Source organism: Bufo gargarizans, chromosome 1 (assembly GCF_014858855.1).
Source record: "Bufo gargarizans isolate SCDJY-AF-19 chromosome 1, ASM1485885v1, whole genome shotgun sequence".
Taxonomy (NCBI): Eukaryota; Metazoa; Chordata; class Amphibia; order Anura; family Bufonidae; genus Bufo; species Bufo gargarizans.
The window spans coordinates 585,553,724-585,797,516 of record NC_058080.1 but is presented as its reverse complement, the minus strand read 5'-3'; the positions used below and the strand labels follow the sequence as shown (position 1 = coordinate 585,797,516).

At 43.6% G+C, this 243,793-nt stretch overlaps 2 protein-coding genes across 3 annotated transcripts; both read left to right on the top strand.

Annotated features, from left to right (window-relative positions):
• Positions 1 to 350: 350 nt before the first annotated feature.
• NOS1 (nitric oxide synthase 1) lies at positions 351 to 120,703 on the top strand. Of its 2 annotated transcripts, none has more exons than XM_044290759.1 (28): positions 351 to 1,112; positions 14,066 to 14,171; positions 30,603 to 30,740; positions 32,336 to 32,481; positions 34,324 to 34,486; positions 40,341 to 40,432; positions 42,022 to 42,163; positions 42,762 to 42,901; positions 53,881 to 54,055; positions 56,319 to 56,420; positions 59,507 to 59,701; positions 62,008 to 62,093; positions 62,184 to 62,328; positions 65,238 to 65,342; positions 65,560 to 65,618; positions 67,654 to 67,770; positions 68,016 to 68,190; positions 81,112 to 81,250; positions 83,326 to 83,404; positions 92,375 to 92,568; positions 94,438 to 94,607; positions 99,108 to 99,318; positions 100,267 to 100,354; positions 101,577 to 101,698; positions 103,149 to 103,297; positions 105,747 to 105,941; positions 117,271 to 117,389; positions 119,847 to 120,703. In XM_044290759.1, exons 1-28 carry the CDS (start codon positions 418 to 420, stop codon positions 119,860 to 119,862), a joined length of 4,263 nt encoding a protein of 1,420 aa, XP_044146694.1. In that variant the 5' UTR covers positions 351 to 417; the 3' UTR covers positions 119,863 to 120,703. The 2 variants fall into 2 exon arrangements, with proteins under 2 accessions (XP_044146694.1, XP_044146701.1); XM_044290766.1 differs by having other exon boundaries at positions 117,271 to 117,405.
• A 42,128-nt stretch (positions 120,704 to 162,831) lies between these two features.
• FBXO21 (F-box protein 21) lies at positions 162,832 to 194,257 on the top strand. The gene is given in 13 exon segments (XM_044290748.1): positions 162,832 to 163,067; positions 166,128 to 166,263; positions 168,916 to 169,013; positions 170,160 to 170,211; positions 170,213 to 170,282; positions 172,199 to 172,345; positions 173,682 to 173,818; positions 174,237 to 174,373; positions 176,771 to 176,947; positions 178,508 to 178,640; positions 179,617 to 179,801; positions 189,762 to 189,919; positions 193,036 to 194,257. Coding segments are annotated over 13 exon segments (1,854 nt in total). The 3' UTR covers positions 193,224 to 194,257.
• Positions 194,258 to 243,793: the final 49,536 nt, after the last annotated feature.

The window sequence follows — 243,793 nt, the reverse complement described above, 5'->3', positions numbered from 1 at the left end:
AGCTGCAGAAAATACACATGGAGACTGGACACATTATTTCAAGAATGCCTGAGAATTAAGAAAATGTTAAGCTACCTATAAATGAACTGTTAATAAAAAGCCTACCAGACTTCCTGTGACAGATCCAAGGTTTGTTTGGATTTAGTGTTACCTGGGAATCCTCAGAATTGTAGGCTTCTTGCATAGCAAATTTCCTGAAAAAGGACCAGAAGCATGAGATAGGTGAAATAAAGCTATGTTCATCTGAGATCCAGTTTTTTACATCTGAAAGTCACTTAGCTAGGGTTCATTAAACTTCTAAGGAATCTGCCACATTCAGAAACACTCTCACATCGCCCTCGTTACTTTAAGAGAAGGAAACTGACATAACCTTCTGACAAATTCACCGATTCCCAACAGACTTTGAAAAGCTTTGTCATGGAGGAATATGAATTTAGTGTTAAGCAGCTACAACCGAATGTCATATCGGTACGCCTCTACAAGAGAAAAGTGGGTGGTCTGGGGTTCCTGGTCAAGCAAAGAAGGAGCAAACCCCCAGTGATCATTTCTGACATAATTCGAGGTGGGGCGGCAGAGCAAAGTGGTCTTGTGCAGGTAGGTGACATTATATTAGCAGTGAATGACAGACCACTTGTAGATGCTAGTTATGAAACAGCCCTGGAAATACTACGCAGTATTGCCTCAGAGACATTTGTGGTGCTCATTCTTAGAGGCCCTGAAGGCTTCACAACTCATTTGGAGACCACCTTTACAGGAGATGGAACACCTAAGACAATTAGAGTTACCAGACCTCTTTGCCCAAAGTCAAAGTCAAGTGACTTTTCAAGTCAGAGCCTGTATAGTAAAGACCAACAAAATATGGTGGACAGTGCCACAAGTTCAGCTGGATCTTCTTGGCAGGAAGTGCACCAGCTTCTTCACTTAAATGGACTTGATGGTATCAAAGGAGATGACATCAGTATAAGTCCTTGCCTTAATGGGGGAGCAGAAAACAATGACATCATGAAAGAGATTGAACCTGTAGTGAACCTGTTACAGAATGCATGTAAAGAGTTAAATGGAGATGGTCATCGCCTATCCGAAAGGAAGGACGCAGAAGTTCAAGTTGAAAGGTAAGACATCCCAACAAAAAGTAAGCTTGACCTCATCCCTATGCTCTAGCATTGCATGTATGTAAGCTGTCATCATGAGTCAGCTCTATTGGATGTAATCATATTCATATGCCAAAAGGAACTGAATAGTCAAGCATACAACCTGTGAAATGTGATAAGTCCTGCTCCATTCTAGTTGTAATTGTAATCATTATTCGCTAAGAGGATAGAGATAGCATGTTGTGTTCACACTTGCAGATGAGAATACTTATCTTGTTCTGTGGAGAAAGAGAATGTTTGCCGTTTTGAACCCTCCAAACTGATGATAGCACTATAGAGGCAATGGGGGAGTAGTGTAAGCATAACTGGGGCAATGGTCACGAAGGTTACAGTGATTGGCACCATGATCACAAATGCCATGGAGGTGGACCCTTCATGTTAGTGTCCTATGAACAGAACACATACACAGTCCCTCCTCTCTGCTGGGAGTTAACGGCTCTGGCTGTCTCCTGATTGGACACTACATTCATCACTCAGGGCTTTGGGAAAATGTTCACGGCAGGAAGCAGAGGGCATTGAACACTAAAGAACTTCCTCACGTGCAGCTGTAGTGCCAGGAGGAGGAAAAGTTGGATTTCTTGGTCAAGCAAATTGTTTGACCATTGCCTCAAGTATGCTCACACGGCTCCCCCATTGCCTATATAGCATTATCAGCAGCTTTGCGGGTAAAACTTCTGACAATCTCCATTGAACAGAAAAGGACACAAAAATGACAATAACTTTATGCAGTGTCAAATGTTCTACATTCACCTTTTACCTCCTTTTTCAAGGCATTTACTTTCAGTGTTTTGAACAAACCTTCAGAGATATCTTTCACAATTATTGTGACTACCATTGAAACAAATCTTCAGGGATTCCTGTCACAATTATTGTGACTACCCTCACAATCTTAATGTCCCGTTACATGGATCGATTATCGGGGCAATTATCGGGAAGGAGCTATTAATTCTAGGAATGCTTGTTCCTGATAATTGTCCTGTGTAAGGGTGCAAATGCTCATTCATTTGGTAAGAGCATGGTTGTTGTGGACACCAAGATCATTGTTTCTGGGCAGCAGATTAACCCTGTCTAAACAGGCATCTTCTGCCCAACCAGAAATGTATATTGCATAAACTCGGACAGACAGGCTACATATCCACCAGATTTATCACAGTGCTTCAGGCTGCATGATAAATCTGGTGCATGGTCAGACACTTTTGTCTAACTTCATACTAACTATTGGTTGGCTCTCACCATCTCTGATGAGCAAGCAATTATTGGGAAAGAACAGTTAGTTCCAGATAATTGCCTGCTCGATTGGCCTGTGTAAAGGATCCTTTAAAAGTTTGATGCTTTCAGTGATGTGAAAGTCTAAACTCTGGAGTGGCAAATACATTGTGCAGTATTTGCTTACTAAGTGCATCTTATCTTCAAAGTAGTCTTCTTGCTGTTGTTGCCTTAGGGTCCTATTAGACAGGAAGATATCTTTTCATTACACTGCAGCGATCAACGATTTAGAAAGTCATTTGTGTTCAAAAGATGTTCAATTACGCAAAGCAATATTTATAAATAACATATTGTATTTATATCAATACCATTAAATATTTTAAATTTTATATATGATAAAATAGAATATAAATATAATTAGATATAATATTTACAAAAATGTAAATATTTTGGGGGCACATTTATTAAGACCAGGGTTTTAGACGCCGGTCTTAATAAGGGCCTGCGCTGATGCAGGAAAAGTCTAAGGCATATTGGTACACCATAGACTTTTTCCAGGGTGTGGGTGCCTACAGAGAGGGCTCCGAATCTAATCTTTCAATTAAGCAGATTCGTCCAATCCATGGAGAGCCAATCATTTGCAGGCTATTACAGGTGGTAATTATTTCTCAAATTCAAACGAGAATGCAACCAATAATCACTCCATCTAATAGGCCCCTTACTTGCATTATAATTTATTGATAATCTGTCATATGTCCCATACATTGATCAGTGGTACCCAGAGGTTGGGTTTATATCATTTATGGTAAAACCCATTTAACCCCTTCCTGATGATTTTCAGTTTTTGCATTTTCATTTTTTACTCCCTGCCTTCCCGGAGCCATACGTTTTTTTACTTTTTCATTCACATAGCCATATTAGGGCTTTTTTTGCAGGACAAGTTGTACTTTCAAATGGCACCATTTAATATTACATAGAATGTAGTGGGAAGCTGGAAAAAATATTCCAAATAGGATTGAATTGGGGAAAAAATTCTGCCACAGTTTTATGGGTTTTGTTTTCACAGCGTTCCATATGCGATAGTACTAAACTAAAATATATCCTCTATATTTATAGCTACCAGTACCGTCAGGTCTGTGTCCATGCTGTGTCCTCAGTGGTGTTGAATGTGATGCCCATTGTATTCACGAGGACAGTGTTTCCCTGCCCCTTTCTATGATGACTGACATTCTGCTGTGTATGCATATACTATATACATGGCAGCCTGTCAATCAATGTGAGGATGGCTGAGGGAAGCAGGGAGATGGCTAGCTTCATGAATACGGCTTACTTATATGTAGACCTATTAGACAAATTGTAGAGGAGTGTGGACATATAGCTGTGATTTAACACGTTTTCCCTATCCACTGGATCAGGATAACTGTTAGATCATGAGAGTGAGGATGTGTGCCCCCATTAGAATGAAGTGAAGGTTGAACATGTGGGTCACTGCTACATTCAGAGTTCTGTACTCAGCTGTCTCTGGCAGTTCCATAGAGCTGAATGGAGGGACAACACATGAATAACCACCACTCCATTCAATCCAAGGGGTCTGGCACCTCAGTCTTGTGATAAGTGGGTGTCCCAGTGGTAGGACCTCCACTAATCAGATACTTAGCCCCAAATCCTGTGGACATCATGAGGTGACTAAGCGATGACATAGAGGAGCAGTCTACTTGGCATGTCATGTCAATGATTGTAGGTAAGACAACACAGTGAATACAGAGGAACTTGTGAAAGAGATGTAAGTGGTGGAAAATTGAAGGAGCAACAACGTAAGAAGAAGCATAATGGTAAATGCTCCACCAGTGCAAACATTTTATGCTGGTGAATGCAACAAGTGATGTTCTAAGAGTAATAACCAACATAAAGCCAAAGTTATATCAGTTTCTTCTTGTCTCCAACACCTTAGATAACAGTCAGCCAAATGATCGTTTGGCCAACAATTATCTATCCCGATCCCACCATAAATATGCATGGTCAGCTAGGACGTGAATGGGAAAAGGGAGGAAAGCCACTGCCAGACCCCTCTGGCAACTGCTTATGTCCCCAAGAACAAAAGGATAGGGCAGTTGAAATTCAGCCTGCCTGATCCTTATCTACCCAGACGTTTGCCGTCGGTGGAGAGTCGGGAGGCCTCATACATATTAGATGGTCGTCTGAACCTGCAGAAATTGGTGGGTTCAGCTGACATAGATCTTAGGTGTATGGACAGCTAATTTTCTGTCTGCCTAGCGTTGCCTCGCAAATGATGCCGCGAGAAGTCTCATTTGTAAATATAGAAAGGTAACGTATTTCACAGTAAGTAGTACTCAGTAATGACATCTATCTGGCTACATTATTGCAGGTACATTTTTATTTCATTCTTTTCACCTTTATTTGCTGGGACAATTAGGTGGTTTGTAATGATTTTTAAGGAGGATTAAGTTCCCTGTAGCTCAGAAATGTGTGTCCCAGTTTATTTCTATACAATGGTCTCAATTATACTTTTCATTGTGAGATCCGACGATGAAGATAGGACAGTAAACTGGTTTCCAAAAATAAACTGTCCTCCTCATCAGGTAATGAATCATTACAGACCAAGGAGCTTAAGTTATCAGCTAACCATACTAAGGCCGAAATCAGATGGCCATTCTGTCCGCAAAACACGTGTCTGGACATCAATATGGCGTCCACATGTGTTTGGTTTTTCCAGACGCATTTAGTTGAATGAAAAAAAAAAAATCTCAGACAGAAAATGGACAAGAATGCTGTTAGTTAGTCCATGCTGAAAATCTGAAGTGTGCCGTGTGCTACGTGGGTACAGTCCAGATATTATTTTATTTTACACACCTATTTAGCGCTGCTATATTCCACAGCACTTTACACACATTAGCATCGAGATGTCCCCAATGGGTGGAAAGTGTTGCAGTCCGAAAGACGTTTTATGCTGATTTGTAGTGTTGAGCGAATTGAAGTAAAATGAATTGACTTTGATCCGAATTTCAGGGAAAATTCGATTCATCACGATGCTGAATTTCCTTGCGCATTGTTGTAACAAATACATTTTTCCTGAAATGGCAGTAGAAAACAATAGAATACATACTTACCTCATTTAGTAGGCCAGCTTGAGGAAAATGAACAAAATCTTGCGTAATGACGTCACCAAATCTGCCCAGGGTGATGATGTGATGATGTCATCATGTCGGCGAGTGTAAGATTTTGTGCGCTTTCTTCAATCAAGATGGATGTGACGGCCTCTCCGAGAGCGAATGGATGAGGTGAATATGTTTTTTTTTTTAACCCCTGATTAACCTCTGAAAGTCTTTAATGGACGTCAGATGCCGCGATCAGGGTTGAACGTGCCATTTGAGGGGTTTAATGACAGGGGCGGCGCAATCGCTGTTCCTCGTCATTGCGCCCACTACATAAAATGGAATGCGATTCGTGATGAAGTAATTCGTCACAAATTGAATTTCTTTGGGAATTTGTGAAATTTTTGCAAGCTTTGTTCATCTCTACTTATTAGTCCTGAATAACTGTGCAGACGCCTCACAGTTCACAGCTGATTGTTGGGGTTCCCAGTGGTGGCACACCATGTCATAAGCTTATTTTATGGAGAATTTTTAACAAAAAGGAATTGTCCAATGCCATTACAGCAGTAAGAACCTATCCTCTATCCTCACAGGATAAGTGTCTGGGGATTCCACTGCTGGGACCTTCACAGATTATGAACACAGGGGCGCGTGTTCCCCCCTTTGACTGTATGGGACTGCTGGAGATAGCCAAGTACAGTCTATCTCTGACAGTCCCACATAGATGAATGGAGAGGTGGACATATCTGCATATCTACCTCTGCAGTCAAATGTGAGAACTTGTGATCAGACACTTATCCTCTATCTTGTGATATGAGATACATTCTTGTAATGGACACCCCCATTGAGTCCAGTGAAGTAATATTAGCTAGTAGTTCTACTGAACGCTATTATTTCTTCCTTCTTTATTTAACTTACTCCTAGATGCATATCTTCTTGGAGCATAGCTGATATTTGCCATGGTATCATGGTCACAAATGGAGCCTGTAGGTAAATAAATTGCCGCAGTATGTCACAGCATTTGGAAGGACCTAAGAAATGTAATTCAGTTCAGTGCAGAGGACAGTGGCTACATCCATCTTCATCACCAGGGAGAATTGTCTGGACACATTCACCTCTTGTTACTCTGGCTTTTGTGACAACAATGTGTGAAGACCTTTCTGCGTTAACTATTAGTTCCAATTAAGTAATTCTGTATCCCCCGGAGGAGCCCCCGTCATGTCTCACAACATTTAACCACAGCTGGGAAGAAAAGACACTTCTATTCACACGTGGCCTGAGAAATAATAACTGTAGGTATGTGCTGACACTGCGGTTCCCATTGCGGATTTACTGTGGAATTTGCGGCAAAAATCTGCTGCTCATTTCTCATGTTTTACGTGTGCTGTGGATTTTACTCTATGTATTGCAACGGGTAACATCTACATAAATCGACATATTTAAAATCCACACTGCACGTCGCTTTCCATACGACTATACACGGATTGTCTATCACTTTGTTGGGACGTTATGAAGCTGGAGATTCGCCACAAAATCTGCAATGTATCCACCCTGTGTGAACATAGGCTAATGGCGGACGAGTTAATTGCTTAAAGGGGTATTCTAGTGGTCATGGGAGAGAAGGCTGGATGATCATTACACACAGAGTAATAATACAACATTAGTACTACATCTCATCATAACTATGAAGGCATATTTATTAAGACCGGCTTTCTAGACGCCAATCTTAATAAGGCCCTGCATTGGATCCGGAGTTATGAAGAGGCGCCGGCCTCTACATAACTTAGTCAGATCCAACGCCACTTCTAAATGTAAGTCTTACATGTAGACCATTTTCTGTGCCTAAAACAGGCGTAGAAAATGGTAAATGAGACCGGCCTACAGGCCCATCCCCTATCTCGCCCAGGCCACACCCACTTTTTAGACCTGGCGTGAGCGGGGAAAAGTGTCAGATTGCAGCACGAAGGCGTATTTCTGTTTAATAAATGACCCCCTATGTCTTTTGTTACACATTTGCTCCCTATGTGCTTCTCCTCGGAGCAGTAAGAGTAGACTTATGTTCAGCAGGAGCCCACTGGTGTTCCCATCTTGCTGACATCTATTTGGGGCTGTTCTCCTGTATTCCCCTGGCTGAGGAGCAAGCCTCTACCATCTTATGCGTTTCAGATTGTGTTCCCTCACTGCTGAGCCTCTGACATTACTTCCCAGTTCTAGCTTCCTATAAGTCCTAGTCCTGGACCACTCGTCATGCTCGACCACTTAACTGGTACTGAACTTCAGGACGTAACCCTAGGCAGTAGGCTATAAGCATCACATTTTTTGAGAGTAAGTAGTGACTGATTATGTAGGAAAGTGCTGAAAAGATTTAATGGCTTTATATAATGAATTTTTGAGGATTTAGGTCTTGATTTATTACTATCTGCTACCTGTATGTTTGTATATTTTTGTTGAAATGGGTAAATTGAAAAAAAAAAAGATATCCATGAAAATGTAGATCTTCTGTATAGTATACAGTATATTAGCGGTTTTGCATATTTCATTCATTTCAATGTCTGAACAGCCACATCTGATACAAAAAATCTTGGTACCAGGGCATGTTATCAGTTGAACCCCCATCAGTATCAATTAAATCTTCCATTAAATATTCCAGCTTCACGGTAAGGACACTGGCAGAACAGAATTTCTGGTTTACTGGTTATTTTGGAGTAGGAGTTTTTATCTGTCTATCTGTTATCAGATATACAAGCCAGAACCAAACGTATCTCGTTTCTGCTTTCAGAGCTACATTAATTGCTTCTTTAGGAAAGAAGCCAATTCATCAGTCCATTGAGGCCACTGGAGTTTGAGTCTTCATGTGCCCCTGACTGTCAGTGCTTGAAATCTGGATTTAGACAGAAAGATGCCTCAGATCTGTCTGACAAAGCTGTGTGAACGTGTCTCAAAGAAATCAGTAGAGATGAGCGAATTTCGTAAAAGTTTGATTCGGCTGATTCGCCGAATTTCACAAAAAAAATTAGCTGCATTTTTCTGTAAGTAGCGGGTGCAATAACAGGGAGCTGCAATAGCGCCGTACCCATCATTGTACCCCTCAGATGCCGCGTTCATACATGATCGCGGCATCTGAGTGTAAAATTAACAATACATTTTTTTTAAAATCAAACTTACCGCCTCTATTTGCTCGCGATGGCCCGGCCGCCGCCATCTTGCTTGAAGATCTCAGCCGAAATTCTGTGCGGCGCGAGATTACTTTATCACACCGGCTGGCGTGGTGACGTATGACGTCATCACGCGGGCGTGATGATGTAATCTCGCGCCGCACGGGATTTTGGCCAAGATCTTCAAGCAAGATGGAGGCTGGCAGCCCGTCGTGAGCAAATGGAGGAGGTAAGTTTGAATTTTTTTGTTTTTTTTATACTATTTCAGGTTAAATCGATTCGCTGCCACGAAGCACGAGGAAATTCGGCTTATAGGCAAATCGAATTTATCCTGAAATTCAGATTGAATTCCACTTCGTCGGATTTGATTCGCTCATCTCTAGAAATCAGGATGAACTGTCAATATCAGATAGTTTTCTGTTTGATGTTTGCTATATTTTAATAGGAAGAAAACCAAAGGTTGACATGCTTATGAAAAGTCCACCCTTGTGTGTGTTCTATTGGTGAAAAATTTAAAGGGGTTGTCACATGAAAAATATTGTACATTTTTTAAATCAGCAGCTGGATCTAAATACTTTAGCAAATGGATCTAATTAAAAATGAAGCATAGCCACAGAGTTATTCAATACAATCTATCTGTATAGCACCACCTGCTGTTTGGTCTTTTCCTTGTTTCTCTGTCCACCTCAGTAGCATCCCAGATCTTCTGTTAGAAGTTGTGACCGTTACAGCGAAAGATCGGCAGCAGAAAGCACATGCCCAATGAGAAAGGACATGACCCCCCTGAGTACACATCCCCAGAGCTGCAAACCTGAGGAGAATCTCACAGAGCAATTGTTGTAATGAATGGGAGAAGTTCATGTGAGGTACAGGGCTGGTTCTAGCTTTGTTAGAAAGAGATTGTCATGTACTATATGATGTCTGATTTTCATTTCTTACATTAGTTATGGGATAATCCCTTTAAGCACTGGATAATCCCTTTAATGGAGTCAGAGAAAATTCATTCAAATATATACATTCCTATGGCTACTTTTTATCATCAGCTTCTATTGACCTTGGCCTGATATATTCTGCAGAACTTCATGTATTTGAGGAGCATTGAGCTGGTTCTTTAAGGTAGTATTTTTGGGGGTCCTGGGAATAATTTTCAGTTTGATATATCGTGATATATGTTTATGGGAAATAAGGCATATACATTGGATTCAAGTCTAGAACACATTCTTATGCAATTCATTGTAGTACTAGTATAATGATGTTCTGGAAGAAAAACACTACGTAGCTTGTATTAAAGGCTGAGTTAAAGGGAACTTGTCACCGGGATTTTGTGTATAGAGCTGAGGACATGGGTTGCTAGATGGCCGCTAGCACATCCGCAATACCCAGTCCCCATAGCTCTGTGTGCTTTTATTGTGTAAAAAAAAAACTATTTGATACATATGCAAATTTATCTGAGATGAGTCCGGGACAGGACTCATCTCAGGTTAATTTGCATATGTATCAAATCAGTTTTTTTACACAATAAAAGCACACAGAGCTATGGGGACTGGGTATTGCGGATGGGCTAGCGGCGATCTAGCAACCCATGTCCTCAGCTCTATACACAAAATCCAGGTGACAGGTTCCCTTTTCCCTTTAAATAAACTGATGTTGTTGATGTTAAAAGGCATCTCTAACTTTACCTTCTTCACTGGAAACATACTTCAAGGTGGTTTACCATGTTTTAATACGGCTGGCCTTCATTGTATGATGCTGGGGTTGTAACCCTTGGAACTACTATTGATCAGCAAAATAAAGATGCTTCCTTAGTGCAGGGATCAGCAACCTTCAGCGCTCAAGCTGTTCTCAAACTACAACTCCCAGGATCTTCTTTTCACTTCTATGGAAGTTGCAAAACAAGATGAGTAAGTGTGCATGTTGGGAGTTGTAGTTTTACAGCAGCTGGAGTGCCAAAGGTTGCTGATCCCTGCCTTAGTGTATTGTACTACTCAACCCAGCACTATCCATGGTACTGAAGCGTGTCATTGGGCCAGTACTGGATACAGCAGTACAGAGCGATACTGTGTCTGTACTGCAGCACAAGTCCTCCGACTGAAAATCTGGAGAACCCCGAGTTCAGTCAGCACAAGAATACTGTACAGTATTCAGAATGCAGAATTGTTCGGCACTCTGCTACATCGCCATGGTGCCCGTGGATAGGCAAATCCAATAGTATTGAGGAAAGATTTCCGGAATTGCCATTCCTCACTACTGTTGTACAGTATTTAGCTCTGTAATATGTAAGCTCGCTCCCGCTTACACGACTGACACACACCCGCAGCAGCTGGGATCGCAGAGAAAGCCTGCATAGAAAATAGTCCTACATATAGTCCCAGAGGTACATATGGCATGTAATGCCGACATCATTTTGTTCTCTACTGTCTATGAAATAGGGATGAATGAATAAAATATGGTATGTAATGCCGACATGATTCTGTTCTCTACTGTCTATAGAGAGATATAGCTGTATATTTCTATGAAATAGGGATGAATGAATACAAAGTGTCCGGGTCGATTCCCCTGATTCTCTATGGGATCACTATGCAGACACCGAGAAGCAAAATAGAGTAGGAAAGCTACTGAGCATGTTAGTCCACCTCTGAGTGCAAGGAGAAACAGCAGGGGGCGCTAACAGAGAACGAAATGTAATGTACTGTGCATTAAACACCTTACAATATTTTTATCACATGTATTTTGAAATGATACTTCATTGGAAATGCTCTATACATTGTAAGTAATATATTTCATAGGATGACCCCTTTAAGGTCCGATTCACATCACCATTTAGCTTTCCGTTCTTCTGATCCATCAGAAGAAGAGAAAAGAAAAACAGGATCCTATAAAATGAATTACAATTAATAGAGAAAATTCTCTGGCAGCTGTCGTCTCAGAAGCACAGGTTCTCTGTACTTGGGCCATTGCTCATGTAGGTCTTCTCCCTTGCTCTACTAGACTCACACTCACTAACCAGGGGGTAGACCAAGCTCATCACTCTGGCAACCTAAGCATTCTGCCAAAGTTAACCCTTTGTTGCCCATACATTGCTATGAGTGTATACAGTGTATAGAAAGACAAGTAGCACAATGATAAATCAGAACATTCAACTTGGGAAACATTAAGTTACACTAGATAATCCTTTACAGTGTCCCACTTGGGTACTGCACATGCACAATGCTCAAAGTATATATCATAGCAGCCTAAATGTGTGTATAAACTCTTCCCTACCTTCACAAGAAGTATAGAATTTAAAAGAAGAGGTAGACTTCAGGAGACATTCTGTTTGCTGGAGTGTCCTTTCAATTTAAGCCCTCATACAGAAAGGTGCATTGTCCGTATCTATTACAGTATATACTCCAGATGTAATACCTGGACTCCTATGTGCTGTCAGTTCATCTGGAGAATGGATAATAAAACATCTAAATGACGGGTGCATTGTAGAGAAGCATAGACCGGATACAGAGAATGGCGGTGGAGGACGGTGGTTTGCTGTGAAGTCCTGTTTATAGATGGTAAATGGTTGATAAAACAGATGATTGTCATACTTTAAAATTGTGATCGGAAAATGATGGACATCATGACAGTCAAGAATACAAAGTATAATCTAGCAATCACATTAGAAGTGACTAATGTCTACTATGAATCACACCTGTCACTTCTGAGTGTTAAAGAAGACCTGTCAGCTCTCCTGACGTTTTTATTGTAGTAAACACTTGTCATGCAATAACAATGCTGGAGTGTTTTCCTTAGAACTCTGCATTGTGTTGTTCCTCTGTTATTCTTCCTAGAAATGAAAGAAAAAAATGACAGCCAGCACAGTCTGAAATTGTCCAGTCAGTAGCATTGACAGGTGAAATGGCATATACACTTTTTTCAATAAAATTCCTCAACAGAGGAACGTCTCAATGTACAGCCAAGGGGGTTCCTAATATGGAGGCAGATCACCCAACTGCTGTGTGGCCCAGGGGAGGGGGCAGGTACTGAACTCCTTTTCTTGACTAGAGGCAGCCATTCAATTCAATGCTCTGAGCTCCCTCTAGTGGTGGCTGCAGAAAGTCAGTTTATTCATATCGTGAAGTGAAGCAAGAAACAGGCCTCTTTCACACTGTCAGTATTTTGCATCAGTATTTGATCAGTAAAGCAGGAGTGGGTTCAAAACACAGATGATGTGCAAATCTTTCCATTACATTTTATTTCTGTTTTGGACCTACTCCTGTTTTTGCCTTACAAATGCTGATGCAAAATACTGACCAAATACTGATTTATGAATGTATTTATGTCAGTTGACTGGTGTAAATACATGGATAAATATGGTGTTTATGTGTGAATTTGTCACGGCAGACAAGATACACCGGATATAAACAAACAAGTGTCTAGGCAAGAAGCTGGGGATAGAGGTCACCTCCTGACAAATCCCTACCAGCTCTCCCTAGACTTCTTTGCCCACGTTCAGACCCTGAAGGTGGGAATAACGTGTCCTCATGCCTAGGCTGAAGATTCCCTGGAATCCCTAAGATGGTGAAAGGGGGAAAGAGGCAGCCTGCTCCCTCAGGACCTGGAGGGGGCAGGCATCTATCTAACAGCCTAGACAGACAACCACAAGAAAACAAATCCAACTTATCTTTAACTGAGCAGGAACAGCAAATCCTTCCTTCCTTCCTCTGAGCCAGACAGAAGCTATAACCCGCACAGGACACTGGGAGTGGGCGTAATTTAAACTCAAACCAACGACCCCACTCAGTGCACCTGAAGGGAGGCGGATATAGCTCAATTCCAAAACAAAAACAAAAAGGCTACACACGTGCTGCTAACCTGGAAAACCTCTGCACATAGCCTAAGCAGGGCATGACAAAATTTCAGTCCAATGTATCAAGGATTTACTAAAACAAACATGTCAGGTCCTCTTTAGTCAATTAAACAAACATGTCAGAGTCAATTCATTTTTATCTGTTAACCAGTTTATACATTTAATTGTATGACAATATAGCTTTTCTTGCACAAAAGTTACAGATACAGAGGGAGAGTCCCTAGACATCCCTCTGTCCCCTCTTTGCTTCTTCTAGGACTAACCAATAAACCTGCACTTTTACATTTCCTTATTTCTTTGTAAACGGCCTGTCTGGTTCCTAACTACAAGTTCTTTTCTTATGATCTAATCGGTTTATATAACCTTGTATCTTCCCCTACGTATTTCTTAGGTAATTTGTAAATGATTACTAGGGAACATCATCAAACACAAAAAGTCGAAGCTTTGCATAATAAAGTATAAGTGTTCCCCTTTAGGGATCCAACATGCTCGACAATATGTATAGATAATGTTCATAATGTTAGTATTACAGTATATGAATGGCCTCCATGGGAATTGATGTACATTGAATAGACTAAATATTGTGTTCTTTACTTTAAGCAAACCCCAGAAGGGAGGCGACAGTGATGCAGCCTTAAATGATTTATGGAGAAGCAACAAGAATACGTCCGTCGTATTAAACAACCCTTACCTAGAGTGTGAGCAGGTATGTCAGCTCTCAGTCTATTACATTTTACTGCTGTCTCTATGTCACCAAGATTTATCAGATCCTTTACTTGTCATATTTGTTCTGCATGTCAAATAATGTCTTCCAATCTCATCTGAGCTCCAGCATTTACTGAGCACTGTCATCCTAAGGACAAATTGATGTTCAGTATTGACTTGGAGTCAAGGTTGTCAGTTATTTCTTAGCATCTCCTGATAGTGCTGACATATATAATATTATATTGCACAACCAGGATGCTATAGATAATATTTGTATGCTAATTTTTCTAATTAAGATTTTCTGCTGATGACAGGGAATAAAGTATAACTGTCGATTTTTAGGTAATTTTAAACAATAATTAGCCATATGTGTGTATATTAGGAATAACACTATTTTATGGCCATTACTTATAAGTGGTATTTTTAGCAATTTCTCCCTCTGCAATCTACGTATTTCTCCCTCTGCGTAGGTGCAGACTAGCTTGGATCATGTCTGCCCATACACGGGACATGGATAAAAAGGATATTCTGCTGATTAACTCTCTGTAGGACAACCTCAAAAGCAGCAGCAGTAATGGAGGACATTATACAGCATGACTAAGCAGTTTTAATGTGAATCCAGCAGTTAAATAAGACAGTAAATCACTTACAAACCAGCAGTCAAACCAACAGCAGCAGTCAACGTCTCTTTGACTTTCTTCAGAAGCCCTCCCTTATGCTCCTCCCTCTTCTCTCTCCATAGACTTCAAAGTAATCTGATCCTTCAGTGAGTAGGCAGCCCATCTTCTGGACAGTGAATTGAGAGTTAGTGAGGAGGAGGAGGGGAGTAGGAGAGGAGCCTAAAAAGAGGACAAGGAAGCATCTTTCGCTAACACATATTGGCTTGTACTATTCACTTAGGAAATTATTTAAGCAACAGTTACTATATGAATACCCAGTTACAGCAGCTATTTTATAATGTTTCCTATCTTGCTCACAGTTGATTTGATATTTTCTAATATTTATAACTTTGGTGCTTCCTCCAGTAGTGCAGAGGGACTTAAAGGCTATGTGCACCTTCAGGAACAATTTTCTTTATGATTCCATTTCACTCATTTTGGGCTAAAAATAATTTTAACCACCTCCCATCCGCACGCTGACTATAAACATCTGGGAGGTGGTTTTCTATCTCTGAATGGACATTTCTGAACGGGCAACCCTTAGAGAACGCAGGGACAGTTCCCAGGTGTCCCTGCCTTCTAGATCGCTCACCGAGCAGCTGTGTATACAGAGCAGGAAGAGCCATGCGCTTCCTCTTCCAGCCTGGCGGTCATGTGACCGCCGGGGCCGGGAGAGTACAGGAGCTGTCGGGTCTTTCACAGGCTGTACAGCGCAGTATATCACTGTACAGACTCTCTGGGGTGTATTTCCCCTGTAACTCGGGCTACTATGTCAACCCCAGTTACAGGAGAAATCAATAGTGTAAAAAAAAAAAAAATATGCGAAGTTAAATGCCTTGTATGACCTTATGGGGGACGAAAAGTGTAAAATAAAAAAAAAGTGTTAAAATAAAAAATAAAAAAAAGGTTTCACATGTAAAAAAAAATGTTAAAACAAAAATAAAATAAAATAGACATATTTGGTATTGCCGCGTCCATGACAGTCGGCTCTATAAATATATCACATGATCCACCCAGTCCAATAAACACCATAATGAATAAAATAAAAATGTCAAAAAAGCCATTTTTGTCACCTTACAGCACAAAAAGTGCAACACCAAGTGATCAAAAAGGCGTATGTCCCACGAAATGGTACCAATAAAACCGTCACCTCATTCTTCAAAAAATGAGCCCCTACATAAAAAATCATTTAAAAAAAACTAACAAAACTATAGCTCTCAGAACATGGACACATTAAAACATCATTCTTTTGTTTCAAAAATGCTATTATTGTGTTAAAGTGAAATAAATAAAAAAAGTATACATATTAGGTATCGCGGCGTCCGTAACAACCAGCTCTATAAAAATATTCAATTACCTAACCCCTTGGATGAAGACAGTAAAAAAATAAAAATAAAAACTGTGTCAAAAAAAGCCATTTTTGTCACCTTACATCACAAAAAGTGCAACACTAAGTGATCAAAAACGCGTATGTCCCACAAAATGGTACCAATAAAACCATCACCTCATCCAGCAAAAGTAAAAAATAAAAAATATATAGCTCTCAGAACATGGACACATTAAAACATAATTATTTTGTTTAAAAAATGCTATTATTGTGTAAAACTTAAATAAATAAGAAAAAGTATACATATTAGGTATCGCCACATCTGTAACCATCTGCTCTATAAAAATGTCACATGACCAAACCGCTCAGGTGAACGCTGTAAAAATAAATAAATAAAAACTGTGCTAAAACAACCCATTTTTTGTCACCTTGCCCCATAAAGTGTTATAATGAATGATCAAATAATCATATGTACCCAAAAATAGTACCAATAAAACTGGCACCTTATCCCCTAGTTTCCAAAATGAGGTCACTTTTTGGGAGTTTCTACTGTAAGGGGGCATCAGGGGGACTTCAAATGGGACATGGCATCTATAAACCAGTTCAGCAAAATCTGCCTTCCAAAAACCATGTGGCGCTCCTTTTCTTCTGCGGCCTGCCGTGTATGACCACATGTGGGGTGTTTCTGTTTTGCGGCTCGGATGAAGACCCATTCACTTCAATGGGGCCGCAAAAGATGTGGACAGCCCTCCATGTCCTGTCCGCATCCGTTGCTCCGTTCCGAGGCCCCGCAAAAAAAATATAGCATGTCCTATTCTTGTCCATTTTGTCCTATTCTTGTCTACAATGGGACGCCCGTTCCGTTCCGCAAATTGCGAAAGGACACACGGGCGGCATCCGTTTTTTGCAGATCTGCGGTTTGCGGACTGCAAAAAATTGCACAGGTCGTGTGCATGAGGCCTTAACCGCAGAATCTGGGTAATAAATCTAAAATTTTGTTTGGCTGTTAACCCTCGATGTGTTAAAGAAAAAATTGGATTAATCTACCAAAAAAGTGAAATTTAAAAAGTGAGTGGTGTTGTTTCTACAATGGGGTCATTTATGGGGGTATCCACTATGTAAGCCCCACAAAGTGACTTCAGACCTGAACTGGTCCTTAAAAAGTGGGTTTTGGCAATTTTCTTAAAAATGTTAAGAATTGCTTCTAAATTTCTAAGCCTTCTAACGTCCTAAAAAAATTAAATGACATTTCCAAAATGATGCCAACATAAAGTAGACAGATGGGGAATGTTAAGTAATAAATATTTTATGATGTATCACTTTCTGCTTTAAAAACAGAGAAATAGAAATTTAGAAAATTGGTAATTTTTAAAAATTTGGGGTAAATTTGGGATTTTTTCATAAATAAAGGCGAAATATATTGACTCAAATTTATGACTATCATGAAGTACAATATGTCACGAGAAAACAATCTCTGAATGGCCTGGATAAGTAAAAGCGTTCCAAAGTTATTACCACATAAAGTGAGATATGTCAGATTTGCTAAATTAGGCTCTGTTAGGAAGGGGGAATGGCCCGGATGTGAAGTGGTTAAGAATATTGAGCCAATCTGTCACAAAGGGTTAACTGTTTTTCTATCTGTGTGAATGGTACTTTCACTTTGTGCCGTCATCTAATAAACCTTATCTCTAAATTGCTAAGAGGTCATAAACACTTATTTAAGCCAGATTCTTCAGCAAGATAAGAATTGAGCTTTAATGAGCTCATAAGGTCAGAGTTCAGAGATAAGGAGCCCACAGGGCCGTCTTTAATATTGATTGGACCCTGGGCAGAAATTTATTTGGGCCCCCTGGATCCCGCCTTCCCACACCTTAGCAGGCAATCGCGCCCTCCACCACAACACACACACAAAAAATCCACACACCTGGTAGAGTCCAGTGAATGACTGTAAATACTTCCAGTTCTGAAGACTCCAGCGGCTCCGGATCAGTGCTCTGGGCAGCTGGGCTCAGGCTGGAAGTGGGCACCACTCTGCAGGAAGGAGACCAGGGCTCGGCTCACCCTAGTGTTACAGTGCACCCCAGCACCCCACAGTATGCAGTATAGCACCCTATAGTATACAGCACCACACAGTATGCAGTTTAGCACCCCACACTATACAGTACCCCACAGTATATAGTAGAGCAGTATAGCAGCCCACAGTATATAGCAGCCCACAGTATACAGCACCGCACAGTATACAACACCTCACAGTATACAGTAGAGCAGTATAGCACCTCACAGTATATAGCACCCTATCCTGTGGATAAGGGATAACTTTTACCTACCAGAATAGCCATTTAAGCTCCTATTGGACCCCACAATAATCGGGTCAATTTACAGGGACGAGCATTCATAGAAATGCTTGTTCCCAATAATTGTCTCGTATAATCAAGCAGTCAATTAGCCAATGAATGAGATAATGCTTGTTCATCGGCTGATGGGCATCTTTCATCAGGAATGCGCTGCTGAAAATTAATAGACAGAATGAGAGAGTAATGAATTGTTCCTTCAGCATTCTGTATCGGCCGGTGTAATCAATGTAAACGAGCACCGATGGATGCTTCCATCCATCGGCACTCACATTGCTTGTACATCTGGCAGTGTAATACCACCCCTTTATTCATCTGGTAAATCCCCCGCTGCTCTCGTTTGTCCAAACCAGCCTCAGTTTACCTCCCTGTAGTGGTGATGATGTGCTGTACATGGATAAACCCCTTAAATGCCAGTTAAAAGCTAGTGTTTTCCTTTAAAATGTGTTGATTAGATGCAATGTACAGTGCAAAAGACACTGTATTCAATAGCAAAAGGAATGATCAATCGTTACTTTTAGGAAGGCATCAGATATATTTAGAAATTATATAATTATATAGGAAAATTCATATTCATTTACCTTGATGTTGAAGGCACAGAGGTTACCCAGAGTGCCTGGGATTTCCTTTAAGTGTTCCCTGCACATGCAGATTATGGGATTCCCCTGCCATATTTAGAGTCTTTCTCTCTGTAAAGCTTCGTACTAATCCCTGTTGCTGTACGTTGTACTGTTACCCATACTGCATAATCTGCTTTTAACTTAGATGTCTGACATAAATGCAGGATTTCCCTATCAGCCTAGTACTGATCCACACTGATATACCTGACCCCTTGTGAGCAGACGCTGGAGCCTAAACCATGTTATTCCATCTATTCAGTAATATTGGGGATTTAGAGTCCCAGAGAACATATCTGCTAAAGTGTCAATGATACACAACCCCTTTCTCTATCACTTCTCACTTCTCACTATTAAAATTCACCTGAAACAAATCACCAAAAATGTGGATTTAGATACAAGTTGAATTTTTGAAAATTCTGGATTGAATTCAATTAGTTTACAATTGATTTGCTCATCTCTACTTTTAAACATAGAGCTCTGTGCCCTCCAATGCAACGACCAGGGAACAATGAGAAACAGACTAGCTCCACTGGGTATAAACATCTACTACTATCTCAGAGAATGTGTTTCAGCAGCTCCTAGAGTTCAGTGGTGGTGTCCTTAGGACCAGTTCAGGTGAGCTTTGGCCTTGTGCATCTCCAGGTTGTGTGATGCTGGTTGAACCCCTGTCATTAACATTGGATGAAGTATGGAATGGGTTTTAAACGTCACTTTTATTAAAACACTTAAAATATTAGGGGTACTCCTGGTGACCCTTTTCCGATGGATATCTCCACACTCACCTGCAGGACCATCCAACAGTGTAACATGTATGGTGATCTCATGACTCTTCCCCAACAGATCAAGTTGTGGAAGAGAAGGATCAGGCTCTTTGTATTTTGTTCTCCTGGGAGATAAGCCACCACAATGGAGAAGCTTTCTCCTCTCTCTCCATTGAACACACACTCATGCTCAGCCGAACCAAGCATATAAGTGTGTGTGGGGTGGCCAGGAGAGATAGCTGTCTACTGAATGAGTGTTCAGCCGAAAGCTATGGAAGGCGTACAAGCACCTTTAAAGGGGTTATCTGGGAAACATGTATTTTTCACAAGTGCCATCAACCTGCCTTTCTAAACAGAAGATTCATACTTACCTGCTTCACTCGGCTCTGGTTCTCTGCTCTGCTTCCAGTGTCTCAATGTTCCGGTCCCTGCAGTGTTGACATCCGGCACAGCATGGGCATAATCTAGTCACATGCTCCGTTGTAACCAATGACTGGCTTCAGCAGTGATATGGCCACAAGCAGCATGACACCACTGAAGCCAGTCATTGGCTTCAGTGGAGCATGTGACCATACCAATGCTGCTTTGAATGTAAACAATGAAGGGACTGGAACATAGAGACACCATAGAAAGCTTGGAGAAGAGCAGATTACTATAAATCTTCTGTTTAGAGACGGAGGCTCTAAAACTCATTATTTCCAAAGAAACCCTTTAAAAGGGTTGTCCAACTTAAAATATTTTTGTGGCAGACTGCTGCTGTCCTCTCAGCCGGGCTACAGCCGGGATGTAATATCTTGGACACAGAGATGATTTCTGATATGCCATTTGTGATTGCTGTAGCCATTCACTGGCCTCAGTGGTTTCTTGCTGTACAGTACACTGCTGAAGCCAGTGGCCGGCTCCAGCGATAACATCCTGTATACCTGCACTTCACTGCTGCTGTCTATAAACAGACAGCGGGAGAAGGACTGGACCGGTGACACAGCATTTGGAGGTATTAGCAGAATTTTTAATTATCTCTAACAACTTCTTTAATTACTTCTACTTTGTACACTATGGTAGGGTCATTCTCTTGAAAAAGCTCAAAAAAGTTGGAAATAAAAACAAGGTGTATGCAAATGTGTACACCACAGACCGAGAAGAGGAGATGAAAGGCTGATAGAGAAGACATTAGCGGAGAGATAATGCACTTTCCCTGAAATCTCTAATAACTTGCCTGTGATCAACATATTCTCCTATTTTTCTCTATGATAGAGTAATAAAAGTAGTACTTTATCATAGAGGTAGGATGGTAGAATTTGTCGAAGGATAGTAGAATATTTTGATAATAATTTTGCTATCATAGAGAACAGATAGGGGAATATGCAGATCACAGGCTAGTCATTAGAGATTTTAAGGGGAAGTACATTAACATCTCTCCTAGTCTATATCAGCCTTTCAGCTCTCAGCGCAGGACAGAATCGTAGCAAATTAGTACTTTAGCCCTAAATACTATGTTGACTAAGGATGGATTTGGATATGCCTAATATTTTAAGTGCTTTAATAAAAGTGAAGTTTTAACGATGTTCCTACTCCATACATGTCAGTGATCAGTGGCTTTATGTTGGTTAACCATGAATACTCAATCCATGAAAGTCCCAAAGATGCATGATTTAATGCATCTGTTAGCGATGGACATGGCTAAAATAGTCGAGCCCAATCACTACATGGGTGGTGTAGGCCTCCTTCACATGTCAGTGTTTTGGTCAGTGAGCTCCATCAGGATCAGGATCCTGATCCGTATGACAAATGCATTGAAATGCCGAATCCCTCTCTCCGGTGTCATCCGGAAAAACGGATCCGGCGTTTATTTTCTTTAAAATTTTGGGCGGTCTGAGCATGCGCAGACCGCAATGCCGGATCTGTTTTGCTGGAACACTCGGGGCCGGATCCGGCATTAGAGCATTTCAATGGGAGAAATTGCCGGATCCGGCATTCCGGCAAGTGTTCCGGAATTTTGGACGGAGATAAAACTGCAGCATGCTGCGGTTTTATTTCCGTCCTGAAAAGTGAAAAAGACTGAACTGAAGACATCCTGATGCATCCTGAATGGATTGTCTCTATTCAGAATGTATTAGGATAAAACTGATCAGTTATTTTCCGGTATTGAGCCCTAGGGCGGAACTCAGTGCCTGAAAAGAATAACGCTAGTGTGAAAGTACCCCTAGGCGCATGGAGCGCCAGCGCAGGGTTATTAAGACCGGCGTCTAAAACACCTGTCTTAAATGACCTTATAATAGTACATAGACACAGTAGTGGAGTTTATGCAAATTTTCCTCACAGATTTGTATGTGTTTTTTGCTGCTCTGCATCAAATCTGCACCAAAATCCACACGTGTTACATTGCAAAGAATGAAATCTGCTGTGAAAATCTGCACAAACAGTTGACATGCTGCAGACTTCAGAATCCATACCACAGGTCAATATCTGCATTATGAATACAATAAAACTGAATGGGCAAGCACTCAAAACATCATGGGACAGGCACAATGTTTAATACTGGTATCATTAAAATTATGTCGGTAAAATGGACAACAATAATAAAATAAGCAGCAAAGATAAAAACAAATAATACAACAATAAAAAAAACGTAATGAATAGGTATTCCAAATTATGTCCTTATTAGCGCATCTGATGTTACCGCTAAATTGGTAGCAGCCTATATGTCATGCACGCTTTGGTCTAGCGTTGTATCAGAACCGTAAACTATGAGGTTTCTATGACCACAGTATGGTGACCCCACCTGATGGTATAAGATCTTTACACTGGCTGGTATGCACTCAGGTGTGCGCCTTTGGAGCGGATCGATACCTGTAGCGGGATCCGACATTCATGCAGTTGTTTGGACTGCTTCTGTGTCTTGCTCCGTGTGTAGTTCTCGCAAGAGTTTGGGTGCGGGGTCAGATCTCTTCTTGCATTATATTCTAGTATTGCTGAAGGATCGTCTCACAGGTCACGGAATTCATTCGTAGAGTTTGAAAATCGCATGGCCATGCTTAGATTAGTTGTGGAATCTTTCAGAGCATCGATATACGGCACCAGACGCGTTTTCGAGGTCTTGCTGACCTCTTCCTCAGTGGTTATACTCCATATGCTTAGACTCCACTATTTATACTCTACTCAGTGATAAGTAAACCCTGGAGAAACGAATCTCAAGGTGGACCAGATGGTAATAGATAAGTCCTGGAGCAGCAGATTTCAAAAGGACAAATTGGATCTAATGCGATTGTGATGCAATTTTTTCAGCAGATGGGTTTTTGTGACCAAAGCTGCTGAATTGGAATTATAATTCATTTCAATGTACCGAAAGTTAAAAAATTCATTCTTATTCCTTAAAAATACCCAAAGTAAATAAACAATCGAATATACATATAGATTTAAGTGCTTAAATGATTAAAATATATAAAAAATATATATATATAAAAAAGTGTACATAAAAGTGGGGATATAGAAACTTTATTTAAGTGACTTAATAAACAATCGATTTGTGGGATATCTTGCAAGTATATTGGAATGGGGCCCACCTCCAAGTGGACCACAATGCCAATAAAATACCAACACCGCAATCTTCCGTCAGAGGCAGGCGCCCACCCCCACTCACAAGAAGCCAAAGATCTCTAATTCAGCATTGAGACCTGCTGGAAGTAAACTCCCGAATTCATAGATTCATCTAGATTCAATCCTAGACATTCCTAGACCACCCCTCCAGTGTCAATACAACTTCTCCAGTGCCGCAAATGTCAGTTTAGTAGGGTCTTTATTATGAAATTCCCTAAAATGTCTCGACAAAGAATGTTTGTCGAACCTATTTTTGATCTTGGTCATATGTTCAGATATTCTTGTTTTTAATGGTCGTTTTGTACGTCCAATATATTGTTTCTGACATGGGCACTGGATGATGTAGATGACACTGGAGGAGTTACAGGATAGACTATCCCTAATTTTCCAGGAAAACGAATTCTGTGTGGGTGACACTTCTAGTGTTCTTTTAGGGAATATTGTGTTTACAGGCAGTGCACCTCCCACACCTAAAGAAGCTGTTCATATTAGTCAAATTTTAGAACATAGAGATTTTCTTTCTCTTTTGTTGTTTAATTGAGGGCGCTATTTTAAGGCCTAAATTAGGCACTTTCATGAAAGATATCAAAGGTACCTTTGGTAATAGATGTCCTATTGTTTTATCGTCCAATATATAGTGCCAATGTTGTTTCAAAATATATTGGACTTTCTTGTAATGTGCATTAAATGGTAGGATGACTCTCAATTGCGTTTCTTTTTGTGTTATATTTTTATTTTTATTTTTATCCAAACCATCAGAGAAGAAAGTCTGTCTTTCTAATCTCTTAACCCGATCCAATGCACTATTAGCAATTTCCTCAGGATATTCCTTGTTAGTAAATTGGTCTTTTATTCTTATGGCCTCCTCTTCAAACTTACTGTCTTCCGTACAGTTTCTTTTAACCCCTTAAAGGAGTTGTCCAAGTTATGAAAAAAAAATATATAGCACTGAAAATCTGGTATATAACTGAGCTAAGCAAGTTATTGCAAAAAAAAAATATATATTTCCTCATTTCCCTGGTTCTTTTCTGGCCCTTTGTTTTCAGGCAATAAAAACAATCTCTGTCCCTCCCCCTGCTCTGCTAAGGGAGTGGATACAAGAGCTGCCCTGAGTGACATGTCTGCCTGCTGGGAGACTCTGCAGTATGTTGTATGTGTAGGACTACAAGTCCCAGCTGTATAATGACACTGCTAAGGGAGTGGATACAAGAGCTGCCCTGAGAGCTGGGAGACTCTGCAGCATGTTGTATGTGTAGGACTACATGTCCCACCTGTATAATGACACTGCTAAGGGAGTGGATACAAGAGCTGCCCTGAGTGACATGTCTGCCTGCTGGGAGACTCTGCAGTATGTTGTATGTGTAGGACTACAAGTCCCAGCTGTATAATGACACTGCTAAGGGAGTGGATACAAGAGCTGCCCTGAGAGCTGGGAGACTCTGCAGCATGTTGTATGTGTAGGACTACATGTCCCACCTGTATAATGACAATGCTAAGGGAGTGGATACAAGAGCTGCCCTGAGTGACATGTCTGCCTGCTGGGAGACTCTGCAGCATGTTGTATGTGTAGGACTACAAGTCCCAGCTGTATAATGACACTGCTAAGGGAGTGGATACAAGAGCTGCCCTGAGTGACATGTCTGCCTGCTGGGAGACTCTGCAGCATGTTGTATGTGTAGGACTACAAGTCCCAGCTGTATAATGACACTGCTAAGGGAGTGGATACAAGAGCTGCCCTTTGAGCTGGGAGACTCTGCAGCATGTTGTATGTGTAGGACTACATGTCCCACCTGTATAATGACAATGCTAAGGGAGTGGATACAAGAGCTGCCCTGAGTGACATGTCTGCCTGCTGGGAGACTCTGCAGCATGTTGTATGTGTAGGACTACATGTCCCACCTGTATAATGACACTGCTAAGGGAGTGGATACAAGAGCTGCCCTGAGTACTGGGAGACTCTGCTGCATGTTGTATGTGTAGGACTACATGTCCCACCTGTATAATGACACTGCTAATACACATAGGATCTTCCCCCTACCTTCTTGTGCAATACTCTCTCTAGTATATCAACTCCAGTGCCCAGCATTATCTTCTCACTGCCTGCAGAGCTGTGCAGCTGAAGGGGTTAAGAATCCTAGCAGAGAGTAGATGGCAGTGAAGGGGGGGCATGGCCAGCACAGTGATGTCTCGTTTACAGGCTTGTAAACGACCTTTATCAGAGCAGGGAGAGAAGCTGACATCACAGGTCATGTGACCCTCAGTGAAATCTGAGAAACCAGTGAGTGAATTGGAAAGCTGTTACATTTGCTTAGTTAGGAACATAGAAAGAACAAAAAATAACTCGGATAACCCCTTTAAGGACTCGGCCCTATTTCACCTTCTGGACTTGGCCATTTTTTGCAAATCTGACCAGTGTCACTTTAAGTGCTGATAACTTTAAAACGCTTTGACTTATCCATGCCATTCTGAGATAGTTTTTTCGTCAGATATTGTACTTCATGACACTGGTAAAATGAAGAAAAAAAAAAATCATTTTTATTTATAAAAAAATACCAAATTTACCCAAAAATGTTTAAAAATTGCAAATTTCCAAGTTTCAACTTCTCTACTTCTATAATACATAGTAATACCTCCAAAAATAGTTATTACTTTACATTCCCCAAATGTCTACTTCATGTTTGGATCATTTTGGGAATTATATTTTATTTTTTGGGGATGTTACAAGGCTTAGAAGTTTAGCAGCAAATCTTGAAATTTTCCAGAAATTTTCAAAAACCCATTTTTTAGGGACCAGTTCAGGTCTGAAGTCACTTTGCGAGGCTTACATAATAGAAACCACCCAAAAATGACCCCATTCTATAAACTACACCCTCAAGGTATTCAAAACTGATTTAAAAAACTTTGTTAACCCTTTAGGTGTTCCACAAGAATTAATGGAAAATAGAGATACAATTTCCCTTTTTTGGCAGATTTTCCATTTTAATAATTTTTTTCCAGTTACAAAGCAAGGGTTAACAGCCAAACCAAACTCAATATTTATGGCCCTGATTCTGTAGTTTACAGAAACACCCCATATGTGGTCGTAAACTACTGTACGGGCACACGGCAGGGCGCAGAAGGAAAGGAATGCCATAAGGTTTTTGGAAGGCAGATTTTGCTGGACTGGTTTTTTTGACACTATGTCCCATTTGAAGCCCCCCTGATGCACCCCTAGAGTAGAAACTCCATAAAAGTGACTCCATCTAAGAAACTACACCCCTCAAGGTATTCAAAACTGATTTTACAAAGGTCGTTAACCCTTTAGGTGTTCCACAAGAATTAATAGAAAATAGAGATACAATTTCAAAATTTCCCTTTTTTGGCAGATTTTCTATTTTAATATTTTTTTTACTTTTACAAAGCAAGGGTTAACAGCCAAACCAAACTCTATATTTATGGCCCTGGTTCTGTAGTTTACAGAAACACCCCATATGTGGTCGTAAACTACTGTACGGGCACACGGCAGGGCGCAGAAGGAAAGGAATGCCATACGGTTTTTGGAAGGCAGATTTAGCTGGACTGTTTTTGATGTCCCATTTGAAGCCCCCCTGATGCACCCCTAGAGTAGAAACTCCCAAAAAGTGGCCCCATTTTAGAAACTATGGGATAGGGTGGCAGTTTTGTTGGTACTAGTTTAGGGTACATATGATTTTTGGTTGCTCTATATTACACTTTTTGTGAGGCAAGATAACAAGAAATAGCTGTTTTGGCACCGTTTTTATTTTTTGTTATTTACAACATTCATCTGACAGGTTGGATCATGTGATATTTTTATAGACCAGGTTGTCACGGATGCGGTGATACCTAATATGTATACTTTTTTTATTTATGTAAGTTTTACACAATGATTTTATTTCTGAAGCAAAAAAATTCTTTTAGTGTTTCCATAGTCTGAGAGCCATAATTATTTCAGTTTTTGGGCGATTACCTTGGGTAGGGTATAATTTTTGCGGGATGAGATGACGGTTTTATTGGCACTATTTTGGGGTGCGTGTGACTTTTTGATCGCTTGCTATTACACTTTTTGTGATGTAAGGTGACAAAAAATTGTTTATTTAGCAAAGTTTTTATTTTAAATTTTTTACGGTGTTCATCTGAGGGGTTAGGTCATGTGATATTTTTATAGAGCCACTTTTTTCACTTTATTTTTTGTCCCACTTTGGGACTTGAACTTTGGGGGGTCTAATCCTTTACAATGCATTCCAATACTTCTGTATTGGAATGCATTGGCTGTATGAGTAATACAGTGTGTATTAATCATACAGCTTGCGGCCTGTGAGATCCAGGGGGCTGGATCTCACAGGCGTGTCACCGGAATGCAGCGCAGATGGCTCAGGAAGGCATCGCTCAGGAAGCCCCATGGGGACCCGATGGCACCACCGCCGCCGCACCAGATAAAAGCCGCAAAGCGCAGGTCTGAATTGTCACTGGGGGGGTCACGGGACCCCCCCGCGCATTTAGTCGAGGTGCCTGCTCAACGATTTGAGCAGGCACCTTGTTCCGATCACCACCCGCTGGGCGGCAGTGATCGGAACAACACATGATGTACCGGTACGTCATGGGTCCTTACAGACTCGGGAACCATGCCGTACCGATATGTCATGGGTCCCTAAGGGGTTACTCCAGTGGAATTGCCCAACCGGAATATTTATTAGCCAACTCGGCAGGTGGCAACTGGAAAAGAGTATGAAACAGTTTTTGAACGTTGGTTTCTGGAAGGTGCTACAAATATATTTTCTGTCCTGTCTGGAAATTTGTAAATCCAAGAATTCTGTATGCATCTTATTAACATTCGATGTAAAAGTCACATTCCTTGTGTTATTATTTATTTCTTTCAAAAACTCCCCCAGTGTATCTTCTGTGCCTTTCCAGATGAATATTACATCATCTATATAGCGCCGCCATAGGGCCAGGTCAGCCCCCAGCCTAGGCCCAATAGTGGCCTGCTCCCAGTCAGCCAGGAACAAGTTGGCGTAGCTGGGGGCAAACCTGGTCCCCATGGAAGTGCCCCGTGGAGGAAATATTCCCCCTCAAAGAAAAAATAATTGTGATTTAAAATATAACCTATACCTTCCACTATAAATTCGATTTGAGATAGATCCAATGAACCATCTAGTATCAGCTGAGATTTAATCGCCTCCATCCCTTGTTGGTGATCTATGACTGTATATAGGGACTGGATATCCAGTGTCCCCATAATCCAGTCAGTTTGGATTTCCAACTTTTCGAGGTCTGTATTAGGTATATGCTTTGTATCCTTGATATAGGAACTCATCTTTTCAACTACAGGTTGTAACAGTGTCGATGTATTTTGAAAGGTTAGATGCTAACGATCCTATCCCCAATATTATAGGGCGGCCAGGGGGTTCCTTCAAGTTTTTGTGGATCTTGGGCAGGCAGTAGAAGACAGGGAGTCTTTGCAGCGTGCCCAAGATAAAATCATGTTCTTGTTTTGATAATATCTTTACATCCAAACCTCACCCTAATACTGCATTTTAGAATATCTGCATTATGAACAAGAAATTTTGAAAATCTCATCTACCTAGCTGGTACTGTATTACGCTGTGGATTTACTTCATCAAAATCCACATGGAAAATCCACGTGTAATACGCCCATGTGCACATACCCTTACTGAAAATCAGCTCCATTTATCTGAATGTGCTTCCTGCCAGAACAACCCCATTCAAATGAATGGATCAGATCTTTAGTAACTTTCTGCCACAAAACTTGCCACATGTGAAGGCTGCGTAACACGCATACATACAGCAGCCCCAGCAGTATTGGGCTACATGCACACAACTGGATGTATTTTGCATCTGCTAAACAAGGATCTGCAAAAAATACGGATGACGTCCGTGTCACATCCGTGTTGCATCCGTTTTTTTGGGGGGATCCTTTGTAACAATGCCTATCCTTGTCCGCAAAACGGACAAGAATAGGACATGCTCTATATTTTTTGCAGAGCTATGGAACGGAAATACGGATGCGGACAGTAAACAGCGTGCTGTCTGCATTTCTTGATGACCCATTGAAATGATTGTGTCCACATCCGCAAAAAAAAAAAACGGAATGGACAAGGAAACAAAATACGTTTGTGTGCATGAGGCCTAACAGTCAATGAACTAGAATAGTTCTAATATTCAAAAACTTCAGTTTAGATTTTTAGTCAATATGTATTATACTATAAGAGCCGTAAAACACGGCCGTAAAACACAGATACCAGGCGACTGCATGCCATCATTTTTTTTTTCTCCTTTCTCCTGCAGAAATAGCCTATCCTTGTCTGCAAAACAGACAAGAATAGGACATGGGGCCTTGGAACGGACTTGCCGATGTGGACAGCACGCGGGTGTGCTGTTCGCATCTTTTGCGGCCCCATTTAGATTAATGGATCCACATCCAATCTGCAAAAACGTGGATTGGACACTACCGTATGGCTTTTTCAGTATTTTGCGGTCCACAAAAAATGGATCCAGAAAAAATACAGATGACATCCGTGTGCATTCAGTTTTTTGCGGAACGGGACAGCTGGCCCCTGATAGAACAGTACTATCCTTGTCCGTTATGCGGACAATATTGGACATGTTCTATCTTTAAACAGAACGCAAATACGGAAACGGAAGGCATACGGAGTACCTTCCGTTTTTTTGCGGATCCATTGAAATGCATGGTTCCGTATACGGTCCGTATACGGAATGCAATAAATTGAACGTAAAAACGGAAAAAAAAGCGTTCGTGTGCAAGGGGCCTAACTCATTTTCTGCCGTGATACCTGCCCGAGATGTTTTGTACAGTATTTAGTTGAAGAATATTTGGTATTCGGACTGCAGCCTATGCTGTAGTTTGAGCCATGTAAAATGTGAAAGTGTTTCAGATACAATGATGTCTGGTGCTGGTGCCAACCAAATCAGTTAATTATGAAATGATGCTGGGGTTTTTATGAAGATTTATTTCTGCCTTGGCTTCACGGCTCAGCTTCATTGGGCTGCCAACCAGACATATACAAGTGACAACCTCTCCCTCTTCCCTTCTCTCCTTCCCTGTGGGCTCTGGCATTGTTCCCTTTTCTAATTCCAGGTTTTAGCCTCGGGTAGACAGTCCCCTGCAAAGAGCCAGGTGAACGGAAGTCCTTCCAAATGTCCTCGTTATCTGAGAGTGAAAAATTGGGACACAAATGCTGTACTGCATGACACGCTGCACTTCAAGGCTTCCATGGTAAGTTACACATTGTCTGGTACCAGGGAAATGAGGCCAATAGCTGAACAAATCAGTATAAATCCCTCAATATCTACATACATTTAAAGAGGACCTGACCTGACCTGTCGGTTTTAGCAACTACATGCATCTCCCTTGTAATAACCATCCGGGATTATCTATTATTATGACTCTATGATGTGCCATACTGTCATTCCTTTATTATTCCTGCTAGAAATTATGAATGAATTACTAGCCCTTTGCAATGAAGATCCAGATGGGTGTTACCAGTTAGGGGTGTGTCCATGCACAGGCTGACATGGGGAGCACTGATTATAGAGTGTGGACTGTGCAGAGACACCCCACAAGTGGTCAGACCCATATGGACTTTCTGTGCAAACGGTTGGCAGTTCATTCATAACTTCTAGCAGGAATAATACAGGAATGGCACATCATAGAGTCATAAGAATAGATGCTCCAGAACTTGTTTCATTACATGGGGAAGGCAAGTCGTTACTACAACAGACATGTCCGGAGAGGGGACAGGTCCTCTTTAACCCAATGTGTCCAGTGTAGTATAGAGGGGTGTACATTCATTTTAGGGGAATCTGTGTCACCATGATTCTGGACTATTAGGCTACTTTCACACTTGCGGCAGTGTGATCCGGCAAGCAGTTCCGTCGTCGGAACTGCCTGCCGGATCCGCCGATCTGGATGTGACTGAAAGCATTTGTGAGACGCATCCGGATGTGGCTCCGTCTCACAAATGCATTACAAGAACGGATCCGTCTCTCCGCTTGTCATGTGGACAAACGGATCCGTCTTGTATCTTTTTTCACGTTTTTACCGGTCCACGCATGCGCAGACCAGAAGGATGGATCCGGCATTCCGGTATTTTGAATGCCGGATCCGGCACTAATACATTCCTATGGGGAAAAATGCTGGATCCGGCATTCAGGCATGTCTTCAGTTTTTTTCCGCATGCTACGGTTTTCTCTTTTGCCTGATCAGTCAAAATGACTGAACTGAAGACGTCCTGATGCATCCTGAACGGATTGCTCTCCATTCAGAATGCATGGGGATAAAACTGATCATTTTGTTTCCGGTATAGAGCCCCTGTGACGGAACTCTGCCGGAAAAGAAAAACGCTAGTGTGAAAGTAGCCTTATCTGCAATAATACATGAGTAGTCCTGCAGATAGGGAGTTCAGATTGCAAATTTTTTTATTTTCCTACAGCCCCCTGTTCCTCCGCTGTCAGAGCTACACTGAAATATATTGTCAGCACTGGCATGCATGCACACAGGAGTCCTCTCCATTATGTCAGTATAGCACAACAGTCCAGGCTGTGTTTTTTATTGCATCTTCAGGCACTGACCGTGGAAGAACGGGGGACAGAAGGAAAAAATTTGTAATCTGAACTCCTTACATGAGTAGTACTGCAGATAATACCGTAGTTCAAGATCCTGGGGACTGATACCCTTTAAATGCCACATGCAGGATGTTGTAGGGTACCCCAGAGCGGCCCTTACCACTGGTAGGACAGAAAGGACGCACATAATTATGATGAACTTCAGTGATCCTGGATTTTGTACAATAAAGTCTTTTCGTCTTCTAGCCTACATCTTGCACACAGCAGATATGTATGGGAGCTGTCATGACACCTCCACAGTATGTCCGTAAGTCAGAAGATATACGCACTAAAGAGCAGCTTCTTCCTCTTGCCAAGGAATTCATTGACCAATATTACAGTTCAATTAAAAGGTAATGCATTTTATAGTATATTGGTTTCTAGTTAATATAACTCACTGATGTATTCATTGTTTCCAAATTATTCTTCTATCCCATCGATCGCTCATTTTCAGGAGATACGACCACCCTGCAATCCAGCAGCAGTGGACGTGCTTGCACATGTAGGAGATCGCTCCAGCCTCTCTGGTGGCCGGGATCACGGGATAGCACATAAGCATGCATGAGCAGCAGCTCTTGTACTGGCCATCTCATATCTGCGCCGGTAGATTGTGTAGAACAGCTGCAGGGCATACACAGCTATGGCAGCTCCTACCAGTGCACAGCCCTTTAGCGCCAAAGCTGCTAAAATACTTCACTAGCAGCCTCGGGAGCATGCACAGACAAGTGGCAGGATAACCACAATCTGGCACTGTTTGCCTGTATCATCAATAAAACTTTTAGTCACCACCCCCCACAAGTAGCAGGAAGTTCAGGCCTAGCAAACAGTGGCAGCATTATGGCTGCACTTCGTTGATCTATACTTTCATGTATTTTACTTGATATTTCTTGAATTTGGCTCTTAACCCCGCAACAACTTTGGGGATGACATTTGTGTCTTCCTCCCCTAGCCCCGCTGCATTCTAAGAGCCATAACTTATATTTTTTCCATCCTCATAGACATGAGAAGGCTTTTTTTTTTTTTTTTTTTAGAGAAATGAGTTGTACTTTTTAATGGCAGAAATTCATGGTTTGTACAATGTATTGAGAAACTGTAAATAAAAATATAAGTCTGACTTGGTTTTTTGGGTAAAGTCTTTATGGGGATTCATTGCACAGTAAAAACAACATGTTAACTTTATTCTGGGAGTCAGCACCATTACGGCAATACCAAACATATATAGTTTTTGCTTTGTCTTTTCTACTTTTACAAAATCAAAACTTAAAAAAAAAAAAAAAAAGTTGTTTCATGTTCCATATTCAACTTTTTTGTTAGTTGATGGAACTCTTGTTTGGCTTGTTTTTTGCAGGGTGTACTTTTTATTGGTACCATTTTGTACATATGCCTTCTTGATCATTTTTATTGCATTTTATCTCCCACTGTTTACCGTGGGAGAGAACATGATATTTTAAGTGGGAAAGGGTTTTTTTTGTCATTTTTTTTATATCTCTAAAAAGTTTAGCTGTTGTTAACTTTTTTTTTTATTCCCCATAGCGGACCTGAAGCAGTGATTGTTTCTTTGCTTGTACTATACTGCAATACTTCGGTATAGTAAATTTCCGGCATCATATTACAGAGGCAGTGCATAATAGGAGCGATAACATGGCAGGCCTAGTGGCCTTCAGTAGGCTGCATCGGATGTCATGAAAACAAATCGACACCCAGTTATTGCATGAAGGAACACAATTGGGGACAGAATAAGCCCCCTCTCTCTGTCTAACCGTTCTTATGCAGTGGTCTCTATTGACTAGGGCATCTGAGTGGTTAAACAACCAGAATCGGTGTTATCTCCAATCTCGGTGTCTACAGGCATCCCCGCTGTGTAATGATTGACCTAATAAAAGACCACTCATACGGATGGCTGTGGTTGTATATTTAGTGATATCTATAGTCTATCCATCTTTAAAACCATTGCCAAACATGTATGACTGCACAATCTGTATAATCATAGATCAGTAAATATCAGAGAAACCAGCGCCAGTGACACACGGGTAATGAGTTTTAGATAGTTAATGCTATTATAATCCTATAATGATCTATAAGCAAATAATGAGACTTTAATGTGTAACATCACATTGTCATTTCTCATGCTGTCACTGGTGACATTACATGTTATTTCATGGATGAATAAAAAAATGTGACCTTTATTATTGAAGATTTGGCTCTAAGGCTCACTTAGAGAGACTGGAAGAAGTAAGAAAGGAGATTGAAGAAACTGATACCTACCAGCTTCGTGATACTGAGCTGATATATGGAGCTAAACATGCATGGCGCAACGCAGCTCGCTGTGTGGGAAGAATTCAGTGGTCCAAACTGCAGGTGAGATGTTCCTCTTTGGGTCTTATGGTCCATGCACATGGCTATATTAAAGATCTGTAATATGGAGCTCATCGGTTGTTATAAGGCCATGATTTACCATTGTGACAGAAGGCAGGGATAGTACAAGTAGGCGGGCCAGCAATACCATAATAAGGCACAAAATACCGCCCCAGGAGAGCCAAATACCTCAGTGCAACATAATAACCTGCTCCAGCAGCATCAAAAACCACAATGCAGCATAACATAATGCCCTAGGAGAACACAATACCTCCTCAGAAGTTGCCCCTCTGTGGTGGCCAGCTCCAGCTGCCACATTCTGTCCTCCTACTCTAGTTGCCTCAGGATGGCCATACAGTTGAATTCAGGAATCAGGAGGGCACCTGTGGTCACCGGCCAGGTACATAACTACTTGACGACCCCAATGTTAATTAACTCTAGGAGCGACAGATCATTAATTACCATAGCTGAGGAGGGCTCAGGCAGCCACCTGGGCAACATCCCACCAGGATATTTTCCTGTAGAGTCTATGGCCAATCCAGTGGCGTAGCCTGGGTTGCCAGCACTCGGGGCAAGCCATGTATTGCGCCCCCCTCCCAACCTGTGGACACGCCGCTTTTACAGATAATGTAGCATTCCTATATAACACCACAGATAACATGGTGGTAACTCTCTAAGTACAGATAATGTAGTAGATGGGTATAAGGCCCCAGAATTCAGAATACACACACAGTGTGACCTGAAGTCTGGGGCCGGGATGAGGCAGGGTGGGCCAAATTCTCAATCCACCCCCCAACCCTACTGTGAAACAAATATGTGTTTGGACATTACATACAGTGGCGGAAATAATTATTTGACCCCTCACTGATTTTGTAAGTTTGTCCAATGACAAAGAAATGAAAAGTCTCAGAACAGTATCATTTCAATGGTAGGTTTATTGTAACAGTGGCAGATAGCACATCAAAAGGAAAATCGAAAAAATAACTTTAAATAAAAGATAGCAACTGATTTGCATTTCATTGAGTGAAATAAGTATTTGAACCCCTACCAACCATTAAGAGTTCTGGCTCCCACAGAGTGGTTAGACACTTCTACTCAATTAGTCACCCTCATTAAGGACACCTGTCTTAACTAGTCACCTGTATAAAAGACACCTGTCCACAGAATCAATCAATCAAGCAGACTCCAAACTCTCCAACATGGGAAAGACCAAAGAGCTGTCCAAGGATGTCAGAGACAAAATTGTAGACCTGCACAAGGCTGGAATGGGCTACAAAACCATTAGCAAGAAGCTGGGAGAGAAGGTGACAACTGTTGGTGCGATTGTTCGAAAATGGAAGGAGCACAAAATGACCATCAATCGACCTCGCTCTGGGGCTCCACGCAAGATCTCACCTCGTGGGGTGTCAATGGTTCTGAGAAAGGTGAAAAAGCATCCTAGAACTACACGGGAGGAGTTAGTTAATGACCTCAAATTAGCAGGGACCACAGTCACCAAGAAAACCATTGGAAACACATTACACCGCAATGGATTAAAATCCTGCAGGGCTCGCAAGGTCCCCCTGCTCAGGAAGGCACATGTGCAGGCCCGTCTGAAGTTTGCCAATGAACACCTGAATGATTCAGAGAGTGACTGGGAGAAGGTGCTGTGGTCTGATGAGACCAAAATAGAGCTCTTTGGCATTAACTCAACTCGCTGTGTTTGGAGGAAGAAAAATGCTGCCTATGACCCCCAAAACACCGTCCCCACCGTCAAGCATGGGGGTGGAAACATTTTGCTTTGGGGGTGTTTTTCTGCTAAGGGCACAGGACAACTTATTCGCATAAACGGGAAAATGGACGGAGCCATGTATCGTGAAATCCTGAGCGACAACCTCCTTCCCTCTGCCAGGAAACTGAAAATGGGTCGTGGATGGGTGTTCCAGCACGACAATGACCCAAAACATACAGCAAAGGCAACAAAGGAGTGGCTCAAGAAGAAGCACATTAAGGTCATGGAGTGGCCTAGTCAGTCTCCGGACCTTAATCCAATCGAAAACCTATGGAGGGAGCTCAAGCTCAGAGTTGCACAGAGACAGCCTCGAAACCTTAGGGATTTAGAGATGATCTGCAAAGAGGAGTGGACCAACATTCCTCCTAAAATGTGCGCAAACTTGGTCATCAATTACAAGAAACGTTTGACCTCTGTGCTTGCAAACAAGGGTTTTTCCACCAAGTATTAAGTCTTTTTTTGTTAGAGGGTTCAAATACTTATTTCACTCAATGAAATGCAAATCAGTTGCTATCTTTTATTTAAAGTTATTTTTTCGATTTTCCTTTTGATGTGCTATCTGCCACTGTTACAATAAACCTACCATTGAAATGATACTGTTCTGAGACTTTTCATTTCTTTGTCATTGGACAAACTTACAAAATCAGTGAGGGGTCAAATAATTATTTCCTCCACTGTACATCCCTAAAAAATATACAGTAGAATACAGCACCACATACCTCATCCATCCAGTGACATCTCTTGTGATGTAGACTTTCCTCAGCGTCTTCATTCTGAGATAAGACCGCCATGATACCTTCTTTCAGGCGCGTCTCATCTCTGCAGAGTTTTATTATTATTATCAGTTATTATTATATACAAACCGGATTCCAAAAAAGTTGGGACACTAAACAAATTGTGAATAAAAACTGAATGCAATGATGTGGAGATGGCAAATGTCAATATTTTATTTGCAATAGAACGTAGATGACAGATCAAACGTTATATCCGAGTAAATGTATAATTTTAAAGGAAAAATACGTTGATTCAAATTTTCACGGTGTAAACAAATCCCAAAAAAGTTGGGACAAGTAGCAATAAGAGGCTGGAAAAAGTAAATTTGAGCATAACGAAGAGCTGGAAGACCAATTAACACTAATTAGGTCAATTGGCAACATGATTGGGTATAAAAAGAGCTTCTCAGAGTGGCAGTGTCTCTCAGAAGCCAAGATGGGGATCACCAATTCCCACAATGTTGCGCAGAAAGATAGTGGAGCAATATCAGAAAGGTGTTACCCAGCGAAAAATTGCAAAGACTTTGCATCTATCATCATCAACTGTGCATAACATCATCCGAAGATTCAGAGAATCTGGAACAATCTCTGTGCATAAGGGTCAAGGCCGTAAAACCATACTGGATGCCGTGATCTCCGGGCCCTTAAACGACACTGCACCACAAACAGGAATGCTACTGTAAAGGAAATCACAGAATGGGCTCAGGAATACTTCCAGAAACCATTGTCAGTGAACACAATCCACCGTGCCATCCGCCGTTGCCAGCTGAAACTCTACAGTGCAAAGAAGAAGCCATTTCTAAGCAAGATCCACAAGCTCAGGCGTTTTCACTGGGCCAGGGATCATTTAAAATGGAGTGTGGCAAAATGGAAGACTGTTCTGTGGTCAGACGAGTCACGATTCGAAGTTCTTTTTGGAAATCTGGGACGCCATGTCATCCGGACCAAAGAGGAAAAGGACAACCCAAGTTGTTATCAACTCTCAGTTCAGAAGCCTGCATCTCTGATGGCATGGGGTTGCATGAGTGCGTGTGGCATGGGCAGCTTGCATGTCTGGAAAGGCACCATCAATGCAGAAAAATATATTCAGGTTCTAGAACAACATATGCTCCCATCCAGACGTCATCTCTTTCAGGGAAGACCCTGCATTTTTCAACAAGATAATGCCAGACCACATTCTGCATCAATCACAACATCATGGCTGCGTAGGAGAAGGATCCGGGTACTGAAATGGCCAGTCTGCAGTCCAGATCTTTCACCTATAGAGAACATTTGGCGCATCATAAAGAGGAAGGTGCAACAAAGAAGGCCCAAGACGATTGAACAGTTAGAGGCCTGTATTAGACAAGAATGGGAGAGAATTCCTATTTCTAAACTTGAGAAACTGGTCTCCTCGGTCCCCAGACGTCTGTTGAGTGTTGTAAGAAGAAGGGGAGATGCCACACAGTGGTGAAAATAGCCTTGTCCCAACTTTTTGGGGATTTGTTGACACCATGAAATTCTGATTCAACATATTTTTCCCTTAAAATTGTACATTTTATCAGTTTAAAATTTTGTTCCGTGATTTATGTTCTATTCTGAATAAAATATTAGAAGTTGGCACCTCCACATCATTGCATTCAGTTTTTATTCACGATTTGTATAGTGTCCCAACTTTTTTGGAATCCGGTTTGTATAATGGCCCCCTCTGTATAATATATAATGGCCCCTCTGTAATATTAGGATATATAATGGGCCATTATATATCCTAATAATACAGAGGGGGCCATTATATATTATAATAATACAAGGGGGGTCATTATATATAGTAATTATACAGAGGGTTCATTATATATCCTAATGGAGGGGTCGTTATATATAATAATTATACAGAGGGGCCATTATATATATAATAATAATACACAGGGGGCCATTATATATCCTAATATTACAGAGGGGTCACTATATATAATATACAAGGGGGCCATTATATATTATAGTTATACAGAGGGGCCATAATATATAATCATTATACAAGGGGGCCATTATATATTATACAGGGGACCATTATATATTATAGTTATACAGAGGGACCATAATAAATAATAATTATACAAAGGGGCCATTATATATAATAATTATAAGGGGCCATTATATATTATACATAAGGGGCATTATATATTATAATTATACAGAGAGGCTATTAATAATGGGCCCTCTGTATAACTCTAATATATAATGCCCCCCCTGTATAATTATTATATTGAATGGCCCCCCTGTATAATTATTATATATAATGGCCCCCTTGTATAATTATTATATATTGTGGCCCCACTGTATAACTATAAATTATAGTTATACAGTGGGGCCATAATATATAATAATTATACAAGGGGGCCATTATATATTATAGTTATACAGAGGGGCCATTCAATATAATAATTATACAAGGGGGCCATCATATATTATACATAGGGGCCATTATATATTAGAATTATACAGATGACCCATTATTGATAGCCTCTCTGTATAATTATAATATATAATGGTCCCTATGTATAATATATAATGGCCCCCTTGTATAATTATTATATATTATGGCCCCCCTGTATAACTATAATATATAATGGCCCCCCTGTATATATCATGGCCCCTCTGTATAATATAAAACGGTGCCTATTCTTTCTAAATATACCGGCCTCCTTTGTATCCCTTCTGCCCACCTCCATAGTGCCCTCAGTATGGCCCCCAGTACTTACATAAAAAAAATACTTACCTCTCTTCATCACCTCTTGTAGTCTTTGCTTGGGCGTTCCGGGGCAGGCAGTCAGGAACACATCACCGTGCCCTCCTGCGCTGCGTCATCACGTCATCTCGCGAGACCCGGCGCAGTTGGTCTTGGTGATATAAATCACGATCTCCTGCGCCATTCTACTGCTTCATAAAGCTTCAGGCCTGGCCTGAAGATTATGAGGCAGAACGGAGGGGATGGGAGCCATAGGCATCCATCACCCTCATTATACTGCCTGGCGCCCCCTACAATTTGGCACCCGGGAAAACGCCCCCCCCCCCCCCCCCCCCACGCTATGCCCCTGGGCCAATCCACCCCTGCCTACTGGCCATGAATACAAATAACCAGAGACTCTGTGCAACATATGTCCGTACATATGGCTTTGCTGTGTGTATGAGCCCCTAGCATTCCTAGCACTTTACCAGAGGTTTATACCATAATTAAAAAAAATAGTAGTCAATCAAATGCTATGAAACTCGTTCTATGGGAATCTGAAATATAGTATCTCAGAGATGGCACTAATATTTATTTATATTGTCACAGGTCTTTGATGCTCGAGACTGTACCACTGCACATGGCATGTATAATTACATCTGCAACCACATCAAGTATGCCACCAACAAAGGCAACCTCAGGTGAGACTATGGACCTCTCGGCCAGAGGGTGGTTAGTTCATTGAACAAATTCAAGAGGAGATTGATATTGGTTGGTATTGACCGCTCCAAGGTCCAGGGATCTCTTAAAAAATACAGAAATAGTGCTACTGTCCCTATTAAAATATCAGTGGGTCAGCATAAAGGTTGAAATACAAAAAGTGTAAAGACATGGACATGTGTCCTGCTGATGCATCTTCACATGTTATTTAGCCATCCAAAATGTATAAAAGTGCTGAAGGGGCACTGCACTATCACACTAGGTCCCTCTACTACTTACTTGTTTGAATAAGGTTTTGGAGCCCATGGCGATCCATAGTATGCTGGTAGCTGCTCATACTGTGCATGTGTACGGACAAGTGAATCCAGTCCACCAATATGTTAACAAGATACGGGTACTGGGTTTCTGGAGATGTGATATTGATATTGGTAACTAGTGAGTATGACATAGGGGTTTATGCTTTCCTCTGGATCAGGGTTTCTCAACTCCGGTCCTCAGGATCCACCTACCAGTCATGTTTTCAGGATTTCCTTAGTATTAAGCAGGTGATATAATTAGTGTCCATGCATCAGGACTTACCACAGGTATTCATTCTGTGGGATATTCTCAAATCCTGACTGGTAGGTGGGTCCCGAGGAACGGAGTTGTGAAACCCTGCTCTGGATCAACACAGTAGGATTATAGGTTAGGCAAGTTTCACACTAGCGTTTGGGAGATCCGGCAGGCTGTTTAGGCAGGGAACAGCCTTCCAGATCCCTCTGGACCTGATATTGCCAGAAACTACAGGAATGCCACAGAGGAATCCGTCCAGTCGATTCTCTGCATATTTGGTTGTGGACAGGTCTTCACCGGTCCCTATCATAGTTAATAGGGCTGGATGGCATTCATATCTCTTTTGGCAATGCCCGACCAAGGGAGACCCGACAGGCTGTTCCCGCCGGATCTTCCGAATGCTAGTGTGAAACTAGCCTTAAATGCTGATGGACCTGAATCTTTTTCGAACCTTACCAAGTATGTAACATGTTGTGCCACAGTTGCTGTTAAAAACTGTAATAAAAGCCTTGACCTCAGCCAAAAGTACTATATCTATAATGACATTTACGGTACCAGTAATTTTCTTGTAGAACAATATGGGTACTATATGTCATCTAAATTAGTAAAACTTTTCTTGCTTGAATAATTTATTAAACTATGCGTTGTACTATTGCAAGGACAGTTAGTGTTATAGCCAAAGGCTGGCACCTTACTTTGTAGAAGGTCTGCAGAGAAGAAGGGGAATAGCTGCTTCAAATTTGTCCCCTTTTATTTTATAAAGGAAGAGAAACTTACAATGGGGTTGTGTTTTATCTTTCTTTACAACTCAGCCCCAAGCTGTAGAAGTGAGCTCCAAAATTTACTATAGGTTCTTATGTTTACTAGTTAGCTTAGGTACTGGTACCTACATGGGTTGCTCTACTAAAAATAATGTGGACCAATACAAGCTTAGTTACAGATAATACCATGTAGACATTTATAATACACAGTATACAAAGCAACCTTTAATTGAAGCCTGTCTGATGTCCCTTCACAGATCAGCAATCACCATTTTCCCCCAAAGGACTGATGGGAAACATGACTTTAGGATCTGGAATGCACAGCTTATCCGTTACGCAGGTTACAAGCAGCCTGATGGCTCGGTGCTCGGGGACCCAGCTAATGTAGAGCTAACTGAGGTAATCGCATTATTAAGCTAATCACATATCTACTAATGATCTGAGGGCTGACTGGTCATAAATGGATGCTTAAGATGGCCATACACATTGGAAAAAGTTAGTTGATGCTTGAACAGCAGTTGAACAAACAAACATCTCATGAACGATTGTTCTTCAGACACAGCCATACACAATTTAGTCCATATTGTCCAGCACAGTTGGCCATGCATGATCAATGAAACCAGGTGATGGACGAAAGATCTTTCTGGGAACATTTTTTCAAAGATCTTTTGTCCACAAACTATCTTTCTTTGAGTGAAAGATCTTTCAGTCGACAATCGGACAAATATTTCAACACGGGTCTGTCATGGGTTGCTACAATGATCGTTTGTTGTCAGATTTCACCCAACAATGGTTTTGGTTGAAATCTTGCGTTTTGATCGACTTTAAACAAATGTCTATGGCCAACTTTTGATCTGGCCATCGCTGCTAAGCATTGCTAATAATTATATAAGAATACCATGATGCCTGTAAATCACATGTTGCCTTATGTATACTTGATGGTATTTCCATAAAAACTAATGTTTCAAAAAATATATATATATATTTCTGTGGGCAGATTTGCATTCAGCAAGGCTGGAAAGCTCCACGAGGCCGTTTTGATATCCTCCCTCTCGTTCTTCAAGCAGATGGCAATGATCCTGAACTGTTTGAGATCCCGCCAGAAATGATTATGGAGGTCCAAATCCGGCATCCTAAGTATGATAACCTAATCCAGGGACTTGTATTGATTGCAGTGTATTTCAGTTATTAATGTGATTGTGTGGTTGTAGCAGTATACATACACATCATAAACTTAAGGGAGTAGATTTATCAAACTGGTGTATAGGAAAACTGTTTTAGTTGCCCATAGCAACCAATCAGCTTCCATCTTTCATTTTCCAAATGACCTCAGCAAAATGAAAGGTGGAATCTGATTGGTTGCTATGGGCAACTAAGCCAGTTTTCATGTACACCAGTTTTGATAAATCTCCCCCAAGCAGTTTTAGTCACGGGTGTACCAGTATTAACTCAATGATAAAAAAAATCAAGATGATGACACTTCGCTGTCAATAAAGGTTTCATTTGTCCAGTAGAAACTAATATGTTGAATAGTTAATTTATTGTGAATTTGTTGCATCTCTGTTTAAAATACCATGTTTCTAAACCTACCGTAGTTCTGATATATGTGCTTACCGACCAATATATATAGAGGGAAGCACTACTATTTCCACAGAAAAGTAGCAGCTGCCCCTACTTAGGCCACATCACTGTTTTTTTTTCGGTTCTTCTGATCCGTCAGAAGTTTAGTCCTCATTAGTGTTGGTCGAGCACCAAAGTGCTTGGGTGCTCAAGTAGAACACTTCGGGATGCTCGGGTGCTCTACTGAGCACCTGAGCACATTGAAAGTCAATGGGAGAACCCGAGCATTAAACCAGGCACCCCCTGCCCTGAAGAGGGGAGGGTGTCTAGTTCATAGGAAAAGGTCAGAAATTGATGGAAACACCACTGAACGTGTTCGGGAACAGCATGGGGAGGATGTCTGTATCTTGGACTCCCAGGTCGCTGCTGGGAACGATCTTGTCCGAGTAGTACGCCCCTTTTACAGACTGACAATAATACACACCAAACCGAAGATAAAATCGATTTTAGAGGAAAAATTGTTAGGAAACATTCTTTCCTGTATATTTACTTGTATGTAAAGTGCAAGTGCTGCCATAAATTACAAAGAAGAGGCACTCCGATACAACCTGTATATCACATATAGGAGGGCCTCATTCACATTGTGGTACAATTGTTCAGGTAGTGGGATTCCTACACTCATAAAGCCTATGCACTAAGAGATAGGGCTGCCAAAAATTACAAGGAACCGGCACAAAAATGCACCCTTTATTACACATAAAGGAGGGCATTATACACACCCTTGAAAAATTATGATTGATGGCCTGCTGGTGACCCTCAAACACATTAGGAGCAAGGGCCTGCTGGTGACCCTCTAAAACATTAGGGGTGAGGGCCTGCTGCTGATCTGACCATCTAAAACATTAGGGGTGAGGGTCTGCTGCTGAGCTGACCATCTAAAACATTAGGGGTGATGGCCTGCTGCCAAGCTGACCATCTAGAAAATTTTGTGGGCGAGGGCCTGCTGCCGAGCTGACCATCTAAAAAAATTTGTGGGCGAGGGCCTGCTGCCGAGCTGACCATCTAAAAGAATTTGTGGGCGAGGGCCTGCTGCCGAGCTGACCATCTAAAACATTATGGGCGAGGGCCTGCTGCCAAGCTGACCATCTAAAAAAAATTGTGGGCGAGGGCCTGCTGCCGAGCTGACCATCTAAAAAATGTTGTGGGTGAGGGCCTGCTCCCGAGCTGACCATCTAAAACATTATGGGCGAGGGCCTGCTGCCGAGCTGACTATTTAAAAAAATGTGTGGGCAAGGGCCTGCTGCTGACCATGTAACAAATTTTGTGGGTGAAGGCCTGCTGCTGAGCTGACCATCTAAAACATTTTGTGGGCGAAAGCCTGCTGCCGAGCTGACCATCTATAAATTTAGGGGTGATGGTCTGCTGTTGAGCTGACCCTCTATAACATTATGGTTGAGGGCCTGCTGGTGACCCTCAAAAACATTATGGGTGAGGGCCTGCTGGTGACCCTCTAAAACATTATGGGTGAGGACCCGCTGCTGAGCTGACCCTCTAAAACATTAGGAGCGAGGGCAGCCTAATAAGCATGTTGATATGATGGAGGAGAAGGAGGAGGATGAGAAAAGGGAGATTGAACCATATACCCTTTTTAGTGGTGCAAGGGGTGCATGGGAATACACCATAAAAGCCACATTTAGAGTGCCTTTATGTTCAGCTACTTTCCTCTGGTGGAGTAGAGAACTCAGGGGCAATACAGGCCTTGCTCATTTTTATAAGAGTCAACTGGTCAGCATTTTCAGTTGACAGGTGGATGCGCCTATTAGTTATTATGCCCCCAGCAGCACTGAATACCGCTCTGACAAAACGCTGGCGGCGGGGCAGGCCATCACCTCCAAGGCGTAGAGCGCCAGTTCGTGCCACGTGTCCAGCTTGGACACCCAATAGTTGTAAGGCACACAGGGATCACTGAGGATGCTGACACGGTCTGCTACTCCTTCACCATCTTCCAAAATTTTTCCCTCCTTGTGACACTAGCAGGGTGTCATAAAACTGTCCCAGGCCTTGGAGAGTGTTGCCCTGCCTCTGTTGGAACTGCTGTGTGTTCCCCTCATCTCCCCTTCTCGGTTGGCCAAGGAACTACGTACTCTTCAGCCAGCGTTGTCAGCTGGAAATGTTTGGAGCAATTTTTCCACAAGGACCTTCTGGTATTGCACCATTTTGCTCATCCTCTCCACCACAGGAATGAGAGATGAGAAGTTCTCTTTGTAGCGGGAGTCGAGAAGGGTGAACAACCAGTAATCAGTGTTGGCCAAAATGCGTACAACGCGAGGGTCATGGAAAAGGCAGCCTAAGATAAAGTCAGCCATGTGTGCCAGAGTCCCAACAGACAAGACTTTGCTGTTCTCATCAGGAGGATGACTCTCAATCTCCTCATCCTCTTCCTCTACCCATCGACGCTGAACAGATGGAATAAAATGTTCATGGGTACTACCCTTTGTAGCGGAGGCAACCGTCTCCTGCTCCTCCTCCTGCTCATCAACCAATTCGCACTGAGAAGACGAACTGAGGGTGGTCTGGCTATCACCCTGTGTACTTTCTTCCCCCATTTCCACCTCTTCCACATGCAAAGCGTCCGCCTTAATTGTGAGCAGCGAGCGTTTGAGTAGACACAGAAGTGGGATGGTTATACTGATAATAGCGTTATAGCCACTCACCATCTGTGTTGATTCCTCAAAGTTGCTTAACCCCTTAAGGCTTAGCCCTATTTCACCTTAAGGACTTGGCCATTTTTTGCAAATCTGACCAGTGTCACTTTAAGTGCTGATAACTTTAAAACGCTTTGACTTACCCAGGCCGTTCTGAGATTGTTTTTTCGTCACATATTGTACTTCATGACACTGCTAAAATTGGGTCCAAAAAGTTAATTTTTTTACATTAAAAAATACCATATTTACAAAAAAAATTGAAAAATTTGCAAATTTCAAAGTTTCAGTTTCTCTACTCCTGTAATACATAGTAATACCCCCCAAAAATTGTGATGACTTTACATTCCCCATATGTCTACTTCATGTTTGTAGCATTTTTGGAATGATATTTTATTTTTTGGGGATGTTACAAGGCTTAGAAGTTTAGAAGCAAATCTTGAAATTTTTCAGAAATTTTCAAAAACCCAATTTTTAGGGACCACTACAGGTCTGAAGTCACTTTGCGAGGCTTACATAATAGAAACCGCCCAAAAATGACCCCATTCTATAAACTACACCCCTCAAGGTATTCAAAACTGATTTTACAAACTTCGTTAACCCTTTAGGTGTTGCACAAGAGTTATTGGCAAATGGGGATGAAATTTGAGAATTTCATTTTTTTGCCTAATTTTCCATTTTAACCCATTTTTTCCACCAACAAAGCAAAGGTTAACAGCCAAACAAGACTGTATCTTTATTGCCCTGACTCTGCCGTTTACAGAAACACCCCATATGTGGCCGTAAACTACTGTACGGCCACACAGCAGGGCGTAGAGTGAAAGGTGTGCCGTATGGTTTTTGGAAGCCAGATTTTGCTGGACTGGTTTTTTGACACCATGTCCCATTTGAAGCCCCCCTGATGCACCCCTAGAGTAGAAACTCCATAAAAGTGACCCCCATCTAAGAAACTACACCCCTCAAGGTATTCAAAACTGATTTTTACAAATGTTGTTAACCCTTTAGGTGTTGCACAAGATTTAATGGAAAATAGAGATACAATTTCAAAATTTCACTTTTTTGGCAGATTTTCCATTTTAATATTTTTTTTCCAATTACAAAGCAAGGGTTAACAGCCAAACAAAACTCATTATTTATGGCCCTGATTCTGTAGTTTACAGAAACACCCCATATGTGGTCGTAAACCGCTGTACGGGCACACGGCAGGGCGCAGAAGGAAAGGAATGCCATACGGTTTTTGGAAGGCAGATTTTGCTGGACTGGTTTTTTTGACACCATGTTCCATTTGAAGCCCCCCTGATGCACCCGCAGAGTAGAAACTCCAAAAAAGTGACCCTATTTTAGAAACTATGGGATAGAGTGGCAGTTTTGTTGGTACTAGTTTAGGGTACATATGATTTTTGGTTGCTCTATATTACACTTTTTTGTGCGGCAAGGTAACAAGAAATAGATTTTTTGGCACGTTTTTTTTTTGTTATTTACAACATTCATCTGACAGGTTAGATCATGTGGTAATTTTATAGAGCAGGTTGTCACAGACGCGGCGATACCTAATATGTATACAATTTTTTTTATTTATGTAAGTTTTACACAATGATTTCATTTTTAAAACAAAAAAAATGTTTTAGTGTCTCCATAGTCTAAGAGCCATAGTTTTTTTCAGTTTTTGGACGATTATCTTAAGTAGGGTCTCATTTTTTGCAGGATGAGATGACGGTTTGATTGGCACTATTTTGGGGTGCACATAACTTTTTGATCGCTTGCTATTACACTTTATTGTAACGTAAGATGACAAAAAATAGCTTTTTTTACACCGTTTTTATTTTTCGTTTTTTACGGTGGTCACCTGAGGGGTTAGGTCATGTGATATTTTTATAGAGCCGGTCGATACGGACGCGGCGATACCTAATATGTATACTTTTTTTTAAATTTATTTAAGTTTTACACAATGATTTCATTTTTGAAACAAAAAAAATCATGTTTTAGTGTTTCCATAGTCTGAGAGCCATAGTTTTTTCAGTTTTTGGGCGATTATCTTGGGTAGGGTATGATTTTTGTGGGATGAGATGACGGTTTGATTGGTACTATTTTTGATCACTTTTATTACCTTTTTTGGGAAGTAAGGTGGGCAAAATTTCAATTTCCTAATAGTTTTTTTTTTTTATGGCGTTCACCGTGCGGGCAAAGTAACATGACCGTTTTATAGATCAGGTCGTTACGGATGTGGCGATAACAAACATGTGTAGGGAATTTTATTTTTTCATTTTTAATCTGTGATAAATGTGTTTTTTGATTTTTACTTTTTTTTCACTTTTTTCACTTTTTTTTTTTTACCCAGACCCACTTGGTTCTTGAAGATCCAGTGGGTCTGATGTCTGTATAATACAGTACAGTACACCATATAGGGTTCTGTACTGTATTTTACTTACACTGAACAGATCTATGCTTTTAGCATAGATCTGTTCAGCACCATGGACGGCAGGACGCCTGAGCAGGCGTCCTGTTGCCATGGGAACCTTCCCCGTCTGCTCTGCCACAACTTCGCAGATGGGGAAGGGTAAGCACAGGGCTGAGGGGGGCTCTCTGGGGGCTCTCTCCCTCTCCATCGGGGGGGCTGCAAAGACACTGCAGCCCCCGATGGGAGAGGGAGGGAGCTCCCTCTTACTGTTTACTTTTTCCATACAGTGGTCCGTACGGACCGCTGTATGGAAAGGGTTAAAGGCTGACATCGCATCACCGATGTCAGCCGTTTATACCAGGGTGTCAGCAATGTGACGGCACCCTGGTATACCCACTAGACGCCAACGATTATTCAAGGGGAGGCAGGCGGGGGATCGCGATCCCGCCTGTCGCACCGCCCGCCTCCCGCACCGCCCCCACCACCCACAACTCCCCCCCTGCACCACCCACCGGCAAAAAATCATGCAGGAGTGCAGGGGGGGATGTAAAATCTATGTTTGAGGGACACTAAAGTTTCTGATCAGAAACTGCAAAAAGCGCAGCAAACCGCAGGTCTGAATTGACCTGCGGTTTGCGGCGATCGCCGATAGGGGGGGGTCACATGACCCCCCCTGGCGTTGTCACAGGATGCCGGCTGTAGGACGTACCGGTACTCCCTGAGTCCTTAAGGACTCGGGAAATAGGGCGTACCGGTACGCCATGCGTCCTTAAGGGGTTAAAACCTCACAGAGGTCAGACATCAATGCCCACTCGTCGCTTGTGAAGAGCGGAAGCTGACTGGAAAGGCGACAACCATGTTGCAGCTGGTTTTCCACTACTGCCCTCTGCTGCTCACAAAGCTTGGCCAACATATGGAACGTGGAGTTCCAGCATGTGCTCACGTCGCACAACAGTCGGTGAGCTGGCAATTGCAAGCACTGCTGCAGTGTTGCCGGACAGGTGGAAGCTGTTGATGACTTGCGGAAATGGGCACACACACGCCGCACCTTCACCAGTAGCTCAGGCAAATTGGGGTAGGTTTGGAGAAACCGCTGAACCACTAGGTTGAACACGTCCATTATCAGACACAAGCATGCCTGGTTCTAGGTTGAGTGGCGAAAGCCACAGCTCAGTCTGGTCCTATATCCCCTGCCACAGCTCTGCGGCGGTGTGCTGTTTGTCACCTAAGCAGATCACTTTAAGCACAGCCTGTTGCCGCTTCCCCACTGCAGTGCTACACTGCTTTAAGCTACTGACTGATGTCTGACTGGTGCTGCAAGATGATAATTCAGAGGTGAAAGTGGAGGAGGAGGCGAAGAAGGGGGGGTTGCAGCCACTAACGTAGGTGGTGGCGGAAAACCTGATGGAAGTAGAGCCCCAATCCTTAGCGTCAGTAGCACCTGTGCCATACCAGGGTACGACTAGCTCCCGGCCTCCACAACATTCACCCAGTGTGCCGTCAGGGAAATGTAGCGTCCCTGGCCAAAAGCACTTGTCCATGTGTCAGTCGTTAAGTGGACCTTCCCAATAACTGCGTTGGTCAGGGCACCGGTGATGTTACGGAACACATGCTGGTGTAAGGCTGGGACTGCACACTGTTAAAAATATTGGCGGCTGGGGACAGAGTACTGCGGGACAGCCGCCGCCATCAGGCAGCAGAAAGCCTCAGTGTCCACCAGCCTAAATGGCAACATTTCCAGGGCCAGCAATTTGGAAAGATGTGCATTTAGCGCTATGGTCTGGGTGGGTTGCTGGGTATTTGCGCTTTCGTTCAAAGGCCTCGGGTATAGACATCTGTATGCTGCGCTGGGACACAGAAGTGTATGTGCTAGCTGATGGTGCTTGTGAAGGTCCAGGTGCATGGAGGGAGGCATCCGATCCTGCATCTTGGACAGGGGATTGGCCAGCACGTAACACAGGGGAAGAGGAGGCAGTGGTGTGACCCGCAGACATTGGTTGTGGACCCAGGCGTTCAGACCACCTATTAGGGTGCTTTGATGCCATGTGACGGATCATGCTGGTGGTGGTGAGGTTGCTAGTGTTCACGCCCCTGCTTATATTGGTACGGCACAGGTTGCAAATGACAATTCTTTTATCATCCGCACTTTCCTCAAAAAAGCGCCAGAATGCGGAACACCTACCCCTTGGCAAGGGAGATTGCCGCAAGGGGGTGCTCCGGGGAACAGTGTAAGGCCTGTTTGGTGTGGCCCGCCTTCTCCCTTTTGCCACCCCACTGCCTCTTCCAGCCTGTTGCGGTGCTGCGGATCCCTTCCCCCCTGTACTGCTGTCCTCGCTCAGCTTGCCATCTTCCCAGGTTGGGTCAGTGACTTCATCGTCCAGCACCTCCTCTTCCACTTCCTCACTCTGGTCATCCTCCTGACTTGTTGACCTAACATCAACCTCAGTTATTGACAATTGTGTCTTATCATCACGAATCTCTTGAGACACTAATTGCGGTTGACTTATTGGCAGCTGTGTCTGATCATTATCATCCACTTCATGAAACACTAATTGCCTTCCCTACCGTCATCCTCTTCTGACTGTTGATGCTCCAGAATTTGGGAATCAGGGCACAAGATCTCCTCATGACCCTCTTCAAGAGGGCTTGGCGAGAGGCTCAAATTAAGGAACAGGGATGAAAAGAGCTCCTCGGAATATCCGATTGTGGGATCACTTGTTTGCCAAGACTCTCCATGGTGGGTGGAAGGAGTATCAGGGTGAGGATTTTGTTGACCAGACTCTTGGCTACTGAGACGGAGCTTTGTGGAAGACAGGGTGGTGCTTAACCGACTGGAAGCATTATCTGCTGCAATCCAACCGACCACCTGGTCGCACTGGTCTGACTTCGAGAGTGGTGTCCTGTGCCGCCCTGAAAACTGGCACATGAAGCTAGGTATTGTAAATGAGTTTGTTTCTTGTGCTCTGGCAGCAGGCAGTTTCACCGCACCCAGGGCGACGGCCTCTGTTTGCACCATCAGCAGCACGGCCCCTTCCCCGTCCCTTACTGCTCGCCTTGCGCATATTAAATGGTATATATGCTTGCAAGTATGTCACATGTAGCGTAGGTTTTGTAAGTGTATATGCAAATAAAGTACACAGAATGTCACATATTTTTAGGATGCACACACGTTATACAGGAGGTTTAGCGAAAGTAATGTCGCTGTCACCACCGCCTAATAAAAAATTACTCTAAATTAATGTCACTGATATTTTGGATGCGCTAATGTTATACTGGAGATGTAGCACAGGTAATGTCGCTGCCACCAGCAACTGAATGTCACTGATATTTCGGAGATGCAAACGTAATACAGGAGTTGTAGCGCAGGTAATGTAACTGTCCGCAGCGGACACCGTCTACGGAAAAAGTACACTTGATGTCACAAATATTTTTAGGTTGAGCACACTTGACACAGGAGATGTAGCGCAGACAATGTCGCTGTCATCAGCTGCGAAAAAAATTACACTGAATGTCACTGATATTTCAGATGCGCTAACGTTATACTGGAGATGTAGCGCAGGTAATGTAGCTGCCACCAGAAGCTAAAAATTTGACTGAATGTCACTGATATTTCACTTATGCAAACGTTATACAGGAGATGTAGCACCGGTAATGTAAATGTCCGCAGCAGACATTGTCTACGGAAAAAGTACACTGGATGTCACGGATATTTTTAGGCTGCACACACGTTACACAGGAGAGCGCAGGTCGCGCTAAAAATATATATTGCTGCCAGATACAACTAAAGACCTTAAAAGGACTTTTGTGTCCATAACAAGTCTAAAAACTAAAATATTGCTATTTCAATCCCTACACTATCTCTCCCTTCTGCTCTCCAGCTCTCTCTGACTACTACATGTGTCATCGGGTGCTATATATACTCGTTCCTGCCAGCCAATCACTGTAATGCCAGCAGCATTACAGTGAATGGCAGTACTTACCTGCAAGTTTATTGGCTGCGTAGCAGCCAACAAACGTGCGGGGAAACTTGAGCATCGCGCTCGAGCACACTCTGTATTCGGCTGAACATTGCAATGTGCCGAGCATCACGATGCTCAAGCCGAACTAGTGTTCGGCTGAGCATGCTCGCCCAACACTAGTCCTCATGCATTCTGAATAGAAGGAGATCCGTTCAGGATGCATCAGGATGTCCTCCGTTCTGTCAGCATTCCGGTTTTGTGTCCGGCCATAAAAAAACTAAAGAAACAGATCTGGCACTGAAAACAATATAAGTCAATGGTGACGGGTCCGTGTTTTTAGGAGCCTAATAAAACGGATCCATCACCCATTGACTTTCAATGTATTTAGTAACAGATCCGTTTTTTTCCGTTTTGATTTCACACAACCTCATGTGCAAAATCACCAGATCCGTTTAATTCTGGTAATGAGATCCTCTGCCAGAATTAACCGGAATTAACAACGCAAGTGGGAAAGTAGCCAAAGTCTTGCATGCCTTCTCCCATCTAAAATAATGGATCCCTGACAGAACTGACAAAAACGGATGCAAAATTAGCGCAATGTATGCTCAACATAAGCAATCCATTTTCTTGTTTGTTTTTCTGACGGATCAGAAGAACGGAAAACAAAACAGTGATGTGAACCCGGCCAAAGCCTGACATATATGCAAGGAAACCTCCTGGTGTATACGGTAACTTTTCTATAGGCCCGATTCACCAGACAGAGACCATAATTAGAGATGAGCGAATGAGCGTTATGAAATTCGTTCACGCTTCGTTTGGGGGTAAAAGCAGATTTGCGTTATGGATTCCAATACCACGGACGATAACACAATTCTATGATGGAATGCATGACGGAATGCCTTCAGAGGCATTCCGTTATTCATTCCGTCATAATAGAAGTCTATGGCCTGCATAACGGATCCGTCGCGTTTCCGTTATGCCAGAGAGGGCTCCCCTGCATAACGGAAACGGAACAGATCCGTTTTGCAGCCCATAGACTTCTATTGTGATGAAATGAATAACGGAATGCCTCTAAAGGCATTCCGTTATGCATTCCATCAGAGAATTGCGTTATGGTCGGTGGTAACGGAATCCATAACGCAATTCTGCTTTTACCACCAAACAAAGTGTGAATGAATTTCAAAATATGAAATTCGCTCATCTCTAGCCATAACAGTGTCCTTTTAAAGTCCGTCCGGCTACTATCCATCTGCAACCTTTTTTTTTCAACTGCATGGTATACGTTTTTCTTTTTATAATGGATCCCAGTGGGTGACAGATGACACTGTATGACGTCCATGATGAGCCTCTTTTGGGTATATACCCTACGTCTGACAATAGGGTCAAATGCTTTGTATACAGGGCCTAAAATAAGGAATTGCAACACATTTTCTACACGACCCCCTGTGTGTACATACAGCACCATGATGCAATGTCCTCTCTAATTCTGGTCTTCAGGTTTGAATGGTTCAAAGATCTAAGTCTGAAGTGGTATGGACTACCAGCTGTGTCCAGTTTGCTCCTAGAGATCGGAGGCCTGGAGTTTACTGCTTGCCCTTTCAGTGGATGGTACATGGGCACGGAAATTGGAGTTCGAGATTACTGCGATAACTCACGCTATAACATAATGGAGGTACTGTGGCCTGGTAAAGAGCTCCCCCTTTTGGTAGCATCAGATAATGAAAGTGAATTGGTTATATTTATACTGTTGATAATACCTTGGAGATAAAAAAAAAATTAGTTAAAAACACTAAAAAACTTGCTATAATCGTGCAATAAATCGCTAGATAATGGTTAAGCTAAAGCCACAATATAGCTATTGTGCTAACATATCCATCTGATAGTCTCTTGGAAATATTGACAACGTGATACCTTGTGGACAATAGGGTTTTGAGAACCAAACCAGCTGTTTAAATGTACCTTGCGGCTAATGAATGTCTTCTCTGGAAATCCTTTATAACCCACAATTCACATTAACTGGGGAATGAACAGAACAATGACACAGTGACCTCCTTTTCATAGTTTTAGCTGCAGATCAATCAATTCCCAGAGTCCTCTTCTGCCATCCAAGATGGCCGCACCACTTCTCAGACTGCCGTGGCATACTGTGTGTTTGGTAGCCCAAGGCACTTTCTGCGGCCCTTGGATTGGCGAATACAGCTCATGTGAGCAGTGCTTGACCAATCCAACAGCAGGGCTGGACAAGCGGGAGGAGTCTTGGACTACCAATACGCAGCGTGCCTCAGGTAGTCTGAGTTACATTGGAGCCATCTTGGATGACAGAAGAGGAGCCTGGAAATTGACGGACCTGCAGCTGAAAAGGAGGTCACCAGGCAAATGTTCTCCTTGTTTCCCTGATAATGGGATTTTTATTTTCTTGAACTGGAGGGATGCTTTAAAGGGGTTTTCTGGGACTCATATTAATGACCTATCCTGAGGCTAGGTTATCAATACCAGATCAGTGGGGGTCCAACTCCTGGCATCCTTGTCAATCAGCGGTTTGTAGGCCCCACAGCACCCAGACAAGTGCGGCTGTCTCTTCGTAGTATACATACATTGTATAGTGGCTGTACTCGGTATTGCAATTGGATTGAGCTGCACAAAGACAATATGACTAATGGACATGACCTCGCAGGTTGAGGAAGAGGCCAGAGAGTTCACCAGAGCGCCACAGTCATTTTGAACAGTTATCTGGGAGTGAGACATGACTGATCTGATATCAATGACCTATCTTGGGGGGTAAAGGGGTTGTCTCACTTCAACAAGTGGCATTTATTATGTAGAGAAAGTGAATACAAGGCACTTACTAATGTATTGTGATTGTCCATATTGCCTCCTTTGCTGGCTCCATTCATTTTTCCATCACATAGTCATTTTTCTCATATCCAGCGGTTACGACCACCCTAAAATCCAGCATTGATGGCCATGCTTGCACTCTATAGAAAAAAAGCACCAGCCTATGTGTGCGCCAGCGTTTCTGGCCACTAGAGAGGTCGGCGACTTTTCGTGGAAAACCCCTTTAATTGTATAGAAAATATAAAAACAATTTAAAAAAATGAATTCAAATTAGATTTTTTTTTTTATATTGTTACTATATTCTTTGACAGCTGCCTAGTACTGCTTTTGACTTCCAAATCATGTATACCTTAAAATACATGATTTTTATGCGATGTGCTGTCCTACTGGAAAATGTAGGCAACCACTGTATGCTTTTCAGTAAAGATGTAGTATAAACCAGCCAAATACTGTATGTCTCTGGGCCATGGAAGTGGATTAAGTCCTATGCCTAGATGCAGGGGTGCCCCCAGCCTTTCTGCTGCCTGAGGCAAAAACCGAAATGGCGCCCCACCCTCCCCAGTGCCAATTTCTTAACCTAGCCCCTTCCTTTCAGCCCATGGCCCTTCGGCTGCCCCCCTCTCTTGCCCCTACCTGGTGCTGCCTGAGGCGATCGCCTCACCTGGCCTCATTGGTGGTGCGCCCCTGCCCCGATGCCTTCCAGATGTATGTGAAACATGGTGTGAACAGAGGTCCGCAAGCTCCAGCACTCTAGCTGTTGTACAATTACAACTCCCAGCATGCACACTTCGTTTGCTGTTCTCTAAACTCCAGTAGAAGTAAATGGAGCATGCTGGGAGTTGTAGTTTGGCACCAGCTGATCTTTGTGCACATACAGAATATTTTCATTATTTGTTGATGGCAAAGTGCTGTAAATCCCACAACTAATATCAGCCTTTAAGAGAAAACTGCACTTTATCTGGAATGAAGACCCCCCTCAGACTGAAGAAATGGAGTAATGTTATTATTCACGTACGCTAAAGTAATCCTGGCGCATTGTGCTGAATATCTTATAGTTTATCGTTCAGGCAGATCTTATTTAGTGCAACTGTTTCCTGCAGGAAGTCGCCAAAAGAATGAACTTGGACACAAGAAAAATGTCTTCACTATGGAAAGACCAAGCTTTGGTGGAAATTAATATTGCAGTTCTATACAGTTATCAGGTAATGTCATAATTACGTAAATTCCAGGCATGATGTAAGGAAATTCACAATCACCACTATATCAGTTTGGGTCTACATATGACGAGCTGAATATAGTCCAATTATGTGAAAGAGCACCTGTCAGCAGGATCAACACTATTGGGAATGCGGCAACTGATTTTCACAAGAAAGGCATCATTTTAATCAGCAGGATCCATTCTACCAAGCAGCATGCTAGTGTAATAGGGTTGATCCTGCCGCTAGGTGCTCTTTAACTAATGTTGCATAAACAGCGTCACTCCTTTCCACTCACTTAAATAAGGTTAACCCCTTCCTGACCTCAGGAGTCGGGTCTTTAAATATGGCACCCGCCCAGAAGCGGAACAGGTGGCATAGCTTTTGAGCTCTGCTGTTTTAAACAGCAGACACCCGGAGCTAATGTCTATGATCAGCAATAATGCCAATCACAGACATTTAACCTCTCAAATGACGTGCTCAGTCATGACCATGGCATTTGAGGCGGCTTTGACCGGGAGTGTTACGCTTTCATGGACTGAACAATACTCCCATGCTGAGATTGGGGGAGCTGTTCATTCCCTGTGGTAGCCTAGAGCCATCTAAAGGATCAGAAGCTACCACAGCGATAGTTCCTATGAATCCCTGCCTGTGGCAAGGCTCCATATGAACATAATTACCGTAAGCTCCCATAGGATACAAAAGTAATTAATTGCAGTCTATGGGAGAAATGATCTAATGATCACAAAGGTCAAGTCCCCTAGGGGGACTTAAAATAAGTGTAAAAATATAAAATATAAATATAACAAATCATATCACCCGATATTTAATTTTTTTTAAAAATAATAAAATAATAAACATCATTTGCACTGGTGCGTCCCAAAATGTATTTATCAAGTACGGTGAACGTTGTAACAGAAAAAAAAACATTGAAATTGCAGATTTAAAAAAATTTAATACAAACCGGATTCCCAAAAAGTTGGGACACTATACAAATTGTGAATAAAAACTGAATGCAATGATGTGGAGATGGCAAATGTCAATATTTTATTTGTAATAGAACGTAGATGACAGATCAAACGTTTAATCCGAGTAAATGTATCATTTTAAAGGAAAAATACGTTGATTCAAATTTTCACGGTGTCAACAAATCCCCCAAAAGTTGGGACAAGTAGCAATAAGAGGCTGGAAAAAGTAAATTTGAGCATAACGAAGAGCTGGAAGACCAATTAACACTAATTAGGTCAATTGGCAACATGATTGGGTATAAAAAGAGCTTCTCAGAGTGGCAGTGTCTCTCAGAAGCCAAGATGGGTAGAGGATCACCAATTCCCACAATGTTGCGCAGAAAGATAGTGGAGCAATATCAGAAAGGTGTTACCCAGCGAAAAATTGCAAAGACTTTGCATCTATCATCATCAACTGTGCATAACATCATCCGAAGATTCAGAGAATCTGGAACAATCTCTGTGCGTAAGGGTCAAGGCCGTAAAACCATACTGGATGCCCGTGATCTCTGGGCCCTTAAACGACACTGCACCACAAACAGGAATGCTACTGTAAAGGAAATCACAGAATGGGCTCAGGAATACTTCCAGAAACCATTGTCAGTGAACACAATCCACCGTGCCATCCGCCGTTGCCAGCTGAAACTCTACAGTGCAAAGAAGAAGCCATTTCTAAGCAAGATCCACAAGCTCAGGCGTTTTCACTGGGCCAGGGATCATTTAAAATGGAGTGTGGCAAAATGGAAGACTGTTCTGTGGTCAGACGAGTCACGATTCAAAGTTATTTTTGGAAATCTGGGACGCCATGTCATCCGGACCAAAGAGGACAAGGACAACCCAAGTTGTTATCAACGCTCAGTTCAGAAGCCCGCATCTCTGATGGTATGGGGTTGCATAAGTGCGTGTGGCATGGGCAGCTTGCATGTCTGGAAAGGCACCATCAATGCAGAAAAATATATTCAGGTTCTAGAACAACATATGCTCCCATCCAGACGTCATCTCTTTCAGGGAAGACCCTGCATTTTTCAACAAGATAATGCCAGACCACATTCTGCATCAATCACAACATCATGGCTGCGTAGGAGAAGGATCCGGGTACTGAAATGGCCAGTCTGCAGTCCAGATCTTTTACCTATAGAGAACATTTGGCGCATCATAAAGAGGAAGGTGCAACAAAGAAGGCCCAAGACGATTGAACAGTTAGAGGCCTGTATTAGACAAGAATGGGAGAGCATTCCTATTTCTAAACTTGAGAAACTGGTCTCCTCGGTCCCCAGACGTCTGTTGAGTGTTGTAAGAAGAAGGGGAGATGCCACACAGTGGTGAAAATGGCCTTGTCCCAACTTATTGGGGATTTGTTGACACCATGAAATTCTGATTCAACATATTTTTCCCTTAAAATGGTACATTTTCTCAGTTTAAACGTTTGTTCCATGATTTATGTTCTATTCTGAATAAAATATTAGAAGTTGGCACCTCCACATCATTGCATTCAGTTTTTATTCACAATTTGTATAGTGTCCCAACTTTTTTGGAATCCGGTTTGTAAAAAGTTCTCAAAAATTCATATAAACTCCAAAATTGTATTAATAAAACTACACAAAAAATGAATCATGACTTAGCTCCGTAGGTGTAACTTTATAAAAATAATGGGGGTCAGATAATGGTGCTGTTTTTTTAAAATATTAAAACCCAAGAGAATCTATAAAAATTTGGTATTGCTGTAATCGTATTGACCGAAAGAATAAAGGTAACAGGTCATTTTACCACATAGGGAATGCCATAAAAATAAAATTAAATTATGGCGGAATTGCATTTTTTTTTCAATTCCACCCAATGTAAAAATTATTTGCAGCTTCCCACTACATTGTATGCAACATTAAATGATGCTATTAGAAAGTACAACTTGTCCCTCAAAAAACATCCCTTATATGGCTATGTGAGCAGGAAAAAAAGATAGGGACGAATCGTAAAAACGAAAAATCATAGTCTTGAAAGGGTTAAGGTACAATACCAGATACAGTTTCTATAATCATGCAAAGGAGGATATTCTTTTATCATAATCAGTTGTTCTTCTTTCCTCAGAGTGATAAAGTAACCATTGTAGATCATCACTCTGCCACAGAGTCATTTATTAAGCATATGGAAAACGAGTACCGGTGTCGTGGAGGTTGTCCTGCTGATTGGGTGTGGATAGTACCCCCAATGTCTGGGAGCATTACTCCAGTATTTCACCAAGAGATGCTCAACTACCGTCTGACACCTTCCTTTGAATATCAGGTAACATGATTTTGCTTAGTACAGGGATGCCCAACCTGTGGACCTCCATCTATTGCAAAACTACAACTCCCAACATACCCTGATAGCTATAGACTCGCTGGACATGCTGGGAGTTGTAGTTCTAAAACAGATAGAGGGCCACAGTTTGAGCATCCCTGGCTTAGTACATATGTACTGTGATCAGGATCCTAGTACTTTGTCCGGCACTAAATCATCTGGGTTATAACTACAGTATTATGACAAAAAACATGACGCACTTGTAAGTGTTCCAAAATCTGGATAAAGCCTGCTGGTCCCATGCACCAGAAAAAGAAATCTACATCAGCAAGGGAGCTACCGCAGATTTCTGGTGTAACATGCGCCAGTTTTTTGGTGCACATTATGTATGCACACGGCCGTGGAACACGGACATGAGCGGTCCGTGGTATCCCGGCCTGGCATTCTGCTGACAGCAGGAGCGCACCGCGTCATAGCAACCAATGACGCCGTGCGCTCCTGCTGTCAGCATGATACCAGGCCGGGATACCACAGACCACTCACATCCGTGTTCCATGGCCGTGTGCATTCGGCTTAAATGAGTTGGGCTGAAGAGCTCCTGAATATGGCCGCCTCCTTGCGCCCATGACACACCCAATATTTGTAAAAGCAGTAAAGGTGGTGGGGGAAGCTCAAAAGTAGCAAATTTTGGCCCAAAACAAAACTTGTTTTCTTGCTGTTTTCTGCTAAAGTTTACAAGATTTGTATTCAGAAATACTGACATATCCTTAGCAGAGTGGGTATAAGTTCTGAGAGGAGAGGGGAGAAAGCCACTAGTGGACTTTTCTGGTCAGTCTGGCATGTTGAAATCCTATGACGGCACATGTCTTGGAAGAGTTGGGAGGTCACCATTAGGGATGAGCGAATCGACTTCGGATGAAACATCCGAAGTTGATTCGCATAATACTAAGGTACAACTTGGAACCGAACCCGAGTTTGAGAAATGTTTTTTTACAGTAGAAACAGATTTTTGAAGTTATTATGTGAAGTTTCACGAGTAATAACTTCGGCTCATAGGAGCCAATACATTCTAATATTGTACGGAACGCTCACTCCGTACAGTATTCAAACGAAGTATTGTGTGAATCGACTTCGGATGTTTCATCTGAAGTCGATTTGCTCATCCCTAGTCGCCATATACATTACACAGTCTACCGATCCAGCAGAAAAAGGAAGGGTTAGGCTCACATCAATATGGAAGGCTAGCTTTAGGAAGATCTGTCTCTTCTCCTGACATGGCTGTTCAAGTAACTAATTGCACTCCCTGTATAATAACAATTTTGGAGCATCTATTCTTGTGCCATTCCTTTATTATTCCTGCTAGCAGTTCATGAATAAACTGCCAGCAGTCTGCAATAAAGGCCCAGATGCTGCCAGTGTCAAACTGTACGGGGACACACCCTCGGCTGGTAACACCCATCTGGACCTTTATGACAGGCTGCTGGCAATTCATTAATATACTTCTTTATCAGGAATAATGAAAGAATGGCACATCGTGGAGTCTTAAAAATAGATGCAAGGGGGGTGCAAATATTTACTAAAGCAGACATGTCAGGAGTGGTTACAGGTCCTCCAGGTTTAAGGGCTCTTTCACACAAGCGTATGCCTTGCGGGTAATCCACTGCGTGAAAGAGAGCCAAGCCCCGCTCCGGACAGCAGAGACACGGAGCATTAACATGATTGATAATTCTCTTTACCTCTCTGTGATCTTTTTGCTACAAAACCACAGTGACAACTTTATCTCACTGTGATTTTGTAGTAAAAATATCAGAGAGGCACGGAGCATTATCAAACGTGTGTCTGCTGTCCGGAACGTGGCTTGGCACTCTTTCCGGAGCGGGGCTTGGCTCTCTTTCACGCAGCAGATTACCCGCATGCATCTGCTTTTGTGAAAGGCCCTAAGCATTATTTCCCTTAGTATATGTATGTAAGTCATTTGATAATCGCTGGTGGTTTTATTGCTGTATACCGCCACACTGTCAGGTGCAGTAGATTGTAATTGCATTGGCGTACAGTTGCACACGATTGACCATACGCATCAAACTGTCCTGCCGAATGTATACATTGAACGCAGGGTGAATTTCCATTTAGACTAGCATGCCGTTCATTGGCAGTCGATAATCATAGCAGTACCCTTATGAAACAGTGAAGAAAATAGCAGAAATGTATCACTCATGAGGTGGTGGCTTATATATATATATTCCTGTACAGTGTAATAAGTGATATTGCATGAAAAATGACAATATACATCTATATTTTGTCACGTGCAGCCTGACCCCTGGAACACTCATGTTTGGAAAGGAGTGAATGGGACTCCAACTAAGAAACGAGCCATTGGATTCAAAAAGTTGGCCAAGTGAGTAGTTATTTCAGTCTAGTGTCCGAGAATGGCCGCTGCGTCCTGTGCCTGTAATGTATTTCAGCATCTGCTATGTTCCTATTACAGGGCAGTTAAATTTTCAGCCAAATTAATGGGGCAAGCAATGGCAAAAAGAGTTAAAGCTACAATCCTATATGCGACTGAAACCGGCAAATCTGAATGCTATGCAAAAACATTATGTGAAATATTCAAGCATGCCTTTGATGCCAAGGTAATACCTGCTGTATTTCTTGTATTAATGAACCTGTAGAGATATCCAATGATTCAGTGTGTCAAGTGAAATATCCGTGGACTGATGTGAAAGCACTGTTTGCTTTGTATAAGATTACCTAACACCTAGAAAAAACACCCACCCCAGTATAGTATTAAAAATATGATATTTTATTAAGTCATATTAAAATCAGGCAAACCAAAAAAACTGTAATTGGTGGCAGTCGTTTACAAAAAGGAACTGTCTGGTGTGGGAATCGCATGCATACAAAGCTTGCTAAGAGCTCATTTAAATCCCTTCTTTAGAAAGAGTATACATGGCCCTATTAAAAGTAGCAGAGATAAAATACGTAAAGTACAAGAGTACTAACAATGCGCAAGAAATCCCAAATGCTAAAAAAGACATAAAATATACAGCAGAACAAAAAGGGAAATACAGACCATGAGGCAGCTCCAACCCCAACGTACGTTTCGCCTAAAGCTTTCGCCAGTGTTTATAACTCCACTGTCTGTACTGCACTTTTCTGTATACAGCCCGGCCAATCAAAACTGCCCTGCACACTAGATAGAATGAACATACATAATGATAACCCACAAGATGGTGAGGCTGTCTGAAGCATCGTAGGAATGCAATGCGCTCTACTATGCATTCTTCCAGCTGCTACCATTACGTCACTTACGTGGCAGTAGTAGTGTGGGGCGAGTACATTAGCAATACATGATGGAGCGGATGCAAGCACAACATGCGTTCCGCCATACGTGTCAGCGAAAGGAAGTGAGGGGTATAGGAGAGTATAAGATTAGCATGATAACGCTTCGGAAAAACTGACCAGATAAGGGTAAGTGCAAGAAAATTGGAAGGGGGGGAGGGGGGGGCATTACATACCATAGTGCTATTTATTTGTGGAATCGCTAGGGCTTTGAGAGACTATTTTCTATGCAGTGGAGGAAGACAGTAGGACAGACCTTAGGATACTGAGAGGCAATGTTCCCTCTAAGGAGCTGGGCAATACATCGTAAAAAGTGGGCAATCTGTTACTTACCGCATGTTTATGTCCGCATCCATTCCACAATTTTACGGATTGGATGTAGACCTATTCATTTCAATAGGGCCACAAAAGATTCGCCCTTATGTTCCACGGCCCCGCAAAAAAGATAGCACATATTCTATTCTTATCCATTTTTAAAGACAAGAATAGGCATTTCTATCATAGAGAAGGACGCTCAGATCCGCGAAATGCGGAATGCACACATCCGGTTTCTGTGTTTTATGAATCCGCAATTTGTGGTCAGCAAAAATGAGTACGGTCGTGTGAATGAGCCCTAAGGATACATTCCCATGTAGAAACCATGGGGTAAACCTGCAATTCCATGCAACCATCATTTAAAGGGGCAGAGTTAGGGTCCATTCACACATCCGAAGTGTATTGCGGATCCGCAATACACCAGGCCGGCACCCCTATAGAAATAGCGGACAAGAATAGGACATGTTCTATTTTTTGGGGGGAGCCGCGGACCAGAAGTACGGAGCCGCGGACCGTAAATGCGGATGCGGACAGCACAATGTGTGCTGTCCGCATCCTTTCCGTCCCCATTGAGAATGAATGGGTCCGCACCCGTTCCTCAGAATTGCGGAAAGGATGCGGACCCATTCTATGGATGTGCGAATGGACCCTTAGCAAGAGCTGGCTGCAATCTACTGCTGGGAGATGGAGGTGACTGTCACATAAACTGCTGCCCGCCCACAAACACTGAAGAAACTAGATGTGAAGAAGCTAAGAAATGTGAACATTACACCGGAGAGCAGCTATTTTTTTTGCATTAATATAGTTAAAATAATGGTGTGCATTATCACCGATATTTATTAATTTGTGGGATAATCTATTAAGATCATATATGTGCATGTAGTAGAAACATGGATTTATGGGTTTTATGAAACAAACCTGCCATTTGAGAAGATACCTAAGGCATCAGCAATTTTTTTTATTTTTTTCTAAATAAGGCCAATCACGGTCCTCTGTAAGTGAATGGTAGGAATAGTAAATAGCCATTACAGATTGCTAATCCAGTACTTTCTGCTCCTGCATGGTGTAGCTGTAGCAGGTTCAGGTAAGAGGAGCGCCATCTCCAGGGGGTAGACGGGCTGATGGCAGCACACCCAGAGCTTCAGTCCGCAGCAGAACATTTTCACCCAGCTTTATTTAGCAACAGGATCTGCCACTGGCGCTGACTGCTACACATCATAGTTTTCCTAGCTGTCAGGGTGAAGGCCTACCAATAATAATGGCTCCAACAAGCCGACTTCACCAGTCCTTCCCCAGGCTGGCAGCCTTGTTTGATTTGTAACACCCGTCTTAGCCTTATAAGCTGGCACCTAAAGAGCCCTTTTTAGACAGGCCAAACCCTGAAATGTCCTAGTGGCGCCTTCTCTTTTATCTCCACTCCAGTATCCACAAACCAAAGAAAGGGAAAGGACACTTTCTCTACTAAAAAAAAATCCTGTTTGCCTGACATATCACACTCTGTAATGTAAGCCTGCCTTTTAGTAGCTGTACTGCTTCAAGGGGTAAAAAAAAAAGCATAATGACAGTCTATGGTGCATCAAACAAGCTCTATGGCAGTAAAGTATGCGAGAAGGGCTTCTCAAAAGTGACTTTAGATAAAAACTATGCCTATGTCTAACCTTGGATAGTAATACAGTATCTTAGACCACTGTTTCTCAACTTCTGACATCAACGGGATTTTATTAATATTTCATAGGGTATATAATTATTGTCTGTGACCCTAACATCTTGGAATACTTGGGGACTTGAGCTAAGAAACACTACAACAGACCATTTACACGAAGAAACATACAATTTTTCCTGTTCACCATTGACTCATGGATGCTTTCATGTAATTTCTCTTCAGACCACGCCCATGGAAGAGTATGACATTGTACATTTAGAACATGAAACTCTTGTCCTAGTGGTGACCAGCACTTTTGGAAATGGTGACCCGCCAGAAAATGGAGAGGTATGAAGCATATGTATAAAGTACTTATTGTGAGGGATGATGTGATACAGGGCAGAGTTCTTGTATTACATGTAATACAATAATATACGTTGTCATCTATGTATACATTAACCAATAAATGCCTATCTGAGGTATATCATATTTGGGGACTGTTTGGGTTATGTATTACCACATAATTTATAATTCATATAAAATAGTTTTTCTTCCTCTCCTATAGAAATTTGGCTGTGCCCTGATGGAGATGAGGCATCCTAATTCTAACATGGAGGAGAGAACGTGAGTTAACGTTAAGCTGAAGAGGCAAATGCCCGGGCCCCAGGGCGCTGATTGATCAAAACTCATACCTGCCAAAAGTCAAAATTTATACTGACTGTCCCACCAGGAAAATTACATAAGGGGCAGGGTTTACCTTGTATCCAAGTACCATTACATTGTGGTCATATATTGGGGACCTTTACAGGAGGACTGTGGTGGGTTTAAAATTTCTCATAGTTTGGGATTCCACTGTTAGCGAGAATTAACTCTTTCTAAACATAAAAACGGTCCATGTTGCCCACAGAAACCAAACTGCTACAGAAAACCAAAGCTGCACTGACAGTGGTTGATGTGGACAAAGAGCCCAATTTGTAATTTTTTACTAAATTGGGCTTTCTTAGAAGATTTTTTTTTAATTCTTGCAAACTTCTATAGGCTGATCTCACATAACATTTTAGTGAAAATTGTCAGGTTTTTTGGTGGTGTTTTCACGTCATTTTTACCAGCTTTGAACATGTGTGTGTGAATAAGTAAATGGGTTCCAACAAATAATAGCAAAATGCCAAGGTCACTGAAAGTAAGGTGGAACAGCATAAGTTTAAAGAGGACCTGTAAACTCTCCTGACATGTCTATTTTAGTAACTATTTGCATACCCCTTACAATAATTCTGGAGCATCTTTTTGTATGACTCTGTGATCTGCCATTAATTTATTATTCCAGCTAGAAGTTTTAAAGGAAGTACTAGCAGTTTTCAATGAAGGTCCAGATGGATGTTACCAGTTGTGGGTGTGTCTCTGCACAGTCTGACATTATCCAATCAGTGCTGCCCTTGTTAGGCTGTGCAGGGGTGTAACACCCACCTGGACCTTCATTGCTGATTGCTGGATATATATTCATATGGGGTCATTTATCAAACTGGTGTAAAGTAGAACTGGCTTGCCTATAGCAACCAATCAAATTCCACCTTTCATTTTTCACAGCTGCATATCCAATAATGCAACTGGCCAAATCATACCTAAATTGTGCAGGGTGTCTTAACTCATTATCCCTGCACTGCATCATGGCCTAGGAAAGCTTTACACTGATTGCCTTGCTGACTCTCAGGCTGTAGCCATGAAACTTCTCCAATTCTTCTCTCTGTCTCTCTCGCTCTCTGATAGCAGTGGAGGACACACAAGGATCTGTTCGTTTTCTGAATCATTGAAGCTGAATGCCTGAGAAGAGAAGCACATACTGGTTGCTCCCTGTCTTCTCCAGACCTTCCCTACCACTGCCTTCTCCTAGCACAACTAGAATCTTCTCCTGGAAATAGGGGGAAGGGCCAGCCTACACCCTAAGCTCCAGAGAGGCCTGGGCCAGGATAGTTAACTCTGGCCATGCCTGACTCATGCTTCAGCATACTGGGTGTGTCACATTACATAGCAGTGTATAACATAACATAACATAACATTTCAGTACAGTACATTACCAAACAATTGCAGATAACCCTTTCCACTGGGGTACTGCAATGGCACAACATAGAATCATAAGAACAGAAGCTCCAGAATTATTACATGGGGAATCCAAGTGGTTGCTAAAAACTAACATGTCAGGAGAGTTTAAAGGTCCTCTTTAATGCACTTCCAGTAGGTAGAGCACTTGTATCAGAATGCCATTACACATTACAATATTTGTACCTGAAGAGCTTTCATCTCATCATATGTTTAATATACAGAATGTGTAACTTACACATAATGACAGTCACTGTATTTCCCCTTGGGTAGTATAGGAAGAGCTGTCAAATTGTGATGTGTGGTGAAGAGACAGTTTCTTGATATATGTATCACAAATCATGTTAATTAGGTTTCATAGATAATTTAGCCAGCCTAGCTAATCTGAATATTACTAGGCTGTGACCAAGAATTGTGTCAGTAAGAATGATGCAAAGCAATAGATCAATATAGTAAAACTATAGGGCACTATTACGCTTCTTTCCTTGCACGGCGGTTTAGCACATACATATAGACAGTATTCAACATTGACTTCAAACTATTAAGAATATATCTTGTCTTTTAGGAGTTACAAGGTACGATTTAACAGTGTGTCTTCCTATGCTGATGCTCGAAAGTCATCTGGAGATGAAACAGGTCCTAGAGATAATTTTGGAAGTGCAGGTCCCTTAGCCAATGTTAGGTAAGGTTTAGATTTGTTGCTACTTCTATCTATCTATCTATCTATCTATCTATCTATCTATCTATCTATCTATCTATCACCTATCTGTCTATCTATGTATCTCACCAAATATATAACTACCTATGCTATGTAACAGAAACCTACTCCATATGAGCCAATTCTACTTACTGTATTTGAGTACTTTTACAGCACTACAGTTTGTGTTCTTGTGTTTTTTTTTTTTTTTTACTTTTACTTTACTGTAGATTCTCAGTCTTTGGACTTGGTTCAAGAGCTTACCCTCATTTCTGTGCCTTTGCCCGAGCTGTGGATACTCTGCTGGAAGAGATGGGGGGAGAGCGAATCTTAAAAATGGGGGAAGGGGACGAACTCTGTGGACAAGAGGAATCATTCAGAACGTGGGCTAAAAAAGTATTCAAGGTAATGTAATGTTTGCTGTATGTATTATTAGATTAATTATTATTGTCTAAAACTTTTACATCTTAGAAGTAGACTATGTGCATCAAATTTATCCCAGTGGTTCATGCTAAATAAAATTAGAGCATCTTTAGCGCTGCCATCAGGAACTTCAGGGTGCCATATCGGCAAACTGTTACATTTAGTGTAACCGAGTGTTCGTGGCGCGCCCCAGTCACTTTAATGGCGAACCTAAAAAAACCTTCAGGTCATATTTGCAGCTACCAAATACTTACTAGAAGTGCACGAATAGTCCCACAACATGGACCGTGACATACCAGAGGGGGATCAATGGCAAAAATTCCCACAAAAAATATGTATTTTAATCAGGGGCCATTTTTATGTGTAAAAGGGAAACTCAAAAATGTGCCCTGCTGGAGCCTAGAAAATGTTTATTTTAGGCCACGGGAGTACAGGCCCCAAAAATTAGGCATTCATCTGACAGAAAAGAACTTGTGATTATGTGGCTGGAGGTACATTAGGCGGTCACTGGATTAACATTTTACTGTAGGTCACTGGAGTAGAGGCTCCAAACAATAGGCATTTACCTGACAGAAAAGAATTTGTGATTATGTGGCTGGAGGTACATTAGGAGGTCACTTGATACAAATTTTACTGTACGTTACTGGAGTACAGGCCCAAAACATTAGGCATTCACCTGACAGAAAAGAACAAGTGATTATGTGGCTGCTGGAGGTACATTAGACGGTCACAGGATAACAATTTTACTGTACGTTACTGGACTACAGGCCCCAAAAATTAGGCATTTACCTGACAGAAAAGAACAAGTGATTATGTGGCTGGAGGTACATTAGGTGGTCACTGGATAAAAATGTTACTGTAGACCAGTACAGGCCCTAAAAATTAGACATTAACCTAACAGAAAAATTTTTATGAATTGATTATGTGGCTGGAGGTACATTAGGCGGTCACTGGATAGAATTTTTACTGTAGGCCACTGGAGTAAGACAAGGACCATTCTTTGTTCTGGGTGGTGGCGGATATGTGTGGGTTGGCATGAGGAAATTCAGTTACACGTGGTCATCACAGGTCTCCACACTGTCGTGAGCTAGGCGAGCGCACTTATCAGTCACAATCCCCCCTGCTGCGCTGAATGTCCTTTTGGACAGGACACTCGACGAGGGGCAAGCCAAGAGTTCCATGGCAAATTGTGCCAGCTCTGGTGACAGGTCAAGCCTGCACACCCAGTAGTCAAGGGGTACCTCGCCTCTCAGAGCGTCCACATCGGCCGTTAACCCGATGTAGACGGGCACCTGTTGGTCTAGGAGTTCCCTGAGGCTGGATCCAGAGGGCGGCTGTCGATGGGTTGGCTGAAAGAATGACCTCATATCCGAAGTGACCAACACATCTTCAAACCGCCAGATTGGTACCCGCACCTCTTTAGCTGTGGGTGGAAAATTCTCTGCCAGCGCCCACAACAGCAGAATGCAGCATCTCTCGCCGCAAGGCCTTGAAATGCTGCATTCTGACAGCCGTCTGTGATGCTGGTAACATGTCCGCCATTTTTTGTTTGTACCGGGCGTCTAAGTATGTTGCCACCTAGTACTGGTCCTTGCCCTTTATGCTTTTTATACAGGGGTCCCTCTTCAAACACTGAAGCATGAAGGCCCCCATTTGCACTAAATTGGAAGCAGTGTAGCTCCCTGGCTCCTGCTCGTCACCCAGGAGAATATCGTCCTCGGTCTCCTCCCCCCAGCCACGGAAAACACCAGGGATCCCCGAAAAGTTTAAAGTCCCCCTCAAAACCTGCTCTTCTTGCTCCTCCTTCTCCTCCCCCCCCCAGCCACCATCCTTCTCTGACTCCTCTTCATACTCCTGCTGACTTGTTTCAGATGGAGTAGTCCCCCCTGGGAATTCATTCAGCATTGTGCATTCCTCATCCTTCTGCTCCTCAATGGCTTGATCAATGACACAATGCAATACACTCTCCAGAAAGAAGGCGTAAGGTACAATGTCACTGATGGCACCCTGGCTGCGACTGACCAGTTTGGTCATCTCATCAAATGGCCGCATTGCATGCGTCGCACATGAGCAGCCACTGGCGCGGTGAAAAGAAACCAAGCTCCCCAGAACCTGTCCTGCTGCAGAGTTCGTACAGGTAGTCGCTAACTGAACGTTTCTGCACGTCATCATCGTCACCGTTACCACCACTGACATTAGAGATCTCGGAGTAGGCAGCAACAACGGGGACCAACCTCCTTGGGCTGATCTGGGTACTGTCGTCAGACCTCTGGGTGGCGGCCGTTGCTACCTCCTCTTCCTCATCCAATGCCAAGAATGGCTCTGCATCGGTAAGGTCTGGGAATGGATGAGAAATCAATTCCTCTGACTCGAGTGGAGGGGCTATGGTGGTGGTTTCTTTGGGGGTGCACACAGCAGAGAGTGAGGAGGATGAGCAGATACAGAGAATAAGGACGTGCAGAAGCGGAAGGCTGAGTGAACCACTCAACCAACTCTGGTGCGTCCTTTGACATAATCGCACACACCTTCTCCAATGGCCTGCCTTTTCTTCTGCCTGTCATTTTCAAAATGACTGTGTGCCAAAGTCACCAGAGAAGAGCAGTATTTGTGGAAGCAGGTATATAGCAGGCCTCAATCAGTATTTGGTGGAAACAGGTATATTAATCCCATTAATCAATATTTTGTGTCAGCAGATGTATCGCAGGCCTCAATCAATATTTGGTGGAAGCAGGTATATCGCACCCCTCAATCTGTATTTTGTGGAAGCAGGTATATCGCTACCCTCAATCAGTATTATATAGAACACCTTAATCAATATTTGGGGGAAGCTGGTATATCGCACCTCTCAATCTGTATTTTGTGGAAGCAGGTATATCAAACCCTTTAATCAATATTTGGTAGAAGCAGGTATATCGCACCCCTCAATCTGTATTTTTGTGGAAGCAGCTATATCAAACCCCTTAATCAGTATTTTGTGAAAGCAGGTGTATCGCAGCCCTCAATCAATATTTGGTGCAAGCAGGAATATCTATCCCCTTAATCAGTATTTTGTGGAAGCAGGTGTATCGCAGGCCTCAATCAATATTTGGTGGAAGCAGGTATATCAAACCCCTTAATCAGTATTTTGTGGAAGCAGGTATATCAAACCCCTTAATCAATATTTTGTTGAAGGAGGTGTATCACAAGCCTCAATCAATATTTGGTTGAAGCAGGTATATCAATCTCAATAATCAGTACTTTGTGGAAACAGGTGTATTGCAGGCCTCAATCAGTACTTTGTGGAAGCAGGTACAGTCAGGTCCATTAATATTAGGACATGGACACAATTCTAACATTTCTGGCTCTATACACCTCCACAATGGATTTTAATTGAAACAAACAAGATGTGCTTTAACTGCAGACTGTCAGCTTTAATTTGAGGGTATTTACATCCAAATCAGGTGAACGGTGTAGGAATGCCTCCCACTTGTTAAGGGACCAAAAGTAATTGGACAATTGGCTTCTCAGCTGTTCCATGGCCAGGTGTGTGTTATTCCCTCATTATCGCAATTACAATGAGCAGATAAAAGGTCCAGAGTTAATTTCAAATGTGCTATTTGCATTTGGAATCTGTTGCTGTCAACTCTTAAGATGAGATCCAAATAGCTGTCACTATCAGTGAAGCGAGCCATCATTAGGGTGATAAAACACAACAAACCCAGAGATAGCAAAAACATAAGGCGTGGCCAAAACAACTGTTTGGAACATTCTTAAAAAGAAGAAACACACCAGTGAGCTTAACAACACCAAAAGACCATGGAAAACAACTGTGGTGGATGACCTTGGTGAAGAAAATACCGTTGACAACAGTTGGCCAGATCAAGAACACTCTCCAGGAGGTAGGTGTATGTGTGTCAGAGTCAACAATCAAGAGAAGACTTAACCAGAGTGAATACAGAGGGTTCACCACAAGATGTAAACCATTGTTGAGCCTCAAAAACAGGAAGGCCAGATTAGAGTTTGCCAAACAACATCTAAAAAAGCCTTCACAGTTTTGGAACAACATCCTATGGACAGATGAGACCAAGATCAACTTGTACCAGAGTGATGGAAAGAGAAGAGTATGGAGAATTTCCGTATATGTTCAATTTTTTTTGTGGACCCATTGACTTGAATGGAGCCACGGAACGTGATTTGAGGGCAATAATAGGACATGTTCTATCTTTCAACGGAACGGAAAAAACGGAAATACGGAGTACATTCAGTTTTTTTGCGGAACCATTGAAATGAATGTTTCCGTATACGGACTGTACACGGAACGCAAAAAACGGCCCGCAAAACGGAAAAAAAAACGGTACTGTGAAAGAGGCCTAAATCAGTTATTGTGGAAACAGGCATATCACACCCCTCAATCTGTATTTTGTGGATGCAGGTATATAGAACCCCTTAATATTTTGTGTAAGCAGGTATATCAATCCCCTAATCAGTATTTTGTGCAAGCAGGTATATAGAACGCCTTAATCAATATTTGGTGGAAGTAGGTATATCGCACACCTCAATCAGTATTTTGTAGAAATAGGTATATCAAACCCCTTAATCAGTATTTTGTGGAAGCAGGCATATCAAACCAGTTAATCAGTATTTGTGGAAGCAGGTATATCACACCCCTCAATCAATATTTTGTGGAAGCAGGATATCAATCCCCTTAATCAGTATTTTGTGAAAGCAGGTATATCAAACCCCTCAATCAATATTTGGTGGAAGCAAGTATATCAATTCCCTTAGTCAGTATTTTGTGGAAGCAGGTATATCACACCCCTCAATCAGCATTTGGTAGAAGCAGGTATTTTAATCCCCTTAATCAGTATTTTGTGGAAACGGGTATATAGAACCCCTTAATCCATATTTGGTGGAAGCAGGTATATTTGGTGGAAGCAGGTATATCGCACCCCTCAACCTGTATTTTGTGGAAGCAGGTATATAAAAAACCCTTATTCAGTATTTTGTGGAAGATGGTATATTGCACCCCTCAGTGTGTGTTTTGTGGAAGCAGGCATATAGAACCCCTTAATCAATATTTGGTGGAAGCATGTATATCGCACCCCTCAATCAGTATTTTTTGGAAGCAGGTATAGAGCAGGCATCATTTAATATTTGGTGGAAGCAGGTATATCAAACCCCTCAATCATTACTTTGCAGAAGCAGGTATATCAAACCCCTTAATCAGTATTTTGTGGAAGCAGGTATATTGCACCCCTCAATCCGTTTTTTTGGGGGGCAACAGGTATATTACACCCATTGCAAATAGTTGTTCAAATAGCGCTTGTTCCTCTATATACCTGCGGTATTGCAGCAGAACCGCACACAACTGCTGCACAATACAAATGCACTATATACTTTCTATGTTACAAAGTATATTATAGTTATATCACACCCCTCAATCAGTTTTTTGGGGGGCAACAGGTATATCACACAAGTTGCAATTAGTTATTCTAATAGCATGTGTCCCTCTATATAGCTGCGGTATCACAGCAGAACCGCACACAACTTCTGCACAATACAAATGCACTATAATATACTTTCTATGTTACAAAGTATACTATAGGTATATCACACCCCTCAATCAGTTTTATTTGGGGCAACAGGTATATCACACAAGTTGCAATTAGTTATTCCAATAGCATTTGTCCCTCTATCTAGCTGCGGTATCGCAGCAGAACCGCACACAACTGCTGCACAACACAATACTCCCTACACTGGCAAAACACAGAATGTAAAATGGCTGCCAGATCGGGTTCTGTTATAGGGTGGGGGTGTGTCCATGTGCTGAAACGTCTCAATTGGCTGTCCTGTCCCACCTGATGTGTGTGTCATGGGTCAAAGTTCAGTGCAATGCAAAACAATATGGCGCCAGTGGACATCACTATGTTCGCCGAATTGCGAATGTGCAAAGTTTGCCGCAAAACGACCACCGGGCGAACCGCAAGGCCATCTCTAGTAAAAAAAAAAATTTTGCATCAGGGCATTTTGCAATACACATAAGATTTTAATTTCTATCAACTTTTATTGTGAGTTAATGAAGAAAAAAGAAAATTGCGTCATTTTTATTTTCCAAACACTGTAAATATTATTCCCGGTATTGTTTAGATTATTATGATTACAGGGATACCAAATACTGTTTAGTGATATTTAATAGTAAGTATGTTACAAAAATGAATATATTGTAATGGGTTTTGAGCTTGAATTTTTTTATGTAGCATTCATTTTGCAGAAAATGGAACTTCTACTTTCCCGCTGTACTTTTAAGGGTACTTTCACACTTGCGGCAGAGGATTCCTGCAATCCGGACGCAAACGGATGCAATCTGATGCATTTGTGAGACGGATCCAGATGCGGATCGGTCTTACAAATGCATTGAAATACCAGATCAGTCTTTCCAGTTGTCATCCGGAAAAACGTATCCGGTATTTATTTTTTTTCACAGATTTAATCGTGAAAGAATGGATCCGGATGGAAAGAATGGATCCGTTTTGCTGGAACACTTGGGGCCGGATCCGGCATTAATACATTTCAATGGAAATTAATTCCGGATCCGGCATTCCAGCAAGTGTTCAGAATTTTTGACTGAAGAAAAAAACTTCAGCATGCTGCGGTATTTTCTCCGGCCAAAAAACGTAAGAGGGACTGAACTGATGCATCCTGATAGATACTGAACGGAATGCTCTCCATTCAGAATGCATTAGGATAAAACTGATCAGTTTTTTTTCCGGTATTGAGCCCCTAGTTCGGAGCTCAATGCCGAAAGTGTGAAAGTACCCTTAAGGCCTCCTGCACACGACAGTATTTTTTAACGTCCCGCAAAACGTGGTTCCGTTGTACCGTGATCCGTGTCCGTTTTTTCTTCCATGGGTCTTCCGTGATTTTTGGAGGATTCACGGACATGAAAAATGAAATAAAAATCTAAGTCAAGTTTGCCATTGAAATCATAGGAAAAAACGGACACGGATCACGGACACGGATCACGGACGCGGATGACAATCTTGTGTGCATCCGTGATTTTCACGGACCCATTGACTTGAATGGGTCCGTGAACCGTTGGCCGTGAAAAAAATAGGACAGGTCATATTTTTTTCACGGCCAGGAAACACGGATCACGGATGCGGCTGCCAAACGGTGCAGTTTCCGATTTTTCCACTGACCCATTGAAAGTCAATGGGACCGCAGAAAAAAACGGAAAACGGCACAACGGCCAAGGATGCACACAACGGTCGTGTGCATGAGGCCTAAATAAAACAAAAGTTGGAAAGTTAGGGCTAGTTCACAGAGTTTTTATTGGCACTGATTTTAGAGTGTTTCCTCATCAAAATCAGTTCCCCGCCTCCCTTTCATTTCAATGGGAAGCAGCGCTTGCTTTTTTTACCACTTGAAAAGAAGCAGGATGCTCTATCTTAGGGCTGAATCTGCTTTGAAAAACAGCTCCATGTAAGTCCATGCATTTTTTGAGCGTTTTCAGCGTGTTTTTTGCCACGCCAAAAACCTTGAGCTGAAAATGCAGCTTTGTATTGAACAGAGATGAGCGGCAGGGGCAATATTCGAATTTGTGATCTCCAGTCATTATTTTCTTAAATGCAATAACCTGCAATCGGAAAATTTGTGATACAAAATTTGCGATACGAAAATTCGCGATCGACACTACTCCTAAAGTCAAAGATATTGCAGCCTTCTCATTGACCCACAAGCAAGAAGCAGCGAGGGATCATGGGTACTAATAAAAAATAATCTAGAATATTCGCGATTACAAAGATATAGCACTATATTCTAGATATTTGCAAATTCTTGAAGTGCCAATATTCGCAATAAAAATTTGCGATTAGAATATTTGCGATCAACACTCGTATTGAAGTGAAAATCCATTGGTTAAAAAAGACACATCAAAAAGCAAGTCAAAAACTGGCCTTAAACACATGGAAAAAATGGGCTGAAAATAAAAACAAACAAGTGCTTTCCGCACAAATTATTTTTACTTTGTATGAATATCCCCTTTAAATTACCTTTTTTCTGCCAGAACTTTTACCAAATTATTTTACAGGTCTCTGCTGGGTATTAAAGCAAAGATCTTCATATACAAGCAAGCAGCAGGCTTACCACTACACTATAAGGCCCCTTGCAGACGAGCGTTCCTCCTGCAGCAAGTCCGCAACGCAGCTCCCGGCCTGACCTCCCAGCACTGCCGGGGTTCACATAGCATTCATTATATTGATTTATGATGCTAGGTAACCCTTACAGTTCTGGAATGTATTGGATAACACTGGCATAATGCTGTCCGTGTTATCCAATACATTCCAGAACTGTAAGTGTTACATAGCATCATAAATCAATATAATGCTATGTGACTCCTGGCAGCGATGGGAGGTCAGGCCGGGTGCTGCGATGCCGACTCGATGCGGGAGTAACGCTCGTCTGAAATGAGCCTAATACGGCTGTGTTATGCTTCTATTTAAAAAAATAAAACCATATCGGCAGAAAATATGGTTGGTTATATACGTTCGGGCGGCCGGGCGGCGGCGCCCCTCATGCTGTGCCTCCTAAACGCTTGCCGCTCTAAAGAATCTCCGGCTCAGTGCTGCGCAGCCTGCTGTGTCTGCTCTGTGCTACTGCTGTTGTTAGTGTAGCGTGGCCGAGCTCTGTTCGGTCCGCGGTACAGGAGCTTTTGTTTCCTGTACCCGGCCGGACTGACAGGAAGTGCTCACTTAGTGTGCACTTCCTTTCAGTCCGGCCGGGTACATGAAACAAATGCTCCTGTACCGCGGACCGAACAGAGCTCGGCCATGCTACACAGGCTACACTAGAGGTGACAAGGGAGGGGGGGTGTAAAATGAGAGTGACAAGGGGGTGTGTAAAATGAGAGTGACAAGGGGGGGGGTGTAAAATGAGAGTGACAAGGGAGGGGGGTAGAATGAGAGTGACAAGGGAGGGGGGGTAGAATGAGAGTGACAAGGGAGGGGGGAAATGAGAGTGACAAGGGAGGGAGGGGGGGAAGAGAGTGACAAAGGAGGGAGGGGGAGAGTGACAAGGGAGGGAGGGGGGGAGAGTGACAAGGGAGGGAGGGGGGGGGAGAGTGACATTTTTTTTTAAAGTAACCACTTTGGGTGGCATTGTGTGTATAATATCTATGTATCTGTTTAACTTTATATTTTAATTCACTTTCCTTTTTTTTTACTTAAAAAAAGTATTTTAAAAGTATTTGGGCAAAAAGGCAGTTTCGGTTTCGGTTTTCGGTCAAGGGCATCCTGAATTTTCGGTTTCGGACCAGAATTTTCATTTCGGTGCACCCCTAAAGGGAACCAAAAGTAATGGGACAGAATAATAATTATAAATCAAACTTTCACTTTTTAATACTTGGTTGCAAATCCTTTGCAGTCAATTACAGCCTGAAGTCTGGAATGCATATACATCACCAGATGGTGGGTTTCATCCCTGGTGATGCTCTGCCAGGCCTCTACTGCAACTGTCTTCAGTTCCTGCTTGTTCTTGGGGCATTTTCCCTTCAGTTTTGTCTTCAGCAAGTGAAATGCATGTTCAATCGGATTCAGGTCAGGTGATTGACTTGGCCATTGCATAACATTCCACTTCTTTCCCTTAAAAAACTCTTTGATTGCTTTTGCAGTATGCTTTGGGTCATTGTCCATCTGCACTGTGAAGCGCCGTCCAATGAGTTCTGAAGCATTTGGCTGAATATGAGCAGATAATATTGCCCGAAACACTTCAGAATTCATCCTGCTGCTTTTGTCAGCAGTCACATCATCAATAAATACAAGAGAGCCAGTTCCATTGGCAGCCATACATGCCCACGCCATGACACTACCGCCACCATGCTTCACTGATGAGGTGGTATGCTTAGGATGATGAGCAGTTCCTTTACTTCTCCATACTCTTCTCTTCCCATCACTCTGGTACAAGTTGATCTTGGTCTCATCTGTCCATAGGATGTTGTTCCAGAACTGTGAAGGCTTTTTTAGATGTCGTTTGGCAAACTCTAATCTGGCCTTCCTGTTTTTGAGGCTCACCAATGGTTTACATCTTGTGGTGAATCCTCTGTATTCACTCTGGTGAAGTCTTCTCTTGATTGTTGACTCTGACACACATACACCTACCTCCTGGTGAGTGTTCTTGATCTGACCAACTGTTGTAAAGGGCATTTTCTTCACCAGGAGAAGAATTCTTCGGTCATCCACCACAATTGTTTTCCGCGGTCTTCCAGGTCTTTTGGTGTTGCTGAGTTCACCGGTTCCTTCTTTTTAAGAATGTTCCAAACAGTTGTTTTGGCCACGCCTAATGTTTTTGCTATCTCTCTGATGGGTTTGTTTTGTTTTGTTTTTCCGGCCTAATGATGGCTTGCTTCACTGACAGTGACATCTCTTTGGATCTCATCTTGAGAGTTGACAGCAACAGATTCCAAATGCAAATAGCACACTTGAAATGAACTCTGGACCTTTTATCTGCTCATTGTAATTGGGATAATGAGGGAATAACACACACATGGCCATGGAACAGCTGAGAAGCCAATTGTCCCATTACTTTTGGTTCCTTAACAAGTGGGAGGCACATATGCAAACTGTTGTAATTCCTACACCGTTCACCTGATTTAGATGTAAATACCCTCAAATTAAAGCTGACAGTCTGCAGTTAAAGCACATCTAGTTAGTTTTAATTCAAATCCATTGTGGTGATGTATAGAGCCAGAAATGTTAGAATTGTGTCGATGTCCCAATATTTATGGACCTGACTGTACATGTGTGGCAACTAAGCCAGTTCTTCTTTACACCAGTTTTAATGACTCTCCTCCAAAGTGTTTTAGACTCTTGGTAAGGGGGCAGTAGAAAATGGCATGAGACATGACTTAGGCTCCATTCACACCTCCGCAAATGGGTCCGCATCCGTTCCGCAATTTTGCGGAACGGGTGCGGACCCATTCATTCTCTATGTGGACAGAAAAGATGCGGACAGCACACTGTGTGCTGTCCGCATCCGCATTTCCGTGCCGCGGCCCCAAACCTCCGGGCTTTGGCCCCGAACTTCCGGGCCACGGCTCCGCAAAAAATAGAACACGCCCTATTCTTGTCCGCAATTGCGGACAAGAATAGGTAGTTCTATGGGGGGTGCCGGACGGTTGTATTGCGGATCCACAATTTGCGGATCCACAATTTGCGGATCCGGAATACACTAGGGACGTGTGAATGGACCCTAAGGAGTTGTGTTACTTCAGCAAGTGGCATTTATCATGTAGAGGAAGTTAATACAAGGCACTTACTGATGTACTGTGATTGTCCATATTGCCTCCTTTGCTGGCTTCATTTTCCCATCACATTATAAGTTGCTCGTTTCCATGGTTACGACCACCCTGCAATCCATCATCGGTGGCTGTGCTTGTACACTATAGGAAAAAAGTTCCGGCCTCTCTGGTGGTCGGGATAGTGGCAGCCCACATAGGCTGGTGCTTTTTTCTATAATGTGCAAGCACGGCCATGCTGCTGGTGGATTGCAGGATGGTCATTACCATGGAAACGAGCAGTCTATAATGTGATAGAAAAATGAATCAAGCCAGCAAAGGAGGTAACATGGACAATCACAATACATTAATAAGTGCCTTGTATTAACTTTGTCTACATAATAAATGCTATTTGCTGAGATGAGACGACCCCTTTAAGATGTGCCAACATGCAATTGTGGAGCAGAAATCTGCCACAAAGTAAGCCAACTGATAGGTGGTATAAAGGTTGAAAAAAGTACAGATGCAGAAATGTTATCATTCAGTATAAGCGCTTGATAAATGTGTCTACTGTAAGTTTACACTGTCTAAATATTTGAGAGGATTAGTAAATCTGATCCAATGTGTCTAGCTGAGATATCGGTTTAGCGGTATTTGCTCTACTGGCATCTTTCACATATTGTTTGAGTTTCATCCAGTGAATGAGAATTTTAACCCAGTGCTCAATATTTAGCATGTCTACATCACCCAGTCTAATTGGCTTCTACGCCGAGTCTTGACTTCAAGCTTTACTTCCTTCTTTAACTATATTATATTCTCTCATAATTTTCAGCATTCCATTTCATATACCCCACTAAAGGGGTTTTCTAGCTTTTTATAAGTCATTGACTATCCTCAGAATAGGCCATCGCTATCTGATCAGCACTCCACGCCTTCACCGATCAGCTGTAGTGCCAGAAATACACTGCTCAGTCCATTGTGTACTGGACGGAGTAGGGTTACTGCAGCGCTGCTCTCGTTCACTTCAAATGGGGGTTGGACCTCTGCCAATTACATGGTGATGGCCTATAGGACAGGATAGGCCATCGTTTGTAAAAATCTGGATGAACCCAACAAGGAATGAAAGACATAGAAAGTTTTACTGTGTGTATTGGTTAACTTTTTTTTATGTTAGAATATGATCTACAGGTGAGCTGTCACATGAAGGTAACACATAGTATATGATACATGATACTGTATACGGAGCCTCCTAGAAATCCTGCGTGCGACTGAGAATATCAATGTATTTACATGCAATAAAACTACATTTTGATGAATTGATTTAATTAACTACTTTTATATAGTGGCGAGAAAAGAGGGCATTGCGGGACAGCAGGGCCGGCACATTTATCTTACTTCAAGTCAGTTTTCTGGTGTGAAATAAGACAGAAATCAGTCGTAGATTTTAGTCTGTCGCAAGGCTTTCCGGAGGATGGGACAAATCTATGAGAGGCCTTTGCCTCTGCATAAATTTGGCGCATTCTCCAGCTACTCAGGGGGAATCAAGGCTGGTGTGTAAAACACCAGTCTTGACAAATGTCCCCCTGGGTGCTTTCAGTGTTGGGTCTTTTTTTGGGGGCAGTATGTGGCTTACTTTTGATCTATATTGTACACAGGCTGCCTGTGATGTTTTTTGTGTCGGAGATGATGTGAATATTGAAAAAGCGAACAATTCACTGATTAGTAATGACCGTAGCTGGAAGAGGAGCAAGTACCGGATCAGCTTTGTGGCTGAGGCTCCAGAGCTCACACAAGGTATCTCATTTTAATATTGCATCACACTGTCCATCCCATTCACTCTGTTAGGTTCTATACACATTGGCATCATGGATCATTTCTAGAACGTTTCTGTTATCCCTTACCGCGATAGTATAGCTCGCTGCTACCTGTCATTCTATTGGTTATAGAAAAGGGGAGCCTGGAAGAAATGTAGTGGACCTATTATGATCTATTATAAAAGAGATCTGATTAATATATTTCATAGATTAAAGGGGATGTCTAACTTCAGCAAATGGCATGTATCATGTAGAGAAAATGAATACAAGGCACTTACTAATGTATTGTTATTCTCTATATTGCCTCCTCTGCTGGCTTGATTCATTTTTCCATTGCATTATACACTGCTTGTTTTTGTTTAAGACCATCCTGGTATCAAGAAGAGGTGGTCGTGGTTGCACACTGGTCTATGCTCACTCCCGGCACGTTTTCCTATAGTGTAAAAGCATGGCCACTGCTGCTGGATTGCAGGGTGGTCATAACCATAGAAACAAGAAGTGTATAATGCAATGGAAAAAATGAATCAAACCGGCAAATGAAGCAAAATGGACAATAACAATACATTAGAAAGTGGCTTGTATTAACTTTCTCTACATTATACATGCCACTTGCTGAAGTGAGACAACCCCTTTAAATTAAAACAGAACGATGATGCCAGTATACAGTAAATGTTTTCAATGGTTATTAAGTAATTAGGTCTTAAAGAGGCGACATCATGAAGACAACTCCGGTCCATATGACAAATTACGACATATGACATCATACACTGAACAAAAATATAAACGCAACGCTTTCGGTTTTGCTCTTTATTTTGCATGAGCTGAACTCAAAGATCTGAAACATTTTCTACATACACAAAAGACCCATTACTCTCAAATATTGTTCACAAATCTGTCTAAATCTGTGTTAGTGAGCCCTTCTCCTTTGCCGAGATAATCCATCCCACCTCACAAAATGGGAGCAAAACCGAAAGTGTTGCGTTTATATTTTTGTTCAGTGTAGATAGGGATCCTCCACTCTGGACCGGCCTCTATTATCCAAATCGGAGCGTTGCTTTGAATGAGTAGCTACCGCTCTGCCAGACTTAAAGGGTTTTGCCCATCTCAGACATTCATAGCATATCATGTCAGATAGGTGCGGGTCCCAGCTCTGGGACCTGTTCCTTTCTAGATAACAGGGCCCCTGAAGTGAAGGTGGCGTTCTCTCCCCTAGTAGTGAATGGAGAGTGCACCATGCATGCACAGACACCTCTTCATTGACCACTAAGGGACTGCCGGAAATAGCTGAGAAAGAGTGCACTCATTCAGCTATTTTCGGAACTCCCATAGAGGTGAATAGAGGGTCGCCACACCTGCGCAATGAGCTACAAAATGCCATCAATGTCACACAGGTACAGGTTTAACTTCTGGTACCCACTCCTATCTCCAGAACGGGGCCCTGAAGTGAAGGAAAGCACATCACCCATATGCGGCGTGCTCCACTTAGCACTTGGCTATTTTCGGATCTCCCTTAGTGGTGAATGGAGGGTGGCCGCTCTTATTTACCTCGGCGAGGCCGATTCTTGAGACAGGAGATGGTCCTAAAGGTGGGACTCCACATATCTGACATTGATGGCATATCCTTGCGATATGCCATCAATGTCTGAGATGGGAATACCCCTTTAAGCAGTCCAAATATTACATGTAATACTATTACATGGCTGGCTGCATCTTTTCTGATACAATCAGCTGTTTGCAAGTGGTGTCATGGCAGACAGCTAATCCACCAGACCGGTGGCTTAGGCTGCCTTCACATCTGCGGTAACCTGTTCCGGCAGGCAAGCGGAGGCTCAGCCGGAACCGGTTAATGAAATACAGAGATGTGAAGCTAGCCTTAATCTGAAAGAGGCTGTCTCTAATGAGGCAACCATTTTAATGGAATGACATATGAAGAATGTGATCAGTCATGAAATATTTATAATCATGGGCTAAAGTGGTTAATACAGCGGGTTACATTCCTCATCATTTACACACTATCCCTATCATATTTCTAATCCAATCTTTCTGCCTTACCAGCCCTCTACAGTATTCACAGAAGGAAGGTGTATGGCGCAAGGCTGTTAAGTCGACAGAATCTACAAAGTGCAAAATCCGGGTAAACTAAACTCTATTTCTTCAGTAATCTAATCTCATTCTATGTCTGAGTTTAATGAAAAGAAAGTGTATAATAAATGTTACTTAATGAAGAAGTGTCAGGGGAGGACTTGTGTTCTCCATAATATAAGTCTGTAATGTCTATTCTTATAACTTTGTGTTACGCCATTCTTTTGGATGAGGGAGGACGGAGTTTTGTCTGAGGTCTGTTGGAGTATTGGATGAGGGAGGACGGAGTTTTGTCTAAAGTCTGAGATAGGAGGGAGTTTTGCCTGACGGAGAATGGAGTTGTGGATGATGTCTGACGATGTCCTAATATGTATGCCGTATGAGTAGAATACTTGTAGTACTGTTCCTTGTAGCACTGGTAATAAAAAGTATCTGGGACATCAAATGTGAATCAGTTAAAATTCAATCCTTTATTGTGGAAATACAACCATCAACATCCTTCTCCATTTAAAAAAAACAAAACCTAGACAAGGTGAACGTGGACTAGCCAGTGTAAAGATTTGTCAGATTGATGCACAATGAAAAATGTGTTGTATCTTTAGACTCTGTAGTCCAGTTTAGACTAAACAGTACCTATTAGTTGGCTTGGAGCAATCTGCAGCAATTTTGGCACACAATGTAGCAACTTAAGCCAAGCCCCTTCCCACAAAGTCACTCTCCCTTTTCCTCTAAGTGATGCCCACTAGCCAAGTGAGGGAAAAACATCTAGGACACTTGGCACCAGAGTTTTGGCTCAATTAAAGACAGAATTCTGGTTCCTTTTCATTCATAAATCTGGCCCATAGTGACCAAAGTCTAGTTACATTTTCATAGTAACATAGTATAGAAGGCAAAAAAAAAGACATTTGTCCATCCAGTTCGGCCTGTTATCCTGCAAGTTGATCCAGAGGAAAAAAAAAAAAAAAAAACCTGTGAGGTAGAAGCCAATTTTCCCCACTTACGGTTAATAACCACCCTCTGTTTTCTATCACTGAGTCAGTTACTCACCAACATACAGACATTTTCTCCCAGTCCAAGCATTCTCATTTTATATACTTACCTTATATGTGGTACAGTGTCAGATGCTTTGGAGAAGTCCAGATATACGACATCTATTGATTCATCGCTGTCAAGTCTAGAACTTACCTCCTCATAGAAACTGATTAAATTAGTTTGACATGACCGCTCTCTCATGAAGCCATGCTGATATGGCGTTATTTGCTTATTTTCCTTGAGGTACTCCAAGATAGCATCTTTTAGAAAACCTTCAAACAGTTTACCCACGACAGATGTTAAACTTATCGGCCTATAGTTTCTGGGCTCTGTTTTTGGACCCTTTTTGAATATTGGCACTACATTTGCTATGCAGAAATAAGGTTCTGGCCATGACATTACTTAATTCTTTTAGGATACAGGGGTGTATGCCATCTGGTCCTGGCGATTTGTCTATTTTAATCTTTTTAAGACGCTGCTGTACTTCTTCCTGGGTCAGACAGGGCACTTTTAATGGGGAATTAACTTTTACATTCTGCATTTCATCTGACAGTTTATTTTCTTCAGTAAATACAGTTGAGAAAAAAAATATTTAATAGCTTTGCTTTCTCCTCATCGCCCTCTGCAACTCCCCCCTCATTACTCTGTAGAGGGCCGACACCTTCAGATTTATACTTTTTACCATTTATATAATTGAAAAACATTTTAGGGTTAGTTTTGCTCTCTTTGGCAATTAATCTCTCGGTCTCTAGTTTGGCTGCTTTTATTTGTTTTTTACATATTCAATTTTTTTTCTTATAGTTTTTCAGCGCTTCCTCGCTACCCTTCTGTTTTAGTGAATTAAATGCTGTCTTTTTTCATTTATTGCTTTTTTTTACAGTTCTATTTATCCACATAGTTTTTTTTACTTGTTCCTTAACCTTTTATTCCCATAAGGTATGTACCTCTCACAATGAGATTTTAGGATGCTTTTAAAAATATCCCATTTTGTGGCTGTATTTTTATTTTTGAGGACCTTGTCCCAGTTAGTTAGGCCTATGGCCTCTCTTAGATGGCTAAATTTAGATTTTTTGAAGTTTGGTATTTTTGTTCCTCCCTGAAGAAACACTCTTTTGAATGATAATTGGAAGGTTATTACTTTATGGTCACTATTTCCCAGGTTTCCCCAACCTGCACATCTGTTGTTCTGTCAGGTCTATTGGTTAATACTAAGTCCAGTATAGACATCCCTCTAGTCGGGTCCTGAACCAGCTGGGAAAGGTAATTGTCTTTGGTTATTGCCAAGAACCTGTTTCCTTTATGAGATTACAAGTTTCAGTTTCCCAGTCTATATCTGGGTAGTTGAAGTCCCCCATAATAACCACCTCATTATGATTCGCCGCCTCGTCTATCTCGTTTAGTAGTAGATTTTCTATGGACTCTGGTATATTAGGTGGTTTATAGTAAACTCCTATTAGTAATTTATTATTGTTTTTGCCTCCATGTACAGTCATGTGAAAAAATTAGGACACCCTTTGAAAGCATGTGGTTTTTTGTAACATTTTTAATAAAAGGTTATTTCATCTCCGTTTCAACAATACAGAGAGATTAAAGTAATCCGACTAAACAAAGAAAACTGAAGAAAAGTCTTTTCAAGATCTTCTGTAAATGTCATTCTACAAAAATGCCTATTCTAACTGAGGAAAAAGATAGGACACCCTTGCCCCTAATAGCGAGTGTTACCTCCTTTGGCTGAAATAACTGCAGTGAGACGGTTCTTGTAGCCATCTACCAGTCTTCGACATCGGTCTGAGGAAATTTTACCCCACTCCTCAATGCAGAACTTTTTCAGCTGTGAGATGTTTGAGGGGTTTCTTGCACGTACAGCCCTTTTCAAGTCACCCCACAGCATCTCAATGGGATTCAAATCTGGACTTTGACTTGGCCATTCCAGGACTCTCCATTTCTTCTTTTTCAGCCAATCTTTGGTTGATTTACTAGTATGTTTTGGGTCATTGTCATGTTGCATGGTCCAGTTCCGCTTCAGCTTTAATTTTCTAACTGATGGTCTCACATGTTCTTCAAGCACCTTCTGATACACAGTAGAATTCATCGTGGATTCTATGATGGTGAGCTGACCAGGTCCTGCTGCAGCAAAGCAGCCCCAAACCATGACACTTCCACCTCCATGCTTCACAGTTGGTATGAGGTTCTTTTCTTGAAATGCTGTGTTTGGTTTACGCCAAACATGTCCTCTGCTGTTGTGTCCAAATAATTCAATTTTGGACTCATCTGTCCAAAGAACAATATTCCAGAAGTCCTGGTCTTTGTCAACTTTATCTCTGGCAAATGTCAGTCTGGCCTCGATGTTTCTCTTGGAAAGCAAAGGTTTCCTCCTTGCACACCTCCCATGCAAGTTAAACTTGTACAGTCTCTTTCTGATTGTAGAGGCATGTACTTCTACATCAACAGTAGCCAGAGCCTGCTGTAGTTCTCGAGATTACACTTTAGGGTTTTTGGAGACCTCTTTTAGCATCTTGCGGTCTGCTCTTGGGGTGAACTTGCTGGGGCGACCAGTCCTGGGCATGTTGGCAGTTGTTTTGAAAGCCCTCCACTTGTAGACTATCTTCCGGACAGTGGAATGGCTGATTTCAAAATCTTTTGAGATCTTTTTAAATCCCTTCCCAGACTCATAGGCTGCTACAATCTTTTTTCTGAAGTCCTCTGACAGCTCTTTTGCTCTCACCATGGTGCTCACTCTCACTTCAACAGTCAGGAGCACACCAAACTAAATGTCTGAGGTTTAAATAGGGCAAGCCTCATTCAACATGCAGAGTAACGATCTACTAATTATGTGCACCTGGTGTGATATACCTGTGTGAGATCTGAGCCAATTTAAGAGGGAATACATGTGAGGGTGTCCTATCTTTTTCCTCAGTTAGAATAGGCATTTTTGTAGAATTACATTTACAGAAGATCTTAAAAAGACTTTTCTTCAGTTTTCTTTGTTTAGTTGGATTACTTTAATCTCTCTGTATTGTTGAAACGGAGATGAAATAACCTTTTATTAAAAATGTTACAAAAAACCACATGCTTTCAAAGGGTGTCCTAATTTTTTCACATGACTGTATTTCTACCCACAGTGCCTTCACATGTTCATGTCCCTCACTTATATCTTCTTGGACTGTGGGCTTTAGACAGGACTTTAGATAAAGTAAGACACCCCCCCCCCCCCTCCTCCGGCTTTGGCGATACTTTCTAAACAGACTGTAACCCTGTACATTAACTGCCCAGTCATAGTTATCATCCAGCCATGTCTCAGTTATTCCCACTATGTCATATTCCTCCTCACACATCACTAATTCCAGTTCCCAAGTTTAATTAGTCAGGCTTCTGGTATTAGTATACATACATTTAAGAGGTTTATGTATATTTTGTACCCTACACTTTTCCTTCTGAGCTGTTCTAGTCCCTCCTTCCATTCCTCCCCCAGTCCCATTACCTTGCCCCCGGTCTCTATCTGCACTATCTTCCCATCCTATAACGTAATTACCCTCCCCCCAGTCCCTAGTTTAAACACTATTCCAACCTTCTAGCGATCTGCTCACCCAACACAGCTGCACCTTCCCGAATTAAGATGTCGCCCATCACTACGATAGAGCCTGTAGCTAACAGAGAAGTCGGCTCAGTTCTCCAGGAACCCAAACCCCTCCTTCCTACACCAGTTCTTGAGCTACTTGTTAACCTCCCTAATCTCCCGCTACCTTTCTTGTGTGGCTCGTGGTACTGGTAGTATTTTGGAAAATACTACCTTTGAGGTCCTTGCCCTAAGCTTTTGACCTAAATCCCTAAAGTAATTTTTAAGGACGCTCCACCTACCTCTAACTTTGTCATTGGTTCCGATATGGTCCATGACTGCTGGATCTTCTCCAGCCCCTCCCAGTAATCTGTCAACCCGATTTGCGATGTGTCGAACTTGAGCGCCAGGAAGATAACACACCGCTCGACGATCCTGGTCTTTGTGACAGATCGCCCTATCTGTACCCAGGGCCGGCTCCAGGTTCATGTGGGCCCTTGGGCGATAAAGCCTCAGTGGGCCCCCCTGTGCTAAGGCCCCTTGCAGACAAGCGTTCCTCCCGCAGCGAGTCCGCATCGCAGCACCCGGCCTGACCTCCCAGCACTGATGGGATTCACATAGCATTATATTGATTTATGATGCTATGTAACCCTTATAGTCCTGGAATGTATTAGATGACACTAACAGCATTATGCCAGTTATCCAATACATTCCAGAACTTTAAGGGTTAGATCAATCAATATAATGCTATGTGACCTCCGGCAGTGCTGGGAGGTCAGGCCGGGTGCTGCGATATGGACTTGCTGCGGGAGGAACGCTAGTCTGCAAGGGGCATAAGGGCTCCTTCATACGAGCGGATGCCGTGCGGGTAATCCGCTGCGTGAAAGAGTGCCAAGCCCCGTCCAGGACAGCAGAGACACGGAGCAGTAACATGATTGATAATGCTCTTTGCCTCTCTGTGATCATTTTACTACAAAATCACAGTGACAACTGTATCTCACTGTCATTTTGTAGTAAAAATGTCAGAGAGAGGCAAAGAGCATTATCAATCATGTTACTGCTCCGTTGCTCTCCTGTCCTGGACGGGGCTTGGCACTCTTTCACACAGCAGATTACCCGCACGGCATCCACTCGTATGAAAGAGCCCTTAGGCCTCATGCACACGGCCGTTGTGCATCCGTTGCGGTCCCCAATGCACGGGCAACGTCCATGCAGTGGCCGGGACGAATCCGGACCCATTCAACTTGAATTGGTCCGTTAACCGTCCGCCCCCCGCAAAAAAATTGAATAAGTTCTATTTTATTGGGGTGCGGAGGCACGGCCAGAAATACCACGGAAGCACTCCATAGTGCTTCCATGGGGTTCCAATCCATGCGTTCGTTCTGCATCTCTGTGATTGCGGACCCATTCAAGTGAATGGGTCCGCATCTGTGATGCGGAGTGCACATGGGCCGGTGCCCGTGTATTGCGTTGCGGACCTGCCGTATGCGGGCCGCAATACAGCCATGGGCACACAACGGCCGTGTGCATGAGGCTTAAAACAAACTCCTATAAGAAAATGATAATCAATAATACACTTTATTGTCAAAAATTCATAAGAGGAAAATTTCCTCTTATGAAGTTTTGCCAATAAACTGTATAATTGATTTCATGTGTTCTGGTATTTTCTTATAGGAGTTTATATTGTGTTTTAGGCCGAATGCACACGTCCGCGTTCCACGGCTGTGAGCGGTCCGTGGTATCCCGGCCTGGCATCCTGCTGAGAGCAGGAGCGCACGGCGTCATTGGTTTCTGCTATGATGCCGTGCGCTTCATGCCGCCGCTGCACTACAGTAATACACTGGTATGATCTATACGAGTGTATTACTGTAGTGCAGCGGCGGCATGAAGCGCACGGCGTCATAGCAGAAACCAATGACGCCGTGCGCTCCTGCTCTCAGCAGGATGCCAGGCCGGGATACCACGGACCGCTCACAGCCGTGGAACGCGGACGTGTGCATTCGGCCTAAAACACAATATAAACTCCTATAAGAAAATACCAGAACACATGAAATCAATTATACAGTTTATTGGCAAAACTTCATGAACTGGTCTTGGTATGTGACTGTTACTAGTTCACCTTAATTCTAAATTTAAAACGAGTCCAGCAGCAGCATTCAGCTCCTCCAGGTTTCCTCTGGGCTGGGCGCCAGGTTTCCTCTGGGCTCGGCTATGCGTCCTGTCTTCTGAATCTTCTGCAGCTGCGCCGAGACGAGTCCTGCTGCTGGCCGAGGGCGGGCTTACGGTCAGACTCAGAACTGTGCCTGTGCGGCGTGCGCTGCTGTGGAAACCAGTACTCACGCCGCACGGCACACAGACGCTCTGCCTGGAGACAAGTCAGACGATCATGTGAGAGAGGGGCCGGGCGGCGGGCGCTGCGCAGCATGAATTAACTTGTATGTAAAAATTTTAAAGGGGCCGCCGCCACGCCGCGGAAACGAGTGGGCCCCCTAACTTACAGTGGGCCCCGGCACTTGCCCGGGTATGCCGGGTTCTGACGCTGGCCCTGTCTGTACCCCTAATAATTTAGTCTTCCACTACCAGCACCTGTCTGGCATGCCCTGCTCTCCTGCTTACTGGAGCTGACATTCCCCTGACTGGCAGAGGAAGTGTCTGGCTGCAGCAGTGCTCTCTTTGAACTGACATCTCCCTCATCTGCCAAATGTGCAAACTTGTTGGGGTGTGTCAGATCAGGGCTAGCCTCCCTGGCACTCTTCCCTCTACCCTGCTTTCTGTTATCCAGCTAGCTACCTCACTTTCCTGAGCCTCCTTGCTACCACCCTTCCCCACATCTACCCCATAGAGTGCTTGCTCAGTGAGCAGCAAACTCTTTTCCAAATTGTCAACGCTTCTCAGTGTTGAAATTAACCCGTTTAGATCCTCGATGTGCGATTCTAAATGGGCAATTTGCTCACATTTTGAACAAAGATATGCACCCTCAAACGGCTGTTCCAGGACTGCGTACATTAGACAAGATGTGCACTGGACTGCGCTGTCAATAATGGAACACATACCTAATAGGGATTACGCAAGAAAAGAGAAAAAATACAATATAGTGCAGTGATAAGAACGTACCCTACTGTAGTCCCCTCCAAAAGTCCCTGAATCTGAAGTCACGTAATCTAAAGTCACACACTAAATACAAACACACTTCAAAACAAACACGCGAACGCTCACAAACTTGCGTTATTTGCCTACTTGTATAAATGCAGATATCAAACCAGGCTGCTTTTGTTCTGGATTCAAAGGCATTTTTCTTTTATAAAAAAAAAAAAGAAGAAGGAAATAGAAGGATTCTCTATGGTTTCCCAAGAATTGAGTAGGAGCTATCATCAGCATCATCATCTCCATAGTATAGTTAGTAATAGTAATGTTGATCTTACATCTGGACACGAAGAAACGTTGCACTTCTTTCACCACATAAACAAGGCAAGAGCACTTACCCGTATTATTTTATTTGAAGGAAAGTAGGCCCCATAAATAACAGTATGGATCACTCCTCATGCCATGTCTAGTCTGGTGGATATGTTCACCAGGTGAGATAATTATAGTCATAGGTTGTGTACCTCAGGACGTGCATACAGAAAGAGGCAATGGTACTGGTTCCCATTTAGCCCCCTAACCAGTGTCGGACTGGGGTACCTAGGGCCCACCAGTAAAATGTATTTTGGGGGCCCACCGTACGGATATATTCGAATATAATAAATAATCTAACTAGTTTTTTATATGAACATAGACTGGTGGAGGTGCTGTACATTGAATGTGTGTATGTAGTGCAGTAAGTCTAATGTGTAATGTGCCACTTGCGCAGGGGGTGGGAGACTAGGGACCCACTTTGTCCAGGGGCCCACCGGGGGATTCCCCTGTACCTCTGTGGGCCAGTCTGAGCCTGCCCCTAACATACGCATTCTTTGTGCCAGATCTTCTTTTGTTTATTTAGATTGCTGTAAATGGGGGGCAGGGGGGTCTCTAAAGCTTCACATTACCCATGGGTAAAGATAATGGGCAAAAAATTGTGAATAGCTCACCACTGCAGTTCCACAGTGCTCGGAAGAAAATGTAAATCCAAAAAGAAAGTTGTTCTTCTAGCACTGTTAAAAAATATTTCCTTTATTGGTCACACAATCAAAAAAAATCAGCCAAGGTAGACGCTTACATGTTTCAAACAATAAAATACATGTTCTTAGTCATAGCAAGCAACTTTCTGTTTGGATTTAAAGATAATAGGACCAACCTCACTTACTAGGCACCTTCACAACCACAGGGGCTTCCTCTGTGGTACATTCATCTTAACTGTAACCGAATATTCTAAATGATCTCATTCTAACTTAAACTGTATGTACATGTATGTAAAATCACAGGCTAATAATAACTAAATAACTTTTCTCTTTATAGTCGATATACTATATTCCTCCGACTTCACACAAATGGACACCAAGAGCTGAGCTACAAGCCAGGAGATCACTTGGGAATATTTCCTGGCAACCATGATGAGCTCGTCAATTCCCTGATTGAGAAGTTGGAAGATGCCCCTCCAGTAAATCAACTGGTTAGGGTAGAAATCTTGGAGGAAAGAAATACAGCCCTAGGTAATTCAATTACTATTTCTACCTGTAAGGCCCCTTTCACACGGGCGAGTATTCCGCGCGGATGCGATGCGTGAGGGGAACGCATTGCACCCGCACTGAATCCCGACCCATTTATTTCTATGGGGCTGTTCTCATGAGCGGTGATTTTCACGCATCACTTGTGCGTTGTGTGAAAATCGCAGCATGCTCTATTTTGTGCGTTTTTCACGTAACGCAGGCCCCATAGAAATGAATAGGGTTGCGTGAAAATCGCAAGCATCCGCAAGCAGGTACGGATGCGGTGCGATTTTCACGCACGGTTGCTAGGTGATGATCGGGACGGAGACCCGATCATTATTATTTTCCCTTATAACATGGTTATAAGGGAAAATAATAGCATTCTGAATACAGTATGCATAGTAAAATAGCGCTGGAGGGGTTAAAAAAAAATATAATAATTTAACTCACCTTATTCCATTTGCTCGCGCAGCCGGCATCTCTTCTGGCTTCTTTCTTTGCTTTGTGCAGGAACAGGACCTGTGGTGACGTCACTCCGGTCATCACACGATCCATCACATGATCTTTTACCATGGTGATGGATCATGTGATGGACCATGTGATGACCGGAGTGACGTCACCACAGGTCCTGTTTCTGCACAAAGCAAAGAAAGAAGCCAGAAGAGATGCCGGCTGCGCGATCAAGTGGAATAAGGTGAGTTAAATTATTATTTTTTAACCCCTCCAGCGCTATTTTACTATGCATTCTGTATTCAGAATGCTATTATTTTCCCTTATAACCATGTTATAAGGGAAAATAATACAATCTACAGAACACCGATCCCAAGCCCGAACTTCTGTGAAGAAGTTCGGGTTTGGGTATAAAACATGCCGATTTTTCTCACGCGCGTGCAAAATGCATTACAATGTTTTGCACTCGCGCTGAAAAATCGCGCATGTTCCCGCAACGCACCCGCACCTTTTCCCGCAACGCCCGTCTGAAAGAGGCCTAAAGAACTGACATTTCACATGGTTTTTTTTCTACATTTTAGAGCTTCATATTTTTATTTTTGGGCTATATTGTTAATTGAGATTTGACTCACATTACTGTCTATGCTCAGAATGACAGTGAGTCTGTAACTACAATCGATGATATAATTTTTCACATCCAACAAAGGGCCGTTTTATTTCTCCCAGTTCTCCTTTAAAGCCTCCTTGCTTGCCACATTTCTCATTTTATTTTATTTACGGTACTTCTTGAAATACAAAAATCATAATTGGAGATGAACAAATCCATTCTACACAAATCAAATTCGACCTGAATTTTCCAAAAATGTTGGTCAATTCCAAAACACAAGTTTGACTATGACACTTCGATTTAGGCAAATTTCTCAAAATGGCATGAGCCATTTTTCAGATCAAAAGAAAAATGAGGAAAGAGGATCACCTGACCCCAGGCGGTGTCTGTGTATATACACTGCCAGGCATTTGCCACCAAAAAGCGGAACATTTTTCTAACCAATAAAAAATCCTACAGCACAGTTTGTTTTTAAAGAGGCTGTTTGTTACCACCAGCAGCCATGTGTTTTATCCATAGCGTTATATGTTGCTGTCACTTTAAGATTACTAATGCTGTCTTGGTGCTTAAGAGCTTGAAATTAGTTAGATACAGTCCCAGGAGACCCCAGAAGACCACCCACAACCTTTTAGGGAAATTGGAGCACTTTTGAATCTTGTTGAATTTATTCAGACCCAAATGGAATCTTTTGACTGATTCAGCCTAATTGAAACTGAATCAATTTTCAACAAATTTGCTCATCTCTAATCATCTAACATGAAAAACACAAAATGTACACACAAGCTTCATTATATGATCTATGATAATCTCTACAGGTGTAATCAGCAACTGGACAGAAGAGGAGAGGATTCCCCCATGCACCATATTCCAAGCCTTCAAATATTTTCTGGATATCACAACTCCCCCCACCCCAATCCTCATGCAGCAGATTGCATGTCTTGCTACCAATGAGAAAGAGAAACAACGCCTGGAGATTTTGAGCAAGGTGACATGCTAAGCTATTCATACAATCTAAATACATTAATATTACAGTTTATTTCCAAGATCTGCAGTTTATCATCTAATATACAACTACAGCTTATAAATGAATATTTATGGCTTTTGTTATGTCACTAAAGAATACCTGATGCAAATCCCCAGCATTTGTATACAATACATATGTCTATATATAGGTGCCATACCAGCTACAGTTGTGTTAAAAATAATAGCAGTGTGTTTAAAAAAGGGATTAAAGCTCAAAATCCTTCCAATAGCTATTATTTCCATACACACAAATGCATTAGGATCAATACACATTCTATTCCAAATCAAAACATGAAGAAAAATATATAAAATTTGTGTTGTTCCTCTAAAAAAAATTGAAGAAAAGTGAATATTAGACTGTTCAAAAAAAATAGCGGTTTTTGTATTCTTCTTTACAAACTTAAACATTCACTATATAAACTGAAAAATGTTTGAAGATTTTGCTTTCCTTTAAATCACTTAACTAATACTTAGTTGTATAACCACTGTTTCTGAGAACTGCTGTACATCTGTGTTGCATGGAGTCAACCAGCTTCTGGCACCTGTGAACAGGTATTCCAGCCCAGGATGATTGGACTACATTCCACAGTTCTTCTCTATTTCTTGGTTTTGCCTCAGAAACTGAATTTTTTATGTCACCCCACACGTTTTCTATTGGATTAAGATCCGGGGATTGGGCTGGCCACTCCATAACATCAATCTTGTTGGTCTGGAACCAAGATGTTGCACGTTTACTGGTATGTTTGTGGTCGTTGTCTTGTTGGAACACCCATTTCAAGGGCATTTCCTCTTCAGCATAAGGCAGCATGACCTCTTCAAGTATTCAAACTGATCCATGATCCCTGGTATGCGATAAATAGGCCCAACACCATAGTATGAGAAACATCCTCATATCATGATGCTTGCGCCACCATGCTTCACTGTCTTCACAGTGTACTTGTGGCTTGAATTCAGTGTTTGGGGGTCATCTGACAAACTGTCTCCGGCCACTAGACCCAAAAAGAACAATCTTACTTTCATCAGTCCACAAAATATTTTGCCATTTCTCTTTAGGCCAGGCAATGTGCTCTTCGGAAAATTGTAACCTCTTCAGCACATGTCTTTTTTTCAACAGTGGGACTTTGCGGGGGCTTCTTTCAGATAGCTTGGCTTCACATAGGCGTCTTCTAATTGTAATAGTACTCACAGGTAACTTTAGACGTTCTTTGATCTTCCTGGAGCTGATTGTTGGCTGAGTCCTTGCCATTTTGGCTATTCTTCTATCCATTTGAACAGTATTTTTTTCGCTTTCTTCCACGTCTTTCAGGTTTTGATTGCCATTTTAAAGCATTTGCGATCATTTTAACTGAGCAGCCTATCATTTTCTGCACTTCTTTATGTTTTCCCCTCTCCAATCAACTTTTTAATCAAGGTACGCTGTTCTTCTGAACAATATCTGGAACGACCCATTTTCCTCCGAATTTCAGAGAGAAAAGCACTGTAACCAGCATGTACAACATTTGCTGCCTTCCTTCCTTAAATAAGGGCAATAATTGCCACCTGTTTTTCAAAGAATGAATGACCTCACTCATTGAACTCCACACTGCTATTATTTTGAACATGCCCCTTTTAATTAGTGATTCAGAAACACAAAATCAGCAGCATGCATGTCATAACTGTTGGGTCTGTTGGATTTCTATTACTCTACTACACCTGCTAGTAAATTATTTGCCATGTGGAAATACTAATTCTACCAAAAACAGTGATTGATCAGGTTAGTGATGTCTGACTGCTATTATTTTGAACACAACTGTATATAATAAGGATATTTTGCATGGTCTTGAAATTGAGTGCATTGGGAAAAAAGAATTGAGCTACTGTTTTATCAGGTCCAGGGCTTCAGCTTACAGGGAAAGGGCCTGGACTTCCCCCACCATGAGAACATATGCCTTTATCTACCTTCCCAGATTGATTCTTCCAATACTCCCACACAGCATTTTCTAGGTATGCCCCAGGTAGCAGAGGCGGACTGGGTACTTAAAATGGTGGCCCCAACGTTGTAGGCAGGCCCAAATTGACAGAAGGTAGGGCATTACAAATAGGCAGGGCCAATGAAAGTATTTAGGTCAGTAATACCATAGTGCAGCACAAAATTTCGTCCCAGCAGAACAAAATACCACAGTGCAGCACAAAATATCGTCCCAGCAGAACAAAATACCACAATGCAGCACAAAATACTGCCCCAGAAGCTGCCTCTCTTTGGTGGCCATCAATAGCTGCCATGTTCTGTCCACCTTCTTCTCCAATTGTCTCTAAGACATGGTGCAGGGGGCTTATGAGGTAAGATGTGTGCCACAGCACTAAGCCACCTCCAGCTTCAGCACGCTGCTTGGACTTCCCCTAATAATGACCCAAATAATGCTCCCAGTAGTATGCTCCCCAAGGAAAGAAGAAAAAATAAAATACCTGAATCCCATTCCAAGTCGCCGTCTTTGATGGACGCCACAGGCCTTTTCCAGCCTCCTGCGCCATTTTTACACTGCATCGTGGTCTACAAGGGTATACTGCAGGGCAAGAAGCCATGATTATCGAGCCGGGTATCTGCACGAGCTGCTGGGTGTTAGCAGACCCAGATCAGCTCTGCTGTGAGGTTATATAGCCCTGTACAACCTCTGTGGGAGCTGTATTCACCCAGTAACTGTCACGGCTGAGGATGGGGAAAATCCTCAGCCGTGCGGTGCCAGGAGATGGAAGGGTTGTCACTTGGCCAGAACCACAGAATTAGGGAGCAGGTCACCTCCTAGCGCTTCCCTAATCTGACCCTGACTCCTAGCTGCATGGGCCGCCCTTAAAGGTAGGAGGGCCCATACTCAGGAACCTCGGATGCCTACTGACCCTCCGTCGTTCCCTGAGCTAGGAGCTGGGTAGACAGCCCGTTCCTCCAAGACACGGAGAAACAGGAGCCTAATGAGGCCAAGCTACAAAGGAAACAGAAACACCTTATGGCAGTGACAGGCAAACGTAATCAACACAACACTCACCTGCCACAGACAACACAACCAGGAACCCATGTGCAGATGCTGTTTGTTCAGGACACCAACAAAGACAGCACATACAGACATCACACAGGGACCCGGACCATAAGCTGCAATAATACAGAAACCCCACACACACACCTAGATAACACCGAATAACAAAGTTTTATAACCAGAAGGGAGGCCTCCACTGGTAGATGGTAAAGTAGCCAGAAGGATGTCTGCAGCAAGCATGGCTGAAGCACCCTCTCTGACTACTGCCTTACACTGAGGCTTTATAGGCCAAGAGGCCACACCCAACGGTCAGACACACCCAGTGACTCACACACACACTGGGAAGGGAGTTAACCCTTCCAGCACCAGGGAAGGGAAACACCAACTTAAAGGGGAAGTGCACACAATACATAAACAAGTGCACACATACACACCTATCACACACAACCGCATGCACAGCATAGCAAGCTGCCACATACATACTGTTGCCAGCGGCAACCACAGGTGAGGCGAATACCACAGCCCTCACCTGTGATTGACAACCAAACTAAACCGCTGACAACCGCATGCGGTTCAGGAGTCACGGTCATGGCCATGGCCGTGACAGTAACTGGGGCTAATATGTCAGCCCCAGTTATAGGAGAAATCAACAATAAAAAAAATAATAATACAAGGGTCTTGTATGATCTTTGGTCATCTCGGTTCCTGTGGTGCATCTCAGTTACTGCCACTTTTGAGCCGCACCAGGAAAGAAATTTGCCACCAATCAGGCACAACATGTGACCTCAATGAGTGTTTTTCATATGGAGAATGGTTGAAAGTAGTGAATGCTGCTTTTTTTTATTTGTCCATATGAACAGATTCATAGATTAACATTAGCCCCACATTACAGACAGAAAGAAAATGGAATACCAATGAAAATACAGTTGCATGAAAGCAGCCTAAAGCCCCACTCATGTACTGAAGATTTGGTTAGAATTTTACATTATCAGTTTTATAAAGTCCAACCGAAGGTGGATGTAAAGAAAAGAAGTATAAAACAATCTCTTATATTTCCTCTGGTTAGGATCTACTTCTGGTTTTGCCATAAAAATACAGATGAACAAATCTACAACGTGTAAATGTAAATAAGGCATAATGCCACTTTCACACAGTCTGTATCTGGTCATTATTTTACATTAATATAAATAAGACAAAATCAGGAGTGGGTCCAAAGTACAGAAGAGGTACAAATCTTTCCATTATACTTTTCCTGTGTTTTGGACCTACTTTGTACTGATGCAAAATGCTTACCAAATTCTGACCATATGAAAGACAATCAGGAAGCCAAGATTAGCAATTCAGCAATGTATTTCATGGAAACAAAACCTAGTAAGGCTATAAATGCATACTGTAGATGGTTCTAATTTATTACTTGGTTTTTGTGTTAACAAACAGTTTTTTTCACCATCAAGGGCTTACAAGAATATGAACAGTGGAAGTGGTACAAGAACCCCACCATTGTGGAGGTGCTAGAGGAGTTCCCCTCAGTTCAGATGCCATCATCTCTCCTGCTCACACAGCTACCACTGCTGCAGGCCCGTTACTACTCCATCAGCTCATCTCCTGACATGCATCCTGATGAAGTTCACCTCACCGTTGCAGTTGTGTCCTATGGTACAAGAGGTAACCTTTCCTAAGGCAGTTACCACCATCACAGAACCCTTCAGCCCCACCCCAAAGAACTCCCTGGAGTAAATTTGGGGTACATTTGCACAAATCTTGTCGATGCATTGTCCATTTTGTGGCCAGCCCCGTCCCTTTCCCGGGAATGTTGTCAACATAGCTAATTAGGTACATTATTCATGCCAATTAGGAACGATATCTATGTCAGTTGGGGAAAGCATCCACCTCAATTAGAGTCAGTATCAATGCCAATTAGGGTCAGCATGCACGCCAATCATGGTCAGTAGCCACTCCAATTAGGGTCAGTATTGATGCTAATTAGGGTCAGTATCGATGCCAATTAGGGTCAGTATCCATGCCAACTGTGAGCAGTATTCACAGTGCCTTCCTACCTTATGGTTTGATTTGTGGAGCTTATTAAGTACAGTTAAAATATACTAAGCTGGTAAAGCGCATGCTGTAATTATTAGCAGCACTTTTTTCATTATTAAACAATTATAAAGCACATACAGTACTACACTACATACAGATGTAGCACTCTATAACAGTACAGATAGAATGCTACTATTCTTACATGGCCACCATTTATTAAAGCGGTGGGCAACATAAATAGAGTACAGTGAGCAACATCTGCCCTTTCGATACTTGCTACATACATCTGCACATTTCTCGGAAAACAATGATGCCACATTCAATAGCATATAGAATTAGTAGCATTTAGAATTTTTGTGCACTTATCTTTTAGTACAATATAATCAAGTTATTTTATATCCAGGCTTATAGTTGAGTTAAATGGCCTATTATAGGCACTTTAAATCCCCCTTCCGTGATAGGATTTATAGAACATGGGTACACACACAGATTTGGTATTCTAATAAAATCATCATTTTATTTTGTTGTAACCATAAACATAAGATTATTGTCTTTGTCTTTATGTTGTTTTTTCAGATGGTGATGGCCCCATACATCATGGTGTCTGCTCCTCCTGGCTTAACAGAATACAGACTGATGAAGTGGTACCTTGTTTTGTAAGAGGGTTAGTTATATGTATTGTCTATGTAATTCTGGAATGCTCGAAAGCTTTTTACACAGATTGTGTTTCCACACGTCAGTCATGTTATGATCAAAATCAGGGCATCTAGATTAAACTGACATTACCAGATATGGTCACCTTTGGGGGAATTTTTATGATTGCATTTTACTTATTTAGGACTAAAAATAACTATTTTCTTTGGTCTTTAGAAAAAAAAATTCAACAGTTTTTCGCCTACAGCTTTCAGTTTCATCGCATCTGCATATTGTTGCTTCTCCTTCTTAGTGAAATCTGTCAGGGAGCTTCTCTGATGGCTCGATTTGTAGCCCTTATCTCTAGTCCCCTGACGGCTCATAAACAGTTGAGTTAAATTTCTATCTGTTTGATCATAATTTAGCTGAAATAAGTGAGACGTTAGGAAAGTAATGATAAGGGCTATAGATCAAGCCTTCAGAGCAGCTCTCTGACCGATTTACTGGGAAGGAGAAGCAGGAGGGCAAATGAAGACAGTATACAGAAAACTGTTGACAATTGAAAAAATAATTTTTAGCCTAAAATAAGTAGAATGCAATAATGAATGTCCCTATAGCCTTTAACAGTGGCAGAAAATATATTCCTTAGCCCTGATTCAGATGGGCATATTAAAAATCATCAGCGTTGCAACCACAACACACAGATGATTTTTCATATGCAGTGAGGTCTGTATGCCCCCGTAAGACACTGACCTGGCGATTGCCGGAGATAATCTTTTCTAATGGTCTCCAGTCTGCGTTCCATGAACTATGGACCAGAGGTGTGTAGAGCACCATTTATTTATATGGATCCAGGTGCTGTCCATTTGCACAGCAGACAGCACATGGATGAAAAATACAGTTGTCGGAATCAGGCCTTATGCAGATGTTGCCATAAGCAGATTTGCCCCCAATATCCTAGTGCTATAGCCGGGCAGCTGTGGTAACCACTTTTAGATAGATAGCTAGATCACATGCTAGCAAGTTAATTCAGCAATAACTACGATGAAAATATATGCTATATTAAAATATTGTTAGGATTTAACAAAGCAAACCATACAGTGCAGCTCTGCAAACTCCAACTAATTACCATGCAGATTGATTAGTTGTTCACTTCATTAAGGTTTGGATGTATGATGTACTTTTGCATAATAATAAGATGAATTACCAAATATTAGCGGTATATGGTCTCAATATGAATTTCTTATCATTAGAGCACCCAGTTTCCAAATGCCACAAGATCCACATGTGCCCTGCATCCTGATTGGTCCTGGGACTGGTATTGCACCCTTTAGAAGCTTCTGGCAACAACGCCTGTATGATATCCAGCATAAAGGTGAGATATTTATCAAGTAACCATAGCATGTGGTTCTCACAGATCTAAGTTCACTCTACATAGTGATATAGTAAGTTCAAATAAACATACCAGTATTTTTGGACTATAAATATTTTCTACTTATGAAAACTTCAATGGTAGTTTAATGAATGGGAGGGGTCAATGTCACTGAGTTTAGTAGTCTAGAGTAGAGAGAGATTAATAGTTTATAGTCAGCTCCTGTTCATCCTAGTTTGTCATCTTTTGATAGGCATATCATCATCACAATGAACACCACAAGTTACAGTTTACAATACAGTACCCACTGGTAGTCCTCCTGGTAAGACTCCTCCGACTGGTGACATTGCCAAATGTTCTTTAGCTACACTAACTCAAAACTTTCATATATTTATCTGCTGCCTAGGGACCTTCAGGATAGAGAGGTCTGCATTTCTCACAGTCCTCTCTATGAGCTGAATGATCTTTCAGCCTCCTCTCCCGCCTGGACTGATCACACAGATCGAAGTCGGGCAGGGAGAGAGAGAAGTGTGCCGATGCACAGTTCTATCATTGTTACAGAAAAGCGCTGTACGAGCACTCTGCCGGATGATTGAGGAAGCAGTAATGGGGATCTATAATGGGGACTAGAAGACGCAACCACTTTTAAGCAATATTTTTACCTAAAACAGGGAGTCTTATAGTCCAAAAATACTGTATTTTCAATTATTGTTTGTATATATCTTCTTTAGACACAGACTATACCTATCAATTGATGTGTAAACAAACACAATCATATATTCTACAGGATAAACCTAGTCTGCAACATCTTGTATATATACCCTAGTCAGAGAAAGGCATTCTTAGTTTCCCATGCAATGCTAACCACCTCCATATAGCACACTATGAGGATATATAGGTCTTTGTTGAATACATTACTACAAATAAAAATAAAAACTTCTCGGAGTTGCTCAGAAGAAGATTCAAATACCACGAAGAGTCATGTGTTCTCTTTTAAGGAACATGCCATTGCCCCTAGGCGGAAATTCAAGATTTGGAGCATCACAGACAATAGGAAAGATCCATTTGCTTAGGGATCATACTTAAATTGTACCATGATAATGGTTTGGTTTATTGTCTCTATATTATTTCCCTACATTCATAGTCATAAAAAAGAACTATATTTCTGGCAAATGCATACAGATGTCACCCTGATTAAGTGAAACTGCAGCATAAAGAATGGTAGAAGGACACAGTCTAAACCTAGGACATCATCAGAACCAAAAGAGGTTGATTTGTAACTCCAGTAAACTATAATGAAAACTATGCCACAGTCCTTGATCAAGAGTCTTTGTTCTTGTACCTGATTAAGATTATCAGTCTTCATTTGAAATGAAGGTTGTTTCGATGAAATTATATTATATTGGTGTATTAATATATATGCACTAAAAATGATTGATTTACATATTTTTAGGAATGAAACCTTGTCCAATGATACTAGTGTTTGGATGTCGGGAATCAAAGATTGATCATATCTATAAAGAAGAAGCAATGCTTGCAAAGAACAAAGGAGTGTTTAAAGAACTGTTCACAGCGTATTCCCGGGAACCGAATAAACCAAAGGTAGTCAAATGCAGGATTCCCACTATAAACCATATACTTCCTTCAGAAAATATTAAAGTTGTTGTCCCATCTTGGCGTTTCATGGCTGAGATTGGAACAACCCATGGTAAGCGCTGGCTTGGAATGGGCAGCATTATGGAAACATCCGGGCAGGCCGCTCTTCACTGTTTCTCTAACTCTTATAGCAGTGGAAGAGTGGAAGCTACACAGACAGCATAGCACAGCAAGCTATGTTGTTTCCATAACTCAGGAGTTATGGAAACAGTGTAGACTGCTGTGCAATGCTGTTTGCATATCTCCCATTCACTGTTATAGGGGTTACCGAAACAGCAAAGTGGTGGCCACCAGGCCACTTTTGTACCGGCACTTACTGTGGGTTCTTCTATGGTGGCCAAGATGGTCAACCACTTTAAACTGGATACAGTAATCCCCAATAGAGTTTGGAAAGGGTAAGGCAATGAAATTTCCTAGAGTTTATAGATGTTTTTGATTGGGATCAAAGTACCAACTTTGTATAAGATGAGACAGAAATCTTCTATAGACAGATCTGTATAAATATCTGTATAAACCTCACATTTTGATATCAGAACCTGAAGATTATGCAGAGATGAGTGGCACCACCCAGGCACTTTTTATGGTGGTGCCAACAACTGAAAAAAGTGGCTCTATGTAGCTGCAGTGTATAATATGCATTATTGTGTTCCAGCTGCTGCAAATAATATTACACACCTCAGATGCCGCAGCTCTTCTTTTTTAGAAGTATAAGGGTGTTCTATATCAACCCTTAATCTTTAGAATATAATCTGCAGAAATGTGTGTAAGTAATAGGAAAAAATCTCATAAAAAGCGGGTGACTTTTAATAGCAGCTTCTTTGCAAAAAACATGCCAAGCCCAACATTAACTTAAACTGTTACTTATATCAAGCCTTCTTCGGTCCCCAAATGACTCCAGTAAAAACTGCTGGAACAGTATGATTATTAAAGAGGTTAATCCATGAGTATAAAACTGTTTGCACTCACATATCTGGAGGACTTGTTTCCTTTAGTGTAGGTAGGCAGCAGCTCATCAAGCACCTGTATCCTCCGGGATGCCCTGCAATTAGTTCTTTCCCCCTCCATAGAACATAAATATGTAATGCCCCCAGAATTTCCTGCTCCATTGTCTAGAGCAAGGATGCTCAACTTGCGGCCCTACAGCTGTTGCGAAACTACAACTCCCAGCATGCCCTAATTGCTGTAGGCTGCCCAGGCATGCTGGGAGTTGTAGTTTTGCAACAGCTGGAGGACCACAGGTTGGGCATCCCTGGTCTAGAGAGATATATAGCTTGTATTTATTTCCATCAGTTTAGAAGTAGGGATGAATGAATGAAAGGTGTCAGTGCCACTTTACTATGAGATCACTGCTCCCTGAAAAGAAAAAAGCTACTGAAAGCAGGAGAAGGTGGACCAAAAGATTAAAAAGTAGGAGGTGCTACCAGAGAGGAAAATGCACGTTAAAAAAACAATATTTTTATTGCATATATACTGCCATAATACTTTACTTGAAATGTCCCTTTTATTGCATAGTAATACATAGGCAATGTAGGGCGTTTAGTTTGGAGGGACAGGCTCCGGAAGGGGTCATCTCATGGTTCAGCTGCAGCAGGTGAACCACAATCTCATGTTGCAGTTAGTAATAAGGATAGGTACTGTCCCATTCCTACGATTTTTCTATGTGCTGGTTATAACTCTATTTACCCTATTGCCTCAGCTAGCCACTTGTGGTATGTATTATCACTCCCATCTCAGTATCTGGGTAAATTATGCCAATTTGGAGCCATAGTGTGTAGGTATAACATACCTTCCTACTGATGACCAATCAGGAAGTTTTTTGCACGTGCACTTTATTTATATATACCGGCAGTTCACCATCGGTCCCCTTGGTTTTTAATATGTATTGTGACCTGTATTAAATGTCTTTGTGTGACTTGTGTCAATCATGTGTCTTTCTGTGATTTTCTAATAAAATTATGCTATTTTTGGACTATCTTAGTACCATTAATGTTATTTGTAATATATCTGACCCACTCCTTTTGGTCAGTTTCCATTCCTACGATATCCAGAGATGGACCAACCAATCTAAACCAGGAGAGTATTGAAGTCAGTTAATTTTTATTTTTCAAATACTAGTTTCAGACCAATTAAGTACCAATTGTAATTGAGATAATTTAAGTGACCAGAGTATATAGTGTCACTCTTTTCACTCTAATTTATGTATGACAGGTATTATTTGTGATTGCAATTTTATAGGAATCCCTAAAAAAATTTGCCTTAACCTACTTCACGCCCTTTTTCTTCGATTTTTTGACATTGTAGCACAGAAATATAACTGGTCAAGATACAATGTATTATTTAAAAAAAGTAAAACACTAACGTATAGTCTTCTTGAATTTTTTTTTCGTACTTTAAGAAATATGTGCAAGACGTTTTGCGTGAACAGCTCTCTGAGGTGACCTTCAAAGCCCTAAAGGAGCAGGGAGGGCACATATATGTATGTGGGGACGTCACTATGGCAGGAGATGTCCTTAAAAGTCTTCATCAGATTGTAAAACAACGTGGGAACTTGAGCCCTGAAAAAGCAGGAGCCTTCATCAGTAAACTAAGGGTAAGTGAGCGATTATAAATGCCAGCTGCGTACACAGCTCCACTTCTAGGTGATTCGGTCCACCGTGAAGAGATTTGTCTTATTGTTGTCCTGTATTTATTCTGGTGACTGAATGTTCCTCAGAATACTTTATACTAGTACCTAAGGGGCCTTGTGATAAAATAAAGAACCTGCTTCAGTGAGAGATCATATTTGTTTAATGGGATTGAGCTGAGACTGATAAAGTATAAACTGCTAGAGGTGCTTGGTCAATGATCACACAACACCCTTTATTTTGGGTTCTGCAGCATGGTATACGTAGAGGCAGGGTCACATTAATACTGGGGGGCATCTCTCCTTGCTGCAATACCGGCTGCTACTCTGGCATGCTAATGGTCATACAGATGCTGGATATCCCCCTGTGGTATGACATTCCACGCTTTTGGACTTGGACCTGCAGTTCAGCTAAGGTGGTTGTAGGTTGCTATGTATGGGAAATCCGTGACCCCAGCCAGTCCCAGACATTTTGGATGCCGGAGAGATATAGCAATCAGACTGGCCAGGGGAGCTGCTGGATACCCTAAAGAGCACATTGTGTAGTATTGCAGTGTGTGTGTAGGCGCTATCTTGTTGGAACATCACATCTCCACACCTAGGCCCTGATTTATCATACCATCACTCTATTATTCTGGCATCAAAAAGTCACAAAAATAGGGCTTTTGCACTCGCTTGTGCAAAATCTAAGCAATTGCGCTAAATTTAGCAACTTTTTTTGCACTTGTACAAAATTTGAGACTTTTTGCATTTTTAAAACGTGCACTCCAGTTTTGTAATGAGTGGAAAAATGGGTGTGGTACGCTGTGTTAATGAGTTTCCCTCCAGATTTATCATTGAGACTTTTTTTTTAAAGTTGAAATCTCACTCCAGGACAATCTCACTCTCTAGACAAAAGTGTTAGGTCTAAGTGTTAGACAAATTTATCAAACAACATCAGACATTTGATAAATGTGGCATAAAGTACCCCAACACAGACTCAATCAAAACTGACTTAAAATTTTCCTCTCATGATGGTGTTCCTGTGTGTCTCCTCAATGTGCATGATGGCAGTTGACTCTCTCCAGCCCTCCTTCGAACTCTGATGCAGCAATCATTAATACCAAGGCAGAACCTGCTTTCATCACTGAACATTATTGTTTGCCACCCATGCCTCCAATGGACTCTCTCGAGGTACCAGCACACGTTTTCTTGGCAGATCAGTGGCAAATAAGCTAGTGGAGTCAGTGCATGCAGTCCTGCTTAATCCCTTAAGGATCCGCGCCGTACATGTACGGCGGGCTGATGGGGCAGGTGCAGGAGCTGCGCCCACCCGATCAGCGGCACGGACCCTGCAGTCACTGACAGCCGGGACCCTGCTGCATACGCAGGCATTGGTGAAAACACTGATGCCGGTGTGTTAACCCCTTGTATGCCGCAGTCAAAGCTGACCGTGGCATGCAAAGGGTATGGGTGCCCTCCGCTTCCCCATCGGGTCCCCTGCAGTGGCGGGGACCCAATGGCAGAAAAGGCAAGCCCGATGCCTTCCATAGGCATCGCAGTTTGCCTACTATGGAAGCCTGTGAGATCCAGCCCTTAGGCTGGGTCTCACAGGCAGGCTGTCAGCAGAAAAGCTGACAGCCAATGCATTACAATACAGGTTGCATTGTAATGCATTGCAGAGGGGATCAGACCCCAGAAGTTAAAGTCCCAGAGTGGGACAAAAAATAAAAATAATAAAAAGTTTAAAAAAAAGGGGTTTTCGTAATAAAAAAAAATAAAGTTTCAAGTAAAAAAAATACATTATTTCCCCAAATAAGGCTACATGCATACAGCGGGTCCGCAATACACGGGCATCGGACGTGTGCATTCCGCATCACGGATCGCGGACCCATTCACTTGAATGGGTCTGTAATCACAGAGATGAGGAACGGAGGCACAGATCGGAACCCCATGGAAGCACTACGGAGTGCTTCCGTGGTGTTCCTGGCCGTGCCTGTGCACCGCAGAAAAGTAGCGCATGCACTACTTTTTTGCGGTTCGGACCGTCGGATGCGGATGGCGGACCCCATTCAAGTGAGCACGGACATGGAGCCATAACATTCGTGTGCATGTAGCCTAAAACAAATAAAATTGTAAAAATAAATAGAAAAAAAAAAGAAAACCACACATATTGGGAATTTCTGTGTCTGTAACTACTAGCTCTATAAAAATATCACATGATCCACCCGCTCACCTGAACGCTGTAGAAAAAATAAAATAAAAAGTGTGCTAAAACAATCATTTTTTTGTCACCTTACATCACAAAAAGTGCAACACCAAGCGATAAAAAAGGCATATGCCCCCCCAAAATAGTAACAATCAAACCGTCACTTCATCCCGCAAAAAATGACCACCTACATAAAACAATCAGACAAAAAATAAAAAAACTATGGCTCTCAGAATATGAGACACTAAAACATGATTTTTTTTTTTTTTTAAATGCTGTTATTGTGTAAAACTTAAAGGGGTTCTGCAGTTCACCTGAATGGAGCTTAGCCCCGCCCACGCTAGTTGATACTAGTCGTGACATCACTGGGCCTGCAGTAAACAGCGAGAAGGCCACAGCGCCCTGCCAGCGCCACTGCCTTCTCAAACAGCTGATCGGCGGGGGTCCCGGGTGTCGGACCCCAGCCGATCAGATGCTGATGATTTATCCAGAGGATAGATCATCAGTTTAAAAAAAGTGCATAACTCCTTTAAATAAATAAAAAAAAGTATACATATTAGGTATTGCCGCATCCATAAGAACCTGCTGTATAAAAATATCACATGAACTAAACCCCTCAGATGAACACCGTAAAAAAAATAAAAAATAAACGTGTAAAAAAGACATTTTTTGTGACCTTACATCACAAAAAGTGAAATACCAAGCGATCAAAAAGTCATACGCACCCCAACATCATACCAATCAAACCGTCATCTCATCCCGCAAAAATTATACCCTACCTAAGACAATCGCCCAAAAAATAAAAAAAACTATGGCTCTCAGAATATGGAGACACTTAACCCCTTAAGGACACAGGGCGTACAGGTACGCCCTTGTGCCCTGGTACTTAAGGACACAGGGCGTACATGTACGCCCTGTGCATTTTCAATCACCGCCGCGCGGCCGGCGGCGATCGGAACCCCGTGCCTGCTCAAATCATTGAGCAGGCACTTGGGGCAAATGCGTCGGGGGGTCCGGTGACCCCCCCATGTATGCGATCGCAGAAAACCGCAGGTCAATTCAGACCTGCGGTTTTCTGCGTTTCCGGGTTATTCGGGTCTCTGAAGACCCGATAACCCGGAACAGGATGGTGATGGTGGTGTGATTTCACTCCACCAATCACCATCCAGCGATCCTGAGTGGTGATGGTGACATCACCACTCAGGATCGCTTTCTGATTGGTCTGTGGGCGGTCCGGCGGCAGATTCAAAAGAGGCAGGCGCCCCTCTCCTCCTCCTTTTGTGTTCCGGAGCCGGAGGAGAGAGGAGCTGCCTGCACGTGTCTGCTGCCACCGCTGCACCGCTGCCTGCACCCGATCTGTGCCCCCCCAGGACCCGATCTCTGCCCCCAGCACCCCATCAGGTACATAGGGACAGCTAGGGAAAGTTTGGTTTAGGCAGGGGAAAAAAAAGGGAAAGGTAGTTTTTTTGAACTTTTATTGCATCACCCCAGTTAGGGTGTCTGGGGTCCACAGCACAGCTGTGTGACCCTAGACCCCCCAGGGGTGCTGCCACTTGCCCCCCTCCCCCTGCCACTTCCCCCCCCCCCCCACCTTTTTTGGGGTGCTTTTTTTTTTTTTTTTTTTTTGGAGTTCGCTGACTGTGGCCGGCACTTAGCGTCCGGCCACTGTTAGCGCATCGCACACCCCACCGCTGATCAACTTCGGACGGTTGATCAGCAGTTTTGAATTTTTTTTCCCCACATTTTTTGCCCTTTTTTTAGTTAGTTTATTTATTTTTTCTGTTAGTTTTAGGGTGAGTTCGTGAACACCCGTGCCCCCTCACACACGCACACCAAATAAAGAGTTACACACACGCACATATACACGCAGACACACACTCCCCTATGGCCCTGCCGGACGTTCTCGGCTGAGGAGGCATACGCCCAGCTTGCCTCCGAGTCCGAGAGTCCCAGTGAGGATGAGGATGACCCCACATTCCTGTTGTCATCCGCATCCTCCTCATCATCTAGCGATGATGATGAGCCCCCAAGGCGGCGGAGACGCCGCCAGGCGGAGCAAGGGGACCGCCATGTTAGGGACCCTGTGGCCCACACTAGTACGAGCAGCTCTGGGGCTCGTACTGGTTTCCCGGCCCACCAGTTAAATCCACCGGAGCACCCTGCCGGTGAACTTGTCTGGTGTAGCCCAGAGCGATACGAGCCCGTGATTCCCGATTTCGTAGGCCAATCAGGAATCCAGATTTCCACAGTGGGCTACACTGAATATGACTTTTTTTGTCATTTTTTCAGTGACCCACTGGTAAATCTGATGGTGGAGCAGACGAATCTGTACGCCCAACAGTTCGTCGCTCAACACCCGGGCTCCTTTTTGGCCAGGCCCGGTGGCTGGACGCCGGTCAGTGCAGCCGAAATGAGGACATTTTGGGGCCTCGTGCTGCATATGGGCCTGGTCAAGAAACCCAGTGCCAGGCTGTACTGGAGTGGGGACGTCCTATATCAGACCCCACTTTACAGTACGGTTATGACACTCTCCCGGTTTGAGGCCATCCGGAAATGTCTGCATTATTCCGATAATGCAGCATGTCCACCCCGAGGTGATCCTGCCCATGACCGTCTGTACAAGATACGGCCGGTCATCGATCACTTTGGGGCCAAATTCATGGAGGCCTATGTACCTGGAAGGGAGGTCGTGGTTGATGAGTCTCTCATTGCGTTCAAGGGGAGACTCATTTTCCGCCAGTATGTGCCTTCCAAGCGGGCGAGGTATGGCGTGAAGCTATACAAAATTTGTGAGAGTACCTCAGGGTACACTTACAAATTTCGTGTATACGAGGGGCGAGATTCCCGGATTCAACCCCCAGAATGTACCCCCACTCTGGGTGTTACCGGGAAACTTGTGAGGGACCTTATGCACCCACTGCTGGATAAGGGTTACCACTTGTACGTGGATAACTTTTATACCAGTATCCCCTTGTTCCAGTCCCTTGCCGCCAGATCCACGTCCGCTTGTGGGACCGTGCGGAAAAATCAACGCGGCCTCCCTGCCCACCCCCTCCAGGTACCTATCCCCAGGGGTGAGACCCGTGCCCTTACCACTGGAAACCTGTTGCTGGTCAGGTATAAGGACAAGAGGGATGTCCTTATGCTGTCCACAATTCATGGTAACGGCATCACCCCTGTCCCTGTGCGAGGTACCGCGGCAACGGTCCTCAAGCCCGATTGTATCGTCGCCTACAATCGGTATATGGGAGGAGTTGATCTCTCGGATCAAGTCCTCAAGCCATATAACGCCATGCGCAAGACCTGGGCATGGTACAAAAAAGTTGCGGTCTACTTGGTACAGGTTGCCATGTACAACTCTTTTGTACTATCCCGAAGCGCTGGCAGCACAGGGACATTCCTCCAGTTCTATGAGGCAGTCCTCAAGGCCCTGATCTTTTCGGACCGGGAAAGAGCAGGCCGGAGTACCTCGGGAACTGTAGGCGCCCGGATCGTCCCTGGCCAACACTTTCCAGGTGCGGTCCCCCATACTGGAAAGAAGGGACGAACCCAAAAAAAGTGCAGAGTGTGTCGCAGGAGGGGGATACGGAAGGACACGACTACTCAGTGCCCCGATCATCCGGGCCTCTGCATTGACAGTTGCTTCAGGGAGTATCACACTTCCATGGAGTACTAAATTTATATCCCAATTTAGCACTGACATCGGATAAAAAAAAATGGTTCTCAGACTTGAGACACCCAAAAAAACTAAAATAATTTATTAAAAGTAGACATAGGTATTGCCGCGTCGGTAATAATCTCCTCTATAAAAATGTCCCATGACCTAACCCCCCAGATTAACACGGTCCAGAAAAAAAAAAAAAAGGTGCAAATAAAGTTTTTTTTTGTCACCTTACATAATAAAAAGTTTAATAGCAAGCGATCAAAAAGTCATATAGCCCCCAAATTAGTGCCAATAAAACCGTCATCTCATCCCGCAAAAAATGAGCCCCCACATAAGATAATCAGATAAAAAAAAAAAATAGAAGATGACTCTTAGACTTTAGAGATACAAAATTTTCTTTAGGGTATCAAAAAGGATAATATAGTCTAAAACCTAAATAATTGTAAAAAAAAGTTGACTTATTAGGTATCGCCGCCTCCGTAAGAATCTCCTCTATAAAAATACCCCATGACCCAACCACCCAGATTAACACAGTAAAAAAAAAAAAAAATAGGTGCAAAAAAATATTTTTTTGTCACCTTACATAACAAAAAGTTTAATAGCAAGCGATCAAAAAGTCATATAGCCCCCAAAATAGTGCCAATAAAACCGTCCGCTCATCCCGCAAAAAATGAGCCCCCACATAAGATAATTGGCTAAAAGAAAATAAAAAAAATGACACTTAGACTTTAGAGATACCCAAAAAAAAATGTTGTATCAAAAAAGATAATATAGTCAAAAACCTAAATAATTGTAAAGACTTATTAGATATTGCCGCGTCCGTAAGAATCTCCTCTATAACAATATCCCATGACCTAACTACCCAGATTAACACGGTTAAAAAAAAAAAAAAAACGGTGCCAAAACCGCTATTTTTGGCACTTTTCCATTTCAGTCCGTTTTTTCCGGTAACAAAACAAGGGTTAACAACCAAACAAAAGTTAAAATTTATTACCCTGATACTGCAGTTTACAGAAACGCCACATTTGTGGTCGTAAACTGCTGTATCCGTAAAAGGGAGGCCACAAAAGGAAAGGACCGACATGGTTTCTGGAAGGCCGATTTTGATGGCCTTTTTTATTGACACCATATCCCTTTTGAAGCCCCCCTGATGCCCCCCTAGAGTAAAAACTCCCTAAAATTGACCCCATCTAAGAAACTACACCCCTCAAGGTATTCAAAAATGATTATACAAACTTTATTAACCCTTTAGGTGTTCCTCAACAGTTAATGGCAAATGGAGATGAAATATCAGAATTTCAATTTTTGGTAACCTTGCCTCACAAAAATGTAATATAGAGCAACCAAAAATTATATTTGCCCTAAAAATACTCCCCCAAAAAATGCCACCTTATCCCGTAGTTTCCAAAATGGGGTCACTTTTAGGGAGTTTCGACTCCAGGGGTGCATCAGGGAGGTTGAAACAGGACAGTAGTGTACGGCCACATATTGGGTGTTTCTGTAAACGGCAGAGTCAGGGTAATAAAGATACAGTCTTGTTTGGCTGTTAACCCTTGATTTGTTAGTGGAAAACATGGGTTAAAATGGAAAATAAGGCAAAAAAAGAAATTTTCTAATTTCATCCCCATTTGCCAATAACTCTTGTGCAACACCTAAAGGGTTAACGACGTATGTAAAACCAGTTTTGAATACCTTGAGGGGTGTAGTTTCTTAGATGGGGTCACTTTTAGGGAGTTTCTACTCTAGGGGTGCATCAGGGGGCTTCAAATGGGACATGGTGTAAATAAATCAGTCCATAAAAATCAACCTTCCAAAAACCATACGGCGCACCTTTCACTCTACGCCCCGCTGTGTGGCCGTACAGTAGTTTACGGCCACATATTGGGTGTTTCTGTAAACTGCAGAGTCAGGGCAATAAAGATACAGTCTTGTTTGGCTGTTAACCCTTGCTTTGTTAGTGGAAAAAATGGGTAAAAATGAAATATTAGACAGAAAAATGAAATTCTCAAATTTCATCCCCATTTGCCAATAACTCTTGTGCAACACCTAAAGGGTTAACAACATATGTAAAATCACTTTTGAATACCTTGAGGGGTGTAGTTTCTTAGATGGGGTCATTTTTGGGTGGTTTCTATTATGTAAGCCTCGCAAAGCGACTTCAGACCTGAAATGGTTTTTGTAAATTTCAGAAAAATTTCAAGATTTGCTCCTAAACTTCTAAGCCTTATAACATCCCCAAAAAATAAAATATCATTCCCAAAATAATTCACACATGAAGTAGACATATGGGGAATGTAAAGTCATCACAATTTTTGTGGGTATTACTATGTATCACAGAAGTAGAGAAACTGAAACTTTGAAATTTGCTAATTTTTCAAAATTTTTGATAAATTTGGTATTTTTTGGTGCAAAAAAAATTATTTTTTTGACTTAATTTTACTAGTGTCATGAAGTACAATATGTGACGAAAAAACAATGTCAGAACGGCCTGGATAAGTCAAAGCGTTTTAAAGTTATCAGCACTTAAAGTGACACTGGTCAGATTTGCAAAAAATGGCCTGGTCCTAAGGTGTAAAAAGGCTGTGTCCTTAAGGGGTTAAACATGATTATATTTTTTTATGCTTTTATTGTGTAAAACTTAAATAAATAAAAAAAGGATACATATTAGTATTGTCATGTCCGTAACAACCTGCTGTATAAAAATATCACATAAAGGAGAACACCGTAAAAAAAAAAAAATGTGTAAAAACCGCCATTATTTTGTCACCTTACGTCACAAAAAGTGTAATACCAAGCGATCAAAAAGAAATACGAACTCCAAAATAGTACCAATCAAACCGTCATCTCATCCCGCCAAAAAATGAGGCCCTACCTCAGACAATCGCCCCAAAAAACTATGGCTTTCAGAATATGGAGACACAAAAAAATATTTATTTTCAAAATGCTTTATTATGTAAAACTGACAAAAAACAATAAACAAAAAGTCATATTTGGTGCTGTTGCGTCCATAACAACCTGCTCTATAAAAATAGCACATGATATAACCTGTCAGATGAAAATTGTAAAAAGCAAAAATAAACAGTGCAAAAACAGCTATTTTTTCTTACTTTGCCTCACAAAAAGTGTAATATAGAGCAACCAAAAATCATATGTACCCTAAAATAGTACCAACAAAACTGCCACCTTATCCCGTAGTTTCCAAAATGGGATCACTTTTTGGGAGTTTATACTCTAGGGGTGCATCAGGGGGTCTTCAAATGTGACATGGCAACTTATCCCAGTTAACAAAATTATCCCAGTGAAATCTGCCTTCCAAAAACCATATGGCGTTCCTTTTCTTCTGCGCCTTGCCGTATATATTGAGTTTTCTTCTGCGCCTTGCCGTGCGGTATCAGAAAGCGGATGGTCAATGCCAGGCCAGGACAGGAATCAGGGAGCAGGTCACCTCCTACACATCCCTAATTCTGACCCTGTCTCCTATCCGTATGAGCCGACCCTGATGGTAGGAGGGTTTATACTCCAGAACCTGATATTCCTGCTAGCCCTCAGGGTGGCCCTGGACTAGGAGCAGGGTAAGACGACCTGTTCCTCCTAGACACGGAGGGACAGGAGTCTCACAGGCCAAGCTACATAGAAAGGGGAACATGAACAGACATATGGCAATGACAGGTAAGTGAGACAAATACCACACTTACCTGCCACAGACACACAACCTGGAACCCAAGTACAAGTGCTGCTGTCCAGAACAACACAAAGGACACAGCACACAACAGACATCACACGGGAACCCAGAAAACCATATGCTGCAATAACAAGGAGACCAAACAAACATCTTCTAAACACCATACGTGAACTTATGACCACAAGGGTGGCCCCCACTGGCAGATGGAATTACACAGGAGGCTGCTCCAGCTAACCATGGCTGAAGTACCCCCTCAGAGATATTCACTGAGGCTTTATAGGCCCAAGTAGCCACACCCAACAGACACACCCAGTGTTCACACACACAGAAGAGAATTAACCCTTCCAACACCAGGCAAGGGAAGACGGCCACTTAAAGGGGAAGTACACACATAAACCCACACTTCACCTGTTGCCGCGGGCAACGGCATGCGTGGTAATCATGTCCTGGGGATCAGCCATAGGGCTGAGACACTGCCACCACATGCACACAACACCACACGTTGCCACGGGCAACCAAGTGAAGGAAAGTGTCACAAAACACACCATGGCCGTGACAGTTTTGTTTGGCTGTTAACCCTTGTTTTGTTAGCAGAAAAAAAGGATTAAAATGGAAAATCTGCCAAAAAAGTGAAATTCTGAAATTACATCTACATTTTCCTTTAATTCTTGTGAAATACCTAAAGGGTTAACAAAGTTTGTAAAAATCCGTTTTGAATACCTTGAGGGGTGTTGTTTCCAAAATGGCGTCACTTTTTTGGTGTTTCTACTCTAGAGGTGCATCAGGGGGTATTCAAATGTGACATGGCAACTTAAAATTATCCCAGTGAAATCTGCCTTTCAAAAACCATATGGCGTTCCTTTCCTTCTGTGCCCTGCCGTGTGCCTGTACAGCAGTTTACGACCACATATGGTTTGTTTCTGTAAACTACAGAATCAGGGTAATAAATATTGAGTTTTGTTTGGCTGTTAACCCTTGCTTTGTTACTGGTAAAAATGGATTAAAATTGAAAATCTGCCAAAAAAGTGAAATTCTGAATTGTAATCTACATTTTCCTTTAATTCTTGTGAAACACCTAAAGGGTTAACAAAGTTTGTAAAATCAGTTTTGAATACCTTGAGGGGTGTAGTTTTGTAAAATGGGGCAATTTATGGGTGGTTTCTATTATGTAAGCCTCACAAAGTGACTTCAGACCCGAACTGGTCCTTAAAAAGTGGGTTTTGGAAATGTTCTTAAAAATTTTAAGATTTGTTTCTAAACTTCTAAGCCTAACGTTTCAAAAAAAGAAAATGTAATTTACAAAATGATCCAAACATAAAGTAGACATGGGAAATGTAAAGTAATAACTATTTTAGGAGGTATCACTATCTGTTTTAAAAGCAGAGAAATATAAATTTAGAAAATTGAGCATTTTTCCAAATTTTTGTTAAATTTGGTATTTTTTTATAAATAAAAATGAAATATTTTGACTCTAATTTACCATTGAAGTACAATATGTGACGAGAAAACAGTCTCAGAATGGCTTGGATAAGTAAAACGTTTTAAAGTTATTACCACATAAAGTAATACTGGTCATTCGTGCTGGAGCAGCAGGGGAATTAAAAGGGGAGTAATGCTTGTTTTTTTGGAGTCTCGGAGTAAATTCTATTGCAGAAGAATCACAAGTACATGAGTATGATAAGACAACCTAAGTAAAAGACAGGTCAAACCTTCCGATCTGAATCTATAGCATTTTCATGATTTTATTGTCTTTTATTTTTAGGATGACAACAGATATCATGAAGACATATTTGGAGTGACACTACGGACATATGAAGTTACAAATCGTCTCAGATCTGAATCAATTGCATTTATTGAAGAAAGCAAAAAGGACTCAGATGAGTGAGTAACAATCTAGGTTTGTAGAAACTTGTGACCTTTATTTAATTTCTTGTCGGCCACTAATTAGTTGATAATACATTCCTATTAGATTTAAAAAAAATAATAATAATAATAACTGTCACCTTTCCTGACACATCTAGTTGGGAAAATAGAACAACAGAAAAACAACACAAAATATATAGGAAAGTGTTATTGTTTTCAATCCATAATTCGTTGAACTAAAGTAGGAAATATTATAAAGGTCATCTTAACAGTCTGTAGTAACAAATACTTATATTCTCTGTAATATAACAATTCTAGAGCATCTTTTCCTTTACTGTAACTCTGCCTTAGGCCTCATGCACACGACAGTTGTTTTTTGCATCCGCAAATTGTTCGCCCGCCAAAAAAAACGGATGCGGCATCCGTTTTTTTGGGAGGATCAATTTTTTTCCACATATCCCTTGTAATAAATGCCTTTCCTTGTCCGCAAATGTGTAAAAAGTAGGACATGCACTATTTTTTTTGCTGAAGGGAAACACGGACAATGGACGCGGAACACAAACGGATGAACTATCAGCATTTTTTTTTGCTGACCCATTGAAATGAATGGGTCCCCATCCTATCCGCAAAAAAAAAAACGTAACGGAGGTCAAGAAAAACAACTGTCGTGTGCATGAGGCCTAAGGCAGTTTCTCTTTTAAAACATCTATACACCTATCCATCGGTCTATCTATTTATTTCAGATATGTCTATCTCTTTATCACATATCCACACTATATCAACAAAACTACTGAGGCACCTACACATTACACCTACAGGAGCTTTTATCACATGCCATTCTAAATCCAGAGGCATTAATATGTAGTTTTTGGAGTGTGTTTGTGGGAATCTTCAGCCATTTATCCAGAAGAGCATTTGTGAGGTGAGGAACTGATGTTGGATGAGAGGGCCTGGCTTGTAAACTCCATTCTAGTTAATGGGTTTGAGGTCAAGGCTCTTCAAGTTTTTCCACATCAAACTTACCCAACAATCCCTTTATGGACCTACCTCATGAACCTGGGCACAGTCATGGTGGAACAGAAAAGGGCCTTCTCCAAACTATCTCCTCAAAGTTGGAAGCACACAATTGTCCAATTGTGATTCATCATCACTCCAAAGGACCTCTTTCCACTACTACAGTATTTTTTTACACCACTCCGCTTGGCATTAAGTTGGGTGAAGTAAGGCTTGCATGCCATAGGAGGTTTATAACTGCAGTTTTTGGGTCAGCAAAGCATTGGTGACATTTATGCACTAGTTTGGAATAATACCACTAAGGCCCCTTTCACACGAGCGAGTATTCCGCGCGGGTGTGATGCGTGAGTTGAACGCATTGCACCCGCACTGAATCCTGACCCATTCATTTCTATGGGGCTGTTCACATGAGCGGTGATTTTCACGCATCACTTATGCGTTGCGTGAAAATCGCAGCATGCTCTATATTGTGCGTTGCGGTGCGATAATCCACGCAACGCAGGCCCCATAGAAGTGAATGGGGTTGCGTGAAAATCGCAAGCATCCGCAAGCAAGTGCGGATGCGGTGCGATTTTCACGCATGGGTTCTAGGTGACAGTCTATTCACTGTATTATTTTCCCTTATAACATGGTTATAAGGGAAAATAATAGCATTCTGACTACAGAATGCATAGTATAATAGTGCTGGAAGGGTTAAAAAAATAAAAAAGTTAACTCACCTTATCCACTTGTTCGCGTAGTTCGTTCCCGGTCTGTTCTTTGCTAGCTGTGGGCTTGGGCTAAAGGACCTGTGGTGATGTCAGATCACATGCTCCAGCACCATGGTGATGGACCATGTGATTGGAGCATGTGATCTGACGTCACCACAGGTCATTCAGCCCAAGCCCACAGCTAGCAAAGAACAGACCGGGAACGAACTACGCGAACAAGAGGATAAGGTGAGTTAACTTTTTTATTTTTTTAACCCTTCCAGCACTATTATACTAAGCATTCTGTAGTCAGAATGCTATTTTTTTCCCTTATAACCATGTTATAAGGGAAAATAATACAATCTTCAGAACATCAATCCCAAGCCCGAACTTCTGTGAAGAAGTTCGGGTTTGGGTACCAAACATGCGCGATTTTTCTTACGCGAGTGCAAAACGCATGACAATGTTTTGCACTCGCGCGGAAAAAACGTGCATTATCCCGCAACGCACCCGCCTCTTATCCGGGCAAAAAACATGACGCCCGTGTGAAAGAGGCCTAACAGTTGATGGTGGAATATCTAGGAGGGAAGAAATTTCATGAACTGTCTTGTTGCAGTGGTGACATCCTATTATAGTACCACGCTGGAATTCACTGAGCTCTTAAGAACAACCCTTTGATTAAGATATGTGTCCCAATACTTTTCATTTACTTTAATCATGTGTACATGTTATCAGAAAAAAAAATGACAATATGCTTTTCCTTCTTTTTTAGGGTTTTCTGCTCATAACTGGAATATTTTCATTGTTCACAAATGGCAAACTGGTCATGAGGCACAACACACCCCATGCACATGGCATACCACACCTGCATGTACACTGTTTGTGGAGACATACATAAACTGTGTGTACTGCATGTATGACAACAGCCGATGACTCCGCACCCTTAGGGCAATGTGGAGATTTACATATACTAACTCGCTTTTTCTTTCTCACGAAAAGCCTCCCTTACAAGATGGATTTTGTAACTTCAGAGGCATTTTTTTAACTGGGACTATCAGCACTGATCTGCCTGCCGTGCTTGTCCGTTGCTCATTAACATATATTAATTTATGTAAGAGACATATATATGATATCTCTTCCATTGTAACGATGGGATTCCAGTTGTTTTCAATATAAACTCACTAAGATAAGTCTGCTTGAGATTCCGCTGCTGCATCTTGAAACAAGATATTAAATGCAAGAAAAAAACAAAAAAAAAACACCATTCTCTGGTGCATGAATCTTGTTCTTGTCCTCAGGCCTTGCTTTGTGTTTTTGGACTAAAATACGTCCGGGTAGTAAATAAGAGTTAAAGATTTCAACATTTACGTCATCTTTTATGCAAACAGCCAAAATTGTTATAGTCTTCAATCTGCTGTGTATTTTCTTACTATGATCACCTTGGATGTCATCTACCTGTAGAATTAAAAGGGGTTTTCCAGGCTCCTGATATTGATGGCCTATTCACAGGATAGATGATCAATATCTGATCTGTGAGGATCCAACACTCAGCATCCCGAAGATCAGCTGTTCTCTGCATCCACTGGAATTACCACAGCTCTGTTCAAAGTGTAGTCGCTGTGCCGTGTGTCAAACCCCTCCCGATGGGACATTGATGAGCTATCCTGAGGTCATCAATATTGGGAGCCCAGAAAACCCCTTTAATCTACATAAAAAGTTGAGCACTTTTGTAAATACATTGCATTATTTAGTTTTTCCCTGTCTTATACAGCAGAGCAGCATTAACAATTATGCAGCTTCAGAGCTGGAATCTCCTCAGTTTCCTTGATGGCTGAATGTCTGCACAGATCTTGTTGAGATGACAAAAATGATGGTAATTGTAGTCTCTACACCAGACACCAAGGGTAGACTGGCCATAGACCACACCGGTCAGATGTGCCCAGTGAGCTACCCGAACCCCCTCAGGGAGTCGCTGGCTGGGTACATAATGATTTAATGCTGTCTTGAGAAGTTCTGCTGGGGCAGTATATAGTATTATTCTGTAGTATTTGGTTCAGCTGGGGCAATATACTGTGCTGCACTGTTGCATTTGGTTCTGCTGGGACAGTATATTGTTCTGCTCTATGGTATTTGGTTTTGCAGGGGCAGTATATTGTTCTGTTCTATGGTATTTGGTTCTGCTGGGGCAGTATATTGTATTGCTCTGTGGTATTTGGTTCTGCTGGGGCAGTATATTGTTCTGTTCTATGGTATTTGGTTCTGCTGGGGCAGTATATTGTATTGCTCTGTGGTATTTGGTTCTGCTGGGGCAATATACTGAGCTGCACTATGGTATTTGGTTCTGCTGGGGCAATATACTGAGCTGCACTATGGTATTTGGTTCTGCTGGGGCAGTATATTGTTCTGCTCTATGGTATTTGGTTTTGCTGGGACAGTATATTGTTCTGCGCTGTAGTATTTGGTTCTGTTGGGGCAGTATATTGTACTGCACTTTGGTTTTGAGGCAGAACTAAATATCAAAATATAGCACACTATACTGCCCCTCTAAGGTATTGCTGCCCCCACCTACTTGAGTTGACCCCTTATACCCACCAACCTTTTGTCAACTTGGGGCCACTTTTATTTTTTCTTTCCAAAGTCACTTTACATTCCCAGTCCCCCCTGCCAGACACTATATAGAAGAATCTGCCCCAGTTAAGCTGTCTGATATTTCAGCTGTTTCCAACTATAACCAGCAGAATTGTGAATGCAGCTCTGCAGCTCAAGATCAGTGCTGTAAATAATGAATTGTATATTCAACTTTACTCAACTTTTTACTTAGATGTAATCTATATATTTAGGTTGTGTCCACATGGGGTGGATTTGCTGCTGAAAAATATGCAAAAAACCCACAATAAAAGTCTGCACCATACTCCTGCGGATTTCGATACAATTCTGCCGATCTATGTAACCCTTTGCAATAACAAAGGTTTTTCCGTCAGTGTATGAATAGGTATTTAGAAGCACCATTCACATGCATTGAGCTGCAGTTTGCTGTGCATTTTTTTGGGCAGAAAATGCATCTCGTGTGAACATTGCCTCATTCAAAAATGTTGTTCAGGGGTAAATGCTTTAATATCTTTCATAGACACTTGCTTTTTACCCTTCTATGGCAGAGCAAAAAAGTCTAAGTTATATATAAGCTTGCTGGAGGATTTTCATGCTGTAGTCTTGTCATTTCTGTCATCCATATATTGTGATATTGCAAATGTTATAGGAGTGGAGCTGCACATGAAGATATTAAATGACCACTAGCAACGCTATGGAATTTAAACCTTATTACATGAAAGATTTCATTGCTGATGAAATAACAGAATTTAAAGGGGTATTCCCATCTCGAACACTGGTAGCATATAACTAGGATCACTTCTCAGACCCGCACCTATACTTAGAACAAAGCCCCCAGAGGGCGCATCACACATGCACGGCCGCCCTCCATTCATTCCGACGGGAGCGCCGAAAATTGCCGAGCACTGTCTCTGCTATTTCCGTAAGCCCCATCGAAGTGAATGGAACAGTAGTGCGCTTCCCATTAATTTCAAAAGGTCTCCCCAAAATAGCCGAGCGTGTAGCTTGGCTATTTCCGGCGTTCCCATAGGAATCAATGGAGGGCGGATGAATATGTGCGGCACTTTGAGGGCGCCGCTCTAAAGATAGGTGTGGGTCCCAGAGGTGGGACCCGCACCTATCAGACATAGGGGTCATTATCCCTAATGTCTCAAATGGGAATACCCCTTTAAGAATTAAACTTTTATTGCATTTATTATAATGTTAATACAGTCAGACATCTCAACATAAGGCAGCATTCAAGCAGCAAATACCATGACCAACTCTGGTCTGCTGTGGAGGAGGGAAAAAGTACAGCCTGCATTCAAATTGCAATCTGACCAACAAATTGGTTCAAATCACACTATGGATCTGGTCCATCGGAAGAGAAACTGCTTAGGGTAACAAATACAGTAAAATACGTTCACCTGATGAGAAGTTACCAGAACTGGTTTGGAAGATAGGGCCGGGAGAGTTTTGTTCTCCTTGTGGACCCTCTACATCCATGAAAGGCTGCTGCTGCTGTGTCTATATTATGGAACTATGACATGTCCTCCATTATGACATCATCAGTGACACTGCTGTCATCATGCGGGTGTCTTATCTTTTTCATAGGATTTTCCTATAGTCAGAAACAGGGCTCTGAAATCTCTAATATATTAGTCGACCTCCATCTTGTCCCCTATAACATGTATTTGGTGGGCAGGAAGCTTTTTGAATTGAAGTTGAATAATATAATCTTTATGTAGCCCTTCAGGCCCATAACATATGGTGGGTCGATGGGTAAAATGGAACAAATACTAAGTTAGGGATATGCATTTACACTTGTTGAAACTTAATTCCGAATACGTTTTCCTTTACTTCACATTTCATTGCCCTTTCATTTTATAGGTATATTTGTAGCTCTCATGCAGTGACTGGGTGGGTAGCAACCAATAGGAGTTCAGGCCCTTTATTGGCATAGAGACCTGATGGCTGTACCACTTGCTGTTGATGGCTGCCATCTTCCTTGAATTCATTTTACTCACATAAATGTACATTTTCAAAAAAAAAACATTTGTCTCTACTCCTGCCATAGCAAAAGAAGCTCATCTTTTAATTTGTTGACTGTTCTCTAGATGAACATCTTCTTAAAGGGGTTTTCCAGGAATGAGATAAAATGGCCACCAGCAGCCTGTCCTACAATATGAGCAGGACTGGTTGCCACCACTTGCAGAACTGCCGAGGGAGGTGAGGAGGCAGGGCCTCACTACACTGCTCTACAATAGATGGTAACGGTGTGATCCTGCCTCTGATATGCCATCATGGCTGGGCAGCCTGACAGGAACACTTACCATTATGTAGTATAAGCAAGTGCCAGAGCGTAATGTGTAGAGAGGCCTCATCTCCTCACCCTCCCTAATCAGCTCTGCAACCATTTGAATATGGGGTTATAAAAGGCTCACGAGTGGTCACTCTATATGCATTGTAATGTCCTGCCCACCCATCAGTTCTAAAATGAAAGATGGGATCTTACGTCTATAATTATCAGTTTAATAGGCAGTTCGATTCTATTGTTAGTGGTCATTTATTATACAAATGTGCATTTTACTAAGAGGAAACCATCTTTCTTCATCTATTCAATGTGTTTTAGCTTAGTTAATGCATACTATCATGACATCGCTGAAAACGGTGTGAAAACAGCTAGGTTTGTTGTCTACAGCATATAAAATGTAAATGTGCAATGTAAAAGTAATTATGTTATCTATTTAAAGAAACTTAAAAAAAAAATCAAAATATAGAATGTATTGAAAGAATATTTCCAATCAGATGGTCTATGCTACCCTGATAGCCCTCAGATAGGGTAGCATTGAAACCTGACAGATCCACAAATTACCAGTTGAATAGACATAAAACTGACATATAACAAGTAAAAACACCCATACCATGATAATTACACTGTGATTCCTGTAATTAAACTGCATTTGTATTTGGTCGCTAGTCATTTCGACTACCAAATGATCCATGTAACTATCCAATCCCTGAAAGCAACTTTATTTTATGTTTAACAATCCACCAAAGCAGTGGCCCCCAACCACGGATTTGGAGTCCCTAGTTGTGCCTATATGCCTTGGCAAATTACATTATTACAGTCATTTCCTATTCACCAAACACAGCCAGTCTGGATGCTATTATATTATTATTATAGTATTATTGTCTAATTTCTATCCACAAATGTTCCTTGTCATGTTACTCTATATTTAAGATATATCTCATTTATTTTGAGTTTAATGTGGTTCCTGACCATCACTCAAAGTTAAGTGGCGCAAGGTAAAAAGGCTGAGGATCTTTGTCCTAAAGAAATGAAATGATGGGATCTCCTTCATGATAGTCACAGGACAACAAGTTAAAACCATTTGACAGAGCTTTAGTACCAAGTAACTTTGTTCGCATGGACTGTGCAAATAGAAAGGAAGTCTCCTGCCAACTGCCAGAAAATATGCTCTTAAAGGGGTTGTCTCACTTCAGCACATGGCATTTATCATGTAGAGGAAGTTAATACAAGGCACTTACTAAAGTATTGTAATTGGCCATATTGCTTCCTTTGCTGGCTTGATTCATTTTCCCATCACATTATACACTGCTCGTGTCCATGGTTATGACCACCCTGCTATCCATCAATGGTGGTCTTGCTTGCCGGCTGGACCGTGGGAGCGCATATAGGCTAGTGCTTTTTCCTATAGTGTGCAAGCACGACCACCGTTGCTGGATTGCTGGGTGGTCGTAACCATGGAAATAGATAGTATATAATGAGATATAAAAATGAATCCACCAAGCAAATGAGGCAATATGGACAATCACAATACATTAGTAAGTGGCTTGTATTAACTTTCTCTACATGATAAATGATATTTGCGCAATGAGGCATCCCTTTTAAATATAACTAGAAATCCGTATTTGGTAGGATTTAGCTTTTAGTGTTGTCACGTATGTATTTACAGGTTAGCATTTAGTTTTCAAACGGGACCGAAAAAACTGAAACATGGTCTGACTGGGTACTATGGGCTGAGGGCCATTTGGCTTTCATTTGAAAACACGACACATCAGTTATTTACTTTCACTTAAAGGGGTTTTAGCCTGTCCCACAAACCTACCTTACTTACAAATAACACCCTTGTAGGAGAACGTGTGTAATATACTTACCGTTCTAATGTTCCCTTGATTGGCCTTTCAGGAACCCAGTCACATGGTGCTCCTCTTCTAAAAATCCAGCTGCTGACAACGTCACATCCTTTACAAGGTCTCCAGTCTGGGCTAGGAACGCATGTCACTTCCACTGTACATGAAGCCAGAACTCTTCCTGTCTCTGGCACATATGAGGTGGATTCAGGAGGGAGGGAGTATTTCTGGCTCCATCTATAACAGAAGTGGTGTCACATCCATAGCCCAGGCCTAAGTCCGAAACCTGCTAAAGGACGCAACATGGATGGAAGCAGGATTTTCAAAAGAGGAGTGTCCGTGACTAGATTCCCGAGAGGTCAACTTCTGCTAAACATACTACTTTTCCTACAGGGTTTTTAGTGTAATTAAGGTGAGTTTGTGGGACCCACTGTGTCTAGGGAAAGCCCTGTAAAAAGATTGTCGCAAAATAACTTATCACTATCACTTCTTGTGGTTGGCCCCCACTGAGCAGACACTTAGATGTCATTCTAGGATAGTGGTGGTGAACCTATAGCACTCAGAGCCCTCTCTGTGGCACCCGCACCCTGGAATAAGTCTACCATTTCTTGCCATTCATCAGTGCTGGGCGCACCATGAGCGGCACAGGCAGCGCACTGACTGTAGGCAGGCTATTATAGCTAAATGATAAAGTACATGGAAGATATACTAGATTGGTATTCAGGTTAAATTGCCGTGTTGGCCCGTTGCGATAAATAAGTGGGTTTTGGGTTACAGTTTGGGCACTCGGTCTCTAAAAGGTTCACCATCACTGTTCTAGGAAAACCCCTTTAATATTAACATGTTTGCAGTAAATGAATAGAAGTTTCTGTGTCAGTGTACGGGTTTGCCAGTGGTGTGAGAGAAGTAGACTGGAACTGAGTTCTTACCTGTAGTCGCAGAAATTCCAAGATCTGTAACAGGGCCCTCACCTACCTTGTGCCATTTACTAGTGTCATCTTGTGTGTCAGAGGGACCTTTGGGCTTCCTCAAGGCACCAGGGCCCGGTGTGACTGCTACCTCTACATATCAAATAGCTACACTCCTGCTTACACTCAAGAGAAAAAACTAGATTGAAGACAATTCCCCAAATGTAGAACATAAGGAAAACACTTCACAGTTTTTTAATTCTACAAAATAAGATAATACATGAGTTATATGATAAAAGTAAAAGGAAGCAAAATGAAAGATAGGACAAATCACCTGATTCACAATGAAGCAACAACTAGACTAAGAGCTATGAAGTTCTGAAGGAAAAGCATTGAATGAAGATGATATGGAGTAGATAGAAGGAAAAGAGATCTGCTTGCACCAGTAGTATAATCCCTGAGTGATCGGTAAAATGATCTACTGTATAAGTCTAATGGGGTCATTTATCAAACTATTGCAAAGTAGAACTGGCTTAGTGGCCCATAGCAACCAATCGGATTCCAACTTTCATTTTCCAAAGGAGCTGTGAAAAATGAAAGGTGGAATCTGATTGGCTGCTTTGGGAAAGTAAGCCAGTTCTACTTTACACCAGTTTGATAAATGACCCCATAAATGTCTATGACTTGTCTGCATTCCTTTCTATGCACCATTGTACACTATAAAAAAGAAGAATATAAGATGCAGCAATTGTGAAATCTAGATGTGTGGATTAACTGGTCATAGGCTGACATCCCGGTATACAAACCAGCCTTACAAACTACGCTGCATGGAAGAATGAAATGTTAATGCTACTGAAGAACCATAACTGCCTAATAACATGGATATCCTGGACTGTTACCATAGGTTCGATGTCCATTCCTCATCACTAGCAAGTTTAGTATGTTATACCTCCACATTGACTGTAGTCGAAGCATGCACCCTTTGTGTATAGTACCAAGCTAAGTGGTATGGATCAACAATGCATATGTTTGTTTGAAAGATCAAATAAATGATTCAATAAAAGAACTCGGGTCTTACTGTCTGTATTTCTACTTTCTGAACCATTTCACACAAATACCATTTCACATCAAACATTTAAAAAAATAATGAGAATGAGGTTTATTTTATGTTTGACTTACGATTACGATTGTGCTTCTCCCCGTCACTGAACCCCTCTGATTATTCGCGGCATCTGAGATGAAAAATTAGGCCTTTCAGGGGTTAATCAGTAAAAAAATAAAATAAAATACCCACCTCATCCATTTGAGCGTGAAGAGTCTGCCACGGTCATCACACTGTCCCGGGTGGTGACGTCATACATCACCACGCATAAGATTTTGCGTGGGATCTTTAATAAAGATGGCCATGGCAGCCTCTTCACGCTCAAATGGATGAAGTGAGTATAATTTTTTTTTTTACAGCCATTTCAGGGAAAATTGATTTGTTACCAAGAAATTCAGCTTCGTGGCTAATTGAATTTTACCTGGCTGCCCTTTTATCCATGCCAAATAGTTAAAGGGGTTATCCAAGATCTATAATCCCCCCCCCCCCACATGCCCAGGCCCCTCACAGAGGTTGTACTTACCTCGCTCCCCGACACCCACTTCTCATACCGACACGCTGCATCATCCCGTTGCATGGATGAAAACATCCTGCGTCGGAGAAGGGGAAAGCAGCCATGAGAAGGCCACGATGGGAACGAGCCTCCCTAGCGTAATCGCGATACTAGGGAGACTCGTTTCTGTCGCTGCCTGCTATTGGCTACCCCCCGACACCGGATGTTTTCATCCGCATGATGGGGAGATGCAGCAGCGGCCGTACCAGTATGAGAAGCGACGCAGGTGCCAGGGAGCGAGGTAAGTACAACCTCTGTGAGGGGTTCTGGAACTTGGATTACCCCTTTAACATGTTTCAAGAGGGAGCTCCTAAGCACAGACTAGCATAGACATCATGCCCACAACAGGTAAGCAGATGCCTTTCATGATGTGGATGCTAAAAAAGCTTTATTGGACCAGAGTGTGGATCATGTGCAACTCTGCTCCAAACAAACCCTTCACACCCAGGTAAGTAGATGATGTGCTGACTTAGGCTACGTTAACAGGAACACTGTGAATTCGGCAGCCTGATCCGGCGGGCTGTTCCTGCATAGACAAATGGCAGCTATCAGACGGACAAAAAACGCTGCATGCAGTAGTATTTGTCTTGCCGAAACCCCGCATTTATGCTGGAAAAGAGGCCAGATCACGGTGGATCCCATTATAGTCAAAAGGGATCCGTTGGTAACCGTTGTATCTGTCAATGCTGGATTCGTGATCTGCAATAGCTTTATCCTCAGCCAGATCAGGCTACCAGAATTCAAACATAACTGTGAAGGGTAGGCTCACACTGAATTTTTTTGGAAAAGGTTTTGAGGAAGATTTTCCTTTTACCGGCCGAAGCCAAAAGTTGTACCAAAAGGAATGTGAAATAAAAATGAGGACTTATTTATACTTCTCCATCCTACTGGATCCACCTCTCGCTTTGGCTAATAAATTTGCAGGAAAATCTGCCTCAAAAACTCCTTTAAAAACTCTGTGTGAGCCGATCCTACAGGAGTGAGCATGAGGGTAAGTTGTTTGTGCCCTTTTTACTGCAACCTAATGAGTTTTTTTGATCTTATAAAGCAATTGTATATCGCTACAATAAGCTATCACTTTATGATCAGTGGAGGTCTGACCTTTGGAGCCCCCATTGATATTGAGAATGATCCCTATTTTTTCCTGTACAGAGGCAAGGGTTTACTTCTATGCCTAAAAGAAAACGTGCTCTGAGCAGTCAATGCTGAAATACAGTTGCCCTCACAAGGGTGATTATCTGGGCAAAACTGCCCCTTTTGGATATACATAGATGTCCTGGCAGTATGTCTGCTAGTCCCATTATTCTCTAATATACATGTATTTGCCTGTGTACAAGAGATGAGCAATTTTTTTGAAATTCGTTTCATGTCAGATTTTTTAAACAAATTAGATTTGTGTCCGAATCAGTTCTACTGTACATTAATCAAATACACTCCATCTGGCCTGAAAACTGGTATATAACACTCTGAGGTTTCCTAGATTTTTCCTAGATTTTCGTTAGCTTCTTTTTATAAGGCCTCATGCACACGACCGTTCCATTTTTTGCGGTCCGCAATTTGCAGAACGGAACGGGCAGCTCATTGTAGAAATGCCTATTCTTGTCTGCAAATACCCTCCATCTGGCCTGAAAACTGGTATATAACACTCTGAGGTTTCCTAGATTTTTCCTAGATTTTCGTTAGCTTCTTTTTATAAGGCCTCATGCACACGACCGTTCCATTTTTTGCAGTCCGCAATTTGCAGAACGGAACGGGCAGCTCATTGTAGAAATGCCTATTCTTGTCTGCAAATACCCTCCATCTGGCCTGAAAACTGGTATATAACACTCTAAGGTTTCCTAGATTTTTCCTAGATTTTCGTTAGTTTCTGCTTCACTGATCATAAAGTGATAGCTTATTGTAGCGATATAAAATTGCTTTATAAGATCAAGAAGCTAACAAAAATACAGGAAAAAATCTAGGAAACCTCAGAGTGTTATATACCAGTTTTCAGAGTAGATGGAGTGTATTTGCTGACAAAAATAGGCATTTCTACAATGGCTGCCCGTTCCGTTCCACAAATTGTGGAAGGCACACGGGCGGCTTCCGTTTTTGCAGACCGTAAAAAACTGAACGGTCGTGTGCATGAAGCCTTATACTTTTTCATATTAGAAAACTTCAAAAAATTGTACCTTATTAGAGGCAGATAGTGTTATTGGGGAAAAAAACTGTGGCTTGTTGCTACCAAGCGTCCAAAAAATGATGCCTTAATGGTGGTAGATTCCTGCCCCTGATGATACACACCCACATGTTAATGTCATGAGAAACAGTGACTTGTTCTGCACAAGTGTTTAACAACTATGTATTAACAGGGTGTCACCACCAGACATCTGAGAAGCTCTGACAGACATTTTTCAGAACCTCCTCCTTGAGGTTCCTTTTGTTTTGCTTTCAGTTTCTCATCTCGTTAGTCATGTAGGTGCACTGATTGCATCCCTTTAAATCCCTTCCCATACTGCATCACTTTGCGGTTTATACAACTTCCTGGAGTGTATGCATGCTGGATGCTACTACTGAGTCTTCTACAGATAAGTTTTGTTTATTCATTAGTATTTTCCTGTTTGCTGGATCCCAGGTGACCCTGACTCCCTCCGTATCAAGTGTAGGGAGCCGGTGGTTGTGTCCCCTCACTATTATAGGGTGTTCAGGTGTTATACAGTCGAGGTACAAGGATATGCGATCATCTACCATTGAGATTTTTGCATAGGCTGAGCAGTTAGGGAGAGAGCCAGGTCTGTTGCAGGGCTATCCCTTTGGTTCCTTAGTTTTGGATCCAGTCAGTCGGATCTTCATTTTGTGTCTTCTAGTTTTATGTACACCTTCCGTGACACAGGGGCAGAATGCCTGGCTGTATTTATAAACACACAAGTGTTAATTGTCAGAAGAAACAGTGGCTTGTTCTGAAGTCAAACGAGCCTGGAAAACATTCTCCCTTTAATTGGGAGCAGCATCAGCAGTACAGTGTGGATGTGGAAAGGGTAAGGTGTGTAGGGGTAATGGTGGCAGCAATAGTAGCACAGCATGGAACAGACAAGGAAGTAAGTAGATGTGCATGCAGCTGTGTAGTAGTAGTAATGGTGGCGGTGTAGGTGTAATGGAAGTGGTAGTAGGGGGATTAGTAGTGGGAAGTAGCAGCTGCTGCAGTGCAGGTAGCAGCAGCCTACTATACTGAACATGATAGTAGGCAGCAGCAATGGCAAGATAGGGAACCGTCAGCACACTGGCGGAGGACAACTTTGTCCGGTTGGCTGTGACAATCAGGGCCGGCGTCAGCACCCGGCATACCCGGACAAGAGCCGGGGCCCACTCGTTTCCACGGCCCCTTTAAACATTTTGACGTACTTTAACTTTATGCTGCTGCTGCTCTGCACTGCCATCTCACAGGATCTCCAGCAGATCAGAGGAGGACTGGAGGAACGTGCACGTGATCACAGCAGGGGCAGAGCGGAGGCGGAGCTGATCAGCAGCGGGAGCGCAGCTGAAGACACAGCTGAGCGCCGAAGAAACCAGAAGCAGGGCAGCCGTCAGTGTGAGATGTCAGTCACTGTGACCACTGACACCACACACCAGTAACATGAAGGGGCAGCTGCAGGGCTGATGCATGGTGTGGTTTTAATGCATGGTGTTGTGTTTTTGTGGAGGGATCCTCCCCAGCCTCCACTAATAGGAAAATAATGAATTGAGCAACAAACTTCTTTGTGGGGGAATTCCTTAGGGATTTAACCACTACAGGACCACCGCACGCAGGATCACGTCTGGATTAAGGATTTAACCACTACATCCCTGTAATTCCTCCTGGGTGCGCCGGGGCGTCCTCTCGCGAGACGCGAGATTTCGGGCACAGCCGGCCCGCACATGCGCATTGCGGGCCGGCAAAAGTTAAAGAACTATTTTGTCACCAGCCTGCCAGCCAATGATCAGCGCTGGCAGGCTGGTGATTTTCAAAAAAACAAATCACAAGCCATTTAACACACTATATTTATAAATATAAGGTGTTAAATAACTGCTCTGCTCCTCTGCTGGTCCTTTTCGTCGGTTGGTCCCAGCAGAGGACCACAGTTCACAGTGAGTACACACCAAACAGCACACTTAGCCCCCAGATCACCCCCCATCACCCCAATTAACCCCTTGATTGCCCCTGTCAATCACCTAGTGAAAGGGAAAAAAGTGATCAGTGTAAACTGTCACTTTTTTTTTTCACTAGTATTGACGGTTAGGTTTAGGATAGTTTAGGCCCCTTTGTTAGGCAGTTAGCGTCGGTTAGCGCCCAGCCCACCGCACCGCAGTCACTAATTCGCTGATTAGCGTATCACTAATCAGCATCTGTACTTTTATAGTATCTGTAAGTGATCAGAACTGATCACAGTCAGATCTATAATAGTATTAGTGTCACCTTAGCTCGCCCTCCACCGAAAACGCAGTGTTTGCCCGATCAGGCCTGATCGGTCGCCCACACGTGCGTTCACCCACGCCCGCCCCGCCGCAGTGACAAAAAAAAGTTTTTTTTTATCACTGCACAATCAGTTTACAAGCGCTGCAGAGAAAAAAAATCAGTTTTGATATTTTTATCAATCGCAGCGTCCTCCGGTACTTCGCTAGCCTCCCATTTGTAAGACAGGCTTGCTTTCTTTCTTGGGTAGTCTCAGGGAATAAATTTAGTTCTCCAAATGGCAAATAAGGGGTATTCTTCTGAATAGGCTTACAGGCTTCTGACCCAGTCGGATGAGGAATGGGAACCCTCATCTGACGAATCCAGCCGGTCAGAATATGAACCTGTAGAAAGCAGTGGCAGTCTGACCCAAAGTTCGGATGAGGAGGTTGAGGTCCCTGATACCACCTGGCGTACCCGGCCCTGTGTTGCTAGACCACAGGTTGCGCAGGATCCGCTTCAAGGGCAGCAGAGTGGGGTTGGCGCTGTTGGATTACGTGGTGAGGCATACACCAGCAGCGCAGCCCCATCCTGGACCTAGTACCAGCACTGCCATACAACATGGTGAAGTGGCGAGCACCAGAAGGGCAGTTGAAGCTGGTACGGTGGCACGTGCATTAGTTCCCCCATCGCAGCCACCGCACAGACAGGCCTGTAGAGCCCCTAGAATCCCTGAGGTGCTGGCAAACCCTGATTGGCAGCCCCCAACTTCAGCCGCACCAGTAGTTCTCCCTTTCACCGCCCAGTCTGGAGTTCGGGTTGAGACAGCTCAGATCGGATCGGCACAGTTTTTGTTTTAGCTGTTCTTGACTACGGAGCTGTTGGACTTGATGGTCGTGGTAGAAACAAATCGGTATGCCACTCAATTTATAGCCGCCAACCCGGGAAGCTTTTATGCCCAGTCTTTCCAGTGGAAACTAGTCCAAGTTTCCGAAATTAAAACTTTTCTGGGCCTTCTCCTCAACATGGGCCTAACAAAAAAGCATGAATTGCGGTCATATTGGTCCACGAACCCAATTAATCATATGCCCATGTTCTCTGCTGCCATGTCCAGGACACGATTTGAGACCATCCTGCGTTTCCTGCACTTTAGTGACAACAGCACCTCTCCTCCCAGAGGCCACCCAGCTTTTGACCGGCTCCACAAAATTCGGCCCCTCATAGACCACCTTAACACCAAATTTGCTGATTTGTATACCCCTGAGCAAAACATCTGCGTAGACGAGTCCCTTATGCATTTTTTCGGGCGCCTTGGCTTCAAACAATACATCCCAAGCAAGCGCGCCCGGTATGGGGTCAAATTGTATAAGCTCTGTGAAAGGGCCACAGGCTATACGCACAAATTTAGTGTCTATGAGGGTAAAGATCAGACCCTGGAGCCGGTCGGTTGCCCTGACTACCTGGGGAGCAGTGGGAAGACAGTCTGGGACTGGGTGTCACCCTTATTTGTCAAGGGGTACCATCTTTATGTGGACAATTTCTACACAAGTGTGCCCCTCTTCAGGCATTTGTTCCTAGAACAGATTGGCCGCTGTGGCAACGCGCGACCTAGTCGCCGGGGCTTCCCCCAACGGCTTGTTACCACCCGTCTTTCAAGGGGGAGAGGGCTGCCTTGTGTAACCAAGAATTGCTTGCTGTGAAATGGAGAGACAAGCGGGACGTTAACATGCTCTCCTCCATTCACGCAGACACGACAATCCAAATTGAACGAGCAACCAGTGTCATTGAAAAGCCCCTCTGTGTCCACAACTATAATTCGCTCATGGGAGGGGTGGACTTCAATGACCAGATGTTGGCTCCCTATTTACTTTCCCGCAGAACCAGACGCTGGTATAAGAAGGTGTCTGAAAAAAAATCACCGGTAAGCAAAAAAGTTAATGTTCTGTTTCCAAAGTTCATAAAAGTTAACGTTCTGTTCAAATGTTATTATAAAGTTCATGTTAATAAATTTATTGCGTTGCGGCCTGTTTTTTTCTTTTTTCTTTTGTTTTTTTTACCTTCCAGGTGGACCAACCGATGAACCAGCTGCAGCACTGATGTGCATTCTGACAGAAGCATTGCGCTGCTGTCAGATTACACAGAAGTCGGTGTATGCGGCGCTGCAAGACGAGATTTCTCCTGTGCAGTAAAAGATACGTTTGCCGAGGCTTATGAGCTAAGGGGGCGACGGTGTTCATATGCTTTGGCAAACACTTTGTATATAAAAAATAAAATAAGAAAACGGCAATGATTTATTCATCCACATCGATTGATGTGAATGGAGAAATCGGGTTTGCCAGGGCATACGAGCTAAGTGGGTATGGATGTTGGGTGGAGCTCCTATGTCCTGGCAGACGCCTTTCCCCTCCTTTTTTTTTTTGGGCTGAGATTTTTCATCCACATTGATCGATGCGAATGAAGAAATCTGTGCCGTTCATTTTTTCTTTCAGCCCAGAGGCTGAACGGAAAAAAAAAATCTCATTACCCGTATGCTCAATATAAGGAGAATAGCAGAAACTCCTAATGCTGGCCATACATGTAATGATTGCGGAGACCCTCAAATGTCAGGGCAGTACAAACACCCCACAAATGACCCTATTTTGGAAAGAAGACACCCCAAGGTCTTGGCTGATGGGCATAGTGAGTTCATAGAAGTTTTTATTTTTTGTCACAAGTTAGCGGAAAATGATGTTTTTGTTGAAAAATGCAGGGTCTTCCCTGGAAGAGATGACGTCTGGATGGGAGCATATGTTGTTCTAGAACCTGAATATATTTTTCTGCATTGATGGTGCCTTTCCAGACATGCAAGCTGCCCATGCCACACCACAGAACAGTCTTCCATTTTGCCACACTCCATTTTAAATGATCCCTGGCCCAGTGAAAACGCCTGAGCTTGTGAGTCTTGCTTAGAAATGGCTTCTTCTTTGCACTGTAGAGTTTCAGCTGGCAACGGCGGATGGCACGGTGGATTTTGTTCACTGACAATGGTTTCTGGAAGTATTCCTGAGCCCATTCTGTGATTTCCTTTACAGTAGCATTCCTGTTTGTGGTGCAGTGTCGTTTAAGTGCCCGGAGATCACGGGCATCCAGTATGGTTTTACGGCCTTGACCCTTACGCACAGAGATTGTTCCAGATTCTCTGAATCTTCGGATGATGTTATGCACAGTTGATGATGATAGATGCAAAGTCTTTGCAATTTTTCGCTGGGTAACACCTTTCTGATATTGCTCCACTATCTTTCTGCGTAACATTGTGGGAATTGGTGATCCTCTACCCATCTTGGCTTCTGAGAGACACTGCCACTCTGAGAAGCTCTCTTTATACCCAATCATGTTGCCAATTGACCTAATTAGTGTTAATTGGTCTTCCAGCTCTTCGTTATGCTCAAATTTACTTTTTCCAGCCTCTTATTGCTACTTGTCCCAACTTTTGGGGGATTTGTTGACACCGTGAAAATTTGAATCAACGTATTTTTCCTTTAAAATTATACATTTGCTCGGATTAAATGTTTGATCTGTCATCTACGTTCTATTACAAATAAAATATTGACATTTGTCATCTCCACATCATTGCATTCAGTTTTTATTCACAATTTGTTTAGTGTCCCAACTTTTTGGGAATCTGGTTTGTACATTTAACATGGTTTTATGCACATTTGTGGAGACATAAGGTAAAATTACACGAGATGACAAGGTTAATGCTCTTAGGAGATTGTAGTGAGGTAGAAGAAATTAGTAACATAACTCTGGGGTGTTACACATGCAACCTCTGTTTCCTTTAACCACTTCAGCCCCCCTAGCTTAAACACCCTTAATGACCAGGCCACTTTTTACACTTCTGCACTACACTACTTTTACTGTTTATTGCTCGGTCATGCAACTTACCACCCAAATGAATTTTACCTCCTTTTCTTCTCACTAATAGAGCTTTCATTTGGTGTTATTTCATTGCTGCTGACATTTTTACTTTTTTTGTTATTAATCGAAATTTACAGATTTTTTTTGCAAAAAAATGAAATTTTTCACTTTCAGTTGTAAAATGTTTCAAATAAAACGACATTTCTATATTAATTTTTATCTAAATGTATTGTTCTACATGTCTTTCATTTAAAAAAAAGCAATAAGTGTATATTTATTGGTTTGCGCAAAAGTTATAGCGTTTACAAACTATGGTACAAAAATGTGAATTTCCGCATTTTGAAGCAGCTCTGTTTCCTGAGGTTCTACAATGCCCAGACAGTAGAAACACCCCTCAAATGACCCCATTTCTGAAAGTAGACACCCTAAGGTATTCGCTGATGGGCATAGTGTATATTGTGTTAGATTCAGTTTAGTGTATCTAGGCTCGAATGGTTTATTCCAGCTTAGCTCCCCCCTCTGTGAGCAGAGTGGGCCGTGCCCTATCCTGCAGCATAGGGAGAGTAGGAAGTTAGACTCAGTGTGCCAGCCACCCCTGTTGGGGAAGGCTGTGTGTTAGCATTCAGGAGTGTAGCCCACCCCCTGCTAGGGGTAGGGTGTGCATGTTAGGAGCCCCCTGAGATAGAGAAGAAAGCCAGGATCTTTTCTCGGCTGAGACATTGATCATCATCCCCACCCTGAGCCCTGCAGCCTCGGCTGGATGAAACAGCAGACAGCCTCCAGTTACAGGAAGAAAGCATACCCTGTGAAGATAACTGTGAGTAACAGTCCAGAGACCCAGGAGAAGTCATATTCCTTCTCAGCTAGTCAGTCCTCAGACAGCAGAACACAGACAGCGCAGAAGCATAAATTCCTGCCACATTACAGAGCTACTAAGCAGACATCCTTTCCTGCAGAGCTCCAGGTACATGATAGAGCAGAATATAAATCCCTGCCAACCATTGCCAATACCTGCTAGGACCTAAGACTAAAGCTGTATCTTGCTTGGATGAAAGTTACAATCAGTAAAGACGAGTTTAAACTTTACCAAAAGCCTGGATCTCAATTTCTGCTACAAATTCCTCTATTACTCCCACTATCACCACCCTCAATTTATTGTAAGTGAGCCAGGATCCAGGAGTCCAGCCGTACCCAGGTAGGAGACACAGTTGACACCATTATCACCACCATACAGAGACATTACACCACTCTGGCGTTCCTAACCTGGGACGTGCTTTATAACACCTTTAACCACTTCAGCCCCGCTAGGTGAAACCCCCTTCATGACCAGAGCACTTTTTACACTTCGGCACTACACTCCTTTCACCGTTTATCGCTCGGTCATGCAACTTACCACCCAAATGAATTTTACCTCCTTTTCTTCTCACTAATGGAGCTTTCATTTGGTGGTATTTTATTGCTGCTGACATTTTTACTTTTTTTGTTATTAATCAAAATGTAACGATTTTTTTGCAAAAAAATGACATTTTTCACTTTCAGTTGTAAAATTTTGCAAAAAAAACGACATCCATATATAAATTTTTCACCAAATTTATTGTTTTACATGTCTTTGATAAAAAAAAAAATGGTTCAAAATAGATAATAAGCAGATGGCTCACTCTGAATTGTCACAGTTGGTGCACAGGTTCAAGAAGACACACCCCTGATTCTGTGCTGCATAAATAAATGTTGAATGGAACCGGCACTCAAACAGTCGGAACACACGTGGGATTGTTTTAACTTATAAAACTTTATTAAATAATATGTTTTTTGTGCACTTCTAAAAAAATATATAAAAAAATTTAAAAATAATAACTGCTGCACACATTCAATTGGAGGCTTTCAGTAAGGAAGAATCGTTATTAAACTGCCCTGTAGGTTCGCTATACCATATGTCGCTGCATCCGTATCCCGCTTGTTTAATGGGACTAGTGAATCGCAGCCGTCTATGGTCGAGCGACCTATTTGTGGGGCTATTTGTATGGCTCCTTACAGATTGACAGTTACAAGCAGATGGTTATATAAATAGTCCCTGCGACAGATATATAGTATAGCTTTCAAGCAACAGCTCGCATTGTATAATGCATCAGTCCTCTAGCGTAGTTTTCTTAAGGTTCCGGGTGTATCACCCAAGCAAAGTCAGCAGTTCGATAGAGTTTTTAAAGTCCCACCTGTGTAAACACAGAGATATAGCGTCGCTCCACGTATATTTCTATCAGTTGTATATATTACTCACTGCGTTCCGTATGGGTTCACTGTATGCGTCCCGTAGTCGGTTGTTAGCGTGGCGTCCCACGCTTCCACCTTTCTCCGGTATGTTTGTGTTACTTCCGGCTCTGCTGAAGTCTCGCCTTTAGTCTCGCGAGAATCTTGTGTCGGGTAATTCTTTCGTGAATCCCAATACGGTATTCCGTATATGTGAGTTCGCTGGAGTTCTTTCTGTCTTTGTTTGAGATTATCGGTTGTCAATCCTTCTGTACATGGCCATGCACTGTCTCACAGGTAACACAGGGCAGTTTAATAACGATTCTTCCTTACTGAAAGCCTCCAATTGAATGTGTGCAGCAGTTATTATTTTTAAATTTTTTTATATATTTTTTTAGAAGTGCACAAAAAACATATTATTTAATAAAGTTTTATAAGTTAAAACAATCCCACGTGTGTTCCGACTGTTTGAGTGCCGGTTCCATTCAACATTTATATAAAAAAAAAAATGTTTGGGCAAAAAAAAAAATGGTTTGGGTAAAAGTTATAGCATTTACAAACTATGGTACAAAAATGTGAATTTCCGCTTTTTGAAACAGCTCTGACTTTCTGAGCACCTGTCATGATTCCTGAGGTTCTACAATGCCCAAACAGTAGAAAACCCCCACAAATGACCCCATTTCGGAAAGTAGACACCCTAAGGTATTCGCTGATGGGCATAGTGAGTTCATAGAACTTTTTATTTTTTGTCACAAGTTAGCGGAAAATGATGATGATTTTTATTTTTATTTTTTTTCTTACAAAGTCTCATATTCCACTAACTTGCGACAAAAAATAAAAAATTCTAGGAACTCGCCATGCCCCTCACGGAATACCTTGGGGTGTCTTCTTTCCAAAATGGGGTCACTTGTGGCGTAGTTATACTGCCCTGGCAATTTAGGGGCCCAAATGTGTGAGAAGAACTTTGCAATCAAAATGTGTAAAAAATGACCGGTGAAATCCGAAAGGTGCACTTTGGAATATGTGCCCCTTTGCCCACCTTGGCAGCAAAAAAGTGTCACACATCTGGTATCGCCGTACTCAGGAGAAGTTGGGGAATGTGTTTTGGGGTGTCATTTTACATATACCCATGCTGGATGAGAGAAATATCTTGGCAAAAGACAACTTTTCCAATTTTTTTATACAAAGTTGGCATTTGACCAAGATATTTTTCTCACCCAGCATGGGTATATGTAAAATGACACCCCAAAACACATTCCCCAACTTCTCCTGAGTACGGCGATACCAGATGTGTGACACTTTTTTGCTGCCAAGGTGGGCAAAGGGGCACATATTCCAAAGTGCACCTTTCGGATTTCACCGGTCATTTTTTACACATTTTGATTGCAAAGTTCTTCTCACACATTTGGGCCCCTAAATTGCCAGGGCAGTATAACTACCCCACAAGTGACCCCATTTTGGAAAGAAGACACCCCAAGGTATTCTGTGAGGGGCATGGCGAGTTCCTAGAATTTTTTTTTTTTTGTCGCAAGTTAGTGGAATATGAGACTTTGTAAGGAAAAAAGAAAAAAAAAGAAAAATCATCATTTTCCGCTAACTTGTGACAAAAAAAAAAAATTCTAGGAACTCGCCGTGCCCCTCACGGAATACCTTGGGGTGTCTTCTTTCCAAAATGGGGTCACTTGTGGCGTAGTTATACTGCCCTGGCAATTTAGGGGCCCAAATGTGTAAGAAGTACCTTGCAATCAAAATCTGTAAAAAATGGCCTGCGAAATCCGAAAGGTGCCCCTTTGCCCACCTTGGCTGCAAAAAAGTGTCACACATCTGGTATCGCCGTACTCAGGAGAAGTTGGGCAATGTGTTTTGGGGTGCCATTTTACATATAACCATGCTGGGTGAGAGAAATATCTTGGCAAAAGACAACTTTTCCTATTTTTTTATACAAAGTTGGCATTTGACCGAGATATTTCTCTCACCCAGTATGGGTATATGTAAAATGACACCCCAAAACACATTCCCCAACTTCTCCTGAGTACGGCGATACCAGATGTGTGACACTTTTTTGCAGCCTAGATGCGCAAAGGGGCCCAAATTCCTTTTAGGAGGGCATTTTTAGACATTTGGATCCCAGACTTCTTCTCACACTTTCGGGCCCCTAAAAAGCCAGGGCAGTATAAATACCCCACATGTGACCCCACTTTGGAAAGAAGACACCCCAAGGTATTCAATGAGGGGCCTGGCGAGTTCCTAGAAATTTTTTATTTTTTGCATAAGTTAGCGGAAATTGATTTTTTTGGTTTTTTTCTCACAAAGTCTCACTTTCCGCTAACTTAGGACAAAAATTTCAATCTTTCATGGACTAAATATGCCCCTCAGCGAATACCTTGGGGTGTCTTCTTTCCGAAATGGGGTCACATGTGGGGTATTTATACTGCCCTGGCTTTTTAGGGGCCCTAAAGCGTGAGAAGAAGTCTGGAATATAAATGTCTAAAAATGTTTACGCATTTGGATTCCGTGAGGGGTATGGTGCGTCCATGGGAGATTTTATTTTTTGACACAAGTTAGTAGAATATGAGACTTAGTAAGAAAAAACAAAAACAAAAAAAAAATTTCCGCTAACTTGTGCCCAAAAAAATGTCTGAATGGAGCCTTACAGGGGGGGTGATCAATGACAGGGGGGGTGATCAATGACAGGGGGGTAATCACTTATATAGACTCCCGGATCACCCCCCTGTCATTGATCACCCCCCTGGTAAGGCTCCATTCAGACGTCCGTATAATTTTTACGGATCCATGGATCGGATCCGCAAAACACATGCGGACGTCTGAATGGAGCCTTACAGGGGGGTTATCAATGACAGGGGGTGATCAGGGTGATCACCCCCCTGTCACTGATCACCCCCCCCTGTAAGGCTCCATTCAGACATCCGCATGATTTTTTACGGATCCATGGATACATGGATCGGATCCACAAAAAAACATGCGGATGTCTGAATGGAGCCTTACAGGGGGGTTATCAATGACAGGGGGTGATCAGGGTGATCAGGGTGATCACCCCCCTGTCACTGATCACCCCCCCTGTAAGGCTCCATTCAGACATCCGCATGATTTTTTACGGATCCATGGATACATGGATCGGATCCACAAAAAACATGCGGACGTCTGAATGGAGCCTTACAGGGGGGTGATCAATGACAGGGGGGTGATCAGGGAGTGTATATGGGTGATCACCCGCCTGTCATTGATCACCCCCTGTAAGGCTCCATTCAGACGTCTGCATGTGTTTTGCGGATCCGATCCATGTATCCATGGATCCGTAAAAATCATGCGGACGTCTGAATAGAGCCTTACAGGGGGGTGATCAATGACAGGGGGTGATCAGGGAGTGTATATGGGTGATCACCCCCCTGTAAGGCTCCATTCAGACGTCCGCATGTGTTTTGCGGATCCGATCCATGTATCCGTAAAAATCATGCGGACGTCTGAATGGAGCCTTACAGGGGGGTGATCAATGACAGGGGGGTGATCAATGACAGGGGGTGATCAGGGAGTGTATATGGGTCATCACCCGCCTGTCATTGATCACCCCCCTGTAAGGCTCCATTTAGACGTCCGTATGCGTTTTGCGGATCCGATCCATGTATCCGTGGATCCGTAAAAATCATACGGACGTCTGAACGGAGCCTGACAGGGGGGTGATCAATGACAGGGCGGTGATCAATGACAGGGGGGTGATCAGGGAGTTTATATGGGGTGATCATGGGTGATCAGGGGTTTATAAGGGGTTAATAAGTGACGGGGGGGTGTAGTGTAGTGTAGTGTGGTGTTTGGTGCGACTGTACTGACCTACCTGAGTCCTCTGGTGGTCGATCCTAACAAAAGGGACCACCAGAGGACCAGGTAGGAGGTATATTAGACGCTGTTATGAAAACAGCGTCTAATATACCTGTTAGGGGTTAAAAAATTCGGATCTCCAGCCTGCCAGCGAACGATCGCCGCTGGCATGCTGGAGATCCACTCGCTTACCTTCCGTTCCTGTGAGCGCGCGCGCCTGTGTGCGCGCGTTCACAGGAAATCTCGCATCTCGCGAGATGACGCATATATGCGTGACTGTGCGCCAGCCTGCCACCTCCGGAACGCACATGTGCGTTAGGCGGTCCGGAGGTGGTTAAAGAGGACCTTTCACCAAAAAAAAAAAAATGTAAACTAAGACTATAGCGTTACTTACATGCCCCCATGATTTCTTGAACGTTAATTCTTTTTTCATTCTGTGCCCCCGTTTGTCCGCTATGCCCCCCGGAATAATTCCCGCAGTTTATGCTAATGAGCCAGCCTCAAATGGGCTGGCTTTAAAAGTTCTCCCGGTCGTGCCTTCCATCTTCTCCCTGGCACGGAGCGCATCCAATCAGCGCGCTCCGCTCTTAGCCAGGGAGAAGACGCTCCAGTTCTCGCAAGATTTCAGAGAACTGGAGCGATTTCGTCTATCCGGAGCCGGCGCCATCTTGCATTCCTCGCTGAGCATCGGAGACGGCAGCAGCACCCGGATCCCGTAGGTAAGTGTGTAAAACACCCCTAGACAACGAGCAAAGTTGTTCCAATGTACCCCCCTAGACAAACGAGCATGATGGGGGTTATCCCCCCTCCCCTATGACAACGAGCATGATGGGGGTGATCCCCCCCTATGGCAATAATAATAATGATGGGGGTGATCCCCCCCCCTCCCCTATGGCAATAATAATGATGGGGGTGATCCCCCCCTATGACAATAATAATGATGGGGGTGATCCCCCCACTATGACAACGAGCATGATGGGGGTGATCCCCCCTATGGCAATAATAATGATGGGGGTGATCCCCCCCTATGGCAATAATAATGATGGGGTGATCCCCCCCATGGCAATAATAATGATGGTGGTGATCCCACCTCCCCTATGGCAATAATATTGATGGGGGTGATCCCCCCCTCCCCTATGACAACGAGCATGATGGGGGTGATCCCCCCTATGGCAATAATAATGATGGGGGTGATCCCCCCCCCTCCCCTATGGCAATAATAATGATGGGGGTGATCCCCCCCTATGACAACGAGCATGATGGGGGTGATCCCCCCCTATGGCAATAATAATGATGGGGGTGATCCCCCCACTATGACAACGAGCATGATGGGGGTGATCCCCCCTATGGCAATAATAATGATGGGGGTGATCCCCCCCTATGGCAATAATAATGATGGGGTGATCCCCCCCATGGCAATAATAATGATGGTGGTGATCCCACCTCCCCTATGGCAATAATAATGATGGGGGTGATCCCCCCCCCCTATGACAACGAGCATGATAGGGGTGATCCCCTTCTATGACAATAATAATGATGGGGGTGATCCCCCCTCCCCTATGGCAATAATAATGATGGGTGATCCCCCCCCCATGGCAATAATAATGATGGGGGTGATCCCCCCCTATGGCAATAATAATGATGGGGGTGATCCCCCCACCCCTATGACAACGAGCATGATGGGGGTGATCCCCCCTATGGCAATAATAATGATAGGGGTGATCCCCCCTCCCCTATGGCAATAATAATGATGGGGGCGATCCCCCCACCCCTATGACACTGAGCGTGATGGGGGTGATCCTCCCCCCTCTATGGCAATAATAATGATGGGGGTGATCCCCCCTATGACAACGAGCATGATGGGGGTGATCCCCCTATTGCAATAATAATGATGGGGGTGATCCCCCCTATGGCAATAATAATGATGGGGGTGATCCCCCCACCCCTATGACAACGAGCATGATGGGGGTGATCCCCCCTATGGCAATAATAATGATGGTGGTGATCCCCCCTCCCCTATGGCAATAATAATGATGGGGGTGATCAACGAGCATGATGGGGGTGATCCCCCCTATGGCAATAATAATGATGGGGGTGATCCCCCCCTATGGCAATAATAATGATGGGGGTGATTCCCCCCCCCCATGGCAATAATAATGATGGTGGTGATCCCCCCTTCCCTATGGCAATAATAATGATGGGGGTGATCCCCCCCCCATGACAACGAGCATGATGGGGGTGATCCCCCCTATGGCAATAATAATGATGGGGGTGATCCCCCCATGACAACGAGCATGATGGGGGTGATCCCCCCCCATGGCAATAATAATGATGGCGGTGATCCCCCCCTATGGCAATAATAATGATGGGGGTGATCCCCCCTATGGCCATAATAATGATGGGGGTGATCCCCCCCATGGCAATAATAATGATGGTGGTGATCCCCCCTCCCCTATGGCAATAATAATGATGGGGGTGATCCCCCCAACCCTATGACAATGAGCATGATGGGGGTGATCCCCCTATGGCAATAATAATGATGGGGGTGATCCCCCCTATGGCAATAATAATGATGGGGGTGATCGCCCCCCCCCCCCCTATGGCAATAATAATGATGGTGGTGATCCCCCCTCCCCTATGGCAATAATAATGATGGGGGTGATCCCCCCCCCTATGACAACGAGCATGATGGGTGTGATCCCCCCCATGGCAATAATAATGATGGGGGTGATCCCCCCCATGGCAATAATAATGATGGGGGTGATCCCCCCCTATGGCAATAATAATGATGGGGGTGATCCCCCCTCCCCTATGGCAATAATAATGATGGGGGTGATCCCCCATGGCAATAATAATGATGGGAGTGATACCCCCCACCCCTATGACAACGAGCATGATGGGGGTTATACAAACCCCCCACCCTCCTCTCACAGCACTGGATGGAGGAAGCCATTTATACTATTTTGTCTTACTCTGGGACATTACGAAACCCATTCTAGTCTGTGAATTCCCAAAAACTGTCTTCCCGTATGACCATATGTGGATCCATATGTTAATCCACAGATTTTTTTTTTTTTTTTTTTTTTTTTTAGGATTATTCCTTGGACTTCATCTGAGCGGAGGAAGAGCAGAAAATAGTAAATTTTAAAATAACTCATTAAAATGGTCAACAGGGTCTTACTTTACTTTGTTTCAATAAACTTGTTTCAGAGATGGCTACTTGTATTCTTGCTCTCCAGTACTTGCAGTGGTAGTAATGGCTGCTTCTGTCCAGACGCTACCATAACTTTTACTGGGTCTTATTGTCAGCCAGCGTGTGGTATAGTGTCATAACTGTGCCGACAGTAAAACCCCAAGACAATTACCCCGGTACCCAAAGCCTAAGGGGTTCCGGGAAGAGCCAGGTTGCCGCCAAGTGTGAAACCATTTTATTTTATGGTTTTGCTCTTGTGGTGGCTGTGAGCTGTTATTAATAGTCTGAAAAGGCGCCAAAAACCATGGACCGTCTCACCCTGATAATGTCAACACACAGCTGCTGGTTAACCCTTGGCTGGTTATGAAAACTATTGGGGGGCCCCAAGTCCTTTTTTTTTTTTTTTATATAAAATAAGCCCTGTGGCCCCACCTGTTATCATAATCTGCCATGGTTTACCCTCCTGCTTCTAAAAGCTATTTTCAGACACCCAGACAAGCTGTTCCAACTACTTGTTGATGGAGGAATCGCTTTACTTCTGGTGTCTTTGAAATCTTCACTCCAAGCTGTGTTTACCAGCTTGTAATCATCACTTTGGCCTCTGTCACATTACTGCTGCCTCAGGTTTTACCACTGCAAGTATTTTGAGAAAAAAACATATTAGCCATTCATAGTAGCCATTTTTTGACAAATTTATTGAAATATACGCTTCACAACCACCGCCCTCTTCCAATCATAAGTTGTGGACATTACTCTACGCCACTGTTTTGTTGATGGTCATAATATATATCGGACAGTAGAGGCATTGCTCGAAATAGCACCCCCATTGACCAGCGCATTACTACTGTTACTCACACCTTATTACATGGAATTATGTACCCTGCAAATGAATACCAGAAATGCATTTTTTTAATAGTCAAAATAGCTCATTTTATTTTTTTTCCATAAAACAGGTATAAGAATGTATAGTGACTCGCATCAAGTATCATCGTGTTTTTTTTTTTTTTTTTAGGATCTCTACACTGTTAGTAATCTATTCATATTTTCCAAATTTAAACCATTCTAAAAAGGTTATTATAAAACAAAAATACTTTTTCGGTTATGTCTGTTATAGTAAACAAAAAAATGTAATGTTAATAATACAAACCCATATACTCATTATTCTTCAATCAATTTTTAATATTTCAAATTTTTTTAGTAAGGATTTGCGTTTTAGAACCAGACCGGTAAGTTTCAATCCAACGTTCCTCGCTGGAAGAAGAAACATGTTCCGTAAAGTTTTGGAGTTCGGAAACCCTATCCATGGTTTCAAAAGTTTATTTGGCGGTTCAACTGTTAAACTGTTCTTTGTGTTTATACTTTTTAACACGAATGATGGTAAGTAAATACATTAGGTAAGTATTGAACAAGAAGCGAACGGAAAAATATTCCTTTCAAGAATCGACAATGGAAAAAAGAAGATTATCACAATTTGTTTGCGCACAAAATGTATTCCCCGTTGGAATACATCTTTTAAGAGTTCTACGTTTTGACGATACCAAGTTGATTTTTACGGACAACATACATGGTAAGTTAACATTTAATTTTCATTATGTATGCACACAGAATGTATTTACTAATCCCTTTTTTTTTTTAACAGGAATTTGCAAAATGCCTTCAACTTGTTGGGTCAAAAACTGCAAATTTGTCCCAGGGCGAATGGTCAATGGCCATGAAATAAAATTACATAGCTTTCCATACAGTAAGGATAGAATTATAGAATGGTTGTCACTGCTAATGCCTTCTGATAGAGAGAATGTAAATTATCTAGCAGAAGAAATTTTGGTATTAAAGCAAAAAAGATATAATAAGTATAGATTATGCTCTTTACATTTTGCTCCAAATAATTTCATTGTCAATGCTGGTGGCCGTGCACTTTCTGACAGTGCAAAGCCAACCATATTTGAAAATGTACCAGATTCTGAGCGAAAAGTGCCTAAAACAAAAACGACTAAAGCAAAAGTTTCAGAACCACAATTAGACAACAGAGCATTATCATCTGAATCATCTGTAACTTTAGAGTCTAGTGGTCAAACTTCTTCGGTTTCATACCATGAAATTCAACATGTTACAGACAATGTTGAATTTCCAACTTCCAAATTCATGGACGCTTGCACTCAGACAGATTTTGATCTGACCAATTCTATACTTATTGGTATTGACCAAAATGTTGTGCTTACGGAAGAACAGTCCCCTGTACGTCCGTTTACCAATATAGTTATAGAATCTACATCTTTGCCGGAGTGTTCCACTACTGTAAATCAACCTAAAAATATAATACCATTTGGTAATATTCTTTCTCCAATTTGTGGGAAAAATGACCACAACTTGGTGCAACACGAACAGGTGGGTAACCGTGATGATGATAATGTTAGTGGAATATTTCCATTGACAGCTGAAATGGATGAGTCAGATAATGAGTACACTACTTCTGATGTAGACGGAGGCGAAGTTCTTGATTGTAGGGATACCTCGTACGACCCTTTGATGGTTAGCCACTGTTCCTCTGATTTGTTAGCATTACAGTCCTTTGATGAAACTGATAATGAATCTTCCTTTCATGAACAACATGTCGAAGACATGGTTAATGAACCTAAATTCATAATTAACGAAAGTTGCCTAGATATCCTCTTACGGCAGGTGAAGTGTCAGTATCCCGAAGGTTGCAATCTGACCGTCTATTCATTTTCCAAACAAAGACAGGGTAGTGCTTTAATAGTTCGCGGGAGTTGCAGGAAAGGGCACCAGTCTTTATTATGGAATACCCAACCAAAAATTGGTCGTTTTTGGAGTGGGAATGTCCTTTTGGCAGCATCAATATTGTGCAATGGACTTAACTTTCAAAAGGTGGACGAGTTGTTTAACATTTTTGGTTTGACAACATTTGCAGAGACAACCTTCTATAGATATCAAACGAGATTTATTTTCCCTGCAATCGATATTGCCTGGCAGCAACAAAAGATAAAATTTCAAGAAGAAATGCATACTTTTCCAATGTGTTTAGCTGGAGATGGCCAATGTGATAGTCCTGGTCACTCAGCTAAATATTGTATTTATACTGTTATGGAACTGTATACTGAAAAAATTATCGATTTTGAAGTTGTGCATCACAGCCAGTGCAATTCTTCGGTTGCAATGGAGAAGTTCGGTTTTAAAACCGTTATGGAAAGAGTGATTACCAATGGCTTTGATGTTTGTGTCTTTGTCTCTGATCGACATGTCAGTATACAAAAGGTGATGCGTGAGTTGTACCCTGACATAGATCATCAGTTTGACATTTGGCATTACGCAAAGTCAATAAAGAAAAAGTTGATAAAGGCAAGTAACAGAAGAGCTGGACAGGAACTCAAACCATGGATTGATAAAATTGTAAACCATTTCTGGTGGACCGTGAAAACTTGTGATCACAACGAACTTTTCTTCAGGGAACGTTGGAATTCTGTTCTCTATCACATAGTCAACAAGCATGAGTGGGAGGATGGAGAACACTATAAAAAATGTTCCCATGCAGAATTAGAAATTCAAAACAGTTCTGTTTTATGGTTAAAAAAGGAAAGCAATGCGTTTCACAGATTAGAAGAGATTGTTCGAAATAAACAGTTTAACAGTGATGTTCCCCACTTGATCCGTAATTGCCACACCTGACCATTAGAAGCCTTCCATAGTCTAGTATTAAAATATCGTACTAAAAGGATACATTTTGGTATTGACGGCATGGAAGCACGAACAAAACTAGCCATCCTGGCACATAATAATAATATAGGAAGAGATCAAGCTGTTGTTCATGTACCAACATCTGTCTCCGCACCCATCGGTACCAAACGAACGAAATTAATTCTGCCAAAGGGAAAAAAACGCTGGACGGTGAAAAACGTCTATGAACCGATGAGTGTACAACATGTCGAGAATATTTTAGTCGACTGTTTGAAAATAGCCTTGGGAGACATAACTCCTGAATGGAACAGTCGAACACCCGATCTTCCGCCTAACATTGCAAATGTTGAGCGCCCAAAAAAAGCTGATATTGTACGTCAACATTGGTCTAGATTTGGCAAAAAATAACTAATTCAAAATCCATAAAAACCAAAAATTATTCATTTTTTAAAATCAGTTCCAAAATGTTGTTTAGCTCATCCGTTACTTTCTGGTTTAGTTACGTTTACTAGTTATTCTTGTTATTAATTTTCACTATTTGAAAAGTTATTTTATATGTGCCGCTCAACAATGAAGTAGAGGATATGCGGTATCAACTCGACATCAACAATTTATAAGGTAAGTATTATAATTTTATTTTTCTATTATCTAAATCTAGAAAATCCATATTTTACACATCATGTACTTTACAGAGTGGTTTTTGAGAAAAAGTGATTTGTGAATCGTAAAGTGCCACAAACACTTGAAATTGAGAATGCTTGTACCTTACTATGTATTTTTTTTTTTCAGACTTTTTTGGACAGGTGGGCAGCCGGCGCGTGGTAGGATAGCTCTCTAGCCGTGGAGTGTGATTTGTATCAGCGTCTCCACGGTAGGTGGTAGTTATTTGACTATCCCGGTGAGGACCGGTTTGTGTCTGCTTCTTTACCTCTCCATCCAAGGCCTTACCAGTACTTTTCTCACTCAGGTAGAGAACCAGTACCAACCCATTCTCGACACGACCTGGACTCAAGACAGCGGACAACATGTGAGCGCACAGCGGTGTGAAGAGCCCAAACCTTTCAGTACCAACCCATTCTTGACCCGACCTGGACTCAAGACAGCGGACAACATGTGAGCGCACAGCGGTGCAAAGAGCCCCTACCTTGCAGAGACCTCTGATGCTTCGGTTTCGTTTATTAATAAGTATATATTTTTTTGACCTTTCAGACTTTTTGGGACAGGTGGGCAGCCGACGCGTGGTAGGATAGCTCTCTAGCCGCGGAGTGTGATTTGTATCAGCGTCTCCACGGTAGGTGGTAGAGGACCGGTTTGTGTCTGCTTCTTTACCTCTCCATCCAAGGCCTGGTGAAGAACCAAACGTTCATTTGAAAGAGCCCAAGTATTCATTTTAAAAATAATTTTATGAAATGTATTTATTTGTATAGTAAATAGTTTGTAACAATGGTGACATGTTTTATGCTGTTTCATTATATTTCAACAATCCTGTTCAAGTGTTATTATATAATAAATAACAATATTCCAGTAAAAGTTATTTTATTGTCATAAAATAAGATTTATTTAGTATTTTTTTGGGAGAAAAAGGGAAAATAGACACAGAAAAAAATCTCTATAAGAAACATGGTCGTCGCTGTTAGTCCTAGTTTACAAGAACGTGTGTGCCCCATTGCCATGCAGCGGATCGATTTACTTTAATGGGTCCACGATCCGCCCGTAAGTATAGGACGAAACCCCCCTGAACCACTAAGGTAGTGCTTCCAAGGTGTCCCATTCCGTGCTGCCGTTCCGCAATTCCGGACCCATTGAAGTGAGTGGGTCCGCATCCATGATGAGAGCAGAGGTCTAACGACGACCCAACTGTTGCAAATAGAGTCTCATTTGCATGTACTACAACATAATTCTTTGGTGAATTTTGGACAAATAAAAAAATCAAGGAACCAGTATACATGGATTCATCGAACAAGTGCACACGTAACAGGTCAGCCACTGTAATAGGTTCAATTATGATGACAGATGCCCTTTATCTACTCCATGGCAAGATACTCCGCTGGCTCTTCTCTAAATATCAGAAACCCACAATAATCCTGCTCTGGGTCAGGGAAAACTTTTCTTATGACGGAAACAGCACAAGAAGGAATTGGTCTTCTTTTGGCCACGCCAAGATAGCCATGTATCCAAGCTGTGAACCCACGATAAGCTGTTTTTTGAGTAGCCTATAAAGAAATAGTAAATACTTTTACATTTTTTTTTTTTAAATTATCTAGTTTACAGAGAATTGAATAGAAACTGAAAAGCCAAAATTCAGGTTTTTAAATCAATTCAATAATCTGTTGAACCATCCTTTACAAACATTTACTAACCTGTTCAAATCTTTGTCAGGGGGTGGATGCAACACTTGACCTATTGACCTCATCGACACCTCCACTTTTCCTCGATCTTGACAGAATTGATGAAAGTAGTCATGTTCGATTATACATCCCATTTCTTCTAAATAAGGTTCAATATTTGAGACTTCTTGGCAGCATATTGATTCGACTGGCGTTGGCATTGGTTCACAATTGTTACAAGTACACCAAAGCTTATTTCCAAGTCTGTAGTCTGACTCTTCAATTTCAACGTTGTCCTCCGCATTTGAGGGTCTAGTGGGGTTTTCAGGAAAACAGGGTTCTGAATTGTCAGGACAACCATATTTTTCTTGGAGACGCTTTTTTATCCATTCCAACTAGACATGACAAAAATAAATAATCTGAATTATCAAATAAATTGTAGACAAAATTAAAATGCAAATGTAATAAGTTTATTACTTTTTCAGCTCTTGTTGTTGACGCACTCGATGATACTTGATGCGAGTCACTATCCATTCTTATACCTGTTTTATGTAAAAAAAATAAAAAATTTGATATTTTGAGAATTAAAATAGTATTCATGGTATTCATTTGAAGGGTACATAATTCCATGTAATAAGGTGTGAGTAACAGTAGTAATGAGATGGTCGATGGGGGTGCTATTTCGGGCAATGCCTCTACTGTCCGATATATATATTATGACCATATTATGACCATCAACAAAACAGTGGCGGAGAGTAAGGATCACCCCCATCATTATTATTGCCATGGGGGGGGATCACCCCCATCATTATTATTGCCATGGGGGGGGGGGATCACCCGCATCATTATTATTGCTATAGGGGGGGATCACCCCCATCATTATTATTGCCATAGGGGAGGGGGGGATAGCCCCATCATTATTATTGCCATAGGGGGGATCACCCCCATCATTATTATTGCCATAGGGGGGGATCACCCCCATCATGCTCGTTGTCATGGGGGGGGGAATCACCCCCATCATTATTATTGCCATAGGGGAGGGGGGATCACCACCATCATTATTATTGCCATAGGGGAGGGGGAATCACCCCCATCATGCTCGTTGTCATAGGGGTAGGGGGATCACCCCCATCATTATTATTGCCATGGGGGGGATCACCGCCATCATTATTATTGCCATAGGGGAGGGGGGATCACCCCCATCATTATTATTGCCATAGGGGGGGGGGTCAGCCCCATCATTATTATTGCCATAGGGGGGGGGGGATCACCCCCATCATGCTCGTTGTCATAGGGGGGGGATCACCACCATCATTATTATTGCCATGGGGGGATCACCCCCATCATTATTATTGCCATAGGGGAGGGGGGATCACCCCATCATTATTATTGCCATAGGGGGGGGGTGATCACCCCCATCATTATTATTGCCATAGGGGGGGATCACCCCCATCATGATTATTGCCATAGGGGGGGATCACCCCCATCATGCTCGTTGTCATAGGGGGGGGATCACCCCCATCATTATTATTGCCATAGGGGAGGGGGGATCACCACCATCATTATTACTGCCATAGGGGGGGATCACCCCCATCATTATTATTGCCATAGGGGGGGATCACCCCCATCATTATTATTGCCATGGGGGGGATCACCCCCATCATGCTCGTTGTCATAGGGGTGGGGGGATCACCCCCATCATTATTATTGCCATAGGGGGGATCACTCCCATCATTATTATTGCCATGGGGGGGATCACCCCCATCATGCTTGTTGTCATAGGGGGGGGATCACCCCCATCATGCTTGTTGTCATAGGGGGGGGGATCACCCCCATCATGCTCGTTCTCATAGGGGGGATCACCCCCATCATTATTATTGCCATAGGGGGGGGATCACCACCATCATTATTATTGCCATAGGGGAGGGGGGATCACCCCCATCATGCTCGTTGTCATAGGGGTAGGGGATCACCCCCATCATTATTATTGCCATAGGGGGGGATCACCGCCATCATTATTATTGCCATGGGGGGCATCACCCCCATCATGCTCGTTGTCATAGGGGGGAGGATCACCCCCATCATTATTATTGCCATAGGGGAGGGGGGATCACCCCCATCATTATTATTGCCATAGGGGGGAGAATCACCCCCATCATGCTCGTTGTCATAGGGGAGGGGGGGATCACCCCCATCAATATTATTGCCATAGGGTGGGGGGGTGAATCCCCCCCATCATGCTCGTTGTCATAGGGGAGGGGGGATAACCCCCATCATGCTCGTTTGTCTAGGGGGGTACATTGGAACAACTTTGCTCGTTGTCTAGGGGTGTTTTACACACTTACCTACGGGATCCGGGTGCTGCTGCTGCCGTCTCAGATGCTCAGTGAGGAATGCAAGATGGCGCCGGCTCCGGATAGACGAAATCGCTCCAGTTCTCTGAAGTCTCGCGAGAACTGGAGCGTCTTCTCCCTGGCTAAGAGCGGAGCGCGCTGATTGGATGCGCTCAATGCCAGGGAGAAGATGGAAGGCACGACCGGGAGAACTTTTAAAGCCAGCCCATTTGAGGCTGGCTCATTAGCATAAACGGCGGGAATTATTCCGGGGGGCATAGCGGACAAACGGGGGCACAGAATGAAAAAAGAATTAACGTTCAAGAAATCATGGGGGCATGTAAGTAACGCTATAGTCTTAGTTTAATTTTTTTTTTTAGGTGAAAGGTCCTCTTTAACCGCCTCCGGACCGCCTAACGCAGATGTGCGGTCCGAAGGCGGCATCGCTGCTCAGAGTCACGCATATACGCGCTATGCCAGCCCGCGCATGTGCAGTTTGGGCCGGCATTTCGTCAGGGACTAAATCGTCATCAGCTTGCCAGCCAATGATCGTGGCTGGCAAGCTGATGATTTTTAAAAAATCCAATCAGAGCGCCAGATAACAGATCATATTTGTAAATATGATCTGTTATATGGCTGCCTGCTCCTCTGCTGGTTCTTTTCGTCGGTTGGATCCAGCAGAGGAGCAGGCTACACAGTGAGTACACCAAACACCACATACTAGCCCCAGATCACCCCCCTGAACCCCTATTAACCGTTTGATCACCCCTTTGATCGCCCCTGTCAATCACTAGTGAAAGGAAAAAAGTGATCAGTGCAAACTGTCACTTTTTTTTTCCACTGGTATTGACCGTTAGGTTTTAGGTATAGTTTAGGCCCCTTGGTTAGGTAGGTTAGGGATCAGTTAGCGCCCACCGCACCGCAGTCCGTTATTCGCTGATTAGCGTATCGCTAATCAGCATTTGTACTTTTATAGTATCTGGAAGTGATCAAAACTGATCACGGTCAGATCTATAATTGTATTAGTGTCACTTTAGTTCTCCCTCCACCCAAAACGCAGTGTTTGCCCGATCAGGCCTGATCGGTCGCCCACACGTGCGTTCGCCCACGCCCGCCCCACCGCAATGACAAAAAAAAATTTTTTTTTGATCGCTGCACATTCACTTTACTTTACTGCGGCGATAAAAAAAATCAGTTTTGATATTTTTTATCAACCGCAGCGGCCTCCGGTACTTCGCTAGCCTCCCCTTTGTAAGACAGGCTTGCTTTTTTTTTCTTGGGTAGTCTCAGGGAATACCCCTAAATTTAGTTGCCCACATGTCAAACAGGGGGTATTCTTCTGAAGAGGCCTACAGGCTTCTGACCCAGTCGGATGAGGAGTGGGAACCCTCATCTGATGAATCCAGCGGGTCAGAATACGAACCTGTAGAAAGCAGTGGCTCTCTGACCCAAAGTTCGGACGAGGAGGCTGAGGTCCCTGATAGCACATGATAGCACAGGCATACCCGGCCCCGTGTCGCTAGACCACAGGTTGCGCAGGATCCGCTTCAAGAGCAGCAGAGTGGGGCTGGTGCTGTCGGATTACGTGGTGAGGCATACACCAGCAGCCCAGCCCTTCCTGGACCTAGTACCAGCACTGCCGTACAACCTGGTGAAGTAGCGAGCACCAGAAGGGCAGTTGAAGCTGGTACGGTGGCACGTGCAGTAGTGACCCCGTCGCAGCCACCGCAAAGACGTGCCCGTAGAGCCCCTAGAATCCCAGAGGTGCTGGCAAACCCTGATTGGCAGTCCCCAACTTCAGCCGCACCTGTAGTTTTCCCTTTCACTGCCCAGTCTGGAGTTCGGGTTGAGACAGCTCAGATCGGTTCGGCCCTGGGATTTTTTGAGCTGTTCTTGACTGCGGAGCTCTTAGACTTAGTTGTGGCCGAAACAAACAGGTATGCCACTCAATTTACAGACGTGGACAAAATTGTTGGTACCCTTTGGTCAATGAAAGAAAAAGTCACAATGGTCACAGAAATAACTTTAATCTGACAAAAGTAATAATAAATTAAAATTCTATAAATGTTAACCAATGAAAGTCAGACATTGTTTTTCAACCATGCTTCAACAGAATTATGTAAAAAAATAAACTCATGAAACAGGCATGGACAAAAATGATGGTACCCCTAACTTAATATTTTGTTGCGCAACCTTTTGAGGCAATCACTGCAATCAAACGCTTCCTGTAACTGTCAATGAGACATCTGCACCTCTCAGCAGGTATTTTGGCCCACTCCTCATGAGCAAACTGCTCCAGTTGTGTCCGGTTTGAAGGGTGCCTTTTCCAGACTGCATGTTTCAGCTCCTTCCAAAGATGCTCAATAGGATTGAGGTCAGGGCTCATAGAAGGCCACTTTAGAATAGTCCAATTTTTTCCTCTTAGCCATTCTTGGGTGTTTTTAGCGGTGTGTTTTGGGTCATTGTCCTGTTGCAAGACCCATGACCTGCGACTGAGACCAAGCTTTCTGACACTGGCTAGTACATTTCTCTCTAGAATTCCTTGATAGTCTTGAGATTTCATTGTACCCTGCACAGATTCAAGACACCCTGTGCCAGACGCAGCAAAGCAGCCCCAGAACATAACAGAGCCTCCTCCATGTTTCACAGTAGGGACAGTGTTCTTTTCTTGATATGCTTCATTTTTTCGTCTGTGAACATACAGCTGATGTGCCTTGGCAAAAACTTCGATTTTTGTCTCATCTGTCCACAGGACATTCTCCCAGAAGCTTTGTGGCTTGTCAACATGTAGTTTGGCATATTCCAGTCTTGCTTTTTTATGATTCGTTTTCAACAATGGTGTCCTCCTTGGTCGTCTCCCATGTAGTCCACTTTGGCTCAAACAACGACGGATGGTGCGATCTGACACTGATGTTCCTTGAGCATGAAGTTCACCTTGAATCTCTTTAGAAGTCTTTCTAGGCTCTTTTGTTACCATTCGGATTATCCGTCTCTTAGATTTGTCATCAATTTTCCTCCTGCGGCCACGTCCAGGGAGGTTGGCTACAGTCCCATGGATCTTAAACTTATGAATAATATGTGCAACTGTACTCACAGGAACATCTAGTTGCTTGGAGATGGTCTTATAGCCTTTACCTTTAACATGCTTGTCTATAATTTTCTTTCTGATCTCTTGAGACAGCTCTTTCCTTTGCTTCCTCTGGTCCATGTCGAGTGTGGTACACACCATATCACCAAACAACACAGTGATTACCTGGAGCCATATATATAGGCCCAATGGCTGATTACAAGGTTGTAGACACCTGTGATGCTAATTAGTGGACACACCTTGAATTAACATGTCCCTTTGGTCACATTATGTTCTGTGTTTTCTAGGGGTACCATCATTTTTGTCCATGCCTGTTTCATGAGTTTATTTTTTTACATAATTCTGTTGAAGCATGGTTGAAAAACAATGTCTGACTTTCATTGGTTAACATTTATAGAATTTTAATTTATTATTACTTTTGTCAGATTAAAGTTATTTCTGTGACCATTGTGACTTTTTCTTTCATTGACCAAAGGGTACCAACAATTTTGTCCACGTCTGTATAACCGCTAACCCGGGAAGCTATTATGCCCAGCCTTTCCGGTGGAAACCAGTCCAAGTTTCCGAAATTAAAACTTTTCTGGGACTCCTCCTCAACATGGGTCTAACTAAAAAGCATGAATTGCGGTCATATTGGTCCACGAACCCGATTCATCACATGCCCATGTTCTCTGCTGCTATGTCCAGGACACGATTTGAGGTCATCCTGCGTTTCCTGCACTTTAGTGATAACAGCACCTCCCGTCCCAGAGGCCACCCTGCTTTTGACCGGCTCCACAAAATTTGGCCCCTCATAGACCATTTCAACCTGAAATTTGCAGATTTGTATACCCCAGAGAAAAACATCTGCGTAGACGAGTCCCTGATACATTTTACCGGGCGCCTTGGCTTCAAACAATACATCCCAAGCAAGCGCGCCCGGTATGGGGTCAAATTGTATAAGCTCTGTGAAAGGGCCACAGGCTATACCCACAAATTTCAGATCTATGAGGGAAAAGATCAGACCCTGGAGCCGGTCGGTTGCCCTGACTACCTGGGGAGCAGTGGGAAGACAGTTTGGGACTTGGTGTCACCCTTATTCGGCAAGGGGTACCATCTTTATGTGGACAATTTTTACACAAGTGTGGCCCTCTTTAGGCATTTGTTTCTAGAACGGATTGGCGCCTGTGGTACCGCGCGAACTAGTCGCGCGGGCTTCCCCCAACGGCTCGTTAGCACCCGTCTTGCAAGGGGGCAGAGGGCCGCACTGTGTAACGAAGAACTGCTCGCGGTGAAATGGAGAGACAAGCGTGACGTTTACATGCTCTCCTCCATTCACGCAGACACGACAATACAAATTGAGCGAGCAACCCGTGTCATTGAAAAGCCCCTCTCAGTCCACGACTATAACCTTCACATGGGAGGGGTGGACTTCAATGACTAGATGTTGTCTCCGTATTTAGTTTACCGCAGAACCAGACGCTGGTATAAGAAGGTGTCTGTATATTTAATTCAATTGGCTCTGTATAATAGTTTTGTTCTCTACAGTAAGGCTGGGAGAACTGGATCCTTCCTCAAATTTCAGGAAGAGATCATCGAGAACCTCCTGTATCCAGGAGGTTCTGTGGCCCCATCCACCAGTGTAGTTAGCCGTCTACACGAGCAACATTTCCCCAATGTCGTTCCTGGTACCTCAACCCAACCGTCACCCCGAAAAAGATGTCGTGTCTGTAGCAGGAGTGGAATAAGGCGTGACACCCGCTATTTCTGTCCTGACTGTCCTGACCACCCTGCCCTATGCTTTGGAGAGTGTTTCCGGAAGTACCACTCACAGGTACACTATTAGCATAGGGATCATCTCACCAGGACAGGCACACAGGGCTATTAGGGCCCATTCACTCACACAGCTGCTGCAAACGTCTCCTTTCACATGGAACAAAGTGCATAACGCACTTCGCCACATCTTTGGGCGATTTGCGCTTTGCACATTGACCCATGGGGAAGGAGAGGTTTGTTCTATAAAGGTAGAAAAAAACAAAAAAAAAACAAAAAAAAAAACACCAGTAAGCAAAAAGGTTAATGTTCAGTTAAAAAAGTTAAAGTTTATATGTTCTGTGTCAAAGTTAATAAAATTATTGCGTTGCGGCCTGGTTTTTTCTTTTTTTTTTTTTTTTTTTTTTACCTTCCAGGTGGACCAACCGATCGATTAGCTGCAGCACTGATGTGCATTCTGACAGAAGCATTGCGCTGCTGTCAGATTACACGCAAGTCGGTGTATGCGGCGCTGCAAGACGAGATTTCTCCTCTGCAGTAACAGATACGTTTGCCAAGGCATACGAGCTGAGGAGGAGGCGGCGTTTCTATGCTTTGGCAATATATAAAAAAAATAAAAATCCCGGCAATGATTTATTCATCCACATCGATTGATGTGAATGGAGAAATCTGGTTTGCCAGGGCATACTAGCTAAGTGGGTATGGATGTAGGGCGGAGCTTCTATGTCCTGGCAGACGCCTTTCCCCTCCATTTTTTTTTTTGGGCAGAGATTTTTTCATCCACATTGATCGATGCGAATGAAGAAATCTGTGCCGTTCATTTTTTTCCTCCAGCCCAGAGGCTGAACGGAAAAAAAAAATCTCATTACCTGTATGCTCAATATAAGGAGAATAGCAGAAACTTCTAATGCTGGCCATACATGTAATGATTGCGGAGACCCTCAAATGCCAGGGCAGTACAAACACCCCACAACTGACCCCATTTTGGAAAGAAGACACCCCAAGGTATTTGCTGAGGGGCATATTGAGTCCATGAAAGATTAAAATTTTTGTCCTAAGTTAGCGAAAAGTGAGACTTTGTGAGAAAAAAATAAAAATAAAAAATTTCCGCTAACTTATGCGAAAAAAAAAAAATTCGATGAACTTGCCAGGCCCCTCATTGGATACCTTGGGGTGTCTTCTTTCCAAAGTGGGGTCACATGTGGGGTATTTATACTGCCCTGGCTTTTTAGGGGCCCTAAAGCGTGAGAAGAAGTCTGGGATCCAAATGTCTAAAAATGCCCTCCTAAAAGGAATTTGGGCACCTTTGCGCATCTAGGCTGCAAAAAAGTGTCACACATCTGGTATCGCCGTACTCAGGAGAAGTTGGGGAATGTGTTTTGGGGTGTCATTTTACATATACCCATGCTGGGTGAGATAAACATCTTGATCAAATGCCAACTTTGTATAAAAAAATTGGAAAAGTTGTCTTTTGCCAGGATATTTCTCTCACCCAGCATGGGTATATATAAAATGACACCCCAAAACACATTCCCCAACTTCTCCTGAGTATGGCGATACCAGATGTGTGACACTTTTTTGCAGCCAAGGTGGGCAAAGGGGCACATATTCCAAAGTGCACCTTTCGGATTTCGCAGGCCATTTTTTACACATTTTGATTGCAAAGTACTTCTCACACATTTGGGCCCCTAAATTGCCAGGGCAGTATAACTACGCCACAAGTGACCCCATTTTGGAAAGAAGACACCCCAAGGTATTCCGTGAGGGGCATGGCGAGTTCCTAGAATTTTTTATGTTTTGTTGCAAGTTAGTGGAATATGAGACTTTGTAAGGAAAAAAGAGAAAAAAAAAATCATCATTTTCCGCTAACTTGTGACAAAAAAAAAAAAATTCTAGGAACTCGCTGTGCCCCTCACGGCATACCTTGGGGTGTCTTCTTTCCAAAATGGGGTCACTTGTGGGGTAGTTATACTGCCCTGGCAATTTAGGGGCCCAAATGTGTGAGAAGAACTTTGCAATCAAAATGTGTAAAAAATGGCCTGCAAAATCCAAAAGGTGCACTTTGGAATATGTGCCCCTTTGCCCACCTTGGCAGCAAAAAAGTGTGACACATCTGGTATCGCCGTACTCAGGAGAAGTTGGGGAATGTGTTTTGGGGTGTCATTTTACATATACCCATGCTGGATGAAAAAAATATCTTGGTCAAATGCCAACTTTGTATAAAAAAATGGGAATAGTTGTCTTTTGCCAAGATATTTCTCTCACCCAGCATGGGTATATGTAAAATGACACCCCAAAACACATTCCCCAACTTCTCCTGAGTACGGCGATACCAGATGTGTGACACTTTTTTGCTGCCAAGGTGGGCAAAGGGGCACATATTCCAAAGTGCACCTTTCGGATTTCACCGGCCATTTTTTACACATTTTGATTGCAAGGTACTTCTCACACATATGGGCCCCTAAATTGCCAGGGCAGTATAACTACCCCACAAGTGACCCCATTTTGGAAAGAAGACACCCCAAGGTATTCCGTGAGGGGCATGGCGAGTTCCTAGAATTTTTTATTTTTTGTCGCAAGTTAGTGGAATATGAGACTTTGTAAGAAAAAAAATAAATAAAAAATCATCATCATTTTCCGCTAACTTGTGACAAAAAATAAAAAGTTCTATGAACTCACTATGCCCATCAGCGAATACCTTAGGGTGTCTACTTTCCGAAATGGGGTCATTTGTGGGGTGTTTGTACTGTCTGGGCATTGTAGAACCTCAGGAAACATGACAGGTGCTCAGAAAGTCAGAGCTGCTTCAAAAAGCGGAAATTCACATTTTTGTACCATAGTGTGTAAACGCTATAACTTTTACCCAAACCATTTTTTTTTTTTTTTGCCCAAACATTTTTTTTTATCAAAGACATGTAGAACAATAAATTTGGCGAAAAATTTATATATGGATGTTGTTTTTTTTGCAAAATTTTACAGCTGAAAGTGAAAAATGTTATTTTTTTGCAAAAAAATCATTACATTTTGATTAATAACAAAAAAAGTAAAAATGTCAGCAGCAATAAAATACCACCAAATGAAAGCTCCATTAGTGAGAAGAAAAGGAGGTAAAATTCATTTGGGTGGTAAGTTGCATGACCGAGCGATAAACGGTGAAAGGAGTGTAGTGCCGAAGTGTAAAAAGTGCTCTGGTCATGAAGGGGGTTTCAGCTAGCGGGGCTGAAGTGGTTAAAGGGCCCTGTGACTGTACCCTGTGCACGCTGCAATTGGCGTCACGAACAAAATACAGACTATTATCCACCTGACCCAGCCATTGCATAATTTGGCGTCAGAGTGCATACCCCGGTCCAGCTCATTGCACATGCCTGGTTTAATAGGATGGATCATGGCAGGTCTCCGGCCTTTCCAGCTTTGGTGGTTTTATGGAGATATGTGCATTTAGGTCTAAGTGGTATCATGGATGATTTATTTCTAGGAGGTGTCACACTGTCACCCATTAATATAAATGTTTATACCATTTTTTACACTTTGACACAAAAAGGGTAGAGGGATAATACCGCTCATTGCCAGGGCTCTCTGAGGAAAACCCCATGCCAAACACAAGCCCCGCCCCCATTGTACACGTCATCGCGCTGCGCCTCCACTGGTGCCGTCATCGCTCGTCACCCATGTAAACAGGACATGGCGGCTTCCCTGTCAGGTGATGGGAGAGCGAGCGGGGATTCGCCCAGCGACGATGCCAGGGTCCTGCAGCCCTGCCCGGGGCTTCTCTCTCTCCCCGGGGAAGTTCTGGAGCTCATCCTGTGCTCCGGGGGCCTGGACTACAGGGACATCGTCAGTGCCGCCCGGAGCTGCCGGCGGCTGAGAGACATGTGTGTTGCCCGGGGCACAGTGTGGCGGAGGCAGCTGTTTGCCCGGTGAGTGATAGGTCAGTATGATGGGTGAGGCCTGACGTCTCCTCGTACATTGCGGGGCTCTGCTGGTAGGGACCCCCATTCTGTAGCCCCATATAGCAGAACCTAGAAAAGGGCCCCCAGTGTCTTCCTGCTCTATGGCACAGAGCCCGTAGGCACACCTTATGCCCACAGGGTCCCTGGAATTGCTCCCCCCCCCCCATCTGCTATGCCCGATGTACATGTAGGGACACAGGGTGGCAGCCGTGAATGCCAACCATTGGCTGTACAATCACGTGCTTTGGCAGTGCCCTGCGCCCCTGTCACCTCGCCTGATGTGTCTAACTAAGGGCTCTTTCACACTTACGTTCTTCTTTTCCGGCATAGAGTTCCGTCGTCGGAATATCCCAATGCATTCTGAATGGAGTGAAATCCCATCAGGATGTCTTCAGTTCCGGAACGGAACGTTTTTTGGCCGGAGAAAATACAGCAGCATGCTTGCTCCGGCCAAAAATCCTGAACACTTGCCGCAAGGCCGGACCCGGAATTAATGCCCACCGAAAGGCATTAATCCGGATCCGGCCTTAAGCTAAACGTCGTTTCGGCGCATTACCGAATCCAACGTTTAGCTTGTTCTGAATGGTTACCATGGCTGCCGGGACGCTAAAGTCCTGGCAGCCATGGTAAAGTGTAGTGGGGAGCGGGGGAGCAGTATACTTACCGTCCGTGCGGCTCCAGAGTGACGTCAGGGCGCCCCAGGTGCATGGATGACGTGATCGCATGGCACGTCATCCATGCGCATGGGGCGCTCTGACGTCACTCTGGAGCGCCCCGGGAGCCACACGGACTGTAAGTATGCCGCTCCCCGCTCCTACTTTGGCAACCAGGACTTTAATAGCGTCCTGGCTGCCATAGTAACACTGAACGCATTTTGAAGACGGATCCGTCTTCAAATGCTTTCAGTTCACTTGCGTTTGTCCGGATCCGGCGTGTAATTCCGGCAAATGGAGTACACGCCAGATCCGGACAACGCAAGTGTGAAAGAGCCCCAAACGCCCAAAAATAACAATCCATCTGTTCTTGTGCAGTTCCTCTGTTATTCCTCCTAGAAACTAGGAATCCATTCTCAGCTTGGTGTGTCCTTACACAGTCTCACATTATCCAATCGGTATTGCCAATGTCAGACTGCAGGGGCATGGGGTATATAGTACCAACTTCGGGTATGGGGATTCATGCAGATGCATGCTAGGTGGGAGGTATATAGATATTCACCTGCACCACCCTATTCCGGTACAAGCCCAGGGGGGAAAGGATTTATGTTTACTTATTCCCCCAATATTAGACAAACATCCCCTATTAAAGCTAAACCTGCGTGCATGGATATTATCCGGGTGATTCATGCACCTCCGCTATAGCACTGCTACTACCACTGGTCTCTACGTGTGCGCAGGGGTCAGTGGGATATCTGATGTAACTATCAGGAAGCTACACTCACTGGGTGCCACACTTGCACCCTGCTAAGCCCTCAACGCGTTTCTTTACGGGAGGAATACCGCAAGTCATCAGGAGCACATATGTCGAGTAGCAATAATAAGGCTGCCCGTGTGCAGCAGCATAAAGCCTGGCTCTGTGGCGGCCGCGCAAACGCTGGGATTAAATGGCTAGTAACCCTGCCCCCAGGAGGCGGGTCAGAGCGCCGGCAGCCAATCAGAGACGAGGCACGGCAGCTGCGTATGCCTATCTGCTGGCTTATGGCATACTGTAAATGATGGCCATTGGGGGGGGGGGGGGGGGGAACAAAGGATATTATACAGGAATATAAATGGGTCACAGAAACAACCCCGATGACAATATGGCTAGATTAGATGAGACAGCAGGAAAGATGCTATATGTAATTCAGTAGAGCCGGTGTGGGACCCCTTACAGACAAGGAGGGGGCAGCTACTTGTCATAGACCTTTATAGTGATGAGATATGGCCACAGACAATAAAACATTGGACAATAGAGGATATGGGAAAGCCACAGGAGTACCCAAGAATACAGTGGCGTACTAGAGCATTACTGCAAAGGTGAAATGATCAGCGGTATCGCACTGTAGCAGATCAGCGGGAGGAGAAACGGTTGAATATGATGTATGGTATACATCATGGATGCCAGAGGGGGTCAAACAAGAGGTGCATATAAGATTGCATCATTTAAGCCTGCCAGTTTCACAGTGTTCAGCTTGAAAGTCCATTGGGCATCTTTGCGTAGAAGAACCAAATCCATATTACCTCCCCGTGGAGAAACCTGACGGGACCCCATTAGGTTCCAACTGCTGCAGTCAGTCCGTTATGTGGCACATCCGTTAATTTAGTTGTTCTGCTCCTATATCAAAGCAGAATAATGGAAACAGTTCTCACTGATGTGAAAGCAGCATGGCCAAGTGTATGGCTCCCTATCAGATGTTAAAGGGGTATTCTGATTATAGAAAGATAGAGAGGATAACTAGGGGTTCTCCCGATGGGACCCTACCGATCTTGAGAATGGGGGCCCTGTACCTCATGGAACCCCCTGAAATGAACGGAGCAGCTGCTCAGGAAAGTAGTCTGCCTCTTCATTCATTTCTATGGGAGTGTCTGAGATGGCTGAACACTGTACAGTGGGTAGGGGCTAACTTTCTATAACCGGAATACCCCTTTAAGGACATTCTCACCGTTTCTCTTCTCCACATTCTCCTTTTATTCTTTATTTTGATTTCTTCTAAATACTTTCTCCTTTTCTTATACAAAAACTTAGAAGGGGTTGTCCAGCCTTTATGGCTGTATTTAACTAGCGCCAACAGCTTTTTGCACCTAGTTAAAAAATTCTATGCACCATCTCCTCGCTGCTCTGTTTGGGCTCCCTGGCTTCATTCCGCGATCTTCTGTTTCCTGGCCTGTAAACTTCCAGATGTGGTCACTTGCTCCAAGTGACATGCTGCTTGGGAGTATGTCACCTCTACACATACCATTGCATCTGCATTTCCGTTCAGCTTCCATCCTAGCCATGCCAGGTATTTGTTATTGGGGTCACAGTTCTAACCGTATCTCTCTTATTACATAGATGGCCATCTATTATGAAGCATTACAACCATTTGGACCTTCTGGACTGGCTGGGAGAATTCAAGACCAGGCACAAGGCTGGCATAGAGGCGCAAAGAATAGTGGCTGCCTTCTCCAAGGCGCTCATCATCGAACATGTATGTTACTTTCTAGCAGTCACATAATTCTGATTAATACATTTATTAAAGTGGTATTCCCATCACAGACAATGGGGGCATATCGCTATTGTGTGATGGAGAACGGAGCGGGAAAGTAGTGGAGGGCATATGCGCAGCCGCCCTTTATTCATTTCTATGGGGCCACCGAAAATAGCCAAGCACTGGCTCGGCTATTTCTGTCGGCCCTATAGAAATGAATGGGAGCAGGGGCTACCCATGCCCGGTACACTACCATTCACTTCTATGGGAGCAGTGCTTGGTGGTGGATGGATCCCGGGAAATCCGGGGTCCTCCATCCACAGCTCTCCCCACTCCATTCTCGTTGTAGGTGTGGATCCCACAGGCACCTGTCAGAAAATGGGGGCATAGCCTAACTTTTTGGATGGTCAAAGAGGGACACTTATGGTTCATTGTGTGAAAGATCAATTTTCCCTATATTTCTACACTTCAATCGTTTTCTTTTGCAAAATAGCGCAAAAATGATCTGAATATAGAGATTTCACAAATCCAAATAGCATCAAATAAGGAAATAATATACAAGACAGATTCTAATATACAGATAGGAACCAGACAAACACTTTCTGGATCAATATTGTAAATGTAATAATGCAAATCTGTCCCTCAGATCAAAAACGGGGACATTTAAAGGGCTTCTGTCACCCCACAACAGTCATTTTTTTTTACTCTGTTCATTCGGCGCAGGCGCTCTGAGATGAGGAGGCTCATCTCCTCAGAACTCCCTCAGTGCGCCTGCGCCGATGACATCACTGAAAGAAAATACGTCATTGGCGCAGGCGTACTGAGGGAGTTCTGAGGAGACGAGCCTCCTCATCTTAGAGCGCCTGCGCCGAATGAACAGAGGCGCGCGATTTTTTAAATACTGACAGGGCCGGCCGGAGGAGGAGATCACGGCTGGCCCTGTCAATCAACACGACGAGGGGGCGGTTTTCTGCGACGGCTACCAGCAAGTAGACGCCCTACTTGCTGGTAGAGACCGGATTTGCATATTATAAAACTTCGTTTTCTCAAGAAACGGCCGCATGAAAGTAAGTGACAACATTATATTCTCATATATTGCACTATAATGAATGTAACTAGCCCAAAAAAAAATAATGACTGTTGTGGGGTGACAGAAGCCCTTTAAGGAGCAAAGAGGAACAGAGGGGCTTGAGTCAAAAGTAGGGACTGTCCCTCCAAAAGAGAGACACTTGGGAGGTCTAAATGTGTAGAAAGTCTTTGCACTTAGCTGCCCCTCATTGCTTGTGTTCTAGGGGCGTTACTCCAATAAAATCCCAGAGTCCCTCCCCAGCGTTAAACATCCATTGCTAAACTGTTCAGAGGTGGCGTTAGCCGCACTTCTTAGTCTGTTATAACCCTAGAGCAGTGACCTCCTCTATAGCATATGGGGGCATTGATGCAAGTGACCCATGTGGGTCCATCTTAACCAATTCCCTACTGCTGCACGACTATATACATCGGTGGTAAGGCCTTTAAACATGGAGAGCAATCAGCTCAATCAGCAATGTCCGCAATCAGCGATAATGTTGATCTAAGACCTTTAACCCCTCAGATCTGGTGGTGCATTGTGACTACATCATCTGAGCGGCTTTCCCCGGGAGCGCTGCACTCCTGGGATCCGAATGTCTCTCCAATGCAGAAATGGTAGCCAAGAGCCTGCTAAAGGCCATCATACCTTCCACAGCAATGTTCCTATGGAGACCTGCCTGTAAAAGGAATCCATAGAAACACAGAGGTTAACTTATTGACCATAAATACGTCTATATTAGGCGTATTTCGGGCGCAGATTGCGACGCAAAGGTTCTTTGCTTGCAGTCTGCAACATTTCCCTCCTCGCGCCAGTTCTAAAAAAGTGGGTGGGAAAGGTGACAGGCCTGCAGGCTTGTCTGATTTACCATTTTCTGCGCCGGGTTTAGGCATAGAAAATGGTCTAAATGTACGCAGCGCTGGATCTACAGAAGTTATGTACAGGATGGCGCCTCTACATAACTCTGGCAGATCCACCGCAAGCTCTAGGGAATATTAAGACCAACGTCTAGAACGCCGACCCACATAGTGAATTGATCATCTGATTGAATTTTAAAGTCCCTAAGGGCAACTTTAAAACAAAAGTATAAAAATAGAAAATCTACAAAAAATTAAAATGACCCCCTTTTTAAAGATAAAGACAAAAAACTAATAAACAAAAAAAATAATGATCATTGGCACCGCCATGTCTCAAAATGTCCGTAATCATACTGATCCGGTAAATAAAGGGAACTGGTCAGTTTTACCCGTAAAAATAAAACCCAGAAAACTGTGGCGGAATTGTATTTTTCTTTTCCACTGCATTTGGAATTTTTCCAGCTTTTTACTACATCGTATGCTACATTAAATGGTGTCATCAGAAAAATCAACTTAATCACAAAAAAAGAAGCCCTCATACGGCTATGTGAATGGAAAAATAAAAAAAGCAAAAAAGCGATGGCTACAGGGAGGCCAGGAGTCTAAAAAAACACTGAAAATCGCCCAGTAATGAAGTGGTTAAAGTATGGGCCAGAGTCTCACTTGAAGGGCATATATAGTAGTGTACCAAGGATTATAATAAGTGTATCTGTATTTCTCTTCATTTAGCGTATGCCTTGTGAAGGCTTTAATGACCTTGACACTTCGGCTTACCCCATACATTTCATCGAAGATGAGCTGTTGTCCATCCTCAAGACTGAGAACGGGTAAGAATCTGCAGTAATTCATGCGGTGCCAGCAGAGTTTAGAGCTGCCTGGCAGACCTTCTACTATATACATGTTGTTTTATCTATAGCCAACATAGCCTAGGTCATCGGTATGAGATGGGTAGGGTGCCAACAATTGGCGCTCTTATGATCAGCTGTTAGCAGCATCCACAGGTTCTGGTGTATGGAGCCAGTGGTGTTCCCAGGTACTGCAGCTCGGCTCTCTTTCACTCAAATAGGACTGCACTATAGTGTATGGAGCTGTGCTGCCATCTCTGTGTATTGCCAGCGAGTGCTGAGAACAGCTGATCAGTGGGGGAGCTGGACACCCACAGATCTATTATTGCAGCCAATGGCAGACGGGGATGATCCTCCCAGCGTCACCCGCGAGGCTAGGGAGGCTCATCCCCGTCCCCGCCTGCCATTGGCTGCTCCCTCGACACTGGATGTTTTCATCCACACACGGGGAGAAGCAGTAGCGGTGCAGGGACCAGGAGCAGTGAGGGGAGCCAGGTAAGTATATTCAATGTGAGGGGGCCCCCCTATGGTGGACATTTTTATAGTATTGGATAACCCCTTTAAAATGAGTTCATGCAACCATCTCAGTGAGACAGATGGGAAAAAAAAGGAAAATAACAAACAGCAGGTGGCGATATACAAATACATTTTATTGAATCGCTCACTGGCCATACAAAATTTTTAATTCCATTCATTTACAAAAGTATTCAAATCCAGGGGCTGGTTTAAAAAATATGCAATATGTTTTGTGACACAAGCCCTTTAACATAGTTGTAAAAGAAGCCTCAGTTATGGGAGCAGAGCAATGAATATAACAGAAGAGCCGGATCCAGCCCATGCCTAATGGTCCCTTTACACGGGACAATGTACCAGCAGATTGTCTGGCAGGTATGCGTTCCTTCCCAACAATCTGCTGGTTGTTAGCGGAGGAGACCGCTACATTTACATGCACCGATCTCCTCCACAGTATCTCCATACTGACTGGTTGTTTTCCCGCAGCAGATCGTGTTTACACAGCATGATTTACCTACAGCATGGCCCCTTCCAGGTTTATTGAGACGCGTTAGTTTCTATTCAACTGTTGCTAGGACGTATAGATCTTAAATATGGTTGTATTTATGCTTTTAGGAAGTGCTTGACTAAAAAGTATTGTGCAAAAAAAATCCTTTATTTTATGCAGCCAAGACGCTACCATATGCAAGTTAAAGGGCTATCTCCAGAGACCTGTGGATCAGCAAGACATCTTAGAAGGTTTGTCATTGAGTCGTCTTTTTACCATCTTCTGAAGGCTTATTGTACTATCCCTGTGTTTCTCTATAGAGAGAAGGCCTAGTTACCAGCTTTCCTAAAATCTGAATTTGTTACAGTGCACTTCAATAGCCATTGTAAATACAGGTGAAACTCGAAAAATGTTAATATCGTGCAAAAGTCCATTTTTTTCAGTAATGCAAATGAATGAATTAGCATTAATGCAGCTTAAAATTAAAATTTTGTAAAAAGGTTCAATATTCTAGGCTCAAAGTGTCACACTCTAGTCAGCTAATTAATCCATACCCCTGAGCAAATGGGACCTCAAAATTGTGACTTTGGGGTTTCATAAGCTGTAAGCCATAATCATCCAAATTATAACAAAGGCTTGAAATATCTCGCTTTGCATGTAATGAGTCTATCTCGAATGTTAGTTTCACCTTTCTAAGTGGCATTACTGAAATAAATGGACTTTGCACGATATTCACATTTTTTGAGTTTCCCCTGTACATGTCACATAAAGTCTGAGGGTAAGGGCGCATTCACACGACTGTGCCGTGTTTTGCGGTCCGCAAACTGTGGATCCACAAAACACGGATTCCATCCGTGTGCGTTCCGTAAATGGGTGGTCCATTATAGAAATGACTATTCTTGGCCAATTGCGGACAAGAATAGGACATGCTCTATATTTTTTGCGGGGCCGCAGAACGGAACAACAGATGTGGACAGCACAAGGTGTGCTGTCCGCATCGTTTGTGGCCCAATTGAAATGAGTGCGTCCACAACCGTTCAGAAAAATTGCGGAATGGATGCGGGCTCATTTTTATGGTCATGTGAATGAGCCCTAAGGCTGTATAAGCTTCTATATTCACCTTATGGGATAAATAAAGCATATGTTTCATACGTTCTGTACATACATTTGTTTAGGTTTCCTCCAACATACCAAAAACTGGTAAGTCAATTGGCTTACCATGAATATAGCCCTACTGTGTGTGTGTGTTTGGGATTGACAAATTAGATTGTTGGCCCCTTTGGGACAGGAACTGATGCACAAATTGTTACAGTGCTTAAGAATATGTCAGTGCTATATATGCATGAAATAAAATAACTCCATTGTTACATATACAAATATGTGTGTGGAAGCATACAGCCAGTCGGCTGTATTGTATGGCTGACATCCTACTCTAATGGCAAGGAGCACAGATATCCTCTCTTATTTCAGCAGCTTAGCCCCTTAAGTGCTGCAATTAATATCAACTGCAACATCTAAGCAGGTAGATAAAAGAGCATAGGCTCCCACTCTCGCCACATTATGAAGGCCTCCATGTCTGCCTCTTTTGTACACATATTGGGCGCTGAAGTTCCATACTGTGTGTAATCAAAAAAAAAAACAAGTTAAAAAAGGAAAAGAAGAAAAAAAATCTTCCTCAATTGCAACATCCATTATTACTGTTAAAAAAAAAAAAAAAAATATTGCTGCATCAGTAAGAACCCAAATTAGAAAATAATCACCTTGTTTAACCTGCGAGGTGAATGTAAATGACATAAAATAGAAATAAATAACAAAAAGCATTGCCAGAACAGTTTTTATTTATCTTGCCACGTTGCCACCCAAGAAAATTGAATAAAAGCGCTCAAAGTATCATGTATACCTCACTGAAAACTTGTCCCACAAAAATAAGCCTACGTACAGCTATATCAATGGAAAAAAATGTATGTATGGCTCTTAGAAGTCAGGAGGGGGGGGGGGGGGGGAGGGGAATCACTGTGATAAAGACCAAAATTGTCTGCAGCTCCAAGAGGTTAAATTAGCATTAGTACCTAGTTAAGAATAAGGACTTTCTGTAACCTGAAATGAACTATTTTAGAGCGTGTGGTCGATATGTGTTGATTTCTTTACTTTTTTTGTCTTCTCTCAGGGGCTGTTCTCATTGACCAATACTGTAATCCTCTTGAAGACGTTAGCCTAGAAAATATTCAAGCAGAGATTAAAAATATTACGAGGAAGGTGAAGGTTTACTTGAGTACGAAAAACAGCAGACATCCAAGCTTATCCCTGCAGGCAGGTTTGTAGGCATATCTCCTCCTCAGTAATACAGAAGAATTAGATATTGTCACGAAAAGCGGTGTGCACAGGGGAGAAATGTGCATTTTGGTATTGGACTTTGTGTAAATGACATCAATATCATGCAATGCCTTGAATACCCACCTGGTATATATAATAGGTGACGGGAAGAGGAACTGTTTCCATTTTCATAAATGAATAGTGCGAGTGTTACACTTGATTAGAAAAAATGCCTCTTTCTCAACTTTTCAGGCTCCTTTCTGCTCCTGCACTGCTCATTCCATCTTAATTCACTGCTAAAGGGCTTGTTCACGCGACTGTATGGCTTTTTCAGTGTTTTGCAGGCTGTTTTTTGTTTCAGTAGTGTTTCTGTTTCCATTCCGTTTTTCCGTATACAAAAATTACATAGAAAAAATTAGGCATAAAATTTTCAATAGATGGTTCCGCAAAAACAGAACGGATACGGAAGACATATGGAGTACATTCCGTACTTGACTTAAATGGAACCACGGAACGTGATTTGCGGGCAATAATAGGACATGTTCTATCTTTGAACGGAAATGCGGAAACGGAATGCATGCGGAGTACATTCAGTTTTTTTGCGGAACCATTGAAATTAATGGTTTCGTATAAGGACTGTATACGGAACTCAAAAAACTTACTGTATACGGTACACAAAAAATGTTCGTGTGAACGAGCCCACAATCTGATCTTCAGTGAAGATGGACCAACAGCTTACTGAGAGATCAGGTTACAGCTTCAGCCTATGAAAGTGTATTTAGAGGGGAGAGGGAGGAAGAGTTGAGAGACGGAGATGCAGCAGCTTGAAAGGGCAGGGGGGAGAAGAAGCTGAGACCAGACACAGAGATGCTGCTGCTGGCTGTAGTTAGAGGTAAGCATCTCTACCCTGTGGGTGCTGTGTATGGGAGACATGGCAGCTAGAAAACTGACTACTCGATAGGCAGCCTGCAGAGGGGAAAACTATAGAATGCAAGTCATAAGATGGCTAGATATAGGGGAGATTTATCAAACTGGCGTAAAGTATAACTGGTTTAGTTGCCCATAACAACCAATCAGATTCCACGGTTCATTTTCCAAAGGAGTTGTGAGGAATGAAAGGTTGAATCTGGTTGATATGAGCAGCTAAGCCAGGTCTACTTTACACCACCTAAAGAAAGGAACGCGTCAGCTGGTGAGCGGATTGTTATCGCGCCTCAGAGTTTTCCATTAGGACTGTTCTGGTAGATAATAAGGTAAGAAATAGAATATATGTCGCAGCTGATATAAGTGACATTACTTTTTCATGTGGATAATGTAAAGCATTCTGTATAATGCAGGGGAATCCTCTTACATTGAAGATCTTGATTTACAAGGACAAGCTCTAGATGCTCTGAATCACGTGCTCTTCACGGAGATGAAGTTTAAAGGGAATGTGGCAGATTTCTATAATCCCCTGAATTCATACATTCACCAGGTAGGATTGTGAGTAGTTCTGCACCTCTTTCCTGATCTGTAATATTTATTTAGTTTGTGCATTTGAGGCATTAGATTTTTATTTAATTTTTTTACTATTTTTACAATTTGTTTTCCTCTGGTTTGCTCATTTACCTCTGGTTTGCTATACAAGAAATTCAGCTTCGCCTTTATCCTTCAGTATTTTTCATCCAGGGGTTTTCACCTCAGACGTGCAGTGAGGATGTAGTATTACATGGCAGTCACTCCCAAATTGACTCTCTTCTTTCTGGCTCATAAAGTGTGACCTTCATTTGGGGAGGGGTCTCCGATGTCTGTATGCTGCAATCGCCATAAGAACAGGGATTGTCTTCCTCAAACATCCCTCTAAGCATGACATCTGTTTCTGCAGTGGTTAACAATAAGAATTTGTTTTCTAGGTACTAATCAAGAGGACCGGCATTCCCATCAGCCTCTCTGTGCTTTACCTTACTCTGGCCGAACATCTAGGAGTACACTTGGAGCCAATCAATTTTCCTAATCACTTCATGCTCCGATGGTGCCAGAGTGCCCAGGGGTAGGCAGCAATTGTCTTTTATATGATGCAGAAGACAAGATATATTTTTATCTCTTTTCTTTAACCACTTAAGCTTCATTTTTTTTAATTTCCTTGTCGCATTCCAAGAGCCAAGTCTTATAGTTGTATGAGGGCTTGTTTTTTGAGTTGTATTTACGGTGAGTTAGATTTTGCTATGGCACATTTTGGGTTACATATTATATTATTAAATTCTATTAATTTTTTTGGTGGGGGGAATCAGCAGTTTGGTCCTTATTTTTATTTTATTTTCTTCCTGCTGTTTAGCATGCAGTAAAAATTCAGTACATATGTTTTTGTATACATGTTTATGGGGGGAAAATCATTTTTGGGGTGCCACATTCTCCGTCAAATTTTCCATCGATTTATCAGACCTTTGTTTTTGGCGGGATGTGTTGTAGTTTTTATAGGTACCATTTTGGGGTGCATATAATACATTTTTTATTTTTTTTGTGTGTGGTGGAGTAGGGGGTAAAGGGACAATTTTGAAATTATTATTATTATTTTTTTAAGCACAAGACCATGTGGTATAGATAATACATTAAAGGGGTTTTTCATATTCCTGCTGTTTGATGACCTATCCTCAGAATAGGTCATCAATATCAGATCAGTGGGTGTTCAACACGCTGCACCCTCACCGAATAGCCTCACCAAAGTGTAGTGGCTGTGCTGAGTTACTGCAGCTCAGCTCGCAATCACTTCAGTGGTAACTAAGCTGTAGTTAACTCGGCACGGCCACTACACTTTGAACAAAACGGTCTGCTTCCTGCTCAATTCAAGAGCTAGTTCTAGTGCTGGAGGCTGCAGGGAACAGCTGATCAGTGGGGGTGCAGCGTGTCAGACCCTCACCAATCCGCTATGAATGACCTATCCTGACGACAGGTCATCAATATCAGAATCCGGAAAAAACCCTTTAACTTTAGTGTACAGGTGAATAAAGAAATAATAATTTTGTTTACATAAGAAATAGGTTTATTCATTGGGTTTTTGTTTTTACTGAACTTTATTAAAGGGAACCTGTCATCTGGATTTTGGGTATAGAGCTGAGGACATGGGTTGCTAGGTCGCCGCTAGCACATCTGCAATACCTGGTCCCCATAGCTCTCAGTGATTTATTATATTATATATATATATTTTTTTTTTATTGTGTCAAAAAAACTACTTTATAGATATGTAAATAGGCTACTAACGTTTCCGGAGCGCGGCCACACACACTGTGAAGGAGCCCAGCACCGCCCCGCATCCTCCGAATCTCCTCTTTGCTGGATACTGCAGATGTGCTAGTGGCGATCTAGCAGCCCATGTCCTCAGCTCTATACCCAAAATCCAGGTGACAGGTTTCCTTTAAGCGTTATTTTATTCTTGTGTTCATGGTAATTCATCAGCACTCCCTCTGTTCAGCTCTATAAATGCTACAGTCACTTTAGATCAGGGCTCAGCAACTTCCGGCACTCCAGCTGTTCTGAAACTACAACTAAAGAATCCTCCTATTTATTTCTATGTGAGTTACAAGAACAGACGAGTAAATGTGCATGCTGGGAGTTGTAGTTTCACAGCAGCTGGAGTGCCGAAGGTTGCTGATCCCCGCTTTGGATCATTGTATCTAATGGCATGTCCAGGATAGGAGATTTCTCTGATCCCAGCAGTCAGTTACAGCTGGACTCCTGTTGTTGATCGCACAGGCAGTGGCTTCTACTCCCCTAGGATCATCATGATGTCCCTGCACAGTGCCTAATTTCATTTGTGGAGCTGGTAGCGCACCAGTAATTTGCATTCTATAGCAGAAGAACAGCTTGAAAAGAACTAAGGGTACTTTCACACTTGCGGCAGGACGGATCCGACAGGCTGTTCACCATGTCGGATCCGTCCTGCGGCTATTTCGCCGTGCCCGCGGACCGCCGCTCCGTCCCCATTGACTACAATGGGGACGGGGGCGGAGCTCCGGCGCAGCACGGCGCTGCACGGAGAAAGGCCGCCGGACTAAAATTACTGTATGTCAGGCTTTTTAGTCCGGCGGCTTTCTCCGTGCAGCGCCGAGCTCCGCCCCCGTCCCCATTGTAGTCAATGGGGACGGAGCGGCGGTCCGCGGGCACGGCGAAATAGCCGCGGGACGGATCCGACATGGTGAACAGCCTGTCGGATCCGTCCTGCCGCTAGTGTGAAACTAGCCTTAGGTAGTAATAAAAAATCATTGCCGCAGTCCCTCAGGAAAGGGGAGAGACTTGTTCTGCTGCGAACGTGGCAAGCAAAGATCTTGAAAATAGTCATTGAAACAAAAGCATTATTGGAAAACGACATAGTCTTTCACCATGTTAAGAGCACGCTGCATTCTCCTAAGATATGACAATTCCTTCATGGTCTTTTTTATCATTCTTGCAGCGGTTCAAACATCACAGATTATATGTATGTAGATGCATTTGGATATGGAAAGTGTCTAACTGCAAAGGAATGCGAATACATGATTGGTCAACATGTTACTGAAGAATTCTATGCAGCAGTCAGAACTAAGGAAGTCCTGCAGCGAATGGTGGGAAATCTTCTTAACATGGGCAAGAGGTAAGACGACAAAAACTATTGATATTAAAGGGGTTGTCTCATCTTGCCTTTACTAAGGTGAGATGAGACACAGTTCCAACCACCTCCCGGCCAGGAAACAGCAGAGTCCTACAGCGCTCTGCTGTTTCAGTAACTCTTATTGCCGTGCATGAGAGCTACTGTAACAGCGTAAGGCCTCATGCACACGACCGTTGTTGTTTTGCGGTCCACTTTTCACTGATCCGTTGTTCTGTATCTGAGGTTTTTTTCTGTCTGATTTAAGTCCTCTTCTGTTCCATTATTGCACAAAACCTATCCAAATGTTTTCCGTATTTGAAACAGAAACAGTAACTTATTAATCACCAAACACATGAGCAATATGGACTGGGCATAGCATTTCTACAGTATGGATCCCCAAAATATGGATGACATACGGATGTGTTCCATGTGCGTTTCGTATTTTTTGTGGACCCATTGACTTGAATGGGGCCCCGGACCGTGATTTGCGGACAATAATAGGAGATGCACTACTTTTTTGCGGAACGGCTATGCGAAACAAACGGAATGGACACGGAGTAACTGTATTTTCCACAGCTCCATTGAAGTGAATGGTTCTGCATACGGTCCGCAAAAAAAATGGAGCCGAAGCGGAAAGAAAATACGTTTATGTGCATGAGCCCTAACACAGTAAGCTATGCTGTTTCTGAGTTAGGGAAATATCAGCTTGTTTTGCTATCTTGTTTCAGTAGCTCTCATGCACGGCAATGAGAGCTACTGAAACAGCAGAGCGCCGTAGGCTGTTTTTCCAGCCGGGAGGTGGTCGGAACTGTGTCTCATCTTGTCTTAGTAATGGCGAGATGAGGCAACCCTTTAATCTTTATAATTTGATTTCTTGCTGCCTTCATGGAGGTACGACATGGCTTAATTTTTATCATGGCAGCACAATGGTATTTCATCTAGCTTCTAATGTTACATGGAGCCCTGGGGACTAGTGGTGCATGGGAATGGAGTGAGAGGCTGTTGGGGATCAGAAAACCACAGCGACATGAAGCTCTAGGATGAATAGGAGTAGTTTGTCTCCACTCGGATACATTCAGTCGTATAGCAGTTCAGCAGAAACAAGCTCATTTACATGAACTATTGCCAATGCACATGTTGACCTTTTTTAAAGGGGTTGTGACGCTAACATAAATGTATCCCCCCTGACAGATATCGCTGTTATATCACTTCCCCCAAATATAACTGTTTATCAGAACTTCCTTAAAGTTATTAGTTCTGTGGCAAATTAGTTTTAATCGTCAGTAACTGTTGGTTACGTCCTGTAATGGAGCCTTGGATGAATACAGGACGCACATGCTCACAGCACTTCTTTTTCTTCTCTTCAGTAACCACTCTTCTATGTGCAGCGTCATCTATGGATGGATAGACAGACATTGTGACGGATATTCCAATAGCAGTACTTGTAATTCCACATGTCCTTGTGATCTATTAGTGGAACGTGTCATGTAGAAATTGCCATTTTTTTTCTGACTGGAGACTGTATGTACTTTTTTGTAATGATTTACATTTTCTCTCTTTTAGGGAAAGCAAAGATGGGAGCTTTATGTTACTGAGAGTGTCACTGGATCTGTACCTGACTATGTATCCGGACAGCGTGCAGCACCTGTTGCTACAAGCTCGATTATATTTCCACTTAGGGATTTGGCCTGAAAAGGTATACCTGGTCTTATAACTTTCCAGTACATACCCTTGTACCACGTACCCAATACTTTATGCATGTGGTTATGCAGATTTGCCCTGTCATGGTTCCCTGGGGTGGATTGCGTGACACCATGTCGTTTCACATCAAATTTGCCTATCCTGGGGTGGATTGCGAGACACCATGTAGTTTCACATCAAATTTGCCTATCCGGGGTAAAGTTATCTGCCCATAAATCTGCTTTGATGGGAAACGACATGGTGTCACGCAATCCACCCCAGGGAACCATGACAGCACCAGGACAATTATTCCTCCTATTTTTATGCTTTCTGCTTCATCTGGAAGGCATTTAAGGTAGACTATTGCTTTACCATGTATAGCTTTTTTATTTATTTTTTTTATATGATCTATTATGGGAACTGTAGGGAACCAGTAAAACATAGGATTATAGGGCCTCTTTCACACGAGCGAGTTTTCCGCGCGGGTGCGATGCGTGACGTGAACACATAGCACCCGCACTGAATCCTGACCCATTCATTTCAATGGGTCTGTGCACATGTGCATCAGTTCTGCTTTGCTTGAAAAACGCAGCATGTTCTATATTCTGCGTTTTTTCACGCAGCCCTGGCCCCATAGAAGTCAATTGGGCTTCAGTGAAAAAACGCATTGCATCCGCAAGCAAGTGTGGATGCAATGCATTTTTCACCTATGGTTGCTAAGAGATGTTGTTTGTAAACCTTCAGGTTATGACGCGCGTGAAAAACTAATCAAAACGCATTGCACCCACGTGGAAAAAACTGAACACGATCGCAGACAAAACTGACTGAACTGGCCTGCAAAATGGTGCGAGTTTCACTGAACGCATCCAGAGCCAATCCGCCATGCTCGTGTTAGAGGCCTAAAGGAAGCTAAGGCCTTGCAGTGAGGAGGTAGGCTGTGGTCATGTTCCCACTTTCCATTAATATATTGATAATATGCTTCAACTTTTTAGGTACTAGATATACTGCAGAATATTCAAGCTTTGGACCCCTCACAGCACGGTGCTGTGGCATATCTAGTCCAGCATACATTGGAGCATATAGAGAGACGCAAAGAGGATTTTGGACCAAATGTGAGGCGCCGATCCAGTGAGAAGGAAGTGTGTTATTCTGTAGGCCTTCTCGTGAGACACAAGAGGTACCGTAAGTAGCTATGATGGTGTATCTTTTTTAAAAGCTCACATATTATTCACAGTATTTTTTTTTATTTTTATTTTTTTAACAAATGCCAGTAAACATTAAAGGATTTATCCGACACTAACAAATGCTCCCCCCATATGCCGGGCCCCTCACACTGATTCTACTTACCTGGCTCCCCGCACCGCTCCTGGTCCCTGCACTACTACTGCTGCTTCTCCCCGTGTGCAGATGAAAACATCCGGTGTCAGGGGGACGGGGATGAGCTTCCCTAGCGTCACCCAGAGGCTATTCCCCGTCATCACCTGCCATTGGCTGTTTCCCCATTTCCCCCCTCCGACACCGGATGTCTTGATCCAGGAGCAGCGTGGGGAGCCAGGTCAGTAAAATCAGTGTGAGGGGCCCGGCATATGGGGGGAGCATTTGTTAGTCTCGGATAACTCCTTTTGAGGATTTTTTTTGATATTTTTTTTTTATTGCAATATTCGTTGGGCAGTGTTGTTGTGTGAGCCCAGAGGAGAACTGAAAAATACTGTACTAAAATGAATCCATATCCTGAAGAGCCTTACGTAGTCTGTTCTAGACAACATTTCAACATTCACACAGTAGATTTGCTGCAGAAGGTTCTGCGTCTGATAGGTCCATTCCATACATCTGAATGGGGTTGTTGCCACAGCAGTCACATGACTTTCTGCAAGTCCCATTTAGATGAATGGGACAATCCAAGGGAGGGGTTTTTCCAACACATCTGCCACATATGAATTCAACCTAAGAGATTCCTTATATGTGGCTGCTGTGTTGTGTGAATAGGTAATGCATCCACACTAGTGTTTCATACAAGGATTTTAGGAATCCTGGGCTGTGGTTTTACAGAAGAGGAAAGAGTTCACTCCTATGGTAGCGCGCTTAGGCTACTTTCACACTAGCGTTCGGGTGTCCGCTTGTGAGCTCCGTTTGAAGGGGCTCACAAGCGGGCCCCGAACGCATCCGTCCAGTCCTAATGCATTCTGAGTGGACGCGGATCCGCTCAGAATGCATCAGTCTGGCAGCGTTCAGCCTCCGCTCCACTCAGCAAGCGGACACCTGAACGCTGCAAGCAGCGTTCGGGTGTCCGCCTGGCCGTGCGGAGGCAAGCGGATCCGTCCAGACTTACAATGTAAGTCAATGGGGACGGATCCGTTTGAATGACACACTATGGCTCAATTTTCAAACGGATCCGTCCCCCATTGACTTTCAATGTAAAGTCTGGACGGATCTGTCTGAGGCTACTTTCACACTTAGAATTTTTTTTACAATATAATGCAGACTGAACGGATCCACCGTCTGCATTATATGAGCGGATCCGCTCTGAGCGCAAGTGTGAAAGTAGCCTTAGGCTACTTTCACACTAGCGTTCGTCGGTCTGCTCGTGAGCTCCGTTTGAAGGGGCTCACGAGCGGACCCCAACGCAGCCGTCCAGCCCTGATGCAGTCTGAATGGAGCGGATCCGCTCAGACTGCATCAGTCTGGCGGCATTCAGCCTCCGCTCCGCTCGCCTCCGCGCGGACAGGCAGACAGCTGAACGCTGCTTGCAGCGTTCGGGTGTCCGCCTGGCCGTGCGGATCCGTCCAGACTTACAATGTAAGTCAATGGGGACGGATCCGTTTGAAGATGCCACAATATGGCTCAATCTTCAGGCGGATCCGTCCCCCATTGACTTTACATTGAAAGTCTGGACAGATCCGTACGAGGCTATTTCTCGCCCATTTTCCTTGGGGGACACAGACCTTGGGTATAGCTCAGCTCCCTAGGAGGCGTGACACTAAGTAAAACTGTTAAGCCCCTCCTCCATCAGCTATACCCTCAGCCTGGAGATAGAGGCTACCAGTTTTAGCTTAGTGTCCAAGGAGGCAAGACACTCCCTGCTACTGCAGGGCTGTTTTCTCCTTGTTGTAATTTTTTCTCTAATTTGTTATTTTATTTTTGTTTTTTCCTAGGGATACCAGAGACGCATTGGCCTCTCTGCTCTCCCGGGGTGAGCTGCGCCAGTGCCAACTATCTGCACTGCTGCCTCCCCCACAGAAGCAATAGGGGATCTGGGCAGCAATGGCTCCCCTACATCCCGCCAGCTAGGGGGTCGCCCGCACGCAAAGCCCCTCTCCCAGCTTCCTGCCACTGCGGTGCCAGTAGCTGAAGGGGCGACCCTGCTGGAAGGAACTGAGGGTGAAGACAGGTAAGATGGCTTTTCCAGCCCATACCCTGTCCCTATTTGCACTGGGTTTGGGGGGGCACCCGTGGTCGTCATTTGAGCGCTCTGTAGATCTCCCCATCTGCGGCTGCTTCCGCTCCCCAATGGCTGATTCCCCACGCTGTTTATAGGGCCCGGATTACTCTCCTGACATCCTTCTCCCTCCCCGCCGCCGCCGCTCCGTGCGTGATCGGGGGGCGGGGCTTAGGCCCGACATCGGCGGTTCGGGCTCGACGGGGGACATTGTGACAGGGGAGGCTCGGTGAGGTCACCCACCTGCATATCGCCGCGCACTTGGGCCTGCGGGCCTTATTCTACGGACAAAGGTTTTCGTTTTTCACGCTCCTGCAAAACCTGAGAGTCACGGCAGCAGGGGGCGTGCTTTTTTTCGCGCGCGCGCGCGTCATTGGGGGCGGAGTTACGTTCTCCTTCACAGGAGACATTCAAACGTGTAGGGGGCGGAGCTTCTTCCCGCGCCTCTGCTGAGGTTTTTTGCCGCGCTTCCTCACTCCGTTCTGGAAGCTGAGCCACGTGGGAGACTCCTGGTGCATAGATTGCGTTTCTGGGACGCACGCTCTCTGCTGTTGCTGCCTTTCTGCAGCTGTTGATCTGGACTTCACTCCTGACGTTCTTCTGACACTGGTAGGACAGTTAACCCTCTCCTAACCCTCCTGGTCATAGCTGCTGCAACCCCTTGTGGTCTCTGTATCAGGGTACGACCACTTTTTTTCAACATGTCAGATCCCACGGGTGCCCCCAAACCCTGGTACCATGCCTGTACCGCCTGCAAGGAACTTTTTCCGCATGGGCAATCTGAGCCGCATTGCCTTGCATGTCAGGCCCCGGTGCAGGGCCCGCTTTCTGCTGCGCCCCCCGGTGCCTCTGAACCCCCTGACTGGGCTAGGTCTCTGTCTCAGGCGGTGGAAAGCCTTACACACGTAGTGGGCCGTCTCGTGGATAGACCGCCTCTCCCGCAGGCTGCCACAATCCCTGTCGCACCCGCTGGGACTACCGTTTCTGCCGCCCCCACTGATTCCCTGCCTCCCAGCGAATCTTCCAGGGCCCGGCATATTCAGAAACGTTCAAGGGTTGAGCGCACATCTTCTCCAGATGCTTCGCTCTCTCCGCCATGCGTGCGAGCTCAGTCAAGCCTATCCTCTCAAAGGGATACGCCTTCTGAGGGAGAACTGGCGGATTCGGACGTGGACATGGACTCAGAGCTTCCGTCCAAATTGGCGTCCGCGGTGGGGCATCTTATCACTAGCATCCGTGATACCTTTCACATACACGATGACCCCCCCAGCTCTGAACAGGCCGGCGTGTCCTTTCTTCGCCCCAGACAGGCCTCCAAGGTCTTTCCCATCCACGCTGATTTTTCTTCTGTGGTGTCCAAGGCTTGGACCCGGCCTAACGTCCGCTTTGTTACACCCAAAAAGCTGGACATTTGTTATCCCTTTCCAGCGGATTCTGTGACCACGTGGACGTCCCCGCCTAAGGTTGATCCTCCCGTGGCTCGCCTGTCCAAAAGCACTACTATTCCTGTACAAGACGGATCTTCCCTCCAGTCTGCTGAGGACCGTCGTACGGAATCCCTCTCCAAGGCCATATTTACTGCCTCTGGTTCGGCCCTTAGACCGGTCTTTGCCTCCGCCTGGGCTGGTAAAGCGGTCTCTGAATGGGGTTTGCAACTGGAACGGGAGTTAGGGTCGGACGTCCCTCTACAGGACCTCCGTTCCTTAGCCCAACTAATTGTCCAGGCCGGAAAATTTGTCTGTGAGGCCTCTCTTGATGCGGGTGCCCTCATTGCCCGTTCCTCTGCCCTGGCAGTTTCTGTCAGGAGGGAACTCTGGCTGAAGGTTTGGGCGGCGGACGCCGCTTCCAAACGCTCTTTGGCTGGCCTACCATTCACGGGTTCCCGCTTGTTCGGAACCCGTCTGGACGAACTTATATCTGAGGCCACGGGTGGGAAGAGTACTCACCTCCCCCAGTCCAGGCCGAGGGGCGCCCCCCGTGGTCGCGCTGGTTCGTCCCGTTTTCGGTCCTTTCGCAAGCCCACCGGGTCTAGACCCGCGGCCGGTTCTTCTTCCTCTGGCCCAGCCCAGGATAGACGCAAGAAGCTGTTTTTTTCGGACGCAATCTACCTGGCGCAAGCCCCAGCCCACACGGGCTCCCACAGGCCAGCAGCCCTCTGCCTGAAGGTGCGCCCCCACCCACCCGGGTGGGGGGCCGCCTTCTACTGTTCAGGAACGTATGGCGGGCCCACATCTCAGACGCATGGGCGCTCGAGATTGTATCTTGCGGATACAAGATCGAATTTGCGTCCATTCCGCCAGACCGTTTCTTCCGGTCCCGTCCTCCGCGGGATCCCGTACGAGCGGCCGCCTTCTTCACGGCCATTCGCTCTCTAATGGACAAGGGTGTCGTCGCCCCCGTGCCTCCGACGGAAAGGTTCAGGGGGTTCTACTCGAACCTCTTTGTGGTTCCCAAGAAGGAAGGCTCAGTGCGACCGATCTTGGACCTAAAGCGCCTGAACCGTTTTCTCCGACTGCAGAGATTCCGGATGGAGTCTCTCAGGTCTGCAGTGGCCTCCCTGGAAAGAGGGGATTTCATGGCCTCAATCGACGTTCAGGATGCATATCTCCACGTTCCGGTTGCTCCATGTCATCACCGCTTCCTGCGCTTCGCGGTGGGGGACGATCACTTCCAATTCGTCGCCCTTCCCTTTGGTCTGGCGACGGCTCCTCGAGTATTCACCAAGGTCCTGGCCCCTGTCTTGGCCCTTCTGCGTTCAAGAAGTGTTTTTCTTCTCCCTTACTTGGACGACATCTTGGTCAAGGCACCCTCCTTCTCTCAGGCATCCGGCAGTGTGGGACTCACTCTGGAGACCCTGACGCGGTTCGGTTGGATCATCAACCACCCCAAGTCTTCTCTTACCCCCTCCAGACGGCTGATCTTCCTGGGGATGCTCCTGGATACGGAGTTGGCGGAGGTCCGCCTCCCGTCGGACAAGCGTCTGGCCCTTTGCGGGTCTGTTCGCAGTCTCCTCCGTCATCACCGCCCTTCCCTCAGATCCAGCATGCGGTTGTTGGGGAAGATGGTTGCCTGTTTCGAAGCGGTGCCGTTCGCACAATTCCGATCCCGCACCTTTCAGAGGGCAATTCTGTCGGCCTGGGACAAATCACCGAGGAGTCTGGACAGGACCTTTCTTCTGCCTCCCCTGGCTCGGGCTTCCCTCAGCTGGTGGTTGCATATCCCTCTACGGGGGAGGTCCTTCCTCCCACTGAACTGGCTGGTGATTACCACCGATGCCAGCTTACGGGGGTGGGGGGGGGTTTTCCCTCCCCGGTCCGTCCAGGGCGTTTGGTCTCTATCGGAGTCCAGACTTCCAATCAATATTCTGGAACTGAGGGCGATTCTTCTGTCCCTCAGACACTGGACCCATCTACTGAGGGGCCACCCTGTTCGGATCCAATCGGACAATGCCACGGCTGTGGCATACATAAACCATCAGGGAGGCACTCGCAGCGATGCAAGAGGTGACCCTCATTCTCCTCTGGGCGGAGGCGCATGTGCCGGCCTTATCCGCGATTTACATCCCGGGGGTGGACAACTGGGCGGCGGATTTCCTGAGCCGGTCCACCATCGACCCGGGAGAATGGTCCCTGCACCCAGAGGTGTTCGAAGCCCTTTGTCTTCGCTGGGGTCGCCCCGACGTGGACCTCATGGCTTCCAAATTCAACCACAAGGTCCCCCGATACCTGGCCAGGGCACGGGACCCGAAGGCGTACGGCGCCGACGCGCTCGTCCTTCCGTGGCGCGAATTCTCCCTTCTGTACGTCTTTCCTCCTTTCCCCCTCCTGCCACGGGTTCTTCGGAGGATCACGGCAGAGGGCGTTCCCGCGATTCTGATCGCCCCGGATTGGCCCCGCCGGTCTTGGTACGCCGACCTAATGTTGCTGTTGGCAGACGCACCGTGGCCACTGCCCTCCAGGGAAGACCTTCTCTCTCAGGGACCGATCTTCCACGAGCATTTAGGCTCGCTACGTTTGACGGCGTGGCTATTGAGACCGCCGTCTTAACGCGACGGGGTTTCTCCGCGGACGTAGTCCGCACCATGATCCGTGCTCGTAAGCCCGTGTCCTCTCGGATCTACTATCGGGTTTGGAGGTCCTATCTGGGGTTCTGTGAGTCCCGGAGCATCCCACCTCTCCGGTTTTCTCTTCCCACGATCCTGTCCTTCCTCCAGTCGGGTCTGGACCTGGGGCTGAGCCTCAGTTCTCTGAAGGGACAGATTTCGGCGCTGTCTATTCTTCTCCAGCGTCCCCTGGCCCCTCTGGGGCCAATTAAGGCCTTCTTACAAGGGGTGGCTCACTCTGTTCCGCCGTACCGCCCTCCAGTTCCATCCTGGGACCTGAATGTGGTGCTCTCGGCGCTCCAATCAGCCCCCTTCGAGCCTTTACGGGAGGTCTCCCTTCGCCTTCTGTCCTGCAAGGTCATTTTTCTTGTGGCCATCACATCTCTCCGACGGGTGTCGGAGTTAGCGGCTCTTTCTTGCTCCGAACCTTTCCTGATCTTCCACCAGGATAAGGTTGTGCTTCGGCCTGTCCCGTCCTTCCTGCCAAAGGTGGTCTCAGCCTTTCACATCAATGAGGACATCGTCCTTCCGTCGCTCTGTCCCTCTCCTTCCCACCCCAGAGAACGGGAACTGCACCGTCTGGATGTGGTCAGGGCGTTGAAGATTTATCTGGAGGTCACCGGATCCTTTCGGCGCACGGACTCCCTGTTTGTGGTTCCGGAGGGTTCGCGCAAGGGTTTGGCGGTCTCCAAGGTGGCTATTGCCCGTTTCATTAAACTGGCGGTGTCTGAGGCTTATCGAGCCAAGGGTAGAGCTCCGCCTTTCAGCGTCACTGCTCATTCCACCAGAGCAGTCGGAGCTTCCTGGGCGCAGAGGCATCGGGCCTCGGCTGAACAGTTGTGCAAAGCAGCCACTTGGTCCTCTCTGCACACTTTCACAAGGTTCTATAGAGTGCATACGCATGCATCAGCGGATGCTGCTTTGGGCCGCCTGGTTTTGCAGGCAGCGGTTTCCTGATGCTCCGGTGGTGGTCCGCCTTGGGTTTGTGGTCCCTCCCTTCTTGGACTGCTCTTGAACGTCCCAAGGTCTGTGTCCCCCAAGGAAAATGGGCGAGAAAAGGAGATTTTTGTATAACTTACCAGTTAAATCTCTTTCTCGCTCTTCCTTGGGGGACACAGCACCCACCCTTCTGTGTTTTGTTACAGGGTTATGGTCTGGCGCCCCGTTGGGTTGCTGGCTGGTTGTTTCCGTTATTGGTTGTTATCCTTTCACTACTTGGACACGCAACTGGTAGCCTCTATCTCCAGGCTGAGGGTATAGCTGATGGAGGAGGGGCTTAACAGTTTTACTTAGTGTCACGCCTCCTAGGGAGCTGAGCTATACCCAAGGTCTGTGTCCCCCAAGGAAGAGCGAGAAAGAGATTTAACTGGTAAGTTATACAAAAATCTCCTTTTTCACACTTAGCTGTTATATGCTAAAATAATGCAGACGGATCCGTTCTGAACGGAGCCTCCGTCTGCATTATTATGATCGGATCCGTTCAGAACGGATCCGATCGAACGCTAGTGTGAAAGTAGCCTTAGCCTGCTCCAAGATGTTTGATGTGGAGACAGACAAAGCAATAAATCCTGGCCAGAAAAAATAGCAATGAAATTTGGCCTCGCCAAGCCTCAATGTAGTATGTGGACAATCAGAGGATCTCCTGTTCAACTCCTCTACTGGGACATAGAAAAAAAAACATAGGTTGTATGTACCCCATAGTGACACCAATGAAAACTACAACTCAGCCCACAAAAAACAAGCCCTCACACAGCTCCCTCGACAGTATGATTAAAAATTATCTGCGTCTACTTTTGTGTCTTTGCGCAAAAGTAGAAATACATAAGGAAGAGCTATTTTAATTTTATAATTTTTTTTTATTTAGTTTTTTTTTAAGTTTTTTCATCGTTGCATTCCAAGAGCTTATTATTTGTCCGTCAATATAGCCATAGGAGGACTTGCTTTTTACCCCAAAACTTCCAACCCCTTGGTTGTAGTTTTGGGGTACATATAACTTATTGATTGACTTTTATTAACTCTTTTGCAGTGTTCATTTTTTTTTACTTTATTCTCTTGGTCAGTACAATTACAGCAATACCAAATCATATTACTTTTTTTTTCTTTTTACCACTTTTGCTCAATAAAAACCCCTTTTTAAAAAAAAAAAAAAAGTTTTTTCATTGTTGCATTCCAAAACCCATACCTTTTTTATTTCTTCCTTTCTTTGGAGATGTGAGGGCTTGATTTTTGCGGGACGACTTGTACTTGTCATTGGTAAAATTTTGGTGTACATAACAGTTTGACTGTGTAGTGCAGGTCATTCCAGATACAGCAATACCAAATATGTGTTGTTTGTTTTTGTTTTTTCTTTTCCTTTTTTTTTTTTTCCCTTTTTGAAAAGCTGTTTCTAGGGGGAGAAAGTGTATTGTTTGTAACTTGGAGAATATTATTTTTTTTTTTAACCATTTGCTAGCCCCACAAGGGGACTTCAACAAGTGCCTACTTATGCAGTACAACGTATTATACTGTCAATGCTATACTGACAGTCGCCAGCAGGCTGCGCCAGAGAAGCACAGCCTTCTAAGAATATCTATTAGGCCCCAGGCAGTCATGTGAGGACATCGACACCCTGCAGTCTTATTCGTTTGATACCCATGGGAGACAGAGTGTCCTCCCTTCAAACCACTTAGATACTGCAATTTGTTATTGACCATGGTATATAAATGGCTAAACGTCCCAAATCGAGACCTGTGCAGCACTTCAACTAGGCCACCATAAAAAGGCGTTACTAAGGGATTAAAATGCAGAAATAGGTTGTCCTTAAAGAGGGCCCGTCCCCTGTACTGACATGTCTGTTTTATTTCTCTTGTAATAAGAATTCTGGAACATCTATTCTTATGGCTCTATGTTGTGCCATTCCACTAGAAGTTATGAATCAATTGCTGTCTGCTATAAAAGTCCAACTGGGTGTTACCTGTTGGAGGTGTGTCCCTGCACAGTCTGATACTATCCAATCAGTGCTGACATTGGTAGACTGTAGGGACACATCCCCAAATGGTAACACCGAGATGGACAGTCATTTCAGGCGTCTGGAAATTCATTCATAAACGTCTAGCAATTATAGAACAGAATAGAGTTAGGGAATGCAAGTAGTTACTAACACAGATATGTCAGGAGAGGTGACCGGTCCTCTTTATTATGGTTTAGTGAGGACCAGTGAATAATGGTATTCTGCATGACATGACAACCCTGAGGCATGTCTTCTTGTGAACCTATGTTGTGCCATTAAGCCTACTAGAAGTTTTAGTAACTTGACAACTGGGCTGTGACAGTGCAAAGGCTGATATTGTCCAGTCAGTGCTGCCAATAGCAGGCTATGCACAGTCACACTGTGTTGACAATTTAGTATTTGTTCTGGTGGCAGTAATAGAAGAACGTCATAACATACAGTTAAAAGATGAGATGCTCCGGTATTGTTATTACATGGGGAATGCAAGTAGTTACTGAAACAGACACAAGAGGAGAGGTAACGGGTCCTCTTTAAGGGATGTGGTACCTCTGTTATTCATGCTGTTATGTTTTCTTTCTATTTTTTCCTATACTCCAACTGAAATTTCTAGGTATGATTATAGAGGTGTGATCTTTGGCTGGGATCCTGTGTGCATGATGCCCCCAGACTGGATTGAAATCTTGAGTGTGCACCAGCTCCCTCAAGGAGCAAGCCAGCCATTTTACAATGTCCTGCTTGACGATGGATCTTACAGTTACGTGGCACAGGGTGAGTGATGACCAGTTCTCCTATACTGGTGCCTTTCATCTAGAGTTTGACTGGATGTGTTAGTGAAGATCATGGTAGCCATTAGTACAGATGAATGCAGCAGAGCAGAGTTTGTTAGCATGTTTACCTGACGTAAGTGACATTTTAAGACCTTTTACATCATCATTAGCCTGTAACCTACACGTGGAAACCCAGAATTACACAGGGCGAGTCTTTTATTCTCCGTCATCCTCCTGAGACCATGATGGCAATGACGATAAGGGTGGATGTGAACCCAGCTTTATTTCCATCGCTATTTTTATTTTATTTATTATTCCGTCAGAGGAGCAAAAAAACTAAAGTGATGTGGTGCCAGATCCTTCACACGACAGACACCAGACTCCATTGACTCAGGCAGCATACACGCAAGCATATGCAGTTTGGGAAACGCGACCTACAGATGTAGCAGCGTTAACACACATGCTTTGAGACATGTTATCTAAACTAAATGCGTTAAGCAATTGCTTTTTAATGGCCTTTGTTTCAAGATAACGCGATGAGTTAAGAAATTTGAGTTAAGTGTGTGTGTGTTTGTGTGTTACCCCTGCTACATCTGTATGTGTCATTCACATTTCTGGAATCAATGGTGGCTCAGTGGCCTAAATTCACTACATCATAGTCATGTCTGGTGTACTGTGAACACATTACTGTAATGCAGTAAGGTCCTGGAGATGCAGTGGACAAACGGGCTGTATTTCCTGGATAAGGAGATTTTTGTATAACTTACCAGTAAAATCTCTTTCTCGCTCGTTATTGGGAACACAGGAACCGTGGGGTATAGCCATGTCCTCTGAGGCGTTGACACTAGTAAAAGCTGTTAGCTCCTCCCCTGGCAGCTATACCCCCTCCAGCCTGGAGAGAGCTTCAGTTTGTGTACAAGCAGCAGGAGAAGCAAGCCAACTAAAGAAAAAACATGGAACCTCAACCATGCTAAAAGGTCAAACTGGGTTCTAACCAGCAACTGCCACAACTGTGGCCGAACAACAATACTGGGTGGGTGCTGTGTCCCCCAATGAAGAGCAAGAAAGAGATTTTTACTGGTAAGTTATACAAAAATCTCCTTTTCTCGCCCATATTCATTGGGAGACACAGGAACCGTGGGATGTCCACAAGCAGTCCACAGGGAGGGAAAAACCACAGCCCCATGGAAACATCGTCTCTGCAGGCATCTAGGGAACTGCCGTCTGCAAGACCAAGCGGCCCAAAGCAGCGTCTGCCGATGCATAAGTATGCACCTGGTAAAATCTTGTGAAGGTATGTAAGGAGGACCAAGTAGCCGCCTTACACAACTGTGCAGCCGAAGCGCGATTCCTCCGAGCCCAAGATGCGCCCACCGCTCTGGTGGAGTGAGCTGTGACACCTAAGAGCGGAACCTTGCCTCGGGCACAGTAAGCCTCCGCAATCGCAGCCCGAATCCAACGTGCGATTTGTCACCTTGGAGGCCGCCAACCCCTTGCGAGGACCCTCCGGAATGACAAAACGGGAGTTTGTATGGCGGAAGGGAGCGGAGGCTGCTAAATAGATCCTTAGAGCTTTAACAACATCCAAGTGATGCAACTCCCGTTCCTTAGGGTGCGAAGGAGAGGGACACAGAGAGGGAAGGACAATCTCCTCGTTGATATGGAACATGCTCTACTTACCTGTCTAGCCGCCATCTTCACCCTTCCTGGTCCAGCAGGGTCACCCCTTCAGCCACTGGCACCATAGTGGCAGGAAGCTGGAATTAAGGGACTTGGACGGATGACCCCTTGGCTGGCGGGATGCAGGGAGCAAGGCTGCCCTGGTCCACCTTGTCTTCTTGTGGGGGGAGGAGGCAGCGTGGCGAACCAACGCTGGCGTGCTCCCCCAGGAGAACAGGGAGACGAGGTGACTACTGTTTCCCACCTGAAAAAAAACTAAAATCTTCAGCCGCTTTCCTCCTATTGACACTAGAAAAAACTGAAGCTCTCTCTCCAGGCTGGAGGGGGTATAGCTACCAGGGGAGGAGCTAACAGCTTTTACTAGTGTCAACGCCTCCTAGAGGACATGGCTATACCCACGGTTCCTGTGTCCCCCCCAATGAATATGGGCGAGAAAATGACTTTATAATGAGGTCTGTCGGGTTCCATCATTTTGACCGTCAAAATAGTGTTGCGTGCTGTGCTGTTCTTCCTATAGAAAAAAGAATGAATTTGTGATAGAGCCTCTGATGCAGATGTGAACTTGACCTAATAAAAAGACAGTTTTTCCTGGACCATAACCTGTGATCAAAAGATTTTGAGGAGTTGTGTGTAATACAATTTGCACGAGCTCACCAAAATTGGACTGTTGAAGACTGGAAAAATGTTGCCTGGTCTGAGTCTCGATTTCTGTTGAGACATTCAAATGGTAGAGTCCGAATTTGGCGTAAACAGAATGAGAACATGTATCCATCATGCCTTGTTACCACTGTGCAGGCTGGTGGTGGTGGTGTAATGGTGTGGGGGATGTTTTCTGGGCACACGTTAGGCCCCTTAGTGCCAATTGGCCATCGTTTAAATGCCACAGGCTGCCTGAGCATTGTTTCTGACCATGTCCATCCCTTCATGACCACCATGTACCCATCCTCTGATGGCTACTTCCAGCAGGATAATGCACCATGTCACAAAGCTCGAATCATTTCAAATTGGTTTCTTGAACATGACAATGAGTTCACTGTACTAAAATGGCCCCCCACAGTCACCAGATCTCAACCCAATAGAGCATCTTTGGGATGTGGTGGAACGGGAGCTTCTTGCCCTGGATGTGCATCCCTCAAATCTCCATCAACTGCAAGATGCTATCCTATCAATATGGGCCAACATTTCTAAATAATGCTATCAGCACCTTGTTGAATCAATGCCTCGTAGAATTAAGGCAGTTCTGAAGGCAAAAGGGGGTCCAACACCGTATTAGTATGGTGTTCCTAATAATTCTTTAGGTGAGTGTATATATTTACAGCATAGTAATTATATAATGGTACGTACATTACATATTTACACCTTAGCCCTATGCACAATGCCCTTTTCAGAACGGTCTGTATTGTATGTACTAAATTCTGCTTATTCTATTCTCCACAGAAAATCTTGAACCTCATCCAGAACCTGGACCGGTTCAGCACCCTGACATTGCCCATTACTTCTCTGAGTTCGCAGAAACTCACTATATAGCAAATAAAGAACTCCAGCTTCAATACCCAGAAGACACTGACTTCAACATTCAGCTGAGTTTACTGAGACAGTCGGACGCTCCGCAGCTTGAACCATGAGTTGGGTCCAGTTTTTTAACTTATAATTATTTTACTTACTGTCTGCACATGCAAGATAACAGAATCATCCAGCGCTGTTACATAGCGAGCATTACAACAATACATTTTTAACCTTCACATCCAGGTTTTAGCTTCTGAGAATAGGGCTCACAGCATCCAAGATGAACTAGAACCCAAGGTTTGTGAAACTAGAAAATCTTCCTACACGTATATTTGTATATCGTAGCATGCTGAGAGTAGTGTATCCTCTCCATCATAAAGTTTAAGCTTACTATGTGCATCCATGATAGAGATTACTATGTGCATCCATGAGCGAGAACATGAGGCGCATCTATGAGAGAGATTACTGTGCGCATCCAGGAGCGAGAACATGAGGCGCATCTATGAGAGAGATTACTGTGTGCATCCAGGAGCGAGAACATGAGGCGCATCTATGAGAGAGATTACTGTGCGCATCCAGGAGCGAGAACATGAGGCGCATCTATGAGAGAGATTACTGTGTGCATCCAGGAGCAAGAACTTGAGGTGCGCATTGTAAGACAAACCGTTGAAAATATTGTTACTTGCCTATATACATCTACAGGAAAGCGGGGCAGACATGTAATGCTTCTTATTGCACTACACATTATATATTGGAGAACATGGATGTCACTACAAGTAAACTATCCTCAGCTAATATGGGGTTTATGGACTAAACATGTGAATAGCTATTATTATATTACTGCATTATTCTGCGTTTACCTTGAAGTTTATCTCATCATTCCCTGTGTTCATTGACATTTGTTACAGAGGTGGTGACCACAAGGCTTATTTTTGTAAAGGGTTGATGTTGCTGGCTGGACTGCATGTGAAGAATACAAACAAATTTGTATAATTTTTTTTTATTATTTATTTTTACTACAATTTGTCATAGATTGGTTGGGGGGAAAAAAATATATATATATTTAACATTTTTATTTTTAATTATTTTCAGAGCAGCTTGTAGACAGGCTATCAGCAAGTCCAGAATCTCATTCGTATTCTCATCCTTAGGCCTCATGCACACGGCTGTTGTGGTCCGCATCCGAGCCGCATTTTTTGCGGCTCGGGTGCGGACCTATTCACTTCAATGGAGCCGCAAAAGATGCGGACAGCACTCCGTGTGCTAGCCGTTACTTGGCCCTGCAAAAAATATATAGCATGTCCTATTCTTGTCCGTTTTGCGGACAAGAATAGGCATTTCTACAATGGGCCGCCTGTTCCGTTCCGCAAATTGTGGAAGTCACACGGGCGGCTTCCGTTTTTTGTGGTCCACAAAAAACGGAACAGTCTTGTTCATGAGGCCTTATATATCATACTCCGACTGCAAGTTCATTCCCTATGAGGTTCAGTTCATTAAACTGCTGTGACACACCCAGGTAATATGTCTGACCATGGACCTGTGAATCTGGACCAAGTGTTCAAAAACCTCCTCAATCCACACAGATTTCGGGATGTATTATACCGCCTATTTTTCCTCATTGGGAATCCACAATAACTGTCATACAACCTCATTTTTTTTTTTTTTTGTTTGTTTTCTTGCAGAACTCAAACTGCACATCTGCGGCAAAAAATCCAAGGAAATTCTGAGGAAAATATGTGTTGGGCTTTTCTGATGTGTATTTTCCGAGACTCCTTGGTAACACTGTAAATTCAAAGATAGAAAACAAAGATGGAAGGAAGCACCATCTTTCAGTCCTGTGGTTAACAAATCAGACATTTAATGTAACATCTACACGGTCTTCACGTTACAGTGGCCCCAACAATCATTGGTCTTTGGGCCATTGTGACTTGAAACCACATTCAGTATACACTGCTACAGATGTTGGAAGATCCATCCGTATTGCTTCAGTGGATGCACTGCATGGTACATTGCTGTAAGTCCTGTACTGTTTTACCTGTACCAGGGTGTTCTGCTCCTCTGGACACCAGGTGAGGGCTCCTCCATGTTATTTCGCTGGCTCATATCTGTGTCTTGACTGTTATGTAAGGACTTTTTTTTTTTTTTTCTTTTTTTTTGAGTTGACCGTTTTAAGGCTTCAGAACCAGTTACTGGTTTTCCATAGAGTGATGGTCACAAGTTACACTTATAGTTGTCCCAGTACTTGTAACCTGAAATACTACTGCATTGCATCATCTTATTCGGATGGTCTTCTACATACTTGTTAAGCTATTGAAACACTCTGAACTGACCGCTCAGTCATGGAAGTATATCAACAGCATTATCTAATCCTAGTTTACACAATGAATTGCTGCTAGAATGTTGTATGTGTGGTAAGCCATGGTGACAGTCGTGGTTTTGGATGTTCTCATGTAGTCACGTGTCATTTAAAGGGGTTGTCTCATCATGAACAATAGGGGCATATCACTAGGATATGCCTCCATTGTCTTATAGTTGCGGGTTACAGTGGTGGGACCCGTACCTATATCGAGAACGGAGCCCCACAAGTGATGGAGGGTGCACTGCGCATGCGCAGCCACCCTCCATTCATTTTCTATGGGACTGGCGATTTCCGTCGGGCCCCATAGAAATTAATGGGAGCGGGGGCCACGCATGCACGGTACGCTCCCATTCACTTCAATGGGGAGCCGGCTTGGTGGTGGCTGGACCAGGTGGTCTCTGTTCTCAATATAGGTGCGGGACCTGCACCTACCATACAATTGGGGGGGGGGGGGGGGGGGATATACTAGCGATATGCCCCCATTGTCTATGATGAGAGAACCCCTTTAAGGTCCTGTACACACAGCTCAGACAGTGGGAATTAGTTAAGATATTGTATGTGAGGAATCACTTGCCATTGTGTTTATCAATGGAATCCTAGAAGCAGTTTGCTTGATGGCACTTATTATGATTACACTGTCTTAGGCCTCTTTCACAGGACCGTATGTATTTTGCAGTCCGTTTCTTAAGGATCCGTTCCGTTTTTTTATTGTGTTTTTTTTTTTTGTTTACGTTCCGTATTTCCGCAAAAAATCTCCGTATCGTTTCTGTATGCGATCAGTTTTTTGCAGATTGCAAATGGAAACATAAAATTTGTATTCATTACTGTAATGTTTGTAAACAGTGAACACGTGGGAAAAGTGGGCATGGATCCGCAAAAAAACTGATGACATGCGGATGTGTTCTGTATGCATTTCGTATTTTTTTGTGGACCAATTGACTTGAATGGAGCGACGGAATGTGATTTGAGGACAATAGCAGGACAAGTTCTATGTTTTAGCGGAATGGATATACGGAATTACGGAAACGGAATGCATACGGAGTACTTTTTTTTTTTTTTTTTGCAGAACCATTGAAATGAATAGTTACGGAAACGGGAAAAAAATATATGTTCGTGTGCAAGAGGCCTTAAAGGAATAGCATAGAACATACCTTTAGGAGTACATTTCTGTATTGCTCAGCCAGGTACGTTTTGTATCCTGTTATCGTGTGCGGACGTTCCGGCACAGGTGCTACTTTCATTCGTCTGTAAAATATAAATTAAGTCCACAAGGACCACATTTAATAAATATTGAGAACTCTGCTTCCTATTCTTTTTTCTCCTCTGTGCATTATGTCTGTTTTACTGAAGTATTTTGTTTAGGAGGTGCTACAATGCAACATTAATGTATTGTTTTTATCCATATTGTCTCCTTTGCTGGCTTGATTCATTTTTCCATTGCATTATACATACAACTGCTCGTATCCAGCGCAGCTATGAGTTGTCCAGGACGGGAGCTGCTGTGCATGTGTACCTACGTGCACTCCCACGGTCCCGGGCATCAGAGATGACAGCATTTTTTCTTATCATGTGCAAGCACAGTTGGATTGCAGTATGGTCATAACATGGAAACGAGCGGTGTATAATGTGATGGAAAAATGAATCCAGCCAGCAAGGGAAGCAATATGGACTATCACTATACATTAGTAAGTGCCTTGCATTACCATTATCTACATGATAAATGCCATTTGTTGACGTGAGACAATCCCTTTAACCTCTTGGCACCTAGTGCCATAATAATACAGCACTGATATGACATGGGCAGCACTAAAGCTGCCCTTAGAAGTGGGAAAGTGCAGTAACAGCAGACGTGTGGCAGCCAAACAGCAGAAAATGAGAAAAAAAAGCAGCACTCTAAGGCTGAATTCACACGTCTGAGGAACACGGTCCGTGAGATACCAGACTGGCATCCTGCTGAGTGCAGGAGCGCACGGCGTCACTGGTTGCCATGACGCCGTACGCTTCCTGCCGCCGCTGCTATAAAGCCATACATTTGTATGATCCAACAAAGTGTATTACCGTACAGCAGCAGCGGCACGAAGCACACTGCGTCAGGCCGTGCGCTCCTGCACTCAGCAGGATGCCAGTCCGGTATCTCGCCAGTAGCCGGGTACCTGAAGATAATTCGGGGTTTCACGGTGCACGCAGTGTTCAGTGTTGGATCCTGGTTTCAGATCCTAGCACATATGAAAAAAGACTTTTTGGCAGATTTATCAAAACTGGTGTAAAGGAAAACCGGCTTAGTTGCCCATAGAAACCAATCGGGTTCCACCTTTTATATTCCACCAGAGCCCTGAAAAATAAAGGATAGAGTCTGATTGGTTGTTATGGGCAACTAAGACTGTTTTGAAAAATCTGCCCCTTTAAGTGGAAATGTCGCTATGTTTGCTGCTGCTTGGTGAAATAAAATCCCCCATTGCTTGAAGTGGATGAGTGCTGCAGATTCTCTTCAGCCAAAGAGCAGAGAGACTTCTCATCTTTCCTGTTTCACTGCAGCCAATGTAGAGCATGGCTTGTAAGGGGAAGAACAAGCGTCACCAGGATGGGAAGAGAATCCACAAACACACTGAGGAATCGAAAAAAAATCCGTGAATGGGAAAAGACTAAATAAATGCAATTTTATAAAAAAAAAAAATGTAAAAAAGGGCTTACAAATCAACATATTTCAATATTTTTTTTTTTTTAACTGATGACCAAGGTTATCTGTATTTGGTGGGGGTCCAACCCATTCACTTCAATAGGTCCGCAATCCGGGAGATGCGGAACGGAGGCACGGATTGGAAGCACTACGGAGTTTACTAGACGTGCTTCCGCACAGCAAAAAAGTAGTGCATGCACTATTATTATTATTTTTTTTTTTTTTTTTTGTGGTCCGGACAGATCTCAGACCCATTCAAGTTGAATGGGTCTGGATTAGAGTTGAGCGAACACCTGGATGTTCGGGTTCGAGAAGTTCGGCCGAACATCCCGGAAATGTTCGGGTTCGGGATCCGAACCCGATCCGAACTTCGTCCCGAACCCGAACCCCATTGAAGTCAATGGGGACCCGAACTTTTCGGCACTAAAAAGGCTGTAAAACAGCCCAGGAAAGAGCTAGAGGGCTGCAAAAGGCAGCAACATGTAGGTAAATCCCCTGCAAACAAATGTGGATAGGGAAATGAATTAAAATAAAAATTAAATAAATAAAAATTAACCAAAATCAATTGGAGAGAGGTTCCATAGCAGAGAATCTGGCTTCCCGTCACCCACCACTGGAACAGTCCATTCTCAGATATTTAGGCCCCGGCACCCAGGCAGAGGAGAGAGGTCCCGTAACAGAGAATCTGTCTTCATGTCAGCAGAGAATTAGTCTGCATGTCATAGCAGAGAATGAGGCTTCACGTCAGCCACCACTGCAACAGTCCATTGGCATATATTTAGGCCCAGCACCCAGGCAGAGGAGGGAGGTCTCGTAACAGAGAATCTGTCTTCATGTCAGCAGAGAATTAGTCTGCATGTCATAGCAGAGAATGAGGCTTCACGTCAGCCACCACTGCAACAGTCCATTGGCATATATTTAGGCCTAGCACACAGGCAGAGGAGAGAGGTCCCGTAACAGACAATCTGGCTTCATGTCAGCAGAGAATCAGTCTGCATGTCATAGCAGAGAATGAGGCTTCACGTCACCCACCACTGCAACAGTCCATTGGCATATATTTAGGCCTAGCACACAGGCAGAGCAGAGAGGTCCCGTAACAGACAATCTGGCTTCATGACAGCAGAGAATCAGTCTGCATGTCATAGCAGAGAATGAGGCTTCACGTCACCCACCACTGCAACAGTCCATTGGCATATATTTAGGCCTAGCACACAGGCAGAGCAGAGAGGTCCCGTAACAGACAATCTGGCTTCATGACAGCAGAGAATCAGTCTGCATGTCATAGCAGAGAATGAGGCTTCACGTCACCCACCACTGCAACAGTCCATTGGCATATATTTAGGCCTAGCACACAGGCAGAGCAGAGAGGTCCCGTAACAGACGATCTGGCTTCATGTCAGCAGAGAATCAGTCTGCATGTCATAGCAGAGAATGAGGCTTCACGTCAGCCACCACTGCAACAGTCCATTGGCATATATTTAGGCCCAGCACCCAGGCAGAGGAGGGAGGTCCCGTAACAGAGAATCTGTCTTCATGTCAGCAGAGAATTAGTCTGCATGTCATAGCAGAGAATGAGGCTTCACGTCAGCCACCACTGCAACAGTCCATTGGCATATATTTAGGCCCAGCACACACACAGGCAGAGGAGAGAGGTCCCGTAACAGAGAATCTGTCTTCATGTCAGCAGAGAATTAGTCTGCATGTCATAGCAGAGAATCAGGCTTCACGTCACCCACCACTGCAACAGTCCATTGGCATATATTTAGGCCCAGCACCCAGGCAGAGGAGGGAGGTCCCGTAACAGAGAATCTGTCTTCATGTCAGCAGAGAATTAGTCTGCATGTCATAGCAGAGAATGAGGCTTCACGTCAGCCACCACTGCAACAGTCCATTGGCATATATTTAGGCCCAGCACACACACAGGCAGAGGAGAGAGGTCCCGTAACAGAGAATCTGTCTTCATGTCAGCAGAGAATTAGTCTGCATGTCATAGCAGAGAATGAGGCTTCACGTCAGCCACCACTGCAACAGTCCATTGGCATATATTTAGGCCCAGCACACACACAGGCAGAGGAGAGAGGTCCCGTAACAGACAATCTGGCTTCATGTCAGCAGAGAATTAGTCTGCATGTCATAGCAGAGAATGAGGCTTCACGTCACCCACCACTGCAACAGTCCATTGGCATATATTTAGGCCCAGCACCCAGGCAGAGGAGGGAGGTCCCGTAACAGAGAATCTGTCTTCATGTCAGCAGAGAATTAGTCTGCATGTCATAGCAGAGAATGAGGCTTCACGTCAGCCACCACTGCAACAGTCCATTGGCATATATTTAGGCCCAGCACACACACAGGCAGAGGAGAGAGGTCCCGTAACAGAGAATCTGTCTTCATGTCAGCAGAGAATTAGTCTGCATGTCATAGCAGAGAATGAGGCTTCACGTCAGCCACCACTGCAACAGTCCATTGGCATATATTTAGGCCCAGCACACACACAGGCAGAGGAGAGAGGTCCCGTAACAGACAATCTGGCTTCATGTCAGCAGAGAATTAGTCTGCATGTCATAGCAGAGAATGAGGCTTCACGTCACCCACCACTGCAACAGTCCATTGGCATATATTTAGGCCCAGCACCCAGGCAGAGGAGGGAGGTCCCGTAACAGAGAATCTGTCTTCATGTCAGCAGAGAATTAGTCTGCATGTCATAGCAGAGAATGAGGCTTCACGTCAGCCACCACTGCAACAGTCCATTGGCATATATTTAGGCCCAGCACACACACAGGCAGAGGAGAGAGGTCCCGTAACAGAGGATCTGGCTTCATGTCAGCAGAGAATCAGTCTGCATGTCATAGCAGAGAATCAGGCTTCACGTCAGCCACCACTGCAACAGTCCATTGTCATAAATTTAGGCCCAGCACCCAGGCAGAGGAGAGAGGTCCCGTAACAGAGAATCTGGCTTCATGTCAGCAGAGAATCAGTCTTCATATCATAGCAGAGAATCAGGCTTCACGTCACCCACCACTGTAAGAGTCAATTTTCATAAATTTAGGCCCAGAACCCAGGCAGAGGAGAAAGGTCCCGTAACAGACAATCTGGCTTCATGTCAGCAGAGAATCAGTCTGCATGTCATAGCAGAGAATCAGGCTTCACGTCAGCCACCACTGCAACAGTCCATTGGCATATATTTAGGCCTAGCACACAGGCAGAGGAGAGAGGTCCCGTAACAGACAATCTGGCTTCATGTCAGCAGAGAATCAGTCTGCATGTCATAGCAGAGAATGAGGCTTCACGTCAGCCACCACTGCAACAGTCCATTGTCATAAATTTAGGCCCAGCACCCAGGCAGAGGAGAGAGGTCCCGTAACAGACAATCTGGCTTCATGTCAGCAGAGAATTAGTCTGCATGTCATAGCAGAGAATCAGGCTTCATGTCAGCCACCACTGCAACAGTCCATTGGCATATATTTAGGCCTAGCACACAGGCAGAGGAGAGGTTCATTCAACTTTGGGTAGCATCGCAATATAATGGTAAAATGAAAATAAAAATAGGATTGAATGAGGAAGTGCCCTGGAGTCCAATAATATATGGTTATGGGGAGGTAGTTAATGTCTAATCTGGACAAGGGACGGACAGGTCCTGTGGGATCCATGCCTGGTTCATTTTTATGAACGTCAGCTTGTCCACATTGGCTGTAGACAGGCGGCTGCGTTTGTCTGTAATGACGCCCCCTGCCGTGCTGAATACACGTTCAGACAAAACGCTGGCTGCCGGGCAGGCCAGCACCTCCAAGGCATAAAAGGCTAGCTCTGGCCACGTGGACAATTTAGAGACCCAGAAGTTGAATGGGGCCGAACCATCAGTCAGTACGTGGAGGGGTGTGCACACGTACTGTTCCACCATGTTAGTGAAATGTTGCCTCCTGCTAACACGTTGCGTATCAGGTGGTGGTGCAGTTAGCTGTGGCGTGTTGACAAAAGTTTTCCACATCTCTGCCATGCTAACCCTGCCCTCAGAGGAGCTGGCCGTGACACAGCTGCCTTGGCGACCTCTTGCTCCTCCTCTGCCTTGGCCTTGGGCTTCCACTTGTTCCCCTGTGACATTTGGGAATGCTCTCAGTAGCGCGTCTACCAACGTGCGCTTGTACTCGCGCATCTTCCTATCACGCTCCAGTGCAGGAAGTAAGGTGGGCACATTGTCTTTGTAGCGTGGATCCAGCAGGGTGGCAACCCAGTAGTCCGCACAGGTTAAAATGTGGGCAACTCTGCTGTCGTTGCGCAGGCACTGCAGCATGTAGTCGCTCATGTGTGCCAGGCTGCCCAGGGATAAGGACAAGCTGTCCTCTGTGGGAGGCGTATCGTCATCGTCCTGCCTTTCCCCCCAGCCACGCACCAGTGATGGACCCGAGCTGCGTTGGGTGCCACCCCGCTGTGACCATGCTTCATCCTCATCCTCCTCCACCTCCTCCTCATCCTCGTCCTCCTCGTCCTCCAGTAGTGGGCCCTGGCTGGCCACATTTGTACCTGGCCTCTGCTGTTGCCAAAAACCTCCCTCTGAGTCACTTCGAAGAGACTGGCCTGAAAGTGCTAAAAATGACCCCTCTTCCTCCTCCTCCTCCTCCTCCTCCTGGGCCACCTCCTCTTCCATCATCGCCCTAAGTGTTTTCTCAAGGAGACATAGAAGTGGTATTGTAACGCTGATAACGGTGTCATCGCCACTGGCCATGTTGGTGGAGTACTCGAAACAGCGCAACAGGGCACACAGGTCTCGCATGGAGGCCCAGTCATTGGTGGTGAAGTGGTGCTGTTCTGTAGTGCGACTGACCCGTGCGTGCTGCAGCTGAAACTCCACTATGGCCTGCTGCTGCTCGCACAGTCTGTCCAGCATGTGCAAGGTGGAGTTCCACCTGGTGGGCACGTCGCATATGAGGCGGTGAGCGGGAAGGCCGAAGTTACGCTGTAGCGCAGACAGGCGAGCAGCAGCAGGATGTGAACGCCGGAAGCGCGAACAGACGGCCCGCACTTTATGCAGCAGCTCTGACATGTCGGGGTAGTTGTGAATGAACTTCTGCACCACCAAATTCAGCACATGCGCCAAGCAAGGGATGTGCGTCAAATTGGCTAGTCCCAGAGCTGCAACGAGATTTCGCCCATTATCACACACCACCAGGCCGGGCTTGAGGCTCACCGGCAGCAACCACTCGTCGGTCTGTTGTTCTATACCCCGCCACAACTCCTGTGCGGTGTGGGGCCTGTCCCCCAAACATATGAGTTTCAGAATGGCCTGCTGATGTTTACCCCGGGCTGTGCTGAAGTTGGTGGTGAAGGTGTGTGGCTGACTGGATGAGCAGGTGGAAGAAGAGGAGGAGGAAGCCGAGAAGGAGGAGGTGGCAACAGGAGGCAAAGAATGTTGCCCTGCGATCCTTGGCGGCGGAAGGACGTGCGCCAAACAGCTCTCCGCCTGGGGCCCAGCTGCCACTACATTTACCCAGTGTGCAGTTAGGGAGATATAGCGTCCCTGGCCGTGCTTACTGGTCCACGTATCTGTGGTTAGGTGGACCTTGCCACAGATGGCGTTGCGCAGTGCACACTTGATTTTATCGGATACTTGGTTGTGCAGGGAAGGCACGGCTCTCTTGGAGAAGTAGTGCCGGCTGGGAACAACATACTGTGGAACAGCAAGCGACATGAGCTGTTTGAAGCTGTCTGTGTCCACCAGCCTAAATGACAGCATTTCATAGGCCAGTAGTTTAGAAATGCTGGCATTCAGGGCCAGGGATCGAGGGTGGCTAGGTGGGAATTTACGCTTTCTATCAAATGTTTGTGAGATGGAGAGCTGAACGCTGGCGTGTGACATGGTTGAGACGCTTGGTGACGGAGGTGGTGGTGGTGGTGTTGGTGGTACATCCCCTGTTTGCTGGGCGGCAGGTGCCAACGTTCCTCCAGAGGCGGAGGAAGAGGCCGAGGCGGCAGCAGCAGAATAGGCCGAGGCGGCAGCAGCAGAAGAGGTAGCAGGGGGAGCCTGAGTGACTTCCTTGGTTTTAAGGTGTTTACTCCACTGCAGTTCATGCTTTGCATGCAGGTGCCTGGTCATGCAGGTTGTGCTCAGGTTCAGAACGTTAATGCCTCGCTTCAGGCTCTGATGGCACAGCGTGCAAACCACTCGGGTCTTGTCGTCAGCACATTGTTTGAAGAAGTGCCATGCCAGGGAACTCCTTGAAGCTGCCTTTGGGGTGCTCGGTCCCAGATGGCGGCGGTCAGTAGCAGGCGGAGTCTCTTGGCGGCGGGTGTTCTGCTTTTGCCCACTGCTCCCTCTTTTGCTACGCTGTTGGCTCGGTCTCACCACTGCCTCTTCCTCCGAACTGTGAAAGTCAGTGGCACGACCTTCATTCCATGTGGGGTCTAGGACCTCATCGTCCCCTGCATCGTCTTCCACCCAGTCTTGATCCCTGACCTCCTGTTCAGTCTGCACACTGCAGAAAGACGCAGCAGTTGGCACCTGTGTTTCGTCATCATCAGAGACATGCTGAGGTGGTATTCCCATGTCCTCATCATCAGGAAACATAAGTGGTTGTGCGTCAGTGCATTCTATGTCTTTCACCGCTGGGGAAGGGCTAGGTGGATGCCCTTGGGAAACCCTGCCAGCGGAGTCTTCAAACAGCATAAGAGACTGCTGCATAACTTGAGGCTGAGACAGTTTCCCTGGTATGCATGGGGGTGATGTGACAGACTGATGGGGTTGGTTTTCAGGCGCCATCTGTGCGCTTTCTGCAGAAGACTGGGTGGGAGATAATGTGAACGTGCTGGATCCACTGTCGGCCACCCAATTGACTAATGCCTGTACCTGCTCAGGCCTTACCATCCTTAGAACGGCATTGGGCCCCACCATATATCGCTGTAAATTCTGGCGGCTACTGGGACCTGAGGTAGTTGGTACACTAGGACGTGTGGATGTGGCAGAACGGCCACGTCCTCTCCCAGCACCAGAGGGTCCACTAACACCACCACGACCATGTCCACGTCCGCGTCCCTTACTAGATGTTTTTCTCATTGTTATGGTTCACCACAACAACAAATATATTATTTGGCCCAATGTATTGTATTCAAATTCAGCGGGATATAAATTTGAGGCCTAGTATTTAGGCGCTGGGTGACCGGTATGGATTTAGTGACAGAATTAGACTTGGAAATGCACAGAAGCGTGTGTGTGAAGTTATTCTGAATGACCCTATGTGCACCTTCAATATGATCTACCCTTTTAGGGATAGATTTCAAATAGCTCTGATATAGCAGAAACGACTAAATTATGAAATTGCTAAATTGGGAATTGTATTTCAACCCAGAACAAAAAATGTGCTTTGACGGACACTAAATAACTTTCCCAGCCACAACAGGACAGCGGTAACGAGAGATTTAGCGGGATATAAATTTGAGGCCTAGTATTTAGGCGCTGGGTGACAGGTATGGGTTTAGTGACAGAATTAGATTTGGAAATGCACAGTAGCGGGTGTGTGAAGTTATTCTGAATGACCCTATGTGCACCTTGAATATTATATACCCTTTTAGGGATAGATTTCAAATAGCTCTGATATAGCAGAAACCACTAAATTATGAAATTGCTAAATTGGGAATTGTATTTCAACCCAGAACAAGAAATGTGCTTGAACGGACACTAAATAACTCGCCCAGCTACAGCACTAAGGACAGATTTAGCGGGATATAAATTTGAGGCCTAGTATTTAGGCGCTGGGTGACAGGTATGGGTTTAGTGCCAGAATTAGACTTGGAAATACACAGTAGCGGGTGTGTGTGAAGTTATTCTGAATGACCCAATGTGCACCTTGAATATTATATACCCTTTTAGGGATAGATTTCAAATAGCTCTGATATAGCAGAAACCACTAAATTATGAAATTGCTAAATTGGGAATTGTATTTCAACCCAGAACAAGAAATGTGCTTGAACGGACACTAAATAACTCGCCCAGCTACAGCACTAAGGACAGATTTAGCGGGATATAAATTTGAGACCTAGTATTTAGGCGCTGGGTGACAGGTATGGGTTTAGTGCCAGAATTAGACTTGGAAATACACAGTAGCGGGTGTGTGTGAAGTTATTCTGAATGACCCAATGTGCACCTTGAATATTATATACCCTTTTAGGGATAGATTTCAAATAGCTCTGATATAGCAGAAACCACTAAATTATGAAATTGCTAAATTGGGAATTGTATTTCAACCCAGAACAAGAAATGTGCTTGAACGGACACTAAATAACTCGCCCAGCTACAGCACTAAGGACAGATTTAGCGGGATATAAATTTGAGGCCTAGTATTTAGGCGCTGGGTGACAGGTATGGGTTTAGTGCCAGAATTAGACTTGGAAATACACAGTAGCGGGTGTGTGTGAAGTTATTCTGAATGACCCAATGTGCACCTTGAATATTATATACCCTTTTAGGGATAGATTTCAAATAGCTCTGATATAGCAGAAACCACTAAATTATGAAATTGCTAAATTGGGAATTGTATTTCAACCCAGAACAAGAAATGTGCTTGAACGGACACTAAATAACTCGCCCAGCTACAGCACTAAGGACAGATTTAGCGGGATATAAATTTGAGGCCTAGTATTTAGGCGCTGGGTGACAGGTATGGGTTTAGTGCCAGAATTAGACTTGGAAATACACAGTAGCGGGTGTGTGTGAAGTTATTCTGAATGACCCAATGTGCACCTTGAATATTATATACCCTTTTAGGGATAGATTTCAAATAGCTCTGATATAGCAGAAACCACTAAATTATGAAATTGCTAAATTGGGAATTGTATTTCAACCCAGAACAAGAAATGTGCTTGAACGGACACTAAATAACTCGCCCAGCTACAGCACTAAGGACAGATTTAGCGGGATATAAATTTGAGGCCTAGTATTTAGGCGCTGGGTGACAGGTATGGGTTTAGTGCCAGAATTAGACTTGGAAATACACAGTAGCGGGTGTGTGTGAAGTTATTCTGAATGACCCAATGTGCACCTTGAATATTATATACCCTTTTAGGGATAGATTTCAAATAGCTCTGATATAGCAGAAACCACTAAATTATGAAATTGCTAAATTGGGAATTGTATTTCAACCCAGAACAAGAAATGTGCTTGAACGGACACTAAATAACTCGCCCAGCTACAGCACTAAGGACAGATTTAGCGGGATATAAATTTGAGGCCTAGTATTTAGGCGCTGGGTGACAGGTATGGGTTTAGTGCCAGAATTAGACTTGGAAATACACAGTAGCGGGTGTGTGTGAAGTTATTCTGAATGACCCAATGTGCACCTTGAATATTATATACCCTTTTAGGGATAGATTTCAAATAGCTCTGATATAGCAGAAACCACTAAATTATGAAATTGCTAAATTGGGAATTGTATTTCAACCCAGAACAAGAAATGTGCTTGAACGGACACTAAATAACTCGCCCAGCTACAGCACTAGGGACAGATTTAGCTGGATATAAATTTGAGGCCTAGTATTTAGGCGCTGCGTGACAGGTATGGGTTTAGTGACAGAATTAGACTTGGAAATACACAGTAGCGGGTGTGTGTGAAGTTATTCTGAATGACCCAATGTGCACCTTGAATATTATATACCCTTTTAGGGATAGATTTCAAATAGCTCTGATATAGCAGAAACCACTAAATTATGAAATTGCTAAATTGGGAATTGTATTTCAACCCAGAACAAGAAATGTGCTTGAACGGACACTAAATAACTCGCCCAGCTACAGCACTAGGGACAGATTTAGCTGGATATAAATTTGAGGCCTAGTATTTAGGCGCTGGGTGACCGGTATGGATTTAGTGACAGAATTAGACTGGGATATGGCCAAAAAATAAACAGACTATTGCTGGTTAAATGCACTTGGTGTGACAGCTTCACCCTGATGTAGGCTTTAGCCAAAAAACAACCACACCATTGAGGGTTAAATGCACTTGGTGACAGGCGCAGCTTGCCCCTGATTTAGTATATGGCCAAAAAATGAACAGACTATTGCTGGTTAAATGCACTTGGTGTGACAGCTTCACCCTGATGTAGGCTTTAGCCAAAAAACAACCACACCATTGAGGGTTAAATGCACTTGGTGACAGGCGCAGCTTGCCCCTGATTTTGTATATGGCCAAAAAATGAACAGACTATTGCTGGTTAAATGCACTTGGTGTGACAGCTTCACCCTGATGTAGGCTTTAGCCAAAAAACAACCACACCATTGAGGGTTAAATGCACTTGGTCGCAGCTTGTGCTGGCGCACCACAAGACACAAAATGGCCGCCGATCACCCCAGAAAAATGTGACTGACAAACGGTCTGTGCAGCCTAAAAACAGTGAGCAATTGAGGATCAGCAGCTCAATGATCCACAGCTGCAGATCGATCAGTTAATCAAGTCCTTTGGAGGAGTTAATCTGCCTAATCTCGCCCTACTGTCGCAGCCGCAACCTCTCCCTACGCTAATCAGAGCAGAGTGACGGGCGGCGCTATGTGACTCCAGCTTAAATAGAGGCTGGGTCACATGGTGCTCTGGCCAATCACAGCCATGCCAATAGTAGGCATGGCTGTGATGGCCTCTTGGGGCAAGTAGTATGACGCTTGTTGATTGGCTGCTTTGCAGCCTTTCAAAAAGCGCCAAGAAAGCGTCACAAAAGCGCGAAGAAAGCGACGAACACCGAACCCGGACTTTTACGAAAATGTCCGGGTTCGGGTCCGTGTCACGGACACCCCAAAATTCGGTACGAACCCGAACTATACAGTTCGAGTTCGCTCATCCCTAGTCTGGATCTGTCTGTGACAGCCGCATGGATGTTGCCTTGCTTTGGGGACAGCAAATTGCGGTCCCAATGCACGGAACAGCTGCACAACGGCCTTGTGCATGAGCCCTTAAGGTGTGGCCATGCTGCTGTGAAGTACTGCAGCCCACAGCTGCCTGCTGTGAAGTACTTAGCCCACAGCTGCCTTTGATTTAATAATACAGTTAGGGCTCATGCACACGGCTGTGCCGTTTTTTGCGGATCCGCAAAAAAACTGATGCAGCCGTGTGCCATCTGCAATTTCTGGAACGGGACAGGAGGCCCATTATAAAGATTCCTATTCTTGTCCGCAAAACTGACAAGAATAGGACATGGGGCCTCGGAACGGAGCAACGGATGTGGACAGCCAGCAGACAGAGTGCTGTCCGCATCTTTTGCGGACCCATTGAAATGAATGGTTCCGTATATGGAATCAAAATACTGTCGTGTGCATGAGCCCTTAATGTAGGAATAAGTAAATGTAGGAATAAATAAAACTGATGCAGAATAAGTCTCCCTTTTAACCTCTTTCCCATCATAAACAGTTTTCACTTATTTTACTAATTGCCTTCCACGAGCCACGGCTTTTTTTTTTATTTGCCATTCACATAGCCATATGATGGTTTGTTTTTTGCAGGGCAGGGCAAGTTGCACCTTTCTAATGGCTCCATTTAATATTTTATATAATTTAGTGAAAAGCTGGAGAAAAAAAAACTCTAAATAGGATGCAATTTGAAAAAAAATGCTATTCCACATGTATTGGTTGATCTAGTTCCTATTTGGGGGGGGGCAGAGGTGATTTGTCTGTTTTCCTTTCTGGCGTCCATGTTTTTTGGATACAGCAACATCAATGTTTATTTATTTTTTTAAAAGAGGAAAGGGGCTGATTTGAAAAAATTTTTTGTTTTGTTTTTACATACAATAGGCAGCTGTATATTTAGCGTTATGCCCTTCATCTATACATAACTCTTATTCCTACCAAATCATATTAGTCAACATATTTTTCCAAACCACAGTCAAAGGAGTGCTAGTAGACATCTACAGCTTAAGAATCTGCATCTTGACACACATCGTCCTGGTTAGTGGCCCCTCAGATCCTGTGGTTACAATTGATCACTATCTATGGAACCTGCTCAGCTCCTGAGCAGGCACCATGTTTATAGATCTGACTTCAGCCGTACATGTGTTGGAAAAGGGTTAAAGATGTTTGCAAAACTCCCTCTAGAGTAAATTTGTAAGAATTAAATGCTAACTTGTGCCCCAAAATGGGGACCTCATACAGCCATGAAAGTAAAAATATAAAAGTTTGAATGGTCAGCAAAAGATTCTTCTGGTCCTTATAGCCAAAACCATGTAGGACTTGAAGACTTTTTAAAGGGGTTGTTCTGCAGGGATTAACGTTTAGGAAAGGGCTTGAAGTGCTTTAATAAAATGAAAAAGTGATACCACTGGGATCCTCTGAACCTGGGTCCTCGCTGGTCTTTCTTGCTACACACAGGAGAAGCTGTTTGCAACGAGCAATCGGCTGAACAAGCATCTCCTGCCATTTTTTTAATGTCAACATTGGAGCAGGAAGCAGAGACTAGCCAGAACCCAGTCAGGCCCCTTTCACACGGGCGAGTTTTCCGCGTGGGTACAATGCGTGAGGTAAACGCATTGTACCCGCACTGAATCTGGACCCATTCATTTCTATGGGGCTGTGCACATGAGCGGTGATTTTCACGCATCACTTGTGCGTTGCGTGAAAATCGCAGGATGCTCTATATTATCCGTTTTCCACGCAATACAGGGCCCATAGAAGTGAATGGGACTGCGTGAAAATAGCAAGCATCCGCAAGCGGTGCGGTAACGTCACATCACATGGTCCAATCACATGGTACATCACCGTGGTGATGGACCATGTGATTGGACCATGTGATGAGCTCAGTGACGTCACCACAGGTCCTTTGACAGGTCCTGAAGAAAGAACAGGAGACCGGCAGCTACGCGAACAATTGGAGGAGGCGAGTTATTTATTTATATTTTTAACCCTCAATTGACCTTGTACTAGGCATTCTATATTAAAGAATGCTATTATTTTCCCTTATAACCATGTTATAAGGGAAAATATTATATCTGCACAACACCGAACACAAACCTGAACTTAAATGAAGAAGTTCGGGTCTGGGTACCACATTCAGTTTTTTATCACACACGTGCAAAACGCATTGCACCCCCGTGATACAACGGAATGCAATCGCAGTCAAAACCAACTACCTACTCGCGCGGGTTTGCCGCAATGAACCCGGGACTCATCCGGACCTAATCCGGACACGCTCGTCTGCAAGGGGCCTAAGTGCTGCAACAGTGGGGAATTGGAGAGTTGACATTCAGAGCAGGCTCTAAAAGATTAACCCTTCAGGACCCTGCCATTTTTCACCTTAAAGGCATTCTGTCATCAGATTTAACCCCTCTAACCTAAACATATGCTCATGTCCAGACTAATACGAAGAATCCTAAGCTGGCCTTATTAAACCTCACTGTGGCTCTATTTGCCCAAAAAACAGGTTTTTATAACCTGTCAATAACTTACTTAAGGTGCCCAAGGGGAGGTCCGTTAATACAGGGTGCCTGGCCGCACCCCTCGCCGTCCGGTGCCCAGTGCCGCTTTCCCTGTCTTCAGCGCCGCGTTTTACAGCTCAGCGCTGCCTCCGCAATCCTGCCCGTCCCTCTGCCAGATCCTGCGCACTAGGCTCAGCCTGATGCGCCCGTACGGACTCCTGGCATCTGCTTTGTTGAGTGAAGTGCGCATGCTCCGGCCTGATGCGCACTTCGCTCAACCCTGATATGACCTGCAGATTGGCTGAGCCTAGTGCGCAGGCGCGAGATCTGGCAGAGGGACGGGGAGGATTGCGGAGGCGGCGCTGAGCTGTAGAAGGCGGCGCTGGGCATCGGAGGGTGAGGGGTGCTGCCGGGCACCCTGTATTAATGGACCTCCCCTTGGGCAAATAGAGCCACAGTGAGGTTTAATAAGGCCAGCTTGGGATTCTTCGTATTAGAGCATATGTTTAAGTTAGAGGGGTTAAATCTGATGACCGAATCCCTTTAAGGACCAGGACATTTTAGGGAAATTTGACATGTCATGTGGTAATCACTTTGGAACGCTTTTACTTATCCAAGCCATTCTGAGACTGTTTTCTTATGACACATTGTAATTCATGAAAAAAAAAAAAAAAATGTACCCAAAAAATTGCAACTTTCCAAATTTCAATTTCTCTGCTTTTAAAACAGATAGTGATACCTCAAATAATAGTTATTACTTTACATTTCCCATATGTCTACTTTATGTTTGGATCATTTTGTGAATGCCATTTTATTTTTTGGGGATGTTAGCAGGCTTAGAAGTTAGAAGCAAATCTTTAAAGTTTTCAGAAAGTTTCCAAAACCCACTTTTTAAGGACCAGTTCAGGTCTGAAGTCACTGTGTGAGGATTACAAAATAGAAACCACCCAAAAATGACACCATTTTAGAAACTACACCCCTCAAGGTATTCAAAACTGATTTTACTAACTTTGTTAACCCTTTAGGTGTTCCACAAGAATTAATGGAAAATGGAGATGCAATTTAAGAATTTTGCTTTTTGGGCAGATTTTCCATTTTAATCAATTTTTTTCCACTAACAAAGCCAGGGTTAACAGCCAAACAAAACTCAATAGTTATTGCCCTGATTCTGTAGTTTACAGAAACACCCCATATGTGGTTGTAAACTGTTGTACAGGCACACAGCTTTGCGCTGAAGGAAAGGAACGCCATGTGGTTTTTGGAGGGCAGATTTCACTGGGATAATTTAAAGTTGTCATGTCACATTTGAAGACCCCCTGCTGCACCCCTAGAAGAAACTCCAAAAAAGTGACCCCATTTTGGAAACTATGGGATAAGGTGGCAGTTTTGTTGGTACTATTTTAGCATACATATGATTTTTAGCATCGTTTTTATTTTTTTGTTATTTGCAATGTTCATCTGACAGGTTGTTACAGACGCGACAATACCAAATAGGACAACTTTTTACATCGTAAAGTATTTTAAAAAAGGATTTTTTAGTGTCTCCATATTCTGAAAGCCATAGATTTTATTTTTTGGGTGACTGTCTTATGTAGGGTCTCATTTTTTGTGTGATGAGATAACGGTTTGATTGGTACTATTTTAGGGTGCATATGACTTTTTAATCGCTTGGTATTAAACTTTTTGTGATGTAAGGTTTTTTTTACAGTGTCCATCTGAGGGGTTAGTTCATGTGATATTTTTATACAGCAAGTTGTTACGGATGCGGCAATACCTAATATGTATACTTTTTTTATTTATTTTTTTACACAATAAAAGCATTTTTGAAACGAAAAAAATCATGTTTTAGTGTCTCCATATTCTGAGAGCCATATTTTTATTTTTATTTTTTTGGGGCGATTGTCTTGGGTAGGGTCTTCTTTTTTGCGGGATGAGGTGACTGTTTGGTACTATTTTGGGGGGCATACGCCTTTTTGATCGTTTGGCATTGCACTATTTGTGATGTAAGGTGATAAAAAAAGATAGTTTTAGCACAGTTTTTATTTAATTTTTCCTACGGCATTCAGGTGAGGGGGTGGACCATGTGATATTTTGTATATTATATTGTAGAGCCGGCCGTTACGGACGCGGAAATACCCAATATGTCTGGGGGTTTTTTCTCCTTTTTTTTTTTTTTTTTTTTTTTTTTTTTTTTACAATTTTGTGTTTTTATTTAGGGAATTTTTAATTTTAATTTTTGTATTTTTTTTATTACTAGCAGATTGACCCTATTTCATTTAATGTTTCTGTATGTTGTTAAGAGATCGACAATATCCCCCATAACAGTGACCTCTACAGCACCCCGCCCCCTTAACAGTGAACTCCACAGCCCCCACCCCTTAACACTGACGCCCACCCCCTTAACTTTGACCTTTACAGCAGCCTTCCCCTCACCTGCAGTGAGTTTCACAGCACACCATCCCCTTGACGGTGACCTCCACAAGGGCCCGCCTCCTTAACAGTGGCCTTTACAGTAATCTGCCCCTTAACACTGACCTTCATAGCAGACCATCCTCTTAACTGTGACCTCCACAGCAGCCTGCCCCTAGGGTGTTCAGAGGTCCAGTTTTAGGCCGGACAGTCCGGCTTTCAGACTCCCTGTCCTCTGTCTGGCATAGGGCCTGGACGGACACAGTGATGTCCTTTTGAACAGCTCACTCTCAGACAGCAGCACTGTGAGCTGCAGGGAGAAAGTCACCGTCCCTCCCACCTCTGCAGCTGACAGAAGTTGATTTTTAAAGGGCTTCTGTCACCCCACTAAACTTTTTTTTTTTGTGTGTGTACTTATAATCCCTATCCTGCGATATTGCCATACATTATGTTATTAATAATTTTCGTTCAGTAGATTTAGCAAAAAATTTACTTTTATGATATGCTAATTACCTGTCTACCAGCAAGTGGGGGCGTCTACTTGCTGGTAGCAGCCGCAGAAAACCACCCCCTCCTTCTGTTGATTGACAGGGCCAGCCACGATCTCCTCCTCTGGCCGGCCCTGTCAGCATTTCAAAAATCGCGCGCCTGTGTCAGAAGACGTCATCGGCGCAGGCGCACTGAGGGAATGCTGAGGAGGCGAGCCTCCTTATCTCAGAGCGCCTGCCTCGAATCAACACAGGCGCGCGATTTTTGAAATGCTGACAGGGCCGGCCGGAGGAGGAGATCGCGGCTGGCCCTGTCAATCAACAGAAGGAGGGGGCGGTTTTCTGCGGCTGCTACCAGCAAGTAGACGCCCTACTTGCTGGTAGACAGGTAATTAGCATATCATAAAAGTATGTTTTTTGCTAAATCTACAGAATGAAAATTATTAATAACATAATGTATGGCAATATCGCAGGATAGGGATTATAAGTACACAAAAAAAAAAAAAGAGTTTAGTGGGGTGACAGAAGCCCTTTAACTTCATTTTTTTTCAATCCCTGTCGGCTGAGGAGTGGGAGGGGGCGTGGCCTAGCCGTATTGGGGGCGTGGACCTGTGAGCTTCAATTGGCTGATAAAGGACATCTGACCGTGTGTATGGCAGTTGGGATATGAAGAGAAAGACCTGCAGGCTTCTATTGGCTAATGTAGTCCATTTGATGAGCCATATTTGCATTTTTTGGGAATATCTCAGGAACGGTACATCCTAGAGAGCTAAGACCCTGACGAGATTTCTTTCCAGGTAGCAAGGGATGTGTACATCAAGTTTCATTGTTTCGTTGAAACAGAGAAGGTAAAGCAGCTCTCACCCACCGTCCACCTGACTTGAGCACGGATGGCAACCTCCGGACTTGATTGCTGTGAATATTCAAGACCAAGAAAAATGCAGCTTCCAAGATGCAAAAGGTGGAATCTTTATTGTGCGTTTTAAAATCCAATGCAAGACTTCACAGGTTACAGTAACGCGTTTCAGACTGCAAGTAAATCGGGGTCCTTCATCATGACAAAAAAACTTGTGCACAAAACTCAGTTTAAAAAGGCTAATCCACACCTGACATCCCAATCATTGAGTCACATGACCTGATTAGACTGACTCAGAACATGTGTCAACCATGAGGGGAGGGAGGAAAAGATACACATGAAATATATAGAAAACATAATAGCAATGCATAAAAGACATCAATGGAAGGCAAATATGAAGTAAATATTGTAATATGAGATCAATGTGTCTTGTTCAGACCTTCAGGATAGCGTGTGGCAAGTAAAAACATCCAAAAAGCCTCTCTATTAAGCAGCTGTCTCCTCAGGTTTCCACCTCTAGCTGGAATAAAGACCCTTTCTATGCCTTGAGCTCTCAAATGGGTCACTTCACCACCATGTACAACTGCAAAATGTTCACTAACTGCAGATACGTTGTGATTTCTGTAATGGGGAATATCCGATATATGCTTACGGATTCGCGATTTTATTTGGTTAGAAGTGCAACCTACATATTGCAACTTGCACATTTGGCAGGTCACTAAGTAGATGGCAATCTTTGTGTTGCAATTCAAGTAGCTATTAATACTAATTTTTTTGCCATTAGCCATAGAGTGAAAATACTGGCTTACTGGAAAATGATCACAACAAATGAATGCACCTACTGTGCCCGCACTTATAGCTCCCCTTCGTTGAAAGCCAGGTCGGTGTCACATTGATTTTCTCTTTGTATAAACTGGGACTGATGAGACTACCTAATGTGGGAGCCTTTTTTGCAGCACATGTAATGCCTCCCGCTATTATTTCCGACCACTTTTCATCAAAGCTGAGGACTGGTAGATGTTTTTTAATTATTTTGCATATTTTCCTGTATTCGCCACTGTACTGGGTGAGAAACGTAATAGGAGTGTGGCTATTTCCTTTACTGTTGCCCGCTGCAACTGTGGAGTTCGTATCAGGAAAGATCAAAGATTTGCGGTCCAAGCTCTGAACCGTTTTTTTGCTATTTAACATATGATTCCGTGAATAGGCTCTAAGAGCCAATCTATTCACAATCTTATTACTTTCCTGTTCAAAAGACGAAATGTCCGAACAGTTGCGCCTAGTACGGATCAGCTCGCCTTTTGGAATATTATATATTACATGTGGCGGGTGACATGATGATGCATGCAAAATAGTATTGCCAGCTAGCTCTTTCCCAAAAGTGGAGGTGTTCACACTAGAACTGGCAGAATCACCGCTCAATCTTAAATCCAAAAAGGAAACCGACCTGGTATCAAAGTGCAATGTGAAAGAAATAGAGGTTACACATGAATCCATGTATTCGCCAAGCAGTGGTATGGACGCCACATCCCCAGACCATACAAACAGCAGGTCATCGATGTAGCGCCTATACCACTGCAGGCGATCGCAGAAAGGGTGGGTGTCGATGAGGAGGAAGCTCCTCTCCCACCATGCCATGAAAATATTACCAATGGAGGGAGAGAACTTAGCCCCCATCGACACCCCAGATACCTGCAGATAATAACATCCATTGAACATAAAAAAATTATGTTTCAAGAGAAAGCTGACCGACATCTCCAAAAATTCTTGCAATTCACAGGTATAATTACTATAGGTATTAAGGAACCAACACAAAGATCGCAGCGCCAATTCATGTGGTATGTTCGTATAAAGTGACACCACGTCTGCAGCAATCCAAACATAATCCTCTCTCCATTTGAAAGACGACATTGTCACAACCAGACAGCTGAGAAGCTCTGACAGAGGCCTTTCAGAACCTCCTCCTTGAGTTCTCTTGTTGTGCTGTGCTGTTCTCTTGTTGTGCAGAACCTCCTCCTCTGATTATGGTTGATGGGAATCTTGAATTTCAGGTCTCTAGGATTGTGGATTCTCGTCTTGTCCGCGGTTCTCTTCAGTACCTTGTTCATTGGGAGGGGTATGGTCCTGAGGAGAGGATGTGGGTCCCAGTGACGGACATTAAGGCCTCTCGTCTCATCAGGGCTTTCCATAGGTCCCATCCTGAGAAGGTGGGTTCTGAGTGTCCGGAGTCCACTCGTAGAGGGAGGGGTACTGTCACAACCAGACAGCTGAGAAGCTCTGACAGAGGCCTTTCAGAACCTCCTCCTTGAGTTCTCTTGTTGTGCTGTTCAGTTGCTCATCTCGTTAGCCTCTCTCAGCTGTCATGTGTTGGACTAATTGCTTCCCTTTAAATTCCTCCCCAGAATGCTTTTCTGGGCGGCTTATACTTCTTCCTGGAGTGTGTGTGCATGCTGGTCTTGTTCTCCTGTCTGCTACAAAGCTAAGTGTTTGAACATTTATCTGTTATTTTCTGTTTGCTGGATCCCAGATGACCCTGACTCCCTCCGTATCTTGTGTAGGGAGCCGGTGGTCGTGTCCCCTCACTATTGTAGGGTGCTCAGGGATTATATAGTCAAGGTACGTGGATATGCAAACTTCCACCATTCGGATCTTTGCATAGGCTGAGCAGCGAGGGAAAGTGCCAGGTCTTCTGCAGGGGTCTCCCTTTTGTTCCTTAGCTTTTGGATCCAGCGAGTCATTTCTGCTTGTTGCTTTGCCTTGTTTCCTGTAAACCGTCCGTTAACATTATAAGCCGCCAAAACCGTCTCAAGCATGGATCCGGTTTCACTTTTGGCTGAACGCTTCCAGGGTCTTTCATTGGAGGTAGCTGATCTCCGTAAGACTTTTTCTCAGCTTCAAGTGACCGGTTCAGCTTGCGTTCATGGAGTTTGTTCTGAGCCTAAGATCTCGCTCCCGGATACGTTCTCCAGGGGTAGTGAGAATTTTGTGCGTTTTAGAGAGGCTTGCAAACTCCATTTTCGCCTTCTTCCCCATTCCTCTGGTGATGAGGAACGGAGGGTGGGGATCATTTTATCGCTGCTCAGAGGTAACGCTCAGTCCTGGGCCTTTTCGCTGCCGGAGGGGGCACGGCCTCTCCGTTCAGTGGATGAATTCTTTTTAGCCCTGGGTCAGATATATGATGATCCGGATCGTATTGCTCTGGCTGAGTCTAGACTACGTCTATTACGCCAGGGTAAACAATCCGCATAAATATACTGCTCAGAATTTCGGAGATGGGCAATTGATACTGGTTGGAATGATGCTGCACTCCGAAGTCAATTTTGCCATGGTCTTTCAGAGGGATTGAAAGATGCATTTGCCTTTCATGAGAGGCCCATTTCTTTGGACTCTGCTATGTCTCAGGCCGTTCGTATTGACAGGCGTCTTAGAGAGAGAGGAGAGATGTCCCCTTCTTGTCATACTCAGTCCCAGGACAGTGCAGCGGTCCCATTCTGTGCGCAGGGGTCTCAGTCGCCGTCAGCCCCTTCTGAGCAGGAGACCATGCAGCTGGGGTTGATTGCTTCTGACAATAGAAGATTCAGCTCGCATGGGAGGGTTTGTTTTTGTTGTGGAGGTATAAATCATCTGGCAAATATTTGTCCCTCTAGGAGATTCAGGCAGTTTTCTGGGAGTAATAAAGAAACAAACAGGAAAAAATCTTTTAAAAATGTTCCGTCTGTTACTATTGGCAGGGTTGAGGCGGAAATTGAAGGTTTTCCGTTTGCTTGTAGTTCCCGTTTTGTCCTGCCGGCTAGGGTGGCGCTAGAGAGCAAGAACATTTTTTTGTGAGATTTTTGTAGATAGTGGAGCAGCGGTCAATCTCATTGATAATCAATTTGCGATAACTCATGGTTTCCAGCTGCGCACTTTGGGAAAGGATATTCCGGTTTTTGCTATCGATTCTGCTCCACTTTCTCAGAAATCATTAAAGGGCATAGTTCACAATATCCGTTTTAATTGTGAGTGATGCTCATGTTGAGGATGTGTCATGTTTCGTCCTTAGCGGATTGCCTACCCCTCTGGTGTTGGGGCTGCCCGGCTCACTAAGCATAACCCCACCATTGATTGGCAAGCGAGGCAAATAAATGGTTGGAGTGACTTTTGCAGAGAGAATTGCCTCATGACATCTGTTTCTGAGGTTTCTACTAAGACTGTACCACCTTTTCTCTCAGAATTTTCGGATGCCTTCTCTGAGAGTGGAGTTCAGGATTTGCCCCCGCACAGGGAGTACGATTGCCCTATTAATCTCATCCCAGACGCCAAGCTGCCTAAATCTCGTTTATATAATCTTTCCCAACCTGAGAGGATCGCTATGCGTGCTTATATCTCAGAGTCTGAGAAAAGGACACATACGACCCTCGAAGTCACCTGTTGCCGCTGGTTTTTCCTTTGTTAAGAACAAATATGGTTCTTTAAGACCTTGTCTGGATTTCAGGGAGCTGAACAGTATTACAATTCGTGACCCTTATCCGCTTCCTCTGATTCCGGACCTGTTTAACCAGGTTGTTGGGGCTAAAGTCTTTTCCAAATTAGATCTAAGAGGGGCATACAACCTGGTCAGGGTCAGAGAAGGGGACGAATGGAAGACGGCCTTCAATACCCCTGAGGGCCATTTTGAAAATTTGGTTATGCCTTTTGGTTTGATGAATGCCCCAGCCGTTTTTCAGCATTTTGTGAACAGCATTTTTTATCATTTGATGGGAAAATTTGTATTGGTGTATTTGGATGACATTTTGATTTTTTTTCTCCCGATTTCAAAACTCATAAGGAACATTTACGTCAGGTCTTGCTCATCCTGCGGGAGAATAAATTATATGCGAAACTGGAAAAATGTGTGTTTGCGGTTCCAGAAATTCAATTTCTGGGGTTTCTTCTCTCCGCTTCTGGTTTTCGCATGGACCCCGAGAAGGTCCGCGCTGTGCTTGAGTGGGAGCTTCCTGAGAATCAGAAGGCGCTGATGCGTTTTTTGGGCTTTGCCAATTATTACAGGAAGTTAATTTTGAATTACTCTTCTATTGTTAAACCACTCACTGATATGACCAGAAAGGGGGTAGATTTTTCTTCTTGGTCAGTAGAGGCGCGTAAGGCTTTTTCTGATATCAAGGAGAGTTTTGCTTCCGCTCCCATCTTGGTGCAACCTGATGTTTCTTTACCCTTCATAGTTGAGGTTGATGCTTCTGAGGTGGGTGTGGGGGCGGTCTTGTCTCAGGGTTCCTCTCCTGCCAATTGGCGACTGTGTGCCTTTTTCTCAAGAAAACTCTCCTCCGCAGAGAGAAATTATGATGTGGGAGATAGGGAATTGTTGGCCATCAAGTTGGCTTTTGAGGAATGGCGCCATTGGCTAGAGGGAGCCAGACACCCTATTACCGTATTTACTGACCATAAAAATCTGGCCTACTTGGAGTCAGCCAAGCATCTGAACCCGAGACAGGCCAGATGGTCTTTGTTCTTTTCTAGGTTTAATTTTGTTGTCACGTTCCGCCCTGGAGTTAAGAATGTGAAGGCAGATGCCCTGTCACGTTGTTTTTCGGGAGGCGGGAATTTTGAAGACCCGGGTCCCATTTTGGCTGAAGGTGTGGTGGTCTCTGCTCTTTTTCCTGAATTGGAGGCAGAGGTGCAGGCAGCCCAGTCAGAGGCTCCGGATCTTTGTCCTCCTGGGAGGTTGTTTGTGCCTCTCGCTTTAAGACACAAGATTTTTAAAGAACACCACGATACGGTCCTTGCTGGGCACCCGGGGGTAAGAGCCACACTGGATCTCATCGCTCGGAGATTCTGGTGGCCTGCGCTTCGTAAGTCGGTTGAGGGTTTTGTGGCAGCCTGCGAGACTTGCGCTCGTGCCAAAGTCCCTCATTCACGGCCATCAGGTCCTCTCCTTCCCTTACCCATTCCTTCCCGTCCTTGGATACATCTGTCCATGGACTTCATAACGGACCTGCCTCGTTCCTCGGGGAAGACTGTGATTCTGGTGGTGGTGGACCGTTTTAGCAAAATGGTGCATTTCATCCCTTTTCCTGGTTTGCCCAATGCTAAGACGCTGGCGCAGGCATTTATTGATCACATTGTCAAATTGCATGGTATTCCTTCAGACATAGTCTCTGATAGGGGCACGCAGTTTGTTTCCAGATTCTGGAAGGCTTTCTGTTCTCGCTTGGGGGTTCGGTTGTCATTCTCTTCTGCTTTCCACCCGCAGTCGAATGGCCAGACAGAGCGCGTCAATCAGAATCTGGAGACATATCTGCGCTGTTTTGTGGCGGAGAATCAAGAGGATTGGTGTTCTTTTTTGTCCCTTGCTGAGTTTGCTTTAAATAACCGTCGTCAGGAGTCCTCTGATAAGTCACCATTTTTTGGTGCATATGGGTTTCATCCGCAGTTTGGGACTTTCTCGGGAGAGGGGTCTTCTGGTTTACCTGATGAGGACAGATTCTCCTCGTCTTTGTCATCTATTTGGCAAAAGATTCAGGATAATCTAAAGAGCATGAGAGATATAAGCGTGTGGCAGATAAGAGACGTGTGCTTGGTCCGGACCTGAATGTTGGTGATCTGGTGTGGTTGTCTACCAAGAATATCAAATTGAAGGTTCCCTCCTGGAAGTTGGGTCCTAGGTTTATTGGGCCTTACAAAATCCTGTCTGTCATCAATCCTGTTGCATACCGTCTTGATCTTCCTCAGACTTGGAAGATCCATAATGTTTTTCATAAGTCCTTATTGAAACCTTATGTTCAACCCATTGTACCCTCGCCTTTGCCTCCTCCTCTGATTATGGTTGATGGGAATCTTGAATTTCAGGTCTCTAGGATTGTGGATTCTCGTCTTGTCCGCGGTTCTCTTCAGTACCTTGTTCATTGGGAGGGGTATGGTCCTGAGGAGAGGATGTGGGTCCCAGTGACGGACATTAAGGCCTCTCGTCTCATCAGGGCTTTCCATAGGTCCCATCCTGAGAAGGTGGGTTCTGAGTGTCCGGAGTCCACTCGTAGAGGGAGGGGTACTGTCACAACCAGACAGCTGAGAAGCTCTGACAGAGGCCTTTCAGAACCTCCTCCTTGAGTTCTCTTGTTGTGCTGTTCAGTTGCTCATCTCGTTAGCCTCTCTCAGCTGTCATGTGTTGGACTAATTGCTTCCCTTTAAATTCCTCCCCAGAATGCTTTTCTGGGCGGCTTATACTTCTTCCTGGAGTGTGTGTGCATGCTGGTCTTGTTCTCCTGTCTGCTACAAAGCTAAGTGTTTGAACATTTATCTGTTATTTTCTGTTTGCTGGATCCCAGATGACCCTGACTCCCTCCGTATCTTGTGTAGGGAGCCGGTGGTCGTGTCCCCTCACTATTGTAGGGTGCTCAGGGATTATATAGTCAAGGTACGTGGATATGCAAACTTCCACCATTCGGATCTTTGCATAGGCTGAGCAGCGAGGGAAAGTGCCAGGTCTTCTGCAGGGGTCTCCCTTTTGTTCCTTAGCTTTTGGATCCAGCGAGTCATTTATGCTTGTTGCTTTGCCTTGTTCCCTGTACACCGTCCGTGACAGACATGGCCTGCAACACAGATCCAGTGTCTTTTATGAAACCAGGGATGAGAGGAATGAGCGGTTGCAATAGCGAATCTACCCACTCAGACAACCGTTCCGAAAAGCTGCCTATACCCACCACAATGGGCCTCATTGGTGGGGGAAATACATCTTTTGTGGATTTTCGGCAGAGCATGAAAAATAGGGATGACCGGGCAGGTAACATAAATATAATCCTTTTGTTGAAATCGAGGGTTGCATTTTTGAGTGATATTGGAACATACACACATACATATATATGTCCTTCTTTAAATATATAGAATAAAGATGAAAAAACTATTTTTTAAATTAATTTATTTTTTATTTTTGTTCCACTCTGGGACTTCAACTTCTGGGTTCTGATCCCCAGCTCCTGCACCCACGGCGAGGGTCCTCTACAGGTTACGGCTCCATTCACACATCCGTATCATGGGTCTGCATCCGTTCCGCAATTCTGCGGAACGGGTGCGGACTTATTAATTCTCAATGGGGACGGAAATGATACAGACAGCAAACATTGTGCTGTCCGCATCCGCATTTCCGGTCCGCGGCTCCGTACTTCCGGTCCACGCCTCCCGAAAAAAATAGAACATGTCCTATTCTTGTCCGCAATAGTGGACAAGAATATGCATTTCTATAGGGATGCCGGCCCGGTGTATTCCGGATCTGCAATACAGTACGGACTTGTGAATTGACCCTAAAGGTGTATTCTGGTTTTGCAATCTTCATTATCAATTACCAGGAAACAACACATACTATCGCTCACTAAGGCTACATTCACACGACCGTATGAATCAGCCCGCATTCGTTCTGCAATTTAGCGTAACGGGTGCGGACCCATTTATTTCTATGGGGCCGCAAAAGATGCGGATAGCACACCGTGTGCTGTCTGCATCCGTTGCTCCGTGCCACAGCCCCCTCAAAATAAAAAAGAACATGTCCTATTCTTGTCCGCAATTGCGTTACAGCCATGGCATGTGCGTTCCGCAAATTGTGGAACGCACATAGGCCGGCGATAGTGTTTTGCGAATAGCCATCAATGAACACAATGGGCAATCTAATCAAGTGAATGGGAGCTCACAGCACACGCCCAGAGGTGGGACCCGCACCTATCAGACAATGGGGGCATATCCTAGCGATATGCCCCCATTGTCTGTGATGGGAATACCCCTTTAAGGTTTTTGTAACATCAAAAACAGTATTTAGTATCAATGTAAACTTAATGGGAACCTGTCATCAACTTTATACTGACCTCACTGAGGGCAGTATAAAGTAGTGACAGAAATGCTGATGTCAGCGGTGTGTCACTCATCAGCTAAAAGTAATGGGTTGCTGAGAACCAGCATCATAATCATTGCAGCCCGGGCCTTGAAGAGTCCAATCTACCTGAGAAGAGTCATGGTTATTCATAATCTCCTGCTCTCGCCCATCTGCTGATGACTGACAGTTCTCTCCTAGACAGAAAGGGAGACAACTAGGTCGAAGACTGTCAGTCATCAGCAGGTGGGCAGGGAGAGCAGGGACTCATGAATAACCATGACTCTTCTCAGGTGGCCGCGACTAGGGATGAGCGAATCGACTTACATCCGAAGTCGATTTGCATAAAACTTTGTTCTAATACTGTACGGAGCAAGAGCTCCGTACAGTATTAGAATGTATTGGCTCCGATGAGCCGAAGTTATTACTTTGTGAAGTCTCGCAAGACTTTGCATAATACCTTCATAAATCCATTTCTACTGTAAAAAACATTTCCTGAACTCTGGTTCGGTTCCAAGGTACCATAGAACAAAGATCTATGCGAATCCACTTCGGATGTTTCATCCGAAGTCTATTCGCTCATCCCTAGCCGTGACTCTTTTTAGGCCCAGTCTGCAATGATTGTGATGTTGGTTCTTAACAATCACTTACTTTTAACTTCTAAATGACAGACCGCTGAAATCAACTCACCTGTCTCTACTTTATGCTGCCGTTAGTATGGGCAGCATAAAGTTGATGACAGCTTCCCTCTAATAATCATAATGGTGATAATAATTTCAGTAATATACTATTTATTTAGAGTTATGCCTGTGAAGAAAATAGCTTTATAAGCACAGAAAATTCAGCCCTTCCAACAGGACAGGTCTATAGTGTAATGGTAACTCTTCTGTCTGACATACAGATGTTCAAATCCCGATGAAGACCTGTTAAATACTTTCTTTAGTAAAAGTCTATGTGCTGGAGGAGTCCCCTCACCCCATATTCAACACAACGTCTTAAAGGGAACCTGTCACCGGGATTTTGTGTATAGAGCTGAGGACATGGGTTGCTAGATGGCGGCTAGCATATCCGCAATACCCAGTCCCCATAGCTCTGTGTGCTTTTATTGTGTAAGAAAAACGATTTGATACATATGCTAATTAACCTGAGATGAGTCCTGTCTCTGACTCATCTCACGTACATGACTCATCGCAGGTTATTTTGCATATGTATCAAATTGTTGTTTTTTTTTACACAATAAAAGCACACAGAGCTATGGGGACTGGGTATTGCGGATATGCTAGCGGCCATCTAGCAACCCATGTCCTCAGCTCTATACACAAAATCCCGGTGACAGGTTCCCTTTAAGCATCATTCACACGTCAGTGTTTCACGTACTTGTGCTGTACATGTTCTCCGCGGACAGCACACGTCCCCATTCATTTGAATGTGTGTATTCACACATCAGTGTTTTAGCATGGTCCGTGGGTCCATGTTTTCAGCACGGATGCATCTTGGTCTGTGTTCCCGGATCCCTCACGTCCATTATAGTCAATGAATCCGTGAAAACCACGGATCCCTCACGGGTGTCATCTGTGTCGGGTTCATTTTTCACAGATGGTTTCTAGGGAGACTCTGGGGATTTCCCCATAGCCTCAGCAGTAGCAGGTGGAACTAGTTGATGCTGATTGTCTCAGCAAGTCCAGCCTGCTTGGTACAGTTTGCCAGCTCTCATTTGGACCCCATTTTATTATTTTTCTCTTGGAGAACCCTATTTTATTTGGCCATGCCTCCTTTCAATGTGGAGCGACTAATTACTTTAGTGCAGGCCCGGCCAGAATTGTGGGACAACCGCATTGAGGGCTACCACAACATTGCCCTTAATAGATGCGTCATGGGAAGCTGTGACAGGCGAGCTTCTGCCATCTGATTGGGCATCAAGTTCACCAGCGGAACGGATCACCCTAGGTAAATGTGTTTGAGCACCTCTGAGCATGTTTGTGTTTCTTGGAATTTTGTAATACACTAAGGCTCCTTTTTGAACAGCTAGCGTCACACTCCAGCCTCTGCGCAGCTCAATGTGTCTATTGAAATTTTCAAAGGTTAATTAGGGTCCATTCACACGTCCGTAAGTGTTCTGCGGATCCGCAAAACACGGACACCGGCAATGTGCATTCCACACATTATCGCCGGCACTATAATAGAAAATGCAATTGCAGACAAGAATAGGACATGTTCTATTTTTTGGCGGAAACGGAAGTGCGGATGCGCAAATGCGGATGCGGACAGCACATTACGGCCCCATTGAAAATGAATGGGTCTGCACTCGTTCCGCAAAACGGATGCAGACCCACTTTGTGGACGTGTGAATGGACCCTAATATATTTTCAGCAAGATACAGATGTTTGCTCATGGCAGTACTGTATGAAGAAACAGTGTCAAATGATGTCTTTGTGTCCAGAAATGTTTACTGTCTTCCATTTGCTTTTGAAGTGGTAGGCAAGTAGACATTGCTGAACACACACATCTCCTCTGCTGCGTTCCTTTTATTTTGTGTTATCGTGTACTAGTAAAGCATTTTATACATTAAACCAACGTCCCACTCCTAAAAGCTTATCTGACTGAGCAAGAGGTCATGTCCGTCCTCTGCTCTGTACCCCCTGGCCCACCTCTTTCTTTATATGATAACTTCACTGGCTACATGAAAAAGTTATCACGAGTACAAGCTCATATAAATATTACCTAATGTGCCTGTATTTGTGGTTACTTTTCATAGGGTAATCATGTGTTTTTTTTATTATAACATAGTGGATGCAGTAAAAACACGCCGGCGTACGTGTAGGGACACCTTCCGGCGTGAGACAAATGCCCCAAGGAGTGGTGCTGGTGGGTGGATGAAGAAACCCCATGTGTATTTGGAACAACTATGTTTCCTGCGTGATGTGATGGAGCTGAACATGTAGATTTTTTTTATTTTGGATTTGTGTTTTAAAAATGTTCATATAATATTTCATTATTTCAAACTCGGGGCCTCCAGCTGTTACAAAACGACAAGTCCCCGCACGATTATGTATAGTCATGTTGGGTTTGTCAACAATTTTAAATTTTCCACAGTTTCTTGAGGAATTGTAAGTATGTAACTATGTGCTATGTTTTATAGTCAAACCTTTGCAGTTTTGGGGTCATAATGTGATGTGTAATTGCCTTTTTATTTCAGCACTTAAGACAGTTTTCAGGATGAGGATGTTGTGGATGCCACATCTGATCCTCCTGTGGCTAGAGAGTCTGAAGGTCCTGAGGTGGAAGAGCAGCCATCCACATCTGGCCAGGAAATTCCAGCATCCACAGCAGTAGGTCGGGGTGCACATGCCTCCACCCGTTGTGCTCGAACTCGGCATCGCATACAAGTAGCAAGCAATGCAGCAGTCATTGATGAGCGTGTACTGCAATACATAAATGAGTCCCGCTCAGAGGATGAGTACGGCCGTTTTTGCTGCACTCTGGTCCCTCTTTTACATGGAGTTCATGCAGAAATGCAGACAAGAGTGCGTTGTGGCATTACGACCCTTCTGGAAGCTGCCACTCCACCAAATAACCACAATAGTATTTTGTGCGCTATAGAACAGTGGCGTATAAATGTGAATGAGCCAACTAATCCACCACCAACGGCCCCAGTATTTCATCCCCCTCCTCCTCGGCCCTTTTAGTTCCATGGTTCCCAGCCTATGTACTCCCAGCATTATGCCTATGGAGTGTCCAGTTAAAGACCCCCAGAGTATTATGGTCAGCCATACCATGGCCCTTCATATGTGCCCCCCCCCCCACACAGTTTCAACCCCATAACACGCATGCTTCTGCCCCTCCTAGGTGCCGTTGGCAAGCTAGATTTGTTGCAGTTATAATATGCCCTTAATTTATATTGATTAATGTTTTATTTTTAACTTTTAAACACTTTATCGAAGTAGCTGTATTATGTGACTCATGTTGATGTCCTTGACAATTTGGATTTTCTTTGTTCCAGATCCCCGGATGGACACTTTTCTTAAGCACATTGTGTGTGTTTAGAATGAATATTTTTATTTGGATAAAAGATTTATACAGATAAAAAGTATTTTGTCTTTCTTTACATGCACCTAAGGCTACTTTCCCACTCGCGTTTGGTGCGGATGTGTCATGGATCTACACAGACGGATCCGTTCAGATAATGCAACCGTCTGCATCGGTTCAGAACGGATCCGTTTGTATTATCTTTAACATAGCCAAGATGGATCCGTCTTGAACACCATTGAAAGTCAATGGAGGACGGATCCGTTTTCTATTGTCATAGAAAAGAAATCCGTCCCCATTGACTTACATTGTGTGTCAGAACTGATCCGTTTGGCTCAGTTTCGTCAGATGCAGCGTTTTGGTGTCCGCCTCCACAGCGGAATGGGGAATGAACGGAGGCAAACTGATGCATTCTGAGTGGATCCTTTTCTATTCAGAATGCATTAGGCAAAACTGATCCGTTTTGGACCGCTTTTGACAGCCCTGAACGGATCTCACAAACGGAAACCAAAACGCCAGTGTGAAAGTAGCCTAATCTGAGCAATGACAGTAATGGCATTATTAAACATGTATTACTTATATTATAAATTACCCTAGGCAGTCAAAAACTAGAGGCGCAAAATACTATTAACCGTTTTCAATATTACAACACACAGATAATGACTCCAACATATAAATCATAAACTTTATTCAAGGTAAAATAATGTAATGTGTAGTGTGGTCAGTCTTTTTTATTATGTTTTAATGCATTTTAAAAATTGTGTTTTGTTAAAACATTATGGGCATGACCTAAATACAATGCTGCTCCATAGGTGACTCAATTATAATGTATGTTTGTTACAAATGTCTATTCACTGGTAATCAGGTATTGGAAGTATTTTCAAGGAGAAAAATTGTATATTGAATATCCTCTGCATAGGAAAACAATATCACATTGGTGGCGGTCCAAAAACAGGGACCACTACTCATATGATATTAAGGAACTATGCCAAGGCTACGTCATGTTATTTTTTGTAATGCAAAACACTTTAAACAGCTTGTGGTTAAAAATGACTATCCTCCAAAGACAATGGTTGAGAATATTATATAAATGTATTATATGTGAAAAAGATGTTTGTGGCCCATAGCAAATACCATAATAAAACCTGTTGTGTTGTATATATATATATATATATATATATATATATATATACTAGTTATATATTTGTAAAACAAATAAGAATATAATCTATGGTAGAATATATAGTGTATATAAAATATATATCTCTAATTTCATCCCATCCCCCCCCCCCCCCCCAAACATTCACTTACTAACATAGTAACATATTACATAAGGCCGAAAAAAGACATTTGTCCATCCAGTTCGGCCTGTTATCCTGCAAGTTGATCCAAAGGAAGGCAAAAAAAAAAAAAAAAAGTGAGGTAGAAGCCAATTTTCCCCACTTTAGGGGAATAAAAAATTCCTTCCCGACTCCAATCAGGCAATCAGAATAACTCCCTGGATCAACGATCCCTCTCTAGTAGCTATAGCCTGTAATATTATTACACACCAGAAATACATCCAGGCCCCTCTTGAATTCCTTTATTGTACTCCCCATCACCACCTCCTCAGGCAGAGAGTTCCATAGTCTCACTGCTCTTACCGTAAAGAATCCTTTTTTATGTTTGTGTACAAACCTTCTTTCCTCCAGACGCAGAGGATGTCCCCTCGTCACAGTCACAGTCCTGGGGATAAATAGATGATGGGAGAGATCTCTGTACTGATCCCTGATATATTTATACATACTAATTAGATCTCCCCTCAGTCGTCTTTTCTAAAGTGAATAACCCTAATTTTGATAATCTTTCAGGGTACTGTAGTTTCCCCATTCCAGTTATTACTTTAGTTGCTCTCCTCTGAACTCTCTCCAGCTCTGCTATGTCTGCCTTGTTTACAGGAGCCCAGAACTGTACACAGTACTCCATGTGTGGTCTGACTAGCGATTTGTAAAGTGGTACTGATTTATTTGTTTAAAAAATGAGGTATTGTTTTTTTTTTTGCACAAAATTAAGACACACTAAAAAAATTACAGGCATTTTTTGCAAAAGACGTAAGCCCGCAACCCACGTCAAGGGTCCTCATCAACTTGCGAGTCTCTAACTAAAAAACTATAATGCAATTTCTAGAAAAATAAATTAAAAAAGGGGACCTCCCTATCTGCCCCCATAAAATAAAAATTAGGTTTGTCTAGACAAACAACTTAGCTGCCAAGGCAATTCACCCTGTGGTGAAACAAAATAATCAGCAAACTGGTCCCGGACTCAAAGACCAGAATGGCCGGGCCTTCTTACTGGCATCCTATCACTGATATTAGAGTCCAAAAATTATGCATTATGCAATTGTGGAGGAGAACACACGCCTTGATGACTGAGTGAACACTGATGGGGGACAACTGAATACTTGTCAAAAAAACACGCCACTGGGATGAAAGAATACCAAAGGCACATTCAACATAACGCCTGTCTCTCAAAAGACCTCCGTGCAAATGGGCACAAAACATTAGCCGCAAGAATAAAACCCTCATCAGCCACTACTGCAACTAGTTATCAAGAAGCCACCAACCCATACAAGGAGGCCCTAAATTTGCTAACATCGGCTGCACTCCCATAGGCCCCAATGTCTACAAATACAAAACGGTAGTTACTGTCTACTGATGCCAACAGAACTACCAATAAATAACTTTTGTAGTTATAGAAACAGGACCCTGAGTTTGGTGGCTTCTTGATGCGCACATGCTTTATTATGTAAAACTGAAACAAACAACCAACAAATATTTGGTATTGTGTCCACAACAACCTGCTCTATAAAAAATACCACATAATCTAACCTGTCAGATGAACGTTATAAATGACTACAAATAAAAACGGCAATAGCAAGCAATCAAAAAGTCATATGCCCCCCAAAATAGTGCCAATCAAATGGTCATCTCATCCGCAAAAAATGATACCCTACCTAAGACAATCGCCAAAAAACTATGGCTCTCAGACTATGGAAACACTAAAACATGGTTTTTTTTTTATTGTTTCAAAAAAACTTAAATAAATAAAAAAGTATACATATTAGGTATCGCCGCGTCCGTAAGAACCTGCTGTATAAAAATATCACATGAACTTACCCTTTAGGTGAACACCGTAAAAAAATAATAAAAAAGGTGTCAAAAAGCCATTTTATGTTACCTTACATCACAAAAAGTGTAATACCAAGCAATCACAATGTCATATGCACCCTAAAATAGTACCAATCAAACCGTCATCTCATACCGGAAAAAATGAGCCCAAAAAATAAAAAAACTATGGCTTTCAGAATATGGAGACACTAAAAAATCATTTTTTTCAAAAACAATTTATTATGTAAAACTGAAACAAACAACAACAAAAAAAGTTGTATATTTGGTATTGTCGCGTCCGTAACACCCTGCTCTATAAAAATACCACATAATCTAACCTGTCAGATGAACATTGTAAATAAAAAATAAAAAAAAGGTGCCAAAACAGCTATTTTTTGTTACCTTGCCTCACAAAAAGTGTAATATAAATCAACCAGAAATCATTTGTACCCTAAAATAGTACCAACAAAACTGCCACCTTCTCCCGTAGTTTCCAAAATGGGGTCATTTTTTTTGGAGTTTCTACTCTAGGGATGCATCAGGGGGGCTTCAAATGTGACTAAATGTGATTAAAATGGAAAATCTGCCCAAAAAGTAAAATTCATCTCTATTTTCCATTAATTGTCATCTCTATTTTCCATTAATTGTTGTGGAACACCTAAAGGGTTAACAAAGTTTGTAAAATCATTTTTTAATACCTTGAGGGGAGTAGTTTCTAAAATAGGGTCATTTTTGGGTGGTTTCTATTATGTAAGCACCACAAAGTGACTTCAGACCTGAATTGGTCCTTTAAAAAGTGGGTTTTGGAAATTTTCTGAAAAATATCAAGATTTGCTTCTAAGCCTTCTGACGTCCCCAAATAATAAAATGGCATTCACAAAATGATCCAAACATGAAGTAGACATATGGGAATGTAAAGTAATAACTATTTTGGAGGTATTACTATCTATTATAGAAGTTGAGAAATTGAAATTTGGAAATTTTTTCTAAATTTTGGGTAAATTTGATATTTTTTTTATATAAAAAAAAAAAAATGTTTGACTTAATTTTACCACTGTTATGAAGTACAATATGTGACGAGAAAACAATCTCAGAATGGCCTGGATAAATAAAAGCGTTTTAAAGTTATCACAACATAAAGTGACACATGTCAGATTTGTTGTTGGATTGTTGGAAGAAGTTGCTGTTGGAGGGTGTTTTGGTACCATTCTTTATTCATGGCTGTGTTTTTGGGCAAAATTGTGAGTCAGCCTACTCCCTTGGATGAGAAGACCCCACACATGAATGGTCTCAGGATGCTTTACTGTTGGCATGACACAGGACTGATGGTAGCGCTCACCTTTTCTTCTCCGGACAAGCCTTTTTCCTGATGCCCCAAACAATCGGAAAGAGGCTTCATCGGAGAATATGACTTTGCCCCAGTCCTCAGCAGTCCATTTACCATATTTTCTGCAGAAGATCAATCTGTCCCTAATGTGTTTTTTTGGAGAGAAGTGGCTTCTTTGCTGCCCTTCTTGACACCAGGCCATCTTCCAAAAGTCTTCGCCTCACTGTGCGTGCAGATGCGCTCACACCTGCCTGCTGCCATTCCTGAGCAAGCTCTACACTGGTGGCACTCCGATCCTGCAGCTGAATCCTCTTTAGGAGACGATCCTGGCGCTTGCTGGACTTTCTTGGACGCCCTGAAGCCTTCTTAACAATAATTGAACCTCTTTCCTTAAAGTTCTTGATGATCCTATAAATTGTTGATTGAGGTGCAATCTTAGTAGCCACAATATCCTTGCCTGTGAAGCCATTTTTATGCATCATTGCGATGGCTGCACGTGTTTCTTTGCAGGTCACCATGGTTAACAATGGAAGAACAATGATTTCAAGCATCACCCTCCTTTTAACAGGTCAAGTCTGCCATTTTAGCCCAATCAGCCTGACATAATGATCTCCAGCCTTGTGCTTGTCAACATTCTCACCTGACTTAACAAGACTATTACTGAAATGATCTCAGCAGGTCCTTTAATGACAGCAATGAAATGCAGTGGAAAGTTTTTTTGGGGATTAAGTTAATTTTCATGGCAAATAAGGACTATGCAATTCATCTGATCACTCTTCATAACATTCTGGAGTATGTGCAAATTGCTATTATAAAAACTTAAGCAGCAACTTTTCCAATTTTCAATATTTATGTAATTCTCAAAACTTTTGGCCATGACTGTACTCGCGAACGTGCACATGCACGCGGCACACTGACGCTCCGCACTCTGCAGGCCTGGAGAACTTTTATGACGGTGGCCAGCAACAGTTTGTAAAAAATTTTAAAGGGACCGTGCAGAAACTAGTGGATTCCCCCCAGAAGCAGTGGGCCCCGGCACTTGCCCGGGTTTGCTGGGTGCTGGTGCCGGCCCTGACTACAGACACTCTCTGGAATGGAAAGTGGAGGCAGAGATCTGTTGCTACATACACTCCCTGGGAGTCTTGTGCTGGGAGGTATGTAAACACAGAGCGCGGGTTAAATTGCAGTTATGCTGGGGGAGTCAAAATTCACTCAGACTTCATCATCTGACTTTCATAATACAGTAAGGTTGAATGCTTGAATTTTTTTTGTGTGAAAACCCCTTTAATGTTGTGATCAATTATCTGCTGCTTCATGAGACATGCTTGCCTGCAAATACACCCCTGCCTCATAGACCCAGCAGAACTTTATGACTGCATAAGGGAGAGTTCACATCAAAATTATTTTTCAGTTCTTCTGATCTGTCAGGAGATCAGAAAAAAAAATGGATCTTGTAAAAAAAAAAAAAAAAAAAAAAGATCATGTGCATCAGTTATGGAAAAAAAAAAAGTACTGCATCCTGTCTATGCACCTGTGATAAATCTGATGTAACTCTAGAGAGCCTGTCTAAGCTTCTACCATCTTTAAGACTACTACATTGGGCCGTTGTGTGCAGACAGGCTCCCCCTTCTCCACACTTCTCTTCCACTTTCTTCCTTTTCACATTGTCTCTCTGTAACTCTGCTGTGTGTAATATGATCCCTCAGTGACCCTTTTTCAGCATAGAGTTTCTGAACACTTATAGATGCAGTACCTCAGAGCAGGGGTATAAGCAAGTGGTTTGTTTTTTAATGCTGTGTAATGTTATTTCATGCTATGTAATGTACACTCAGCATAGCAAGGCATGGTTGGCACAGCCAGGGTTAACCAGGATGGCTCAGCCCTTGTAGAGAGGCTAGGTGTGGGCTGGCCCCAATCCTAACCTTAACTCGGTATACAGTATGCAGAGGAAGTGAGAGGTTGTTATTTGCCTCACTCCTCACCACTTAGGCCTCAAGCTTCAGAAACTAACAGATCTCTGCGTGGTTTACTGTAAGATCTATCAAAAGAGAGTAAGATAAAGTAGAACTTAAAATGTGCATGGCCAAGCATAGGAGTCAGCAAGGTAATGTGCTACTACAGCCATCCAGACTTTGCTGCAGTGGGGGACACACACTTTATTCTGACTCCGATTGTTGTAATAGCGATTTATCCTTAGCGAGACCTCTATGCCTGGCCTGTATAAGCAGATATAATCACTGCGGACAATCCTTATCAGATAGCTTGAACTCACCAACACGAGTTTATCCGTGTAAGTTGCTTTATTCTGTAAGCCAGATAACCGAGTACAGCAGAACAGATGGATTCCGGTATTGTACTGTCAAAAGATGATGCTTTCATAAGTGTACATGAGAATACATGTGTACCTGTATATATATCTGGAGCAGTATGAAGATACAGGAAGTGAAGTACACAGAAGAAGGGGTGGAGCAATGAAAGGAAATGAATCACAGATATCACAAACAAGAAAAACAAGTGCATTACCAAAAACAGCCACTAGATGGGAGCATATAACCAAATATAGAATATCATATGAATTAAACTATATAGATTTTAACTGCGTAGCAGCACACACGTCACACCTGGATACATCCTGCCGAGACGTACCTCTAATATCCTGTATCCCACAGTGGACACTATAGCCATTATTGCGAAAGTATGATAATCACTGAAAGGGACCATAGCAAGATAGTGTACAAAGAGGGCCATAAATTCCAGCTTTGCCAGCCTCCATACCTCGCTATTTGGTGAAAGGGTTTGCACTGTGTATAGACAGAACTGTGTTTCATTGTTGTTGGATGTACTACAACTCCATTTTGCACTTAAGTAAAAGAGATATTTGTTGTTCTACATCAGGCCTGACTCCTAACATCACGGGCATCCGAGCCACCATCAACCATGAGCCCCAGAATCAGGGTGTGTCCCAAGCGAAGAAAGGTTGAGCACTGCTTTCACTGCACCTGCCCTAGGGAGCAACAATGTGTGGAAAGCAACTATTCGAGATTAATGGCAGCCAGAGTCAATACCACTCCCATCCTCCAATCTGGCTCCTCCCAGGCTGCTGCAGAGACAGTGTAGTATTCCAGGTATAAGGGAAAATAATATGCAAAGAGGTATTTCCGAGAGAAAGTGAACCATCTCGCTAGCCCTACCCAGGGCCGTCTGTGCCGCAGGGCAAAAGGGGCAGCTGCCCCGGGCCCAGTTGCTCCTGGGCGCCCAAGGGAGCTCCGTTTCCCTGAATCCCGACTCCCATCCATTCACTAATTTTATGCAGCAGGCAGCAGCGCAGCAGTCTTCAGGACAACTTACAACTGCGCTGCTTAGTTTCCAAGCACGTCGGCGCCCCGCCGTCACGTGGTAAAAGGGGGTGTTTGACTAACTGGGGTGGCGCCACGGCGGAGCAGCCAACAGCAGGGACTAAGTCTCCGCCTCCAGTCCGGAGCTAAAGGGATTGGGTGGTGAGTCACGGCCTCATGTGACCAGACCACCAGTGACTCACTCACCTTACCTTACACAGCCAGACCAGACCGACCGTGCCAGGAGGGGAGGACTCGGTAGATAAAGCAAAGAGCTTTATTTTATATTAGAAACCGGTCAGGTCACCGAATTAATAATTAACCCCAGATCCATTCATAAATTAGTGGGGGATTATTATAGAGACAGATGGCCCCAGGAGACATAAGGGGTTGGGTTGGGTTCTCTCTATCTTCTGCTGAACTGTGGCCTATGGCCACATTTACTCATCTTTGCTCAGTGGGGCCCTCATGGTGTGGACTGGACTGGTCATTTTCACTAAGGAATATAGTTTAACCATTTATGTGCAAAAGAGAAAATAAGAAGTCAGCTCCAATCAGATATCTGCACATAGACCAATCTTGGTCTATGTGCAGATATCTGATTGGAGCTGACTTAGTGACCTCTTTTATTTTCTCTTTTGCACATAAACGGTTAAACTTTATTCCTTAGTAAAAATTACCCCTCCACACCATGAGGGCCCCCCTGAGCAAAGATTAGTAAAGGTGGCCAGTGGTGGCCCCAGGCCACAGTTCAGCAGACAGACAGAGAGAATCCCTTATGTCTCCCGTTTCTCTAATAATCCACCAGTAATTTAAATAACCCCATTAGTGGGGGATTATTATAGAGACGAGAGACATAAGGGGTTGGGTTCTCTCTGTCTGCTAAACTGTGGCCTGGCCTGGCCTGGGGCCACCCGGCCGGCCACATTTACTAATCTTTGCTCAGGGGGGCCCTCATGGTGGGGTGTGGACTGGTCATTTTTACTAAGGAATATAGTAAAATGAGTCTTGGTCTATGTGCAGATATCTGATTGGAGCTGACTTCTTTTTTTCTCTTTTGCAAATAAATGGTTTAACTATATTCGTTAGTAAAAATGACCACTCCACACCATGAGGGCCCCCCTGAGCAAAGGGTGACACCAGCCATAGCAACGCCACTGCCTCTATCTGTAAGTCGCTGGAGTGCACGGCAGGCTCGTTTTTCTGAAGGAAGTGGAACTGTGAACTGTCTGAACTCTGAATGGCTGTACAGTCAGTAGTGACATGTGACACGTGTCAATAATAATGTGTCTCCTGGCCTGCAGCCTGGTAAAGACCTGTTTCATGTCATGTGTGATGTGCATCCCAATTATGCCATACATACAGTATGTGTGCAGATACTGGTCCTGTACTCCTGTGAGGCTGCAAGGCAGGGGTGTGGTGTGGACCACTCCTGAGAGTGTGAGGGCCCACCAGAGCGATTAGCTTGGGGGACACATGGGGGCAATTGTCAGTTACTAGGCAGTGCGTGTTCTCTGACCACCCTCCCCCCCCCCTTTCTTTCTCTTTCTCTTATTTTACAAGAAGTTGAATCCGGTTGGAGCTGGTTTTGTTATGTTGGAGATTCTGTATGGCAACTGAAGAGGAGTTTCTAATTGGTTGCTGCCCTGTTGCTGGGGGAGATTTCCAGCTCTGTGATTCGTCACTGCCCGCAAGGCGGGAAATTTGTCCCCTTTATATTCCCAGGTTCGTCGCTACCTCAGGGCAGTCGTCGCGGATCTGGACAGCGCCGGACCAGGATGGAGGATTTACTGCGCCAGCTGATCGTGAGAGCGGAGTCTGCCGGCGGAGAAGAATGGCTGAAGACCTGCCTGTTGATGCCGCCGTCTCTTCTGCCGCCGCCATCGCCTCAGAGGACGCCGTCGCCGCTGCTCCTGAATGGCTGAAGAAGGGAAGGAGCCGGAAGACGAAGGAGCCATCAGTTACCCAGTGTCGGGGGGGAAGATAATGTGGCCTCCGGCTGGAGCCGAAGGTCCTCCAAGAGCGGCGTTCCGCTCTGTACAGCAGGTTCCAGCACCAGCAGGGGGCAGTGTCATCGGCAAGCGGCGATTTCGGAGCCACGTCATCAGCAGGCGGCGGTGCCAGAGAGATGTCATCAGCAAGCTGCCAGTGGAGGATTATCAGCACAGGCTTGCGCTTCACAGGGTTTTCAACAAGAAGATTTAGGGCTACCTGTTGAGAGGCTCCCACCTCCTGTGGTTGAGCTGGCTCCAGGCCCCTCAAGTAGATCTTCACTACAGTCAGCTGCAGCCTCTGGTCCAGTCCAGGAGGGAAACCCTGTTGGTGAGATTCTAAATGTTTTGTCTGTGTCTGACTCAGCGTTGATAGCTGGTCTGGTTAAGCTGCTAGTGGAAGCTACTGGCAGGCGAAAGGTTAATTCAGCTTCAGATGTCTGGAGCTCTAAGTCTGATCAGGTCAATCTGCCTAGTGTTGAGTGTGGCAGTGTGTTACCTAATGTTGAAAAAGGTGCTGGTGTGAAGGAGATTTGTTTTAAGGAAGCTTTAGCTTGTGAGGTTTCACCGCTTGGTTTTCATTTGAGTAGTATTATCAAAGAACGTGTTTGGCGAATGGAATATGTGGAGTTAATGTCATTATTGCCGTCTGCCAAAGATCAGGTTGTTAGGAAGGAAGATAGAGTGGATGAAGAAAGAAAGCGTTTTCTCCCCAGGTCTTTTAATAATTGGCTGCAAGCCTTTTGTATTTATTCTGCAGTACTGGGCGAGAAGCATCCTGAGCTTTGTTCGGGTCTCTTTCAGCATCTGGACATAATTATAGAGGCATACCGGAATTTGGGCGGAATGGCGTGGTTCCAGTATGACAAGACATTCCGTCAAAAGCTATCGGTGCACCCGTCTCTTAGATCGGGGGTGAAGGATATTGGTCTGTGGGTGAATTTGATGTTGCCCCAGAAATCAGTTCCAGTTAAAGGGGTTGTCCGGGTTCAGAGCTGAACCCGGACATACCCTTATTTTCACCCCGGCAGCCCCCCTGAGCCTAGCATCGGAGCATCTCATGCTCCGATGCGCTCCCGTGCCCTGCGCTAAACCGCGCAGGGCAGGGGCTCTTTTGTTTTCAATAACACACTGCCGGGCGGTAACTTCCGCCCGGCAGTGTGTTCGGTGACGTCACCGACTCTGAGGGGCGGGCTTTAGCTCTGCCCTAGCCATTTTACTAGCTAGGGCAGAGCTAAATCCCGCCCTTCAGTGCCGGTGACGTCACCGGGGTTCCTGTCAGCCCCATGGAGAGCCCCGGTACGTCACCGGAACTCCTAAAAATGCCTTTGCCCTGCGCGATTTAGCGCAGGGCAAAGGAGAGCATCGGAGCATGAACTGCTCCGATGCTCATGTCAGGGGGGCTGCCAGGGTGAAAATGGAGGGATGTCCAGGTTCAGCTCTGAACCTGGACAACCCCTTTAAGTCATCTATTCCTTCACAAACCACTATGAGAAAAGGGGTGTGTTTTGCCTTTAACGAGGCCACTTGTAAATGGTCAAGTAACTGTCGTTTTAAACATAAGTGTTCCTTTTGTGGAGGTACCCACCCCATGTCTCGTTGTTTCAAAAGGAACTCCCAATCTGGCCAGCAGCAACCAAATACCAGGGAGCTTGTTTCTAAAAGCATCGAGTCCTGTGAGGTTAGCAGAAATACGACTGTGGCTCGTCCATTATCCAGATCGTCAGAAAGCCGAGTTGCTTTTTAAAGGGTTTCAGTATGGTTTTGAGGTGCCACAGTTCTTGGGTGTTGGTTGCTGCTGGGTGGAAAATCTGAAATCGGTATCTTTACATAAAGAGGTAGTTAGGAATAAGTTGCAGAAAGAGCTTGTGTAATGACCGGCGTCACGCACAGGGAGGGAAAAGGGAAAGCCCTGCCCAAGGGAGAGGGAAAGGTGGTGACCCCTGACTCACCTTGCGGCTGGCACCTGACTGCCCTGACGTCCCTAGACGGGTTCCTCACCCGTGCAGCGATCACGTGCCTAAGCCCTGGCTTTCCCTAAAATGAGCCCTAGATAGTGAACGGGCCGGTGGGATCGCTAGTCCGCACCACTGACACTTAGAGGAAAACACCAGGGAGAGGACAGACAATACAGACAAACACATAAACCCAGGTGGGCGACCACAGCAGACCACAAAGGTCCAACAGGGATCCGGAGTGAAACGTTCTGGACCAACAACCAGAGAACGCAGCAACACAGCTCCAGTGGGTCAGTATAGAAGTCCAGGCAGGAAGCTCTATATCTGGCAACCAGAGAAGTGTGAGAGGGGAATATAAGGAGGTTGGGAGTGCTGGACAAGGAACAGCTGAGGAGAAGGAACAGAAAGCAAACCCAGAAAGCTACCATAAGGAAACAGTCCTATCTTACTACATAGAGCGCGCAGCCAACCGCTGCAACTTCCTGACCCCGGGTATAACGGAGTCAGGCGTGGTTCTTGACACCCTCGTGACAGCTTGATTTGGATAGAATTGCGGGTCCTTTTTTAGAGCCTCCTTTTGAGAACTTTAGGCTTTCTCCTTTGGGCGTTGTGCCAAAGAAGGAGCCTGGAGATTTTAGAATTATCCATCACCTGTCGTATCCTGAAAAAAGCTCTTTGAACGACATGGTGGATAAGTCAAAAGTCTCAGTGGTTTATGCCTCTTTTGATAATGTGTTGGTGCTGTTACGGTCTTTTGGTAAGGGAGCATTATTAGCAAAGGCGGACATTAAGTCAGCTTTTCGTTTATTGCCAGTTTTGCCTTCAGCTTTTAATTCGTTAGGTTTTCATTTTGATGGATATTTTTATTTTGATAAATGTCTCTGTAAAGGGGGAATAATAATCACCAATATTATGCGAATATCGATAATTAATATTCCTAAATAGGAGGAGCCGTCTAGTGATGACTCCGCCTATTTATGCCTTTATATAATAATAACACAATACTTTCGCTATGCTTTACACTAATCACTATACTAGCTGCATGCGCCTTACTCACTACCGCTAACAAGTACACACTACACAAAGGGTACAAATATAACGGTATTTAATACACCAAGCACGCAATACAGTAACAATACAGCACTAAATATACAGTACTCAACTACACTACACGTTCCCAAATTCCACCCGCAAACTAACTATACAATACACACATACAAGTAATATTACAATATCCCACCCGTCTAACTGATCACTGTCCCTACGGGGTACACCGAGGGTTAACGGTGGTCTTACAGGGGTGTAAGCCGACCACAAACACAAAGGATTATAATATCAGAACTGTACAGCAATGCAGGGGATAAATACCCTGCAAGTGTACAGTGAGGGGGGGGGGGGGGTGTGTGGCAGGGTTTAAGGAGGGGTTATAACCAGGGGTTAATCAGGGTAGGAAAAGGGTAAACCGGGGGGGGGGGGGGATAATCGTCAGTGAAGGGATAGGCAGGGAAGGGGTGAATATGGTTGGCACTGCAAGGGCAGAGGTACAATGCCATCCCAGTGTATACTCAGCCATCTCCAGGGGCAAATGGGCCTCTCTTCCTTCAGGCAGCAGTCCTCATGTGTCTCTGGTTCTAGTCTGGTTGCAAGAGACCTGTTCCTTTGTCTTGGACTGATATATAAGTCACTCTCACCCCCCCCCCCTTTCCCCCATCCAAGGTGTAGGGAAATGACATCATCGTGTGCGTGTGACAGAATGCATGCACTCAGATTGCAGCAGACAACTGGTTGGCCCCCTGTGGCTCACAATCTGTACAGCCAAAGACACCATGGCACCACAAACACACACACCCATGTCATAAACAGTCCCTAGACAGAAGGTGGGGGAGCCCTGCTGGGCATGTTTTAAGACAATTGGGGCATATCTATATATACCCAACTCTAATGTAAGTATAAATGGACATGTGTGCAGCATACAGACATATCCACATATACAGACATAACACTATGACCTTCCCCCCTCTGGCCATACAGGGCCAATATATATATATATATATATATATATATATATATATATATGTGTATATACACACATATGCACAATTATACACATATACATAGTACATATATATATATATCCACATCTATAAACACATACACATACAAAACCGGGGGTATGAATGGGCAGCAATAAGCCCACATACATACTGTCATGCAGGCACAAGTGTATATACATAAAGACATGTGTGCAAATACATACACACATATCTATATATACACACATACTATCATATACCTGGGGCATCACATACAGGGGACATACATATGTCCCCACTGGCCATACAGGGCCAATATATACACGGCCATACAGGAAATATATATCCCTATTGGCCATATAAAGGGGCCCATATATATCAAAGAAGGGGCAGATACATATATATGTCCTCCTGATAATATATATACACATATATAAGGGGCATAATGTATTCTAAGGGGTATTATAGATCTATATATATATATATCTATGTTATAAGGGGCCACAGCCATATATATATATTATAAGGGGCACGGTCTAAAGGAGGCACATATTTCCCACAGGGGCCACCATGAGCCCCTGGGGATCACCATGGGCAGATGCTGGGCACATCTGCGCAAATCACCCCATGATGCTGTGGTTAATGTATGCACATATATACCATACATGCCCGCACGTGTTTGCAGGCATGCATGGATATATATGCATACGTCTCAACCCTTCCTCAACAGTCTCCCAATGGGTTTTTCTTTGTCTTATTATTTTGAAGCCTTTTCATCGTTCATTCAGTGGGTTTTTGAGTTTGATATTAAAACGGGGGGGGGGGGGGGGGGGGGGGGGTTACACTATTTAGATGATTTCTTGTTTATTGGATTTCCTGATTCTAATCTATGTTCGGATTTGTTAGTTAGATTTTTTGACATTTGTTCTTGTTTTAGCATTCCTGTAGCAGCAGAGAAAACAGTTCTTCCTTGTTTATGTTTAGAATTTTTGGGGATTGTTATTGATGCTGAGAATATGGTATTTAGGCTGCCGGCCGAGAAGATAGTCAAAATTAGGTCATTGTTAATTTCTTTGTTAAGTAAGAAGAAATGTAGTTTAAAGGAAATGCAGTCTTTGTTAGGATATTTAAATTTTGCTAGTAGAGTTATTCCTATAGGAAGGGTTTTTTGTAGACATCTTTATTTTTCTACTAGTGTCTCCAAGTTCTCATATTAGATTGACGAAATGTTTGAAGGAAGATATGTCCATTTGGCTTGAATTTTTACAGGACTTCAATGGTTCTAGTTGGCAGGAAGAATTTGTGGAATCGAATGCCTTGGGCCTGTTTACGGATGCAGCTGGAAGCTGTGGCTATGGGGCATTTTGGAATGGTAAATGGTCAGCAGAGAAGTGGCCGTCATCATGAGTGTGCAATGGTCTCGCAAGGAATATTGTTTTATTGGAACTTTTTCCAGTGATTGTAGCATTGTGTTATGGGGTTGTGATTATAGGAATAAAAGGATATTGTTACATTCAGATAATAAAGAGGTTTGTTTTGCTATCAATACTCTTTATTAAAAATGTGATGTAGTAGTTAAACTATTGAGGCATTTGGTTCTTTTTTGTATGCAGTATAATATATGGATTAAAGCTAAGTATGTAGTGGGTTCGTCAAATGTTTTAGCTGATGCATTATCTCGTTTTCAGTTTTTGAGTTGGAAGGGAGTCCGTGCCCTTGTCACTTATGGGATTTGATATGGGACTAATATGTGATTCTATTAAGCATTCTCTGCCCCAAGAACATGGGCAGCGTATGCTGCTGCATGGCAGGATTGGTTGAATTTTTTTAATTTGGTTGCAGGTAGTGTTAATGTGAATGATTTGAGTTATGGGTTGCTT

Excerpts from the sequence above, each read along its gene's own strand:
- NOS1 (XM_044290759.1), top strand. The coding sequence starts at position 418 with ATGGAGGAATATGAATTTAGTGTTAAGCAGCTACAACCGAATGTCATA. Across the intron at positions 62,329-65,237 it reads AGCATGCCTTTGATGCCAAG|ACCACGCCCATGGAAGAGTA; the intron begins GTAATACCTGCT and ends ATTTCTCTTCAG. Across the intron at positions 92,569-94,437 it reads GGAAAGAAATACAGCCCTAG|GTGTAATCAGCAACTGGACA; the intron begins GTAATTCAATTA and ends TAATCTCTACAG.